We start from the raw sequence: 288,358 nt of genomic DNA, 5'->3' as shown, positions 1-288,358 counted from the left end.
GCTACTTGGTTAAAGAGAACATACAAGTGCAACTTTATAAGGACAAATGGTCAGACAGTTTCCAATTAATATCAAGCTCCTACTGCGGATCAGAAAATCTCTTCAGTAACACAGGGAGGGCTACAGCCTTCTACAGCTTGCATTCGCCATCACGATCACTATTTTTATTTTATTTTATTTATTTTTTGGCTAGAAGGAACTGCTTGTGTATTTGAGACTCCTTAGTATAGGTTGTAAATGCATATGCACATGGACATTTCTAAAATTCCAGCATATAGGCCAGTGTGGAGCTTTCTAAATCCCTAACAAACATCTTTTTGTACCCCTTCGTGTCAGATTTAATTGTCCATGGTGAAAGGAAACCCTAATCAGGATTCAACAGAAGTACTCTGTAAGACATGTATCTTTCCAACCTGAAGTATCCTGTGATCCTGTGAAAGCCTATTAGGAAAAAAGCAAGTTTTCATCCTATCCGAAAACCCAAACAAATTAAATAATTTAAAATTCTCGCTCTTGACTATTGTGTGGCATTTATACAACAGTTGTACAACAGTGAAGTGCAATGAGATGCGCTGCGGAAAAGTTCAGTTCACAAAGGTCTCATTCCTTTCAGAATCTGTCCTTGGAGGACAGCATTTGAGGCACAATATTAAAACATACACAGCTTTTAAAAATTGTTTTACAGTCTATCAAAAAGAACTAATTTCTAGTCTTGTTTCTGTGATTTCCCCACATATTTTCTTAATATCTGTTCGTTCCACTTAGTTGCCCATCATCACCTGTCAGGAATAATTCTGGGGGCTAAGAGAAATAAATGAGGCATACAGAGTTGCTGTACAGCGACTTGCACTGCTTTTTCTAAGTAGGAACCCAACAAGTGTAACTCCAGCTTTACCAGCTCACTGCACTCATCCCAAGCTCAGCTAGGTGCCCGGCTGAAAGAAGCCTAAAGCAAAGACTAAGACAAGCAGCCGAAAGCTACCTGGTGTTACTGAGCCCTTCTGGCTTGCTGACATCAGTACAAACTGCAACGGAGTCACAGCCCTTACTTCTTTGAAAGTTGACATCTGCCCTGGGACAGCTGCCTTCTGGATACTGTTTGTGGTCCATTAGCATTAGTTACCATTATGTCCAAGCTGTGCACAAGCATCTCTGCATGCCTTGTCCTTCTCTGGTTATTGAAAGAAAAGCCTGGGCCCATTAAAGTCAACAAAAGTTTTCCCTTTAGTTTTCTTTCTCAAAGATGCTCCAAACACCACCTAGAGGGGTAAGCTCTGTACATGCATCTCAGGTCCACATCTGACCTGCAGAAAACAGACTTTGTGCAACTGATGTAACTTTTCATTTGTTCTTCTGTGGTCCTATCTAAACAATGCTAACCAATTCAGACTGAACTACTTGTTAGAAAGTCTTTATCTGTCATATAAAAAATGTTAAAAGAAACTTTATTTTGATAGGTGAAACACATTTTCATCTAGAACTAGAGATATTTAAGAACATTTCTGTATTTCAACACAAAATGCATTAGAGCCTTTGAATGAAAGGCTTTATAAAAATGTAAATGCGCTCCACAATAATTACAGTGACAATAGATTTTGTTTTCAGCAGCTTTACAAGTACATGGGCTTACAGCACTGCGTCTGTAGCAGGGCTGGTTACACAGCCACGCCAGTTTGCGCAGCAGTTTAAAGCAGGAAAGCGAGGTCTTTGACCGGAGAGGCCGACAATTTAAATAAGGCTGACAACCTAACACACAGCGGCAACAGTGCGGTTCAGCGGGTAGGAAGGGCAACAACACACAAGAAGCCAGGGGAAGTGATTTTGCAGGAGCATTATTTTGAAGGAATCCAGGTGAGCACACCATCGGTTTGTTTACTTTTTAATTTGTGGAGCGCCAAATTTGGGTGCAACTCCCCAGAGAGAGCAATGAAGCAAAACTTTTGGCTTGGAACAGAAGACAGTACAGAGAGAGGACAGGAAGAGCAGCTAAAAGAAAATGGATGGAGTGGCAGATCTGAAATAACAGCTTTCTCTCCCAGGGTTGGGTGAATTTGCAAAACATCAAGACTTCCTACATAGGAAGTGGTGCTGGGCAAGTGTTTGTGTGAGGGACGGAGATGGTCTGGAACTGGAGCAGTACAAGTGAATGCCTATCATAACGAAGTCCCATCTAATTATTGCAACAGCCTTTTTGAGAAATCATAGCACGTAGCTCTTGGAGAGCCACACTGAGGTGGCTGCTGCTCATGTAGGGAGTCACTGCTACGATTTCCTGCGGGTTTAGGAGGGAAATTATCCGCTGCAGTAAATTCACAAGCTTAGCATTTGTTGCCACTGCGACTAAAGGTTAATGTTTCCTTGCCTGACTGAATCAAGATTACCAGTTGCCCATTACCTATTTTTATGGCCTTACTCATGTTTGATTTCAGCAGATTTTGAGTAGTCTCATTCTCTGAATGTTAAATTAAAGCCACGTATGCAAAAGGTTAAGCTTTGTTACTGCAGAACAAAGCAATTTCATGACTATTTTTCCTTTTGTGGCACATGGGGTCAGTGAGGGCTCATTCAGGCAGTGCAGGCTGTAAGCATGGCCGTCCTCTCAGCGAGGCCTGGCAAGGAGGGGATGCAGGGCCTTGCAGCATGGAGCCAGCCCCTGGGGTACGGCTCCGCGTGGGGCAGGTGGCTCCGTGCAGTGTGAGACTGCTCCTGATGGATGTGAACACACAGCAAGAGCCTGAAGACTTTCAGGGAGAGGGGAGAAAGGCTGTTTGGATGACTCGCTTGTCTGAGCCCACCTCCAAAAGCTAGAGTCACTTGGTAAAAATTTTTTTAAAGCATTTTCTAATCCAGATGCTCAATAATACCCCATGAAGCTTTGCTTTCCTCTAAATACTCCACAACATTTGAATGAAGGTATCTTTTATGCACTTGCCTGAAAATGAGAGTAAAATCTTGAAATTCTTTACATTGATACGCTATTGTGTGGCTGTGCTCCTGCTCAGAGCAACTAATTGCATAATTTAGCCATAAATCCGACCTGAACAATGTCTTTCTGTTGAAAGTTCACCTTTCTCTCAAGTTGGCAGCGAGTTAACCCTAATGATTTGAACCTGTGTTTGCAAAGTTGTGCCTGAGCCTGGTCATGGAGAGCAGCTGCATGGGACACGGCTGGAAGTGTTAACCATGGATGTTCCATTTGAGAGCACAGCTCTGCGACTTCTACACCGAACTATCAACTTGCTATGCAGATGCCAAAAAGAGAAGCCCTAAACTTTTCTAGGGAAAAGACTGCGAGGCCACGCCAGTTCCGAGCAGGCAGAGAATGAATCAGTGAGGATGAGGAGGTGCAGTGCAGGAGGCAGAAAGAAGCCTCAGAGGCAGAGGCAGCAGGCGATTTCTCTTTGTTATCAAGTGAAATGACTCCACAAATATGACAATAAATCACTGCAGGAATCAATCTGAGTGGAGGCAACTGCTCCATGCTGATAATGCATCAATCAATATTTAATGTTTACACTTTAATTAATCTGCACGTAGGAAGCATTCTTTCAGTGACAAAAAAGTGATGAGAAATAAAACACCTTTTATATCAAACAGCGACGAATGGCTGCCTATCTGTTAGGCTTTGATTGGGCCCTCAATTGATCATTGCAGCCTTTTTCGATTGCGCTGGTGTACAATGTCACATTTGGGTATAAAACAAACACTGGGGCTGTGAAGGAAGGAGGGGGAGCTTCTGAATCTGCTTTTGAGTGATTACAACTTTATCAGAACAAAGAAAGACTGATAGCAAAGTATGAATTCTTTGAGAACACTGGACAGAAGGCAAACAAAATAAAGGATTTTCAACATCTGCATCAATGACACCTATCTGAACAGATTTTTACCGCGTATTACAATTATTAATACCTACTAAGGCTTTGCACAGAAGAACAACTCAGATGTTGACTGGCAAAACTGGCTTCTCTTATCAGAGCTCCCAGTGGAGATGAACCATTTTGGTGTTATTCTGCACAGAAGCAGAGTGCTAGGTGTGCTACGAACACAGGAGAAGGCACTGCTCCTGCTGCAAAGTATTCACTCAGGGCTCTGTTTAACCCTTGTAAACTCTAGTTTCTTCTTTTTAAAGGGCCTGATTCATTGTTCATTGATGTCAACAGAATGACTTCTATTGACTTCAGTGGGCATTGCATTAGTCCATAGATGAATGGTATTGAAAGGCACAGTGATGAAAGACGAATGAAAAGACAGTCATGTGAGACCAGTAACGTTCAGTTATTTCTTTAAAAAAGGAATCTACAGCAATATATGCTCCATACATAACCAAAAGTTTCCTATGCTTACTTTTAAAATAATTGCTTGAAATGTACAGGCTTTTTGTACAATAAATACAGTATTATCTATTTAAAAAAATGCACAGAGTTTAGCTTTATAGAGCTTATCTCAATTTAAATGATTGGAGGTATGAACAAGGACACAAACCAGCACGGTGGAACCCAGGGAATTCTTACTGTATTTTATATGCTATTTTTAACTCATTTTGCACGGCCTGTCTTAAAGTAAGGATTGCATAAAGGACCACTGCAAAGACAAACCATTTTAAGCTCCACTGAAGAACATTTGCTGTTTTACTAGTCAATAAACAGGAGGATTCTACCTATGATCTAATGACAACAAGTCACCAAAATGCCTGCCCAAATTTGCAGCTTCCCAGCTTAGGATGCTGTGATTGCTGGTTTAGCCAATGTGTGAACAAAAATGGAAATAATACTGAGCTATAAAATCATACACTAGAAGACATTTGAGAGCATCAGTCCTCAATCCTACACATAATGGGTGGTGTTTTTCTGTGGTTCACAGTCCTACAGGCCATTCCAAAAGAGTAAGGCACTCGGAAATGCACTTCTAGGGCTGGTGACAGTTCAGATACCAACACTCCGAGCCAGCAAAGTATTAAAAGCATGAATAACATCAGAAGACTTCCATTTGCTGGTCAAAAAGCTTTAAAACATAACAGCACACAAAAATTGGGGAAGCATTCACAGAGGAAATGAAAGAAGATTAATACGATACTTAAAATGCAGTAATAGAACAATACCCCAAAACTAAAGCGAGCCTTTTTACTTCTGATGTTTACTTATCATTCCTACATACAGGTTGTTGTTTTTTTTTTTCCCCACGGAACTTTGTATTTGAAGAAAGAAAAAGCTAAGATTTCATTAACTCTGTAAAAATGGAATGAATGCGTTCTCCCTAAAATCCATAAACAGCTTTTCAGCAGATTTTAACATGCACACACACATCCACACAAAGAGGTGAGTCTGCAGTTTATCTTTTCCATAAAGACTTCTTCCCCCTTATGTGCAAATCAGATGAACAAGCTAAAAAAGAAGGGCAAAGTCAAAGGAGAGGAATGCCCCATTGTAATGCATGATCAACTGCAAATATTTATAGAAAAGATGCACATCAGGATCACCCTAGGACAGCTTTCAGATGCAGAGTTAATGTTTATGGAACAAATCAGCCTACTGAATGTGAAGTCCTGATTTCCCTCATACGCACCCAAAGTAACTTCACTCACACACAAATATTACTCGTTTGATAGAATCTTGAGAGAACAATGCAATGCAAATACATTTTCTTAACGCTGTCACTGGTAGGCAAAAAAGCTCATAGTTGCATTTTCTGAAGATTTTTTTCTCCAGTCATATGCAGCCTTTTACTGCACACAAGAGGAATAGTCGTACAACCCAGAAAACCAAATCCCAGCTCCTGCGAGCCTCACCTGCCTCAGAGCTCCAGTGAGCTGTGTGGTTTGGTCTACAGCAGCAACCCTGACATGCAGGGAGGTAAGTCCCTTGCTGTGATTTTTTCACCTCTTAGGTGACCTGAGAGCAGGACTTCATAACACTCAGACATTTCAGCTAGCAAAGACTATGTCACCCAGTCTTTGACCCAGCTGGCAGGGCTCCAGTGAGCATCCAGGTCTATCACTGGCTCAAGCTGCAGAGCCCAAGCGTTAGTGCCCTCTCCCAGCATCTCCTGTGGCTGCAGTTGGTAACATCAGCCTAAGAACTTCTACCCCAGTTGCATAAGGAGCACCCAGTGGGGTCTAGAAGTACTGGGCCCTACTTAGCACCATGGCTTAGGCTACTTTTCTACCTCAGCCTTGTCACAGCTGTCTGCTGGATTTAAAAAAAAAAAAAAGAAAGAGACTGATGCGTACTAAAAAAAACTGGAAGACTAATAATTCATTAACCTGACAAATGAAATGTAAGTCTTATCGATCAAGAGTAAAACTTCTTGGTTATAATGGAAGCATATATTATTCTGACAGTATTTTCACAAGACAAACTGAAGTTACAGGGAAGGCAACCAATTTGATTCAAATAAGTGTCTCTCCTCAGAAACATTCACGATTACAGTCATCAGGTACAGGTTGGTGGGGTAGTGCTACTACCTCCGTCTTTACAGATGGAGAACTGCACAACAGCAAGAAAGGGACTGGAGCACTCTCATTTTCTGTGACTGCTGCTCCTATGGAAAATGCTAAGCAAAAATCTGACTCCTGGTCACTGAATCACGCCTCCGCTAAATGCCAGCATGGAAAGATGCGTGTCACCACGCACACAAAAGACAATCCCTTCTCCCTCCTTCGGCACTAGCACTGAAAAGCCAAGGGCTTATTGTGCAGCTAATGAGAATGAATACACTTGCAGCTGGCCTTCCACCACCTGTAGAAAGCAAAAGTCGGCCAAAAACTTGTGAGACTCTCCAGTTGTGACGAATGGATGGAAACCAAGAGCGTGGCTCAGATTCAAGTCCCAGCCTAATAGCAGCACAGAGCCAGTGCCAATAGACCCACTTAAAAGCAGAGGGTTCAGAGGCAGTGTCTGGCATTTCATGATGGTAAAATATACGAGGGCAGGCATCAATTTACCTTGGTTAGTTATGTTTTAGTTATGTTGTATTTTGGTGCCCAAAGGCATGATTTATAATTCTAATAATAAAACATATTATAAAGTATAAGCCAAGCACATGCAGGTTCTAATTCTATTTCCTCTCAGAGGAAAGAGCTAAGCTGTTAAGCTCCAGGTTCTTTCAACATTTCCTATTCGCAACAAGCACAAAAATCTGAAAGCAGTGTTTGCATAACTTTTACATAGTTCATGGAGAGAGAGTTAAATGACTTACTGTGTACGTATATATATATGTATATATATATATACACACACACTGGCTGATCTGAAAGTAATGCCTCCTATTTCATCATATTGGCCCACAATGTCAGAAGTGGATGTTGGTGGTATAGCAGTAGAGGATGGACATCCCACCAATATTCCATTACATTTTGTTGCTGTGTGACAGATGGCAGCAGAGGGGCAGTCTGACAGAATGGTGTCTGACATGGAACGGTGGATGAAGCAAATGCGTGTCAATGAATTCCTCCATGCAGAAAAAAACAGCATCCATTGGCATCTATTAATGCTTGCTGAATGTCTATGGAAACCAGCAAGTGGATGGCAGCATAGGGAGGCAATGGGGGATGCGTATCAGCAGTGGGAACAGCAATGCGAAAAACAAGCCATATTCTGAATGGCCATGCAGATTTTTATGAGCATGGCACGCAAGCTCCTGTTCATTGCTGGTGAAAATGCATAGCTAAAGGCAGTGACTACATAGACAAATAGTGTTTCATAGCTGAGAATTTGCTCCATCAAATAGTGTTACTGTGTGCTTTGTATCTTTTGTGGTTTCTACGGAAATATGTAAGAAACATTACTTCCAGAGTGACCCATGTATATATTTTACCCTCAAAAGATGTTTCTGGCACCTCAGCATCACAGCTGTCACAATTCCTAGTGTTCAGGTAAGCTGAAGTTAGGAGAGAAGCAAACCAATCTAGTACAGACATCCTCTTCAGCTCAGGAAAATTCTTTCAACTGTTTTCATAAATTCAATAAAGAATAACCACCCTTCGTCTCTCTTAGACCAGACAAGATGTGCCTGATGTTGCATTTGCTTTGTTTCCCAGACAGCTTTTGTTTTCTGGCTTTCACATTCTTTATTAATTTTAATTGGGTAAATACTGAGCCTTCAGAAAGGCACTGGAGACTGGGTGCGGTTTATGTCTTGCCAATTGCCCATCTGCTTTTTGGAAGGTCCTGCAGGCTGGTGACATGAGTAATAATGCCTGTACATGGGAAGGTCTGGGAGGTGGGGAGGATGCTAACCAGAGCAGGAGGAAGTCAGATGGAAAGAATAAAACCAGATAAGACAGGAGGTTTGGAGGGCTTCAGTACCCTGTCACTCTATCTGTTTTTGCTGAGACACATGTCCCACATCTCATGTAATGCGGGATGCTTGTGGTAACAGCAACACCTAGCTTATGTGGACTGACAGAGGAAATGGACACTAAGGACAAGAAGAAAGTTAGAGGCAGAGTTTCGCCAGAATAACTGGACACTTATTGTTGCACTGAACTAGACAAACCAGCACAACACACAAATCTAATCCGGCATATTGTGCAAGCCAGATGTAAGTCCCTCTATAAGAAGTCAGATTAGCTAAACCAATGTAATCAAAAGTACAAATAACTCCTTGTAGTTCTGCAACTTTTAAAGTGTCATATTAAAACTCTAAAGCCAGTGTGGTTATGTTAATGCAGTGGAATATATTTATAAGTAAGTCTTATTTATAAACTTACAAGACTGATAACTTATTATCAGTCATAATAAGTTTTTCTCTTAAATTTTCTTTTAAAATTTTAAGAAACTCAAATAGTAAGGTCTGGGCCCATCCCTAATTTAAAGTTTAAAAAAAACACAACAACATCAAGGTAATAAGTGAGAGCATTTGAGAGGCTCCTGCTCTGCTTTGGTTGTAAAACTGAGCAGCCCCACTGCTATGCTGCATTATGCCAACCCTTGTTTGCAAATAAGAACTGAGGGGAACACTCTGACTTCCTTCCTTTGCCACTGGAGAACATAGCACTCTGTGCCACCCTGCAAGCTCTCTGGCTCTGCTGTTGAGTGCACTTACTGGGACACATTGAACGCAACAGAAAAACTGTGCATTAGAGCAGGGACCAAGATTGTGTTAACAGAAAATTACATTTAATGATTCAGGTTGTCATAACTTATTTAAAAAATACAGTCTAAGAGCCTGACTAGCAACTGCATTGTTAACAAACTTTACAACATGAGAATTTATGCTATATATGTAAGGTTTAATAAAAAAAAATCACTGCAGGCACTGTCACTTCAGTTTCACTGATTAATATTGATATTGACAACGAGGTGATATTGTTCATCTTATCTGAACTGAACATATAATGAAGAAGAGTTAATAAAAATACAGCTATCAAACATACTAATGGTTCTTAATCTTATGAAATTGTTCCTTACTCACACGAGCAGCCAGTGTCACTGATGTCAGTGGCCCAAATTCTGCACTGGTTAATCACATACTGTTACCTCCAGTAGGAGTTGTTCTCAATTTAGGATCAAAGACCATAGTTCGCTGGGGCCACTCTTTCAAGGGAGGATTGGGCCCAGACTTTTAATAAGGGGTTTGGTGGTTTACAAAGAGGTGATTAAGATCTTCCTTTGAAAAAACTCACAAATGTAGAGTTCTTCTTTTGGATTATAACAGCACAGATAGCTATAGCTGGTGGATTTCAGAGCATTAACTGCTAATCCACGAGTGAACTGAAAGGGTTTTGTTTGTTTGTTTTGCTATTACAGTATTTAAACTTGTCAACCTTCAGTTCTCAGTCAGTCATATTTAAGTTTCTTAGCAAAATCTTTATTTAAGGAATTCAATATTTTCTGCAAGTTCTTGTTCTTTTTTTATATTCTTCTCATTGTCCTGAAAGTCTTTGTGAATACATCCAAGAGTTTGAGATGTCCTGGCTATATGCAAGACCTAGGGTGTTTTTTAGTTTCTTTTTTCATTTTTTTGGGGTGGTGTTGTTTGGCCTTATCTATGGAAAAGCTTGGACTTTTTCCTGCAAAGTCAAACCACAAAGTTTTGGAAACTAACCCACAGTATAAAAGTTCCTAGTTTCCTTAAGTGACATTCAAGGATTGCTGTTTGTCAGTGACAAAAAGAAAGTACTTAGTGTAATTATTATAGCACCTCAGTAAAAATCAGATTCTAGCCGTAGGTGATTGCAGCTATAAAGTTTCCAGAATAGGAACAATGAGCCCTATGAAACTAATGAAAAAAATCGCCAACTTCCTCACTCCAAAGTCTGATTTTTACAAGGACTCCATTTCTTCCTGGTTGCCAAAAACGAACAGTTTATTTGAACCCAGCTTAGGTCTCCAGGAAAACAATTTCAATGTAAAATTGAATAATGTTGAACCAATGACAGGATAATTAAGTGGTTTCGAAATCCAGCAATATTTAGGTGCATTTACTGTAGCATGCCCCAGCAATGAAAATAAAGAAATCATATTCTAATGATAGCATAGCTAAAGATAATAAATATCCAGACATGTCCCTTGCTGTATCACTGAACTGTAATCAAATGAATTAGAAATCTAATGACTACTTTGACACAAACAGGTATTTAATATGCTGCAAATGTACCAGATTTTCCCCCTCAAGCATTAGTAAAATCCCCAAGAAAATTAAAATCTAGGTCATAGCTAAATTCCTTTGAAACTGGGACTTAAATAAAAAAAAGAGTTTAGTCACTGTAAGAATTCTTTGTGCTCTTACATTTTTATAAGGTTAAAGCTAAAAATAAGATCAAAATCTTTTTGGAGGTTGCATTAGAAAATAAACCAGGTGCGTACAGAAAGCCATCACGTCACATACGCCTGTTAAACAGATGCTGACCAATAAATTAATTTAGGCTACTCTTCTTCGAATCAGAGAAAAGGAAAGAACTGTTAAGGACACTTACTGGATGACATTCTCTTAACTGACAAATTTTTCATACTTGGTCTCTATTGTATAAGTCACTGATACTACTCAAACTTTTTCTGAGAGGAAGAAAGAATCACTGTCAGGAAAGCAGAGGAGTTAGTAAACTCTTTCTAGTTTTTCGGATAAGTCCAGAAGGAGGTGGATTGACTACTTATCAGTCATGAGAAGTGAATAAGGAGACAGGGTTTGGAGACTGACCTGATGCAAAGAATTTCCAGTAATTCCTGACACAACAACTGAAAAATTCGGAGTTTAGGTGTCAAATATCTCGCTCTCCACAGTCAGCGATTCTGCATGGTGAGAATTAGCATTTGAACTGATCAAATGAAAAAGTATCCTGTACTGATCCTAAATCTGACTACACTTACAGGATTTCAAAAAAATGAATAGATAAGGAATCTGAGGAACAGTCCTTGAAAAGGCCGCGTGACTCCTTGAAACATACACTTCTCTAGCACTTTAAGGGCAGTCATTTCTATATTTCTACATTTCTTCCAATTGCACAAATTTAATTTGCTCTTTTTGTTGTTTTGTTTCTTTTTTTTTTTTTTTTGAAACCACACAATTGCTGGAAAAAGGAATTAGGTGTGTGGGGTTATTAAACATGGCATTCACCCACTGCTCCTACACAGAAAATGCAGCCCTGAAAAAAACCCACCAAAGCTGATTAATATGAAAGGCAGCTAACCTAAAAACTGAAACTTGAACTGAGCGGTGTGTGCTAATCTTTCTCAAATACACTTATGAAAGCCCATTGTCATTGCTATGCGGTGAGTGTTCATGCGAAGGATAGCTCCTCAATTCTGAGCAAACCAGTAATAAACAAAGAATGTTGTCCCCACTGTTAATTTTCAGATTCTCCTGTCCATCTTCAGCTACTTGAATGGCAAACACTTCACAATCTGGGGTCATTTGTGATAAACTTTGATAAAAGCCGCCATTCATTACTGGTGATTTCCTTAATCCTCAAGTTGTTTGTAAGGGAATGATTGAAATTTTGTGTTATTTGCTCTACTTGGTCTACAATCAAAATAATGCATTAACCACATTAATAAAATACTTGCCAGATCAAAATCTTAATAGCCAGTTTTAGTCTTGCCATTGTTTATTGATGTGTTTGCCAGCCTATCTAGAGACGAGGGAAATCTTAATAGCTGTGGCCACTCATTAGCAAAGTACCATGGAGTCCTAATCCCATAAAGATATTAAACTATTTTTCCTTACAACAGCAACAAATGGATGGAATTCTCATTACTTATTAAGATGTGGTACATTCTTTGCATATTGAGTTTCTTCTTATACTTTGAACTCTTATCCCTCATCATTCTATTTCTGAGACTAAGATCAAAGTAGATCAGCCTTACAGAGCTACAGATGAGTGGCCGCCTTTCAGAGAATATTAATGCCCTCTTGAAGAGCAAAGCTGGGAAGTAGGTGTAATCCCCTAAAGAGTGAGCCCTGGGAGCCTGGTAATGCTGAACAACTGTAGCATACTCGATGGATCAGCTGTTAGAGAGTGCAGCCTTGCTGAGGTGGAGCTGCTTCTCCTAGTTTAACAGCGTGGCCCAAACCTTCAAGCAATAGTGAGACAAAGGCTATTTTGGAACCAGAGAATTGTGTAAATGTAGATTCTGGCAGACTGGCACAGAGCAACATGTTTTATAGCAGGAAAATGTGCGACCAATTTTGTATTTTGTATTGCAAAATGTTCTGGATTTTCTGCTTCAGACTTGTGATTTGTCCAGTTCTAGTTTTTGTGCTTCTCTCCCTCACCTACTTGGGACAGGGTGCTACTGATGAGCAGGTGGGCACAGGGCAGGACAGTGTCCCCTTCAGCCTCCCACCTCCAGCAGTGCTCCTGCCATACCAGGTTTCCTTTTTGACTTCAGATTGCTTGCAAGCCTTTTAAAGAGGAGTTACTTCAGACCCTTGTTAAAGCTAAGGGTAAACATGCAAAGTACTAAGACATTCAGTGGGTATCGTTATATGAAAAGAAGAAATGTTATATTCATTACAGAGGAAAATCTAGCAATAAAAAGTATTACCTGTATTTATAGCCCTTGTAACCTAATTTTTGTGACAAAGCAAAGAAGTAAAAACATTCCTTTCTGCCTTTCAGTGACCCCTATAAGAAACCCCCCATGGAGTCATTTAGGATAGTAATTTCACTGAAAATATACGCAGCCTTACTTTTCTTGCTCTTCTTAAATTCATAATCCTTACCAAAGGTAAGTCCAAAAGTTTTTAAACACATTTGGAAAAGCACCCTCAAATTAGTCAGCAATTAAAAGAAATAATAACTTAAAAGACATTTTCTACAACATGAAAACATGACAGAACACGGAGCTGTGTTGTTCAAATGTTAAAACTGTACATAAAATACCCCTTCAATATATGCTGCCAGTAAAAACCACGGCAAAGCAGGTCATTAAAATGTCAGACTTGGGGCAGAGTGGAAAAAATGCTGTGTTTAAAAGTAAACATGTAGACCTCCTGTAATTATTTCCCCTTAAAGTTAAATGTTCGAAAAATAAAAATAAAAAATAAAAAGCAAAGAACACTTTCTCCCAAACTCTGCATCATCAGGATGAAAAGTCTAAATCCAATCCTAACTCTGTTCCAAAGTGAACCTAGGGAGACTTTCTGGGGTCTTTATGCGGTCTCTGGATGTCAGCTTCAAGCATGAAATGTCATTTTCCTTTATCTAGTTTTTCTAAAGTACGAAAAGAGTGGTGTGTTCAAGCCATTAATTTCTGTGTCATTTCTGCTACGGCTGAATATGGACAACAGCAGCATTAGAAAATTTGGGAGCCCCGTGTTCAGCAGGGGCAGACTTGGTAAGATACTGAAGGGCTTGCACTGACCAGCAGAAAGACTTTCACAGTGCTGTCGTGCTGATATTCATGTCCAAACGCAGGATTTTATCACTGCTGTTGAGAGCTCAGGCTAGAAAATTGTGCTCAATATCTTCTCCTCATATGAACTAAAAATGCCCATTGAATCTGGCAGATGATTTGGTTAGCATAAAAGGAGATCCAGTGCTAGTTATGAGGGAGCTGGAAGCCATGCTTAGCTGAATTAATTTGTTTTGCAGTCCAATGCAGATACATCAGAATAGTAAAAGGAAAATCAGTTTGTATTTTCAGATATGAAGTGTATTGCTGTACTGAAAATATAAAGGTTGTATTCTGCTGTCACTTTTCCTATTTCCAGAGCTTTTTGAGCCAGTAACAAAGACTGATGAGTCAGAAGGACATCAATCTCATTCCAGTTTTGTTTCCCTCCTACTGGAAAAAATGCATCATGGTGCTGAAGAAAAAATGTTCCATCTCATTAATTTTGTGTATTTTAAGCAAAGTGCCCGTGTAAGAAGTCAGTATAATATCTGCACTGTGTCTTTTACTGAGCTGAATTCCTAAACTGTGTCTGAAAGGTGGCAGTGCCCTAGTAACAGTCCTGACCAGCAGGCACAATTCCACATTAACTGGACAAGTGTATAACTGAACAATACTGTTGATGCACACAATGTTATTCCAGATTAACTGTTTTAACAAAAAAAAAAGTAGAGGGCTCGTAAAACTAAGATAAATTTAATGATTAGAAAATAAAAAGGTTATAACTTGAATTTCTACGCTAAAATCCATCCCCCGGCAGTTTCTAAGACTCCCACTGAAGTCCATGCAAGCATACAGGTATCTGATCTTGTCCTGTAACATCTCCATATCTCCATTGCCTAAAACTAACAAATACCACCACTGAAAGAACAGGCTGTCAGCTTTACAATCAGTGATTAAAACCAACATTCCTCTGCTTTCCATCTGATAAGAACAGAGCTTAAACAGGCAGAGACAATGGGGAAACACAAAGGAGCACAGAGAGATTCAACATTTATTTAACTATTCATTTTTGTTTAAACTAGTTTCTGCAATGCAAATATTTTGAAGATAGAAAAAAAGCCTGTAATCATTGTTTAGAGCGTATTATAATCAGATCATGAAAGAATAATCATCTTCATACTTTTGCTTTTTTTTTTTTTTTTTTCTAGTTTCCAACATAGGATTATCAAATGTGTCAGAAGAAAACAGAGCACTGGACTCAGTTTTAGTCTCACTGAGTTGCCTCAGCAGAAAACCAAAGATTTGCATCTTTTAGACAGCTGTGGTTTGACAACTGTTAATATCAGATATATTATGATCAATATTTCCTCTGTATATATGGTCAGTATATTTCAGTCATCAGCCTACAATTGCAAGTCTATTATAAACGCAAGAGCAGACAGTATATATACTATTTGCCAGCTCTGTGAGTTTCATTCTGTGATAATGAAGAATAATAATACTTTAACAACAAGAAAAAGATGATACCTGCTCAGGCATAAATCCTGCAAGTAAAAAGTCACAATTTTTTTGGAACAAATTTTGAGCCAAGAAGGTGGCCATTTTGAAACAGCCAAAGGAGCCTAAAGCCAAACTTAATGTCTCAGCAAACCACAGCTTGTGATCTATTGCTTTAATGAAGCCAGCACACCATGCACCTGGAGAACTGCTGCTTAACTGAAATTGGAGGTTTGGATCCCACTTCTTTTCCTGTTATCTACAAATATCCAGGATGATGGTTTCGGTTCAGTAAGATTTACTAGTCTTATGATACCTCCGGAAGTTCCCTTAAAATATTCCAAAGTGTTATTCGTACCTTTGTTCTTTATGCACAATCATCTTCCATCAATAATGAGGACATCAGAGCTGGGAAACAGGTTTCATTTTGGGTTCTTCAACCTAGATTAAAAAAATGGAATAACTTTTCAAGGAAGTGCTAGCCTACTTGCAGTTTATTGTGAGAATGTCAAAAGCTGGTTCCTCGCAGACTTACTATATGACTTCCGTTACTCTCTTCCTTGCTAGAACCAACAGCCAATTCTCCATTACCAAACTAAGGGAACAAAGATGTAGCATGAAAATACACTCATTCATTATTTCTTAGATATCAAGATCTTCAAAGACTTATCCTAGATAGTCTGAATTCCTGCGCCATATTCCAAGGAAATCCCTTACAAAGATGCTGTTCATTTGATTGCCAAGGAGTCTAAGGAAACATATGTTCAGACCTGACATAATCTGCAACAACTTAAGATAATAAAGCATCTAAGCTTCTGTGTTTCTTTCAATTTTCTTTACTTTGAATTTCCTTGTCTGTTCTATTTGTGCTCTGCTCTCTCTTACCACTATGCAAACACACCGGTACTCCCGCCACCTTCCCCTATTCCCCAAATCCACATTCCCCATTCTCAGTCTTGTCTTCTGGAATGTTACTCCTATTCAAGGTCCAAGAAAGCCCTGGCATGAACTGTTCTCACTGACTTGCTTGCCTTTAGCTCTTAGATCCCATTCTGGTCAACTCAGAAGACTATGAGACTATTTGTTTCATCGACATATATACAAACTAGCATTGCCACTGGATCAAGGAATCCCATCTAACTTGCCAGCGCTTATTTTCCCCATGTCAACCCAATACTGTAGAAGAGCAGACACTCCCACTGCAATGTAACGAACTCAGGCAATGTTTAAATAAAATACAAATTTTAAGAAAAGTTGTTGCATGGGAAGGCAATGGAGGACACCTGTGCTCTTCTTTTAACCCAGCACAGTAACTCCAGAGTAGCTTGCCCACCCACAGCCACAAGTACTCTGGTTGATTTACCCCGATTACAGAAAGGGAAAGATAAGGGATAATTCAACTGAGGGGAATTTCGAGCTTCTACCAATGGATAGTGATAAAACATTTCCAGTCAAAAGAGCTGCTTACAGATGTAATGCTTGGCATTACAAAAGATGGCTTGAAAACAAAAACCCAGGCTGCCTGAAGCATTTCAGAAAACGTGCACGTGATCACTCTTGCCAGAGGACACATGGCATTCTATCTCTACCATCAGTGATATGAACTGCTCATGGAAACATCTCTAATTGGCACAGCTATGTCTGGAAAAGTGGGCTACCCACGCCTGCCCTTTCCCTTCTGTGTTGACTCAGTAATTGTCTCTCTTTGCTGAAACAATAGACGTTGGCATGCAGTTCTTTGTCCTGCAAACTGCTCAACAGCTTTAAGTGCTATGCTGAGGTTTAGACCTATATATACCTTCCTCTTGTTTCTTGCCCTTAGAGAGAACACCTTATAATAGAATGATCTGATTTACCTTCATTTCTGTTATCACGGCGCTGAAATTTGAAATCACTATCTTGAGGCAACAGTGGGAAATTTACCAGCTTTTCTGTGTGAGCAGTCGTCACAATCTGCACTGCCACTGACTTTTCCTAAGCGATCCAGTTAAAAAATAACCCAGAAGAACAAGAAAAAAATAATATTTTTCTGTTAGATTAGCTTGAGTCCAGTTCTCTGTGTCTGCGCAAATGCTTCTGTTGGAACAAGGCAAGAGGAGCAGCAGGGGCCGAAGCTGCTGCAGAAATGTAAGAGTAGCCACATTCCTTGATATTTGAACAGACAGACAGCCCGACTTAAAGTAAAATGTTTTTAGGTGGATTCAAACATTTATTTTTATCATTTTTTTCATGTTCAGAATAGAACTGACCCACGGAAATGGTGTTTTTTTCCAGTGGATCTGTTCACACAATACTTTACGTTGGAAGTTCATTTCTCTCTTAGTCATGTTTTCGGTTTTTCTTTAGCAGATGTTTACAATTACTTCTTAAAATGTTTCCATTTTCTGCGATCATTGAATGTGAATGAGGTGACATTTTTAAAAATAATTGTAGCTTTTTCTGGCCAGGAACCACGTTGTTAGATTCAAATAGTCTTTGTCTTTTAAACTGTGGTAAAGGTCTTATATCTTTGTAACAGCAGCATCTGCACTAGTCTGCCTTCCCCCCCCCCCCCCCCCCCCCCCCAAGTCAAAGTGTTATTTGTCATTATCTCAATATATCTTGTATCTGGGAATCAGATGTGTAGGTCTTTTTATTTAACCTTAAATACACGTACTTGAGAATTGCTTGGAGGACTGCAGAACAAATGGTATTAGAGTAGCACTTTTCTGAAAAGAGAAGGAAAGTTTCTTTGCTTTTCTCCCAATAATTTTTTCATTTGTTTTTATTGACCACACTTTAGATCAAAGTTCTCACAAATAATGGCCACGTTGCCAACACCTGCAATTACGTTGCAATGTTTGTAATGCTTCAGACTTGCTTCAAGTCCAGTCCTAGGAGTCATGCAAATTTTTGAGAGCTCATCTGTTTCTTCTTTTTTTGTGTTCTGAAAAGTCTATCTCCAGTTGCAGAAGGAAATATTGAAATATCCCACTTTAACCATGAAGGCTCAAAAAAAAAAAGTGTCACAACTAGATTGTAAAAGATTTTTTTTTTTTAAATAAGTGTCTCGTGACTTTTGGAGTGCTGACTCATGATTTCTGCATGCTTGACATCAGCAATACCACAACTGAGAGAAAATCTTTGTGAAAGATTCCTTTCTAGTTCTCTTGAGACAAAGGAATCCTCCAGGAAAAAAAACAGAGAAACAACTGTTTCTTATTCATGAAAATTCTCAGTTAAAAACAAGCTGAAGAAACTACTTTAAAGTGAACAACCTAAAATATCTGCCAAACCATTCATGCTTGCTTTCTGCACCATAAAGACAAAAAAAAAAAAAAAGGTAAAAACACTTCTCTCCTTTGTTAGGATGCAGTTGGATTCTATAAGTATGAAAATTAAACCTCTAGTATAATTTCATATTTTTCAACAAACAGCTTTTAATATGGCAGATTTATCCCTCCTTCTTGTCAAGCGAGAAATCTGGCACTAGAGACACACAATGACTTTTTCATTAATGACTGTAAGTTATTTTTAATTACACTGTGATTTTTTTTTTAGCTTTCATAGAAATGTAACAATTTTATGATTATGTTCCTTCTGCTTAATTAAAATATTCTTCCTTTAATAGGAATAAAGTACTCTGGGAGAAACAAGGAAAATTCACTGAAAGAAAACAAACCAAACCAGAGCCTTTTACTATTAAATGAGAACTTCTTCCCATAAGTTAATGCTCCTTTTAGTTGATCACTGTTTGTAACAGCTGGATCAACTCTTAAAGTTGATCCATTCCCTCAAGCTTCTGCTTGTTGAAAACAATTAGAAATATTCACAATTCCTGATAATTCAGGAGATAATCAATAGCTATGCTTGACATGGCTGACAGCAGTAATAGGGGAAACATAATAATATATCATACTACAAGTAAAAATTTGATTCTGGAACTAGCTGGTTTAGCAATCAAAACTAGAATCCTTTATCAGGCAAAACTTCCAATTAATTCCAACTAGTTTTTCTGCATTAAAACTCCAGGATAAATTGCTTGTGTGTGGGATAAAAATGATCGGTATGTGCCTGTATTAGAATAAACACTTTTGGCAGAAAGTCTTTCAGAGGCAAATCAGGTCAAAGGATGATTTACAAAACTGTCATTGTCATATGGCATTAATTTGATAGCTCATTTCAATTGACATCTGTGAGAAACAGTTGGACGTGCCGCTTTCCTTCCATTAACCAGACTTTCTAATTAATTATACAAAGCTGAAAACAAACAAAATTAGACTGAAAAGTAAAACTATACTCAAGTGAAGGCATACCTTATCCTGAAAAACTCACATTGTAGCTACATCTAAATCTGTATTTTGTTATGACTCACCTTTGAATAGCTGTTTTTTTATTAATGTGGGAGGAATATGACAAACAAAAAGCATTAGAATCATCATTCATCAAGAGCTGCTCAGCACATAATATGAAACCTTCTTCTGCACACACCATGAATCACCCCTTTTTTTCCTCATCCATTTATTTTGCAAATATAAACAAAACTACTACTACTACTTCTAAATACTCCTATTATTTCTAATATTATTAGTACTTCAAAAGTACTATTACTTCCTCACCGTTAGTCTTTCAGAAGAGGCATTGATATCAGAGAAAATTCAAGTATCTTGCTCACAAAGTTGGATCTCTTATTGTAGACTAGGGAATATGTTATTTGACCTATGCTATACCAATCCTGTAACTGATCATGTAACTCATGCTGTGTCTCTAAACATCAGTAAGCATAAAGCCCGTGTAAGAATCCCAGAGTATCGCATCATAACAGTTCCTTACTAGTGTTATCTCATATTTGTAGTAACTTTTTATAACCTCTTTTTTACCTGGAAGCTATCTTTTGTTGTTAAATTTGATACCATATTTTCATTCTCAGTAGAAATATTTCTGAATAGAAAATATTCTTTTTTTTTGTCTTATCACTCTGCAAGGCATTAGGATAAAACAAGCTTCAAATATAATAATACTAAATAAATGTTTTGGTGTTTTTTAAGGGATGCATATAAATGAGATGATGTGTTATTTGATCAAGATGAAGAAAATGAATTCCTTATGATGCGATGTCTAGATGAAACTTTCTTATGTGAGATATTTTGGGGCTATTCTGCCCCAAAATCTAAATCCTATTATCCTTCCTAACACAAAAAGAGACTTCAAAGCTGCTGCTTTGGTCATATAGGGCATCACTCAATTCATGTACAACTTTTCGGAGAGAGGAGCACTTATTTCCGCATATATATTGCTTTGTTAAAAAAAATTAAAATTACTCACATGTTTAGTATTGTTTCTGGAAAGGACTCTGTGCCTGAAATCAGGATAATCCAGGAACTTAAAAAAAAAGAAAGTAATATGAGTTCTTGGCTATATAGATTGTTGTTGTAGATACGGGGTGGTGTAGACTGAAAGGACTATTTGTTGACTGTTTCTTTCTGACACAGTATATGAATCTCATTCTGAGGTGGTCTGCTGGTTGCCTGCAGTGCAAGAGAAGAAATCGTTTCCCTTTTGATGTATAATTTGGCTTCTGGTTTTTGTTTTGCTTTCCTTAGAGCATTGAAGACTAACTATGACTGGAGCTGGTAGAGGATGTCAGACTTTATGTAGTTGCTCGCAGCGTCTAGCTGGGGTGTCTTCCTCATGTTAAATCAGCCTTTAGATGTTAGGTTAATTAAGCATGTCCCCATCTCAGATCAGTATGAAACATTAGAATATTATTTTTTAAAATTATTTTTCTTATCTCAGGAGGCTTGAATCAGCTAAAATAGTTTGAGAATTTTTCCTCTCAACTGGTACATGAATGAGCCTGAGAGCAAAATGGTTATGAGCCCATTTACAAAGCTGAGCTAAAAGAGACCTGTTTCTCTCCTCATAAGTACCACATGCAGAGCCATGTGTTGTTATGCCTTTAAGTAAAGTCCGTGCAAAGTTCCAAAGACTCTATCATGCTCAAATACTGTGTATTATCAGAGCTGCCAAAAATCAAAGAAAATTTCCAAAAGTCCTGTATTTGTAATACTAAGATGCTGATCAAGTATCCTCTAAATAAAAGGTCTCTGTAACAGTGCATACATATGCAATTTTAATGACTAATAAGAGGAGTAGCTCCATCACTCCATGGCTGAAAACAGTGTTTCTCAGCTCGTTCACAGCCAAACCTGTTTATCTAGTGCCCAGCCAGAAGTGTAAAGATTATGCTTGTTATTCTGTGCATCAGACATAGCTTCTGGAGCAACAAGGGAATGTAGAGGGAAGAGTATTGTGTTAAGCACTTGAAGCAACCTATTCCTGGCTGTCCCACGTCAGAGCAAGGGGTTTCTGTATTGCCCAATGATTAACAAACTTGCCAGTAAGCATGATGACTTCTGCAGCTCCTGCATTAAAATCTGAAGAAGAGAAATGCATGCAATTGTATTTGAACACACTTTGCATTCAATTCTCTCTTGCTATAAACAGACCTGTGACATTCCCTCTTTGGACAGTTATCCCAAAGATCCAGATTTTGGACTCAAATCTGCCTCTCTCTTTCACAACACGTTTCCTTTACCTGTGAAAGATCCTATTTAAATTAAATAATTCATTGGATTAGATAATAAAAGGAACCTGAATGTGTTTTCTGTAGGAACACATTATCCACACATACCAACAACCTGAAAAGGATACAATGGCTGTACAAGGAGTAGGTACTCTTTCACTGTCTATTTTTTCATTATTGACAACATATGTTGAAATACAGCCTCTCAGAAAAGAAATGGAAATATTTCAAATGTGTGCAAGCATTTGTGTTAACAGAAGAAAATACAAATGGATGGGATTTCTTTGGTACATACTACACCACCCTGCAACAGATAAATTTAGTTGCCAGCTAACAAATGTAAGTTATATGATAGAGGATCCACGTAGTTACAGTACCATCTAGTCTGGGAAACAGATTTAAGCATGCGTTTATCTTGTAGCTTATACAGTGGTTTGTTTTCTGTAATACAATAAACAGCCATTTACAGATAAAGATAGTAAACCATGCCAAACCTCTTGATTCAATCCAAGTCATATATCACTGAAATTACTAGGACTCAATGTAAGATTAAATTGACAAATCCTGGCCCATCTACTTTATTAGCATTCTTTTACTAGGGATTTAGTAACCAGCTACTACCAACAGACCCTTGTATTGAATTCAGCTACAAGGCACTTTGGTCTTGCAGTATAAACAAACAGCTTGCCAACAAACTGGTATTTCACAGATGATCCTCTCATGTTCTCAAGAAACACTTGTGATAAAATCTCAACAGAAATATTGGCAGATCAGAGCTGAGTGAATCAGCAAGAAACTGCTAACGTGTTAGTCAGCACGAATGCTTCAGAAGTCCAAATATTCCTTTCATCTACCATTAAGGAGGACTAAAAGAATGATTTTATTAACTGAGTAATAAAATGTTAATACAGAGGTTAATTAAACTATTTTCATGAGTCTAAAAAATAGACACTTACTTAAAAGCTTGAGCAGAGAAGCATCTACATAAGAATGGTGCAAATTAACCTCTACTTTCTTTATAGTTCTTTCCATATATTTGACAGAATAGGTAAAAAAGGTCAGGACAAGCAGTAAGTACATTTGACAACTCTGAAAGCTTATCTTTTGAAAACTGATGGCAATCTCTTGTGCTAATTCAGGCTTCCTGTTTTGTTCAAATGTTAACATATCCACAGAAGGCCCTGTGGCCCAAACTATCACTGCAGCATATTCACCTTCAGCATATTCCTAAGAGTTATTTTGTGCTAGTAAGTCATGCCCTTTTTTCATCATGCGGGCAGCTGAGTCCTTGAGGACAAAAGCCCACAGAAGTGGAAAAGATATTACACTACTTCTGCTCAAAGAGCTTGGAATGTGCTTTTTATCGCTACCTTTGGGGGAGAGGGAGGTCTACAAAAGCCACTGTGGTTTAAAAAAAAAAAAAAAGGTACTACAGCCTCTAGCATGGTACGGTTTGCTTCTGGTCAGTTGCATTAGAATGGGTGAAAACAACATGAAGACATTATATCGCCTATTTCCCTCTTGCTCCCTTTGAGTGTTGTATTGAAACATCAAATTAGTGCAGCCCCTGAGCTCCCTGAAACTGGAATCACTGCTGACTTCCCATGCAGGGTCACAAGAAAACTCATCACAACTTCTTTTCCTCCTAAGGCAATCACATGTGAAGGCTACTGCTCATCCAACACATGCGTTATTTTATGCTCATCTCTCTTTCTATATTCCAGGCCACGAACAAAAAATATTGGAACTAGACAGAGTTGAATACATCCAAGTGAGTTTGTCTAGGCTTTTAGTTTGTTTCTCTTCATTTTCTTAGCACAAATGTGGCAATTAACAAGGCTGTTTTATGTACACATCTTGGTAAGACCCTACAATCAGGATACCTGTTTGGCAACTATTTTGACAGCATGTTTTAACAGACTAAGTTAAAGTCCTCTTAAAACTGCTTAAGATTTTTTATCTGAGAGGACTTGATTTTGTCAGGGACTTGTGCTTTCCCTTGGAAGGTCATCAATTAATATTAAATAAATTAAATATATAGGTGGTCTTTTGTTTACCTCAGGTGGCCAACAGCCATACAAAGAACTGTCTGCAAGGCTCTGCCAGACACTACTTCATGTAACTTTCATGACTGCATTTACTTCTAATTGATTCTGCAGTACTATGCCCCTTATGGAGTGTTTTAAATCAATGTCAACCATAAAGTGATACTCAACTGTACAAGATCCCTTTTTGGTTGCAGTTAAAGATAACTTATTTATGGAGATGGGAGTAAAACTAAGTATATGAATGTAAGTGTGGCCAAAACTCTTTCAGAATTACTTATTTCATAGCTTGGAGAATATCAGGCATCAAAGCATGGATCTTATCCATTTTCAATCATGAATAGTACAACAGAGCCTTGTGAATCTTTTCCCTTCGCTTACTTTTCCCCCAGTTCCTTTATTATCTGGATACTGCATTGATTTTCTTATTACATAACAGAACTTCAGAAGACAGTGGAAGAGAGGCACTTCCAAAACGTGCAGCATTCTGGCTTTCACCCAGCACTTCCATACAACCAAACATGCTCACTGTTAGCCAAGACATGCATGATTCTTACCACAATATACACATTTTCTCAGCCCACAAGTCCCAGCATACCCATTACTAGTGGATTCTGAAAGCAGCTGCTTCAGAAGAGATATTAATCAGTAACTTCATTTATGAATACTTTTAATTCACTTTCTCTGTACAGTAAGATTGACAACTGAGGGAGTGGTTATGGATCACTCCATCAAGCAGACCCTTTTCTTTTGGGATATCCTTCTTACACATACTTCACAGCCTGAAGTAGCTCCAAAGAATCACTGTAAACATGAAGTGTGTTCTTGTTGCAGAACCAAACGGTCCAAAATCCTGACCAAATTTGCTGCAATCACTTGGTTAGTTCTACAAAGTAAATTACTTAATAACATAATTATAGTTTATCAATAATAATATGAATGAAGACAATACATGGTAGAATTAATGAAATCATGCCATACAGTTTCTGGAAACTTAAGAATACATGGTATTGCTGACAGAATCGATGAATGAGTAGTAATGAAGAATGAAAATGCCATTCAGCCTCTGTAAATTAAATTTTTCACTTCAGAACCTCATAGAAATTAGAAGAGGGTATAAGTCAGAATGGTAGACATGAGGAAACTCATAAAGGTCAATATGAAATAAAGATTATGATTCAAATATAAATACCATTAATACTCATGAGTTGTAAATAAAGGTAAAAGATTACACTGAAACAGAAATTAAATGAACACACAGAGAGCAAATCAATTTTCTCTTTTATGGATTAGATTTTACACTTTTAGAAGTTTTTTCTTTTCCTTCTTTCCAGTCAGAGAATTAGTTTTATAACTCCACTAAATCCAGAATTTTTCTTCTATAGAAACATTCAGAGTTCCACATGTTAAGCACATGACACATGATTCCACTGGCATTCAACAGTTTGCCTTTGAGAATGAGGCAGACAACTAAGAGCTCAGAACTAACCTATTCCTCAAACCAGTGTTTAATGTGAATCTCATGGAAGATAACTGTGTTCAACTGAACTCAAGGTCAGTTGTAATGTCTTTAAAAACCTCCATCCTGCATTTGACAGTACATCTCCAAGTGCCTGGAGCTTTTACCACAGCTGTTTTTGGAAGGGCAAATGCCGCTAATCAGGCAACCTATGAAGAAAAGTTAATGCAAGCACAGTATTTGTTTGGCCTTGCAAGGGATGATGCACAGGGGGCCTGCTGTGCATACAGCAGTAACAGAGCCAGAAAACTGCACTGTGTTTGCAAAAATAACCAGCTACGTTTTGAACCAAAGCTGGTTCTTTTCTATCCTGACGTAAAACACAACATAACTTTATAACTTTTTTTCCCCCTCAACAGCAAAAGGTTTTGTAAACTACTCAAAAGAATGATACCAGGTTTGGCCCTAACCCAGCAAAGCACATGTTTAACCTTCTGCATGTCACTAGTTTCTGAAATCAATGGGACTGCTTGCAGCCTGAGAGTAAATCATGTGCTTCAGTGCTTTCCCACAATAGGACCTTTACAATTGTTTTCTTCTGTACAGATAATTCTACGAACCCTCACTGAGTTTCAATGGCTTTCACATATGATGAAGAATCTCTGCTCTAGGTAGGAGGAAACCTTGCTAAACACCTCTTTTTACAGCTTTATAGCCTTGCGTCCCATTTCTTTGTCAACTTGATACCAGAATTTAAACCATGTTGGATGCATGGATTAGTTATAAACAGAGGGAGCTAAATACAAGGACAGAAGGGAGGCCTTCCATAGCAAGGAGGAGAGATTAGCTCATGGATACACAAATTATATACGTAACAAATACAGTGGCTGACTTAGCTCTGATGCTAAAAAAAAAAAAAAAAAAATAACAAATACAGTGGCTGACTTAGCTCTGATGCTAAAAAAAAAAAAAAGCTGTTTCTTTTCCTAAAGACAGACTTGTGTATTTACAAGACTGCCTCTGAAGAGACTGCTTGGTGTACAGAACTGCATTCATGAAAACTACATGAAATGGCTTTTCTGCTCTGCAAAACATAAACATACAACAAAGATAAGCACAGAGATCTGATACTGCTGCCAGCTTGAAGCAGGGTGTAGCCTGCCTGCAGGACTGGTTACTGGCATTATGACTTGGAATACTACAATTGTCCCTAGATCCCTGCAAATTTCACAAAATAAATATAGGTATTCTCACCAGGACAGTAAGTCGATTGAAATTTAGAGAGACTCAATCTAAAAAGTACAAACTTGTAAGGACCTTTGGAACAACCACAACAAAAAAATAAAGTGGATGATTTTTTCTTAAGTATTTTTGTAGTTCACCCAGGCATCATCCAATGAATTACATCACTTAAATAGAAAAATCAGCCTCATATTTCCAAAATCCAATCCACCTTTTTTTCTTTTTTCCGTAAAGAAAGAAAAAGATTCAGCTCACCTACTAACTGGCTGCAGAGCCCTCTCCTGTGTACAACTAGAGTTTCCAATGAAACCTGTTGTACATGTAAGGTACAAAACTTCTGCCTTCATGTTGGGTGAGGACCACTCTTACCTTTACAAGATATCAAACTAGTCTACAAAATAATGCTCTTATCCTAAAATGTTTAACAAAAACAAAAAATCATCCCATACCTTATAGCAAACATGACAGAGCTTTGCAGTAAGAAAACATAGGCAAATTTCTGAGCAGCATTGGCTGAATTTATACCCACGGTCTTGTTTTTCAGTTGCACCTGCAGCCACATATGAGTCACTACAAGGCTCTATCATGCTGTGCTTAATACTTACCCCAGGTGGAAGCTCTGACTCCTCATTGCCTACAACATCGTAGCACAGGTGGCAAAATGGCAAATCGTTAACAACAATTAATTAATTTACCTGAATCTGGGTTCAGGGCTGCCACTTCTTTAGCATGGCATAAGTACCTCCTGTACCCTTACATCTGCAGCTGAGAAGTAGGCTGCTCTGCTGCCAGGCTGAGGAGGGATTTGCGAGCAGAATATTGCCTGATATTGACAAAAAGGAAACCAGTGTTTGGGCTCCTTTGCCTGGCCAGTGTTTGATTTGTCAGCCTCACTTGACATCCTTTCTCAGACACCAACTTTAGACATTTGTACACATGAACTTCTCTATCCGTGTATTTTTTTTTTTAAAAAGCAGAGAGGCTATGAGTTCATACTGAGAGGTAAAAGCTGATTCTGAGAACCCAGACGTACCTCTGAGTTCAGTGATGTATTTCAGCCTCGTGCATCTGACATGCAGTAAAATATCAGCATCTTACAGTACCAGATACTAATTAGAAAAAGAAATGTGTTAGATGTCAGGCCTCAAGAAAGCAAACTTAACATTCTGACAGCAGCTGGAGAGTGATAGCCATAATCAAGCATTGTCCCTGCTTAGATCTGTGCCAAACAACCTCACTTACTTCCAGCTAATTCTCCATCAGAGCCGATCTTTCTTTACGATTCCAAAGAAACATGTTGTCAGTTCCCACCTGCTGGCATTGCTAGAAATAAAACCACAGTTGATCGGATGCAATAGGTCAGCAGAATCGTGCATTGAGCTGTTGTTTGTGCTTCCAAGCTGTGATACAGGGGATTCACTAACGTTTTTTAACCCTTTCTCAAGTCATGGGTTTTGTAATGCTTTTATAAAGCACTGAGATTTCAAGGGCGAAAACAGGAATTCAGGGATTTCAAAGGAAGCAAAATTTGGGCTTGCTTCCAGGCTAAAAGTTCGGTATCATTTGAACAACAGAATATATGAGAGAAGAAAGAAAATGCAGATGTCAGCCTAGTGACACAGAGTAATCTATTTGCTCAGTGCTTGTATTTTCCTACCAATTTTGTATTTTTCAAAAAGGACAATAAAAGAATTGTGCTCACTGCTAATTAATGACAAGCTGGTAAAAGCATCTATCCATTGTTCCATTTATTTCTTCATTTCCAGCAGTTAACAGCCCCATTCTGAAATGAATCAATGTCGTTTACACAATGCTGTCACCCCTATTGTTTCTTTATCATCCTTGCATTTTCATAAATCGGAGGTGTTAATCCCTTAATGGCTTCTCTCAGAGCTCTAAAATGTATGCAAAATGGTAATCCATCCCCTAAACAATTCACATTTACACAGGCACCCTCTTAAATATGTTTACTATCAAAATGAATCCTTTGTTTGGATCTAACCCTATCTGTTTGTTTTCTAAACACTGAATCATAGCAGGTATGCAGAATCTCATTTTAATTTGTGACTATCAAGTAACCATGTCCTTTTAGAGATGTGGTTATTTGTCTTCAGAGGTGAACGATTTTTTTTTTCTTTCTCATTACAGTCACATTATGTACATATGAAATTGAGTACATGTCTGTCAGGTTTTGAAGGAAAATCAAGAGCTTGATCCAAAGACTGCTAATGTAAGGGAAAGCCATACGCTGACTGCCCTTAGCGGTCTGTGGTTTTGCCTAAGCTAAAAGCATGATAACCTCTCACAGGGACTGGAAAGGAAAACTGTGAAATTTATCCATAATATTTTAAAACTAGCAGACCAAGCTTGCTAATAAATTCAATACCTTGGTGTTCAGAAGTACAGTTACATCTGTGGTTAAATCTTTGCAAGACCGAGACAGGAAAGTTTCTGGGACAAACCTCGCCTTATTGCTAGTGCAGGAATCTGCTCAGAGCATGGAGCCCTGATCTGTTGTAGTCAGTACCAACAGAAACGTTCTCATTTTCTACCACATTTCATAAGTTTTAAAAGTTAACTCTACACAGCTTAGTGTCTTCATCTCTCCTAAATCATGTACTTTTTTTTCTTTCATTACAGTTTTAAAAAGGTTGCGATCAATTCTAGTGCTTCACATTCACTTCCCAAGCCTGATTTGAAGTTTCACTGCAATGATGTTATATGGCTTCGGGCCAGAATGAATTGCACTGGAACAACTTTCTAGGAATTACAGGAGATAAATATAAGATAATTTTGCTTTTCCAGAATCAAAATGCTTCTTCTGAAGTAAGATTTCAAACACATTCTATTCTGTTCCACGGAAGGCGCAGCTTGATGAGATATTATGCTGGAATTACAATCAGGATAAAAATGAAAAAAAACCTGTGAAGCTGAAATGTCTGACAAACAGCAGACAGGCATTTCAAAAACTTAGAAAATGAAAAAGAGCATTGCTGCTAATAAAAGCAGCAGTATGAATAAAAAGCAAAACCAAAACAATACTTAAACATCACTTGTGTAGTTCTGTTTAATTCACTTTTGTTTCAAGTTGCAGAATGTGTATTGCTTAGAAGTGACACTGAAGTTCTCCAACAATGTATAATTGTGTGATCTATGCTGCTTAAAGGATGGATCCTTGGAGTACTGACACAGAGAGAGAAGATCAAGGCTTGGCAGTGACCGTAACATGCTGCTACACAGCAGGCAAACGTTGGAGTCGAGCAGCTGCACCAAGGCGGGTTGTGCTGCCTTTTCCCTCTATGCTCTTGTTTTGACTTGTGTTAATCACCCATTGTTCTAGGTGAGAGAGCCTAATGAAAGGACGGGGCGATCGCACAGAGCTCCCATGGATCGACAGGAAGCTGGTCACTTCAAATTCCACTGCAATAGGTGGTGATAAACAAGACTGGAAGTATACCTGGAGAAGCGTATCATTTTCAGTAGGCACAACAGCCAGCAGTTAAATTTAACTAAGGCAAGACAAAAATACTTAATAGTCTTTCCATAGGTTCAGCATCTGCCAACACTAAACACCAGAGAATGCCACAATTCTCCCTTTGCCATGAACTTACAACACCAATTTTCAGGGGCAGAAGTGTGGCACAATGGGATGATGAATAGAGATGAATGGGAACACAACGACAATCCTCTCTAACACTTCTCTGTGTGCTGTCTTAGGATAATCTTCAGCACACTCATAACTTACATACTGCCAAATCTGATGGCTGTTTCATAAGTGTGTGTAAGGACGTAGTCTGGCCCTGTAAAACTTTCAGCCTGCCACATATGCTGGGATCTTTCACTTACTTGGTTATACAACCATGTGAACTGCCTATCACACCAAAAGTAGCAAGTTTTGTGAATCTTATGAGGATGACCGTTATCGTAAGATTTCAAGACAAATTTCCTTTAGCATTGAGGTTTGACAAGCTTTGCCTGTGAATTGAAAGCATCATGTACTGTGAGCCACACAGCTCTTGAGGGCTTGCCAGGCATTCCTCATTATTTGAGAGCCTTTCCAAAGCCCTGTGAGATCTGGGGACGGAAGCATGTCTGTCTTCCAGGCAGGCAGTGGGACTGGAGGACTCACTTTGGCCCGTGAGCCCCTGAGTCATGTGTGCTCCTGAGTTAAATTAATGGTTACACTTTTCTCTAAAGCTTATAGACCTAGAATAGAATAGAATAGGTTTGAATCTTAGCAGGTACTAAGTAATCCCTCTGCTTTGTGTGGAGCGCACCTTTCCTTGATACAGATTGAAGAGTAAAGGGTTGATATCATGCCGGTGTCTGGGTTAATTTCTGTTGATGGGAGGATATCTGAGTACATCACTGGGACATTCAACAGGATGTGATTTGAAAACAGAAATCAGCAGTTCTCCAAAGACTGATAATGCATTTATTTCAAAGATAAAAGTGTTACTGATAAATTGGAAGCGTCACTCTCCCATTATAGGTGGAAATGACATAGTTATTTGGGCATAAACCCGCTCTCTTCCTGTGGCATACTGCAATTTTTGAGGCTTTCAGGTTCCTATACTGACATATCATATATCTGTGATACACTGTCCTGGGATGGATAGATGTGTTTTGTGGTGTGACGACTGGACATTTTATGGATAAAGCAAGATCAGACCAACTATAAGTGAATTAATAACAAAGGAGAAAAAGCAATTACAGTATTTTCAGTTTACAGAAAATGATAATATGGCTTTACGTGCACCTTTTTGTTTTGTTTTCTGTTGTGTCTACTGCGGATAGGCTTCAATCTTGACCTGAAAAATCAGGATTTCCTATGACCTGACTTTAAGCATGGTGGAAGTGCTTCTACAACAAAGCAAACAGTAGCATTTCTGTGGCTCTGGTGACTGTTCTAAGCCATGGAAAGGATGCAAAATAATTGAACATAGATCATAATTTGCCAAAAGAATCCTTAAGTATCCCACAATGCATATTTTTCAAATGTAGCACCTGAGAATTTCATCCTGGAATTAAGCTTAAACTGTGAGGCCCAGCAAGGTATTCCAAGTCTGGATTTTTAAAATCTAATTCTGTTGCAAACTCAACTACTCTGATTGTTTTGATTTAATCAAAACTGGCTGTTAAATCTCTAATTCTAATGTCTTTTCAATCTTTGCTCAAAGTGACACATATGTACTGTGACTGTGCATTATGAAGTTAACAACTTGTTATTCGGCCTATCAGTTGTTGAATATTCAGCCCGTTGTTGGAATTGTTCAAAATGTAAAACTAGTTCTGCCTTTATCACTCCTGTCTCTCAATTCATTCTTAGAGATCACAGATTTTCCAGAAATCAATTAAGAAAAATACAGAGATGCTGTATTTTTAACTTCTAAGGCTGAAGGCTTCCAGACTCTCTTTGTCGATGAAGGATGAAGAATAAAATTTACACCTTATTTTCTAGTGATAACTCAATACAGAAATATACCTATTTTTAAAGACTTAGTCAACAACTTAATATCGAATAAAACGATGCATAAATTATTTTAAAGTAACCACAGGAGATACCAATCAATTTTCTTATGAGATTATATGCTTTCCTATGAAAACTGAAGGACTAAGTCTTGCATATATCATTTATATTTTGGTTGATTTTTTTAGTAGTGATGAAATTCATGGTATATTTACACAACAAGTCAATTGAGGCTTACAGTTAAAGGAATCTTCAACAAATGAACACAAACAGTTCATAAAAACACTAAAATTTTCAAGTAAAGCCATCAAATGCGAAATCACACCACTGCAATTACAGCCATCTTAACAGTTTTGAAGAAATTTATATAAAAATTCCCCAATGTCACATCCAGCCATCTATGTGCATACTCAGTGGTCAGCCTGAATTGGGACTTTGTCAGCTGATTATTTCTGTAATCAAACACCTCTTTGATTAAACGAAGCATCACCTGAACATCACTGAATGGAATTAGAGAGGCTATTTATTAAATTGTTCTTAGATACCATCACTGTTGGAAACTTTTAAAATCATTCTTGTTCATATTTGTATTTCTTTTTGTTCATCATTGAGAGCAGCTGTTACACGTGGAGAAAGTCAGCACTTCTATACTGTCTGCCTAATGCGCTCTTTGTTGAACAAATCCTTAACCTCTCATGGATGAATTATCTACAGAATACAGCCACAGTTTGTTCACGATAAGTTTCATACTCTATCAAGCAAACTGGAAAAATACTGTTAGCCAAGTGATGTGGAATTTTATGAGCTCAACCGAAATCTTACTGAAATTAGGAGAGCCTCTTACAGGCTTCAGTAGGCTTTGGATTGAGCTCTAGATGTACATTAGTTTCAGTGAGTCATTTTGCTGTTAGTTTTGTGATCTCATACCAGCTACCCATAGGCTTGTTAGCTCCATCGGTGTTAGCAATTTTTGGCTGTGGCTGGTCTACGTTTTCAATGAAAGGATCATGTCTACTCTTATTTAGCTTTGATTAACATCATTAACCTATCATACGCTGAAGCAACTCACAGGGCAAATTGGTAAGCCAATTTCAGCAAGCAACATAAAGCAAAGAACAGCTTGGATTGTCAGATAAACATACCCAGAGGTGCAGTTAGGATGCTGAAATTATTAGGTGAATGATAGGAAGCCAAAAAATCAGTGAGCCACTTGAGCAGAGAGTATAAACATAAATATCCAAAAGCATGCCACAGTGCATGCGTATTTTATGTTGATGTGCTAATACATTATCTGCTAAGGGTTTATTTAAACCATTTTTGTATTCCCTGCAATTCATTTATCTGCATAAAGAAGAGCCACTAACAGGACAGTTCCTTATGAACAAGCAACCCTGTATGTTTTCCACTGCTGTTTATAATTCTTCATGCTCATATCTATAATTCATGAGCAAACTGGTTCGTGAATGTTTCCATAAAGGTTGAACATAGTATGGTGCTGTTAACACTCGCACTGTCATGCACGGAATCGAAATGTGCCCACTCTCATTCTATTCATCAAAGCTCAAAGACATTTTGGCAATGATATTTCCAAATATTATTAAAACTTTGAACCCTGTCCCCATAAATTATAGCAAAATGGCTTCAGAGCCATTAGGCAAGGAGGATGTATGGGCTCCAGTTGCTTTGGAGTAATTATGTGCTTAAAAGGAAGCGTGGCTAAGCATTCTACCAGTAAAAAGAGAAAAGCTATGATCATTTGTTACTGCTCCAGTGCTGTACACAGTATTGCTCACACAGGTCAAGCCAACCTTACAGCAGGACAATTATCTGCCTAGAGAGACCAAACATCTGTTATTAAGTACGCAGAGGCACCACTGCAACATGCTAGAAATCTTGTCCACTTCATTGGTTTGGCTTACGGTAATGTACTTCAAACACTTGGCTAACTCTGCACAACATCCCCCCTTTCTTATTGTTACTGCAACAGTTCAGCTTTGAAATATGCAGTACCTTCACTCCCCCATTACTTCCTTTAATATGCGCACAGCTGTTAAAGATGCTGGTGTAACTTTAGATGAGTCGCTTTTTCTCTTCTCTTTTTTCCAATCTCCCCTCCCTGCTTTTTTCCTTCAAAATGTGTTTTGAGACGCTCTTGCACATTTATAAGTTACCAACCGAGAGTTACTGTGGAGATAAGGAGTGGTGCAAAAACACAGGGACACAATTTTTACATTACAAAACAAAGGTCGAGTGATTTCAAACATTCTCTACACTGCCCGTATGGGGGAGGGAGGTCTTTTCACTGTATAGTTGTAAAATTTGCACTTAAAGCAGACAACAGCAATAGAACAGATAGCACTCTTCTTTTTCTTTGTTTTCTGAAATTAACTTTATGGTAGAAAGTTAGTGAAAGAAAAATACTAGGCAAGATGACATGATTAGTGCCTAAGGAGATGGCTGAGTGTATATGTGACCGTAACTGAGACACCATGAACAGATGCAGCCAGAATCTATTCCGAGTGGATATTGTAAATCCATTCTGGAGTTTATTGATCCAAGGCTGATTGTTTTTCTGTGGTGAAAAATGTTACTTAACATAGCCTGCACTCCCTGAAAAACAGGTGGCCTGACTCTCCTCTCAGATGGATTATTCACCTGAAGCGAGCAGATTCGGTGCTGTACACTATTTGCTCCACTTTTTAATAGCTTTAATGTTAATAGACAACAGTTCTCCCCCCAACCCCAATAGAAATTGCAGATGTAACCAGCACATTTGCTTTCACAGGGCATAGCAAGAACTCTAAAGAAGAGTAATGAAGGGGTGGCAGAGATGTCAGGGTTAGAAATTAGATCTATCTTATCTGTCTTGGATTTTTCTAAGGCGTCTATCTCAGCGCAGTAATCAAACCTCTGAAGGAGATGCTAGGTGGGAGAGCTACAGAAATTAAAGATTCTAAAAATATTTTTTCTATAAGCTTGGGTGAAAAATGCACAACTTCTGTATTTGCTTTATACACATAGTTAGTACAACTGTAAGAGGAACTGATACAACTGGCAGATTTACACCGTACTAAGATTCTGTCAGCATAAACTTTGCTTTAAAGAACACCAGATTTCCCTATCTGAAAAGCAAATTAAAATAACACTGCACTGAAAAATGCAGGTCCACTGTGCTTCATGCATAGGTAGAAATGAAAAAAAAAAAAAAATAACAGGACCACAATAGGAAAAAGCAATCCTATGTTAAAGACAACACTGTTGTGTAATCAGCAGATTATTTTGCCACCTAGCAGAAAAAAAGGCTTCAGAGGAAAAGATATACCTCATTGCTGTGATGTGTAGCTCACTTCAGCCATCTCTTCTTGCATCATGCTCTCTTTTCAACACACACGAACAGAAGAGCAATTAGCCTGAAACTGGATCAGTGAGGATGAGCGTGTCTTCTGTCTGAACCTTATATTCACTCATGCCTCGTCTTGTAGGAATTGCAGCACCAGTTTAAAACATGCCTGCAAAGGCAGGATTTTAGTTAACTTTTTCAGTTTCAAATTTGTTTCTTCTGAAGTCAAGCTCATAAACTCCCCTGAGACACTCTTCCTCTCAGCTGTACTTATAATGGATATATTTGTCACACAATAGGCAATGAATTTAACACCTAATTCAAGAGGAGGTATTCAGGGCAAGTCTGAAATTGGGTGCCCTAGCTAAGAGATTTGTTTTACTGTTCTAAGATTACAGTCTTGGAAAGAATTGCAATTAAATGCGCACCTTCCTTCGAATCGTTGCGGATTTTTAACAGTGATAAGCATTGTAACATGTTCTGTACACCCAAAACGATGTTCTGAATGGAAGAAAGGAAACTGATGTTTCTGAAGGAAGCCCTTCAAGACGGCTGTTCCATAAAGTTCCTATATCTTTTCCAGTTTTTGGGGGGGTAAAGAAATATATTGCACAGTGTATCCAGAAGTGGGATAGTTAAACAATCATGCTTGATTTAACCAGGTCACACTTCACAAATATTTGGGAATCATGAAAGTTATCAACTCAAAAGAAGCCTGTAATATTAAAGGGTATTCTGCTTCAGTAAAAATAACTTTAACCATGAAAAGGGAAAAGAGGAAGTCACCTGCTGCTCTTCAAAGCATGCAGGACTTCTACCGTGAAGACTGTTGCCTCCATGGAGAAATGACTGTAATTCAGTGCAGTCCCCAGGCCTCCTGGCAGCGGCAGCTGTAGCACGTTACAGACCGAAGAGCAAAGTTTTGGATGAGAGACAAAGATGCCAGGGCATCACCGACAGCAAAGGTAATTTCAGAAATGACTCAGACATTGCATTCAGTTGATACTTAGGAAGCAAATGCAAGAATACACTACAGGTGAAGCAAAATGGTACTTCCAAAGATCATAGACAGAGATGTAGACTGAATACAAAAAATACAAAAAGTGGAACTAGATTCCTTTGTGTACAAACATGATCCTAAACACAGTAAGAGCTGACCAGCTGGTCTTATTAAACCATGTTATTGACAGCAAGTATGGTTTTCTTTCCCAACGTACTTATAATCAGTAAATTATTAAAGATGCATTTCTTTAAAGGCCAAATATTATTACCTAGCTAGCAACTGGTACCTTCAAAATATACATATAAATTAACGCCATAGGATTCTGTAAAAGGATTGTGATTTAATATCGTATTTAGTATTTTGAAAGTCACACAGGCAAGGTAAATTTTAAGATGAATTCTCTAACACTTAGAAGCATTATCTATGGAATATTTACCTGATTTTACTCTGATCACTTGGTTTCATCATTCTGAATTTTTTTAAGAACTCATTCTGAGTTCTTAAAGATAACAAATAACCATGATCAGGTATAAAATGACATTTTAAAATCCACAGAAACTCCACAAAAATCAGTGTGAGTTCTGTTTAAAAACCACAGCAGCCTCTGGTTACAAAATAAATAGTTTTCTGTCTCAAGCAGCTACAGCTGTTAAGAAGTACTGATGATGAAACAGGTGTTTATTTTTAAAATGAGGCCACAAATTCATTGATAAGGCTTTTCCAAAAGAATACATTTTTACATGTAGCATATATATTTACCTTTTACAAAATAGACATTTATATAGTGCAGATGCATACTCTAAAGTTGCAACATGCTCAGGTTTATGGAATGTATGGCACCCAGTTACAGCTCAAAAAACTAGTGTTTTCTAATTCCTTCAAATATCATTATCAACAAAGCAAGACAAAACGATTCTGTTGAATGAGGATATAAATATGTCTTCAACAAACAGGGGGGCATCAACTTTTGTGTCAGCACAAGGGAAGAGGGAATAGACGAACTAGAGTTTGAGGCTAGAGAGAGAATGAAACAAAAGAGAAACCAGTGTTGTTCTTCAAATGCCAGCACTTTGTGGAAGACTTCCCTTCTGATGAACATGTCAAGCAATTGTCTGTTGCCTCAGTTTCTTTATCAGTGAAATTAGACTGATTACACTTACATTACAGGTAATTTTGAACGTAATCCTATGGGTTGACCAGGGGGCATCAGTGTAGCAATGCCTCACTTATTAACTGGGAAATGTACAACTTAGAAAGATAAGAAACTACTTAGCATGAGTTAAGGCATCAAAATAATTTGCTTGAGATCACTGGTAAAAGAAAATCTGTAAGTGCAAAGATGGATTGAAAAAAAAACAACTCCACAGGAAGACAATTTCACAAACAGACTCAACCCTGACTGATGGCTGCTGCACACAGTACATGTTAATTAACACGGTCTTGCAACTCTCTGAGGTCCTTATATTTGGCTATTGCCAAGTATCACACTTGATATGGCAGACATCATGCTAGCCACTTGCATAGCTTTTCATGTAGTCTGATGTATATACACTATTGGTGTACATTCATATGAACACAGAAGTGCTTATATAATATATGATGCTAATATCCAACGGTTATTTGAGTATTTATGCAGTGGTGAAAGAATAAAACTACCAAATTGTGTCTAAACTCAGATTGTGGAAGAGCAGTTCAGAAGAAGGAAAGAACTGAATGGAAGTGACATAACAATGGTTGAACTCTAGAGAGGGCAGATATTCCCCACTGAGGAAAGTCAATGCACAATGAAGTTATTAAGTCTGAATTGTAACAAGCTGATACTTCTGTAAGAGTAAAGTGGAAAATCATAGGAGTGTATATGTGAAAAATAAGACTCATACAACACAGAGATATGATCAATGTACATGTGATGTTTTTGCTATCCATGCTTATGCTCTGTAGTACTCCAGAACAAATTTTGTGTCCAGATAATATCATTTGTGGAGGTGCATAAATTATCATAAATTGCAAGCCAGAAAGTTAGCAGAAAAAGAAAGGCAGAAATTAGTATAATAATCCTACAATCCTTGGAATCTAAATAATGCTGTTTTATTTTTATTTTATTTTTCCAACAAATAACACATTCTTTGTAATATGAAAGATCGTGGAGCATAAGAGAAGTCACTGATACCATTACAGAGTACAACTCAGATTACACAGAAATAGTGCACAGAAATAGAGCATCCAGGAACATCCTCATCTTGAATGCTTCAGCCAAAGTCAATGTCAACAGTACTTCCGTACTCCCAAGTGTAGCTGGCAGCCTAGTAGAACTTGCCTTATTACATCCCTTGAGATTTTTAAACTCCATTTCCATATTTCATTTAAATACCGTTTGCCCAAGAGTTATATAGCTACTGAAATAGATTTCAAGCACAGATTTCTTTAACTGAACAAGCCTCTAGGAAAAGAGGAGAAACACAATAAAAGAAAGCGGGTTAAAAAGCAGAAGCGTGGGAATGAGCTTGTCAAAGAGCGTTTTTGATCTGTCTCACAAAATATTTGACTGTGTGAGGAGACAAGAACAAGAAGATGAAATTTTCTGTATAAGAAAACTCCTCCACAGTCTAGAGTCAAAACAAAGAAGTACACACATTAATGTCAACCATTCTGTGCCTCCTGATCAATTTTTGTAATCTTGTTTTAGGTTTCCTCTTTAATTGTCAGTTGTAGTTTCTTAAGAAATCTGCATGCGGCTGCATTTTTAAACACTCTCTCTACCCAAATGAGCTAATTTCTCACATTGTATTTGTCAAAAAAGCCCTTCCAATATGCTTTTCCTTCGTGAATGCATAATTTATGTTAAAACTCATTTTGTCAAGACCTCCTTTTCTTGACAGGGCATCTATCGAAATGTAGGCATAATTTTGGGCTACCTTTTACCTACTTGATAACAGTCCAGCCTGTGTTTTTTAACCACTTCTTTATGCAGCTGCACTGCAAAACAAACCTTCAATCTGAAGAAAAAAATTATTTCCTGTAGGTATGATTATGTTTCCAAACAGGCGAGAAGAACAGCTATTTCTACAAACTTATTTTGAAGCTTTCTTATGTTGATACTATGAAGTTACTGCTCCTGAAGGCAGATGTCCTGTACTGATTATAATGTACTCCCAGGTCCAAACCTCAAGCTGTAAACATAGTTCCTCCAAATGAATATGCAAAAAAACCCAAACAAAACCAACCAACCAACCAACCAACCACTCGTTCAAAACTCCAGGTATCAAGTAAATGTCAAAGTTTCCATGACAAGTTAGCATATTTTTTCGCAAATTCTCTTTTCATGGTAGCTACTTTCTCTCACTACTGAATCGTGGAGGAGTTGGGAAATAACCTAAACAGTTAACATGCAATGAAAATTCAGTAGCCTATAGGGAAAAATGTTTCAGTTCATTTTCGAAAAGACAAACATCCAACCAAAACATTAACAGCTTCAGTCAGCAATAATCACCCTGGTTAGCAATCTAAGCAGGGATTGTATACACATGGCAGCTAAGATAAAATTTGAATATTGGTATGCTCTAAGTTTAATTGGTAGACTGAATAAGGAAAAGTGCTCTGTCTAGACAGTCTCAGCTTTGTAAATATAGGAAAGACCCCATTCCTTGTTTATCTGCTCCTTTTATGTGTTCACCTGAAGACACAGACATACACAAAAACACATGTTCACTCCGAGGTTTAAGGAAAGTGGAACATTCCTTCTAGGAAATACATTGTGCTCTTGGATTTAAAATTCTAGGGAACTTTTGTTGGGCCTTTCAGTAGTTCCTGTAGTGTTTGTATGAGGGTGACTTTGCTACTAAATTATTTGCAAATAATTCCTCTTCTGGGGGGACTTGGAGCCAAATTATAATAAGCAAGAGCAGACTGACCCAGATTAAAAGATATAATTAATCTGTCTGATTAGTAAACCTAAAAAGTACTACTTACATCAAGTTATTGTTTTTATGACAAAAGAGGACATCCTGGCAGAACAATAAAGCCATTGCCATGGATAAGAACCTTGCAATTTACTCCAAACAGTATGAAATATTGAGTTTAGAGATACAGCAACTTGAAACGAGTAGAACTGAAATATTATCACACCACAGGTAAGTCTGGCCATACAAGTACACACGTATATAATAGCATATGAGTGATTCTGTTCCACATAAAAGCCATTTTACATTACAGTAAGGGTGAAATTTTAATCCTATTAAAATCATGATGAAAATCCCATTGAACTGCAATAAGACCAGTCCCTTACATAAAATGGCTCTTTTCCAGTAAGCACTCAGGCCCAAACTAACCCCACTTTACCGATCCAGTGAGACCTGACTTAGTATAAACTAAGATGAAAATTAGATCTCTGTGTGTGTACACAGATCTATACATGCATACACATCTATATATTTATTTGCACACATATTAAATTACAAACGGCTTCCTTCAGGGGCCACACCTTAAAGTATTTCTTATTCAGCAAATGTAGCATTCATGACAAACAGTGCATCAGTCACTACTTGCTGGAACAAGGGAAGGACAGAACTGAAAGTATTTGCTGACCTGCAAACAACTGTTCTCAATAAACAAATAGTACCATAAAGGTATTTGTAGAGGAGATGTTTTTTGAATCCAAAGTTTATTTTAAAAGTAAATACATAAAGAGTATTGTACTCTCTAAAAGATTTTACTGTGATCTCTACCACTTCCAGTCAAGCACCTCAAAGCTGGCTGTATACTTCCACCACTTTCATCTCTCCTTAAGGCCTGAAACCTGTGCTTTTGTGTATACTTGTTATGCTGCTCAGCAGTGGTTGGACACAGCACTGTGAGTCAAGTAAACTGTGGTCACGAAGCTTGGGCATCTGTGATGGGCAAGCAAAGGAACCCCAGCAGGAATTTTTCATAACTTGGAGAAGTGTGTGGTCATTGTGATCTGAAAAGGTGCTACCCTAATTCAGAGTTGCCAGTTCCATCATTTAATGTTTCTAAGAAGTCTGCTGAAGCACATGTAGGCCATTATTATTGGTCCTAACCACTGGATTCCCAAACTGTATAAGGGTGATTACTAGAAGCCATGTGGCATTTTCCCTTTTAACAGGTTTCTGAGTCCATCAAGAAAAAGTGGCATTTTTTTTCTGGTGTACACTACAAGATCTTTCGATTTAAGTCATCACCAGATTTTGAAAGACTTAGGATGGCAGGTTCTCCTGGACAGTGCTCTCAAGTTGGAAATGACAATTTTATTCTCATGTTTTTCCCATATAGAAAATCTGCTATTTTTTTTCCTTCATTCTGGGAAACACAGTTTCCCATCTGCTGACAAGAGCTATGATGCTATAAGTGTGAACATAACCTAAGCAGTTTCAGGATGACAGTGAAATGTGCATTTTTAAGACTAAAGGGAGAAGGAAAAGCCTGTTGTCGAGACAGGAAACTGATGAGTCTTATAATAGCTGAGTCTGCTATACACAGTCTTTGTGAGAACAAGAGACAAGCAAAAAGTGCCTTGCCAGAGATAGGAAGAAGCCTGGGAAAACCCTGCTAAATATTTGGAGTAGCCAAAGAGGAGAGGTATACAGAAAACTTTATTTGAGGTATTATATTCATCATGCTTTGATTCTAGGATTATTTATGAAGAACACATATGTTGTATAGACACTTGCATGCATATCTTCATGTGTATAGGTAGCGGTGCAAAGAATTAACCCTGCTTCATGCGTCCATCTAATCATACTTCATTTGGGCATTTTACTGTAGGGTACATTTAGATCTACAAGGTGCTTGCATGGATTTTATGGCAAGTGATGTCAGCTGTTACAATGAATGGCACGTGACTTAAATGCAAAGTTAACCTCAATGCGTTTAAAATAAGTAATAATAAATACACTAAACTGGACACTGGGAGCAGCAGAAGTTTTCACTGAACACAGAGAATGACCTTGAAAGTTTACAGAAAGGATGAAAATAACAGCTGCTGAAAAATGGATAAACACAAATTCCACAACTCTGGTTCTCGCCAGGTTTTTACTCTAATAGCTTCTTCATGAGTGATAGGAAATCTTACTAGGGTTTTCCTTAGAATCATAAGCCAAAAAATAGTATTTTGGCAAGACATTAATTCCTTTCTTCCTTTAAGCATACCTATAGATCAAAAGGGCTTACATTGCAAAATGAACAGAAATCTTTTTTTTTTTTTCCTTTAAATCCTTAAAGCAATCTAGAGTAACTTTCTTTTTGGAAAACTGCAGTGAAAATATCTCATACCAGGTCAAAGCTGAGGTCGTCAACAACAGGAGGCAGAAAAGTTGTTCTAATGCTTTTCCTTCTCTGCATCTGTTTCATGTTAATGCACTTGATGTAGCAGTCAAGAGAGTATCAGTGAAGGCTTGTGTGAGCGTAGAAGACCTAGCACTTTGAAATAGGCACTGCATTTGTTCATTTGAAGAGAAAATGAAGTGGAAAGAATTGGCTTATCTTCCAAGAGATAATAATTTTGAGCAGCAGATTTAGAAAACTTCAGTTATCACCAGGGAGACAAATTCATAACATATAGAGTCCTCACTATGGTTGCATCACGTTATATAAAAATAATCACATAAACAATTTTCCTCCAGTTCAGATCTCTGCTGATCACTGTTTAATGCACTGGGTATAACTTAAGAGGATCCTTCATTGCTGCTGCAATTAAATGGGCAAAACAGCACTCAGAGTTCAAGGAGATACAGGTCATCAGTGAGTAGAAGGTGGGAACTTCGCAGTTATTTAACAGTTGCTTCAGACAAAGCGTAGTACCTACACTGTGATTGAACTGTGTGATCATTCCTGATACACCTTTAGAATAGCTACAAAAGCCATCTGAAAATCTGGGTAATGGTCTTGTGGTTGGCCGGGGATGATTTCTGTTCTATGTCAAACCCTCGGTCATGGAACACAAATACAAGATATCTTTATGGTACTTCTTGAGCTTTAGAACTTCAGCCTTTACTCTCTGCAATTCCCTTCACTTTCAGGGGAGTATTCACAAGGCAGTTGAACAAGTGTAATAGTTAACAACTTCAGAAAAGAGCTCTCTCACTTCTTATTTCTTTTCCATCCCAGAATCTGATACCACTTGACTGTGGTACAAGCTCAGATACTTAATCAAACCTCTCAGTGAGATGGTTTAGTTTTCTGCCAGGTATTAATTTCTGTAATTGGTCCACAAGGCAGAAACAACACCCTCAGATTGGAACTGGGCATATCAAACTAAATATCTATTTCTCTTCTCAGCGAGTCCACTGAGCACACAGCCACAAGTCATCTTCCCAGATTGCATCTAGTGGTGTACAGAGATCACAAAGACTTCTGAAAGGAAAGGTATTATTTATCAAAAGCAGTTAGATGCTTTCTGTCACCTAAGGGCAGTCATTGCTGGCAGCCTGAGCAGGACTGCTTCTTCCAGTTCTTCTCAGACAACAGCCCTACCTCAGCCAGATTCTCCTGAACCACAAAACACCATCTCTCAGCAGATCACCCCTCAAAAACTATACTCTTCATTTTCTTCTCCTGTATTTGTGGGATTCTTCCCGTCCTTGTTCAAAGAGCTGAAGAGGAAACAACACCTTCAGAGCAGGTAGAGCTTTCCTAAATGGTACTCAACTGTGTACTGACAAGTTTCTACGTGGTTAATTCCTTTTCTTCCATATTTTTCCCCCCAGACGCTCCATTAAGTGAAACCAATGTATTTTTACAATAAACATTCCACTAAACACATTCATATACAGAATTATTTGATTATTATTGCAGAGCAACTCTGGTTTTCCAAAGCAACTTATCTTAGCCATCTCTCTAGAACACAGAATAAAGCAATTGGTTGTAAAATGAGAAAGCAAAAGAGAAATTCAAAGCCTTAACTTCAGCATTCCTCATTGCCTTATTCTTTACGGATTCTATGTTGTCTTTGGTATTTCTTTAATGCTTTACTAACTTTCTGTACTCTGCCTACCACCGAAACTGAGAAATGGGGCAATCACTTAACGTGGCACATTTTTCATGAAATACTCTACAGCAGGAAGAGAAAACCTCCTGTGAATTTAAACTGCAAAGCTTTGGGAGAAGAAGAGGAGGCTGGGAAAGTGGAATCAGAATATGCTCAAAACACAGACTGAATATCCGTACAGCAAAATTACTATAGAATATATAATTACAAGTACTTGGGAGCTCAGTGTTTTATCTCATCCCCTTTAAAAGCCGCATTGTGACACAAGAGTCAGCATCAACACTAACTGTGTCACCAGTAACAATGACAGTTATTATTACTCTTTATTATATGTAAATTCCCCATTTGTTCCTGCAGATAGTATCTCCCTTAATCTGGTAACAGTGTGGCATAGGTGATTTCTGTTTTCATTGGCAACAACATATTCCATGCTGGGAAAATATGACTAGTCATGCAAAAGGCTTAATCTTGAAATTCAGCTATTTTTTGTTTCTTGGTGGCCTCTAATTGCAAGCTTGAGGCAGTGCACAATAATTATCAGTCTGCAAGCATGAAAAGGAGTAAATGCCAGTCAGGCTACACGCTTGCTTTGTGCACACAACGACATCTAAAGCACTCTGCCATGTCAGTGTAGGGCTGGCAGCTTGCTTCTTCAGTGTAATGGCAGCGATTCAGCTGGTAACTGGATGAAAAATTGCAGCAAGTTTCCCTGTTATGATTCTTTCATGCATCTCTGTCAATGGCAGTTTACATTCTGGGATTGAGATCATTTGTTTCCTGTTTGCTTACAGCTTCAGGCTTTTCTTGTTTGCCACCACGGATTTACAGCCCTCCCCCTGCAGCAAACCACATCTAAAGGGTTGAAGAATTATAGGCCTTAATACTTTGCAGCTCAGCACATGTAGCAGAAAGTTAAAACTACTGTAAAAGGAAAGATGACTAGATATTCCTGTGAAATAAATACACGTATGTGTGCAGATATGTATATGCCCACCGGGCACTCCGTATAGAGATGAGATGTGAGACTAAAAGCTTTATTAGTGGTCTTTCTTCTCATAAACTAACAGACAAAATCTCAGAAAATAAAAATACAAATAACCTGTTTTAATGGATTCCTTTCCCTAACTCTACTTGGAAAATGATAGCAGAGTGAAATGTACACTTCAAAAGACTTCCAATTGTCAGACTTTTTTTACAGTTTGTTGAGACAAAATGTTGCTGAACTCCTGCAATCTTTAAACATAAACAAGAGCATAAACACAAGCATAAATGACCCGGTCCAGTCCTTTTTTATCATACGTGCCTAGCAGGAGAGCTGCTAACACTCTGTGACACGGGCCTATCTAGCCCAATAGCTTACATATTTTATTTACACGCTTCGCTGCCTTCAACACACGTACAGTCTCAATGCCCATCTGAAGTAGGGAACTGCTACAACGTACGTTAACAAATGTGTGTGTAAAAGCAGACACAGGAATGCTAAGGCCTGCATTTAACTCCTGCTAAAATTAACTGAAGTTGTTTTCACCCTTGAAAAATGTGACCCTAAGTACTCAGAATAAAACATGAGGGTAAAGCAGTGAGACTAGAACAAAATGGTGAGTGTGTGATTAAACGGAGACCTGAATAGAAGTTGCCCAATCTACCATCTTACTCAGCTATCCTTTTTCTTTATCTATGAAAGGAAGCACTGTTTGCCTTTATCACTCCTGTCATGGTCAGCAAAACTGGGTGAAAGATAATTTATTTGGTAAATGCCACCTGTTTTTTGTTTTTCTATTCACTAACTGCTCAGAAGCAGTTTAGCTTTTCCTTGAATGTATATTTGTATTCAGAGAATTGTTCGTGGCTGCCAGCTTATTCACAAGCAGCTCATTACAAGTGTTCACTCTTTAAGCACTTGGTTAATTTTGATTAGATAAATGGCTATAGGGTATGTTTCTCTCTCTGACTGGATCTCTGAATGTTCAGTTTCTTGGTTAAATACTCATGTTTACAAATTTCCAACTCTCTAAGACTGTTCTTCAATATTTATTTAATATACACTATTTCAAACATTCCTGCCATAAGAAAATAAGCATTGTGGCAGCAGTTCAAACAACAGCCTCTGGTGGCTGAAGTTTTAGAATGCATAATACCTGTTTGAATGAGTACAACTGAGGCAGACATTCAAAAATGCAAATATGACGTTATATTATATTGTTTAGCTGTGAGAAAACTATTCCTTAAAGGACTTAAGGCATGTTATATGAGTCCCTCTGATCTCACTAGAGTATTCTAAAATATAATGACATTATCATGCTGTTGGAAACGTTTCTGGATGAAGACCGCTGAATCAGATTCACTGGCCTGCCCCGGTTCTTTTGCATGGTGATGCAGTTTTGCGTGCACTGGAGCATTCAGTGATACAAAACCATTGTAAAATTATCTTCATCAGCCAGTTTATAGCTGCAAATGTCAGAAGAATGGCCAAAGAAGTCATTCAAAGCTGGTCTTAGGCATCTAAAATGAGGCAAAACGTTGCCATAATAGCCCCTTGTTTCTGTCACATTTACTCACATTGGTTGTAAGAACGGCAGAGATGCCCTTTTGGGGAAACACTATTAAACGATCTCTGGACCAAGTCCTGAATTAGGTTGGACTTCAAATATCTGCTCTTTATGTCAGATGAAGTCAAGGGGAAGGACCTAAAGGAGGCAAAGGTCAACATAGGGGCTAGCAAAGGTAGCCAAGGAAAACAAATGTCAAGAAAAGAAGCTAACTTCCTTGCAGCTACTGTGTTAAAGCCACTGTTCAAAATCATCACGATGAGCAGATTCTCCTGAAAAGAAAGGCAGGAAAAGGATAACCCACTTCTGCCAACTGAGTCAAGCCACAGTCTCCATGCAAAACTGACACTAAGTATTTTACTCTTTACAAATAGTCTTTATAATTGGGATTTTTAAATAATCCTTCTTAAAAGGGATTGCAGCTGTAATCAATTTGTGGAGGGCTGTTTTAATAAGAAGCTGCTCGAATAGGATTAACTATGAGACCCTAGACCTCTTTCCTCTAGTCCTTAAACTCTTATTTGAAACATTTAGATACCCCATAAATTATTTATTGGTCTTACAAGGTGTCATCAAGCTAAGAAAATGATGCTTGACAAGTTGAAAACCGTAACCATTTCCACCAATTTGTTAACAGCCTCTCCCACATGGCATGTAATGTCTCACTTCAGCCTTGACTTACAGGAACAGTAGTTATATTCACCCGTTGCACCAAAATGACACGTATAGAGCTGGCAGACCCCTTGTGCATTCTGTTTATTTCAGGAAGTGTGTCAGAAAGTAATTTATAGATAGCTTGAAAATAGACTGTCAGAATGGATTTCATTTTCCTTGCAAAGTTCTTAAATAACATGGCAACAGAAAAAGCAAAGTTTTTCACTGCCCCTGCCCCCCACCCCAAAGTACCCTGCAACACTTTGATTTCTGAACTGCGCAGATAAATACCTACATAAGCATGCTATAAAAAGCAATACAAGGCAAATCTGTGTGAGCTTTTGCCAAGAATAGAGGAATCGACTCCTTCATCTGAATTACATCTTACAAATGCTCTGTGTGTCAGTTAAGGCTGGAAGTAAGCTAATGAAGTTGTTTTTTGCAAAGCTACTCTGGCAATGCTGGTTAGTCTGTGCATGAAGATGGGTAAAAAGGCAGTGGGACAAGGGGCATAACTTTTCTATGAGGAATCTAGCTAAAGGATGACTTCAATCATGAGGCAATTTGCATTTAGCAGTTATCATCTGAAGCCAGTCTTTATGCCTCTGATTATCTGAGAAGAGTAGGAACTCACTGTACCTGAAAATAGAGTATTGCTCAACACAGCTCCTTGTGAGAATCTAACACAAGGTTTCCTGCTTTCTTTCTTCTGTAGAGTCTTACCATGCTGATTCCCATACTAACAACACTCCACCATGAATTGCAGCAGGTTTGGGGGATTCTTGGCCAGAAGGATTTTGTCAAACAGATTTTTTTAAAAAATTATTATTATTATTACAATTACAATGACTATGTGATTATGTATTTGATCCATGGTGCAACCAATCTTTCTACCATCAAGCAGTCTGTGTTAGTGTATCACATAAAGCAATTAAAGAACCACTTAAACAAAGACTTCAAAGTCTGAAGCCCTAATTTACGACCTGCCGTTTGTTTACTGTATTATCCTACTAATACCAGACCAGTCAGCCTTCAGCAGCAATATAATAAAACTGTCCTTGGGACCAAAGTTGATGGGGGAGTGAGCTCTAGGTTTATCAAGTGTACAGTTTCCACATAGAGAATATCTGAAACTAAATCCACATAAAAGCTTGAAACTGGGGAAACCATAGATGTACCCGATGCAGGTTTTGTCTGATCTACTTCCTGATATCATTTCAAGCTCACTGAACTTCTTTGAAGTTTGGACATTTTAAGAGTCAGGGACGGCTGCAAATTTCTCTTCCATTCAATCGTGGTACAGGTGACACAAAGGAGATCAACAGCTACCACTGTATTTATGAACTGCCACGTACATCTGAGTTTATCAGACATTTTAAAACATTTAGGACTGGGCGTTGTCATTTAATAGAAAATTCTTCAAATGGGTGTCTTCAAATGAGAAAAAGCAGCTATGAAGGAGTGAAAAAAATGAAGGTATATTATTTCTACAGATCTATTAGTATTTCAAAAATGTTGAAGCTGTTTGTTTCTGTCTCCTTATAGACACCACAAGATTACGTGTTTGATCCTTTGTACAACCCATCTGTTTACTATGAAGCAGCCCAATTTAGCGCATTATGTAAAGCAATTAGAGAAACTGGTTAAACAGACTGCAAAGAGTGAAGTCTCTGGTAGTCCTGCCTAAAATATTTAAAATACAATACAGCACACTGTGCCTTTTCCATACAAAGTACTCTGAAAAATAGATAACTCCCAGTAGATCGGGAACATTAGTGAAGATTTCACTGAAAACATAAGCTTAGATTTAATGTAAGAAAGTTATAGCTCTCTGTCATCTGTGTTTTGAATATGATTATTTTTTAAGCCACTTGAGCACTTTAAAAATAAGTGCTTCTGCTTCAGATTTGAGAGCACAAACGTTGATTTCGGAAAGGTACGTGGTGAAAACTAACAGAGCTTTCCAATTTTTCTTTGAAAAGCTTGATCTTCACTGTTAAAGTATAGGAATAGTCAACAGTGAAGTTATGTAAATCACAAAAGGAAAACACATCTTTCAGAAAGCTGCAGTTTACAGGTGAGAAATATCCAATAAGAAATGTCTGAATATGCTGAAACATCTGTATATCCCTTTTTCCTTGTTCCATGTAATCTGGAGAATTTATATGACAGTACAGCCCTGGTCATTCATGAACAAAGCCATTTTGTGTTTTCAGTTGTACGCAGGGAAGTAATTGAGTTTAAAAGATGTAGAAAGCAATATAAGTTAGCAGGGGAAAATGAAGAAATTATTGTGCTGCTATTAGAAAAGAAGCACGTTAGCCTAGAAACCCTTTTTTGTTTATAATTTCATAAACGGAGTCAGTAGCCTGAGACAAGCCTGTCACATCTTTGGCTTTGAACAAGGGTCAGTGATGGATAACTGACCTCCTTTCTCACTTTTATCAACAAATGTCAGAAAAGGCAAACAACAGCAATGACATCCTGCCCAAACAGCCAAGAGTGTTTCATTTTCTTTGCACTTCTGTTTCCTCTGTGCCTTTAATCAGGGCCGGAGGATGTAATTGCTCTGTCTGGGCACAGCTTAAGGCATGCTGTGCAACTAACAATTAGTTTAGAGACTGAGATCTATAAATTTTGAGAAAAGAGTAAGAGGATTTGGTGTGCTTGAGCTATCCTTTCTAATGAAGAAAAATATCACACCGGAAGGGACCCAGAGTGTTATCAAAGCAACTTAATATCATCTGGTAGTGATTTGTAGGCCCTGATAATCTATTGTGATCATGTTGAAGGGGGAGGAAAAAGTCCACGTGTTCCCCTATTTATGAGATTTCCAAAATGATGGCCACCATCTGTGCAAACGCCACTAATTTCAGCCACCGTCTTCATGGCAAATGGCTCCATGAGACTGTCCGAGGGAAGGGAAACACTGCAGGAATGTAGGGCTATTTATTGTTTATAAAAATAAACCAACTGGACTAAGACATATGCAAGGAATTTATATCAAACAGCTGCAAAAGCAAGTTGCCTCAATAGGGAGGGTGCACTGATGATGCAATCAGACCACACTGACAGATTCTCCCATTATTCTTAGAATATACATGGCATGCTCGAGATACTGACTTGTCCCTATCTCCATCCAAACTCACCTTACATGGATATTCTTAGAATCATTTTTGAAAACAGTTTACATTGACTGAAACAAATTTATTGTGTGAATTTATTAACTATGTAAATAAAGGAAAAGTTTAAGACCAGTCTGTCGCCATAAAAGCTTACCTCTCTTAAAAAACATTTCCTCCTTGCTGCTTTAGCTAAACAAGCACAATGCAGATGCTAGTATCCTGCATCAGTGAACCTCTATTTCATGTACATCAGGCTTCTAGAATTTGAAAATTCCTCATTTTATGGTTGGTAATGTAATCCCATTAAAATCCTTTCCTAATTTCTTAAGGAAGGTGACCGAATACATCACAATAAGAAACAACACTCACTGCAAACAAAATGTCAATGAATAACGTGATAACATCAAAATGATAAATGGTAACACTACAAAACCACAAAGTATAATATTTTCGCATTGGGCCTGCATAACAACCCCAGACAAAGGGGAAAAGAGATCTAAGAAGAGAGACAAGCTTCTTTCCTTTGCAAAGCTGGTTTACCAGCCGTGTCTGACACTGGAGAGAATCTTACTTATTTAACTGTTAATGGGTTGGTATATCTACAGCAACCTCTGGGAAATTCTCTTTCTAGGTCTACATGCTTGAGAACAGCTATCTTCGCTTTTCATTAAAACGGCACGCACTTTGAAACACCTGCCTTCAGGAAAACTCTCAAGCTGATTGACTCTAACATGAGAATTAATTCAGGCTGCTAAAGTGTGTGAACAAGGCTCCACAGAACAGTGTGTAGGTATTAGGCTTTTCCATAATACGAACTGGCAACAATTGCTCTTTTGGGAATCTGGCTCAGCTGGAATTCAAGCACTTTGTTTGACAACTGACTTTCAAGGTGCGTGTCCTTTTCTTTTAAACAAACACAAGATGCTTGAAAGCCAAGGTACAACAGTGCATACATATATGCACTGTTTAATGAAAAAAAGGACAGTTTGCAAGAAATCATTTGCTACAGTTCATGAGTTACTTATACAGGTTGATGCCAAAACATTTGAGCTGGAGAAGAAGAAAAACATTTTGTTTGCTTCATTTCATTCAAAAGAATGATCATAAAAGCCACCATAAGGTACGAATGTGTTTCCTGACTTCTAGAAGACTCTAGGATTTGGGTCTCTTATCTTAGAGGAAAATTAATTGCACAATCACAACATATTTTATCTCACATGCATTAACAGTGAGATACACATGTGAACTGGAACCTTGTAAGCAACATTCTCCCCTAACCTGTTACCCTGAAAGCAAAACCCTCAAGCCACTCCAAGTACAGCTTATGCCGTACTGGCACACTTGTGCATTGGTCACGCTACTTCTGAGGGTGACTTCTCTGAAGCAGACTCCCTAATGCTTTGTGCACAATGCTTCAAAATTCCCCTGGGGACCTTCCAACTGTATCTCTTCCTTATCTCTCTCACACAAATATTTTTTTCAGTTCCCTGTTCACACACATGATCCACAAAAACCACACACTTGGACACTGGTTCAGGTCATAGTTTCCCTGTAGTTAAGGCTGATCTATAGAACAGCAGAAAGGCTGTTAAAATTTATTAGTGAATCTGCCAATAAACTTGCCCTTTATAAGTAAGAGATGTTTGAGAAACAAGCTCAAAAATATCTGCTGTCTTAATAATCAGCCAAATGCAATCCTGGTGTTGCTCAAGGAGTAATTACCTGACATTTTTCTCTGACAGTACAGCATAGGCATTCTTGTCTTTCCTTCTAGGCTCTGACTGGTCATTTCTGTTCCTGTGCTGCAGATAATCCTCTTTGCCGTACTGAAACCTGCAGAAGTAGCCTCATAAAAAGCTGTAGCAGTACAGCAAATGTGGGGTCTGTGATACAGGAGCCAGTGAACCACCAAAGTTGACTTAACCTCTGAATAAAATAGATTCTGGATCTGCATCAGCAATACACTTCATTTCTGATTTCAAACTGGTTTTAGTTTGAATACATGCAAAGTTCTAAATGCTTTTTCAGTGAAAGTCATTTCAAAGCATATCTTATCAAGTAAAATAGTTTAAGAAATTAAGCTGAGAGCATCTAATGATATGTATATTTATGTCTACTACAAAACACCTAGATGTTCAGAACACATTTAGCATTGGTACTAAAGAGGACTCAAAAAAATTTAAGTAAATCAACTAAAGATCAGTGTGCATAAGGTGAAGCACATGGCATCTGTAGGCAGATGCTCTGTGCATCAACCAAAGGTCAGACACTGCAGGAACAGCTCTGACACCCCTATTTATTTCTGCTCTCAGTGGAAATTAACTAAAATGAACGGTGTGAGCGCACCTTAGTTCAGGTTCACAGAGGGAAACCTGCCACAATTGCTTTCATTCTGAGTTACAACACTCCCATTAGTTATGAAGTCATACTAGAAAGTAGGTCAGTGAAATGATCCAGGTTCAAAAGCTGCTGTGAAGTGCTGGTGGGGGGAGACGCAAGACTGGCAACAGCCTCTTAAAGCAGCTGAGCTACATGAGAAATAGTGGAATTGTATCTAAGGTTATACTTTTCCTGACAACTTTTCACTGTGTTTTGAGGTATTTTATGTCAATAAATTTGCAAACAGGTCACCAAACCAGATGGGAAAAAAACGCAGAGCTTGAGCCTCATCAGTGAGAAACTTTTCCAAGAAGAAACCTTATACTGGCTTTTGTTTGCATTAATATATGCAAAATGACCCCCAGTATTCAAACACAGAAACAAGATTAGATTGTGTCCTGTCCATGTCAAAAAAGTACAGTCATGCCAGAGGATTTGAAATGATGTGTATTTTTGCTTTCATTATCGCAAGCACTAAATGGTGACAAACTAAATTTCTCTGGCTGATTTCTTTTGGGGTTCATTGTAAAAGAGATCTTTATAACTCCCGTGTACTTCCTACTCCTACTTATTCCTGCATCACCACTCTTTCAACGCGCTGCGAAATACCACATTTGTCACTCTACTGGAATGTAAAGGTATATGCTACGTGTGATACATTGTTTCAAGATTGCTGGGTGATTCATACCATGATGGGGGAGAAAAGACTTTAGGGAGTATGCCAGTTACTGAATTTTTCACAAGTTATTTATCAGTCTTTCAACAGATCACTGTGTTTTTTTGATTAAAACACATAGAGCTATCATTTAGGAGCTAGCAGAAGTATTCTGCTGTTCACAAAATTCAGTACTGGTAACACTGAAATATATATTACTTTTTAATTCATACAGTGAGCACAAAGGGTTGCAGATTACAAGATGCACAATTACATTATTAAAAAATGAATAGAAAAAATCAATTTCTGCACAGCTTGAATACTATTTGCATGCCATCTGATGAGGAACTTTTATATAGTTCCCTTCTAATTAACAATTATGTATGTCCAAGACAACTGAGAAATAAGACTTAGTAAGCCTTAAAAATATATTTTTTCTTTACTATTCCTCCAGTTTTTTGAACATGAAAAGATTAAATTAACAAACATAGATACAAAAAGTAGATCTTACCTTTTACTGCTCTGCATGAATGCATCCTTCCAGTAGGAATTTGTCCTTTAAGAGAACAGTAAAATATCTGTTACTTTTATGACAATAATACATTTTTGACCCTAGGGGTCCCCTTTTTCTTGTTATCAAAATGCTTTCTGAAGAGGCTGAACATTACAATTCCACTCTTATTAGCTGAATAGGAACTGGCCCACTGTAGTGTAAGCATTTTACCTGGAAGGGCAGAGGCAGAAGTACGCAGATTCACAACTGCCGTAAGGTATTTTGAAGGAGCTGTGATTATTTGCACCAACTACATAATTTATCAGTGTGTTGAACAGAAATAGTTTGCAGATAGATATAATCTCTGTTATATATTCATTGTCTAAATAAAAGGGAATCCTACATTCCCAAACTCTGTAGCATCACAAACCAATCCTCCTCAAAGAGTATCCTCCTTAAATACTGGTGATGTTGTACAGTGTACTTTAGTGAAACAATGATGGCTATGATCTACTTTAGAGCAGAAAATTTCACAAGAAAGGAATCTATTTTAATATGTAAGAACACTTAATTTAGGATTTTTCTTATGTTACACAGTTACTTTTTAATCATATGATTTAATATTAGCTAATAAATGCCATCTATAGCAAAAAATGACCTGGACTAGACAAGATAAAATTTACAACTACCTTATATCAAAGCCAGCTTAATCCACTGGAAACATGAGGAATAAACAAAAAGTCTTAGTCTAAACATTAGAGAGACTGAAATTTTAATTTTATGATAAAAACTCATTTCACCTGTAAAAATTCTGGAATGGATAACAAAAATAATCTAATGCACTTGTCATTATTAATTTTCGCTTTGATCCTTTAGACAGTCCTCAAATATTCTCCCAGTTAGCAAAGATGAAACCTTCCAAAATGATAAACTATGTATAAAACTGTTGCCACAAAAAAAGAAAATTAAACAAAAATTCATTTTAAGATTCCAATCTTTCGTGATATCACAGGAATAAAATACTTTTTATCATTATATAGAATCATAGAATCATTTAGGTTGGAAAAGACCTTTAAGATCATCAGGTCCAATCATCAACCTAGCAGTGCCAAGTCTACCACTAAACCACACCCCTAAGCACCACACCTGCACATCTTTGTAATACTGCCAGGGATAGTGACTTAACTACTTACCTGGGGAGCATGTTCCAATGCTTTACAATCCTTCCAATGAATTTTTTTTTTTCCTAATATCCAATCTAAGTCTCCTCTGGTACAAGTTGAGGACATTTCCCTTTGTTCTATCACGTTTCTTTGGATAAGAGACTGACCTCCACTGCATCACAACCTCCTCTGAGGTAGGGTAGGGTCTCTCGTAAGCTTCCTTTCCTATAGGCTAAATAACCCCAGTTCCCTCAGCTGCCCCTCATAAGACTTATTCTCTAGACACTTTACCAGCTTTGTTACCCTTCTTTGGACATGCTCCAATGCCTCAGTGCCCTTCTTGTAGTGAGAAGCCTAAAACTGAACACAGTACTCAAGGTGCGACCTTCTAGGGGAACAATCTGGGCCTAGGCCTGCTGGCCACACTATTTCTGATACAGGCCAGAATGCTGTTTGCCCTTCTTGGCCAGCTTAGCACACTGCTGGCTCATATTCAGTCAGCTATCAACCAATACCTCCAGGTCCTATTCCATCAGGCAGCTTTCCAGCTCCTCTTCCCTCAGCCTGTGGTGCTTCACAGAACAGTTGTGACACAGCGCAGGAGCCGGCACTTAGCCCCACCGAGCCCCACACAGCAGGCCTCGGCCCCGCAGCCAGGCCCAGCCAGGCCCTCCCAGGCCCCTCTGCAGATTGATGCTCCTGTCTAACTGGGTGCAATGTGCAAACTTACTGAGAGACACTCCATCACCTCATCCAGATCGTTTATAAAGATATTAAAGAGAACTGGCCCCAGTCCTGAGTCTTGAGGGACTCAGTTGGCCAACTGGATTTAACTCTGTTTACCACAGCTCCTTGGGCTTGACCACTCAGCTTTTTACCCAGTGAAGCATATGCCCACCTAAGCCACAAACAGCCAGTTTCTTCAGGAGTATGATGTGGGAAACAGTACCAAAAATTTTACTAAAGTCAAGCTAGAGAGCATTCACAGCTTTTCTTTCATCCACTAAGCAGGTCACCTTATCATAGATCAGGTTACTCAGGCAGGACTTGCTTCGAAAAAGCCCATGCTGACAGGGCCTGTACACCTGGTTGTCCTGTATGTGCCACAGGATGGCACTAAAGATGATCTGCTCTGTGGCCTTCCCCGGCACTCCCCCTTTTGTTGTTAATGTATTCACTGAAACATTTTTTGTTGTCTTTAACACAACAGTCAGATTAAGCTCCACCTGGGCTTTAGTCCTTCTAATTTTCTCACAGCACCTCTGTAGTAGCCTTTCCCTTCTTACAAGGGTCAGAAATTCTCTTTTTCTTCCTGAGCTCTAGCCAAATCTCTCTGTTCAGCCAGGCTTGCCTTCTTCCCCACCAGCTCATCTTTCAGCCTGCTCCTGTACTTTAAGATGTCATTCCTGAGGAGTGTCCTACCTTCTGGTACTCCTCCGCTCTGAAGGACAGCGTCCCAGGGGACTTTGTCAACCAGTCTCCTAAACAGGCCAAAGTCTGCCCTAAGAAGTCCAAGATGGCAGTTCTGCTAATCCCCCTTCTTTCTGGTATAATGATCAGAGTAGAAAAAGAGTGCTGATCATGCCACAACCAGAAGTGGAGAGGAGAATAATGCAGAGTTTAACTTTGCTTGAATTTCTGTCTGTCTGCTTTAATGCAGAGACAGGAGCTAGCATGACTTCCTTAGAGTCCAGAATGCTACTGACTGACACTTATTCCAGGCATGTTGAAGTGCAGTTAGAAATTAAAGCTTTTTCTTTTTTTACTTCTAATAATGCTATTCTTTTCACACTCATTGTGGAAAGGATTTGTCTCACAAAACTGCCCTTTTCCTCATAATGCTTCTCCAGTTGCTTTGTCTTCCTCAGGTTTTATGGAATAGCAAGGTTCATGCAGTACTGACTTTACAATCAACAAGACCTGAAAAAACACTCTGTGTGATGCTAGGAGGCAGAATATAAGCTGATTTTTTAGATTGTGCAGTCAAATAAAAAGCAGTAGATTAGCCTAATGGAGTGTCTTTTTGTTCATATTTTCCTATTCTTAAAAAATAAAATTGTTTTTCAGGTTTCAGAAGTGAAGGAATAGAAATCAAAGTAAGGAATGTTCTCAGTGTTCTTGGAACAAGCAATTCTTCATATTACTACTTTTTATGGGAGTAACTGTCAATCATCAATCTTCAAAAATGTCATAAACACCCACACATGCTATTTCAAAGATACCTAATGTGGGATATATAATACCATATTTCAAACTGGATTCAAAGCTTTTCATCTATCTAATAGTTAAGAACAAGGAAAAACACAAACATCAAATGAAATGAAATGTATTTGTTGATGCTAACTGCAAATATTCATTTTATAAAATTTAATAGTCTATTACACTTCCATTTTAACATACATTTTCATGTCTGAATGATGGTAGAGATCCCAGAAATGTTTCATCCACACAGATCCACTGATTCCAGCAGGTGATCTCCTAAGCAGGACTAATCTTAAAATGCATGTTATGTATTGCTTACTGATTTCTCCATTTCTAAAAGAAACAAATAATCTTTCACAGTTATCATCCCATGCTGACCTGATCTCAGTATTGATCAAGACTTTATAATCCACATATTTGAAAATATAAACAAACTCATGTTTGTGGAAGGTACTCCTTTTCCAAAACAGTACAAATATTCATGGGGATCACACCACAGCTTCTACTCCTTTACAAGTTCTACTAAGCAAGGTATGTCAGAAAGAGAGCGACAATGCACATCGTATAGATTCCAACCATATTTGTAAATTATTATGAAAAGCAATCAGCAACAGTATATTTGGATATGCACAAAATAGTTCTTTCTTGGCTTAATTGGACCAAGAAAGAAACCCTGCAGAAAGGATCTACTGGGCAATTAAGGGACAGTTGTAAGCATTTTAACACAATTCTATATCAAGTGACTTTAGAAAACACTGCAAATAAAAACACAGAATGAAGAAAGGAGAAATTATTAGGAGAACAGGTAACATTAAAGTGATGTGCGCTCTGATCATCAGTGGTGTTGGCCTAGGAATGGTTTAAAATTCCTGTAGTGATGTTTTAAAATATCAAAACCTTTCTTGACAGCTCATTTCATAAAAACATCAAATATCATAAATAATCTCAAGGGATTGGAATCTCCTCATGCTTCCCCCAGTTCCACCTACCCCTAAAAACTGTCTTTTCCTGTCCTTCAGAGTTTCTTTTTAATCAAATGAAAAAAGTAAGTGCATTGGTGCTATTGCTGCTTTGGAAGCAGACTATCTAGACATGAAATGAAGAAAGTGAGCATTCTGCTGTATGATTTCCATTTCAGACATAAAATACTAGAAAGCAACAAATGACAACATAACAACTATTCAGGCTTTTGTCTGCCACTTCCCACTGCTTTACCTTCTTGCTTAACCTCACCGATACCTGGCTGAAGCAGTAGCCATTGTCACAACTAGGCAGTATTTTTCCTAATACAGAATGTTTATAGTACTGCACTGTTGGTTGACAACCATATAGATGATAAATATCTGTGCGAAGTTCATCAAACAGGCCAAGGATATGATGACAGAGCTCTAAAAGAAGTGGCTAGGGCTTCCACAAAGGGACTGGTAATCCCTCGCTGTACTCAGCAGGCCAAGGACCTCATAGAGTGTAACTATGCCCAAGTCTGTATGCATGCAGTGAGTAGATGTTAAATAAAACGAATTACAGATTCAAACAATAATGAAGCTAGCATTCTCTTTTTTTCACCTCTCTTATTTGCAGAACGTTTAACAATGCATGAGGAGCCTAGGCTCATAGCACAGACATTGAAGAGATACCCTTGCCTCCCTGTTGGCTTGGGCAGCTCCGCATGTGCCTCCACATGGCTCCTCTCACTGACCCCGTACATTAATGGAGCTACGGGGCCTCTAAAAAGTACTGGATATATTTCTCCCTCTCCGACATCAGCTTTCAATGAGTGCATTATTTATTCATTAGTACTACATACAAAGTGCTGTTTCCCTTGTTACTTGGTGAAATAAATGAAAGAACAGCAATATCATTCTAAATCCCAATTTACAGCTCTTGGAAGCCCCAGATGACTAAAACATAAAATTCTTCTTACCCTCTCCCCCAACGCTTTTCTGCCTTGCATCTGATTGAGAGAATAACTGCCTACTGCAAGGAGCTAAAGGCAGATCTGGCAGCCTTAACTTGACCAGGGTAATCTATTATAACCATCAGCAGTCACCAAGAAGGAGGAAGATCACTCCTCCACTTAACATCCTGAGCTTGGATCAGAGGATATGTGTACCTCCAAGTAAATTTCTCCTCTACAGAAAGGCTGAGATCAGAAAGTAAGAGAGATCGAATTGTCAGAAATCATGGCACAGAGATAAACACAGCTCTCAGACCTGGGGAATTTTTCACTTCCTTGTTTGTTCACTTATAATATAGAAAACAAAATACTTTTCTATAAAGTGTAGACCCGATCACTTCCTAAATCTTGATTTATTTTGGGAGACGCTCTAAAACATCACTGTTTCTCATGTGCAGCTGAGTTTCTTGTGATTGTAACAAATAGCTCAGTGCTTTCTGCACTCATTAACCTCCCCTGGCTCAGTTGCAGACTTTCTCGCTGTTTCTGTGCTCTTGTACTGAAACACAGTAAAATGCAGGCAATTTAAATAGTAGGTAGTTTTCAAATCTGATAGCATTAGAACAAACTCAGGTGCTGTTATTTTCTTATTATGGGAGAATTTCAGATTTTATTATCAAAAAAACTTGACTCAAACTGGATTTGAGGTCCTAATCCCTGCTACTCTTGACACATCATACTTGTAAGGACAATCCTAAGTCCAAATGTTTATATATTAGAACAAATGGATTTCAAATGGTTTGTAGTTTTAAAAAATCCCATGATTTTAAACCCCACCTGCTGATTTTCAGCATCCTATCTGCTGAACACTGGCAGCACAGCGGTGTGGCTGTCAGAACCAGCCCTTCAGTTAGATGCTGCAGGGGAAACTTCACTTTGGGCTGCCCTACTGTCAGCACTGGAGAGCTTTTGCAAGCTATTCCACCAGGCTTTAACATGTTTCAAGGGCCTTACTTCATCAAGGTGGCAGGTGGGTAATTTTCAAAGTTGTTGTTAAGCACCCACTTCTGACTTCTGCACTGATTTAGATTCCAAGAAGCTCTATTTGCCATTGAAGAGCAATTGTTAAAGGCAATATTATCTATCACCTCTCACCTTTCAATTCCCTACGAACTGCTTTTGACTATTAAGATAGTCAAGTTACTTCATCACCAGGAAACATGAATATATCTCTCCAGAATATTCAGATTTGCAGGAAATAGCAGATGCTTGACCTGCACAGATGTGTACATGTGTGAACGTATGGGAAAGAATACACATATGTGTAAGAGGGTGACAGTCTACTAGGATGGGGCCCCTGCTGTTCACTTAATTGTTTAAAGACACTGAGCTACTTTCAAACAGGCAGTAAAATATTAGCTGTTTAGGAGATGCACACATGTCAACTATAACTCTAGAGGAAAATCTAATATAAATCTATTATTTGAGTAGGATGCTCAAAGAGGTTAAAGTAGGCAGAGTTAAATTAAACTAAGGTCATAACTGCTAAGACAGATTTAGGCAGCAAAACCCCAAACTGCTTTACGACACAAAAAGTTGTGGTTTATCTTGAGATCTAACATGAAATATCTGGCAATGGCATTGTTTCAATTATGAAACAATTCACATTTCGGCTGACACATGTAATGAAGCTTGCTACTTGCCTAGTACATAATTTAAGGTAAAAGAAAAGAGGTTATGTTTTATCATGATCTATCATATCTTCATCTATTGTTCTGCAATCCATTTGCATACCTAAAGGGAAATGGCCTTTTTAATTTCTTTCTCCCCTCCTAATCATCTGAGGCCTATTAAGAAGTGTTCTATATCCTGCAAGCAGGCAATTTATACAGTGCGCACCCTTAGGCTATAGCCATTACAAACAAGCTGAAAAACTCCTTTACAATAAATGATTAGCATGGGAAGACACCATTCATAATTAATTTTTTTTATGTTTGTGTTGGCAGATGGTCCCAGACATTGAAGCATGGCCTATTGCCTGCACCTTTATTCCAAACAGAAAAGGGCAGCCTTAGAAGAAAAAGTGCAATGTTTTTCAGACTGGAATAAACATACTTCTCAACTTTTCATGAATTTGTCCAAGTTAAAGATTAGATTCAAAGACATTGGAAGTTAAAGGAAAATAAATCTCATTAGCTTCTGACCAGGACTTCACTTAAAATCACAAAAAAAATATTGACTGGAAGGGCTGCTTTTTTCATCATTTTCCATAATGGTTATTCTTGAGGCACCTTAAAGCAGACATATTTTGCAGGTGGATTTGAAAATCATTAACTTTTCTAATGCAGTAAATAAATGAGAATTCTACTTATAGCTGCATTTTATCACAAGTTTTCCTGCTTCCACAGAAAGACAGCCAACAACAACTTCATTCTCCATTTACTCACGTATTTACTTACTGTTTACATGCTACTTTTCAGTACTTTATCTGCTACAATTTCTGATGTGATTGAGTTGCTGGCATCCCTACAAACTCCTCCAGACTGAGATCAAGCCAAGCAGGCTGTCATTTCAGTGGCCTATGCCAGCATTTTCTTGATGGTGACAGAATAATCCTAAATACTAGAAAACAACTTCCTAAGTTAAGAACAAATAGAGCTTTTCATGTCATGACTGAGAATACTCCGACCCTCTGTTCTGCTCCGTAAGAAAATAGCAGGCTGCATTTTCACATATGATCTCTAGAATGTGACTTATTCCAGTCTCACAAGACTACGCTGTGTTTTGAATGCTGGTACTGATACCCAAAGTCATAGATCGCCCATTCAACATCATCCATTTGGATTTAAGCACACAAAGACGTGAAGTCTTTGGATGAACAGGAAAGGCAAAGTCTTTTCAAAGACTCTAGCCACAGCTTATTCCTGTGGTTTATAGTCATTCCTACACTTGACAGGATGACGCATTTACCATAGCCTCCTAGAGCCAACATCCAGGGCAGTTGGACTTTCTCCAAGGCAGACATGACATTATGTACACAATTTCCATGTATACAATTTCCATGTACACAATATATGTTTGCCACAGACTGCCACACAAAGTTGGAGGTGATTGTAAGTTTTAGCTGGCTTTTGCCTCCATCCAAGTGTACAGTCTGTCCACAGGCTTTATGAAGTTCTTGATGTTGACTTCAGATGGTTTTCCCCTGACAACGTGAAAGCTGGCTTGTACTAAAATATAAAAGGCACTATGTGCTATGTTAGAATTTCCAAAGGAAGAAGAAAGAGTGAACATTCAGTCTCCAAACTCTTTCCTGTCCACTGAAGATAAAATTCAATTTCAAATGGCAGTTAGGAGTGGCCACTTCCAGGCAACATATGTGTAGGGGTCTGGAACTTCCCAGTGTGATAAATTTTACTTACATCTGTTTCAGTAGGGTTTAGGGAATCTCTAGAGTTCCTTAACATTGTTTTGGTATTCTCCTTTTCCCATTGTGCCAAAGCCTCCTTGTCTGAGCAGATGTTTTGAAACAGCAGTGGAAAAGCTGATTTCACTCAAATTTCAACCCAGCTTAAACCATCCATTTAACCGCCATACAACATGGGTTCCCATATCAAGCCAAAGCATTTCAGCTAACTAGGAAAAAATAAAGCTTTTGAGTTTTCAAGTTTTGTCCTTTATCACATATGTCTTAACCCTATCAGTCCTCTACCAATTGTGACTACTGAAGGTCTGCTTTCCTGGCCTACCTCTGTATTCAGTGGTAGCGTCTTGTCTTTTTCCCTTTCTTTTCAGCCATGGAATAGTAGCTTCCTCTCTTGCCTCACTAATAAACACTTAAAATTCATGCTACAATTATACTAGACCATAACAATATACAGGTAAGGCAGGTGCTGGGTGTGAGCTACTTGACAGAGCCTCTTTATCTGTTAGGATGACTTAATAAACTGCAGAAGCTGAGGTCATCAAAACCTCTCAATCATGTTGCAGGCCGGTGCCAAAAGCTGTAACAGAAACTGATGTTGTAAAACATGCTAAACATGCCAAGCCCAAGTTTCAGACAAGGCAGTCTGTTACAAGATTATTTTGTACTTGAACATTACACAGCAGCGTGCTCAGAGTTATTTATGCTATTCTTAATAGTAATAACCAGAAACCCTATTTCATTTTTTCAAGGATGAATGCAAAGTCTGTTTTTTCATGATTGCTATTGCCCTCAGTTCCACTTAGATAGAATGCAGGTATTGAAACTGGATTTTACAATTTGGGTTTTTGTCGGGGAAAAAAAAAAACTTATTTGAAAAATACTAATTATTACAAGACTGTGGGGGAGAGAAAAAATAAATTTATGACTTTCCTCAGACTCTTACTTAATTCTTTGTACCTCTAGTCCAGAGTTAGTCTAGAATTCCATAAAAGAAAAGCATGAATAGTTTCCAAGAAAAATGCAGAATAGAATTGATTGATCAGATAAAAGGCAGGATTTCAGATCCCGACAAACAGATAGAACACATGTAGATTGCTTTATAGATAAACAATTTTGCAGTATTTTCAAGGAAAGAAAGTAAACAGAAAAGAGAGAGAGGCAACTCTACATGGTTTTCCTGGGACACCACTGAGGCAGAGCCGAAGGGTCAGATTCCAACATCTAATACACAGCACGTATTGCCACACAAGACTAAAAAAATCTGCTGACACTTGTAAAGTGCCACATGTTTGGATTTCCAACAAGATCTCACAACAAGCTGTGTTACTGCAAGTCATTATTTCCTTTGGGGGAAAAATGTCTCTAGCGATGTTAAAACTCAGTGCAGGATGTACTACAGTGTCAGGATAACTCACTAGGGAGCATTCCTGCCTCAGGGCCAGGAGGCTGTATACAAATTCTGCACCTGGATAGGAGAGCAAGGGGAAGACAGGGCTGAAGTTTATTAAAAAATGGTACAGAACAAGTGGCTGTGGACAATGACATACTGACAAATCCTGAGGGAGAAGGTAGACAGGAACCATGAAGTTCTCTTGTTGCAGAACTGTTCTGTGCAGAAAGTAAACCTGTGAGATGCTTATGCATCTCAGATGCTTGCCTTTTCAAAGCACTAAGCTTTCTACACTAAGCTTGTACACTAAGCTACAACAAGCTCTAGAGATTTTTCTGCCAGAGACTCATGCATCAGCTAGTCTGCATTTCTCTAAAATCACAGGCTCAAGAACCTCATCTAATATTTTCCCACATGTGTGGTATGGACTAGTTTATTTTTTTCTGGAAAATGGAAGAAGAAAATGAGCAGAAGCACTGAATCAGCTTGCTGATGGTTCATCATGTTTTCAAAGTGATCCACAAGATGCCAGAATTTCTTAGATGTCTTATACTTTATGCCACACAAAATATTTCTTCCTATATGTAGAAAAATCAATAGAAATACTGGCTCAAAGTTGGCTCAAAGGCTGGTGAGAACAACCAGGGGCAGGTGTTTCACAATAAGCTATCTGCACTAGTCTGGCTGAATCCAATTTTCATGAAGCAGCTGGAAATGGTCAGTAGCAGATAGTTCACAAAGATCCATGAAAAACACAGTTAAAAAGCTGAGCATCAATACATGTGTATTTCTCAAGGACAGAGCTATATCAGAGCTGAAATTTAGCTCTGTTTCTGCCTTTTTAAAGTAATATCAATTCCTGAGCCACCACATACCAAGAAAGGAATATGACATTATCCTTGCATCAGTCCCATACATCTGACTAATATAAAGTTTAAAATTGCACATGTGTGAACATTATAGCAATCTAGTTGGCTACTTTAGCCAATTTAAGGCTTGGCTTGCTGTTGACAGAAATCTTTCCACTGGTCTTTGTGGGCTTTTTAACACTAAGAGCCAGTATACCAACAAAACCTAGTCACGTACTGAATAAAAATCACTCGGATGCAATTAGGATTTGAAAATTCAGACCTTATTCAGTAAAATGCAAGAATTTAGTTCAAAATTACATATTCATTTTTTGAAGCAAGAAAACCCTACGTACTTACATTTCTGACTTTTGTTTAATTTAGTACATTAAAATCTGCCAGTAACATGCCTTTCTCCTACCAAAAGAAAATTGCAAAATATCTTGTCCGCTGACTTCCAACTTCAAGTGGAAGAAGAAATACTATGGACATAACAACACACTTCTCTAGATATATCCAAATTTCCACAGTACTGTTGATTCCAATCACATAGTATTGTTGAACTATGTAAAAGACTTACCAGAAAACTCACTAAAAAAACCAGCAAACTCATTAATTAAAACAATGGATAAATTTAAATTGAAATTATCACTAGGAATCATATGTTAACTTCTCTCATAAAACTCTCATAGTTGGCTTATATATTTCTGCATATTTACAATTAATAAAACACTGAGTTGAACAAAGTAATTTGTACTAGAAGTGTATACTTGACTTTATGTCTTAAAAAGACATTTTATATTATATATTAAAAATATTTCTGTACGTGCAAACTTCTTAGGGACATAAATTAGCTTCTCATGCATAAATATGTTTAATCAAACAGGAAAAAGCTATTAAATCATTCACTGTAAAAATCTCTCGATTTCTATTAAAACACCTTGAAATTATAAATAAACCAGCAAAGGATTCTGAACAAGGATCAGCTGGAGTTCCTGATTTGTTTTTATTAGACTGATTACTCACCAATTTTATATATATATGCTGCTAAGACACTATTACTGTAGCTATAAGAAAAATGTAGGATCCATGATGTATACTCAGGATATGTATGTACATATTCTACTAAATAATTTAATGTATTCAATAGTATTATAGAGGGTGAGACACAAAATTGCAAGGCAATCTAGGATTAAAAGCCACATCTAGTGATTTTTGCAAAGGTCTTAATTCCTAGGACAATCCTACATCCTTGTGCTCTTAAATCTGATTTCCTGTTTGTACTGCAGAAAGAGCTCAGAGCTTGTGCTTTGTTTACACTTTTAACTGGACATAATTTAACAGGACTGTCTTGGTACATAAAGATCTCATATTACACATTTCAGGTTGAATAAAAGAACAGTTTTCCATGAAAATGTATTTAAAGGCCTTACCCAAAGCCCAAGGAAAGCAATCCAAAGTATTCCAAATTTACTGGACTTTGGAAGCTTCAGAAAAGCTTGCTTTTAGCTTCATCTGAACCATGTATTTAAACTTCAGTCAGCCATGTGTGCAATGCTGTCCTCAATAGGGCTGAAAACAGGAGGTTTAGGACTCATAATACTATTTAATTGGATACTATTTTTCCTCGTGGTCTTAGGTACCATGATAATTGAGATTTAGTTGTATTTTACACTTTTTTTCAACAAATGATGAGAAGTAAAGACAAAGGGCACAGTCTAACATTTTATGAAGTAACCTTATGAAGTTCTTGAAGAATATTTTTGGAAAATAAATATGCTCCTTTTATTTTCATAGAAGTGTCATGATAACGAGCTTTGCATTGGGGGAGTTTAAGGCAGAATGGGAGGATCGACATTATGAAATCATCAGTTACATTTGTATACTCTCCCTTTTTAAAAAAAACACGTCTAATATTGCTCTGTGCAGTTTTGGCTCTATTTCTTCAGTTATGCAGTTGTAAATGAGAACAACAAAACTCTGAAAAAAGACAAATAAGAATCTTATAACTGTTCCCTTATGTCCATAGAGACTAATGACATGAAAGCTTTATACAATTGTTTGAACGGACATTAATATAATTTATTTACACTAAATTTGCTTTTTCTGTGTCTTTTTCAGTGGTGAGGTGGAAAGAAATGAACAGAAATGATAGATTTAAAAACTATACATGTGCATGCACACAAATACATACAACATATATGCAAATATACGTAGCACGGGTATTACTGTTTCTCAGTGTATCAGATTTGCAATCCTAGATCTCAGTCTTTCAGCTACTTCTAGCAGGAATTACTTTGTGACTATGTCATTTAAGTCAGTGAAACTAGTCACGTGTCTTTGGTTAAACAGATGCATAACAGCATGTAGGGATGTAAAATCAGTGATGAAAAAGTGAAACCATTAGCATATGTATTTGTAATTTAATAAAAGCAAAAATCTAGTGAGTCAATCCACTGCTTGGTATAAAATTGCACAGCTTAGAGACATGAATGGAAGAATGGAGAAGCAAAGTGAAAATACTGATTTTTTTTTTTTGTCAGACGACTAGCTAAAAAACTTACAAAAAGAAAACAAAAAAACCCCAATACAACTGAATGGGAATAAATTATTTTTAAAAAATTTCAAAAATAACACTTAGCTTGAGAAAAACATAAAAAAGGGTAAAAAAAAAAAAGTTAGATACCCAAGGATTATTACCCAAAGATACACCAAGTATACCTTATGATGAATTCAGTTCCCTTCAGCAAACAACACTTAAATATTCCTTACGGAAGAGAAGACTAAAGATGTTTCACTGCAAAGTACTGGATGCCTGGCTGCTAGTACAATTCCTTAAGACATAAAAGTCTTTGGTTAAAGTCCAACTCCAAGTCTTCCTAACTCACTCAAAGCACTGTGAGATGAGAACTTTCCCTTTTCTGTGAGATGACATACAAGGTGACCATGCATGGTGGGTTATCACCAACTGGAAGAGAACTGGAGCACACAGAGTCCTGTGCAAGGGTGACAGTGCTTCCTTGAGGGTAGGCAGACTGGGATATGCTCGAGCCACAGCATCTCACAACATGTATTTGGCAAAGGAGGATGCAACCCTCAAGTAGTTCTGTGAACTTAGCCTTTTATTTCCATGGCTTCCATTACAATGCACAAACCCAAAACATTTTGAAACATCAAAACAGTTCATTTTGACATTTTCAAAGTGAAGCATTTCAATGTTGTGTTGAAATGTTTTTGTCAGTTTTGTTTCTACTCAGAGAATTTGTCAAATAGTTTCAGCCACTCTGAAACTTCTTTGTTCAGAAATAAATGTTGCACTGATTTTTTCCTTTTTTGTTCAGCTTTGATTTCTAAATAGCTTAGCCTACATACTACCCTACATACACTTGGTAAAATTTGTTGTTCTATTTCATTTCAAATGGCAATTTAAAGTAAAAGGCTTATTGCAATATGCAATGCTAAAGACTATTTAGTCAACACAAGCCCTAAATGTTTAGGAGACCCTATGGTGTTTAGAAGAAAACAAGATGTGTAACATTTTGTTAATTGAATAAGACAGGTTTTATTACTAAGCAGTGTCCTTCCATTTCCCACTATAGTCAAGATATTTACATATACATAACGCTTCAATTTACAGGCTATAAACAGCCAAATTATTGCAATGCAATTAATAATTGCTAGTGTATCTACATGGAAATTATTCAGCAATTAATATATTACAGGAAAGCGTAACAGCTAGGTTTGGTCTCACAAGGCAGTCTTCCTAACGACTTATTTCCTAGATCTCAGAAGCAACAGACTCAGAAAACACAGGTGCACAGTGGTATAAGATTAAAATCCACAATTTTGTAAAAATGATCTCTATACCTGTAGATGTGTTTTTCACTTAGCTTTGTTAGACCATAGACTGTAGGTTTGAGTCAACGGTAGAAAAACATGCTGAAATGAAATGCTTGTATCATTCAGATTTACTGAAACGAACAATACAGTTTGCAAATAAATGCCGTGCTCTTTTAGTCAATGTGGTTTGTCTAGAGAACAGAGCAGAAATGCCAGTGTCATACCTTCCTGCAGCAGGAGAAGAGCTTTAAAATGTGTTTCACAAGCTTTTCTGAAACCTTCTGAGAGTGCTACATACACAAGAATCTGGCAGACTATATAAATGATGGCATAGGAGCACATGCAGTCAGGCTATGTAACTAGTAACTAGCTGGAAAGACAACTTAAATCCCAGACTAAAGGTTCTCCTGACTCTTTTCAGCCACGCTCAAACATGAGCACACGCTTCTCTACACATAGCTACCTCTTCCTTTCAATAAATGTGTGCTGACTGTAGTAGCAGTAGTATTTTGAATTATAAACAGAGATGGAACTTGTGGCTGCTTAAAGACATAGACTATGCTAAACAAGGAAAATAAAAAACAAAACAAAAAATTAGTCATTGAAATCACTGCAAATTTATAATCAGCTTTATTCATGCTACCATTATGAATCCTTCACACCGGGGTTACTTTGCTGATTCTGCAACAATCATCATCAATATCATTTCCTTTGACATGTCAGAAAAAATAAAGAAAGAAGAAGATTTTGTGCTGAACAGAAGGAAAAAAGTCTTCATAATAAGTAAGCTGTAAGACCTAGTGAAGTCAAGGGGCAATTCCACAGTCTTCAAGGTCCTAGGTAGTTCAGTTCCTAAATTAAACTATCAGCAGCGATTTTCCTCTGATCCACTCAAGCCTCAGGGCTTCACAGAGATGTACATATATATATGTATATATATATACACATAAAGTACATCTGATCATGTTTATCATGTTAGCAATTATGCATTTTATCAACTTTTTTTAACCTCAGTGAAATCTTGCAGTCTAACAAAGAAGGCAATTTAGCAAAAATGAGCTGTACCTGGAAGTCACTGCAGAACATCTGAGAAAGGCTGGAGATCATAAAACACAAAGGCTCAGTCCCAGCTTACAGCATCTGAGACTTGCAGACATCATCACAGACTGCAACTGGAAGGAAGACATTTGTGTGACTGAATCATAAAGATATTTTGTGTTTCTCAAGACTGTGTGATTACTCAGGAATTTCAGTGTTGAGCACATTCTTAGCTGTGTTTGGGATCAGCATCCTATGTTGCCACTTGATATTTTCTCCAGAAATGTACACTACTATAGTCCCCTATAATCAATAATCGGGAGAGGCCTCTGACAATAAGATTAAATTCATTAGCTGAAATTCACAAGCCTGTTAGAGATTCCTCTAAAAGATCTCCCTTCAAAGAACAGAGTAGGAAAGTTCAAAGATTATAAAGAAAGGAAATACGCTGTGTTCCAACATTTCTGAAAAGTTTTGTTGCTTTTAAGCTTTTCTTATCATCATTCATTAATTTATTTCCTCGCTCAGACCCTCAAGAGAGTAAGAAAGACCTTTTGCCCCAAATCTCAAGAAAGTCATTGTCCAGAAGATTATTTTTAGTTTTGCGTTTGTTGCTCATAGTCTTGTGCTCAGAGCTACAAGAACATGACTGGCCTGAGAGCCAAGCATGGGGCAGTTCCTTGCCTTGACTGGTAACTGTTAGCAATATGAGCAAAAGACATTGCACGGCTGGTGCCAAAGCTTTGAACAAAATTACTTCCTTTAACACACCGCCACCTTAATTATGTGCTGGGGAACATAAAGCAGGTCAGACAATTTGTACTGGGACATCATAATTCCATCAGTATAATGCTGACATTGCTAAAGATTTATGAATGGAATGTCGTAATTATTTTTTTAGTAAACATATCAAGTTTCACTAATGGGGGGGCTGGAAGTACTAATTAGTACTTTCTTTTTTTCCTTTGCATTGTATCATATAAGATGTGGGGAAAAGAGGGCGGAGGGGAAGGATCTGTGACAAAAACAAGCACACACACAATTTATGTATGGCCTGTAATTCAAGCAGATGTTCCATAAGGGCTGCAGGGATTAAAGCCTTTCTGCACGTAATTCCATTTGCTAACTGCCTTCTGTTTGCACAGACCTTCCAGGCTGTGATGGACTTTTGCTAAGCTAGGTTTATTTAAAAGCAGAAATGAACAGAAGAAAAAGAATCTTAAAAATTTCTGCTAAGTACCAGAGTTTGGCAGCTTGACTGTGGTTCTTTAGCCTTTAACCAGCTGGGGGATTCCACTGGAAGTTCTGGTGGAATTCCTACAACTCTGTCTAACAAGCTATGACTCTGGCAGAGTGCCTGTTAGAAATCCAGTCAAAACAGCTCTTGGCCATAGTGGGCACTTACATACTGTAACAGCAAAAAGAAAAAAAAAAAGAAAAAGAAAAAAGGTGTCTATATTAGGTCTGAATAACTCTTATCAATTATACCTTCCCATGGTGTCCTTGCTTAAAGATGCGTCAAGATGAACAAGGAGCTCAAGCAGAAGAAAGAAAGAAGGAAATCCAGGTGAGGTAGTGAGACTTACAAGCTGGGGCTAGAACAGTTGCCTGACAGACACACTGAATTCAAAATGAAAGGAATCATCATATAAACAGAGAGTTCTAAAGGTTTCACCAAAAATTGTGTTCACATGTCTGAAGAAAAACCCTTCCTCCAACACAGTGGTGTCATTCCACTCTGACATCATTGTAAGAACTCAGTGTTTCCACCATGCAACATCCAAAGATATCTGCAGGCAAAATGTTTTTCTGTGCTCTCTTGTAGTCAGATACTGGCATTTCTATGAAGGAAATTGAGATAATTACTGTAGCAAGGAGGAACTAATCGAGACTTCAGGTCTGTATTGATTCCTCCTCCTCATTCTTGAAAACCAGAAAAATACACAACTCCTCTCCCATATTCCCTTCCTCTGAGGAAGGAACAATGAATGAACTAACCTTTGCATGCTGTCATGCCTCTACAAACTGAATTCTTGGGACAACAGCACACAGCCCTTGTGCAGTCTCCTAAGTAATGCTCCAGACCTACACAGAGGGAGGCAGCAAATGTGCAACTCCATCTGCAAATTACTTACATGGTTTTAAATACGTAATTTCAAGGATGCTTTCACCCACTTGTACAGATAAGGGACATATACAATCTGGTTTAGGAATATTTTCTAAAATCATTTTTTTATGGTTTCCCTATTCCATAAAACATTTCCTGAATTCACTGCACAAACACTGTGGATACTTAGCAGCATACACCTCAGTGCCTCCCAGCACTTCTTAAAATATCTTTGTAATGAAAGAACTAAAAGTAAAGTAAACAGGTCAAGGACATGATCCTATAAATGTGACAGCTAATGTACAGTGAAAGGATAGACTTCTGATCTCAGAATAAAGATTAACATTAAATCTTTATCCAGAGATGGGCTTTCTATTATCCTTATATTAGAGCACTTCCAAAGAAATCTGGATAGGATCCAGATAGCTTGGGATCACTTATTTTCTTTGAAAAGGATTTTAATATATTGTTAATCCCAGACACTCCCGTCTTCCAGTACTTCAGATATGTGACAGAAATGAGTTTTCTTTTTGTACATGAATCAGCCAGCTGCAGCACCTGCTCTCATGTTCACTTTTCATATTTCACTAGTGATCTGAAGTTTTGTATAACAGCTTATGGGCACATTACCTCACTGTAGTCTTCCTGCTGATGCTTTCAAATTCTCTGACTGAATGAAAATTTGACAAATGAAAAATTGCACAGGATAAGTGTGTGCTCCAACAGTATCAATATGAGTACCTCTCAGAAAGGATAGCTTTTGCCCTGCATTTTCTCTTTTCTTGTTTTTTAACCTATTTTTTTGTCCCAATGATCTAGAGCAGGTAAGGCCTATTTTTCATTACTGAGGAACTCAAATTGTACTCGATGACAGAAACAACTCTGTAAAGCAGGCCTTCGCTATCTCAAGCTGAGATATCAGAAAGGTCTGCTCTACAGGAGAAATGAATAACTGTAACTTAAGATGCTTGAGCACAGGAATGAGAAGGGTATTACAGCTGAAAAGCCTTCTAAATTTTGCCTATAAAAAATGAAATAAAACCCCGCAATGTTGTAGTGACAAAAAAAGTGTTCTTTGTCTCATGCTTATACCGCAAATAAGATGATAATTTTTGGTAAATTTTGTCATGTCTCAAACACCAGGTTCTCAAAATTTGTGTTGACTCAATAAAAGTAGCACAACCATGGCATCTCAGTGGAACCTCAGAGAATATGACCAATACTCAGTGAGCACCATTCCAGGGGGATCTCTGCCACTGACACGATGATTAGCTGTGCACGCTGTCACAGGAAAGCCCTTGGAAGGAACTTGTGTCATAGTCTCAAAGGAGAAAAACAATCCACAGAGTGACTTAAATAGGAAGCAATGTAGTCTGAATCTTTTTATGGGTATCTTATTCATATTTACATTTTGCTTCTAATTTTTTGTATATTTTTTGCATCAGATACTGGAAAGATTTTTGTGGTGTGAAAGTTATAATCAAAAGGAGATTAACATGAAAACATTAGCCCATGCAACAGCTTTTTTTTTTTTTTTTTTGGTAATATGAGGTAGAAATCATTCCTTTATTCACCTGCAGTCTGAAATCTGTGCTGAATCCATTGTGTCTAGACAAAGCATCAGAAAATCTCCCGTGGGGCTCTGTAGTATTTTCCAAATTTTTACAAAAACAGTTTTAAATATTTGGTTTAAAAATACTTACATCTTCTTTGAAAAAAAAAAGGAGCTGAGGAAACATTTCTTCCTTTTTTTATAACGCAGACTAATACTAACACCTTCCTCATACTACTTTTAAACACTTCAGTGGTGAAGAACGTGTCACGAGAAATTAAAAAAAGATAAAAACTCAAAGTGATATCTTGACTTACAAGAGAGAGAGCAGATGGAGAAATGCCAACATTACTGGAAATAACATGAAACTCAGAAGTGGCAGGGGAAGGAAAAGTACAGTACACAGTAACAGAACCAAATGAGGCTTTGCTTCTGTACAGCTTTAAAAACTATTACTTGCCTGGATCAAGGACTTGTGCCACCAGTGGTCTTGACATGAAACACATGGATGCATTTTACACTGGTGTGAGGATGCGATTCTGGTATTATTAGATCAGTCGACAGGATTCCCCTCAGGCAATGGGCATATTGTGACCATAATGATATTAATTCTACTTCATTACAATTCTTGTAATGAAAAGACAGAAGTCAGAAAATATTCCAGTGTACTTTTTAGTTCTGCTGTAAGCCAGTTGGAGGGATATTCCTAAGTCACTCTGTTAAAATGTAGAAGTTACCTAAAAAACAGCACACAATTCTACTTTATCACTGCAAGGACTTAGTTATGCACCTCAGTGCTGTAACCTCTCACCACGTTGAGTGCCAGGTACCACACTGTTTGATGAATACCGGATTGCATATGAATGGAAGGTGAGTAGAAAGAATCCACTCACACGTATGGAGTGTTCTTAGGGGTTGGTTTGGCAACAAAATTAGTTTTCATCCTAGCAATCACACGATTAAAATATGGATATTTCAGCTATAGGTGTCAGACAATGAGATTTTGAAGTGTCTTCAAACTACCTTTTTCATCTACAGTTTTTACTTAAGCTGTAACTTAATCATTTCTACATTCAAAAAAATCTATAATGCTTGCTGTGTACAGAGTTCACAAAAATTTCTAATGAGAACAAACTCTTAAAACCCCTCTTCTTTTTTTAGATAAACATATTTGATCTTTCCAGTCATTATCATTTTAACTTGCAAAGTGACATTATGCCAAAAAGAAGGAATTCATAAATTAGTTCCAATTTAGAAAGTTTTCTTGTCATTGTATAAATGACAGATCTTTAAAAAGACGACTTAAAATGAAATGCAATAAAAAAAAATCCACTTTTGTGTCAGGTTTTTCTTTTCTGTTCTTTTTTTTTTTTGAGACTGAAAGGATAAAACAATGTGCTATCAAAAAAAAAAAAAAGAAATGAGTAGTACAAAAATTACAAATGTGCATGGGCAGGAAACTCATTTAAATTCTCAGATTGTTTTAGGAAAGCCAAATTTAGTTGGGACGGTAGCTAAATAAAATGTAAGCAGAAAGCACTTTGTAAAGTTAAAATGACTTGTCAACAGAAACCAATAAAGCAGGATTCACATCCAGATTCTTATTTCAAAACCTGTTAGGAGCTAGAGCTATTGACAATTTGGAAGAGTATTTGTACTGTTCATTTCAACTAGGAATTTGCTAATCACTTAATTGAGCCAAAGCTTCATACATACATCTTGTTTCTATTCTATTAAGGATTGTAAAATTTGGATGCAGTGTTGGATTTGGCTTTGAAATACATTTAACATTTGGGAGTGCTTAGGCTTGAATTCCTTTATCTCTGCTCATGAGAACTGATATGTGGAGAAGTATGAAAAAGATAATTCTTACAAATGATGTCAAGGTGAAAAACGGAGTGGAAACTAATGCAGGACTTCCATCAGTGAAGGAGAAAAAAAATACTGTAGTGTGTGAAGATCTTTCAAACTAGGAAGGAACTCTTAATTTTGAAACAAATGAGAGAACACTTCAGGCAATGACTACAGACTGCTGATGAGGCTTCTAAGACTGAAACGATCCTTCATCGGATACTTTGCTTTAGTGAGATCTCTGCTCAAAGCCTTGCTTATTAGGAGTCCCACATGGCTGTTCTGGGCTCATGGATGGTAAACACATCAAAATACTAACCAGTGTATTGAAATTGAGCAGTTTAACCACAGCTATTAACCCATAGGAAATAATTTCCTGTCATCTTCTTGTTTCCTGATCAATACCAAGCGTTAAAAACAATCCTTTAAACCCAGGATCTACCTGGTATGATAACTTGCTTTTTTGTGTTTAGGAAGCACACATTTGGTTCTGTAATACTGAGATTTTACCACCCTGCTTTTGTATTTCTAGGTGTCTTTCCAGAAAGTTTTGAACTGCCAAACTGACAACTGAAGATAAGTTAATCTGGGCTGTTCAGTACCTTAAAGTTCTGTTTTGACTTTCTTAGGAGCTCTCACACGAGACATTTTTAGCTTCATGCTTTAGGCAAAAGAATTTTAGAATGAAGTTACTCTTTCTTACTTGTGATTTCACAGCGTTGCCCTGTGACTTTTAGTGTGCATCATCACACGCTGTGAATTGCAAACCAATTCATTCAAAGTGGTGCCATCAGCTAAGAGATTACTATTTGATGTGCAGATCTACTGCCACAGTGACACTGGGTTTAACACAATCCATCATTTCTATCTGAAAAAACAGTGCTTGTAGGACAAATTTCCAAGCTTTCATTTCGAGTGTCTCTTTTATAGTATGACAACTTTGTTTCTCAATATTTCTTTTTGCAAGAGAAGACTGAATATACTAAAATACATAATATGATACCTTTACATCTCTTACATGATATAAAGATAGATTTAAAAAATTAGGATGAATTCCTCCCTTTAAAGAAGGCAATTCATTTGACTATGTTAAAGCTCATACTTCATCTTCAATATTGGATATTGTGGAGAAGAACATCAGAACTGGATGGGAATACAATGACACCACTGGATTACTTCCAGCAAAAATCAGTTTAATTTTTTGAGCATTAACAGTTGCAAAAGTATAAAGAATTTAGAGCCATTCATAGATTATAACTTCATCTTCATTCTTCAGAAGTTATACACTCAGCAAATACCTATCTTTTTAAGCAACAAATCTTATGTCAGAGGGAAGTGCAGTATCTGAGTATAGCTAGTACAATTTCAAGATGGTGAAACTGCAACTGATAGAAACCTCAACATGATTAGAATGATCTGTTACTGCCACATGCAAACTTCTGTTTCTCAATTTTTCCTTGTGTAGATCTCTTTTTATTACTTTAACGGCTACATTTAAGGAGGAAAGTGAAATGATTTTTAGGATAATGTTTTAGTGTCTGTTTCACAATGGTTTTTATTGAGCTGTAAAGCACTTCCATGCATAGAGAGAAGAAGGTACATTTTAGAAATAAAACTATTAAGCAACATTATCTTGCCATGGATCATTCCCACTGGGATAGAAGAACCATTTGAAAAGCATAACTGAATTCAGTTAAAATATGATACATTTTGATCTCCATCGTACCCACATTTTCAGCATTGCATAATTCTCAAGTAACAATAATAAAGGCATGACTATGTTTGGAAGTGTTTTTCTGATCGTGTGTTGTACAATGACTTCATACTTTCCCCAAACTACTTGTAGTAGGGAATAACTTGAATATACCAGCCTCCATCTAGAGAGGTGGATGGATACATAAGTTCCTAAATTTAATTATTCAAATATGGTCCATCACTAGGAATCAATGTGAAATGTAAGTCCCCAGAAGATATGCTTTTCCACATTATAGCATGAGTGGCCTGCAGGTAAATGACTACTCATGTTTGAGACAAAATTACACAAATGTGTATCCAAAGTAGAATTCAAAGAAATGGCTTCCTCATAGATCTTCTGGGTCCTGAACAAGAAGTACTGTATTTATCTTCTTGCTTGTGAGTAGACATTCACAGAGACCGTGGAGATGTGGCCATTAGTTATTATGATATGACTGTTTACTGATTCTCCCTAAAGAAGATAGAAAACATCTTCCTTACTTGAGTATTACATTAGTATGTTTTTTTCTGAAGTGTAGTCCTCATACCCATTTTGTAAGTCACTGGATCCTTTGAGTGATCTGTATGCAGGAGATTAACAATGCCTTTTGAAGTATATTGGTTCTCCTATCACACTTGTGAACACTGCCTAATATAGAAAAGTAATATTACTACCCAAATACACAGTAGGGAAACATCATTTCTGCTTTACAGATGGCCAGGTGAGATATGAAGAAATTAGGTGACTTTTCCAATGTCAAACAAGAAACCTGTTTCAGAATGGAGAAAATCTAGGCCTTCTGAGTTCTTGGCTGATTTCCTGAACAATCAAACTATTCCTTTCTTCTGGCATGAATAAACCTCTGGTTGCAAACTGGGATGCTGAAAGCATCAGTTTATTAGATTGAAAAAAAAACAAAGGAACCATCTGACACAGTATAAAATAACCTGTACAGCCTCTTCTCCAACATTATATCCCAAAATCTCATATAAAGTTAAATAGCACAGGGATTAAAAAAATAAAAGAAGAAAAATTAAGTGTCTCAGACAAAAAGATGTTTCAACTGAGGCATGAAAATAAATGTAGATAATAATTATCATTTATGCAATGCTTTTCGTCTTCAAAATGCTGTATAAATATTACTTTAAAAATCCTCACAACATCTCATGAGGTGGGTAAATATTAAGCATAATGTAATAAGCTATACCCTCATATGATTCAAGCCAATTTTCATACAAGAAAACCAAGAAAAAAAGGTTGAAGGGCTAAAGAAGTTGGTTTAAAGCACCTGAGCTGGCTGCTACCTAAAGAGAAAAAAACACACTGCCATCTAAGAGGGCTGTAATTCTCACAGATGTACCAGAGCCAGCTGTAATTAATCTAGCATGGACTCAGCACAACATGGGGACAAAGGTTCAGTGCAGGCTACGGAGGCTGTTCCAGACTCCAGATGAGTATCCTAGGGCCGTCAGCAGAGGCTGCATTCAGTATTACATGGTTACTAGTGGGATATGAGTTAAATAATTAAATCTGACCTGAGTACCTCATACAAAGGGCTGTCATTTGTCTAGAAGGTAGCAGGGGCAGATCCAAAGCTGGGACTGGAACTGCAGGGCTGGCTCCAAAGTTTTCTCCCACAGCTCTGAGGCAGCCATGGAAGCACACACAACAAGGCTACTTCACACATGATGGAGCTGCAGTGGAGATGGAGCTTTTACACCTGCAGAGCCTGCCAAAATAACGTAAAAGGGCAAAAGGGAAGGCGCTAAGTCTAATCAAAGACAATGTTTTGAGCTGAATAAAACACTTAACTGCATGGAAAATTCCATTAGGTTGATTAGATGCTTGCCTTAGGGCCCTCTTAAAACAACTATTAAAAAAAAAAAAAGATAGCTATTGCAATGCGGCCTAAAAATATTGGAAAAGCAGGAAATGGAGCTTATTAGAGCTCAAATTAGATCCAAGATTTATGTGAAGAACATTTGGCCTCTTTAAAAGGCCTTCCTAATCCCTAGATGGTTTTTATTGTTTTTATTATTATTATTTATTTATACAGTGCCAAAGGTATACATGGCACTTTACAGACAAATAAAAAAAAAAAACGCGGGTCCTCCCCCAGAGAGTTTACAATACCTAATCCAGCAAAGAGTTAAGTACACAAGGAACTTCATTTGCAGTACTAACCTCCCTGAAACCAAGGAGATTCAAGAAAAATCAACTTATTCACTTGATCATCTTTACCAGATCAGCCCCTCTGGTCTCACTCAGGTGCTCAGTCTTAAGTCTCAGGTGGAAACTGAGTTCCTAGGAGTAACTACCTGAGTTCTGCTAACTTCTGTTGAGCACATCTTCCTGCAATGTTCTGTTCTGAGTTATATATGACAAGGATAAGCCAAAGCAATAATGGGGTGAAGCTAACTTGGTTTTGCACTGCTAAGTTGGTTTCAGTTAAAGCCTTTTACTAGTATTTGTAATATTTTCTCAACAGTTAGGCAGTGATTGAGAAACAGCTATGAGATATATCTGCTTCATGGCAGGACAGGGAACTGCATTTGGAGTGTGCCCCTTCCTACCGCACACTGCCGTCAGCTGGCTGTTTCTTCAGGGATGAGCGGCCTGTTCTCTATCTGCACTCTAAAGCTGCTAATAAGCTGAACATTATTGCAGTGCATGTATTTTTATACCCAAAGTAATACTGTATGGAAGTGTTATTACTTATTCTCCTTTGCAAACTGAGAACTTTTGCTTCCCATTCAAAAACTCAAACTACTATAGGTTTTTTGTTAGGAAGAGTCGTCTTAATGTCCCGATGCCCCTATCTCCATGAACAGAAAACCGGAGCTACCTCAAGTTACTTCTGTTTTGGAGGGCAGGAACGACTGCTCCAAACATGCAACCCTATTTGCTTGCACATAAACTTTTAATAATGTTCATTAAACTTTATTAGAACTGTACGTGCAGCCAGATCAGGGTTGCAAATTAAAACCTCGATCCTGCAACACTTCAGATGCTTTACTCAATGAGAGCAAAGAAAAATGTCTTTCTAAACTCATATCCTTAAACTGAATCTGTATCTGAAACATAATCCCTTTTTCCAGAAGAAAGTTTAACAAGTATAGGTAAGGAAAAAAACTCTTATGTCACCAAAAAAAAAAAAAAACAAGCAACTCCTCTTTTTAAACTTTTATAAAATACACCTTTTTAAAAATCATTCTTATATAGAAAAAAAAATCAGATGCAACAGACTAGGAAAAATCAATGAACAAATGAAGTGTGACTGCATGGAATGATATCCAAACGTCCTGGTCAGACAAGACCCTGAATTCTGTTGAAGTTTTGCAGTAAACTTCAATGGCAAAAGGATCAAGCCTACAGAAGCTGACACATAAGCCCAGTGACACTACTAGGAATTTCCTCATTGATAAGCTTTGTATCAGAAGCAGAATGATCAACAGTAAGCGTCAAAACGATTGCAGCCAAAGAAGAAACCGTAAAAGTTTTTAAAGTAAACAGACATCAGTACCATAAAGCCAAGGTCAAACTCCATCACCAAGACAACTACTTGTGAAATAGTTATACCACTTTTGGGGCTAAGTGCAGTATCTATGGCTATTTATTATTCTTGAAACAAAAAGTAAATTAATCCATTGATTTTTTTAAAAAGTATGTATTTATTACACTGAGTAATTTTCTTTGAAAAAGAGAAATGGTTCCTAAAACCATTAGTAGCAAAACTATTTTTGTTGTTGTTTACATCTGAGATGAGGTGGTGTATCATTATTCATGCATAATCTGATTCCAAATAATTCCTTGCTTACAAAATTTTTTATGCATTTTCTTTTGTAAGCTAGAATTAATATACCCAGGCATGGAAGAAATATGCTATATTATCTTTTATTACATTTCTTTAGAACATGCCATGCATCTTCTTTAACTCCCCAGTGACATTCAAAATAGCCTGAGGAAAACATAAATAAATACACATATAAACAAGGACAAATGCACTAATAGGAAAATGATATAAGCTGCATACTCACATATAGCTGCATTTAGCATATGGAATATAAGCAATGAAAATCATAATCTGAATCCAGATTTTTCAATTAAGATCAAAAAATACTTAATGTTTATTTAGTTTGGCCAATAAGTAAAGTCAGAACACAGACACAGTCACAGCTTGCTCTCCTACCTCAAAACCCCTAGGTGACACACCCCCAGATCTTCCATTTTGAATTCTGGATGTTGGAAGACCCCACAGTTAGCATACTCTTCTCTAAATGCTAGCACCCTCCGGTGTGCACTCTCAGGAACATACACTCGTCCTTGCTGATCAGGGAGCTTCCTGCTGCAAGGGTGGAGCCCCCGGAACAGGAACACGGATTAGATGGGAAGTGAGAGAGATTTTGTAATAAAGACAGAACTGCATGATTTCAAATTCAAGGAACGATAGAAGTATGTAAATATCCAGTAATTCTGATAGCCAGAATAATTCAGATGAGCAATTACTTTGGACATTTGGAGATTTACCTTCAGATCCATCCCTTCGAACCTCATTATGCTTCTTGGCCTCTCTTTAATTTCTTCCACCTGCTATTTCTCTTGCACATTTTCTATCAGTTTTACATGGTGAAAGGTCCCGTGCTGCCTTGTCTCAATGTAGCCTACTTGATTTTTTTGCCTTCTGATTTTGTAATACTTTTTTTTTTTTTACCATGGTGAGTCAGAGAGCCCTAAGCTTTTCATATTGCGTAGGCAGGCATCTCCCCTGAATTTCTTATTGCTGCTTGTGAGGAAAAAAGGAAAAAAAATGCTCTTCTTTTTTTTATTTTAAAAGGTACAAAAATATATCTATTACAGTAGGTGAATTTGGAGAATGATAAATCTCAAAGGTTATATTGATGTAATCAGTTTAGGTTAATTCCTGTTCTTTTTATTGCAGTAGAATTGCATTGTTGTTAGTTTGGGTTGTAAGTACACAAAATAAAAGAAAAAGTCTTCAGGATGCTAAGAGACTGTCTCTTCTTGAGTAGTTAATGCAGGGGGCCATTCTTTGCCTTAACTTTCTCTACGGTTATTTAATTTTACCATCTCTTTTAGAAATTATTTTTATGTTTCACAACAATATTATAGAACGTATTTTTCCAACTTTAGTAACATATTTTAGTATAAGAATAAAATGATGGTATCAATTGGAAACATTTAAATATCTTTCCTGCTTTAAAAAAAATGTTTTAGGTTGTTGTATAGGTGGTTATGATAGTCAATGCATCCAGAACAAAGTAAATTAACACAGAACCTATTCACTTTCAAAAGTTTCCAGTAAACTTGTAGGTTTACACACAGAAAAATGAGCTCTATGCATCTCTTGGGACTTGACCAATTTCATGAGTGAACTTAGGCAAAACATTGGTTTCTCAGTCTTTCAAAACTATATCCTCACTTTCAGCTACAAACTCAAGGGAGGTGGGTACAAAACGTTTGCAGTTATCATTAACTTCTGCTGACATGCAACAATATATTTTTGGGTCATTTTAAGAAATTAAGTTGGATATGGATTGGATTTCTTTCCAAACTGTAATTCTGCAAAAGCAGCTCTCAAATTCAAGTATAGGAAAGATGAAATAGATAAAATATCTCTGAATGAATTATCTGTGGTAGTAACTGGGTTGTAAAGTTTGACCTTATGAAACAGTTAATGTGATGACTGTTGGCAACTAGACTCTTGGAGATCTGTGGTATTTCAGGGCCTGCTACAATCTTCTTCTGAATGCTCTTAAGGCATAAAAGCCCTCTAACCTGTCTCACAACTAAAATTAAAGTTTATTCTTACTAATCTCTTCACAGCAACAGATTCAAAAGGCAGCTGTGACTTAACAAAATCCAGCCAACACTCATCTTTGTGAGAGAGATCTGAATACCTCCTTCTATTCAGAATTTCTCTTTCAGTCTAAAGTTTAACAAATCAAATATTTATTTGTAGATTTGCTTATAAATAAAATAACATACTTCTCATCTAACTATCTGATTTCAATCATGACACATTTTGTGGTTAATGTTTTCTAAAAACAGTCATCAACAAGGAAGTACTGCAGATCTGCAAAGGGATGTATGTGTCCACATTCCAGTGATTTACTGAGGAGTACCCGACTAATGATGCAGATCAAAATTTTGTTTGATTTTAATTGATAGATTAGTCCTCAGGAATATAGCTGCTTTTGAAATCTGTATCTTTGATATGCTGTGTACTTAATCAAGAACATTCTAAAACCCAGATGATGATGTGATATGTTGACCAAACTTTACGAAACTTTTGGCCCTGGAGGTGAATCTAAGAGATACATATACACCTCTGAAGGTAAATCAGCTACATACAAGTCAGTAAGATCACACAAAAATGTGGTGAGACAACATTTTTGGGAAGTTCGCTAATAGTTTTTGCAATCTGTCTTTCACATTTGGATTTATCAATAACCATCACTCTGTATTACCAGGCTTTTTTGTAAGCCTTTATTACCATTGGTTTCAAAGCTATATCTGTTTACTCACTATTCTGCCTGCTAATTCACATCCTGATGTTCCAGAACAGGGAGCTGGATTCTCTATTTTGCAATATAATGAAAACTGTTTGAATGAACATATTTTAAAATATTTTCAAATGGAAAATTATGTTTACTTTCAACTGTGAAGTTATTTCCAGAATATTGAAACTGCAATCTTCCTTTCTCATAACTAAGGTCAGCATCATTTTATTCTGTTTTTAGGATCATGAGGTGATTCAGGTTGGAAAGAACCTCAGGAGATTTCTAGTCCAACCTCCTGCTCAACACAGGGTCAGTTACAGACTGTGAAGACTGGACAGGGCTTTATCCAGTTGGATAAACTGAATAAACTCCAAGGCTGGAAACTGTTCAACCTTTCCATGCCCCTGGTTCACTGGTCATGGGGGTAATGTTTTCTCATCATCTCCCCTCTGAACCTTTGTTTAACTTGTCCCTGCTGCCTCCCATCCTACACCAGGCACAAGCTCCATCTCCTCACCAATATCCAATATTGCAGGTGCTGGGGGCCACTATTAGGACCCCTCCTAAAGCCTTCCCTTCTCTGGGCTTGGTGAGCTGCACTGTCTGAGCCTCTCCCAGCAGTGAAGTGCTCCAGCACTTCCCACTGTAGTGGTTCTCCACCAGTGTTGTCCTCTGATTCAAAATGTGTTTTTTACCGTATTTCGGTATGATATTTCTATCTTGTCTTATGTTTGTTTCTGGCACACTGTATTCCTGAGCTTACTCATTCTATCCTTTGACATGTACAGTGGGTCCCCCTGTTCTAGGCACTTAATGACTTATTTGTTCATAACTCCCTTGAGGAAAAAAAGTTGGCATAGCAACAATTTTGTACTACAAAGCAATGGAAACAATGGAGAGATGGTACTTATTAAAATATGATCACTGACTTGAGCCATATATACAGGACATACTTACAAAATAAATTAATTCCCGTTCTTGTTCTCCCAGAAACAAAACTGTACATTCACTTTTGTTTTCATTCAAAATCACAGGAATGTTCAACTGGAAATTGCACCTAATTTCAGTTACAGGACTCTTCTATGCTCCTGACTGCTCTTTTCCAGTGATTTAACTTAACTGCAGCACAGAGAGGCTGGGTGAGAGCAGTGAGAGATGACATCACATCTGTCTGAATTAACAGGGTGATAAATAAGTACAGTAAGCCCAGATGAATGGGTCAACAAATAAGTAGAACTATTTTTCCCATAGCAGCTTAACATAAATCACAAGAACTCCAGTCTTTGGAAAAGTCTCCTTTAAAGCAAGACTAATTAATTTCACATTCTTGTTTTTTTGAACATGTTAATGCTTTTTATAGGTGCTTAACCTGAACAGTCTTTTCACTTTTTAAGTTTTAATGTGTCATATGTCTTTAATAACTGCTCGAGGTTGTTTCTTTCACCTTATTTTTCTCATATTCACACCATATGTACTGGTACATATTTATCTTTATTACAAATGCTATGCCTACTTTGTCTGTTCATCTATAAATTACTAACAAATGTCTACATTAAATATGGTCTACCATTTTTTTATTTCTCTGATAAATACTGTTCTATCATATGCATTAAATGTTTCAGTTTCGCTAAAAAAATCAGTTAATTAATGACGGAGCATCTCTGTGACTATTTCTGTAGTCTGAGGCCAAGAATGATGGGGAAGGCTGATAGCTGTAAGATATTATCTGCACAAAGAACTTGAAAAAGTGTCAATATTTGTTTGCTACAAGAGAGCTGAAATTGGAGCTAGTAAACTCACTCTAGTGATATATGCGCTCTGAGGGTTGGCAGGCATAAATCTTGTTCTGCAAAACTATGAGGTTTTCTCCTGAACTTTTATTGTCCTGGTGTTTACAAGATAAGTTAACAGACATTTAAGCAGACTGCTTTCAAACTGAATGTATAATTACTTAGGATAACTGTGACATTAATGTGATGAGAAAATATTCATAATACGAATGTAGGACTAAGAGATATGAAGGAAGAGCTATGACAGACAAAATGGAACTCAGGTCTATTTCTAATATACAAAAAAGCCTACCATCTTCCTATCCATACAGTGATTAAGCTTTATCAGCCATACAACAATTGCTGCCCTTGTCTATTTTTTGTGTTGTCAAAAATGGAAACTGCCTTTCAAATGCACAACATGTAAACATCACCATAATTAAAGGAAACATTTCATTTCCATGAAGTTAAATGGAAAATTAGATAGATAATATATTATATATGTATAAAGAATAAAAAAAAAAGGACGGAAGGAAGGAAGGAAGGAAGGATGGAAGGAAGGAAGGAAGCAAGGAGCTTAAAGCCTAGATGTTTAGACAGCCCTGCAAGCCCCTTTGTGACCTTACTCTGATATTTAACAAAACATTAATCTTCTTGCCAGCAATTATAAAGAATACAGTGATGTAGCTGGGACTCAGTGAGTGAGTAATAGTAATTCCATTGTTCTCTTTTATTTATGCCTTGGCTGTACCAGGCAGATGAGGTAAGTTGGGGCTTTTTATATGTTATTATTCTGAACTGGCAATACATAAAGGCTGATTACACAAATATCTGTCTGTTTCTGAAGCACTGTTTCACACCTCCTTCCAGCTCATGATCAAAGCGTTTCAACATTTTATTATGAAATCATGAATCCCCCCTTAGTTTGCATATGAATTATAGTCTTTTTTTTTAAACACTGGTGTACAACAGTGACAGTGCCTTTTGAACCAAGGAACAAAACAAGGTGTTACACATTACTTCTTGAAGGCAATGACTCGCTGAATAATTCTGTTTGTTGGAGCACAGTCCAACCTCCCTGTTGAATACAAAAGCTTTGAGACCAAAGAATTTTTTTTTCTGTGAACAGGCCAGTGATTTTGCTTCACTTGTAAGGAGGAAAAAAAAAAGAAGCCCTATTAACAAGTTGAGAAAACGATGCCATGTAGGCGTAGTTGTAACAAATCTAAAAGAACTGCTCTGCTTTTCTAAAATTCAGTAGTACCGAATACTGAAAACAGTCCAATTATCCAGTTAACAACATCCCACTGTACAAACTTTGCATTCCAGAAAGTTCTAAATGAGTTTCACATTTGGGCCATAAAGGAAACTGAGAGATCAGCCAAGAAGGTGGCAAAGCACAAGCCCAGTGGGTTATCCCGCTTCTACCTCTTAGGAAACTGTTCACATCTCTTTAAGATTCACACTTACTAAATTCTAAGGACTAATTTCAAGGATCCATTTCATAATGAAACTCATGTTCCTCAATCCTTCTGCTTCAAACAGGGAGGGATTAAGTCATCCATACCAAATTTTGACCCTCTAAGAAACCTGCACTTGAAAGTCTTAGAACTGAGGAGTTGAGATTTCTGCTGACTTTCACAAGAATAACATCCAGCTGTTCCTGTAGGACATGTACAGCTAATCAAATGCCAACAGTTGTTCTTTTACACTGTTCTGATCATATACTTTATTGTCCTTCTCAGACAGTAGCCTGAGAAGTGGCCATCCATATGAAATGTATTTATAACTTAAGGATTTTTCAAGTTTGCTTTACAGAATAGAAAGGACATTTTATTAGGCGTCACTATCAGTGATTCACAACTACTCATTTTGTTAAGTCATGCCAATAGAGCCACTTGAGTCAAAACAAGATTAGGTCCATAATTCTTGACCTCTTTTATTTGTAATGCCGTCTTCTCCCTCAGTTCACTTCTCTGTATTGGCAGAGACAGATTCCGCTCATCTCTATAAATCTGATAACGTCTCCAAATCAAAATTTAAGGTGGGAGGGTAAAGTGAAATTGCTTCCATGTTTCATTACTGGCCTAAAGAACGAAGGACTTAAACACTGATTGCAGGACTTCGTATGACTATACACTGACAGCGTGTATAGAGAAGGTAGCAGCCTGGGTAAGCATTCCTGGTTTGTTATAAGACCTTTCTCATTACGTCACTAGATGGCTAAAGTAATTAAACTTAATGTATTCCGAACAGCTAAAGGACCCGCTTGCTACAGTGAATTGTATTTTCCTCCTGTAGTAAACCAGTGAGGTTATCCAATAGCAGATGGAACACCACAGCAGCTAATGTAACCTGGCTGTATTATCAGTGGCACTGCAGCTAGCTTATGTGCCGGGGCTGTGAAAACACATACATCTTTTGTCATACAGTATAACATATATATATATAACTTGCCAGCCAGTTCTGAACAACTGAAAAATTTTGCAAAATTGGCTACCACTTCAGACTTTTCTCAAATAACTTTGAAATGTACCTTTTACCTCACGATCATTTCTTCAGTGCAGCCTGAAACCAAGGCTCAGATTCTGCCCACTAAGATAATTACATTTTCTATTATATAGCATTATGTTGTGTGAAATTAAAAATTATGTTATTATCAATATAAATGTTATTATTGAAATGAATTAATTAATATATGAAAACATCTAATGTTGCTCTAACTCCTAGAGTTACTAGAAGTATCAGATCAAAAAAGGAGACATTCCCTGACTTAATGCCAAACTTCAGAAAGCAACCAACTGGCCTTATTCACAGGCAAGCTGCAGCTCTTAGTGCCATGCAAAAAACAATGCTGTCCATGCATTAGACACAAACTCACAAAGACAAGAATTCAAACTTGAGGCTTAGGCCCTGTTCATAATTTGATGCATTGTTGCAGCACATATGAGATATGTAAGATCCCCAGCAGCTTTGAAGCTCGTGTTCCATTCCTGCACAATAGGGTCAAGTAAAGGATTTTATTGTACACATAAGCCCTCTATTCTGTAGCCTGTGATAGCTTTGAAGAAGATATCTAATGTTATCACAATGAGTTTTTAAGATGTTCGATAAAAAAAAACCAATACTTGAGAAACGTAGTCCAGTGCTCTGTCATACTAAGATACATTAAAAGTGCTTCAATATATCATACAAATATATAAATATTTAATTCAGGTACTCATAACATGAATTTACACAATTCCTCCAAGCCACAAATTTACATAGTACTGGAAACCATAAGAGATAGGAAAAGGCACCTGTAGCCAATTCTGTAAGAAAGATTTTTTTTTTTAATGAAAATGTACTTCTGCAGAACACATACTTATATGACCAACCCAGTAAATTTCTACCTCAAAATCTAATTTTATGGAACAAAATTAATCAAAGCTAATATGACTTTATTGGTAGATATTATGTTAGCTGTACTTAACTGGATCACAATGACAACTGCTTCTAGAACCACTTCTATATCACTCACACAGAAATCATCACCATGGAGCATTCAAATAATATGAATTTCATGTAGAAGAGTACCATAATCAGATGTACATTTATCAATGCAAACTTTAATGGAAAGGCTTAGAAAATCTTCATCCTTTCTTTTTTCCACTTAGCAGGACTGAAATATAGAGAACATGTCAAGCTATGCAAAACACATAAAAATATTTTCAATATTAATTCAGAATTATACTGCAGGTTGCATAAAAATTTGAAGAACATCTTGTGGCACTCAGAATGAAAAAGCTACCTAAGAGCAAAATGGCATTGTACTGTGCTGACGCAGTTAATATATTAAACCATGTTTCCTGCTGCTGGCCCATGTAGCCTTGTATTCTCTGCCTGGAAATATCTGGTGCTTTGCAGGGAACTTGAGATAAGAGTGTTCATAGTGCTAGAGCTCTGTGTCAAAATGACCTCCAAAAACTGGAGCATGTGGAGTAATTTAGCTAAGTATTGTTGAATTGAAGACATCTTTAAAAGAAAGCACCACAAACTCAGCACAGCTAGGAGAAATCCTGTGCCCCAAACGATCTTAATTTCAGATCTGTGAATCAGAATGGAAAAGGCACTGTAATGAGCTCTTATTAACCAAAAGCAAAGCTGCAAGTGGTTATGGTTTATGAAAAAGATTGAAGAAACAGGTGGAACAAGGTGTCCTTATGAGAGTAAAAGAGCTTCCAGGTTCCAAGGGTAGGCCCTTGGTGGTCTGTGAGGGCTCTGGCTGCAGTAAAGTTTGCTGAACTTCTAAATAAATCAGTCAGACTGCTGCTGCCAGAACCCTGATGAGGAATTAGGAAAGAGCTGGGCACCCTTCTGAATTAGAAAAAGTGGCTGGGGAGAAATAAAGAAGGAGCATACAAAACAAACACTGGCCTATTAGCACACATATATTATCTTTAAATTTTCTCAGAAACTTTGCTCTTTTGTATCCTTTTCCCTCTCCAGCTGCACGGGTTACTAAACTGCTCAAGTAGATGAGGAAATTTCATTTTTTGGCACTGGCTTGGCATTCTACACTTGAGACTTCTGTTGTATGAGGTAACGTAACTTGCCTTACACTTCTTGCTGCCATATGGAACATGGTGTAGCCCTTGACTATTTTCTTCTTTCTTTCACATTCTGATTCCACTATTTCCACTTGTCAGCTGCATTTAATGCACATTTCCAAAATCTGTGCTTTCTGTTGCAAATGTAAGTCTAGGGTCAGCTTCAACTCAATTCCTGCAATAGTCTCTCTGACAATCTTGCTGCATCTCCTTTGCTGCATCTCCTCTCTCTAAACTGCAGGCCAACCAGAACTGAGTAGCTGTGATTTTCTCCAAATGTTCTCATTACTCTGATGTTTGTTAATTTTTTTTTTTTTAATTCATTCATGCATTTCACATTGACGCTCAGTTTACAGAGACATTTTGCACTACGATCTGAAAATATTGCCCTGACTACAATTACAGAAGCATTTAATAAGAGTTGTAACTTTTGTAACTTTAATACAATTCCTGCGGTAAGGCCTGTATGTGGTGTCAGACGGGAAAGTACTAATCTAATAGTTCAAAAGCACTCTTGGCAACCACCTCCAGAGGCATGTGGAAATAAAATGCATACACACGTTCAACAAAATTTTTCACTAGAAATTTGAGTCCGAGACACCTCAGTGTCTTGGACTGTCACTCACTAAGCCCACAGTCATGGCATCCTTTCCCCAAGTACCCTTGGGTTTGAACAGACACAGCTGGTCACATCTATGCAATCATGGGGTCCACCTGGTTTGTCCAGCATATAAGAGAGTCTTTTAAACCTACATTTCTGACTCATGGATAATTTTGGAAGAGAAAATAACTGTCTTCTATTGAAATCAGGCTACATTGCCCTAACCAGCCTTGTGATTGTCTCACACAGCTTAACAAATTAACAAGCAAGTTACAGACAGATAACTTAGCACTTAAAATTGAGTCCTATATCAGTGGTAGTAGAAGGCCCTGTACTAAACGGAGAGTAGCCTAGACTGTTTATGAAGCTTTAGGCTAGGCCAAAGTCTACCAACATGCTAAGGGATCAAATTCAGTGAGATTTTGGTATTTACTTCCTAATCTCTGCCCATCAGAAATATTTGCATAAATGAAAGGAGATGAAAATTGGGTTTCCATACCACTTTGTGTCGTCTCAGGTGCAGAAATGTCTCACTAAGCATACAGAAAAAGGTAATCGACTGGCATAAGCAGGTAAATATCAAGCATACAGCTCCTAAATCAGCCACATGTTGCACGGCTGAGCAGAACAATTTTAAAATAGCTTTCAAAGTTAGACTCTGAGCACATACAGAAAATGGCCATGGGATTAAGTCATGGAGGACTTTTGAAGATATCTTTTGTCCTTGTAGCATCTGTTCTCATTATGAACTCATTTTCTTATCTACAATTGCATCCGTTTCTTAAATCTGAATATTTGACAAGTATTTCCACTAGCCAAAGTCTGAAAGTAATACTTTCAATATGGTTAATTCATTAAGAAAATTAAAAAAAACCCAACACTTGTGCTAACCTTAATGTTTCTGCTTCCAATGCTACTTTATATTAATTTGTAAACTACACTAAGATTTGTCTATAAAATCTCAGCATCTTTAACAAATTGAATTAAGATGCTATTTATATCTGATCACATTCTTCCCAGTCATGATGACACTGATGTAAGACCATTAGTTCAAGCAAATATTCCTCTCTCAGACATTTCCTTGCTCTTTATTGCCAAGGTCTATTGTTAACTCTTCATAAAAAGTCTTTCTAGGGACTGATATGTTGCATGGGTTCCCTAAAATGTCTTTCTTTATTCATGCTGAGATCATATCTACTGATTTCGTAGCTCTTCTCCTCCAGGTTCTGTACTGCAGCCTCTTCCTTTTTGAAGTTTCTATTTTCATAGATGACCATTACTTTCTTATATTTAATTCCTACTAAGTGCTGTAATTTCCCAAATGTTTTTAATTCCATAAGCTGTTTCCTGTGATCTTCTCCAGACTACTTCTCAGCATGGTTTTCAGTTTTCTCTGGGGCTGTATTTTTTTTTTTATCCACCTCTTCCTTCTCTCTCTTCCCTCAGCGTACAACAGCACTGGCCTCCTTCAGCCATAGCTCATTTGTCTGTTTAGCATCTGTTTGTCATTCATACCCCTTGATGTTATAACACTCATCTTTTTCATATTCTCATCTACAGCCCACTGTGAATACTTTCACAATACTTTAGAGTTACCATAGAGCATTTAGTTCCATTTCTCCCGATAGGATATTTTCCTCCTTATCTTCAGTAGTCTCCTTCACCCTCAGAAAGTTTTAATATTGTCATCACTATTTTAAATTTAGTGTTTCCTGCAGCTGATCTTTAATTAGAAGGCTGTAATGGGACAATGTATTTGCAAAAAGCCCACTTGTACAGCCTATAGATATAAGAATCCACTCCCAAATGCAGGGTTTGTCAGATGCCAAAGTGCAAGCCCTCTGTTACTTTTATTACTGATAAGAATGCCCATTGAAAATGTCCTGGTTTGTCCAAATACTCAGAACTCATGACTGTTGAAAATAAACTGGTATAACTTCGTGGTGTGTGGTGGAAATCATTAACATTGCAGAATTAACTTTGGGTAGAAAAATTGCTCAAATTGATATGTAGTGGGTATTCTCAGTTTTACCTCCCTTGTTTCTCTATGAACAAGTGCTGGTTATACAAAGTCAGACTTTGGTCAGCATTCTGTCCTGAGGCTAAATGTGTTTTAATTGTTGCCCTGAAATTATTATAATCACTATTTATATTTGACAGAACTTGAAGGTGAGAATCATATATCAAGGCCCAGCTGTGACAGGTAAAAATTCACTTTTTTTTCGTTACATATATAAGGAAGCATACAAACTATGCATCTGAGAGATAAAGCGAACACAAAACAGATGAGGAAAACCCAAGGTAATGAGATGATAATGGCTGGTATAATAAGCAATGCTATTGCACCTCAACTGCTTGGCTGTGATTAAACTAATTTAATAACTGCTACTATGCTAAGAAAAGGAACTGATAGCGAAATGGTAATTTATTGCCTTCTCTCATCTGTAATTTACTCAGCACCAAAGTATTTATTAGAAACATATTTAATGTGTGCTCAGTTTTGGACACACCACATGTTCTTCTACTTATGATGTCATACTTTGTGTTTGGATTTGGGTGGTTTTTTTTTTTTTTTTAACCGCTATATAAAAAGACTAAAGCTGAAACTGGAAGAAGTCACCAGATATCAGTGCTGAATGTGAGATCAGTTTCATAGGAAGAAATTCATGCCTCTAATGAGAAGTTTACTTTAATGAAATGAAGGAGATCAAAGCTGATAGAAAGTAAAGCTATGTAATAAAACAGTGATTTAAGAAGCCTGGGACATTCATTTTATTTTCATTGTAAGATAGGTTACTTGTCTTACTGTTTGGTATTGTTTATTCTGGTGTCTGTACATGGATTTGATTATATTAATTAGATTATTGGCCAAATTCTAAACTGTTGTAAATCAGAATTGCTCTCCTGACTCCAGTGACTGACAGTGACTTATACTGGCCAGTGATCTAGCCCTCAATGTCTTACAAATACAGGATAAAGATTTTGCAAAACTTCTAAAAAGTTTGCTTGCTTGTGAAAATGTTCCAATTAATTGCAGTTTTGCAAATGGATAGAATTTCTTGCTGTAAATACTTTAACTAGTATTGTAAAATGAATTGAAATTTAATTAAAGATGAAAAAAGCACAGTGGAAATTTTTAAAAGGACAAAACCAGCAAGAAACACTCCCAGATTTGAATGACATTTTAACAGTAATCTGAACCAACATCTGAAACGTGTTATTTAATTTTAAACATATACTAAAAATTATTTTCTTCCAGCAAGTGTAGACTCAATAGTTGTTCCAGAGTTTTTAGTTATTTTTCCCTCAACATCTAGATGTAAACAAACAAGGATGTTAATTAAAAATGTTACTTCAGGCATGAATCTTGTCAAAGAAGTTAAACAGAGTTGGACAACCAGCAGAAGGTAGGGCAATCTCTGGAGAAACCATTAATGCTGTAAACATATTGCATTTATGCAAACAATGATTTTCTATCAGAGTTTTAGGTAAATACCTTAGTAAATAATTGAAAAATATTGCATAAAAAGACAATCAAATATGCGTTCACCTCTTTATATATATATATATGTATATAAATACATAAAACAAACATGACATGTTTCCAAGAAGTTTTTATGATCCTAAGTAGCTGGCCAGCTTTAATTGGGGATTGCTGCATCCTGAATTCCCTAAATTCTCCTTGTTTTTCAGAGCATTCCCAATGGCACTGTTTATGGTTTCTGCACTAGAACTTCTATTTCACTAATGTTTATGAAACATTCAGTACAAAAGGGAAAAGGTAAACTTAATTTCTAAAAAGAAGAAACCCAAAGCTTTTCTCAGGCTCTAAATCTGGCTGCACACACTTCTAGTGCTGCCACAGAATGCGACCTAGGCATCTGAGCAGAGGAGGTGCTATGAGAGCCTGGACAGCCTACAGGCCAGGACCTCAAGGCACAGCAAACAAGCACCTGCTCTCAAGTTTAGACATAGACAATAAGACCTGCTAGACTTCAAGCTAGAAAGCATTTATGTATGTTAATGGTTGAAACCTACAAGAATGATGCTTCTTGAATGCAAGGGAACTCCACTGGAGAAGTAAAACCACATTCTGCCAGATCACCGTATACACAAATTCAGACGAACTTGCGTTCTTCTGCAGTGCAGTTTGATTTACGCAGTTAAGACAATGTATCCTCATGGTTTTTTACATGAACAGATGCATAACTTACTCTTTTGGGAACTGATCCATTTTACAGATTTCCTGGTCACTCTCACGATCTGCCCTTGTGTTACTGGGAAACTGATTCAAGCATGAAAGCTCAGTTTGTGTAGGAAAGAAAATCAATTTAATTTAACATAGATGACTGATACACTAACACATGTATACTGTGTTACACACAACTGCTGATACTTATCAGTATCATTTAAGAGGCAACAAAATAATCTTCTGGTGGACCAAGTTTCTAATGGGTCTATTTACGTAGCATTCACGCTGAACTTAGAACAGCCTGAGTTCTGTATAATGTTTCAAATAGAACTGCTAAAATGGTGCATTTCTTTCCCATTGAGCTAAGATTTTATGTTTCTGGCAAAGGTTTTGGAAGATAATGTACTCTTTAGCCAAAAAAAATTCGGAAAATAACCTTACTCCTACTTTGATGTACAAATCTAACAACAGACTTCTTTAGGAAGGGATACAAAACCTCTTAGATTTACACATTATATTCTTCGTTTTATAATGTCAAAGATGCTTATCTTAGTGAAAGGCTCTCCGTGGATTATGTTTTTCTTCTCTTCTTTCCAGGCTACTCTCAAGATGAATGAACTGTATCTTTTCAGGAAGTTTTTTTTCATTATTTTGTTTTAAATGCAAAATCTTGTTGAGTTCTAGGGTTAAGTGCATGGTTTCAAAGCTGATATGCCTCGAACATATGGCTCTCTTATTTCTAGCTATATTTAACATTCTTTTATCTTGAAACATTTTGCTCAATTTCTCAGAAATGCCATTTGCTTAAGAAAATCTTTTTGAGAATCAAGTCTCCAGCAGGACTGTCTCTTTTCCATATTTATATACAGGACACAATCCTGGCAAGAATTTGACTCCAGCAAGTTAGAGAAATTCCACCTGGACTATGTGTCCCACAATCAAACTGCTTCTGTATTCTAGAAGATGGCTCACTATCTGACGGCAATTGAGAGCATGCTGAATTTCTATTTGCATCAAGGGAAAACAGTTATGAAAAAGTTTTACCTCAGGGAGGTGGGCCTACATTAATTCACCCTAATCTTCACCTTGCTCTCAGAGTGTTTTACAGGGCAATTTCTTTTAAAGCACACACGTTCAGAATGGGAGTCCTACTGAACAGTATACTTCATTGTAGGCTATATACATTTCATTAACACTTGTTTAAAAAGTTTGCTAAAAAAAAATACTGCTCTGACATTTGCCTACTGAATGTTCTAGTTGAGGGATCAGGACACAGAAGAAACAAAATCTAAATAAACTCAGCAAAGCATTTCATTATTTTATGGTTACTCAGAGGAGAATTGCTGAAACATGCTTTAGAGAACCACACTACTTCCAATATCATTAGGGAGGAACCGATCCTGATAAAACAACACAATTTGAGAGCTACAATACCAAAAACATGTACCAACTAGACATGTTAGGCATGACTAATACAATTTCCATCAATAAAAGTGCTAAGAGAAGGGAAGGGAAGAGAGAAGGGAAGAAGGAAAAGGAAAGAGAAGGGAAAAAAAAGAGGGGAAAAAGGAGAAAAAAAGGGAAGAGAGAAGAGAACTTAAGGTTTCAGAGAAGAAGTAGACACAGCCCATGCTAATGAGATACATGGATGTGGCAGCGTTTCCCCCAGTGCAGTTGCCAGGCGAATGTTCTAGCCACCTTCTGACAATTCTGCATCAACTTTTCCTTACATTTTTAATTTGTAATTTCAACAATTATGTAAAATTACTGAAGAAATATTGTAAATATTGCAAACAAAAATACTGTAGAAATATTTACAGGAACAGAGATTCAAAGCTTACTTCCACAAAGGAAGTGACAATGCTAACATTTGGTATTCTAGCATAGTGACAGCCCTCTGATTAAAACCAATCAGTGTAATCTGGACAAAAAACTATTTGCAGATTAAAAAAAAAATAATAAGGTAACTACGAGGATTCTATGAAATTTTCTGTCTTAATATTTACTGACAAAAGACTTTTTTTCTCAAATGCTTCTAAATATTGCTCCACAAAACACTGACCTGTCATGAGAAAAGGATGGCTAAGACAAATGCATGTGTTTAAGTGTCTTGCAGAGGCCCTTGCTTCCTGGAATGTTCCACAGAATTTAACAGAAATACTTAACAAGAGATGTACCACTGAGCATGAGTAATTGTGAGATACTGTTTACCACATATTTGTCATCATCATCTAAGATCAGTGGTCTTAGAGACAATGTATTCTATTACAGGCCCCTTGCAGAATATACAAACTGTGTAAAGCAGAACAAAACCTCACGATGGCTAACAATAAACAAGTAAGATCGACTTTGTAAAATCATTAGGTCTATTACATTCAAACTTAAAACTGAATAACAGTATTGTTTTTCTTTTTTCTTTTTGTTTTTTAATTACAAATAAAACCCTAACGAAGGCTACAGTGGCATTAGAATAATGGTAATAGACTTCTGTGGTGACAGTTCAGAGGGATATAATTTATCTGTGAGATGCAAGTCTGTGCTGCTAATGCTTGTGTTAAATAGTAAACCTATACTTTGGAAATCTCTGATCTACAAAGAATTTGGGAATATACATTAAGGATAGTTGACTAGCCTTAGACATGCCTATTTATTAATTACAGCTCTTATGTAACATACACGCTATCAGAATTATTTAAAGGAGTAATGATATTGAGAAATGAGTATTGATTAAAAGGATACAGAAAAAGAAAATTAAGCTTTGAAATCAGATCAAAATCTGAAATAAAAGAATGAACAGTACTACTAACTTGGAGTATTCCTTTATAAGAGGAGCACATACAGCAGCACAAGCTCTTTTAATTGCATACGGGACAGGCACTTTGCCTGGATTATGCCTAGGCACATGACAGGCCACTGCCAAGTCCCCTGTTGGGAGTAAAGGAAAAAAGTGTTTTGCTTGGTCTGTTGCCACCTTTCTCAGCAGAAAGAAACAAGTGACTAGTGGCAAACCAAGAGTCCCCTACCCCAGGGATGTGTGCTGCAGGGAAGCCCTGGCTGGCCACAGCCCCAGCTCTGGGTGCCCAGAGCAGCCTGCAGCCCTTCCTGGGCCCTGTGAAACACGGCTCACTCTGCTGCTCTGTGTTGGCTTCCGTGTAAAAGCTACCAAATAGCAAAGGGACCCTGTAAACCTCTGGGTCATGAAATATTCTCCTGATCGTGGATTAATTCTGCTTCCTATTTCAGAATGGTACAAGATGTTATTGCCTCCGGCAAGAGCAATACAGGCAGCCTATTGCATCACGACCAGAAGAGTAACCAATGGTTAGCTGACTAAATACAGGGCCAAAAACACCACTGGGGCCCAAGCAAGGGTTGTTTCAAAGAATCTGGATGACTTCTACTTCCTTAAGAGCCTATAAGACTTAGAGCTCCTAGGAGAAATGAGTTGCATAGCTCTCATAAACACTCTACCAGCATATTCTGAACATTTGACTAGCAATATTCCCCAGATGTCAGCAAAGATTCATCATAAGAACAGGAGATCTTGTCAGTCCAGGGGAGAGGGGAAAGGAAACAATCTCACCAAGCCAGAAGCTCCATTTTAACATCAAATGGAGGAACAAACTATAAAGAGATCTTTTCCAGTACACATTTTCCGATACATTTTTATGTATTTTTAGTGTCAAGAGAAATTAAACAATTCAGTGTCATTTGCCTTCATGATATGGACTTAGCCTCCCTCTACCTCCTGAATTTCTAAATTGATCATGCTACTCTTCAAAACGACATTTTATCAGTTTCCCCAAGAATCACACTAATGTTGATCTAATGCCTAATAAGGAAGATTCACTGAGGCATTATTCACCATTTAGCATACTTGCACTGGAGCCTGGTCTATTTCCCACTGCAAATCGACATCTTTTCCTGGCTGAAACAGAGAATCTGATCTCTGCCTTGGTACTATATAAGAAAATCCTTCCATTATTATTATTTTTTGTTTTGATAAGTTTTTCAAGTGATTCAACACAGCCATATTTACGTTTCTTACAGCACTGATCCATTGGTTTCAGATCTTTTAACATACATAGGAGATTTTTAGCAGGTTCAAATTTAACAATATCATCTTCATAGATAAAAAATAAAACAGAGAACAATTACTAGCAAATTCTTGTTACAGAACAAATAACACATTAAGATCATCATAAAATTCTTAAATACTTTTAGTGTATTTTTATAGTAATCTAGCCTTTTTTTCTGCTTCTTTATCACCACTGCCTCCAAAGAGAAAACAGCTGAATTGAGCTACCTATAATTTCCACTGCAGTTGCATATAAAATATTTACATATAGTTGATTCACTCTTTTTTTTTTCCAAAGAAAAGTGCCCTTCAAATATAATGCATGCTTGTGTAAGAGAAATGTTAACTAGTTAGCATGACAAACGCTATTCGATATTTGTGATCCTAATTAGATCATCACTATCTTGGCTCCAGATAGGAAAAGCCATTTTATGAAATGTTACCATAGATAGAAGAGAAAGATAATAGAAAAGCTGTGGGTTGGATTTGCCTGCTGTAACCAATAACATGTACAGCAAAATAAGTTACCATTATCTCCTTTATGTGACCTGGATCCCATTTTATGCCTTTGTTTCAATGTGTCAAAAACAATTTTGAAATCACTAATAAAATAAAAGTAAGATGCAAGAATGAAAACAGACATCCCAGGAGCTAAGTCTTTTAAATGGAAAGAAGGCTGAGGAATCAAAGAAAAGGGCCCATACTTGCACAAACACTGTTACCTATGTGTGGTTAAACTGCTCTTCAAAAAGGAATGGCTCCCAACTTCAGAGTAAGTGTTCTTTGAAAATGAATCAGTTCCAGGTTCTATGCATAAATATTAATGTAACATATCCTACATACATGCATTTTATTGTTTTTGTAGTAATATGTCCTGACTCCAAAAACAACAGTATTCCCAAGAGACCTGAAGTATGTATCATTTCTTAAGGCTGTTTTCTTTTGTCAGCGTCTCTGATTTTTTCTTTAAACGATGCCCAACCCCTGAGGCAACCTTAATAAAGTCAATGAAATTATACAGGTGGAAAGGACAAAAATGTGGTCTCTGGATTTCAAATAGGGGTGATATTGGTCACACCATTAAGCCTGACACAAGAACCTTTTAATTTAAATGTAATCTCCAAAAGACCAAATTACCAGCAACATGTTCTCATTAATTCCTGTAAGGGATGCTCAAGCTTTGACCCCTTATTGTTCTCCTTATCGAGAAGTGGCTGAGTCATAGTATTAATAAGCCATCACTCATTTAAGTGGTCATTCACTGCTGGGTGGGGAAAAGATAGGCTCATCCTTTTGAAGTGGGACTGGGCAAGCAAGGCTGCTGTAATAGGCTGTGATTATTTTCACTATGAATGCTCTCCTGGCTTTCAAAAATTAAAAGGAGCACTCATTTTCCTGCTTGAGTATTTCTCACACTGGCAAAAAATGAACACTTTGAAATGTAAATGATTTAATCTTTGCAAACCCCTGCTTCAGAGGGAGGTACAGCTTCATTTACAAAATGAAGACATTTTAGGAAATGATTATCATTGTAAAATTGAGGCCAGCAGGGAGTCTGAGTTCAAACTCTTAGAATATCAGCAGTGTAACAAGTTTGATCTTCCTTACTGCATTGCTTGCATTTGCTTCTCTGGGTTCCAGCAGAGAGCCATTGTCAGTAAGAACTTGTTCCCACTCGTTTCCCTTGGTTAAATAAAACAGTTATGCTTGTGATTTAGAGTTAGTCAGTCCAAGAAAATTCAGGGCAAGTTTAAAAATAAAAAAGGAAGTTCAAACTTACTTTGATTAATGTACACTCCATGTGCATATTCAACTTAGAACATTAAAAGGTTGCCAGCACAGACGGCTTTTTTTTTTTTTTTTTTGAATGAATGAATGAATAGTTCAGGCAATTGCATAGGGCAGTGCAACTATACTGTCCCAGCAATGCCCAGGAAGGAGACCACCCATAACGATGAGAGAATATTTCATTTAAAATTTGAACATGAAGTCCTTAATCTCTTCTGCAACTTCCAAACAGAATGACAATTATTGCTGATGGCAGTACAGGGTATTACAGTGTTAGGCTCATTATGAACAGGTAGAGATGGTAAATTCGTGTCACAAAGACAGCTGCCATACAACCATAGCTACTGGCATGAACTAGAGTCTGACAGTACGGACAGCTCCCCTGCACTGGTAGGCATTTTTGCTGAAAATAATAGAAATCTCTCAGAAACCAGGATCAGGCTGTATGAAACATGTCTGAGACGTGAGGAGTTGCAATATGTTACTTGGAATCTAGTAATACAAGTTAATCACCTTTTACTCAGGATTATATACCAATTTCAGTGGAGTTACTTGTCTTGTGGCCATACCTGAAGAACCATCTCCGCTGCCCACCCAGATACACTGGAAAGTATGGCTTAAAATTAAACAGCCAGTATACCAGTTTCCTTATAGACATCCTTGCTACAATCTTGCCATTGTGCTAAAAAATCCTTCAGTAGCATGGATGAAACTTTACAGTTGCCTCATGCAAGAAATACATCCATGCCCCAACAGGATGAGAAATATTTAATTAGCTGCGTTACATGTCGGTTCGATACTTGCATTGAGTTTGAATTAGATCTGAAAGCTGGGTAGTCAAACTTGCTTGTCCAGTTCAAACTTTTGGATGATTATCTTTAATCGTGGACAGCAAAATATGGGCAGCGGCTTTTCACGTTCCACAAAAAGAGAAGGAAAATATCAAAAATGCAAAAAAAAAAAAGTGTTAAAATATTCCAAAAAGGATAAAAGAGAAAGCATAAACAGCATCCAACATACAGTTGGGCTCATTGCTTACTGTTTTTTCTGGGTGTAAGCAGGTGTTTTGTTTGTGTGCACTGAAGTGTGAGGCAGCTGCTCCCTGCGAGGTCTGAAGGGCTCCATTATGAGCACTGCTCAGCCCCCTCTGCGCTGCCAGTGCTTGTTGCAGGATGGGAAGGCTCTGCACCTTGCTCTTTGGGCAGGACTTCTTTTTCTTAACCGTACGTACCTGACCAGCCCTTCAAATGCAAAATGTGGGAGTGGGACCAGAAACAAATGAGAGGAAAAGTTACACAGAGTAAATTGAGGTTTTAATGCACACAGTGAAGTGTATCTCACTGACTGCATTATAAAGTTCCTACCTGGAGACTATACACAAGTTCTCAATGACACTGACCTGAAAGACAACTGTATAGTAGAGGACTTTTACTGTTGATGTCACTCCTGTAGCTATTTAAGGCATTTAAGAAATTTAAATTCTGATGCTAAAAGCAGAAGGCAGACTGCGAGATCTAGAGCTGGGTGAACAGGAAGCAGGAATACATATATTTTGTTGAACTGGTACCATAATGGATAACAAAGCTATTCCAGACTGAGAACTCTCTGGGGCAAAGACTGCTTGTCCACCCGTACAAAATGCTGTGTTGCACAGTAAATGAGACGTTCCCGAGCCTTTCTCTGCCTCATACCCTGCAGCAGAGGATCAGAGCACAGGAGGAGAAGGACTCAATGCAGTGAAGCTTTGCTGAGCCAGAGGGGAAATCCATGAAATTCGCAAAGATTCGGAGATCTGAAGTTTAAAGTGAACTGTGACTTTAACTGTCATAGACTTTATATTCTTGTGATTATTACTAACTCTATCTAAACAATGCTCACTATTGTAGCGCATGATTTTTGTTTTCAGTTTAAAAAGCAAGTCGAATGCATCTCAGTTAAGTTTCTTAGAGTGAAGCTTGGATCAAAAGTATGACTAGGAACGCTGTACATGCCATTAAACATGGTACAATAGGTAACAAAAGTGCTGTTTGGATTATGCTTCTTTAGCCCCACACTTTGGGCAGCTAATGCAGTATTTTGCACGACGGTTTTGGGAAAGTTGAAATCAATTCTGTATGACAATCAAAAGTCATGAAGGGAGCTTAGCTACTCCCTTAGACCTCTTCAGGAATGATATGCTTTGAACTACTTAATAAATGCTGTGCTTTGTCATTAACTCATTATCTTCGAAGTTCCCACAAACCACTTCCAAGTAATTTTCTTAATATTCTCTTCAGCGACAGATATTTTACACATTAAATCTATTTTTCATGTTAGCCTAATGAACAAGAAGGCTGATGTAATCCACTGGGGGAACATATATTCTAGTTTTCATTCATGCTTTAGAGTATTGTCACAGTTCAGCACAAAGGAATAATCTGATTGTTTCTCATAAAGCAAGAACAAATCATGATTGAAGGATTTCTTCTATTTAAAGCTATGCTTTGCAAAGCCTATTGAACTTGTTAGAAGAGTCATCTCTGATGCGTACACTAACTACACAAAGCTGCTGCACAGTTGCCATTCAAGAGCTAATTTAGTACCAAATGGTCAATACTGCTGAGTTGCAGATTACAAATATCACGAGATATTAATTTATTTATATTTAAATCAGCCTAAAAGATTAAGTGAACTTTCAGTGGCTCCATTTACAATTAAAATGCATGCAAGTCTGGATTCCTGTTTTAGGATTCGGTACAGCCGGGATTTGAAAGAGGCACTGCCGGAACAATGCGAGGCATTTGCCTTTGACAAAATAACGCAAAATTTGTGTAAGCGGGTGAAAGAACGTTTGGGTTTATCGCCGTGCAGGTTAGCTGGAAAATACAACGTGGGTTCTGACGATGAGAAAAATGGAAGGAGAGGCCAAAAGCGGGTGCTGGGTGCTGGGTGCCGCAGGCTGCGGAGGGCCGGTGGCAGAGGATGGCTGCGTGGAGGCTGCGCTCCCTCCGCTATCTCCCGGCGGTCAGGCTGGAAAACGGGCAGGGGCGGTTCTCATGGGTTTGACCTCTGGGCAGAGATAACTCTTTCATACCCCCTGTTCCACTTTTCCACTTTGTATCCAAGTCCTCCGCTATAAAATGTAAAACCAGCACATAGAACATACTGCTTTGGAGGTCTGCCACTTGCATTCAGGCAACCATTTGTACTTTTGCAGGCGTAATCAATCTCCTGTTGCTATCAGCAGGGGAGTGGAGCTTTGCTGCTTTATGGCTTAAAAGTAGTTTTGTGCAAATTTTTCTTCCCTCCCCCCTCCCTTTAGCTCCACTACTCACAGGATTTCCAGGGACATGGGCTAGGGCTGAGAAAAGAAGCTTGTTTGATTTAAGCACAGAGGGGTTTTTTGTGTGTGTGTTTATATTTTCTCTGCATCTATTAAGGGGTGAGGGGGAGAGACTTCATTTATATGTTAATATTAGCTGGCACCCTGACTAAAGTGACAGAACTATTTCATGGGAAGCTGACAAATTTTGTCAGCTAGGCTATCTTTCCACATCTCAATAGTGGCAATAATCTTGATTAGCAAAACAATTGGGGGCCAAAGAAGTCCTGCTGCTCCAAAGACCCTCTTCTCAGGTTACAGTTTGCTAATGTGATGAATCCAGAGAGTCCTTCAAGCTTGAAAAAATTCCCCAAAGCAGCTGAATTTAGGCAAATGAAGGGAACCATTTTGGAGGCTGGATAAAAGGGGTTAATTTGATCGACCATGTCTCCATAGTCTTATAACAATCATTTACTTAACAAGCATATAGAGAGTCATTCCATGGAAACTGGTGGAGTTAATAGAGGAAGTTTGCATAGAGTATCTGTTTATCCCAGATGTGTGGGAATTTTAGCCAAAAAACAACAAGGCATAATTGCAGCCTGTGGTATTGATTCTTACACAGAAACAACAGCAAAGCTGAAGGGCTCTAAGCATGTTATGAGGGCCTTGTCTACGAAGCGGTGTGAGCTCCCATTTTCATCAGCCTGTTGCATCACTAATTAAATTATTAGAAATTAACTGTTTCAAGGAAATGAAATAACTTAAAAAGCTTTTTTGCAGTCACAATTTCGGTGTAATTTACGTCACCTATTCCAGATTGTAAAGATACGTTATTTTTTAGTATTATTGAGGCATATTGATTAATCTTCACACAGTTTATTGCTATCTTACATGAAAAGCCATACATTGAACTATCTTTATGCAGCTCAAACCTGGCGTATTTTTCTAGCAGAACTATTCTGCATTAGCATTGAACAAACAGAAGAAAATGCTTGCTAGAATTGTTAGTGGATGGGAATTTACTTGGTGCAGGTCAGTTGGGTACAAAATGCCAATATAACGCAGCCATCTGAGTGTAGTGCCCTATCCCATATCTGTTTGTGCACGCAGTAAATCTAGCATCTAAAAGAGCTATTATTTGTGAGATAATGCAATTTGTGGACTTGCACTCAACAGAACTTGAAAATAAAAAGTTGTAATCAAAACATTCTCTCTCCTCACACGGTTCCCCCTACTTTCCAGGTAATGTTCTTATTATATTATAGAAATGCCAATTACCACTTTTATATCATATTCTTAACACTAGGGGATTTGAGTCAGTGCATTAATGTAAGTTTACATTTTGCCAGCCACCAAATACAGGGTTCTTACAAAAATGATGAACTGCTCTGGCTTCAACAGGTTCCAGTACTAACCCTTCCTTCTACATTCTGCCAGTATGAAAGAACTGTCACTTATATTTCCTGTTGTTTTTGCATCTCTGTGGTGCTATACATATCATTTAATAAGGTGTCAGTTTTCATCATGAGGATTTTGATTCATCCATCATACTACCTTTACACTTTATTTTCTTCTTAATTTAAAATCCATGATGAAAGTTTCCAACTTAATTAGCAGGAAGATGAACAAAAATTATTTCTTCAGTGTGACTCAAATTTGCAATCGGATGTGCATTGGTACGTGATTTTTAAATTTACTGCTTGCACATTTAAGTATAAATACGTGAGCAAAGAGATTTACCCAAAGAGATTTGGTCAATATTTGACATATTCTTTCACTGCAGTAGTAAAAACAACATAAAGATCTCCACTTATAAAGAATCTCCATTTCCACTAGCATAGATTAATGTTCACTTATATTTAATTTGGGAGTGGGTATCTGGACCATAGCATAAGAAGTTGCTGTACCCTTGAAATCAATGGAGTGCCTTTAGAAATTAAATAATTCAGATTACTCAGAAAAAAAATTTGCCCGAGTAAAACAGTTTCCCAATAATGTGGCATACTTGCAATCAAATGAAGTGGAATTACAAGAGTTTTCTCCCCCCGCCACCTTCCCAATATTTTTGAAACCCAGCCCATTTTTCGGCATTCCGTGCTTCCAGATGTTCATAACTGGATTGATTTTTTTAAAAAAGCTGAGCTGCTCTGTTTTATACCATCTGTTACACAATACGGTAGCAGAAAAGAAAAGGAAAATACATTATATGCCTAATATCAAACTGTTGCATGCTTACTAAGAAGCAAATATTTTTCATCATATAGATGTCCACACAAATATCCCTCCTGTTACTCTCTCATTCAATACTGCCTTGAGCAATGGCCCAGGCTACAGTCACAGGAGAAGCACAGGGGCTGTGCAGCCCGGGAGTCAGGAGGCTGAGAAGGAACTGGTTCTCATGCTCACTCATCTCTGATGAGCAAGGAGTATTTTTCATTCATTTGCTCTCCCTTTCAGAACAGAAGACAAAATTCCTTCCAGAATGACACTTGATTTTTCTTTTTAGATTCATATGGCACCAACTTTCAAACAACAACCAGGCTTTAAATCTTTCAGAAAACTCAAGTGGGCCAAAACTCTCCTTCTAGTTATGCACAACTTTGTCTCCGGCACTGACTCTAAGGCTGAAAAGGGCTTTTCCCTCTGCTCCACTGCAGGGTAATGCACTCCAGCCCATGCGGTCACACCGCAACGCACTCTTGGAATGATCCTGGAGAAAGCAAAGACAGAGATAGCCTGGAGAGGAACAGTGCCTTCGGGGTCATTTCCTTACCAGTTCCTTGTGACATAGGATATTTCCTCGACAATTTTTGTCAAGAACTGCACTATAAGTTCAGACAGTTACTGCCCATAGCTCATTTCCAACCATAATTGTTAATTGACAGTACATATTCTCTGTTTGATGCATTGCTATTGAGAGAGACAGAAAAAATGCCATTTAAGGTTTTCTTTAGGCAAGACATTCAAGGCTTCTATCTGTAAAAATACAGAGCTAGCATAGCTACCAATATGGCTTGTGCTAATTTTATCCCCTTCTGATATGTTCCCAGTGAGACTGTAAATGAAGAAGAAACTCTGAAGGAGAAAACACTGACATAAATGCTTTCCATGATTTTTAAGAAGAGATTATAGCTTTGGTCTGCTTCCAAACATCATCGGCAGGATGAACACAGAGGAGAACACTCAGTTACAGATTAATAATCAAAAGCACAAATAGTTCTCAACAAATTGGAAAAACATAAACCCACAATATTAAACAAACCAAAGGCCAAAGATCACTCTAAATTCTCAGAGCTATGTTATTTCTTACGTAGTGACCCAAACCATGCATATGTCATTAAACTCTGTGATGTCAACACCAAGGTGAATTAGCCACAAAGAGTTATGAGATGTAAAAGCCAAGTCAAATATGTGCATTGTAAATGACCAGCAATGAAATTAGAACCAGAAAATGGAGGAATTTTCAGAAGCTCTCAGCTAAACTTGGATAGCCTTTAAACTGGAGAGGATAGTGCCAAATTACATACGAAAGAACCAACAAAATTTCTCAGGAAAGTAAATCAGCTAGAAAACCTTGTAATTCTGGTGCTGCTGTAATATACGGTTAACTCCACCAGAATCAACTTGAGTTCTATAATCCTTTGCTTGTAAGACTTTACCTGAGATAAGTAACTTAACTTATCTAGGAACAAAGGAAGAAAACAAAAAAGAAAATAATTTCTTCCAGGAGTAAAACTGGAACTTTTCAGTGGAGAGACAGACTTTGAACTATCATACATATTGCAAATCAACTGATGCAGTCTGAGTTTGCCGTGTGTTTTCCAGTTGTTCAACCAGCAGCTCATACACCACTGCTGAAGAATCAGTCTGAACAAATTAATGCACCACAGGCTAGAACACTATGCAAACCTCATTCCCGCTCTTCAGTGAAGAATTAAAGATAAATATGTGCTTCTGTATGCACAGGTGAGTTTTGCATTAATTCTTGGGCATGAATTCTGTTATATCGCTATTCTAGGGCATAACTAATCTTCTGTCATCCATTTATAACAACAGAACAGTCACTTGTCTAACATAATTGTAAAAAAACTGTTTTATCAGAGAAGATTGTTAGACACTGCACAAGGAATGCCTAGGTTATCAAGTTAACTATTATCTATCCACCCCAGACAATCTTCAGACTGTGCATGACCTCTAAAAATTAGACCACACAATAATGTAGATCTCAGGTCACCGGAACACAAAAGCCTTCCTATTATATCAAAAAAGATTATTTTTTAAAGTAATGCTTCCTGTAAACTTACCCAGCCCAAGATGGACACTTCCAAAATAATTATTACTTCGTGATCAGAAAAAATAAATAAAAGTCCTGTGACAATTGATAAACATGTATCGTAGAATCATATCATTTTGTTCTCTGGAATTATACACGGCAACTTTCATTACCATTGTGATTCACCTCCTATCTTTCCTCAGATCTATCACCGAAAATTTTTTTTTTTAAGTGAAGTATCACAAAAAATGGCTATGTGCCCTCGTGAAATCTCTGAACTTGTACAACTTTGCTTCTCTAACAAGGACAACTTGGTCATATTTCTAGCTGTTTTTCTCTATGAATACATTTACTTTTGCTTTATAAATAAATGAAAATCTCAAAAAGAAAAATTCGCATGGTTGCATTTTGAGTTCGGCTGCATGAATCTACATTTATAAATAAAATATCAAAGAGAACGAAAGAGGAGAATTTTTCATACACTGAATTTACACAATTTCTACCCGAAGATTTCCTGAATAGGCTGATGTTGTGTAACACTGTGCCATAAGTGAAGCTTTGCACGTCCTGTCAGCTCCAATTCTCCACCCTAGTGCTGAGTTTGCATTGGGTTAGATTTTTAATACTATGTAACACACAAAGAAGTTTTCTTGTAGTTTCTAAATAAACCATTTCTTCAAATTCTCAGTGAGTTTTGTTTGGTTTCCAAGGTGAACCATTCATTAATCATAAACAAAACATGATTAAATCAAGGACAAATCAGCACATCTTGTAAAAATGAAAGCTTGCACGAACTTTTTAATTTGTATTAACTTGATTATATTTTTATGAATTCAAAGAAGCTGGCTATCCCATCTTATTTAGTAGTGTTTGAAGTGACTGGTTAATCACTATTCTGAGTTTTATTTTCCCTTCAAGTTAATATTTCCTCAGAACAAAATTGTGTCATGTGAGTATTCTTCATGCAGTTCCATAGCTTTATACATGTTAATGGTTAAACTACTTCACAAATAGCATTAAAATTGAGAGGAGTCCAGAGAAACTCTGTTGATTATGTTGGCTCTGAATTACACAGACCAGTTTATCATAGGAAAAATGAAGAAAATGCATTCAGGGAGCACATGATAGAGCAAAGGAAGTCAAAGTTAACGTGTTTGTGGCCCATAAATCGCAGGATGATCTGCTTGCTTGCCTAGCTCCTGTTTGCAATTCAGAGCAGGTTCTGTAAAGGAGTCCTTTCTTTTCTGTTTACTTTCTTTTAATAAATTGACCAATCCATTGAAATAATAACATCTATGCTGCAGTTGCCCCTGAGAGGGGATACAGGGTCATACTTTTCACAGTTATCATTATTTCCATTAATAATAGTTTTAGGGGGAAGTGTGAAGTAATAATTTGTATTCCCAACATAGACATCTGTGCCTATCTTCTTCATACATATTTTATAATCACTTTAATAAGCCTGGAGTTGCTGGATGTGGAGGATTTCCCTCCCACCAGAGCAAATGTATGCTCTAGCAAAGGCCGCTGCAGAATTCTGGGAGACACCCAGAAAAGTACACAAGCATCATCAACATGCCTGTGTCTCTGTGTGGACATTCCCTTTCAGGAATCACTCACAGTCATGGTTACTAATGAAATAGTTCACTGACTTTTTTTCTCCCAAGAATATGTATGTCATATGAATGATACAATAGTAAGTCTTCACCTGCTATCAGTAGAGCATGCATGCAAGAAAAACTGGCTTGCTAACAATTGTGGCAGAAACATTGCACCTGTAAGACCCACAGAGGCTGCATGAGATGCTGTAAAGCTCAGGCTAAAGAAGCATTCGGCCTTAAGCACACAAGACAGCTAGACCACAAAGTCCTGCTTCAGGAAACTATATTCCATGTTGACAGTGAAATGGAAAAAGATGTGAGAAATAGTGGAAAAAAAATGAAGAAGATAGCTACTAAAAACTAGTGTAACAGGCTTTATAGTATGTTTCAGCATGCCAAGTTTCACACAGATGGTTAAACTGCAGGGCTACATCCAGTACTCATAATGTCTTAATCACTAAGGTATCTCCTACATTCAAAAAGCCAGTTGTACTATTCAGTCTTGTAAGCTACAATGTATGCTTTGAGTAAATATCAATGCTAATCATACAGAAAACAGGACCACGGAAAATCCAAACCATGAAAGAGGTCCAGAGCCACAATATTTTGGTCCCAGATAAACACACAGCAGGTAGGACAACTACAGAAGAAACTTACTTTTCAACGGTCTTGAAGTATCCCTCTAAAGAAACACACGAATGAAAGAAACAAAAGCAAAAAGACCTGAAAAGACAATGTTGCTTTGTGTCATGAGATTCATGTTCATGTTTTCCACAGTTTATCTGAAGAACTGATGTAAGTCCTGGAGGGCTGCTATAGTATCTTTTCCCACATCTTATCCCCTGAACCTCCATCCGTTAATAATTAGCTACGTAATCCACATGTCATGTGATATAGTCATCAAAAAGTGATGTACCTGCACATAACACATACAAAACAATATGAGAAGATACTTTTAAAAAGAAGAGAGAACCTTAAACATTAATAAGTAGCAAATCTCTGAAATCAAAGCATTTTCCTCCTTTTTTTATAATAGCCTTTCATTCTTTTTATGATTTGTCTTTGAAAGCTCTTAAGCTCTTTCTGTGGATGACAGTTGATATTGTTCTTCCATCCTGCTGCAGACAGCATAAGGGAGGGAGGGAAAAAAAAACCCTATTGTACAGCTTTTCGTCTCTGAAACATGATTTTTATAATTAATATATACAACCGAGAAGAGAAAGGTACGTTATAATGAAGTGCAATTAAGAGGTGTTTGTTCCTGTCCCACACATAAGATGACTATAATTTCCTTGGCTGTTTAGAAGTCAACCATTATCATTACATTTCACACATCTTTTCTACTTTTTTTTTTTTTTGCACTACTGATTTTGTTTATTTTCAATTAAAACTCCAAATAAACATGCACACAGAAAATCTGATATTCAGGTAACATCATCTTTTAATTATACCATGCAATGATCATTAAACCTAGTGCTTATACAAACCTATTTAGATGTAATTTCATAGGCATGAATGAATCTGTCCATTTTTGCACTAGATTTAAATTCATGTAAAAGAGAACACAGTGTGCATTTACCTAGTCTATATTGCCTGTAACTACTTGTGTATTTCAGGAGTAATTTAAATACCTAATTTTGGAACTGCTGTTTCTTTTTAAATTACCTAAATTCATATTACAGGATAATTTTCTATTTTAAAATTTGCATTAATATTATTTGCTATATTATAGTGAAAATCACCTCTAATGTCATATTTGCCAAAGAAGTAATCCCTGCCTTTATAACATTACAAAGTGAAGATATGAAAGGGATGAACCGTGGAGAAGGAGACAGATTCTGACTGTGATACTGATGCTGTTGTTAGCTTTAAACTTATCTCCACTGCAATGGTTGCTTTACACAGATATTGAGGTTGCAGTTCGAACTAGGCTAGCTAATAATCCCTGTAGGTCAAATGTGGGTGCCCAAAGTCTCTGGATCCAGAAGACAAACCATTGATGAATGAGGAATTTCAGGATTAAATCTGAATCTGCGTTTTGAGCTGAATGGTCATTAGCACCATGTGGGATCTAACCAAATATTATTATTCTGGTTTAAATTTAGAAAACCTTCCTAAACTAAACCCACCAGATTCCACAAAGAACCAGTTGCTGGCGAAGAGATGCAGGCAAGCAAACTGAAAATTATGCCCTAATTAAAGCCCATTGACATGTATGGAAAGATTACCATTGAGCACAGCGTGCCTCTGCATGGAGGCAATTCAGCTCAGTAGGAAGTAGACGTTACCTTATGTCCAAATAAGAGGAACAGTTTCTTTTTCAGGTATTTCCGTTACTGAACTTACTACAAAACTACTTGATTTTTCATTTCTGCTCATTGTTATTATTTCTGAGAAAATTTTGATAGACGTAATTTTAATTCCCTATCTGCACTTGTGCCAATTAAGCTAAATAACTCAACCGTTCATTCAAAGAAAACTGAAGATTTTTAACAGGAGTAAATATTTTCTTCCTATTGTTTTTGAATGTTTTTCTTTCTGCAGAACACTTCCTGAGAAAAACAGTTCATTTTCAGTTGTAACTAATTCCAGTCTACTCAAAACATCATTGCAGCTGTAACTGCTGTTCCTGTTTTAAGAACTACATGGATGTAGTTGTAAAAAGATCTAAAGAGATAAGTTTAATTAAATTTTCCATCTAAGAAAAATACATATTGTCTTTTCACTCTTTTAAGGTTCCAACTTATCTTCCTGTTTGCACTCCCTCCCTCTCTTTATATACTGTTCCAACAAGTAATTTGCATTACTTGATTGAAAAGTTGATATAAATTATAAGATTAGCTTCTATACCTTAAAATCTTTAGAAAACGTTGTCCAGAAGATCATTCTTCTATTCTCTATATGAGGTGCTATGACTTCTATTTATTATTTTTCCTGACTTTTAATACTGCTTTGTTCAGCTATTAATTTAACTGGATGGAAAGGACTTCCTACTTGGCTGAAATATTCATGGAGACTGCGCAATAGAATCAAGTTAATGTTATCTGCTGTTGATATACTGTTATGCATTGTTTCACCTTTATCTTCTGTTTTACATTAGAATAAGTCATAAAAACTTGTATTGTAAAAAGCCAACAATTCAACCAGTTCTTTTCCAGCAGTTAAAAAATCTCCAATTCGCCAAAGCACGAATCTTATCCCAGCTGCTCTTTGGTAAGAGGTATTAGAGTGACTGTACGGATTTCTCACTTGTGTGATGAAAGACAGATTTGGTGGTATTTGTCCTTTATTCATTGATTAGAAGCAAAAAGCCAGTCAGAGCCACATCTCTCAACAGCTATAGAAGATTAAAATTTATAATTTAAATATGAGCACACAGCATCAGCTGAAAAAAAGTAAAATCTAGTCCTAGTGATTTTATTCTTTGAGCTGCACAAAAGTAGTAAAAATAAGAAAAAAACCTTTCCTATCTCAGTCTCTTTTCTAGACTTCCCAAAAGTCTTATTAACCCTTCCTTTCTTCATCTGTATTTTCCATTTTATTCTACTGTCTGTAAAGCATGCAGAAGTCATTGAAGGTTAAAAACTGAAACTGCATTGGATAAACAGCAGCTGCCTTGTGAAGCTTCATGCAATTGGTAAACAAAACTTCAATTACTAGCCTTACTGAGTTCAAAGGGATTATTTCTGTGAATAAATGTTCTAGCACTCTAGCGTGGACAGAACCCTAATCAACATGCAACAGTGAAAGGGACTTCGCTCCTTTGCCCGTTTTGGAAAACGTCTTTGAGCATTTATATGCTGGTTACTGGATTATTTTCCTATTTCTGACACAGTCAGAATTGACTTTTATACTAACACTGAGCAGACTTCTATCATGCTACTAATCAGTATTATAATGTCTAATCATTTCTCCTATAATGACAGAAATCACTCACTGAAAACACAGCGTTCCATAACTATAAGTAGTATAGATCATATACCGCTAACAAAATTCACAGCTTGAAGCATTCCACCATTATAGATCAGATTGTTCTGAACAAGAGATTTCACAACATATTTTCACTCCTCCTTCCAAAGTATTCTTTAAATTCAGGCACAGTACACAGTTCAAGTTGACTTTTGCTTAGAAAGGCTCTAAACACTCCCTGTAGCACAGCAGGAGGCTCCCTTCAAGCAGTTGAGATTGGTGGGTGGATTGAGAAGGCATGAGACCACAATTATACCCCGCTTCAATGACATGTCTGGAGCTGCAGTGACTCCAGACAAAGACGCTGAAGAGTATGGAAGCTGATATGTCTTCAAGACAGACCTAAAAATATCTGTTGGAGCTGCAGGTTTGAAACTATTACCAAGAGCTCCACAGTTTTCCTGCTGGGAGCCAAAGATGGCACTGACTCGTTTACAGCAGGCTGTCTGGTGTGCTGGTTGTCACAGAGAGCGAGGCAAAAAGCTTTGCCTCTCCACATAGCGTAAGCCTCCAGTCCTCTGTTTACACACTGGTAACTACAGAAGGGTTCCATCATTTAAATTTTGGTCAGACAGGGCTCCCTCATGCTCTGAGTGCTGTATTCTGCTCCCTCCATGTTCTGACAGTGTTTCCGAGGTGCAGAGAGGAAAATCTGTGAATACAGTGGAAGGTGTGGAAGCAGGCAGCACGTGTAGCAGGACCTGACCCATTCAGCACAGCCATCATGCACACCCTAAAGAGCTACATCAGCCATCTGGAAAGGGGAGAAGGTATTCACGTGCAGCTCACCATAGAAAGAATTTACGTGTACACCTTGAGAATCATTCACATTGAAATACTCTTCAGATCAGCTCTATAAATCAAGACAAATAGAAGCTTGTAACTTAAGTTCTAACTTAAGTATTTTTTACCATCTGATTATTTACACTGTAAGCATTAGCAGCGTATCACTCATCATTCATTCCCATTTGCCTGAAAATGAGGTATTTTTATTTTTGAAAGCTGAGATTCTTTTAATGTTTTCTCCCAAATTGTACACTAAAAATCCTGTTTGCAATATTTCACTTTTCTGTTCAGTGCTCTGTAAGCACACTAATCCCGCATCCACCCAAGCAAATGATAAAGTTTTCCATTTCAGTGGAAGAGTATCATTTGTATATATTTTGAGCAATAAAGTTCTCACAATAGAGTTTCAGCACTACACACTACTAAAACATTTCAGTAAATGCCTTTGTCTATAGTTATACTCTCCAATGTTACTTTTCAGGAGAAATACCACTTTTTCTTGCGTGTTAGCTGAGGTACTGGAAAGTTGGAAGTATGTGATAATTGGCCTTACTGAAAGATATTCTGATCAACCTCAGTGGGGCTAGTGTTTCTTGATGGCAAAGAAAACACTACTGAAAGTTTATAGCCCTCCAGAATTTGACCTTAAAGATGGGAGCAGAATAACTGCTGAAGCTGGATTTCCACCTTGAAATCCCATTTTCCAATGGCTCTTTAGGATGCAGATAGATGAAACTTAATTCTCTGCAAATCCTTTTATTAGCAGCAAGACAAACATTAAGAAATACTCGGAATAAGACAGATACAGACACCAGAAAAATACAACTATAGATGTTGATGTCAGCTTTGACAGCTACACTGCTGACTGGCATGTGCATGTTGACAGCTGAAGATGAGGGGCTAAAGTAGGAGGAGAAAAATATTCCAATTCAATTTAATTGATGCAAATGACTAAGACGTAAGTAAAGTATAACATGAGGTATGAAACAGGAACACCAGATGCATGCAAAATACTTTGTGAATTCTTATAATAAACATATACTAGTAAGTGATCAAAGTTACTCTCTACCTGGAAATGTTTTTTATTAAAAAAAAAAATTGTAGTGAAAAACATTGTATTTACAGTGACTGAAATGAAGGAAAGATGTGAAATTGGTAGAGATACTTCATTCAAACCTAACACGGTTCATGTATTGAAACAGAAATAGCCGATTACGCATTGCAGCAATCCATTTCCTCGATTTATCCCTCTGCTCCCATTATCCCTTATGTTTAAACAAATATCCTAACTCAGTGTTTTACAAACAGGAAAGCAAGAGAGAGATTCCTTTTTCCCCAGGGTAAATTAGTTTATTTTCTTTTGCCCTGTGCCGCCTGGTACACGGCTGGCTAAGACAAGTGCTTGGAGATCTTGCAGAACTTTGGAAGCACATGAGAGTTTCTGGAAGATTTTTCGGGGTAGTACTGCCAAACTTGTTCAGTACTTATCGCATTTGTGACAATAAATGAGTATATCATTTCAGAACGGAATTACAATACAGCCTATTCAAAACACACTGTTTATATAGAATAGTCACCAAAATAAATAAATATCAAACTTCCCAAAACATTAGTTTTTTTTCACCTTCCATTCAAGTTTCAATTTCAAACAAACAAATTTTGGATTCTTTTATCTGCAGATGTGTTTTAAAAAGAAAAAATAAAATTCAAGAAACATCAATTTTTTTTGGACAACCTAGGTTAAAAAAAGAGGCTTCTTCTAAAGAAAACCAAACAAAAGGAAACCTCACAACTTTCTTTGGCACAAATTTCAATGTTTTCTTTGGGGCATTTTAATTGTTTGTTAAAAATATGGGCTTCGGCAGCTTGTAAATGAAGGGAGGGAGGGGGCAAACTCACAAAGTCCAAGGACCCCTAGAGAATCTGCAGAGGTTGGAGATGAAAGCTCAAAGCCTGCATTTAGATGAGGCCAACGGGATGTCTAAAGCCACAGCGTCTCCTTGCCATTTCCTCCAGTTCCTGAGAAATCCTGCTCCTATCTGTATTGCAGCACTAGCTACTGACATCCCTATTGAACAAAAGGGCACAGTTACCTCTTGCTCTCCTGTATTACAGCACATCCAGGAATCTCATCACTTTTTTTTTTTGAATATACCAAAGGAATACACTCAGCATTTTTGTATTTCTTTATATTTTTTTCACTTGAATATGTTCATTTTGTATTTGCACGGAGAAAAGAAAAAAAACAACAAAGTCAACCAGATCTTCCATCGTATAGAGGATCCTGACTAAACTCCTCAAACTGTGTATTTTAAAGATCACAGAACCACAGAATTTTTTAGGGGCTGGAAGGGACCTCTAGAGGTCATCAAGTCCAACTCCCTTGCAAAGCAGGCTCCCTACAGCAGGCTGCACAGGTAGGGATCCAGGCAGGTCTTGAATATCTCCAGAGAAGGAGAATCCACAACCTTCCTGGGCAGCCTGTTCCAGTGCTCCATCACCCTCACTGTGAAGAAGTTCCTTTGCATATTGGTGCAGAACTTCCTATGCTCACGTTTATTGCTGTTTCCCCTTGTCCTGTCCCCACAGACCACTGAAAAGAGGTCGGCCATGTCCCTTTGACTCCCACACTTAAGCTATTTATAAACATTAATAAGATCACCCTTGAGTCTTCTTTTCTCATGGCTGAACAAATCCAGGTCGCTCAGCCTTTCCTCACAGGAGAGGTGCTGCAGGCCCATTATCATCTTTGCAGCCCTCCGCTGGACTCTCTCCAGGAGATCCCTCTTTTCTTGTACCAGGGAGCCCAGAACTGGATACAGTACTCCAGGTGAGGCCTGATCAAGGCAGAGCAGAGGGGGAGGATCACGTCCCTTGACCTGCTGGCCACGCTCCTTTTAATGCACCCCAGGATCCCACTGGTCTTCATCATAAAGGAACAAAAATAATATGTGAAATAAACTATAGGAATTTTCTGTCATTTACAGAATCACCTTCCAACATACTACTTGTAGAGGGATCTCAAAAGCTGCTGATCTATTACAGACCCTCAGGTGAGCCAACCACATGTGCAACCTTGGACAGAAAGCACCTGGGAATGGGTACTTTCCCTTATAGGACAGGCTTTGCCTCTGTCCTCTCTTCATGATCCTGAGCTGCCCCAATGGTGTGCACTCAGAAACACATGGATGGAAGCAGGGCTGCTGATGCCAACTGCTATTGGCTCCATCCTCCTTGGGACTCCACAGCAGGAGCTGGGAATAGGCTGGCTGTGTGCTCCCCAATGTTTCTTTTTCCACAGTGTCCTTCCATGACACACCCAGACAGGTACATACATACCATACAGGTAGGGGCAGGAGAGCTTAGTGGCTACGAGTGGGCTCTGACCTCTGTGATGTCTGGCCTAGACCATAGCCCACTCCTGAGAACTTCATTATAAACTGTCAGCCAGATTAATCAGTCCCTACTGAACAAGTGCTCCTATATATAAGTGGTTTAGATGATGCCTAAGCCTTACAAGACGCTGCTGCAATAATAGCAGTGCAGCATGCTCTGTACTTCATCGAGAGTCAGAGGACTTAGAGCTGAAAGCTGTTAATGTGATGACCTGGATCGCACTTAAGTATTAACCCTATCGCCCAAAGTTTGTGAATATGGAAAATAAGGTTTATTGTTATTTATTTTTTAAATACTGGACACACACACACACAAATAATTCAGGTAAACACATACTATCAGTCAGAGGGAAGCCTGTTTTGTGAGTGCTCCTATTCTGACGGTTCACTATTCACGAATGAAACGCTATTTTAGTTCTCAAATCTGTGCACAATTTACTATGAAATGTTGATTCATAATTCTTCTCAAGCTTTTAATGCAGGAATTATAAGTATATTTTAAGATCAAGATACAGGCCACTTCATAAACACTGTCTTTGATGCAAAAGATCAGACAATTCTTACTGGCTTTTATTAGTGGAGGAGGAAAGTGAGGCTTGGCGTCAGCAGACAAACTATTGTATGTAAAATATCTGTGACTTAAGTTTACTCTGACTTGGCTCCTTTTTAAATTCCCAAAGCTCTATGAAATCCAGTGTTGGGGCTGATAAAAACACTGAAAAATAAAAAGGCATCCAAAAAAGCATTTTATAAATGCAACATATTTTATAAAAAGCAATTTCAAATCTGCTCCAGGTAGACACATAAAATCTTATGAATAAGTTCAAAGCACGGTTAGAAAACTTTTATGCACTCCCTTAAAATAAAAAAGAATGCATATGCATGTTTTGGAGAATCTTTGATATAGGTATGTGTGTGCATACAACAGAGTTTGAATTAAATCGTTTCTTTTGTATGAATATGTAAACGTCAGTTTTTGCTAATAAATAACTTTTATTTTTTCTCTGACAAACAGATGCTCCAGCAGCAGCATACACATACTTATTAAGCACATTCTACTTGATTCACAGTACAGTTTGTTTTCTGGGGAGCTCCATGTGGACCCAAGCCAGCACAGAACACTGACCCAGTGGCAAACTTGGTGGAACAGCCCCTACAAACTGCTTGTGTGGGGTGGGAGCCACAGTGAGGCCTGATTCATTAGACCTCCCAGAAAGCAACTGTGTTGGAGACTTTCATATATGAAATGTAAAGGTGAGCCTTCGTAGTCAAATCTCAAAGAAGCAGCTGTGTAAATGTTGATGCATCTCTGTTCTCCTTAGTTCGACCTCACCAGTGAAAAATGTATACCTCTACGTGGTACATGAGGATAATCAAATTTCCAAGTGGCTGGTAACATCAAGGTGCTTTTTTTTTTTTTAACATCATTTATACTCTTTAAAATAGTGCTTATGACCTTCAAATAGGTTATTATTGATTTTAAAAATAAATCCTGCTCATTAGCTATCAAAAATGGACAAAAATGGATCATAAGCTGTTTAAATTCCTTCCTTAATGGGAACGGGGAGAGGGGGGCTGTTAGCATGCTAACTCACTCTTCCACTGAGAGGATCAGATTTGCGTATTCCTATTGATCCTTTTTTTTAAAAATCATGGTTATTGTAAATTCTTATATTATTGGCTTAACATTATTAGGTACAGAAGAGTATTTGCAGCATCCATTTAAGGTATGCTGCTAAAGCTTTCCAAGCTATATCATCTATTTACAAACTTGGAGTAATATTGGAATACCATGATTCAGCTATGGGGCAGAGGAAGTGCTATTCAAGGCAAGGACTCCTATCCTAACTAGGATCCCAAACATGAAGTCCACAAATTCCAACCATGCATGGCATACCTGTTAATAAGACAGCTACGCAAGTACACCTAAACAAGTACAATTCTCATAGCCACTACCTGCATTACTAGCTTTATCACTTTCCTACACAAAGCCTGAAACAGGTTGAAGAAACAAGAGTAGCACAAGATAGCCCCTCTAAAAAGAGCCAGCTATCCCATAAAACCACCCTACTGGAAAATGAAAATACTTTCCTAAAAAAAATGCATAATGTTAAGCCTGAGTTTATATATAATAATTTTTAAGGGAAAAAAAAAGAAAACACCCCAAATCAGCACAACAAAATGCTAAGAGGTTATACGAAAGAAAAAAGTGGTAACATTTTTGTTTGGGTTTGAAATGCTAACCTTTTGAAACTAGATTTCATTAGTCCAGAAAATGAAGCAAAAGTGGAGAATAATTCCCATTCTTCAACTACCTAATTTCTGTTACTGGCAACCACATACTACACTCAAAATATGCTTCTGAAATGCACAAAGAAATACTCTGAGTGAAATAATCCCTGACAGTAACATACAGAGCATTCAAAGAGATAGATGAGGAGATAAAGTGAGGTACAACAGCAAAATGTAATTTAATCAATCACAATTGCAACATGGCACCCTCTGAAACAACGCTGGTACATGGGAACCTCCCATAAACGAGGCAAACAGGAAGAAGGGGAATCATTCATCAGTGCTTCTGACCTCCAGAGAGAAGTAAAAATATCAGAGGCTGGGAAGTAGCTGTTTAACATCCCTTTATTTACCCACTTCATTTAGTAAATGTATTAAATTAAACTGCAGATGTTCTGCTGTCAGCACAGCAAGCTAGCTGCCATGTCCTAGTGGGCTGTTTCCTGATGGAAACATTTTATGTACTGTAAATAAACAAACACTATTTTGTTAATTAGTAAATGAATTATTTTTCAAAAATGCTCCATTAGGCTCTTTATAGCCAAGCTACTGTAGTTCCTATTTTTAATAGAGACCTCGCAATAACAGAGGGAAAATGTTCATGCTCTTTCAAATTGCAGCTCTTGAACGACTAATTATCACTATTGGAGCTGTGTTTTAAGTTATTATACATCTCCTGCAGTACTTCTGGAATCAAAATCACAGAAACTGTACTGAAAGGAAAACCAGACTGAAAGGAAAAAAATACCCATCCTTAAGAGGGATGCCAGAAACATCAAGTTTATATTTCATTAAAAAAAAAACTAACACCACCACAACAGCAACAAAAATCCCACCCTTTAATCATTAACAATGACAGAGATGTTCTGAATATCAAATGTGTATAATATATAGGAATAAAAATTAATACATAATAGAATTCAAGATGTAGATTCTCATCAACCATGGATTTATTCTCATAAAAAATGGCAGTGCAAGACTTGGGGAAAAAAATCCATTCATAATTGAAAGAAATTAAAACATGCAGAAAATCAAAATCCAAGTCCACCTCATACCTGACAGTTACATTTCGTTGCATTTTTGTGCTCGTTTGTTCCAACTTGGTAGTTCAGTTAAGTTTTAACAGACAGATGGCTAATTTTATAATTTCAACCCAATTTCTTACTGGACCAGCTCCAAGGATCCAGTGTTAGTGTAATGTCATGGATAAAGGTCAACGCAATAAGAGGAGAACATATGCTAATGTCAGCATTTCACATAGTCTTCTTTAACGGAATATACAGTGCTAAGCTGAGGGATTTGCACTGGCTCAACACTAACACCATATGGGTGGCCTGTTGAAAAGTAATGATGGCCTAAGCATAGAATCTTAATCAGGTACTGATGGCCAATGAATCAAATAGCACCACACAAGTAATCACTAGGTGATTAAAAAAATTACAGAAGATGTATTGCTGAAATTACTCTGCTAACTAGAGAAGTGATTTTATCTTAGCTAAAGCCTGCCACATCATAACCCCTTAATCTTAACCCCAATCTTTTTCTTCTCCTCACACAAATCTCTCTCTCTTTTTTTTTTTATTGTTATAAACATTCATGTGTGTAATGAAAACGTACTTGCAATTCAGTAACTCTCCATTATTTGTTATTAAGAATTTCTGGAAGGTGTACATGAAGGGTTTGATTGATAGCAAAAAATAGAAAAGCTCTTTGCAGATGTAATAAACAAATCTCACTTCAATTATTTGTTTAAATTCAAAGTATTATTTGGTTTTCTTAGGTGAGAAAGGCTTGGCTCTTTAGTATACGAATAATAACTGTATTAGACAGAATTACTGCTGTTCAGGTTAAAATTATCCCTGGTACACATGGCAGCCTCTACCACTTCACAGAGCTCTGCACTACATACAAGTAGTAGGAGTTCTATGTACTCTTTATTTCCTTTAGAAAGAGATTCATATCTCCTTGGGAGAGCCTTGAAAATGACTGGCCCTCGTCAGAGGCAAGGCCATAGGATGGATGGGGTTAAACACAGTCCATTTCCCTAAACAGAACAAAACAAAAACCCAAGCTATTAATCGCAGCCAGTTCCTCAACACAGAACGGAAGTACCCAAGGCGTTATACCATCCTAGCTGTAGTCCAGTGTCAAAAGCGAATTTTACAACCCATCTTCAGTTCCATGACATAGCTCAGCAGGAGCAGTGTCACTTCATAGCTAAAGCAAACTAAGTAAATCTAATCTCAGAAGTGGCAGTCTCTCCCTTTCCCATCTGGTTGGCTAGGTATTTACAGCATTTCCTTCTCAATTTGGTTCAACAGGAGAGATCTATTAGAATACTGATCATTTTCTACTGCAGATGGAGAAATACAGAATAGCTTTACATTGGATCGGCCAGAAGATGCATCCATCTCTAAACGAAATGGGGAGTACAAGGGAAGATGTATGAAGAACTGCCTCCTTCAATGGGGCCATGCTTGCAAACCAGCATACATGGTTCTGTGGTACAAGACACTGAAGCTGATCTCACTAAATCTGCTGAGATTACATGATTTCGTAGTTTAAAGCAAATAGATGTTTGGCATATTTACTACTGAATTATATGCATTTTTTGGGGAGGCATGGGGTGAGTGAGGGAAAAGAGAAGGAAAAGGCTGGGCAGGGAAGGGCTAGGCAAGGGAGAGAAGAGGGGAAGGAAAGAAAAAAAAAGGAAATAGGAAAACAAAAGAAAGAAAGAAAAAAGAAAAGATAAAAGAAAGAAAAAAAAAAAGGAAAAGAAAAAAGAACTGGAACCGGAATGCTTTATCTTCAAAGCCTGCACGTACACTTAAAACAAAATTTTCAAGTCACTGACCTTGATACTCTTAACTTTATGACCATGAACGCAATCCTTAATCATATGAATGCAAGATATTTTTTGTAAATTGAAGTTCTGCATTAAAATCGTAAATTTCTATTCATAGAAATAAGTTTACAGTAAGAAACGCTTAGCAATGCAGCCAGGTTACCCTTACAAAAGGAGGCAAGAGTTCAGAAGTGTTTCAAATCCTCTTTTAGGAAACCTTGATCAACTATAAACTGAAGCTGTCTCTGCGAAGAACTCTGCTCCCTAAATTTCACTTCCTGAAATGACTACCAGCCCTTTCAGGCATGCCCACAGGAATTTAGTCAAAATGAAATAAGTACATGGAACAAAGCCTAGGATTCCATTTATGGAAACCAGACTTCAATTATGCCAGGAAAATAACCTCAAAACTTAAACTTTGTAAATAAATGTTTGTATTGTACTACTCCGAAGAGCTCATTTAAATATACACAAAGCGTGGTATTTCATTTTTACCCAACAGGTAATGAAAACAGATTCTCTCACAAACAATATCTTTTTGATTTATATTTACTATTAATCCAGCAAAATGAGAGACTTCCATTCTCAAGAGTAAAACTTCTGCATAAAGCACAGAATCAACAAAAATAAAAACCCATTTGCAAGAGATAAAAGTGATTTACAACAGAAAAAATCTCAAGATAACTCAAAGATTATTCTAAAGTAGTCAAGGAATTAAATCTTTACAAGTATTTTAATATTCAAAACCAAATAGTTGGTAGTCTTTCTTTTTGCTGGTAATCTGAAATGTTCTCACTAAATTTAAATATTGTGAAAAAACATTCAGACTAAAAACAAAACACAGCTTAAAGAAACGTCAGACATGTACAAAATTACTGTGAAAGAGGAAAAAGAAGAAAGAAAACCCCCCAGAAATTAGGCCAGTTTTTAGGCTACAAGCCAACTGTTTGCTCTACTTTGCTTTATTTATTAGTTCTTAAGGTATTTAAAACTTGAGCATTAAAACTGGAGAATGATTTGCAAATGAATGCAGTTGCAGTTGTGAAAATATAACTCACAGCTGAATGTGGGTTATTCAGACAAATGGCTGCTTTGTTAGAGGAGGGGAAGTGAAGTTCTGTGTTAATTTATTACAAACTGCAGCATTTCAACCCTGATGTCCAGGCAACAATGTTTTTTATTTCGAGTAATTTATAAGTACTTCCCATAGCACTTAACAGTGATGTCTTTGGCTGTTTCACCATGGTACCAGAGTGTATATGTATTTACTGTGGGAATTTGTTTTTAATAAAACTGTTGTAAGGCATTTTTATTCCTCCTCTTTGTTACATTAAAAACATTCACTGCATAAGTAATGTATTTAATTCCTACTTGAAAGGCAGCAGATTATGGCCAGTGCTGTATTTAGTTGTGTAAAATAGTGACAGACTAAGTGATTCCTCAACCAAAGCAAGTTATTTCACTTGCCATAATAACTTTTTAAATTTTTTTTTTCTTTAAATGCTGGTGACAGCACATGGCTTCTGTACGGTCCCTGTGCTGGTGTAATCGCGTCAGTCCCCAGATTAGATCTGTTCGAAAGCATTAGGAGGAAAAGAAATGCAGTGTCTGAGAAATCAAAGGTAACTATGCTATCACCTTGCACGTGTTTTAATTGTAGGGATTCTGGGGGCAAGACATGCTTTTTTTTAATTTTATTAAATGCTTTCAAAGATTTAACACAGTCGTACAACTTTACGTGGGCTTGATTTGTTTTAAGACTGCCAGCTTGAAAAGCAGAACTCAAATGAAAAGCTAAAGGCAGCAAACAGGGAATGCTATGTAGATGACTGTGCGAATGTATGCAGACACACACCTATAACCCAGCACAATGCTTCCCCGTGCCAAGGATATCTAATCCTGTGATGCTGCTACTTTTGGAGACTTTTTCCTGCAAAAGGTGCATCAACTATAATAATAAAGTCATAAACAAACAATTACGATCATCTGCTCTGATGAAGTGATGGCAAGTCTGCCATGTAAATATCTAAATTTGCTTCAGCAGTTCATTTTGCTGATAAATAAATATATAATCCTGATCTAACTCCAACTGAGATGAAGATCCAACCAATATATCTTGTTATACTTTGGTAAGGTCTTCAAAAAAACCTAAGCATCAGAAATGTGTTCCTTCATGTAAGTTATATATCACTCATAACAGCTTTAGAGTATGTTTATTCTCACCCTTTCATACAATTTATTTCACAGGTTACATGAAATTGTTTCAGCTCCTACAACAGAAATAATACTCTCACTGTACTTCAGCTTTGAATGTTGTATTCTAAGACATTTGCAGAATTGCAAAAAATTACAGGCCAAATACACTCTTTGACACTGGGTAGTGTAAGTTCATTTGTACAATTTAATTTCTTCTAGTACTAGATTAAGTTGCTCTAGCAAGAAAAATATTTGTACGTAATATTGTAATAAGGATTTTGTAAGAATTGTTCTAAACTGATTAAAAGAGCTGACAGACATTGAAATACATTAAAGATGTTGCAGGCAACTCAGTAAGTTTGTTTTCTCAGTTGAAATTAAAGAAATCAACTTTCTATTTCTCTGCTCTAAAATAGAGACTAACAAACTCTGGGAGAGAGATACTTGTTCAAAATAAAAAGATCACTGAAGTGAAAGACTCAATACTTCTGTTAGCAGAGTCATGCCTGGAATTTTCTTGCCCAGATTCTAACATTCAGCCTTTTGTCAGCTACTTTATTTACTTCGTACCCATCTTAAGCCAGTTTGACATTATTTATGGGAAACATTCTTGGACACTTGCATAAGAATTGTGCAGAAAAGTTCTCATCTTCAGAAGAAAAAAAACCCAAACAACTGTTTAATCTGTTTGCTTCATCTATTTGCTTAAACTTCCTCAAAGCCAAGAGAGAAAAATCCAGAAAGTATTCCATAAAAATTGCTTTCAAGATATAAGTCAGAGAAATATAAAGCTTTTTCTCAGGTTCCAAGTGCACATTTTGCAGGTTTTTAGAGTCATTTTCATTATGCTATGTCATTATCTGGAAACTTTCACCACGGAAAACTCGAGCTTTTCTCCTTTAACTTAATCGCAGTGATTTTGAATAAAAAGTGATCAAGAGGTATAGTTTTTTTTTTTTTTTTGGTCTTAGTCAAGAATTCATTTTACCTTAAAATCCTCACACAAAGTGAAATACTATATTTCTCCTCCTATTTCTCAGTTTTTCTAACGTGTCATGAAGGACCAGGTCCACAAAAGTGGCAAGGCTGGCTCTCTTGTTCCCATTGCCTAGGCAAGCAGTGTGGGGAAGAACACTGGAGAGCTAGAACTATTTTCCAGTGATGCAACTGAGACATCACAAAGTGTGCACGGAGCTTCATAGGAGAAACACAAAATCCCTGGGAAAAAGTCCAAAGCATCGGGCAGCACATGCATATACCCACAGGGCTAGTTTCTGATGTAATGCCTCTTTCAAAAGGTGACCTAGCAAAACTGTCAGTTGTATACAGATAGAGTTTCTTCATATCGGCACACAGACAAAATCTTATGGGACAATCAGTGAAGAGAGATCCAATGCAGTGAAGAAAGTGACGAACAGACAAGTCTGCCCAGACTGAGAGGAAAAAAAGTATAAAGAAAATCACTTTGCAAAAAGAAAGAATCAAAAGCAAGAACTTTATCTCAATATAGAGACATACACTGTGGTTTCCTGCTTACGATTACTTTTTATCTTAAATACTTGTTCAAAATTAAGAAGTTACATCACTGACTCACCAATTTTTAATTTTTATATTTTTTTCTTCTCAAATTTACAAATGTCATCTCTCTTTTGCGACAGGATTTTCACACACTGCCATTCTGAGTATCACCTAATAGCAGAAAAAGGCAGTTTTATCTACTTACGATCAATAATTGTGCATGCTGGGCATTTTAACTTAGATGACCTAATTCAAATAAATGCCTGACAGACATAGCACCTGGCAAAAGATGTGGCCACCAGCATGTTCCCAAAGATGTTCCATTGTAAAATGGACCAGAAACCAGAGGGGCTGTGAAGCATGGTTTGTAGATAATTATGTTTTACTTAAAGAATAGGAGGAGAAAACAGCAAGTAAAACATCAGCTTGTGATTGATATTGTTTGTTCCAAACTCGCTAGATGAAACTAAAGAGAAGGGAGGTCCCTTACAACACAAGGTTTCCTGTGAAATTTTCTGAACATTAGAGTAGATCACAAAGGAAAAGCCCCAACAAAATATGCTAAAATCATATGATTTGCAGGAACACCTGAGTGTGTTCACAAATTCCATACAGATCCACTGGATTTCTTCAAAACAGAAAACCATGCTTGTGCAATATAGAAATTATTGGAAATCCAAGAAGAGGCATTTAGATGACAGCAGCAGAAGGACATCACCTTAACAGCAGACTTGGTAGAGAACAAGGTATCCATACCATGAATATTTAAAACCTTGAATTATGCTGCATTTTAATGAGAAACAAAACTAATATGTTCTTTCATTTATCATGAAAAAACTTGTCATAACGTATGACACATGGCCTAGTCAGCAGCTTGGTAGTCAGAAGTATTCATCCGAGTTTTAGCAACTTTGGAAACCCACACATCACAATGGTGTGCCCACCTACTCTGTTCAGCCTGTTTTTAAAATACATGGAGAACATTTTCAGAAGAACTTGAGCCATCTGAGATGATACAGGCCATGTATGTACCTCTTTAAAATACATGTCTCTCTTTTAAATAAACTTCTCTGCAAGTGAGAAATTCCTTATGGTGAATTCTTCCTGGCAGTGTCTAAGTAGTGAAATTCAATACGTATTTTAGTAGTACCAATACCGAGTAAGCTTAAAAGTCAGATGCCAGTGGGAATGAATGCTGTTTGAATAACTGTCTATCCACTGCCATTACAGCCTTCAGCCCCTTTGGGTTGAAGAACCACTTTGGGTGTCTCCGCAACCCCAAGGAAACAGTGGGGTACTATTTTCAACACATTCTCAGAGTTGGCACCTATAAAACTTGTGCATGCTTTGTAAAATTTTCAGGAGTGATTAAAGGAGATACATAAAACTAATAAAGAGAAAAAAAAATCCCATTTCAGGCTATGCTTTTAGCAGATAAACTCACATGAAGTTGCACATTATACTACTTTTATTATCTCCAGACAGTCTAGACATGCACACAAAAATTATCAAAAAAATTCTGAAGCATGCAAAGTCACAGAAAGTGAGGGTCATGCCAGCATTCAAGCTGTCTCTGCATACTTCAGATGTCTTGCTCACATGCTTGATTACACTACCAGCGTTTTTTTCCTTCTTGTTGCTCAATACAGTTTTTACTGCCACTAAAACATCATTGAGAATGACGTAGGAACTATGAAATAGGCTGTAACATCAAAAAATCTTAGTTTGCCTGTTGGGAACTTCACTGTTCAGGTATGTGATGTTCAGAGGATTTCCAGACTTTACTTTTTAGAATTAGACACTCAGTAAATTCTCTCTACAGAGTTCCAGAAGTGTGTGCCTTGAGAGCATCACGACTCAGTGCACTGCTCTTTGCAGAGCTGACATGGCTCCAAGATATTTTGTCATCCACTGCTGAGTGAAGAAGCAAATCTGTAAAGCTTCTTAGAAGGTCAGGTTGCCTGAAGTATTAATAGTATGTTTTACAGTCAGAAACTTGAGGCATTTTGTATGCAAGTACTGTATGAGGTACTGAGCAATTAACTGCTTCCACTATTACCCCTCTGATCTAAGCTGTTAATTCAGAATGCAGAAAAATGAGGTTTTACTTCCCAGAAAAGACAGACTGAAATGGAGTCACTCTGCTTTGGGATTACAGATAGTACCGGGATGTAAACTTGAATACTGCCAAGAACACATCCACTTTATCCACCTTCATCCTGCAACCTTTTCTAATACAAGAATCTTATGGGTACTATCAGGAACTGTTGTCCTGAGACAATTATATTAAAAAAAAAAAAAAAAGCAAAAAAACAAGAAAGATCTATTGATTTGTTAAAGATGAGAGAAATCACACAGCACCTAATGCTATCACTGCAGAAGCGCAGTCCTTCACTATCCCTGAGAAAAAAAAACATACTTGAAAGTGGAAATAATGCAGTCCATGAAACTGAGGCTTCAGAAAACTCAAATTTGCAAGGCAGTGCTTCTTATCCCTCCTACCTTTGCTAGCCACGCTAGAAGCTAAGAAGTTCAGGACTAGAATCATTAGAAGTCGGATTTGTAACTCTCCCCTCACAGAAACAGGATATTAGAAGTATGCCATTTTTAAGGAATTTAGATTTCTCCATTTTGAATGTGCATTTAAATCACTGAGATTAAAGGAGCCCCCTAAGAGACACTGTGAACAAAACTGCAGGAACCCTATTTGAAGACAAATAGATCTCATTCTTGTTCTAATAGGCATGCTCACAATAACAGGGCATAGCATTAAAATTGTTACAGATAAATGACACTGCACATACTTTGAATGAATCAGGGTGAAGAATGGAATTTCTAAATCCTGGGTTTTTAAGAACCAAAGGTCTAAACCCAGGCAAAAGCTGTTCAGGTGAGTATACGCCTACAGAGCCATGATGTTCTAGAAGCACGAGCATATATATATTTACTTTGGTTGATATTTGCTGTAAGGATGACAGTCCAATAGCACTAAAAATAGTGGGAAGAATGACAGGAGGAGATGCAAAGCCTCCTTTTTCAAACCATCCCTTGGCTTCTCCTTGATGTACAGGGTGATACTGTTTCAAATCTGGAAATACAAGAACTGAGAATTTTTAACAGTATCTCCAGGGCTGATTGTAAACTCTTCTTTCTTCTTTATATTACAGTCAGACTAAAATCCATTAAGCCCAAAGAATTATGTGCCCTCTGCATCCATACTCCTCACCCTGAGAGGGACTGACACTGACCTTTGGCTCTTTTTTCCCCATCTATGTTTCTGTACACTAATGCTGACTAAATATTGTTGGTTTCCACAATTCTTCCTACTTACTCTGAAAATACTGTATCAGTAGGTTGACACTTCAGAGCTTCAATAAACACAACCACACTGAGGAACTAAGGCAAACGACAAAAACAGAGCAACTCCTTGCCCCCCTTCCCATCAGCATTTGGCATTATCTCCAGCTCCATCCTCCAAGCAGCGTCTTGCAGGCCGGTGCACCCACCAGCTGGGTCAGCACCATGCTGAGCTGCTCTGCCCCATGCACTTCCACCTGTTGGGTGCCCAGACTGCGGTGCTTGTTCTCCTGAGAGCCCATTACGTGTGCTGGAAACTTTCTGCTCCGTTAAGTGTTGTACATCAGTTGCTTTAAAACCTTTTAAAAGCCAGCAAATGTACATACACAGATTTCTGTGGTCAGGACATCTGCACTTTCTCAACTGTTTCTAAGCAGAAAAAAAATGCCTATTAGTATAAAATTTGAAGAAAAATTGCCCACAGGAGGAATGGGCATTAGCCATGCTTCACTTCCCTCCTTTTTGTTGACATATGAAGCACTTTTTTTCTCTTCCTTTCTTTCCAATTCACAGTGGGTCTAAAGAGGTGAATCAGTGCACAGAGCAAAAGAGAGAAAGAGAGGGGAAAAAAGAAAAAAACCCACAACCCTCTTTTTCCAGGCTGGGTATGAAATATGAAGGCCCAACAATTGTCTGAGCTCAGTGCATTGGAATAACATTGGTTAAATTATGGATAGTTTTGAATAGTGTCACTTTTTTTTTTCTCTGCAGATGGTTGTTCACACAAGGAGTCTGGCCTGCATAATTGTATCACTAATAAGCAGTAAGGCAATTAGTTGTGTAAGTGTGCTATAATCATTCTAACAGAAGAGATGACGAAGAGACAAAAAAAGGAGGGGGGACAAAAAATGTCTTTTCTCAATTCATCAACTGACAGCCATAATTAGATATATATAATTGAAAATTCCACAGTAGGGGGGCCAGCTTATACAAATGAATTTTCTTTGCTTCTCTTATGCATTTTTTCCTTTTGCCTGAACATTCCCCCCAGAAAAAGGCAGAAAATTTGTCATTCCAGGGGAGCACATACTGTATGAACCACAGGCTGCTCATTCAGAGCAATGATGTCAGAATAACATCTTTTCCCCCCCACTAAGAAATAGACGGCTTTGAACCGAGCCTTTATTAGCTGTTTTCAGCCAGTAGCAAATTAAAAAAACAAGAAGCAAAAAACAACTAAAAAGCAGCACAATCTTGGATGATCTATATCAGTTTGCAGAACATGAAATGTAAAACTCTGAGACGAGAGGTCACCTTTTTTTTTTTTTCCCTTGACATGAAGACGGCTTGTTTTTGGTGCTGGGGGAAGAGTTCTGAGTTATAATAGAGCATTACATCATCAAGTATTATGGGAAGAAGGGGATTTCTTTTGTGCGAAGCCTGATTATCAAAGGCTATAATTAAATTTGGGCTAAAAATGCCCAAGTGCTTATGAGTTTGTGGAAACTATGCACAGAACAGCTTTCCACTGAATTAATCAGCTTGCAAGTTTTCATTATTCTGGAGCTTCTCTTTTTAAACTGTAAGCTCACAATCGCAGTCTTTTTTTTTTTTTTTTAAATCAACAAACTCTCCTAACATTTAATTGGACAAACCTTAACTGATTTTTTTTCCCCCTTAAAGAGAGAAAATGTTAAGGCTAGAGCTTGTTAATTAAGTTATTTAAATGCCCTCAGCTGTGCAATAAATTTTCAAAGCTACACAACTGCATATTTATTTATTTTAACATTTGTTGTTTCTCAGTTAAAAAAAAATTGGAAAAATCCCACAACAATAAGAGAAGATTTGAAAAGAAAATTCTTATACATGAGAATAATTCTGGCTGATAAAAATTGAAAGATGAGAAAACTGCAGCTGATTAGAATTTAACTGCATGTTACGGATTGTTTTCAAGGACTGCAATTACTTAGTTTATTCTAAAATATTTTATCATTTTTTTAAAAGCACTTTAAGAAGGCTCCGTGTCAGATTTGTAAAAGGTGAAATGTCCCATGTAGCTGTTCTGTAACAAAATCTTCCTGACATCATTGAAAAGTTTTTTTAAAATATTACACCAAAGTTTCCACAAATTCAATAAGCGTATGTTTGGTAGGTTAAGTCAACATGGTTCTATTATCTCAAAAAATATCAGAGGCCAGATTTCAAACCTGAAGGCCTCATAATAACAATACGAGGAAGACACGAAGAAATGCATATTAAGGTGTGGTCACCAATATATATTTTTTTCATAATTAATTAGCCATATTTGTCTCATTTTATTTGATGTAACATCAAATCCAAATCATCCTCTGTTTAAAAAGGAAAGCGATAAAAGGCAATGTTTCACTGGGAAAATTTATCACAGGTAACTGTTAAGACTGTTAGGATCAATATCAGTCACAAACTTTGGGAACTTCTAAACGGCCTGCCATGCAGATGGCCATGTTGTCTCTGAAGGAAAGAGCTGAACTGGAGAAGCTGGTATCTGAGCTGGTTGCAATGACAATGGCTAAGAGAAGTCATCATGGCAGCTGAGCACTCACTGGTTAGGGCTGCCTAAGTTCTTCCACACTCCAGTTTGTACTCATTTCACAGTCATTATACTTTCTCTAGACTCAGGTGTAACAATTAGCATCACCCCAATAAAGAAACTGGTGTGTAAACTGATGCATTTTATACACAGTCCCAGAAGATCTCGTGATCACAGCCCACACTCTGATTGAACACTTTTTCATTCACAGAAAGAGCAACATATTTTTGTTCTACACAAAAATCTGCCTCTGGCTATTTGCCTTGGGGAGCACACACAGGGGTGCGCTGATCTCATCACATGCCCTCCCAACATAAAGAGCTTGGTAGATCAAGACATACGGAGAGAGTTTTTGCCTTTCCCTCTCTAGTCGGTAGTCGCATCCAATCTAGACTTAAAAGATACTCAAGAATAAATGGCTTTTGCTCTGATATGCCACAAAGCAAAATTTCATACTACCACATAACACTAGGAATGAAACTGCCAATTTGATACCCCAATAAGTACTGATTAACACCAGGAACATTTTTGAATAATTTAAACTATTCCAAATGTTATGGCTGATCCCAATACACTCCCCTGGACCCCGTTGCCTGTGTGAATAGACCTGCCATTGTCAGGCTATGCATGTTTCTTCAGTCCCAGTATCAGTCACGTTCCAGAAGAGCACGTGAATCCTCAGTTCAGTTCTTATTTGTTCATTATTTTAAGCTGTTCCTTATAAGAAGATATCATTTTTCAGTAGCAACAATACCATCAGACACGCACAAAGGAATAAGATTTATTTTGGAAATGCCTTTTTGAAAAATGAAAAAAACTCCTGCATTTTTCCTTTTGTTGCAGCACTGTCTCAGGTGTTCTCTCTCTTGCACATAATATAACTGATCAGATATTCTGAAAATATATACTTAAGAAGTTAAATGAATAGGCATTCTACTGTATTATTTCTCTTAAAGAATTAAAGGTTTTATTTTATCTTAAAAGATTCTTGGCTGCATTTCCATGGTACACAATGACACATTTGGTTCTTTGTATTTCTAACTAAATAATGACATAGTTCCTCTAAACCATGAAAAATGTTGCATTTGACCAAACAAGAAAGGATGAACTTCTGGGAAATTCTATTCACTGGATCTTGAATTAGACCCAGAACACCGGGACGAGTCCTTTCTCTCCTGCAGCCTCCTGCCAAACCTGGCTATAACTGCAGTGCCACTGCATTGTTTCCTCCTTATTCATTGGGTACAGTGGTATCAACACAAACTGTACTCAACTGCTGAAAGCTTGATTCTCAAACATATGGATATGTTGAAAATTAAATTGCAGGGTTTATTTGAATTTATAGACAGCTCAGTGAATGTATTTTTGAGATACAGTCTCCGTCAAGGAGATAGATGTCACCTGCCATGAGGAACATGATTGTATAATGTTAAAATGCTACTTTCTCTTTGTAGGTAATTCTATTCAATCGCTTCTTGCAAAGATTTGGTTAATGAACACTTGAACATCTGTGGTTTTTGTTTCTTTTTTTTCTGTTTCTCATTTCTCAGAATCTTGCTTTGGATTTATATTTTGTTATTGAATATGAAACTGCCCAGATTCTTTTCCCAAGCTTTTTTGCATTATATTACTGGGCTGTTTCCACCCTGTTGTTAAGATTCCTACTCTTGTAAACAAAAAAAGTATTGCAGGACAGAGTAAAGAGGATCCATGCGAGATTATTGAGAAGTGTGAGACAATTTATTCTCTAGAGTCAGACAACACTGTGGGAACAGTCCAACAACCTTTCAGTAAAAGTGCTCCATTATCTTGTTTGTTTAGATTCAAAGATGTCTTTTTTTTCCCTCTTTTTAATCATCTGAACAGCAGTAATTGGTATCCCATTGTACAATTTATATCTAAATCATCTTCCTCAGATCTAACTTATTTTCTGAAAAACGCAGCTGGTCTTAAACAGTAGATTATATCATGAACAAATCCAAGTAAAACATTTCCACTAGTTTAGTGCAAGCAAACCTTCTCCTCCCTGGAAAATTTTCTGTTGCTTTTACTGTCTGACTATTTAATTTTTTAAAATATTGACAAAATTATTCCATTTGCACATAGTCTGTAATCTTCAACTAACTGTTATTTACTAGTTGGGATTTTATTTACTCCAATTAACAACTCACAGATGAAGGCTTGGCTAAGTTCTGCTAGTCTCTGCCACATATTAAGAATGCATGAAACTGGAAATACAACCAAGCAAACTCTCTCAGACAACAACCAAAAATTAATATACCAGAGAATAAGTTCAACCAAAAAAATACCAAGATATCAGATATCCCTCTCTTCTCTAGAAGGCTTTCTGGTTAGATTAGAAAATCTTGATCAAAGTAATTAAAAAGTATTTTCAAACTGGAATCTAAGATTACTTCAGTTGGTGTAGAGCTCAAAACAGAAAGAGGAGACGATTTGCAATGCATTCTCAGGAGAGAATTTTTCTTCAGGATTCTTTTATTTGTGGGAAGGTCTAAAAGGTCTAATAATAGAAGAAGCCAAGGTCTTCTGACAAGAACTTGAAGCAAGTCAGTAGATTTGAACCTTGCAATAACTGAGAGGAAGGAATGAAGGTGTAGATATATTTTTGAAATGCATAAAGAGAAATTTGTGCTTAAAAACTATGCAAAAACTCACTTTAGAAATGCCAAGTATTCAGTTTTGAATACTAAATAGTTCCACAATACCAAGCTGCCCTTGTAACCTTAATTTGACTCTCCTGTTATAAACACGAATTTCATGGGCACATACTGTTTTCCTCACAAGTGGTTAAATTGAAGTAGCACAGGTAAGAGTCACTGCTCTTGCCCGAGTTCCAAATGCCTGATTTGGCAATGTTATGTTCCTCCAACATGGGTGTTCATGTTGAAACTACTAAAAGTAAACAAAGTATTTCCCCTCTTCTCATAATTTACAGGCTCCGAAATTACTGTCAATCTCTAACAACCCCAGCTTTTGGATGCTGACAGAGCTGCAAACTAATGGCAAAATGCTGAAGTGATCAAGTCTCTTACAGAGTTGGTATAATAAATATGCAAATGAACCTCTTTCTTACTTCTGCCATCATCCCCCCATTCCTCAAACCTTATCCAGAAATGAACAAAACTCAAAACAGTGGCAGGAGAGTAGCCAACACTCAGTAGTGAAAATGGGACTCAAATGAAATACGAAGAACAAACATGCATAATAGACATTTTAAAACAGGAAATGCATAAAGAAAATCCTGACTGAAACACTTCATACACACAAACCTTTCCAAGATAATGGTAAGGTGGTTTTAACTCCAAAACAAAGCAGAATGATATCCCAAATGTAGCACATTTGGTACACTAACACGCTAGCGGTGAGAAGCTGCAGTGAAGCAGGACGTCAGGCAGTGCCATCTCAGAATGCCAAGAAATGGGCCAGGGAAATGTGATACAGGTCAGCTCATCAGGGAACCTTCCATCCCACTGGTTAATTTTTACTAGCAAACCTCCTGAAAAGCACTGTGCTGTATCAAAAGCCTTGATGTTTTTAGAACAAAGAATTTATGGGCACTACAAGTGTAACCTACCTTCCTTTGTTCACTGAAATACATCATCATTTTGTGCATTGTAGTAGCAAAAGTAATTTAGAGGATCCTGACAGAAATAATATATATATCATTAAATCTGTCCATTAATACACTCATGGTATTATAAACATAGCGGTTTGTGGATGACAGAAACTAAAACCAACTCATTTGTTTGTGTCAGTATTAAAGTGTAATACATTTTCTTTTCAGATTCAAGCCAAGTGAATGGAGCTTTCAGCACCGAAAGTGATCACCAAAAAAAAAAAGAAAAAGGCACAAAAATCTCAGAGATTAAAATGTAACCTCTGAACATCATTTCCAATTTGCTTCAGCTTTTAGATATATTGAGATCAATGTCTCAGCCCAGATCTAAGTTCAGGCTGCTCACAAACAAACAATGCTCATTCTCATAAATAATTTTCCTATTTGCAAGAGAGTTATAAACTGTGACACCAATGCTTCTAGGAGCCCAGCCTGACATAATCAGAGACTAGAATTATTAACTTCTATTTGTTAAAAAGAATCTAGTGTGGTAAGACAGAAATGAATACTGAGCTACACAGAATCCATATAAACAATTCTCCAGTCTGTCTACCTGGACACGTTAATACTGTACAAAGCCCACATTAGTACTACCTAGCCATACATCGGGTGCAAGTGTCTACTTACACACAGAAGAAGGATAAGGACAAACATGCAGGGTTTAAAAAAAAGAATTTTTGCTATTGGACTGATGACACACAATTTTGCCAAGTGGACATGAAGAAAGCTGATTGAGGGACATCTTAACATTTTTGCAGCCCTGCAGGACTGCAGAAGTCTTCTGAAGAAGACTAGCATCAGACAAGTGACTGGTAGGATACCATGTACAAAGCTGCTACTGCTGTTGTGAGACGTTACATTCAAAGGCTATTCTTACTACGCAGATATTTTAGACCATCTTTACATATAATATGTAATATACAGCAAGCATAGCAACCAAAACGTGTCAGGAAAGGAATCTAACATGTACTATATAATTTTAGTATTAATATCATACCTGGAAAAAGACTTCCACTGCATCCTCAGAGAAATCCTTGGTAAAGTCTTTGTACTTTTAAAGACTTATGGACTAGAAAAAAAAAAAAAAAGAAAGAAATTACAAATGTGGTAAGCCCAGCAGAATTCCACAGAAAGCAACAATATACCATGCCTGGAAACATAACTTAATTTCACCATGGCTATACATCTATTGCCTTTAATGTGGAAGTAGCCTTCCCCATTTTTCCATCTCCTTTAGTTTATGTCTTAAGGAACATGATAGTCATAAATATCCCATGGGAAATTCCTAGTGTCTAAAAAATTGTCCAGTTATCTTCTTTCTATAGAGTTCTTATTTGTGAACATTTGTCATCTAACAGCGGGAAGAGAGTACAGATCAAGAAGAAAAAGAATCAGTGTTGTCTAAAAAAGTGTGAAAATAGTAACTTCAGTGCCTGAGATCTCTTATTTATTTAATGAAAGATCAATAATCAAGCTTACATGTTTGATTTCTACAGTTCTACATACAGCAAAGCATAGCTGCAGTGGAACTAATTGCTCTCTATTAATGCAAACAACAAAAACCAAAATATGATTGATTTTGTATCATTAAGAAAAAAACCACAACAGAGTCATAGTCTAATAGAGCAAAAATACAACATGGTCTTTTGAAAGATTCTAATGATGACACGGATAGTTTGAACTGTCACCCTTAAAAATGAAATCTCTTTATTGTGCCTCGCTTCTCAGCTGTTATTTCTCTCTTTGCAAAGCTATATAACCCAAAATGATGTAAAACCAAACAAACAAATTGAGCTAATCTCTAAAAGAATTTAAGAAATTCAGGATGAAATCATCCTAACCATTCATTTTTCAGAATGTCTTCAAATATTTTTTTTAGTAAATATTGAGGAAAAGGAAAAGAGAACTATTTTTCAGATCAACACCCAGTGTCTGAGGTTTAGAATTATTTTCTACTAGCCATATTTCCCAAAAAACAACAAAGTTCATGTGCAGTTGAAAATCATTTGAAATTTCAAATTTTTTTTTTTCAAAGCATCTTACACGTGAAACAGAATACATGAAGGAACTCAAAATCAGGCAAGATCAGTGACTTGACCCACTACTATTTCAACATATTGAGGTTCACTTACTTATAAATCAAACAGTATCTATCAGTGAGGTGCAGAGCTGAGACAGCACTTGGCTCCTCATACAATGCTAGGACATACAATGCATCTCTAAGCCAGTATTTTCAACATCAGTCCTTGTTATGGTACTTGATATCATAACTTCAGTTACCAGCTTGTTTTCACTGGTGACATTATACTTTTCCAGTGTCAAATATTGGACATTATGACTTTTATCTAATTTTTAATGAGGCCAAAATTTAGGCATTAGAAATACTACATCAAGAGCTGAAGCGTCCATGCTAGCAAACCCTTGAGAGCAGATGTACAATTATTTTCTAATTAAATTCCATGCAAGTAGTATCAACAGAAAGGAAGATGAACAAGTATTGACTAACACAGGTGTTATACCTTTACCAAAATCACTGGCAAAGCTTAATGATAAACTAGCCAAACAATTCAAAATGACAGGATTTGTGCTAAGATCTCCCACAGAGATCTGGGAGAACAGCTGACAAGCAACACAAAGACAGCTGCTGAGTTTTCTTGCTTCTGCATGTGCTCCAGCACAGAAATTTGTGTGGCTGAAAAGATTAACTCAGACAGTAAGGAATCCCCCCAGAAAATTCAGTCATTATTGTTCAGCAGGCACATTTCTTCCTAAAAAACACACTTTACTATTCAAATGTTTTGTTTGTTTCAGCACACTAACTGAGGCACCAGCGCTCCCTGCAAAGGATGCTAAATAAAGATGTTAGTGTTCTCATTTATGCTGACGAAGTAACAAATCCAGAACTCATAGTGGGGCACCATGTGTAATTCACTAGTGGTAACGGGACTTGAAAATCACTGCCTGTCAGTAGCAACAGCCTGGGAGAACAGCTACCAAAAGAAGCAAGGCCACACCCCAGCGTCACCTGGCACAGCTAGCTGAAAACTGCCCAGCAGTTTGTTTCCCTGAAATGGTGTCACCAGCAGAGATCTGACTAGAGGATGACACCAGTCACAAAGCATGGTCAAAGAATTACAAACGCTGCTTTGAAGAGCTCCACAGAAGCAGAATTGTTTCCTGGTTCCCATTTTTATTGTATGTGCATGAATGCATGTACTGAACAGCAGGGATGCTTCCGGGATTGCAAGAGCCAGGTCATGTTCTTTCTTTGCCTGATTCAAAGCAGAGATTTTCATCTCAGATCACCCTACCTCAGGCAGAGAAGAGACACGAACCCTTTACAGATGGTTTACAGAAGATACCTTTTACGTTCTCAGGCTATTCCTAAATATTCCAAATTTATCAGACGTTTTCTCCATTCACCCTGTGCTTCCTGAACACTTTGTCAAAACATAAATTAGCAGAAGGGCATACTTCCACTACTTGGAAATTCTAGCAATGTTGTTTTTGCTAGGTGTAATCCTGAGTCTTAATCAAATTAATTTTCTGAAATGTTCAGGGAAACAAACATGCTTAAGTGTTATCATGATCATCTACAATGAGCATAAAAGTACACTTTTAGATGTTTATGTTCCTAATTAATTCTCCTTTGTGACATCTGTGCACTGCTCAGTTACTCGCACTTGTCATTCAAAGCTTGCTTCACATTAATAAATCAGGGAAAAACACCATGAAACTAAATTAAAAATATTTTTGGAACAACAGAGAACTTTGCAACTAAATTGGAGGTTTTTTTTAATTCATCACCCTTTGGTGGTACTAAATTATTCTACTCTAGTATGTTGAACTGCAGACAAAATTTCTTACCTACTTGGTACTGATATCCACCTGAAATCCTCTATTTTTTGATGTTTAATCTCACATGTAAAAAGTTAAAACTAACAATTAAAAACTCATCCAGCTTAGCTGGATTCTCTGCGTTTTGTGCAGGAGTCCATGAAAGCCCTACTTGAATAATAAGAGCCCTCTAAGAGGTATGTGAAAATGTCCCAAACAAATTTATAGCACTTGCAATTAATGTCTTGAAACCAATATGCTCAATAAGTATAGATTAGATTTAGCTGCTGAGCGTTAGCAAGATTACTATTCACAATGACCATCTTGCAAAGACCTGCTTTTCAAGTAAAAACAGTCTTTTTTTTTTCAGAAAAAAGACTCTTCCCACAATAGAAGAACTCCTGGAAAGCTTGAAGTGTATATAACCCAATTTCCATTCTCCCCCTCCTACTTCCCCTGCCTCTATCTCTAGGAATCAGCTATCAGGAGAAGCAACTCAGCAAAGGTTTAAATCAGGTAGAGTGGAAAGGCGGAGCAGATCCGCACGGAGGGCCTGTCTGCTCTGCTCAGGAGGAAGTTACCTCACTTCACATATCCTCTAACTGGCTCATAACAAGAGAGTTTTAAAAGACATTTTTACACATCACTCATATCTAGAATTATTGTACGGTATGGTTTATTACTGCAGGCCTCCCAGTGAACTCAGCTTGCCAAAATCAGAGCAGTCTATCTGGAAACTGTATTCCCATTTCTATTAGCCTATAAACAAAGCATCAGCGTTACTTAGGAATAAATGTAAAGTGTGCAGTTTCTCTTTTTGAACTCAGATTTGGTTTCAAAATGTGTTCTTTACTATGCTTATATAAATATGGGTATACACATATGCATACACACATGCAATCCATAATATTTATAGTCACACCAAGGAAAAGTTGACCCTTAAACTGACTTCTGCAGTTATTTTGCCATTTTATTAAAAGAATGTGACTGAAATTCTATTCTCACTGCAATGTAGCATGCTCCGGCACAGTCTTGATATGAGGCATCTTGATCTTTTTACTGAGCCTAATTTAGAAAGCAAAAAATCTTTTTTGGTCTTTTTGTTCCCTCCCCCCCATCCAGAGAAGGAGACTTTTCCCCCCCTTGTGATCAATTTCATGCCATTTTCTTTAAACAGAGATATCAAATTGTTAAACATTTTAACCACACTATGTCCCGGTAATTCAATCTTTTGCATTTGGGCGTCCCAAAGTGTTTTGAGCTCAAACAGCACAAGGAAACTGCAGTGCTGGTCAGACCCCTCTTAAATCTTCTTATGGATTTCATTTGCTGTGTGGCCTGAGAGAGGTCAAAAGGTTTTGGCACAGAAGTAGAATTTGAGAAATAATCACCTTATAGACCCACTAAATCAATCATAATTAATGCACTTGCCTAGTTCTGTCAGAGAATTGCTGCTAGAGGGCAAAATAAAGAGGCCCCCTCTAATACAATTTGAAAAGAGATCAGATCTGTCATTTCATCTAATAATTGAGCCAAATGAGAAAAGAGAAGGGTCAGAGTTCATTCGGTGACCTTATGTAAACCCAATAATACATAATTCATTTTCATTTTATGGAATTTATAAGATGCTGTAAACTGTCAGAATACAGACTCATCTGCTTTAGCTTCCACCAAAATCCTCCTGCTCATCATACGACACACTGAGCTGCCAAAACTTTTAAGTGGTATATTCTGGCAGAATAATCCAAAAGCCTTCATCAGGGACTGGTATTTAATTCATTCTTCCAAGCGTGTGAAGTTAATAACTGAATAAATCACTCGCAGCTCTTTCTGAATGATATAAAACCTGTAATTTATTTACTGAGTGTTACAAATACAGTTAAAACATGTTTTCATGCAAAAGGGTTTCTTCTCTTTTTTTTTGTTATTGTTATAAAGGATTTATTTATTTATGAACATGGGTTAGAAATACACATGCCCTCAGAATGGAATATTTCATTCCATCCCAAGTCTCAGTCGACCATATTCAGAACTCATTTCAGTTATTACCCACAAACTGAAAGACATCTAAGGACATATTTATTAAATATTTCTCAAAAAAAAAAAAAACAGGTTGCTTTGTTGTTTTTTTCTTTCCCACTCAATGCTGAATATTACTTGAAAACATCAAAAGTGTTACCTTTCCAGCACGCCTTTCCTTCTTCAGTTTCTCTGCTAAGCTATGTTCCTTAATCAATCAATCATGCTGCCACTACCAAGTCAGAGATCTATCTGAGTAATAAAGGTGAATTGATGGTTTATGAGTTATTCCTCACTGCTTTGTCTCCTTTAACGTCAACACCACCAACACATATCAGAGCATCCAGGAATTCTTGAGAGAATTTCCTAAGGCAAGGACAGACTTTTGGGGAGACGACTTTTGTTATTGAACCAGTCAACATTTAATTGGGGGGAAAAAAACAACAGGGAAGCTTTGACTAATTCTTAAGTTGGAAACTGAAGCAGCAATCTTTGAAAGAAAACGATAGCTGAGAGTAACCCATAAGAAAAGATATTACTATTCATCACAAAACCTGGCAACCTGGCTTAGCAGCGTTCTTGGATCAGCATAATCGTGACAACAGCAAGATTACAAAAAAACACTTTTTTTTTTTTTTTTTTAACAACACTTCTGACCCTAGATCTATTTAGAGATGAGTTTTTTTATACTGCTTTTTACATGATTTGTGAAATACCCCAGACTACAGATGGGAATCAAGGTGAACCGAGGTATAGTACTGCACACTATATTCTCCTGCAAATTATGCTGAACAGAAGCTTTATGGGAATACAGTATTGCCTGGTGGTTCACTGGCTGGACACAATTAAGCTCCATACATCCCACACCAACCTGATCTGTATAGCTATGACTAGAATCCCATGAAGCGCAACAGACAATTCTCCTTGACACAATGCATTCCTATACTAATTATTTCCTACATGGACTGAGTAGAAAGTTGAGTTAGAAAGCACCTGGCAGAACACATGCTATGTTCAGGACAAATCATACACTGCTCTGTCAGGCTCCAACTTACTAAACCAGTGTAATTTAGAAACATGTTAAATTATGACAAAGGCTGTTTCAGTGTCTGGCCAGTCAGCGTAAGGGAAGCACAAACTGGTCTCACATCTTTCCTCTTCTCAGCTGTACCTGGCTGAAGACTGAGCCCTTTATAGTCCTATAGTACAACTCCACAGAGATTGCTATAACCATTAAGAAAGAAAAACAAAGTTCCATACTCAAACTAAAGATACTACATGATGTCATGTTTCCAGTTAGATGGGCAATACATAAAACAGCTACTTAAGAGCAGTAGAGGCAGCCCTTCCTGAAGGGTTTTACAAGGAAATGTATTCGCTAATATCTATAGAGAAGTAAGTGAAGGTACAGAAGTAACAAGTTATTTTGCACCAAACACCAAAATTGAAACCAAATCTTGTGTTGGTTGTTGCCTTGTACCCTACCAGTAATATTCCCCTTGAAATTTTGACCTCATACAACAAGCCATAGAAGATACATTACTTGTTATTTAATGTTAAAAGTCAATTTTGATACATACAAACTAAAAGAAATATGTATGTCACTCTCAAGTTACCCTTTATCTATTTACCCTTTTTTTAGTTTGAAATGACAACACCCTTGTATTTGTCATATTGTTTAAATCTGACCCCTGATCCTCAGGGTCACTGCACTCCCTGAGGTCATCTGTCCACCTGATTAACACATTCCATAATTTCAGAGGTGGCCAGTTTAGTGGTCTATCCCATTAATCATGGCAGAGGCACCAGGAGCAGCATGAAAAAAACACTAAGGTTATCAAATCCCCACAAGAGATTAGGAAGTTAGATAAGCACATGAAGTTTAACAAACAAAAAGTACATGGACAAACTAAAAGGCATTCAAGGCCTGAAACCTGACACAAGCAAAGCAGCATGAGAAAAACAAACATATCAGCAACTTTTCCTCCTGCTCGTTTCTCTCATACTAGATTTCATGAAGCTCTGATTTTTCCTCCTGCAGATAATGCACCTTCCGGGTCAGAGAACCATGGGAAATAATCATCACTGCCAACACTGCGCAAGCTTATGGAACGGGGCAGAGCTGAGCTGTGTACAATGCAGACAAGAGGAGCCAACAGCACAGGATTCACCTGCAAATTCACCCAAACCACCACGAGCACACTTCAGCCAGCAAGGGGATGCACACAACTGAGGGCACAGCTCACGAGTCTGTTGATAAAGGGAAAAGTGCATTTCTCATGACAGGCCTTTTTTGTATTACCTACTGTAGAGTAAATAAGCATCTTGGCAAAAATAAATTGGAAGCAGCTTTACAGAATAGGACATAATGCTGAGAATAAATAACACTTGATTCTTGTCACTTCATTATTTAGAAAAGTTGCTGCAACATTTTCAGCTTTTCACCTGCCTTTTCTTTGTGTGTTTTTCAGATGGCAAAAGCAGGGATCTGCGTACTGCATGCTCTCAGTTGCTAACGGGATTGTCCTCCATATCTTAAACAAACACAGTGACCGAGCTTGAAAAGAGATGTTGGCAACTGTCTCACACAGTTGGTCTTCCTTTGCATCTATTAATCCAGTATCTAAATTAAGTTCCCATCACAGTGACATTTCCTAGCAAAGCCATTTTCAATCTTTGAATTTGTGTGTGGATTTTTTTTTTTAAATTAAGCACTCAGTTTATTGAAATGTATTCATTTCCCATGAGGAATTCTATTCCCAATTCAAATATATATATTTTTAATGTATTTCTCATTAAATGAATTTTCAAAAATACGTTTTATAATCAATCATATTCTGGTGTTCTCCTTCAGAGAGCAGTAATGAGCGCTTTCATTTTATATATTTATCATTACTTTTCAATTATAGATTCTAGTAGTAATAGTGTATGTACATTACAGAACACTGCTATTGGCCCATTGTATCTGAATACGTCATTCAATATGCATTGAAGTATATTATGTTACATTATATAATATTGTCCACTCATAACACTATTGTTAATATTATGTTACAGTATAGCAATAAGTAGACTACAGTTTGTTAGCTGTAAGTTATTTTTGCAATGTACTGATGAAGTACCTTTTCAATATTTTGACATCAAAAGCTCCATTTTGTCTGTCCTAGTGAAATAATTTCTCCTATTCATGTACTTTATGCACTAAACTTTGGCTTGTTTTGAAATTTAAAATTCCATATAGTAACAAAATTTTTCAAAGTCTAAAGAAACATGGGTTCAAATGAAATATTTAGATTTTTTCTTCACATTTATGGATATAAAATGAATATAATTCTTGAAGTAACTTATTTGTGGAAACAGCTTTTACCAACAGGAAATTACAATGTTGAGATTTCACTACCTTTACTTACTACTATGATGGAAATAAGTATGGGGAAGTGCATTTTCCAAACATAACTCTATTACCATGGGAAAACCATTGTTTTTAATCTCACAATATCTTTGCATTTTACAAAACTTTTTTTAAAGGTGTAATTCCTTTTGAAAAGTGTTTTGAAAGGGACATCTTATAGAAATGGAACTGGAAGTTTTATTTATCCCTGCTAGTTTAATAAGTGCTGTCACAATTAATAGAAAGTAAAAATAACCACAAATAAGTCATTTCTACAAAGTTGCTTGCTGAACTAACATCCAGGACAAGAGAACATATCTCCAGCTCAGAATATTCCGTCCAATCCGGTCATACACAGTTATCATTTTCCAGGAATAAGAAGCAGACAAGATGTGCAGGAAACAAATTGCTTGCCCACAGCTGTGTGAGAATCAACGTGACTGACTTTGGCACCAGCTTCTTCAAGCTGGAGACATTACAGCAAAGTTAGCAGCTTCAGCAGTTGTCTGACAGCTCTAACACGGCCCTTCGCCCAAGCTGTAAATCTGCCCTAAATGAACACGTGTCAGACAGGACAGCAATGTCTCAGAGGAATGATATTGCAAGCTATACCAAAAAGGTAGCTAACAGATTTGAAATGAAAAGAAAAAGGTTCAACTCCCAAAGCCGGAACTGTAGTTACTCATCTTTTTGTTGCCATCTAGCAAATGCTCAAGTCTCACCTGCAGAGACTTTACCCATCTCTTAATCCATTCAGACATTAACTGAAAGACTTAGATGTGTGTCCTCAATTTTGCACGCATACTCATTTGTACTCAAAAATATGATTGGTGTGTGATGGCAGCAACTTCTCAGATCATCTTGAGGCCCAACAGTAAAAATGCTAATTTTTTCATCACTTCACATTGCTGTGCTTCAAAACACACCAGTACATTCACCAGAGCTTGTCTGAAACACATCCCCCCGTCTGTGGCTAAACATTTAATTGAAGTTTACAAAGAGGTTTAAGATCTGACTCACATGACAGACAAGAGAGACAGAAATCACTGTAGATATAAGCAAGAGCAAATAATTCCATTTCTCTTATAAGATTAGGAGGAGACTTAAGCTGCTTGAAAGCATGCTTGTAAACTTTATCTGACATGGGAGGAGGGGGGCAGTTACCAGTGTGTTTCTTTAGATGATCCCAGTGTTCTCCAGCCTGGTACCGTCTTTGCTCCCCCACAGCAAACCAAGTCCTCTACAGCTGCTTTCCCAAGGACACTTGCTTTTCCCTACTTGTAGCCGAGTGCAAGATGTAAAGTTGAAACAAACCAATCTCAATCTCTGCTCATTTTATGGCAACCTGGAATACTAACATGTAAAATTACAGAATGGTTGGAGTATGCAGGATCTGTACCTGAGGTACAAGGCAAAGCCCACCATGAAGAGCCTTCAATCTCCTATCTGAGCGGGTAAGAAAGAGACGCTGTCCAGCCTCGCATGAACATCTGTGTGCACAGAAAATCTTTTAGTGGCCAGACATTTCTGGGATCAGTGCAGACTCAAGTGCCAGGATTTCAAGTAGCTCCCCTTATTCCTGATAACACCTTCTGTGCTGCTTGCTAATAATTTATGTGGAAGTTGGAGCCACGACAAGAAGGCTCAAGTCACTTCTCAGTCAGATGCACAGATTTCCTGGGCTGTTGTCTACATGAAATATGTAATCATTATACTATCTTTAAGCACTGTGATCATGTTTCAAAATATAAAATCTATTAGACCAATGAATTTATATTCCTCTGTACGTTTCATAGAAGTACACTGTTACAGCTGTTATAAATAAAACACATAGATACATTCAAAACTACCATGATTTGGCCACTTGCCCTACTAAATCTGCGAATCCACTTCCTTGGATTTGGACAGAGGATGTTGTTGGGATGGCTAGGACATGCTGGATGGGAGAAGCAAAGCAACTCATGCTGAATTAGTCATGAAGCAATTACACAACTACAACAGCGCTCCCCTACTCTACTTTAAGTTATTGATTCAGTCACGGGAGATACTAAATGCAATTTCCAGCATGAGTCACAGCCAAGCACGGGCACATGGAGTGCTGCAATAGAATGGGCCTGAGCTGTTTTCAGGGAAAGCAGGATGAAGATGAGAACGAAGGGCACCTTAGCACTGTGTGCAGAAAGAAGAAACCACACGTCCCTGGAGGAAATTTCAGTTGGATATTTGCATTCAGCCATCAAAATTCCAAAGTTTCAAATACGAGTGGAAAAAGTTCCATGTTAGGTGACAGAAGTGAATTAATAATTTAAGCACATACATATCTTTTAATACAGTGAGATTTAGGCAATCATTTTATCACCACTAATATATTTTTTCCTGTTTTTTCAGGAAAAAGAGAAAAAATCAATTCTCTGCCTTTGAAAATTTGCCTCTAACAAAGTTTTCTTGCCTTTTACCCTAAGGCTATGATGCGCTTGGACTGGACTTCCATAGTTTAGCATGTGAGAGGAATATCCCAGGTTCTCAACTGTCAGATTATATTGTTATGAACAGAAAGAAGGCATACAGGGATGCAGGAAGAATGCTGTGATATTTCTAAAAATTTGTTTCCTGCTCTTCTATTCATGATTGTCAAAGAAGATCCTGAGAAATGAGGATGCTACAAGGACAGATGTCCTGAGCCCAAGACACAATGAAGGATTTTGAAGTTTGGTGTGGAAGCTATAAAATGTTTTCTTTGTATTTTGATTGAATTTTTCATTATCTGTAAAATACTCTGCCCTACTATTTGTTAGCATTTTATTCAAGTCTCTTTTTGCTAGTACTAAAATATCGTTGAGTGATTCTCTGCAAACCTAGAATATGACAGACAACAGGCTGTTCCCTGCTTAGATTATAGCAAGACATTATTTTGCATGTTTTACTTGAGTTGGGTTTCAAATCCTTTTAAAATTCTATCATCTTAAAGATACCCCTCAATCCAAGTGCTAGATAAAGTAAATGAATTAACAATGAATACAAAAAAAATCTGTAGTCACAAGCTGATTTGTCCTGACATTTTTCTTCACAGAAGGGGCAAAGCCAACTGAGAATACCTTTTTTCACAGAAAGGTTGGATTCACAGTCTGCAGAGTGTACTGTTTCAGATGGTTTTCTTTTTGTTCTCCTCTCTTTTTAACATTTCTTTTTGTCATTGTCCTCTCAGTTTGAATTCAATGATACCCTTACTCCCTACTTATAAACATCTCTATGTTCTCTTTGAGTAGTTTGTACTTCTTAAAGACATTTTTATATCTTTACAACAGTGAGACAATGAAGTGATGCATTCATTATGCTGATGGAGGGACTTCGAGAATGGGTGCCTAAATCTGGATCTGGCTGATAAATCTTGGGCTCTGCAATTCCTGTCTCCCACTGCCTGCCTGGGAACATGATGCAGAACTACAGAGATGCCTATATGGCACCCACTCCTCAAGGAGAGGACTCGGTCTTAAAACTCATACTGCAGAAACCTCAGTACCATTTTGTGTGGATGTGCTTCTGTTCGACAATCCTGTTCACTCCTGAAATCTACTCACTTTCTTCCAAGAATTAAACACATTTATTTTCCTGATATCTATTTATGTTTAAAGTCAAGTCAGTGGAGCAGAGTTTGCGGAAGAAGCAGGAACTGAACTGAAGCTTAAAATACCTACAACCTAGACTGTACTGACACTCATATTAGTTATCATCTATATATACTCAGATCTACAGGTAGGTAAATAAAAGTAGATACCCACAAAACTCCATCATTTCCATTAAACAATTCTTTGGAATAATACAGTTGACAAACTTATCTTTCTTCTTAATACAACAAACAGGTACTCTGCCTAAGAAACAAGAACTTTCAATTCTTGCCCAAATCAGGGCTTAGGCAATTTAAATAGAGACTTGCATCAAAAGTTTTGAATGACACTTGTGTGAAATTTTAAAATCACTGGCAATTGATCCTTCCCATGCTGCAGTGATGCTCACATTTAACAAAGCAAATTGAGAATTATGATTGTTATCTAAAGCAGGGCACAATTAAAGAAAATGAGATTTGTTTATAGAACAACATTGGCTTGTTTTTTTTCTTGGTTACTAATCATGAGTTTAATTTTTAATGGAAAAGAATTGCTAGCACAATTAACACTCAATTTACATGTGCATCCATAGACCCAATTAATTAAATTTTATTGATGCCTAGTTGCTCTTTAAAATGCTTTCCAAATGCCTTCAAATTGATTTTAAATGGTTGATAGGGAAAGTCTGTTTGCTTCTGGTAGCAACCCCACAGATTTTCATACATTCATTTATATATTTTATATGCATTCTTATACATGTAGCTTACATACTGTAAGTATTCACTGCTTTACACAATACTTTATCTCAGAACATTCACTGTTCTGTAACAGAATTTAAAGCAAAGTTATGGGAGAAGCTCTTAAAAACCTTGCAATTAAATACAAAATACTAAAATTAGAAGTTTTTTAATTTAAATAAGTAATTTGTATAACTAATTTGGTTTTCATGGGCAGAACATGCCAGTGATGTTTGAAAAGCGCTCAAGCAGAACATAAAACAGCAGCATTCAACAGTGTAATAAGTGGTAGGTGGGTTACCTCAGATAAAATAGCACTGAAGAGTCTTAGCAATAATGTTATTGAACCAGAGACAGAAAATTGCAATTACTAGAGCTTTACACTTTGGGAACAAAACCACAGAAATCGAGGAACTGATCTGAGATCTTTTGAGGACAGCAGGAATTTGCTGCAGATATTCATATTAGGTGACTTTCCAAAAGTGACAGAATAAGTCTGAGTGGTCAGAAATGTAACTTACATTGTTTAAACCTAAGCACAATATCCTTGCCAAAACACCTTCCCTTCTACAGTTCACAAAATAAATTGAAGCAGTGTTTCTCTATTAACTCATTCTCATATTTAGGGATTCTTTCTGCTGCTGTGCTCTTTGCAGTTCTCTGGGTGTGGGTAAGTTTCTGTTCTGTTTTCTAGTTGGGATTCTGGGTCTTTCTGTTATACCTCATTATGACCAGAGCCAACAGCTGTAAATCCTTTTTTTCAAGCTCAGTAGGAGGCTGGTTTTCATGACACCCTTTATCCCCTGAGTAAGCACCTGCTTAGCCTGATTCCTGCCTTGATGTTTCTTATCTAGATTATATCTTATGTGAAATGTTACCTGAGCTGCAATAATGGTAATATGTATCCTCTCATAGATACCTTTTTGACCAATTCCATTTTGTACATGAGTTTCATTATATTATTAGTCTGAAAGTCTAGCTTTCAGTCATACTCCATAATTAGCCTTCATTTAGAGTTATTGGTTTAAAAAACAAGAAGAGTATATAAATGTATGTATGTATCTTATATAAATATATTACCAAGACGTATTCCAATTTTATATATTTGCACCCACAATTTAATGAAGAAACCTTTTTCTAAATTGGGTAGACTGTGAGGTTAAACCTGTAACAAATACTACCCAGAGGATTATAGACTAATTTTTCATTCACTTAACATTGTGATTTAAGCAATATTAACCATCATATCATTTCATGTTAACAGAAAGACAATCAAGATGAAATCTTAATTACTAAAAAACTGTCAAGAGACATTAACAATTTCATGCTGAATTTTATAAAAGTAATGATTGTCCTATTACATATGCTGTAATTTCCATTCCTGTTAACTATAATAGTTTCTTCACTCATTAAGCACTTATTTTCATGCTGCCAGTCATTTCATAGGTGTCCACATTAAAAGAAACTGAGAGAACACAAAAAAATAGAATATGAAAGAAAAAATTAAGGTTGGAAAGAACCAGAAACATGAAGTATATAAACAGGTTAGTTGGCCAGATAAAGTACATGTACTTACCAACTGCATTTGAGATGCTTAGAAGATAAAGAATTATAAAGAAAAAATGATAGATATCTACAAATCATGATTATAACCTTGGAGATTGAAATAATATTATTGAACTATTAAAGTATTCTATATAATATTTTTCTTACAAAAATACGTTAACATTTATTATGTATTTGTTAAGTCTGCTGAAAGGGATATACAATTCTAACCCTAACTTGTTAGGACAAGGTGAATATAAAATCTAGAAAATATGTGACAAAGTACAATTTTTCTTATCAAAATGATCATTTAATTGGGTTGGTGCTAGTTCCATAAACTATTCTTCTGAGAAAGACTGAAGTAACTAACTCCCCAAAAATGCACCTAACCTGTTTTGCAACACAATATGTGAATACCTGGTGGAACAAGAGACTCATTATCAGCTACTTTGAAGTAGACAATCTTATTTCCTTAAAATGAGATATTACTTCCAGGTTTCACTTCCTGATAATTTCTTTGAGAAACCTTTTTTTTTTTTTTTTTCCCAAGGAAACAAGAAAAATGGGAACTTCTTGCCTGCTCAGACCAAACAAAGTTATAACCCAGAAAAATTCCTCAGCATGCATTGGAGTCTAGTCAGATGCAAACAACCTTGAAAACAGCTACAACCATCCAGGATAATCCCATATTTTTGAAGACCTGCCTTTGAATAATTACTCTGCTTGATTCGGAACAGAGACCCAAATATGTTTACCCTGCAAACCCAGTGACTGATGGAACAGAGCAACTACATGCATTCATACACGAGACTCTGATAGGTCTCATTTCATTTTGAAGAAATTAGCAGCATATTTGAAATTTTAGTTTTATGAAACAGGCAGAAAATCCTGTCACATTTTAAGCTTTAATATGTTTTTATTAAAATAAACAAGTCAACACCCACACTATTTCTTATAAGAATAGAAATTATTTAATGAATCTCTACAAGCAAAAAAGGCTGGGGTTTACTAGCAGCTTTTTTTTGTTGTGGTTTTTAAAGCAATAAAGGTAGAAAAAAGGGAAATATGGTCACATATTTGGACATGTTTACAGAAAAGAAGTGAGATTCCTACATTTTTTTTTCTAAATTGAACACAAAGGAAGGCACTGATAGGATTATGAGAAAGAAATCCACTTACAGTTTTATAAAGATTCTCTGTGTCTACTCAAAGAGCTGTAAAATTAAATTTTGTTGTTGTCTTTATCTACTATCATTTTTACTTTGGCTTAGTCTAAAATTAGTTAAGGTCACCAGGTTAAAAATTGCTATGATTCTGAGCAGAGCCCTGCTGTTTTCACGTTAATTACTGGTTTTGTGGGCTGGTCATCAGGTGTGAGAGTCTATACTGGAACCACTCTTAGAGTGAAAGAAGTAAGAGTAAATTAATAAAAAAGCTAGCAAAAAAAAAACCTCCCAAAAACCAACCCAACTCATAAACATAACACCAAAAACCTGTATGCTCACAGCTGATGCTTTGGAGAAAGATACTGCACATATGTGAATTGTATGGGAATGTCACACCTAGGATCCAGTTCTGGCTACTTTGGGAAGCTGGATTTACAGACCCTCTTATAGAAGAGATTACATTAAAGACTACGAAACAGAACACATACCAGAGATGCTATCTTTAGCATCTTTAGAAACCCAGACACAATGCTGTAAGTATGTCCAAGCGTGACGGAAAGCCCAAAGACCTGCTTGGAATTCAGATGGTGTAAACTGAGAATGTAAGATCTGGGTCATCAGATTATCATCAAGGCAGAATCTAACTGGCTTTTAGGGTTTAGGAAAGATTTTCCCTTTTTCCATATGGAGATTATGCCACTGTCATGATGCAAGAGGGTTTGTGCATTTCATTCACCTACTTCTGAAGCCTGTGGTCAGACAGAAGATAAAGGATCAGAAATATACTGAGTTTAATTTAGCACACTGGATAAGCACTCTAAAATTTCTACAGGCTCATCAACAAACACCCTCGATACACGCTATATCGTATTACCTTTAATCTGCATCATCCTTTTATACTGACATTCCAAGTAAGTAACAATGTCAGCAGAAAGAAGGGCAGATTCAAAGGTTTTATTCAGGCTGGTGCTGCTCTGCAGTTGCAAACCACGTCAATTGGCTTCTGTCTTGAGCAGAGCTTCCAGTACTCAGTGCATCTCCATTTCCCAGCTACATTCAGGGCTTGTGGTGCCCATTTCATCTCCTCCTGACTCTGTTGACTGAATCTGGATGAAGTAGTCATCCGTATTCTGACATTTGGAAAGGTGACAAAGTGCTTTAAAGCCTCACAGGCCACTACGTCACAGTTTCTTACCCAAACGGAGAACACAGTTACAGCTTGTCAAATACCAACTGGGTGCTTGGTCCTGTGAAAGTCCCAGCCCGAGAGGGACTGACTGGCCAGGTTTTATGCAGACACAATCTCCTTGGAGCTCATCAACAGTTTTGATGGCATGGGCAGCGCTCGGGATACTGTGGATCTGCCTTGCTGTTGGCAGCCACTGTCACATCCCTAATTCTGTTTAAATAGGGTTTTCTGGCACTTAACCCCAGTTCCCAAACCAGAATTGCCCATAAGACGGTTTTGTGAAGCATTTCAACATTTAATGCTGTAATGTAAGTAACATGCTATGTGGCGTGTTTGATGTGAACTTAAACTTATGCTTTTCTCTGTTTTACTTTTTACAAATTTTTCTTTAAATTGAGATAGTAGGGTGTTTCAGTTCCAGATCAACAGAGCAATACTGATGTTCTCACAGGGGGATGCAAGTTAAAGTTATCACTTACTGCATTGAGAGAATATAAGTAACCATCATTCTAGGGAAGTTCTTACCCTTCCCCTCATATCCAGATTTGCACAGCATCATTCTCTCTAAAATGGAATTTAAAACTCATCTATACATCTTTCACACTAAATTAATGACAGATCTATACTCCATATTGGGATTACATCTCCCACTTCCTAATATTTTAGGAGTTTTACAGTTCCTGTTGATTGTCAATAAGAAAATTTAAGGATGCTCCCTCATTTCACTATGTAAGGCTTGAATTAAGATATTATAATAAACTTTTTGTGCAAGATCATCTTTCTCAAATATTCACAATGAATATACTTAAAACGAAGATGTTCACAAGGTCCTTGTCTGGTTTTAGACCTTCTAATTCATTTTAAAATTGTCTGTATCTTATATACCTGATCCTTCTCACTCTGAATGAAATAAACATAGTAAGAAAAGCAGCACAAGGTACTTGTGCAAACGATAGCATTTTATCTAATAATAAGATGTATTAGAAAAAAAGCATATGTTATAGCAAGTTCAGCCTTTACTGTGAAAATCTGGGGTTAGGTTTTTAGACTGCTTTATTATCCATCTGTTGCACTCAGTTATCTTTAACTTAGTATTTGTCAAGATCCATTAAGTCCAGCTGACATATTAACAACTACAGTTAATACAGTTAAATATCCATCTAAAACCCTTTCATACCTCGCATTACTGAGCGGGCAGCAGAAACAGGCATGTGCACTTCCACACACCTATATGCTTTACTAACAGTGAACTAAATGTTCACTGGAAGTCACATTTTTACAAGACAAATTTGGATTATCAAGCACCAGAGTCATTTTCAGCATTATGCGGAGACTTATGAAGATAGATAACATAATATAAATCCACTGATGACAATAAGTAAGTTCAGCAGTGTTATTTTAACCATAATATTCAAGGATATAAGAAAGATGAAAGAGAAATAATGAATACCTTTTATTAGCTAATATAGATGGCAAGAGACACTTTTGAGCACAGAAGTTCTAAAGACAAGTTTTTCTGCTGGAAAAGCATGTCTCTCTTCACCCCTGCCTAAAAACCCATCAGTCCAATACAAAATTCTCTCCTCCCACAGAAAATAAATAGTTAATTGATAAACAAAGTTCAAATCACAGGGGAATGAATAAAGTAGCAATTTCAAAAGATTTTTGCACAGCTGAGTTAATAAGCCAGTTCACAAACAGGCAAAGGCACAGTTTACAGTATGAAAACAAACTTAACCATAATGATACCTGTTTCTTTCAGATGACTTACAGGCAAATGACAAGATCAGGAATAATAACTTGAAAGCATGGTGTAATTAACGCTTTGCTGAATAGGATTCCATTTTGTTTAAAGAAAAGTACTTCAAATCAATCATATACCTCCAGTTTTCTTATATAGGAGTATTAAAGTATACCAACTAAATTCTGAGTATCTGAATGGTTATGATGATGATAGAAACAAAACTGAAACAAAGCGTGAGCCCTCCAAAGACTAGGTTAACCTATGAGGGCTTCCAAAAAGTAATACTTCCTATTTTATTCTGGTGGCCCACAATGTCAGAGGTGGATATTGGTGGATATTAGCAGTAGAGGTTGAACCCTCCTGCCAATATTCCATTATGTTTGTAACCATGTGACAGATGGCAGCAGAGAGGCAGTCTGATAAATGGCATCTGACATAGAAATGCAGATGAAGCAAAGGTGTGTCATTAAACTGCTCCTTGTGGAAAAAAATGGCACCCACTGACATTTGAGCGTCAATGCTTGCTGAACACATATGGAGACCAAACAGTGGATATGAACACAAATAAGGTTGTGGGTGGTGTGTTTCAGCAGTGGAGATGGCAACGTGAAACACAAGCCACATTCCAGACAGCCATGCAGATTGTTACAAGCATGGCATGCAAGAGCTTCATCATGACCGGTGAAAATGCATAGCTAATGGTGGTGACAACACTGAAAAATAGTATTTTACAGCCGAGAATTTGGTCTACCAAATAGTGTTATTATGCTCTTTGAATGCGTTATAGTTTCAAAGGAAATAAAGAGGAGGCATTATTTTCAGAGTGACCTACATCCAAAGTCTTCAGTCATATCAACCATAGCTAGTTAGAAGTTAATCTGAAAACTCATAGCCTCTTTAATAGCTTGTTTCTGTCACAGCTATGAAGTGTTCTGCCTGGTACATTACAGCTCATATGCAGAGAGACAGACTGCTGGAGCAGACTCGAAGCTGCCTGAAGCAGCTGTCCTTGGGAAGTGTGACAGGCATTAGGTTAGGTAGAGCTATGTAAGAGATTTGCGTTGTGGTGGTCTTCAGTACTGTATGACAATCACAAGATGGTTATGTATTTAAACCAAAGTCAATTTTTCATTTAATTGAAAAGTTGGATAGACGTTTGTGTTATTTACATTGAATGGCCTGTTACATAAGAAAGTCTTCTATGAAAATGATCTGCAACACTATAAAGCTTAAGTGAATTACTTCAGTTACCTAGCAATGGTGAAATTTACATGTTACATAGTGTATAGACTTTTGATAATTCTAATTGAAAAACTGGATTTCTGAATTCTCAGGTTTACATACTATCTGCTTAGAAGATTTTAGGTCTCAATGCAAATTCACCAGAGAAGGGAAATACCCAGACCACAATCTGCCACCTTGCAGAACAATGCACTTCAGTCTAAATTTATATAAAAAATATAGACATAAGAAAATGTCATAAGAAGACCAGCCAATCGTAGAAGGGGAAATAATGAGGAATGAGAGATCTTATAACACAAAGTTCTTTAGAAGTTTCCAAAAAGTATCATTACAAAAGCAATAACCCAGGGTCACCCTGTGGTAGGGCACTCCATTTCTTTCTTAAAAGCTTTTGTCTACCTTTTTATTTATTTTTTAAAGTGGAAACTTCAGAGGCAGTTGTTAAACTAAAAACATCCCTCTAGGCTTTGGATGAAACTAAAAATAAAAATCTTCCTCACTGTAGAGCAATATTACACTCCCCCCCTTGCAGACTTAATTCATAAAAATGTCAGCTATTAAGTTAACATTATTTAAAGGGCTTTAGGTTGTAGTTACTGAATGCAACCTAAGCTATATCCATAAAGGTCTGACATTGATCCTTGGTTGTATAAAACATGATACAGAGAGGCACTAAATAAATAATCTGTATACAGTTTCCAAAGCATCTCTATTTATCACAGCGTTAATGATAAGGATCTGATTTAACATGAACCTTAGTGAGGGTCAAATCCTAGCACAAGCTGTAATATGATCTACAAGAGTGCTGATAACCTGAAACAATATGAAGAAACCCTGTCAGATAAATAAAACAAACCAGTTGTCCATTAAACCGCTCAGAAAGAGGCCAACAAAACCAAATGTGGATGGAGCCATTTCTCTTTTGTAAAGAAGCACAGAAAAACTGCACCCAAAGAACAAATCAGTCTTGGACTAAGCAAATAATATTGCACAGAATTACGAAGACTGATCTTAAAATAAAAATGTACAGAAACTCATGAGAAATAGTTTAGATGTTACCTGGTATCTCCCAGAGACCTCAAGAAAACCATGTATCTCCAAATGAACAAAGAGAAATGTTTTTAAGGTATTACTCAATGGCTGATGTTAACTTCAGATCATAAATGAAAATCATATTCTTAGGTCTGAATTCTTGAATTCATGAATTCTTAACATCTCATAACACAAACCAAACTGTTGACTAACTGAACAAAATTCTCACTTGTCTTTTTAAAAAAAGAGAAACAAAGCTGTCAAAGTTCTGTGGAAAAACAAGGAAAAAATTATTTGATTAGAGATCAACCTTGCGTATGTGGAAAACTACAGAACAAAGGGTGTCTGGTTGCCCTTTACTCGAACTCCACCCAAATTCAGAACACTAGTCTAGCACTCTCATAGCAGCAGGGTTTAGTTTCTAATGTCATCTGCATTAGGGCTATCAGCCAAAGCAATGAAGCTCAGAACAGAAATTCAGGAATTTCCCATTCCAGATCCATCGTACTGTCCTAAAAACTCTGTTACACATGAGCACATGAAACTAGACAGTAGTTTCATCTTTTGTTTGTAACTTATTTATTTAATCATTCTGGAGGATTTACACTATATAGAACAAGGAACGTCCCATAACTTCAGGCACCGTCTGAACAAACAAGTACTCTTTCGACCTGAAGGCCACAAGAATGCAAACGTCAGAAAGGGAAACTAAAGCACTGGTAATTTATCCAGCTCTCACAGTCATCTTAAAATATAGAAGAGTTCCCAAAGGATAGTTAGTAGTTTCCTCCGACATTAGAAAGCCTTTTTATTAAACCATATCATGGAATCCAAGGTTTCATAAAAATAATTTTAATCAAACTGCAGATTTTATACCAAGTAAAATCAACATCTCTGTAATTAAAGGTATTTTCAATTATTTTTGAAGTACTTCTAGCTTATCCAAGATATGCATTTGTTTAAATTACAAATTTCTTAGTTTACTGAATGGTTCCAATTCATATTGAGTTCTAACCAATTGTCCAAACAGCTCCTAACTATGGAACTGGTGGGATCTGGGTTTTCCCAAGTCTTTTCCATGTTCTTTGATCTATTGTCGTATTTTCCTGTCCATTCTGTACCACAATTTACAATTATTTGAGATCACACATACAGCAAAATATAGACTTTAGGCTCAGAGTAATCTAGAAAATTCCCTGGAATATCAGTTCTTCAATCAATTTGCTTGGCAACCAAATCACAGAATCATGGACTGGCTTAGGTTGGACGGGACCATAAGGATCAATTAATTCCAACCCCTTGCCATCGCTAGGGTTGCCAAACACTAGATCAGGCTGTCCAGGACCTTATCCAACCTGGCCTGGAATGCCATCAGGGATAGGGCATCCACAGCTTCTCTGGGCAACCTATTCCAAAATGTGATACGCTAACTTTTAGCAACAAGTTTTCTGATGAAACAGGAGTTAATTCTGGCTCTACCACTGCTTTATTCAAGCGTCAAATAATTTATTCAACTGAAAAGAGATTACAAACACGGGTTTGCATTATCGGAGCAGACAGTTCTGCGCTTACATTGTAAAATACACGAGGAAGTTTTACACTCAGATTCTGTCTAGACTTCAGCTCTGAGATAGTCTGATTTTTCAAATACAACTTAGAAGGACAGAGAAAAGAAAAGAAAACTTCTGAAAACTTTCAGTTGCATCATTTCTATGTACCACATTTTCTGCCTCCTGGAGTTCTGGCCTGGCTGTGAGAGTCAAGTCTGGTATGTGGTGGAGGCTAAGCCAAATTGGAGCTTCTCCTTCCAGGTCACTATTAATTAGACTTCTCTTCTGCTCCATCTATCTCAAATAAATCTTGTTAAGATGATTATATACCTATTTCAGGAGATCAAACTCCATTGAAACTTCCTGCACAGGAATTGGAAATCACAAAGGTACAAGACAATCTGTGAGCGACCACTTCCCTATCAGACTTCAGTAAGACAGAAATCTTTGCAGAAAGATGGATGGCTTTCCAGAACTCTATGCACTCCACATTATTTGTATGGAAGAGGAACTACTTAACGAGAATATCAGTTTAAGACAAATGTAATGAGAATTTATTTCTCATTTTAAAAACTTAAGAAAATATTAGAAATCAGCACCATTGAGGAGGCTACAGTAAAAAGAAATATTTGCACATTGTTTATGACCTTGTTTCTTTGCTTTTTATAAAACTCTGCACAAGTGTGTACTTAGGCAGAACATCTTGAAATATGGGAAGCCAAAATTTCACATATTACAGGCCAATTCTACGGTCACTCCTAAACAACTAAATTTATTGCTTAGATCATTCCTAAACAACAAAATCTGATGTAATCAAGGGTACAGTATGTTCTTAGCGTTGCACGTGAGGGATAAGTTCACTAAGTTCACAGATATATATACAGCTGCTTGTCCAAACAATTTTGAATAAATAAAAATTTGAAAATGGAAAGATTTCTAGAAAGCAATTTATAAATAGAGGAGTAATTAAACTCCATGCACTGGTAAGAGTACAGCCCTGCATGGACGTGCTGGGAGCTGCAAGTCCCATGACAAGGGGTGTCCACAGAGCAGGCCCAGGAGAGCAGGCAGGGCAAGAGTAGGAAGGAGGCCCTCTCCTCTCCCTCTGCTTCCTGTTCAGCATCTGCTCTCCTTGATGAGCACCCCAATGGCATCCTGAACTCCTGAGGAGGGCAACATCCAACACCTCAACCATTTTTTAAAGTTAATGTAGATAAAAAGCTAGGTTCTTTTTTCTGCATTCCACTGTGCATCTATCCACATAATACTCCATAATACTTGATCGTGCCTGCTTGGTTGCAAATATGGCCCTGGTTTTCACCACCAACCACAGTCCCTGTCGTACACACATTTACATATTAAACTTTTGTCTGCAAATGTATTTTAGGAATATGCTAGACTCCAAGCATACTGATCCCATTATCTACTCCCAGAGGTGCCCCGTATAGCCTGATATGTTGTTAAAACTCGTGTCTTATTACTTGATCATCACTACAAACATGCAGGCCGTAAAAACACCTAGAAGATATAGTGAACTCAACCTGAAATATTGGTACAAGTGATATATTATTTGAGACCAAGCAAAACATTTCAAGATACTTCTAAGGAAATCCAGGGACATGTCAAACTACATTGACAATGATGTGAAGAAGAAAGTCATTATCTTTCCTCACATTTTTTCCCCTCCTCCCTGGGAGAACACATGTTCAAATCTTCCACTTCCTGAGAATGCCCTAATTATCTGGTTGTGGTAAACAGCTCCTGTTCTTGCAGATTTGTGTGCCTGCTCAAGAAAATGCTTATTTTGTTGAAGTAGAAGGGGTCCCATATTTCTAGCCCGAGAGTCCCTTAACTCCAGCTCAAGAGAACCTCCCTTGGAGATAAATGATGCAGGCTTAAATCCCCCTAAACAAAGTGATACGAGTTTTCAAACTTTGAAGAAAATACTGCTACACACAGACTGATTAGAAATAAGAACAGACAGATAGATTTTGGGACCACTGGATCTACTTTTTCTGGAGACTGTAACATTCAAATCAGTTCCAACAGCTCTGTCAATGAGTCAGTCAAACTCTTTGTCCCTCAAAAAGGCCAAATACTACTCTTGTTTTACTGTTGCAATACATGTGGTAAAAAGGAATTTCAACCATTAATCACCTAAAATAAATGTTAATTAATTTTATCAAAGAGAATGGAGACTTGTTTTCCACACAGCCACAAATCTGACCTGCTGACGTTTACAAAAAAAGCTACTTTGTGTTTTCTGCACCGATAAGAAATCCCATGTGCTCATTCTGCGTCCCACTACAAATGTAAGTCAGCCAGGGATTAACTTCCATATGTTCTTTTAATTGATTTAACAAATATAGATAAGATAAAGATACTTATGTGGTATTGTAGAGAGCACAGACTAAGACCTTGTCACCTTCTGCACCTTCTTCCCTGCACATATCTTTGAGAGCATTTCTTGCAAAAGAAGCAGATGGTAGAGCAGGTATGCAGGAATTTAGGAAGTATTGATACACGAGGGGGGAGAGTTTCATTTTAAGTTCTCATATGAAATGAGCATCACAATCATATTACTTTCAAAATAATTCCACAGTCAGTTTCTTTTCCTTTCTAAATAATACTAGCAGTTTGCTTCCAAGCTTAACTGCTAAGATTTCACTTCCATGTGCATGCATTATAGGTCTTCGTCCCTCATGCAACGTACACTTTAAAGCTGAAATCAGCTTTCGAGAAATTCCTGAGAAGCAGAGCCCTTATAAGAATATTTTTGTGCCCTTTGCTGACATGCTCACTGCCAGTCTGACTACTTTTCAGCTGTAATCTCTGAATGCATACAGGCAGTTGTTTCTTTTTGGTCACACCACATTACATGCTGAGATAGTGACGATCTGTGGGAATTCAGGAACCCGTTCAGAATTCTACATTTTATATGAGAGAAAATGTCAGCTGTGGTCAGCTCCCTGCTCTTTTATGGTTGACTTTTACTATTCACTCCTGCCTCTGACTGCCTACCTCCTGAGCAAATGTTCAAAAATTCTATTCAAATCGCTGAAGCTAGCTTCCTCTTGCAGAGAATAATACAGATTCAAAGGAGGACAAGTGTTGTTTATTAGCAATTACCATGAAAGTCCTTCCTGTAATTAACCTCAGCTTCATGGACACTACTATTTGCACTTCAGCTATCTCATAAACAGGGGCTACATTTCCATTATTGTTAGGGAAGATGAGTCACTGAAGAAGAATGCTTATCTCCAGTCAGTTTTAACTAGCTTTTGTCTGCATGAGATATTAGTCACTGGTACCTACAAGCTTACAGGAAAGTCTGTGATCTGGGCTTCTTTTTTAGAAGCCCCTTTCCTCTTCCCCTTCATATATTTACAATGCAACAGTAGCAGCATCAGGGCTGGGAGATATATAAAAATTCTCTTTTCAGATAAACATACTCTTGACCTGTATGATCACTGAATCATAACCAATAAGAATTCCAGATTGTGCCCAGCTAACAGGAGGTCTAAGGCACTGAATAACACAACCTTCGCTCCGTAGGGCTGTAAAACGACAATGGTGAAGGATGTTTTAACATTTTCCAAGCGTTCAAAGAGTCGAGCTACAAATCAGTGCAGTGATGTGTGCCTGTTGCCCAACAAAAGGAAACTTTATTTGCAAAACACAATAAAATATGAAAATACTACAACAATGCTCATACCTACACTTTTGCCTTGTACTTTTTTTTTTCTAACTGAACAGTCTGGACATTAGGAGATGTTAATAAAAACACATTTTGCACACAGATCAGAAACATCTCTCAGTTCCTTGAAACCAGAAAGGATAAAAAAATCCAGTAAACTTTCACAATGTTATGTAGTTAAGTGCGGACAGAACTTCCACATCCCACCACTGATTTGAGCGGGAGTCAATCCACAAGGAGCTACTGCAGGTATTCTGTCACAAGACTGGGGCCTTCTGAAGGGTATTCAAGAACATCTTTAAATATTTTGCAGAACAGGAATGAGTTCAGAGGAAAGTTAAAGCTTTACTAGTAATGCAGTATTAAACAACATAATTGTGATTCCTGCAATCTGACTGCATCCTAAAGTAAAATCTGAATAAAAGGACAAATCATTTGCTTTCCTTGCCTGTTTGGCTATCAGGCTATGAAGGAGACCTCCCAGAAAAATAAAAATATGAATTAAAACTAATTGGGATATGAATTTCTTCCCACACTCACTGTTTCAAGTGATTTCATTTCACGTTCCCAAGTGCTAATTTCAGACAGTTAAAGCCTACAGAAGTTAGTATGAGCTGCAAGGTCACAGACAGGAATATTCCTTTACTTTAGATGCAAGTTTATTGGGCATTTGTCATTTTACTGTTATTTTTCTCTTGTGGGAGATGCTAGGTAACAGCAATACAGGAAAGTAGACCTGGATTATTTCACGCAAAAGCATCTGCCTTTTTACATTTACACCAATGCGAAGGTAAGTTTTAGAAAAGTCTTTTTTTCTCTCCCTTTTTTTTCCCCTTTTTTAAAGCATTCTTAATGCTGCCGATACAGATGACATTTGATCAAAATGAGCCTGAATACCATTCTCTTGATGAGATTTTTTCAATGTATACACTGAACCAACTGCAGACATAAATTGCACAGAAGCTTGTTTTTTTCTTTCCCAGTGGGAGTGGCAACAGAATCCTGGACCTTTGCCACACTGGTTGTGCAATTCAGATCACAGTACTTATAGAGACGGGATGGTCAGTGCACCAGCATACTAATGCATCCGATTACTAGACTGGCCATTGTTAGCACTTTATAAATTAAAGCAAACCCACGATTTAGTGTCGGAAAATACCACTCCATGTGATTTTATGATTGAAGCATAACTTTACCACTTCTAAAGGACAATTTGGTTAACTCACAGTTCAAGTTTTTAGCTGCTCTAACAGTGGCGTTGACTTTGAAGTTCTCAACCAAAGTATTAGAAAAAAGGCAAACATTTTCTAGACATTTTTTTCTCCCCTGCAGCGCATGAGCGTACAAGTCGATGGTTTTCAGTTGTGCATAAAGTTAGCCTGATCTTTTGCAACAGTCAGTTTCTGGTTAAGACAAAAAAGAAATTAGCTATGCAGTAATATAAAAACAAGCCTAAATAAATCATCATTCCACTAAGGTAAATCTTGTGAAACATCAAAAGTGATTTTTTAATCAGCCTTCCTTTTCAACAGTTACACACAGCCATATTAATCTTAAACAACTTCATTTCGTTCTTAGTTGAAACAATAACATGAAATAAAACACAAACAAATGGGCTATAGCACATTACTTTTCAGCCTCACACCAAAAATTGAGAAACAATTTGTCCTCAATGTTTATTTGAAGTTTAAAAAGATTCATATTTGTAACACTTAACCTCTTTTTTTTTTTCCTTAAAGAAGTGAAAATATTAAATGGAAAAGCTTCTGCAAGGAGCTCTACATTTTCACTGAAAAGGGAAGTATCTTTAAAAAGATATTTTACTACTTTGAGAAAAAATTCTCTTTGCATGGACATTAGGAGCAAGAATAACTTCAGTGTAAGGTACTGACAAGGATTATATTGAATAAGCTCTGTTAGCTTTCCCTTCTGTCTAGCTTTTAAAGTGTACTTAATTATAACGAAAAAGCACTTTGCTCTGTCAACAAGTTGTGAAGTCACTTGCTCAACCTTTTTCCTCTCATTCCCTCTGCTATTCCTCTTCCCTGGTCCTGTTTAATTTTTTTGCATTTCCTGATTTTTATCTTGGGAAAACAAAAGGCAGCTGCACTAAGTTACATGAAACAGCAAAGTGACTCTGCTAGTTAGTGATTTGCAGGTTCTAAACAGTGAGTTGTGTGAAATGAAAAGGGGAGTGTCATGTTGCAAAAACTCTTTTCTCTCCCCTTTCTACAGCTGTATTTCTAATCAGCAGAAGATACATCTTGCTTGGAGTCAACCCCCTTTCTCTCTGCACATTCTTAACCTTCTATCTTATGCATGGATCACTGGTTAGCTTAGAAATGCACAGACACAAAAGGGGGAGCTGACATGTGAGGTTTGATGGCAATAATGGCTGTTTATAAGCCTAATCCATCACATTTAGTGGACACCTCCATTTTTGTCCCTCTGAAAAGGTATAAATAATAAAATGGTATAGCTTCAGCTCAGAGGTGCCTTGGTAAATATTTTAACTATTTACAAGATCACACCAACAACAAAAGAAGCATCTGTACCATCCATGCAGAGGCCTGTGAATCATTAGAATAGTATCCAGATGGTTCTTACAATTCATCCACAATAAAATGTCTCCATGACAGAGCTTTTGTGACATCACTGATATTTTTATGACACTGTTCAGTAACAAAAAAGTGCAGTTTTTTCCCTGAGAATACCTTAGCAAATATTATTTCTTTCTCGAGAAACAAGAAAAAGTTAACTGTAAGGATCCACATACAAGGTAGATCCAGCTGAAGTCATTCTCTACAAATAATAAAGTATCCAGATTATTGTTTCTCTTTAAGACATTATCTGGAATACATCAAGGCCAGCACTATGTCAGATTCCTTGACAAGCTCAGGCTGTTGTTGGCTACTTGGGCAGTAGCATTTGATAGCTTTCCTTTGATTTTACTTTGCTTGTATTAATATCACATCAAAACAGCAGCATATCACACATACGAACAAAGCAGAGGAAAGAAAATTCAGCGTTCACAAAATGAATCCAACAAGTTTGCTTGTTAAGATCTGACAGCAGGTCTGGGGATAAAACAATGCTTATTTTCTTTCTTCACAAAGTAAAATAATTTGAAGTAGCGACATATATATGTAATCAGCAAAACAGTCCTTGTTGTCACCTAACGTGAAACTTGGGACGCCATTTTTGGGGGGTGCCAAGTTAAAAAACAACAGAAATAACGCTGGCCATTTTATGAAAGTGTTGAACGGCCACTTGCTAAATATCCTGTACCCTCATAACATTTCATATTGAGCCATTACTCTCACTGAGCAACTTTAGCTGAAATCTGTAACAATTTTTAATAAGGTCACTCTCTAGTTTTCGGTTGCTGTTAATCTTACTCATGCATTTTATAAACCAGGTTAGGCTTTAAATGTTCTTGCCTGAATAATTTACTTAATTTCTTAATATTCCTTAAAGCAGAAGTACAACTGAGCTTTCAGTCACCAAGTTAGAAACCTTTCTTAAATATTGTTTAAAATGGTTTAAACTGTTTATTTACGAAGTCCAGACAACCACTACCAAATCCCAGCTCTAATTCATCAAAACTTTGATAAAACAATTAAAATGCACTAGCTTAAAACATGCGCAAGCGAAAACTAAAGCAAGAATATGATCAGTAGCTCTAAAGAATATGTTTATATCCATTTGTTACTTCCCTGCACATACTCTCACACACACAGTTTACAAGAAAGATGGGAAAACGTGAAACAACACTAACAGAGAAAAACAATATCACTTTTTTTTTCCCCCCAAAATAGAAATATTCTTAGAATTTGGACCTCTTTTCCTTCCCAAAGATAATAAAGCGGTTATAGAAACAAAGCAATTCAGAAGCATTCCTGAATATCAATGCTACCCCAATTGCAAAATTTGGTCAATAAAATTAACAGCCGTCTTTTGAATGGAATATCACACCTCTAAATGAGTTCAAGCTGGTGCTGTTATTGTCCAGAGGAATGTGAGATTTACATTTCACAGCTCCTCACCAAAGTAATGAATGAATCTGATCCTGTAAACAAACAATTCCAGTTTCATGTTATTTCAATGGCCCTGCAACAATGTGTGCCTCCACAAAGAAAAATATTTATCATGTTTGTGCTCAGCTCCAATTCTAAATGGGATTGTAATAAAACAACACCATAAAAACCATTTTCACAGCCCAGTTTGCAATTTAATAAACAGATGCAAACAACAGTCTTTGGAGATCAACAGTTAAAAAATAAATGAACTAGAAGACTCCCCACATCACAATGGGAACAACTGAAATGGCCCCTAGCAATATGTAGCAGAGTCACAAGGTATGTGTCCTTGGGACTTTTCACAGGCATCAACCTTTGAAGTATGCTGTCGTGACATCAATGCAAATCAGTCAGATGATTTCAAGGAAGGCCAAAAGTGATTTGTTTTGTTTGCATAGTCCTAAATATTAAATAATTATTCCCCCAGCACCAAACATTTTCAGATGTACTATACTTGTGCTGGTCTTACCCAGTACCATTTACTAACCCATTCTGTTCCTCACCTGCGTCCCCCTCATTAAAAAAAAAATTTAAAGTCATGAACATATTTTTCTCTGGAAAGGATATAGACAGATTTAAAAACATTTTCAATCTTCTAAACCCACTTTGACATCTTAAAAACAAAAACTTGAAACTCTGCTGGGTTTCCTGCAAAGTTTTCAGTACAGTTCTCAAGGTTTTCCACTGAAGTCAACAGGAACTTTTCCCTCAACGTAAGTGAGAAGGTTTTGTTGAGTTCTTGAGTGTCAAACCATTCAAATTCCATATTAACCTAAGGGTGATTAGAAATCCCTTCTCCCAAATTCACCCCGCCCACCCCCCCCAGATTAAGCAGCAAAATAAAAGCAAATTTCAATGAAAAACTGTACTTCAAAACTGATCTCATTCCCCAAGTAAGGATTGTCCCTAATGACTCCAACTGTAGTATCAGGAAAGAGGAAACTACCCAGTGCTAAACTATATTGTTTGCCTTTGGTAGATTCTTTGAATTCAGATTTATTAATTCTTTGAATTGACTAATTAATTTAGTCTTTTAAATTATCATGAGAATCCCCTTATAAATGATTAAGTTTTGGTGGAAGTCCCATAACAGTTAAATTAAGCACTGAGAAAAGCTTCAGAGGAGATATTTTCATCTGCAAAAGTTCAGGAGTCCAGCTGTTTGGATAAGATCTCCTGACAATCCCAAGCATGGAATCATCTCGAAATCCAGCATAATTTATCACAATAAGCTTTACTGAAAGTCTAGAAAACCAAAAAATACAATGACATATGAAGCATTTTCAAGCTACCCAGGTCACAAGCTTTGTCTCCAAATTTTTGATTGGGATAAAGCAGGTGAATTGTGAGGATCAAACCACGAATCCCTTTCTCAGAGTTGACTTCTTCTCTTATCTAGATGGAACTGCTCTGATAACTGAGCCAATTATATAATAAAACTAAGACCCCAGTCTTAAGATTCTGCATGTGCAAATGTAAAGAAACACTCTTTACATTTAAGAGAAATTCTTAAAGGAATCTTAAAAAACACAGGTTGGAGTATAGTAAAATTTTGCATGTACTCATGAAATGTGTGCTACTCCATGGCTGTAAGAGTTAAGGGTTATGTAAAGGTATCACAGAAAACAAGCTAAATTATACCCATCTGAAGTGCTAGTTGCAGTGTTTTTATCAAAACACTCCTGATTTATAAAGTGCAATACTTAACAGTGATTCAAGAATGTGCAGTTTAATGCCTTTGTTATCAAGAATCAGCTCAGAAAATAGCGCTAACTTATGGTGATCACTAAACCAATCAGATGGTATTTTAAGCAGTAAAAGTATTCTCTGTTCCCCCCAAAACAAAGTTATTCCATATTCTTTTATGCTTAACATATGACTTAAAATAATGAGCTGTAAACACAAAACTGCAATGCTTGTAAGCATCCATAGTCAGGTAGCCAGCTGAGCATGCTACACTCTGCATTCTTAACAGTTTTGTCAGTATACAGAGAAAAATCCAGGTAGTAAATTGCTTCTCAAGTGATTGTTCAGGCTCTGATCCAAAGTTCACTTATATAAACAGGAGCATTTCCATTTACTTTAACAGGCTTTGGCTCGCACTCCAAGTAGTGCACGTTTCATTTACATTCCAGGTTACCACAAGTCCACTTAATCATTAAACATCTGAGAACTAACTGGACACTCCTATAGAATAAAAGTTCCAGTTAGTGATCAGAAAATACTTATGTGGGCTTCTTTTTCCCCCATGTGAAATTAATGCTCCTAACAGATGCGGTATCAATAGCTTGAAATACTATGTTTTGATGTTGGAGGCTTGTCTCGGCCTTGTTGGAGCTCAAAGACAAATTCCTGCTTAAGACAATGACAGAATGAAGCGTACTCATCCTCACCATAACCTCATACCTTCAGGCTTTTCAGTCTGCTGAAACTTGCACTGTGCAAGCCTATTGTCAAAGTGGAAGATGTTAGGAGAAATTCAACCAGTCAGCTGATACATGTTATATGTCAAATGCCCAAAGATGCGAATCTGAGAAAAGCAGAGTCTCCACTGACAGATACAGAGTTACAGATCTGGAAGCTCCCACTTTACCCAGACCAGATCAGTTAATATCTAGACCAGATAGAAGCCACTACACAAATGTTTGAGGTTTGGTACAATTTTACAACTTCTGTTCACTTTAACAGTCATACATTTCAGTATTTTCAACAGTTGTTTGTGAGCTATTTCAAACTTGAAGACAAAATTGTTGCTTTGAGACAACATTACCTATATTCAAAATTTTATTTGGCCTTCACAAGCTCTTACAGACTTTTCAAATACTAAACCTTAGATGGGAGGGAAGATGTAACAGAGATATCATCAACTACCCTTTCACTTCCTGAGTTTTGGGGTCACAGAAGGTACACAGAACCAACACGTAGAAGAAAATAAGCAAACTTCAGAATATTATCTGACAATGGCTCAACAAGACTGACATTCTGTCCCCTTCTTCTACTCTTACCAGTGTGTGTAATCAGTTTTGATGACAAATGGAAGACACTTTTGTTTTCTCAGAACTTTCTTCGTGTTATGGCATTTGTCTTACGTTTGTTTTTATCAACTTGCCACTAAGAGTTTGTCAGAAACAGAAACCCAGTATTACATTAAAAGAACTGGTCCTGAATATATAAGAGTTTCTAGTTATTGTCCTAGCCAAAGTCTTTTCCTGTGAAAGACTGCTAGTGGAGACAGAATCACCGACTTGAGAAGTATCAGCACATCCCTTCCAAGATGAAAGGACTTGCATGTGAGCTGTAAAATGGGCAGGTGTGTTCAAGAACATCAGCAATTCCCCAAAACTTTCCAAAACCAGGATGAACAGATGAGTAACCTATAGCTTTTAATATACGCACAAAACAGTTGGTATGAAACATCTCATGCTTCTAATGACAAACGAACAAACTGAAGAAGAACTTCATTCTTCTGGTACAAATGCAGTGTACTAATTTTGGAAGTGGAAGAGCTGATTCAAAGGAAGTTCACTGGATTGTCATCAGTATAAAACTGAGGATATAATTTGACCCCTTAGCTCTAAAAAGAGTGATAAATCTACTATCAAAAAGCCCTTAAATAAAAGAGACTTTAGAACGGAGAAATATTCATAGCAATAGAACACAACAAAGATACTTTATAAGGATTTTGCCACCATGTTCATTGGGCACTGAGCAAAGGGCTGAAAATAAAAGGAAAAAGTCAAACTTCTTAAGATTCATGGCCTTTCTCTAACACTGGATTAATCAAGAGACCATTAGACATATCTCATGCTTCTACATATGTTTCAGTTTCCTTACTTGTTATCTGAGATTAATAACAATTTCTTCCTACAAATAGCCCCAAACCTCTGTCATCTATGTAAAGTTACTTTATACTGCTATTAGTTATGTACAATAAATTATTATTATTAATTTGCCAACTGCCAACATAGTTCAAATAACACATAAACCACATATGTTTTGTAAGTTTAATTTACTGATTTTAGTCAAAAACATCTTTTAAATTAAATGTTGCTATCCATTTTATTGCTCAGTTTGTACTTTGCTTACTGCTGTGAGCCTGCCAAATTCATCTAATCAACACAACAATCTAGCTGCAATCAAAGACAGTGGGAGTATTTATAAATCTAATCTGCCACAGCAAATATGAAAGAATACAGAGAAAGAGCAGTACCTAGTAATAACAACCTAGAGAGAATCAGAGTATCTGCTGTTTTCGAAACATTTTTCTATTCCTTTTATAATTTTGTTTGCACTTTTCTTATGGGCAAACAGCCACATTATCTTTAAAAGCATATTGCTTATAAGATTTAAACTAAATTAGCAAAGTCAAGAAAATTAGGAACTGCATATTTCCAATACACTATTTCAACAGAGCTAACTGTTATGCAGGAGAAGCAGGCTGTGTACTTTCTGCCCATGGCAAGGGAAGACCACATGTTGGGGCTTATTTCCTGCCCAGATGTACTGTGCATCTCATCTCCTCTGGCCACAGTTGACAGCAGAACAGTCTCCTAAGAGTACCTGATTTATTGCAGAGCAGCAGATCAGTTCTTGGACAAGAGAGGGGGCAGCAGCCTGCTCCTTGCCCAGCTACAGACAGTGCTCTGGCAGTAGGGCAGGCAGGGCCAGGATGGCAACTGTCCAAGGATTCTCAAGGCCTTTCACACAAACAAGCAGGGAATGGCTGTGGACATAGCTACTCATCTCTCCTGAGCTTGGGAGCTCCCCAAGTAGAGCTGTGTTTGATTCCAATGAAGATAGAAAAGAGGGGAAAGATGCACCCACCAGAAATGACTACAGGGTGCTGATGCACAGGATGCACAGTTATACCAAAAATGATAGAGGTCACCACTTCACTTAGTCCAGGCTAAGTTTGCCATATGACCAAGTATTTAAACTTAAGTCAGTCTCCAAACCCAAGTCTAATTTGGCAAGCCACTAGCCTCACATGAGAGAGAAACTGGCACATAATCAAGTAGTTTAGTTTTGATTATGGTATCACAGGATTACATGGGCACGGCCATGTAGCCTGTACAGCAGTACAGAAATTCACTTTAATTCTTGAGGACAATACAAACTCTCTTTCTACAAGCGATGCACCCATTTTGCAACTTCCTTATCCAGTCTATCTAGCCTGCTGCATTTTCTCCCTGCTTTCCTGACAAGACGCTCTCTGACTGTTTCCGATCTCAGTATGATCTGTACTAAGCAGAGACAACTTCAGTGACTACTTCAATGCAAGTGCAAACAGAAACCATCCAGAAGAGCAATAAAAGTAAGGTATCAGATCCAGGGTAGTTAAAAAAAGCATTTTCATTTTGTATGGCGCTGCTTTCAGGAATGTTTTACATTTTTAATATGTTGCAGTTTTAATATGTTGGGCCAATTTCAGTCAGTGTAGATTAAACAGCCTTTGACTTTGAGGGCTGATAACAGGGATAATTCTGGCTCTCTGCACAAAGCATCTGTGGCTTTCTCGATTTCTGCCTTATCCATAACAGTTAAAGGACATTGCACTTTGATGATTTTCTATGAAATTACTGGACTGTCACTGCAATGCCGAGAGACATCTTCTGACCTCTTTTGGCATCACTTCATTTCAATATTGTGGGATAGCCTGCTAATTTATATGGAAGAGCTCAGATTACTCAAGCTTGAGTTACTTTTAAGAGGACCTCTGAAGGGTTTTTCCAAGGCAGCTAAAGTTTTAGGAGAAAAGGCTATTTGTTAATTTCTTTGTTTCAGACAGGAGAAATGCTTTTGTTTGAAAAACATTTCTACGTTTCTTGGGTTTGTAGAAAGAATTAACCCAACCATACAAGTCAGTTGTCAACTATTACTACACTGCAGTAAAAGAGCTGTCCTGATTTGTACAACCAGCATATCTCACTCAAGAAGTTATTTATGATTAACCAATATTTGAATGAACTGTTATTTTTCAGGCTGCTTCTGTCATTAAAGTTTGTGTCAGGAACACAGTGCTTGCAGTACTTGAACTTTGTAACAAATTCACTAAACGATGCAACTTGTCAACATGAAAGGAAAAAGTGCTGTTCTTTGAAATACAGAATGTTAGAAAAGGGGAAGATATTTAATTCAGAAAATAAACTTCTTAGAAAAAAACAACGGAATCTGCATTCAGGGCAAGGATCTGATAAATATTGAGTAAATAAGTTCAAGTTCATAGCAGCTGAAGAACAGTTCAACTTCAACCGTATCATTGTCAGGAAAAACAAATACAAACTTGCCCCAGAGCAAAACAACATTAGAGAAATCAGGAAGAGGATAGATAGACAGACAGTAAGTTATGGACATAAAACTCTTTGTACCAAAACCAATTAACCCTAACCTAAGGCAAGCCTTTTTCTTCTAGCCCTTCATTTAAAGGTTTTACAATTTATAGCCTGTGTTTCTCAGGGGAGGTCTAGCTCTGCTCTGATTTCAAATTTCACAGCAGCACATGTGTAATCCTGCTGCAGCACAAAGCACACAATCTAGCTGATATCAGGAAATCCTCTTTTCACAAGTTGGAAATACATCGGAGCTGCGCTGTAACGAGGATTTACTTCTACTGCAACAGGCCAGACAAGCATGTTTGCAGAACTGGCAGCTTGGAGTGATATTCATCACAAATGCTGCCTGTCTGATATCCTTGGGATGGAAGCGTGTAGAGAGGCACAATGAGACACACACAAAACCATCTCATGACATAACCAATGAAAGACAACTACATTTTAAAAATTATTTTAGAAGTTAAGATTAGACTTTTGATAGGTATGTATAATTGTCATTACTATCAATAGTGGAAAATGCAATATAATAACCATTTAATTTCCTTGTGCCCGTTGGAATCCAGGAAAACAGCTATTGAAAAGTCCCCAGTTGGTAGGATTAAGTCACCAACTTCTTAAAAAATATATATAAAATCAGCTTACATAAAGTTGCATGTGTACTATCTTGAAAATATTTATCTCAAATAAGAAGCAACATACATGTGTACCAGATCTGACTACCAGACAGAATTGTTTCTACAGAAAATCTAGAATAATCTGCCATATATCTTTAGATGTGGGCTGATACAAATATAAATCCATTCTACAGTAAATGATTACAAATACACAAAATCAATAGCCAGTGACAAAAAGCTCAAGAACAGCCAACCAACTCTAACTTTACTGTTTTATATTATATCCAAAAGCTACATCATAAGCAGATGGCTGTACCATTTTTTAAGGCTATATATTCTTCCCTTTCATCAAAACCATAGAAACACCTGTGCTACATAACTTCTGCTGTCCCATTGTGAAAATTGGTTCTAAAATTATCTTATTTCTTGGGAAGAAATACTGGTCCCATGATGGACTGGAGTAAAATGAACAGGGATACTGGCTCAAGGCCACTTAAAGATTTTATTTTATTATATGATGCCTATAAAGTGCAGCTGTGCTTCTTATATGTCGATATGTGTTTACATCTGAATACACTACACATTTTAAAAGTGAAAAATAATTCAAAAAGAAACATTTTTCTAGTGATCATCTAATTATTTGTAGAGTTTGAAACTCAGCATATTTAAGGCAATAAAATGAAATCCTAGTTCATAAGCTGTTTCATGCTATGAATGAACAGTCCACTAGTAAGCCCTAAGCTTAAAATACAGACAAAACTCCTAAACATGTAGTTTGATAGAGTGACAAAAGCATACACAGAGTACCTTTCTCAAAATGCTTCTCAGGGTTGAGTTTTCCAATTAGGTAAAATTAGACTACATCCATTGAGACCCTAAGTCTTAATAGACAAAATAATTCATTGCATAAGTGTAGTCGCTTTAGTCAAGAATGTGTCTACTTACAGAATGGATGACCTTTTAGCCAAAGGAAAAAAAGGTTCCCCAGAAGTATATGCTGCTCCCCCAAAGTAATCAACAGTACAGCTGCATAGGAAGGCCAAAACAACATACCTACCTATATACAACAAGCGACTCAAACCAGTAGCATGCTATGACATGCTATTATTTCCTTTAGAAAGAGCTGTGATACACTCGAGCTGAAACAAAGACAATGAATGGAAAGCTGCCTTACCAGCCAAAGATCACACTATATTAAAGAAATTAAGGGAACATTCAATCCAGCCTGGTGAGGCTGAGGCAACCTTATTCTGGCTGTGGCCTCATTATGAACACAAATGAATTTACAGTCTGTAGTATGTTATCCTTATAATCATACAGAGTTACTTAGTACTTCATTTAAACATGGAGACAGGTTGAACTTGATCTCCCATTTTCTGATTTGTCCCTTCTGTATCCCTGGAGCTTCCAGCCCAAATCCACAGACTGATTTTCACTCCTTTCATTTCTGCAGTGCTCATCCCCATCCTGCATCCTCTCACCTATCCTTTACTTAGCTGTCTGGGGCTGTGGCAGTGCACACTGCACTCATCCATTGTCCACACACTGATGAGTTGCCCAGTTAACACACAATGAATGACCAACACTTTTACGGTATCAGAAATGGCAAGATGTTCAGCTTGCCCACCGTTGTCTAGATGGGGCTGTTAATTCACCAACCCGTTGATTTTCAGTACACTTAGAATGATTGTGATCTTCATCCCTAACAAATGCAGGAGCAAAACAGAGGTGGACTGAACTGACAGAATATTTATCATCAGTTATACAAATATAAATGTCACCAGTAAAGTCATACAAGCTTTGTTTCTTCAGAAAAAGTTAAGGATTTTTCTAAACCTTCATTTTCCCCATATGGCATAATATCTACATAACCCAAATCCAGAAGAATGTTACTCGGTGCAAACATTTTTTTGTAAATAAACATTAAAAATTATTCCCTAGCTGACAAACATGCAGAACAAATAGTTTTTATCTTTTTCTGCTATAGTAGTATTAGAAGCAAGTATCTGTGTTATCAAAACACAGAGAAACTACATCCAAACTGAAGATCTTACTGCTATGTATATATGAATGAACTCAAAACTTTCATAATTTAAAATTTGTAACAATAAATGACCAAGCACTTCACATAATGTTGGCTCTTAGAGCTGCCTAGGGCAATAAGAGGGGAGCAGAAAGCAGCAACTGTTAATCTAGAGAAGTTCAGTGTGACCAAACCAAATACTTGTCCCAGAGTCAGAGATTTCACAGTTATACCTTCTGTTTTAAGCTATGATTTTCTAACCAATTTGAGCAAGAAGATGGCTTTTCACCTTCAATCTCTAATGGGAAACGGGCTGCTTGAAAATCTCTTATTACATTTTGAATTTTGGAATCAGTGGTGTTTCTGTAGACCTGACTGAAAATGATCTCCCTTTAGGGTCACGTTCAGTGGATCATTCTGCGTGACTCACAAATATCCCTGCTTAGCACTTCACTACGAAGTGTGCCAGGTTAATTATTAGACCACAACTGCTTTCAGCGATGCTTGTGAACAGAATACATTGATCTAGAAAGCTTCTCAAGAAGCCAAAGATCTTGATCTGCTGAGGGACGCTTACATGCTGATCTTTACCTGAAATCTCTCTTATGAGCAGCACAACACAAGTTACTCCATTTCTGGGTAACAGTGATCCACGCAAACCCATACTGGTGACCAGAAACCAGGCTCAAGGCATTTTTCTTCTCTTGTGTCCTACAGAGCATTTCAATGATAAGTTTGATAAATAATATAGCGCATTTTTAGTCACCTGTTTCACAATGCAAGCTATTTAAATTACTGGGACATCACTTAAATCAGGGAATTGCTCATCATTTAAAGAATCCGTAACAGTAATAAATTGTTGTGCTGGACAGTAGACAGTATTAAGATTGCATTTAATGCTTATGTGGGTACTGTTGGTCATCTAGAGCCTATGTAGAAAGACATCTCAATTTTTATGGTGATATCACCATCATATCCTGTTCAAGTAAAACAGGAACCATCAATGTCTTGCTTTTAGTGCTTAAATTACTTTATTAGCCCAATTTCTTCCCTGCTCATGGGGAATCATGCCTGACCGCGTTAACTTCACGCATATGTTCCTGCAACGTACCTGGGTCCAAATAACTCTTCTGTGCATTATTTCTGCAGAAAACAGGAGCATGAAGGATCCCTATGATTTCACCCAAGCCATCCTGCTAAGTGTCAGTTATGATCTAACCCCCCCAGTAATGACATAATAGCTTGATTATTTGGAAGCATTAATAAATGCTAATATTTATGCCTCAGCAAGCCCACCTCATAAGTTATTTCTAACTGAATTAAAAGCCCATCTGGAGATGGAGTAGAAAGTATCTGGAAGTATTTCCATTTAAAAATCTTGTTTTGAGTCTAATGAGTGAGTTACCTGAAGAAAATATTTTTTGGAAACAAAGGCAGTAACATCTACTGGATATGAACTCTGAAAAATGAGTTTCCTTCTTTTTTTTGCCAGCCTCTCAGAAGAAATAGAGAAACTAGGTAATACAGATGCCAATGGAGGCAAACATACTGATCCACTCATAATAGACTTCAGACCACTAATATTTGTGCTGGGGTAGGGACTGCGTGAGACAGCTTGTCTAACTGCAAACATCACTGGAATGGGCTAAACTTCCTGCAAACATGTGGATTACAGTCTTAAGCTGGAATTAGAAACAATAACGTCATTTTCAGGGATGCAGGGACTTCCCAAACTGTTATGACATCAGAGGTGACAGAAAATTAATCTCTGCCAAAACCTCATCCTGTGTGAGCTCAGAAGGGCTTACTCAAGTCACTTATTTATGAACCGAGATAAGAGCAAAAACCTTTTTGACACAAGTCAACCGAGCTGGATCTACCACAGCTTCTTTGAATCATTCTCCCAAATGGCACTTAACCATTTGTCTTCTACAGCTGCTTGTTAAACAGTTGTTTTGATGCAGCTGAATTGTGCTAAGTATGGTGTAGATCAGCTTTCCATTTTGTATTTCTGGTTTAGAACTTGTGTTTTTGTACTTCATCCATTAATTGGAATCTACGCTTTAGCTAGAACTATAAATAACAAGAACAGAAAAAAAATATTAAGAAATCTAGTTGTAAAAGAGCATTGAGGGAGTGCCAAACTAAAGTAAGTTGGCAGAAAATGATTTAGCAAATCTCATAAAAACCTTGTGCTACTATGTTGTAAGTTAACTAAGACAGATATTTAAAGCACGTTTAATCAACATACAAATTTTCAGCATATACCAACAAAAAGTTTATAGTATGAAAATACTAACAACTGGAAGTTATCTGTAGAATTTTATAAATAAGTACTTGCAGATGGAAATGTAAATTACTTTTCTGAAAAAAAATCAGCCAGTGCAATGAAAGTGGCTTTTAATAAAACATGAGTACAGTTTTTTGTTTTTGCCAGTAAGGTTCAGAAAAAATGTCATTATTCTTGTCCTAGCTAATATGTATTGCTGAACAACCATACGTTGCTATTGTATGTTCTAGTTATTTTGATTCATTATATTTTTGTTTAAAAAATATATTTTTTTAGTTAGAATCTTTTGAAGTTAAGACATTTTTCCTTCCAGCTACACATTATTACCTAACAGTATAAAAATAGTACAAAATTAATCTCATGTGTTATTGCAGAGAAGATTAAAACAAATCCTTGGTTTTTAAAATATCCAAAATATTGCTTATATGTACACCGGGTTTTGCAAAAGCATTAGTTGTCAAATAATACTTAGTCAAACTCATTTTGTCAAACAAGGGTCACATGCATCCTAACAGGATCCAGGGCACTCCTTTTCAGATGAAAAACCATTCCAGCCAAACCCTCAGTAGATGTCATGTTCTCATCTCTAAAACAGGAAATGTATATAAGGTACACAAAAAAACTACAAGAGACATATCGCATTATGGTACAATTCATTTTGACTTCTATATCACAGGGAAAAAGCAAGCATTCATATGTTTAAAGTCAGTAAATAACACAAAGTTATTGGAATTACTTGAGCACTTAAAGTAGACGCATTTTTAGAAGCAAGATTACAAAGGTCACTTATTCTCTCTCATTGTTAGCAGTGTAATATCAACCCTCAGAGGAAACAGTTCTGCAGCCTGTATGAAATCAGCTTAAAGAAATAAATGTGACACTGCATTTGAGAAAGACTAAAGACAGCTGCAGGATAAGATATGTCTAATATTTGACTGTTTGAGCTCAAAAGGATGGCATATGAAAAGCCATCTAGGCTACAAAGGTTACTTATGTAGAATAAGATCTATAAACTCATCAGATTACATGTCTTCGTTACAATTATTTTTAATAGTACAATATAATAAAAAACAAAAAAAGTTTTGTGAGGTGCAGAGGATACACATCCATCTCCCATTTCAGAAAACACAGCTTCACAAAGTTCCTGCTCAGCAACTACTTTTTTTCCTTGTAGCAACAGTAACTCAGAAGGGGGATTCCTTAGTTGTGGGCCAAGACTCATTTTGAAAACCATCCAGAACAGACAACGCCGGTCAGGGTAGTTAGCCTACTCTCAGGTGCACCTCCTGACACCTCCAATCCCTGATTTCTCCACCTTCCACACTCCTTCCCCCACCCCCCTCATCCTCCTCTTCTTCATCATCATCATTTTTTTCTTCCAGAGAAATATTTCCAAATAATTATTTATCAAGTTCTCTACCCCCCCACTGTTCTCAGATATATTAATTATTACGGTTCATCTGTCCTGACCAGAAAAATCTAAAGCAGCCCAAACCTGCTACTGACTTATAAAATTGGATTTCTTACGAATTCCTCAGCCTGTTAATTTCAATAGATTATTTCTTTCAGAACTGCATCTTAAAAAAAAATAACAATAAGAATGTTGTTACTTTGTGCTGTCCTAGATTCCACATTCTTTGAAATGTATTTTAGCTGCCCCTCCAAAATCTGAATGTATCACTGTGCATGGAGCTGTGCCCAGCAATGCATTCACAGATGTCAGTGACATGCACAAAACTAGTCAACATAAATGAAAAACAAACAAACAAACAAGCAAACAAACAAAAAAACCTCTCGGGTCTGAACTGGCCTAAAACATTGTCTAATTTAGCAAACAGTTATTACCAGTCAAACAAGTACATGTAACCTCACTGAAGAATTTCCAGTAGCTTAGTTCAAAACAAACCACTGGAAAATCTGGACTGCTTGGAAAGTAATGCGTCCTATTTTGTTATGTTGGCCCACAACATCAGAGGCAAATGTCAGTGGTATGGCAGTAGAGGCTGAACCTTCCCACCAATATTCTGTTACATTTTGTTGCTGTGTGACAGATGGCAGCAGAGGGGCAGTCTCACAGAATGGTGTCTGACATGGAAATGTGTAGGATGCAAAGGTGTGTCACTGAATCCCTCCCTGTGGAAAATATAGCACTCAGTGACATTCATCAACACTCGGTGAACGTTGATGGAGACCAAGCAGTGGATGTGAGCACAGTGAGGCAGCGGGTGGTGCATTTCAGCTGGTGCAGACTTGTATGAACACAGCATGCAGGCTCTTGTTCATTGCTGCTGAAAACTAGTGGTGGTGACTATGCTGAAAAGTACTGTTTTGTAGCCCAGAATTTGGTCTATCGAATAGCATTATTGTGCTCTGTGAATCCATTGTAGCTTCCATGGAAATAGGAAACATTATATTCAGAGTAACATCCATATAAAAGAAATACCCAAGCCCTTCTGCAGAAAAGGTTTCTTTGTGAGATATATTTCAACACAAAAGCAAATCTGTTTAAATTTCCTCTTTGTTTACAGCCTGCACCATTTCCTATCAAACCCAAGTTGCATCAATATACAGGAATTCTGTGCAACAGCTATGTGAAAGATACGGTCAACTCAAGATAATCATTAATCAGACCTCCAGAATTATAAAAACTGTGCTAATTTGGTTTATTATTTTGCTTTCTGTATTTGAGTACTTGGGGTACATCCAGGTCACAACTCTTTCTCACTAATTGCATAGATAAGACTCCTGTGTGTTTCTCTTTAAATGAAAACTCTCGGGATCCCATGATTACTTGTCTTACTAAACTAGAATTTAGGAGGAACAGCAGCTAACACGAAACACAGTAATATTGCTTTCAGTCAAATTGCATTTATGCAAATAAAGGTCAGATTTAGTACAATGGATTTACCCAGTTCTCAGTCTGGATAGTGACTCACACACAGGACCTTTCCTAATGAGTTAACATAGCTTCAAAATGTCATTTACAAAGAAGACAAAACAAATCACATGCACACACACGCAAAACCAAAACAGCCCTGGACAGAGACTGTAACTGATGTCGCCGTAACTTCTGATGCATCAGTGAATTTCCTTTTGCTGTTTGAAAACCTTTGCTAACTCTGCATGTAAAACTCTGAACATTTTAGAACATTCTCAGTGTCTCTTTTTCTAAGCTTTAGAAGTAAAGGCAGGAAATAGGACTTGCAGATGTCACCGCTGTGGCTCCTGGTCTGAAGACAAGCAACATCGTAACGTATACAGCAGATTAAGGTAAAGAAAGTTGCCTACAATCATACATTCTGTATATCCATACAAAGACACTTCTAAGCAGCTGCAATTACACTTTCATCTACCATCCAGAGAAACCTCCAGCGAGGTATGTTTTCAGACATACAGCAGAATTTAGTCATGAACTCTATAGAATTAAGCAATTCTTCCCACTGTGTATGGAGAACAGAACTGTGGCAGACCTTATCATTAGGACTGAAGAAACAACTAAAAGCTGCAGGAATTGTCAGGATGGGATCTACCAGCCACCGAACTCTCTCTCTTGCTTCAGCTTCCTTGCAATTACAGTACATCTATACTCTCTCTCTTTGAGAACAATTGCAGAACATTACAATTGGCTTTACTTTGAAAAATATTAGTAAATGGTATTGTTTGCAAGCACAAACTTTTTGGATCTAACTGTGCAACCTACTGTAGGGTACCTGCTTTAGCAGGGGGGTGGACTCAATGATCTCTTGAAGTCTCTTCCAACCCCTGTGATTCTGTGATTCTTTGAGCTGTGATTCTTGCGCAGTTTTGTTTGAGTAAGTACCAGCAAATCACACACCACATATTTGTATATTTTTTTTTAAACCCAAGAACTGTATTTGTCTTTGGATTTATTAAACAAATAAACCAGCCTCCGAAAAACACGTCCAAGTAAGCATCAGGTCTCCTTGCTGAATTATTCCCTATTTCAATTAAATTAACAGCGTTGCTACTACTGCTTTATACAGGTTTTTTAAAACATCACTGTAACTAGAACTTATTACTCTCAGACTTACTCTCTTTTATGTTCCTTTAGACATTCTTTCATTCTTTTATTTTGATATTTTCACTCTATCAAATGTGTCAAACCACACAAGTAGTGATTTTATCTGGTGTACTGATTCAGTCTAATATTATATGAAGGAAAATCACATACAGAAAATCTACACCCTTTCAAAATTGATCACTGCAGTCTCTGCATTATCACAAACCTGAGAATCATTTCTCTTAAAGCAGCAAGACTCGTGGACCAGATCAATGATTTTCAGATGCAGTGAGCATTGACAAAGCACAGTTGTGAGTAGTCATCTGAAATGGACTTAGATTCATCTCTCTTGAGACTCAATGTCAGCATCAGCGATGAAGGTTTCATCTACATTCATTAAGCTGACAGTGATAAAAGGAATTCACAATGATCACACTTGCTCATCTTCTCAGGGGTCAGCCAACTTAAAAAGGCATTGCCTTCAGGCGCTCAGTACCAAACATCCTTATCTTTGAGAATCAAATTGCAGCCAACAAGTAAAGCTGAAATTTAGTATATGCATCTATAAGCTGCTATGAATAACAATACACTGTGCTGCTAAACTATTTGCTAACAGCTGAAATGCTGTTTTATGATCACGTGAACAACATTTATAGGCTGTTATATCAAATATTCTAGAGCTGTACTGGAATCTAAAAGAGCGCAAGCTAAATAATAGCAAAATAGCAGAGATGATGTGATAAGCAGCTTAAATGGAAATGGAATTAAACAATACTTTAGAAAGTAATATTTGCAAATGTTTATTAAGAGCCTAGTATAGCGGGGATGAGAGAGGTCATAAAAATCTTTTATGTTTCCTCCTACAAGCACCTAAGAAGGATCACTGCTTCTCTGCTTCTATCAACAATTCAAGCTCCGGTCCATCTTTACATGAAACTATCTGCAATAATACAGATGCCAAAGGTACTCTCTACACAAGCCAGGAAGTTCACACTGTGTACTTCAGGATATACCCATATAGGACTATAGTATGACAATGCACAAGCTTAAATTACTGTTTCAAGCCACCAAGAACCTTCTATGCCCAGCTGCAATGTGTGATACAAGAAATATGCCGCCAGCTGCGAAAGCAGATGTTATGGAAAGTTTGATTTCTCAAGCGGCATTGCCATGTGACTTTTAGTAAGCTGTGCTGAATGCTTTTGAATTTTCCAGCCCAGCTACACAGCCTGCCTCTGGCCTACAGTACAGTCCATAGAAAGAACTGCTGTGTTTCCCGGCAAGCAAAGTGCATTTATCCAAACTGAAAGTGATGGTGGTTTACATCTGTATTTATTTACTTTCTTCATTCATACTTTTCATCTCCTTCCCACCTTGAAATCTGAGAAAAAAATTAAGCAGAAGACCATTTTAGGACAGCATTTTCTAAAGATCACAGATCACAATCTAATCTTTTTTCTTTGACCTCACTGGTTTACTTGCTATAAGAGAGACTGTAAAGTTTCTCTTATTATTGCCATTGCACACTGGGAGCCAGATAAAGGTTTCAAGATGACTACTCTTTCTAACACAACACACAGGATCTGAATAAATGTTTGAATCTAAAAATCAAATCCCTGAGTCAGCTTTTCCATCAGCAGTCTTCTGTACTCCGCATTTCCCTCAATCAGAGTAACTGAGGAGCCCTAGTCCCTTCTCCATGTCCTCCTGCTCTAGAAGACAGACTTTGGCTTGCTTCTGACCTCATTGTTGATTCTTTCCTTTCCTCTCAGCTACTGAGGGATCTGTTAGTTTGTTTTTCTTTTTTATGAATCTCCAAGTGTCTTTACCAGGGAGACTGGCATAATCAGGTAATTGTGGAAGTACTGCCTTCCAAAGCATTATTTGCTCATCATTTTGCCATGAGCAGCAACATCCCTTTGTCCAATCATGTCACATAGAAACGGATGATTGTCAATAATTCATTCTGCCAGGTGTAAATGTCTCTGCAGTAAGCTTCACAAAGCTTTACTTCAACAAGAAAAAGAGATAAAGTAGTTGGCAAGAAATGCTCTATCTGAAAAAGAGTTTACAATCTGGCAGATGCAAAGAAAAATTCTTATCAAATACAATTCATGCATTAGAACAAAAAATTACTCTTCAAATTATCACGAAATACTACTATGAAGAAAAAGAGGTTACCTACTATCAACCTGCCATTGATAAATATTAATTAGTCAGAAATTAACATGCAGAAGAAATATATATTCGTTACGTTTCAGTCCTTAGCAACATGCTGGATTTTAAATTCAACAGCAAAACAGAATTCTTCTTAATGTTCGAATTTTGAGTACACAAGAAAGGCTTGAACAAATGCAGTGGTTGCAGATGTCTGCTGGGGACACTGCATATGTCCAAACCCCAGCACATAACCTAATCATAGAAGCATCAGTCATCTTTTGAGACTTTCATGACAAACATCATTATTACATTGTAGCTGGGAGCATAAAGAAAGATAAAATAACCCAAAAACATAAATCTGTTTCTTTGACTCCAATAATAATTAGAGTGCTAATATTTGAATATGATAATTACATGTATTTCAAAGTGAACTACAGCTCATGGAACTTGTGTAGCTCACTCAGTATGTTATACTCAGAAGGCACAGACAGCAATCTAAAAATGACAATGTTTTCTGATTGAAGAGACAACAATTTATGTAAATTGAAATCATAATTAAAAAGCAATGAATACTTTATCTCAAGGTGTAATTTTAATTCATTGTGAAGGCTTATTTAACACCCATATGCTCTTATATGCATCTTTTCTAACTTTCTTGTTAGAAAAAGATACTTCTTCCAACAAAGTGCTCTAGATAATCTTATACAACAGATTTGAAATTATGGTTTGAAATTATTCTGCCTTTTCTTTGGAGAACAGTTTCACCCGCTAATCTGAATTCTGAGTTTTGCAAAACAAAAGGCCCACCCACTACACAAGAAAAAAAAAAGACTCTACAAGAAAGGAAAAAAATCACAAATATTCCCTTTGCTCACAGATTTGGGCTAACTCCCAGTGTATAACAGATAATCATCAATCACAGAAGCATTACAGCAGGCTACCATGATGGAGATGCTGGAAGCACCAGTCACGTCCCTTCCTCACTGGCTGTGCTGCACGTGCCATCCCTGCGTGCACTGAGGGTGGGAGTGATCCTCGGTGTGTGCAGTGCGAGGTAAATGGTTCTGATCATTCAGTTACAGCAATAGCTGGAAATAAAGCTGTGCAAAGCAGCTTTGACTTAGAGGAGAATTAAAACATGAGTGTAAATCTATTCCTATGATTTATATTTACACAAATTTATGTTTTTCTTTCAGCTATGGAAAGGAGACCTATTCATACGCCCAAAGAAGTCCCTGCAGTTTGTTTTAAAAAAATTTCTCTGTGCTTTTTTTTATTATATCAAGATTACTTCTATGTCTGCAAACACAGCAGGAGTACACACAAATGATATGCAAGAGGCTTTAAGATACAAATAAAGAACATTCTGTGAAACAGAGCTCTTTCAGGCTAAGCATTCATAACATTATAATCTCTCTAAACATGCTAATTTTTATGTGAAAGCAGATGTGCAAGTATAGGTAGTTGCTAGAAACCCAGTTTCCACCTAAAGACATAGTGGTGTCCTCAGTTGTGTAAACTCAACCTTGTTCTTGGCTGTAAAACACAGATGGACGCATCAATGCAGATGGCAGATGTAGATTAAGGTTCGAACCAACTCTGACATACAAAATACCTGAAAAATTATTTTACAGCGTTATATGTTTAGAGTTGCAAGCACAGTATGCATACATCTGGCTAAACACCCCAAGCATCTGCTAAAACAGGGTCTGGTCTCCTATATAGGAATGTTTGATTAGCCTTTTCACCTGACTACATTTTTAATCCTAATACTTTTGGAGGTTTAAGGGATTAATAGAACAATTTGTTATTGTTATTTCTGTTAATAATGTCATTTTCATCAATAGGCAATGCTGCTATACGAGACTCAAAAAGTAGCAGAAGTTTGTGTAGCAGAAATTGGAGTATATGTGTACAATATTAGGAGTGAACTTAAAACTAAACCCAAGAATGAATTATTTAGAAGATTTCAAAAATAGTGGTTTTTTTAAATGTCAAAACAGACTGATGTTCTTGATTATTTCCAGTGTATTTCTGTAAACAAAGTCAAAGTAACATTTTCCTTCCTATCCACATCCATGATGCGTGCCACATCTTCAAGTAAGCTATCATTTTCCAGTGAAGGAAAAATGGTGACTGTTTAGCACTTCATGGAAAGACAAGCTCCTTTTCAAGAGAACAAAATTATTAGCATAAAGCCAGAATAAACGATGATTCAAACTCACTGTAATTAAAACCACAGCTAACTACTTGAATATTTTGATCCCAGATTCATGCTATTTAAAGAGTTGTGCTTACCTCCAGCTAACTACGATTGTGTATTAAAATAGTTACTACACCAAATGAGATTGAAATAAAAAAATATTCTGCAATTAGAAGCTCTGAAATACAATGTATGCTGTGTACTGTCTTCTCTGTGGTAAGGCATGGTAATCTTAAGAATACAGTTTGCTTTCAAGGGAAAACCTTATAACAAAATCGTATTTCCTCATATGACTCATAACTTCTTTTAGAATCTACAATGTAAATATTTTTAGGTTAGTGTACGTTTATAGTCCGCTCTGCTTCCCCCTCCCCTGGCAACAACAAGAATAAACACACACGGAAAATACACATCTCCCTCACACATACACATCTACGTCACAGATCCATCTCACTTGGTATCCATTATCTCTGCTGAACATAAGCAGCTTTTTAAAATGATGAAAAATGCAATATACAAAAAGTAAATGAATTTCAAAATGATTTAAAATTTGAAATAAAATTTAAATGGATTTTTTTTTAAAGCCTTCAGTGGCTTTAAAGAGGAAGAGATGATTAAAGATAGTAGTAGTTATGTAGTTTTCTCATTTTGGGAACATACAAAGCATTTCAATTTTTTCAAAATTCCTCATCAATAGATAATGTCATTCTCTGGAAAAAGGGGCTATTATTCTGAAGCCTCTTCAATTTATTTCCTCCCATTTTCTCTCCTCTCTAGCACTGTTAAAATCTAACGAACAATCTATGTGTGTTTGCACAGTGCTCAAAGCAGTCTGTGTCAGATCATTTGTTCTTGGTCTAGAGCTGTCTCACAGAGACAGAATTGCTGAGATTCCAACAAGATCGTTCCCTCTGGAGAACAGCAGAAGCTGCTGCTGCATATTTTAGGACCTTTTGACTGTGTCTTCTCAGGAGAGAAGACAGGTGAGACAATATGCTGGGGTTTTCACCTCTGCACCCCCCACCATAGACCAAACACTTCATTGTACCTTTCCAGCTTCCCATTTACTGCTACAGTTTGTTGCATCACTTTGTATTTGGATAAACTGAAGTAATCAGGTTCTGAAGTTGCAAACTTGAGGAGTAGATCTGTCTGCACTCAAGCCTCAAGAAGACATCAAAGACTCAATGAAAATTTGCCAGAAGCAGCTTTTGGGATGAGTCTTTAAAATCACCTGTCTATAGAAAACTAATTACAGTGCTTAGGGCACCATGCTAATAATTAGTTTCGAAGATCAGCTTTCCTTAAACTCTTAAAATGCTTTCCCACACTGAAGAACTAGAAAAGCAGGTGCAGAGTAAAAATTTACACTAAATAGTTCTGAATGATCATTAGATTTTATGGAGTCCAATATACCTGCCAAGTCTGTGCCGCAGAAACTCTAATACTTCTTGCTTGGCAGACAAACCAGGACAGAGTTTTCTCAGAGATCCATTTTGGCCAAGATCTCAGTCTGCACCTTTACCTGGGCTTGTTGTAATTCATAGGAATGATTTTTTTTTTCAGGCACATGATTTAAAACACAATACTAATAAATAAATAATAGAAAATTGGAGCCAGGTATCATTTGTGCATTTCTAATTTGAGAGGAAGATGCATTGTAAGTGATTGCACCTTCCAAAGAAGGTGGGGTTCCTCAGTTATTCAAACTAAATGGAATTAATTACAACTCCAATATCTTATCACCCATTTGTGTTTTTTTTTTTCTACTTTATTCTAAAATGAAAATATTTCACAAACATTACAGGTTTCAGCTGGAGTTCTTAGTCATGTCCCAGCTTCATAAGTGCAAACTTCCAAAGTTACCAGAAATATACCGTTTTTTTCTTTTTTCTGCAGTTTCAGTTTACTGTTTGCAAAGCATTAAAGTTTCCTCTACGTGCTCACTATTAAAGATATAAAAATTAATTATTATGGCTTAATGGTCTCCTTACAAAGAAAAAATAAGTTAGGTAGAAAAAATATTTATAAAAGAACAAGAAAGCTGCATCTGTTTAACAGAAATGCTTTGCACTCCTATCGGTAGGAAACTGGGATATTCAGCCTACCTGAAGTTCCGGCTCTGAGTGCACTGAAAGAGGTTATAGTCATTATTTATGACACATCCTGCTGTCAACAAGGAAACAAAATCTTATATAATTATTTACTATGGTCTACCCAAGTATGCGGCTAGGTTAGAGCACCTATCAAATTCTGTTATATTCCCCAGATTAATGAAGGGAGAATTAATGTTTCAAATCAAACTTCGAAGTAAAAAAGGAGGCAAATGGAAAGTAGGAAAGCACCTGGATTTCTGCTTTGTTAGATGTTTGCTGTGGAAACAATCTGCTCAATTTTAATGAGAGTTGACATCATCAAGAACATTCCCTGCCATCATTTCACAACTAGATTTTTTTCACTGATTTTTCTTTTTAATGTATTGAGTTAAAATTTTATACAAAGAGAAATTAAAAAGAAAAGTTTCTAAGATATAATAAAGGAAATAGAAAAATCCCTGGAATTACTAAGAATGGAATGGGAAGACTAAAAATCTGTAATTGGGCTACGTAGGTATCTCACCATCTGGGCCTTTTTATTTTTTATTTTTTAATTATTTCTAATTGGCAAGTTTCACTTCTGTTGAATGCCAGCCAGAAAGCCAAGGTGGTATGAAACATTTAAAAAAAACATTACTTTTTAACAATGCTGAGAAGCAGAATGGTACCTTTTTAATAGAGATGTGTCATAAAGGCTATTTTTATTTAGGAAAATCTATTTTAAACATCATAAGCCCATGAGCTATAACAAACAATATATATATAATTTTTTAACCATATGCTCTGAATTATTGCAAAGAAAACTGTTACTTCCCCTCCCCCCCTTTAGAAGTCTTAATATACATATGTGTTTATGTATGTGCCTGTTTACAGTGAAGGAAGGAAACCACTAAAATCCATTAGTTAAAATAATGGCAAAATCCCAAAAAGAACATCTTCCCTTGGGGCTGCTTCTTATCCCATATTTTTCACTGGCCCATTTTCCATATAAGCCCCTTCTTGAACCAGTTCTCCACAGCAAGCTGCTAGTGAAGATGGCCATCAACCTAGATGATGTGGAAAGTTGCTATAATTCCTTTCATCTGCTCTTTTCCTCAATTCATGCACTGTGTGGTTTGAAGGCAAGTTTTCCTTCTCCAGGTGCTAAGAAATGAAAATGTGCACGTGTGCATTTGTGAGCATCAACTTGCTCAATATTGGAAGGAGAATTACGGACTCCCTTCCTCTAAATCTTTGAGCAGCATCACTAAAAATGAGTTCTGAAGATTGACTTTTCTTTTGTAGCTTTTCCAGTGCAGAATGTCAATGAAATAAATGTATGTATGAGGCCCTGCTACATTCAATAAAAATTATTTAATTATAAATCTGAGACCATCTATTGATAAAGGAATTGGATTATATTTCCTTTGATTTTTTTTTTTAATACAGCATTTTGAATTTTGGGAGCTGATATAATGATTACTTCAGGTACCATAACCATGACTATGCACATCTGATATTTTACAGGTCTTCAGTGTAAAACTGCAGATGGCAAACATTGCTCACATTGGACTGCCCCGTGAGCTGCGTATGTGGGCAAAGGAACACAGAGAAAGGAGAAAGATTTTCAGTAACTTAAGATTTTTCCATAGCTAAAATAAGAGTGTCATAAACTCACCAACATTTTACTTAAAGAAAACAGAAAGCCACCATGTGCTTAAGATTGAATTTCCTTACTTAAAGAGGTTTCACAAATAAATTAGCCTGGCTCTTAAAACGGTAAATCATATGTGCAGCTAAACTGATTGTGCAGTTTACAGAAGTCTGAGAGGAAACAGTGCAATTTACCTTAAACGGAACAAAATATTCAATAAACCAGAAACAAGAAGCAGTATAATTAATCATTTACTCTTATATAAAGTTTGATTAAAATCATGTGTATTTTTTATTCACAGTTGGCATATAATCCAAACCAAGAGTTTTATATTAGCAAAATCCGCTCTTCTGTAAGAAAAATAGCTTTATATTCCTGATCAATTTGCTTCACAGGACTATAGTAATGAAGTTGAGAAATACAGCAGACTTCATAGGAAAAAAAAAACTTATTTATCTCTCCTTAAAATTATCTTAGACTCCTATTTAGAGTAGAAAGGTTTTTGGTAGAAGAATATGTAGGAGCACAGTCTTCACTCTATTACCAGTTGACTGTGTGCCTTGCAGGAATCACAGAATTGTAGGGGCTGGAAGGGACCTCTGGAGATCGAGTCCATCTTTGTGGCTCTCCACTGCACTCTCTGCAGGAGATCCCTGTCTTTTTTGTACTGGGGAGCCCAGAGGTGGACACAATACTCCAGATGAGGCCTCACCAGGGCAGAGTAGAGGCAGTGGATCACCTCCCTTGCCCTGAGGGCCACCCTCTTTTTGATGCACACCAGGATCCCATTGGCCTTCATGGCGACCAAGGCACACTGCTGGCTCATGGCCAGCCTGTTGTTCACCAGGACACCCAGATTCCTCTCTGCAGAGCTCCTCTCCAGCAGGTCATCCCCCAGCCTGTACTGGTGCATGCCGTTACTCCTCCCTAGGTGCTAGACTCTACACTTGCTCTTGTTAAACCTCATCTGGTTCCTCTCTGCCCAACTCTCCAGCCTGTCCAGGTCTCGCTGAATGGCAGCACAGCCTTCTGGTGCGTCAGCCATTCCTCCCAGCTTTGTATCATCAGCAAACTTGCTGAGGGTGGACACTATCCCCTCAGGATTCAACCAGGTAAATATCAAGCCATTTAAAACACCAATAAAATGGTAAAATTTATAGCCATCTATCTACAGTCTTACTTTGTAATATCTAAACATAGCCACTAGCAGACTGAAACAGTTGCTGCCCATGAAAGATTCAACTTCACTGAAAGATTATTTTCACTGAAATAGATCCACGCCAATCAAAATATGTAACATCAACAATATCAAATTCTATCCATGTTCATAATCATAATGCTCCAAACTGTAAATCCTTTCTGTGTTTTTAGCTCTTGGCAAACTTCTGATTAGAGACCATACATGGAATCCCAGAAGGATTAAAGCCTGTTGTAAGTGGCAGTAATAAGAAGCCGCCACCAGCACAAGTGCAATGATTCCAGGTTCTGCCCATGAAGGACACATGTACTCTCAGGGCAAACAAAAGTTAAAAGATCAGATTGTTGGTCTATGTATAACTCACTGCAGCACAAAAAAACATTAATCGTATTATCAAGGATAACCCCCTAATCTCCATCTTTTTCTACTTTGATGCTGCTTACATGAAACTCTTCAGAATTATTATTAAATGTAAACTGAACTTGCTCCTCTAAGCCAAACATTTTTGAACTTCAGTCAGACCCCCTCAAACAAATAAGCTGTTTTGAAAATGATTTCCAGGGCGATGGCTGTTGCCATAGAGATGACATTAAGTGAAAAGGACAAAAAATATAGAGGGTGATAAACTGCATGGTTGGATGACACACTTGACTTCGAAGTCTGTGTTCAAATGAGGCATACATGCCAAGATTTTTTATGAAAGACAAAATTAAAATGTATCACTATCAAGCTGTAACTGACAAGGTATTGTGTGGTGGCTGTTAACATAATGCTCCATATATTTATTGTTTGTCATTTTTCTGGCCCTGATAAAGGTCTTTTAGAGCTGTAAATCATACCATTAAATCTGCCACTAGAAACAGAGGCTGTTTGGAGAATGAAAAGAAAAGAAAACACAGAACTGAATCACTACTTACAGGTTTCTGCTTCGTGACAGATCTTAACTATCACATCAGAGATGACATTTATTCTTTGAATTTGGCACACTTTCAAAAGCCAGACTGCTGGCTTATGACCTAACTGGAGGAAAAATTCTCTTGAAGACCTGGCTGTTTACCACAGCCACTTATTGTACAGATACAGTACACAAGAATGTCCACAGGGCAAGTTTAAAAATATTGATTCATTCACACTAGATATTCTTATTTACAAAATTAGACCTCTCTCCACAGGTTGTTAATGAAGAGGCTAGTATATTACTATGATCTTATTTAATAAGAGAAGTAATAAAATGCAATAAAACATCTACTTAGGTTCCTGCATGAATACTTTAATCAATACTTGCCAAACAGGCTTAAAGAAGCTTTAAACTGACATCTGACAATCCAAAATGAAACAAAACAGAGGTTTGATGGGAGAAATACATGGCATACAGAGGGTTAAGACAATGTGTTTCAACTTAGGTAGAAGGAAAAAAATTTCTTATTACTGTCAACAAGGAAACTGTCATAATTAATCCCGATCCCAACACAGATCACAGCCCAAGTCACTGAGGCACCACATACCACGTCAACACTCACCTGTAGCAAATGATAGGTATAAACAAAAACCTGTAGAGAACAATCACAAAGTGATCTTTCCTGTTCAGTAGAGAAAGATAATACGTATGACAGTATATTCACTTTTCACTCCAGAATATGCAGTACTTGGTAAGCCTACTGAGTTAAGAAAAGGTTGAAAATGTTTTAATAACTTCAGGAATAGGTCCTTTTCCAACTAACGGATGTCAGACCTTTGGCTGGCTTTAGGAACAACTGAAACCTATCAACATAACTTTTCAAGACATGGGACCAAGACAGCAGAGTATCTACAGTGTTAGCCCATGAAATGACAATGTGGACTCTACAGATCTTCAGCTAAACTAAATCAAATATTACTGGACTCCACAGAATTGTATTCGATAAAAGGCGCATTGGAAGAAAGGCAGAACTGGAGAATAGCGAGAGCCAGTTTAAGTCCCAGGTATAAGCAATAGCACTGAAAACACAGCTATGTCTAAAACCACCTTGCTACCGAGGTGACAATTCTACAGACAGGAGATAGTTAAGAGTCTAACTCACTAGCAAGATAGTGCACATCTTGTGCCCAACCAAAACCACACCTTTTAAGAACATGCGCCTTTTAAACATTCTTGTTAAGAATTAGCACTTGCTTTCACCCTAAACCATTAACATTTCACTATGCATTTCATGTGATTTAAAAGAATCACATACAATATAAATGCACAAAGCAAGAGAAACAGAAGTCTAAAATGAAGTATGGTGTCTGGATATAATACCCATGTCCCATTAACTAGAAACAAAATATATTACCAATTAATGTAATTCTCCCAGTAGCATATTCTGAAAGTCAGTATTAAAATCCCAGTTTTCCCTCTTGCTAAAAACAAGATTGATACTTAGCATAAAGTCAGTTATGCATAGTTTAACTAAGATGCCTTTTATACTGTACGTATTGCCAAAGTGCTGTACGGGCAATAACATGAAATGCTGCAGGCACAGTGGGATAGACAGCTGTGTGCTTAGTAATCAGAAACTTTTTGAACATCTGAACATAACTAGGCACACTTTATTGCTTACTCTTATTAATGAAACTTTATAAATTTTTTACTGGATTTGTCAGTTAAAATTAAACAAATAAACAGCTTATTGCAGCATGAAACCACCCGATTTTGAATCAATGACCTTTAATGAATAAGAAGAAAGGTAAGGTATAGATTACAGAACTTAGAGCATCTCACATTCATTTGTTTGTGTATGAAATCGGATGTTCATATTTCATGCAAAATTATCTTCAGAGAAAACAATTTTCTCCATAGCATTTATATTCAGTAGTTTTCAATGCACTGGTGAAACACAATCTCTCAAGCACCTGCACTTACTTTATTTTCCCACGATATTAGAAAGGATGTTTTTTAATGTTAGTCCTTGAAATTCTTTTAGAATTTAATCCTAAAGTCAGCTTAAGTGTAATTAATACTAAGATTTTATGTTTAACACAAACAAGAGAAAAACTCTGTTATAAACCCATTTCTCCTAGCTTCTTGTAATATCAAGTATTTTGCTACTAATTATTTCTATGTTTTAGTGAAGTCTAAGTGTGATCGTTTTTTTCAAAATTAATATATATGAGGAGTGTTCATAGCAAAACATAGAGGGAAATATATTACTAAAAATATAACTCAAATATCTGAAGAAACCTAATTTCTATGAATGATTACAGAATTTAATAATAAATGAATGAACTGTATCTCAGCAGTGATACAGAAGCACCATGAAGATGCTATTTCACTTACCACTTATTCTAAGTGCTTATTCTAAGCATGGTTTTAGTCCTTATGCTGTAAAAGAATAGAGATTTCATTGGTCTTTATGGCTAAAATTGAAGAAAGGGACTACTCCTGGCAAAGGTAAAATCTCTCTTTTAAAAACCAAAGCCTTCACTTTTAGGAAAGTTTCCCTTGTTCATTCATTAGTGGAGACAGTGTTACCTACACTTTGTTACCTTTATACTGTTTAACAAGTGGTAAAGCTGAAATATGTCGGAAGATTTCAAGATCTGTCAGCGTATGCCTATTTACTTTAAAAAGTTGATAATTCAGTAATCAGTGAGATACAGGAAAGACCTGAAAACGATCACTGGAATTAAACAATCCTAACTCAGATATATCATCCAGCTGTCTGTTTCACAAAATAAATAAAATCTCCTTCCTATTTATCTGCTGAGCAAACGTGCAAAGTTATTCTCTGATTAAACTGAAGACAAACGTCACCATGGGTGAAATTCAGTTCTGCTCCAGAAGTCTAGGCAAAACCATTTATGTTCACACACCCTGAGCTCCACTTAAACTCTCATTTTAAAAAAAATTACTGCAAATGAAATTAATTTTAACCAAACTTTTAAACAACATATAAAGATAATAGTAGTTAGCATTGTAAACAAGCTTCCTTTGCTGTAGAGCTGAAAAGGGCCAGTAATTCTCAAACAGCTCCTGAAATCTCACCTCTTTTGTAGTCTAATTGGTTACATCAGTAAATTTCTGAGTGAGTGCTTTAAAAGGATGCAGAACAGGAATAGAAATACAGCTTTATGGGAAGTGAGGTGTGAGGCCATTAAACGCATTCACTGCATCAGAATGTTTCTAATCCTACTAAGCAATTAAGTAAAATGCATCTTGGAGCAAGTAAATATAACAGTCCTGTTGCTCACTGTAATAATAGATATGGCCAATACAATAAAATGTGAACATTAGTTGTTAATTAACATGATGAAAACATTTCTCCAGTGACAAATTCTTGAATACTTCTCCAAATCACATTAGAGGAAGGAAGAAGAATGAGCAGACCACTCCAAAGCAGAACAATCTGAATAATAAGTTTTAAAATCCTAGATAATAGTAGACTTCTTAACTAGGTTAAATCTACTGCCCATTTGTGTACAAAAGGATGCTCTACTTTGAATACTACGCGAACTTGTTTTCTACTAAAACTATAACTTAGGCTTCAATTAAATATCAGAAATTCCAAAGCTTACCTACAACTGATACTACGCACTGGATCAATTAAAGTCACAGTAAGCTTGTTTAACTTGTTTGAACTACCTGCCTTGTTTACGTCCTCATTAATTAGGGACAAGAAATGCTCTTTAAACTTCCTACAGTATTTCTAAGTTCCAAATTTAACTATGTGAATCAATTAGATCACAGCTCTACTCCCAAATTCCTTCAATACCACTTCCTCCCCTCTGCTTAAGTTGCTCAATGCAGAAGAAGAAAGAATATGTACCTTTCTTTAAAGAGCAATCTGAGATCCATTAAAAGAAAGTACTACATAAGCACTCCTTAAATTCAAAAATTAAAATCAGATATGGTGATTAAAGAAAATGCTTGTAAGTAAGGTAAAGACATTAGTGGTAGCTTTAAAATACAGAAACAGCAAAACAGCACTTTGGAGATAGGCAAACATCTAATTCAGAGTATAAACAAAGCATAACAATCTTCCAAAGATGCTTATGGAATAAAGACTAAGCCTTGTTTATGTAGTATCTACTGCCTGGCCAGTTTGTTTTTAAAATGAGAATTCAAACAGGAATTTTACTAAAGCAGTAAGATGAACAATGAAATAATTTGATTTCCATTGTTCAATAACCTGAAACTAACTGTGAGATTGATTAGTATGAGGTATGTTAGTACAAACTAAAGATAGATCAATGTCAAACACCAAGGCTGACAATGCCGATTGACAATAATCCCATACAGGCAAAAAAATTAACTTCAAGCCTTAACCTCGGCACACCAGTGGATGTAGTGTTCTGGCTCTGCTATTTGATGCAAATATTTATTTTCCTACGTATATGCAAAACATGGTGGTGACTTCCAGCCTTAAACTAGAAATGGATCAAACATACTCTTAACTGAGCTTGCAGTTATTAGTAAAGGTCATCGTAATAATGTAACTCATAAACATGTATTTATACATGAGCAGTAAGTACATCACTTTTAGGGTCTGGGTACTTGAGTAAAACATTTATCCAGAACTGACTGAATGAGTAGTTTAAAATGAATTAGCCAGGAACTATCATTGCATTAATGCTCCCTAAGTATTAGGAACATCTTACACTATTTATCTAAAAGACATGAGGTAATAAAGAGGTTTGTGAAGATACGTGAAACAAGAAAACGAAACAAAAACAAAGGGAAAAAAAAAAGGAAAGTCAATTCATTGTTTCTTGTTATATTAGTTTATGATTTCTCTATTCACACCATAGAATATTAAAGAATATTAAAATATATTACTAATTTTTGAGCTACTTTGACGGGACTTTTTTTTTTTTCCAGAAACAAGCCCAAGAGAATAGCCAAAAGTAGCATAAAAGCAGATCGCTTAGAGCAGCCTTTCTTTTTTTAAATAGTATTTTAAACACTGATGACTGTAAAATATTGAGCAGACTATTATTCGCTAGTAGAAACTAGCCTGAAAGAGGACATGAAATAAACCAAAAATCTCAGAAACACAGAATGGCTTGGGTTGGAAGGCACCTTGAAGGTCATTTAGTTCCATCCCCCCTGCTATGAGAAATTTATTTTTATAGTTTAAATGACACATGGCTGTCATAATTCTACTTAAGTGAATTTTAACCAAAAATATATATGTGTCCTTTGAACTAATGGTCACCTGAGTTACAAGAATGTCTTCAGATTACGTAACAAAGGCACGTCCAACTCACAGCCCAGCCCAGCTCACACTGTGGCTGCCATCATGGCAGCAGCTCTTCCCACCCAGTGGCCCAGACCCACAACATCACTCAGCACTGACCAAACATCGGTGCACTATGAACCCCATCTGGGCTGAAACCAGGGCACGAGGGGGGTACAGTGCAGTACTAAATCAAATGATAACAAATAAATTTATAGATAGCAATATGTTAGCTAAACACAGTCCTGTGAACAGCAAAAAAAAAAAAAAAAAAACGACACACACACAGCTGTGCTCTCTGTTCTGATAAAGGTATTTCACAACAGGTTTCAAGATTGCCAGAAAAAATCATCAATTTTTGGGTTTCTTTGTGAGTCCATTTTCAGTCAACACAAATACATTACCTACAAAATTTCCAATGGAATGTACTGAGTTGCAATCAAGCACCTGATCGAGTCTATTTACCAGACCTTCATAAGTCCCATCTCACAGAGAGGAACAGCCCTCACTCCTCAGTCACACTTTCCTCACATCAGCACTTCTTGGCAGAATGTACATTTGTGAACAACTGTTTTCAAGGATGAAGTACAGGAAGAGCAACATTTCATCAAACATCTCTGACGAACACCTTTAGAGCTCACTGGGAATTGCAGCCACCTCCATCGAACCAGAGCGATGCACTGGTTTCACAAAAACAGGGCCACGTATCCCACTGATTTTGTGTCTTTGCCGCTCTCTTTTTCATATGTTTTCATAAAAAACATTAAACATTAAAATAAATTTTGTTACTTATATACATTAGCTATATGATGTATTTTATGAGGGCTGCTCTGAAAGTAATGCCTCCTATTTAATTATTTTGGCCCACGATGTCAGAGGTGGATGTTGGCGGTATGGCAGTAGAGACTGAACCTTCCCATCAATATTCCATTACATTTTGTTGCCATGAGACAGATTGCAACAGAGGGGCAGCTGGACAGACTCACATCTGACAAGCGGGGATGAAGCAAAGGTATGTCATTGAATTCCTCCACATGGAAAAAAATGTCCTCGACATTCATCGATGCTTGCTGAACATTTATGGAGACCAAAGAGTGGATGCAAGCACAGTGAGGCAGTGGGTGGTGTGTTTTAGCAGTGGTGACAGTGGTCACCTCTGCTGGTGCAGACTGCTGCAAGTGCAGCATACAAGCTTTGGTTCATCACTGGAGAAAATTCAGAGCTAATGGTGGTTACTAAGCTGACAAATAGTGTTTTGTAGCTGAGAATTTGTTTCATTAGATACTGTTATTTGCTCTTTATATTGGTTATAATTTGGATGGAAATAATTAGAGGCATTACTTCTGGAGCAACCTTTGTAGAAGCTGCTCTAGACTATTCCTCTTCATTCAATGCAGCCAGGGAAGCCAAAGGGTTGGACACCAATGAAGTACTTTCTGCAAATTGTGATTTATATTTAAAAACAAATATTTTCACTTAAGTCAACATTCCCATCAGAATTTAATAGCAACATGAAATATAAAAATCTATCTATATTCAAAATAGATATTACACTGGATAAAACTAATTTATATGTCTGTAAAAAAAAGCAGATTAAAGCACGTTTCAGTATGTGATGATGAAAGAAGTGATTAATCATTAACTGTTCTGTTTCTTCAATTATTAAATTTACTGAAAAGGATCACTCTTACCTGAAAATTATAAAATAATTGCCACACAGAAAATTTTATCCTGGCAGATAGTTAGTAATAAGCATTAACACTGCTTCTGGATGTTCTTTCTACATGTAGAACAGGAACATTAATTCCTTTCTTTACATTATTTAGGATGTATAAGTTTCTTACCATACACCTACAAGATTTCTAGGAAAATAAATACAGGTAATACAGTTGCACATTTCTAGCATAAGTTTACTCAAAAAAACACCAAAACCAACAGAACCCTAAATATATTGTCTCTTCATAGCACTGAATTTAGAGGAAGTGTCACAATATGCAACAATCAGCCACAAAAGGGGATTCCAGGCTGCCATCCTCAAGCATCCTGAAAACTTGACACAGACACAATGCAAAGGATAGCTCCCTGCACTTCTGTTCAAATGTGTTCACAGTCTGCCTATCAGTAGGAAAGTTAGATTAAATATCATGATGATTTCTTGCTGAATCTAAGGAAGAGACTAGAAACTCAATATTTTCATAAAACCACTGGATGAAGCAGCTTCCATTCATTGCTGACCAGGACTCAGTTTCAAATCTGGGAGCAAAGTGTGAAAGATCGTCCTAGTAACAACCTACAAACAAGACAGGTTTGGAGAATACCTTATTTCAGGTAAACTCATTCTTCTTTTTTCTACTCAGTCTACTTGTATACGTTAGTTTGTTCTAGTTCACATTGTTTGACTGGAAGTCATCAAATAAGATGTTAATGTGAAACCACAGATTTTTAAATGATTTAGTTTTTAGTTTGGACAGATTCCATCATACTTCAAGTTCTTCAAGAGAAGACGTTATAGTCATGCTTAGAAGATAGCGTAAATTTAGCAATCCCAGAAGTTAGTGAAAGAACAATTATAGTTCTGATTTTTAGAAGAAGTTTTAATACTCATCAATGTTTTGTAGAACTGAATATCAAAATATGTAAGAAATTTTGTAAAAATTTATTTAAATTGAAATTACAAATTGCACTCACCACCTACTTAGTTATGCTTAGGTTCAGCTATATATTTCTTGCAATCAATAGGAGCAATATACTTTCTTCTATAGCTTTCTTCAGAAGAAAGGAAACATTATATATTTGAAAGAATTTTACTGGACCACCACTAGCTTTTCATTTGGAGAGGTCCTTGGCCATCAAAACCATTACAGATTAATGTTGAAGCCTGCTGGAGACTATGTTCTGTCTCATATCAAACACGGATAAGTGGTCCCCTGTAATTTTTATGACTACGGTGTCAAAAGTCTTCCATCCAAATCGCAATAAATATTGTAATGAAGTCTGGAAGCAAGGCCATTTGTACTTGCTCGAGGCTGAGAATTAAGATAGCCTGTTTCTAGTTAGACAGTCATTAGAAAGATCTAACGTGCATGGTAAATGGTTTCCTGTTCTGAGTACTTAAAACCAGTTTTAGTAAAATTGACTTCCTGAACATTTTCTTCTATCTTCTCCAATATATGAATTTGACTTGTACACTTTTTTAAAGATAGGTTCTTCACAGGCAGACTACCAAATAAGTATCCTTACTTCAAGTAAATGAAGAGCCCAATTCTTCAGGTAGCTGTCTATATTAGCATATTTTTATGTTGATCCAAAGCCCATTTGATCAAAACACACAATTCAGATACACGTTACCAAAGACTTTGGGGGGAATAAAGTATAACATATACTCATTCACTTTTTCTAAAAAAGAGCTGATATGGATTTCTTTTTGTTTTCTTCAGCTTCACTCATGATTTCAAGTCATGAAGGTAAACTAACATTGCGTTTGTAAAAAAGATTTTGAAGTCAGTCAAATTGAGTTACGGACGCATTTTTCAAACTTAGATTCTCTATTATTTATATTTGAACTTTTAGTTTAATCAGTGACACAAAATGTGAAAATCAGCTACAGTTTATTGTGAGTTGACTTCTGAATGAAGTATAGCAAAACATAAAACAAGCTTGGCTGAGAACTCACAGAGAATATAACACTACATGTATATTATAGTTATTTGAAGAAAAACGTAAGAGTCTTTGCTATTTAGATTTAAGACTGGCTAAATAATGAGTCACTTGGGAAAATCTTGTCCAACATTCTACTTTTCAAAATCCTGTTTGAGATTGCAAGACTTTGCATGGCTGACATAAAAGTATTTTGATACTGGACTTCCACTATGCACCCACAAATTCCCATTAAGACAGATAATGAGAATATACACTTTGTAGATTTGCAGAAAATTGTTGAAGATGACAGAGGCAGAGACATTTAATTGCAAGTAACACCCATAGGCAGCAGTTATTTAGATGTCTAAATACATGTATTAGTCCAAGCATTACTTTTCTCCTGTTCTGTATATGTGGTTTGCCCAAATGTATTCCTATGAATTTCATGCTTAGATTGATTTTATTTTGGTGGGTGCCTCTTGATATTTCAAAATTTGACCTGTCAGAGTGTGCCATATCATAATCCTATCTTTTACATATTTCGGTTCGTCTGTGAAAATATACCAAGCAAGTTAGAGCTCAGTACTCAGGATAAAAAGTTATGACACTTCTAAAGATACGTTTTCTTGGAGTGTTCTAAAAACTCACAGGTCCTCCTCACGTTTCTAAGATCACCTACACCAGCTTTCTACAAAATAAATCTTAATGGAACTTTTCATGCGCCTTAAGTAAAAAAAATCTGAATGTGAAGTTTGCTTTCTTATGCTCATATGAACCTATTGGTGGATAATGGACTCAGTTCTGGATGTTGCATCCATGTATATAGCACTCATACAATATACTAACTTAAAAAGTCTGTAAGTGGTAAAACAAACGCACCTCACTGTTTATACTTCTATAATTGTTTAAATACACTATCTTTATTTGAACCTATATTTGAGAGAATAAATTTCCCCTTTTTATGTTCTTTGACAAAAGCAAAGAATTATTATTTCTGCCATTGTACTCCTTGAACAACTGTAATTGTGAGTGAATGCTGATGTTAATGAAAAAATTAAGGCAAATGGTTTCTCTATAAGAATTAATGAAACATTTCCACAAAATCTTTTCATACAAAAAGTCTCAATTCTTTAAGAAACTGCACCTCCATCTTCAAAGCTTAACAGTCACAAAAATGAACACTCAATGAAATATTTTTTGTTATTTAAAATCAGATAAGCACTTGGAAATGTTCCTCACTAAACACTTCGTTCACTAAATACTTGGTTGATATCACATTGTTCTTAATCACATCCTCTAATGCTTTATCAACAGACTGGCTTACGCTCTAGTCTGCAAGAGCAAGAAAGAGCCTCTTTTCATTGACAGTAATGCATATGAAAATGGTATAACCACGTATACAAAAGCTTATTCTTGACAGCTTCCTAACCTCAGAGGCTGTAATGTTGTTCAATATATAATACTGGGAAATACTAGAAAATGTTTATCAAGATAACCAAAAGATTTGTCATGTTCAGGGAACTCAAAACCTCCATAGGCAGGAAGAATCTCATTCCCCCTTTCAACAGCTTTTGTGTCTCTAGAGGAGTTGAAGCATTATCATCAGCTGATATGCTCTGTTAAGGCACATTTGTGAAACGCAGTAACATAAAATAACTTTGAATAAAAATGACATGTTATTTGGCAAGTTTTTATTCTACTTAGCCATGATTGGATTGTCAGGGAGAAGTTCTTTACAGAGAGAGTGGTGAGGTGCTGGAGCAGGCTGCCCAGAGAGGCTGTGGATGCCCCATCCCCGGAGGTGCTCAAAGCCAGCTTGGATGGGGCCCTGGGCAACCTGGTCCAGTACCAGATCTGGAGGTTGGTGGCCCTGCTTGTGGCAGGGGGGATTGGAACTTGATGCTTGGGGTCCCTTCCAACCCAAACCATTCCACGATTCTATGACTGGTTTTATAATGTGAAGAATTATCGCATCCCTCGATTTCTATTGTTAGTGGGGCCTCCTCAATTATTACTTGAATTATGATACTCTCTTTTTTTCCTGATTATAGATGTAAGGTAAGAGATATCTATTACCCAGCACAATACTAAAGAAGTTCCCTCTTTATAACTTTTTAAAAAATTTGGTTTCTCTCAGTCTGAGATCTCTGAATACTAAGTGGAAAAATACACCAACTGTGTTATCAGTATTCTCCCATTCTATAATTCTATATGCGCACAATAGACATAAATAATAGCAATGAATGTGCACTGGATCACTGCTAAATTCTTCAAAGTTGTGGTTATTAACAAGATACACTTTTAAAAAAATTTCCTGTATTACGTATAAAAACAGCGATCAATATTGAAATTGACACATTTAGTGTATTTATATATTAATATAAGCTAATAAACTCTTAATAGTGGCAGTGAGAAAATTGAATATTTTGATTACAAGTACATAAATTGCTCAGGGAGTCAATTTCTACTAGAAATATGAAAAAGATTAAATGTTCCCCCAAATGTTTTCAGTTATGCAACTGAAAAGGGACTGGTTTAATCTGAATAAAGGTAATATATACCTTCATTATTTCATGTGCCCTAATTTCAGAGAAATATGGGGTACTTCCAATTATGTTAGCATCCTCTATGAAGGAGTTCAGACATAATTATCATAATTATGTTGCTTGTATAATGTAAGTGACAATCAATGATCACGCCAGTTTTCTCCCAGATGACTATTAGTCATAGAAGATGAGAGCCACAGAACTGTAAATATGCCCTCATTTCAGTTTACGATCCTGTGGTTTTTGTTTAAAGATCTTTTCTATTTCTGCCTCACATAATCACATTAACTCCCAACACCAAATACGGAGATGCAATGACAGACGTACAAACAACGGTCTCCTGTTTTCATCATTACTTCAGGATGAATAATATACAAAATATGATGAAATTGCTTCAGGAAATGTATTTTAAAGGAACAAATAGGAAAGTTCCCTAAAAGTGCTGTGTTTAACCCAAGTTTAATCCAGCCCTGACAAAGGAAAAAGTATTCTTAAGTTATTAGCTACTTCACTCAGCGTTATCATAAATCTTTCTAAAATATGTTAACAATTTGTTGCTACTTGAATCTCAGGGAAGACATTACAGATAAATTAATAGCAATAAAAAACCATGCTTATTTGCAAATAATAAAAAAGTAGAAAAACAAAACTTTCCACTCTTTTTCAGACAATAATTTTACTTTAATGCACAATAATTAAGGAGCTTAGAGTACACCTTCCAAATGACTAAATATTTCTTACATTTATGCAGTCATATGAGTTCAACTGCCTGTAGATCTGAATTCATTTTTTTAGACCACTACATATATCAAACCATTTGGTTGTAAGTCCAAAACTAGAAGTGTATGCTAAAAAATGAACTTTAATAGTGTATCTATCTGAATAAGGAGGGCCAATACAGAAGGCATACAAGATGAAAATGTTCACTGCAGTTTTGTTTCCAAATCAAATTCAATTTCTGTTCTGGTTTGCACAGAAGACTGGTTTGCAGTGAGACAAGCAAATGTTTCTCTCCAGACACTCCCAGAGAAGTGATGTATGTAGGAGAGATTCCATGAGGCCAGAGAAGAACTTTTCCCATGTGAAGGAAAGCATTTCTATATATTTTAAATGGACTGTATTTTATTAGTTGTAGAAGGGATGGTTCCTGGTTTCTGAATGGATCAGAAGTTGGCAGTAGAGAGGCAATTTCACGTAAGCAGCAGTGAAAGACTACAACAGATTTAATAAGAAATCTAACTTACATAGCAAAGGTAGCTAATATCTTTTTTTTTTTTTTTTTTAAACATCCCTGTCTTTTTTAGTGGAAAAAGACCACCAACAAAGAAGAGCTCTCAGGGCAACAAGGTATCCCATTATATATATTACACTTACCAGTAGCCACAGTCAAAGGCAACAATCCAACTTCTAGTAACACTGACAAAAATTACCTTTTCCCCTTGATTTCTACATCTCTGAGTTTGAACAAATTTCACTTACAATTTCTAAAGGGCTTTCTTTTTCAATTACATTTCACATTCTTAAGGGCTTCCAGCTTCCCATTGACTTGATTATAATTTTTTATTTTTGAAAACTCTAACTATGCAGAATGCCTCAATCCACTCTGGCATTACCTAAGCAACTGCACATTGAGAGGGAGGAGTCCCTAACTACTAAATACGAACAAACCCTGTCCTCTTCCATCTGACTTTCTTGCAGGTTTAAGGCAAAAGGCTATATGCAATAATGGTTGCAGTCAGTGACCAATACTTCGGGATGATTCTTGTCTAAGAATCTTTGATACCCATCAGACTAGCAGGAATAAACTAGCTGTCTCAATCATGAACTAACTGCCTTCTACATATTTGCCTAGAAAAGATACCATGAATGCTATGTATCATGAAGTCTACACTGAAAGTTACGTTAGGCATCCATTACACAATCCATGCACATTCTGGAAAATAAAAAAATAAATAATAATAATCTAAGAGCAACTCCCAGCTAAAGTAAATGTCTGTTTACAAACTTCAGTAGCTATTATAATACCAGGTGCATAAATACAATTTCTTAATAAAATAGAAATTTTAGGTTGTACATAAATGTCAGCAACAGGCAATATTGCTTGCTATTATACTTCAAGAATAATCAATGCTATACTATTGTCATTAATAAAAAATGAGTCAATAGGCACAAACTTTTAATATAAACCTAATTATGAGTGTCTCTTTGCATGAAACTAAAGATATTGAAAATGTTGACATTGGTGATATGCCCTTGGACCAAAAGCCAAGCATTAGTCAATAATCTATTATGATTTTCATTTTGCAGAAGTAATGCCATTATTTCAAAAGGTCTCAAAAATCAATTTGGCATTTAGTATATCTGTGTAATAATGACATCCTAATTAAAAATCCCAATCTGAATAGCACAAAGGATAACGTTTAATCTCCAATCAATGAGCACTGAGAGAAATTATAGGGGCAATAACCTTTTTTAAATGAAGTTTACTGTTTTTTTCATAGATTACATATTACTTCATGTGTTGACAACCTCTCAAAGTCTGAAAAGATATGCATGCAGACATTCTCCAGCTACAATCAGCAATTATGATTACAAATTATTTAGAGAAAAATAATGAAGAAAGTAATCCATAATGAACCAAAGTGATCACAAGCCATCTCCAAGTGAAAGCAATTACTTACACATGTTAACAGCTCACTCGGACTACTTACAGGATTAAATCTATATGAGATTCTTTCCATTTATTAGCAAAAATGGCATTATTTTTGAAAATTATTTCTCATTTTCTTTTTGTTTTTTAATAATCTGTTCATTTTCCAATTATTCTTATTAATCTGAGACTGCAGATTCTGAGTAGCTACCAAAAAAATCACACACACAAAAACAAAAACAAAACATTCTGCTTTCCTTACAGCATAAAACATCTCCCATGGCAATGAATGCATTTCCTTACAAGTGTTCATCAGTGCTCTGGATAGCTTTTCAATTACCTGCATGCCAAATGATTATCTGAGAGCTCAATTTCATCCCCATTACCCTTCCTCCATCTCATACCTCATATTTAAAATGCTACTGGAGCGTTAACACATCTTTGAACCTGCTAGTTCTTCAGTTAATTTTCCACTAAGTGGTGCTGGAGTAACAGATGTCATAATTATTCAATTATTATGCATATTTTACATTCACTCTCTCAAGACTTTGTATAGGATGGGCCCATTAGATGTTAAACTTCAGGAGCAGTGCAGTCTTGTACCACTACAGCCTGCTGCAGTCCTCGTGTGCAAGTAAAAAAAAAGTCTAATATATGAGACTATTGCAAATGTCTGCGAACAGGGGAAGTTTAAGTTCAGGGACACATTTTAAATTCTGTTGCTTTCTGTTACTTTGTAAATGTGCGTTGTTCACAGTGTCAAGCGTTACAATTCTTTCCCCCAATTCCTCCGCTAATTAAAAATACGAAGGCTTTCAGTGCACTATGTTTTGAACATTACAGTCCAACTTTGTTAGCAAGTTGCTTAAAGGCACAAAGCACCATCCACACAGGGTGAAAGATCATTCAGGTGAACCTCTCCAGGGACTCTAACGTCAAGAAATCCTTCCTAACAGTTTTATGTGCTATTACAACAGATCTGTGCTACAAAATACACGAACTAAGATGGTAACACTATTAACAAGTGCCCACAGAACCCTACAGCTGAGAGCAAAGAGCTCCATGTTATTCCCTGTAAGTGATGATAACCAAATACTATAGCGCAACTCACTAGGATTTCATGGAACATACACATGGAGGCAAGAGAAGAAAGAATAGCAACCAGCTGGAATAAGTCTGTATCAAACACTGGGAAAGTTGTGATAGAGTTTATGAAAGCCCTCTGCAAACTTTGGGAGAAAAATAAAAACATGCTAGATGTAACATACAGCATATATCTATGCATCAATCCTTTCAAACAAAAACAAGCAAACAAATTCTGTTTGTAACAATGCATATGTTTCAAATTCAGTGTAGCACTGATGTACATATTTAGTTTTCTGCTTTAGATGTATAACAGATCCCTGACCCCAACATCAATATCACTGAAAATCTTAGACATTCTCGGATTTTCCTTAATATTCTAAGTTATCAGAAGTCATTCGCAGTACAAAACAGGAATCGGGGATTTGCTAAAGAAAAAGCAAGCAACATTAGTCCCTAGACTGCAAATCCAAAAGGATGCCAACCAAAGTGAAAGCTCCTACCAATCTGGGACACTAGACCTATTCTCATTATGTACACACATAGGAATTGTCTTGTTATTTTCTGAAATACTGATTAACATGCTTGCAGTAAAATACAGCGAGGTTTTATGCATCAGAAATGACTATTTTTATATGCTGTCCCCTCAGGGTGTAGCGCAGTATAATCTATACTTATGTGCTTTTGCACGTAATGTGTTTGTAGCCAAAATGTGAGACTAGGTATAAGAAAATTAAACAGAGTAAGAACTACCATGTGCTCCACAATTCAAGGAAGCACTAAGTAGCAGCAATGGGAATTAAGCAGGACACTTTGTTATTCCAAATATGAAACAAAAATATCTGCCAGACTTCACTTATTTGTTACAATTTTTCCATATTTAGGTAAATTCATGTAATTATGTACCCTGCAGTGATAATAGGACCCTTCTCTAGTCCTTTCGCAGCGTAAGCTATTGGTACGAATAGCCTCTTTGTGGGGAAAAAAGCCTGCTTGGCCAAGGTTACATACATTGATTTTATATTGGCATCCTGACTGTGCCTAACAGCTGCTCCTAAATGTAATGAAACTCTGCTGGATTTATTCAGTTAAACAACTTTGCAGACTCTTTAAGCACATACATTTCTTATAGCTGCCCATGTTTTTGCATCCACTTTGATCAGAGAACCAACAGTTGCAAGACATTTTTAAAAAACTTTTGAAATGGACCTTTGAACCAAATATTATTTGGATATATTTAATATTGGGGTGCATACAAATTTAAGATTTTCCTGTTTTCCTCTTACTACTCAGTTTTAAATAATATTGTTCATGCCCACAAATCTCTCATGACTTTCTCACGCATGTCCTTAGCAGAAGGTGTGAAATGAGCCCTGCCTAGAATTTTTTCCACAATCAGCCCGGTGTTCTACGGCTTTGCAGTCACTAAAACATTCACATTTTCTACACCTAAATAAGCTTAATACTTCTGAGTGGTTTAGATGTTCCTTGAAGGCAGTGGCACTGAAGGCTGATTCTAAGTTCATTTTTTAAAATTTTCCTCAAAATAGTGAGATTGAAGTGCAGTAACCATTCTCCCCAATCACACACATACTCTGTGAAAGGAAAACTGCACTCATCCAAAGACTGAAATGATCTAGATTCACCTCTGTACTGCACAGAGCACTGTGTGATTTGGAGCGTTAATACAGAGGTCAGCCTTTACTCCAGGTGAGGCTAGCCCGCGCTACTCACTTCCAAAAAGCCATTCACAGGTGCTATTCAAAGAGCAATGACATTTGTATGAATCCTAAATTCAAAAAAGATATTATGTTACCTGTTCCTCTTTATAAACACTACAAGTATCTTATAACTACTGGGGGTTAGGGTCTTTTATGACAGTAATATAAGTAAAAGTAAGAGTAAGCACAGGAGCATTTAGGCTTATTTCAAATCAGAAGAAACTTGTTGTAAGCCTTTCATTGGTGCTTTTAAAAGACAATAAATTCAATGTGAACTTCATTTATGAGTTCTGGAGTGAGAAAACAATACTTAGATGAAATAAGAAAACAAAAGTTTTGAAAGAGTTATCAGAAATTTCTAGAGTGGGTCGTTAACTACTTCTTCCACTAGTAGATGACACCAAGGGAACATTTATACTAAGAGAAACACGAAGCAGGGTACACAGTCATAAGAACTCATACACATGCGCATGCACACCTGCCTCACGCAGACTACACAGCAAATGAGCAAAATCTGTACCTTTAACCAGAAGAGCCTACACTGCCAATCTTTATGAATGCACAGTGAAAGTACTGTTATTCCTTACATAAACACTATTATAGCAGTGGCTGGTAGCACAATATAAAATTAATTTTACAGTACCCAATTAATAGTATATTGTCTCATATTAGAGAAGTGTCCTATAGTTTTTCATAAAGATTCAGAATTTTATATCACTCCATGCATTACTTGGCATGCAGGCTCTTCTTCATCATTGGTGAAGAAGTAGAACTAATGGTGGGGACTATGTTGAAAAATAGTGTTTTGCAGTCAAGAATTTACTCTACCAAAGTGTTACTGTGCTCCTTGTATCTGTTGTAGTTTCCATGGAGATAAATAGGAGGCATTACTTTTGGAGTGACTTAAATACACATTTCTTCACTATTTTTTTTTTTTTTTTACCAAAGTTGATTCTATTATTAATCTGCAGCAGAAATAATTTTTGGATTCTAGCAGGAGAAACTATTATTTCAAATTAATACAGAGTACATATGTTTTGGTAGAGTACATATGCATTCCAAAAAGTTACCAGATAAAATTAATTAATTGTACCAGAAATCTTGGAGCAGCTGGGGAAGAGGACACAGGTGGGACAACTTTCACAAAGCATTTTAGCAAAACTGTTGGTCATTTGGGAAAGAGGAATGACTACATATTGTAACATAATCCTGTAACACATGAACACCCCAAGGCACTTATCATTTGTGTGTAAAATATTAAAATGAAGACTATTTCAAGTTCACTTTCTTGTCTTTTCTGTATATGCATAAATATTTGATTCCCCAATCTTAATATAGTTCAGCAGTCTGCTATGGAGGGTCAGAAAAAAAAAAAATCCAGATATTACCTAAATTAAAACCTAAACTAAAAATTTGCTCCATCTTTTAGTAGCAATCCCCATGACACTTAGTTAAGTTTAACAATTCAAGGTAGCAAGCGAGCTACAGATACTTCTTGAAACGAGAATATTAAAAAAAAGAGAAAAGATCATTCTTATAAGCAGACAGGTTGACAATGAATTGCAATGATTCAAAACTGGTTCTGGAATTTTGATTTAAACATGAAGAACACATGGCTATTATCCATCTACTCATACAACTGGCTCTTCCACAGCCAATCAGAATTTCATTGATGGAGACAAAGAACTTTTAAAAAGCTCATCTTGTGCTTTTAACCAAAGGTAACAAAGCCATCATAAATTTTCAAGTGGTGAACAGTTAGCTGTCTCTAAAAGGACTACTCAAGCAGAATGTGGCTGAATTAAAGTGACTGAATTAAAGTAACTGGAAAGTTTTTAAAATCTTAACCGTCATTTTGGCAACTTCACAGTTTTTTTCTTCATTTTTCAACTGCACCTTTACTTAAATCTCTTGACAGCTTGTCTTCTTTCTTAAATGTTCACAAAGCTTACACAAGAACATTCAAACAAGCAATATATGATATCGCATATTAAGGACATTTGCAGGAACAAGAAAGCACATTGCAACATGATGGAAAGCACAGCAATGACAGTGTAGTAGCAAAGCCCTATGCTGCAATAAGTGAGAATATGCTCAAAGGCAACAGCCAGGGAACACAGAAAAAAGGAAAGAAGCTGCTTCCTTGGAAGGCCTCAGGTAGGCAGGGATCTCCAGCAAGATCCACTTGCCTCCACTGCCAACCCTTAAATGAGGTCTGGGAAGAGGTGGATCCTGGCTCCACCCCTTCCATCACTCAGGTACATTGCATGCACCTGAGCTCCCCTGGGTTGGCCCTGCCTTCCCACCAGGTGCTCCATCACTGCTTCAAGCCCTGACTTTGCATTTCCTTTACACACGCATATACTTTTGAGGGACTGTAGCATTCCTAATATCATATTTTCTTCCTTTGTTGTAAAAAGTGATAAAATAGCTCAGTGTAGCCTAGGTGCATAGAGTAGCAATGCTTTGGGTGACAGCAGTAGAAATGCAACACTAAGTCAAATGTTGCGAGTCTGTTAAATACCAACGTCGAAATAACAAGGCAGCATCCTATTCCACCACTCTTACTAACGAGGTGAATTCTTTTATTTATTGATCTTAATTAATTCACTTGTGGAAAAAAGTCTTATGTAGCATAATTAAGGGCAGCAGTATAGCCTTGGGTAAGGACCAGACTTGCTTTAAAGTATAATGTAATACACAAATTATCAGCATCATAAAATCTAATTTTACATAAACATATGAATGTACTAGGGGATTTTTTAATTTTAATTTCAGAGGACAACTAGAAAATTTGAAAGAATGCACTGAATATACACACCAAGTCCTAGTGCAAGATTCTAAATTTCAATACAGGAAAAATGATTGGACCACATGATGAATGGGAAACTGGAATATGGTTCCAAAGTAATTCAAAAAAATACTTACAGCTGAGAAGTTTATAAGATTGCTTGTAGCTGGGAGAAATTCAGTGATACACACAGTAGGAATTATGCACACTGAGCATAACATTTGACCTTCATTTCACTGATGTATTTAGATGAATGCCTGATACAGTGACTCTTCAAATTTTGTAGCATTTGCATGTATACATACTATTTTAAGCTGTGGTTTCATAGAGTACGATATTTGTAGCAATTACTGAAAGGACCTATCACCAGAGATTAGTTCTGTACATTAATGACTAAGCATTCCTAGAGCACATGCCACTCAAAATATATTATACTTGTGCACTAACAATTATTTTGCTTGATAAATAAAAAATACCTTCATGACATTCCACCTTTTTTGTCTCAAATGAATATTCTACAAAGTTCTAATCATTCAACTTTGTAGGTGTACTTCAAAAGCCTTCTTTAAGAATCTTACATTTGATTTCTGGGAAGTATTTTCTCGTTAACGTCTAACATATGTACCCTGTAGGCATGATTCACACAAGCCTCTGGAATTCTAAGGAAATGATGATCAGTCACAGAAATGTGTAAAGATTCAAGAACTCCGGCAATTTTCACTTCAAATGTTGTCAGTGAATTACTATTATAAAAGTACTTTTCTCACCATATCACTAAAAAAAATTCTGTGTATTGTGCAGCTACGAGAAAAGTTACACATTTAATGAACTCTATCACCTGAAAGTATATTTCCTCAAAGTTGATAACTCAATCTGTTACACTCAGAGAAACGATAATTATAGATAAGAGATGCTTGGAATGTCCTGAATGAAGTTTATGTATTAATGAAAGAAGCAGGGTGGGCAGGGGAACAGCTAGCTATGTGCTTCAATGCTCTTGATTCTAATTAATTGAATAATTAAGTGCTACAACAATAATCTAGATGTTGACAATACATTTTTGTCCAACTGCATCCTTGGAAGGGTCAACAAACACACCTCATAATAAGACATATATTTAAATATTTGGTTTGTTTTTCAAATGTTGAAAACTATTCATTGAATCACTAAAGAGATGGTAAAAATTAAAAGTAATGAGCTCATTTCAATAAAATTTTATGAGGCTGGTTTCATGCTGACAAAACGGGTCCTGCAGGCAGTACCCCTCCACCTGCCTGCCAGAAAAGGAAAAATCATCTATTTCAAAATATTTTAAAATCTTTTAATGAGGTACTAAAATACAGCTTCAACTGTATAGGTAAACTATAGGGATTCTGTGTGTCTTTGAATTACCAATAGCATCTGATTACAATACAAGAGAATTTTTTTTTTTAAATCAAAATTAATATTTGTCAGCAGTAATTACCTCAGATGGCAAATTCTCTTCAACGTGTATTAATAATAATCACAGTGAATGATGTTACAATATCAACCGAATCCTCCCAAATCATGTTTTAGAAAACTACCATGTATGTATACTATAAGAGGGGGAAAAAAAAAAGGACAACTGAACTAAAATGAAGAATTCAGTTCACATGGACCAAATAAGAATACTTACTTTGCTCATGATTGGGCAAAAGACAGTCTTATTATAAAGGAGAAAAGCAGAAGCCTGAGATCTCATAACAGACTATCACATTCATAAACGTTATACAGTTATGTGTAAAATATCTGATTCCCACACCGACTACTGTCTGAGAAACAAAATCAAGTAGTAAAATGGCCAAAACCATTTACATGCAATATGAAAGAGTCAATGTGCACGTGCACTTTAAATATGAGCTCCTGGAAATACTCACCACTACAAACCTAATTATTAGTTCTAACTATTTTCCACAGTACAAGTATCTGTTTACATATCGTAATGACATAAGTTATAAAATAAATGGCAGAATTCTTAATTAGATGTTGGTTACAACTTTATCAACTTGAAATTGTCAATATGAGGCACGGAAATTTAAAAAAGAGGCTACTTTGAATTTGTTCTAGGTTCACCAGTCATTTCAAATATGTTGTTGTATAAATTATTGTACAAAAAGTAACACAAACTTAGCAAGTGTAATTTGCATTCAATCAGGCAAGTTACAAGAAAAGGAAAAAATTACATGTATGTTTTAACAATATACTATGACATATGGCCAGTATAAAATAAGAACTAGATACCTTTAATAGCCGAAGTCTGCATGTGTCAGGAGTACCATTAAACAGCTATTAGCCCGTTCAAATAGACATAAACAGAGAGGTCAAGCTGGACTTCCTGAAAATGACCACGACCATGGGGACGAGACAACCTCTGTCCCCTGAGTAATTTTCTTAAACTTCTGGCTTTTATTTATTTATTTTTTTAAATGTCATTGTATATCAGAGACCACTTTAGATAGATTTTGGGAACTGTCAATAACCAGACTGAAAAACAGGCTATAAATTGTTTCTTACTCTTCCACAAAGTAAGGTAGGTGTTTGAATGGGTTTAAACAACATATATATAATCACATATACCAGAAATTCAGAAAAAGTAGACAAATATTGTCATCTCAAGTAAAATAAAACTTGATCTACTTCACTGCCATGACTGTCTCTTTGAGTAAAGAGGGACTTCCAATATTACACTATTTTTCTTCTCTGTTCTGCTGTTGACACTCTCAGAAACATCTTCAAAGCACCGTACGCTTTTGTGTGGTGCAAAACCAGTATGCTTCCAATTTTGCCATCAATCATCTTTAATAGCATATGCTATTAATGTAATTTTGTTATTGAAGATTCCTAAATCTATTCAGTGGTTTGCACAAGACAATTATGTTTTTTGTTACTTGCATGCAGGCAATCAGATAGCGCCTTTTTAAATTAGAGCAATTAAATGTGGTCATTAAAAATGGTAGTTTATTGAAAAAAATCATGAAGTGTCAATATGACATTCTTTGATTTAAAACAAAACGGCAACAGAATGAGGAGAGATGCATTTTAATTATTTCATTTCACAGTGTATTTGAAAGATCTTCTTTACAAAAGCATTCTCATGTTGGGAAATGTTGTCCACAGCTTTTATTGGGCTATGGCTGGCTTTACAGATATTTCCTAAAATCTTGAAAATCATCTGGAAACTTTTTCCAATACCGAAAAGTCCTTTACACATTATAAAGAAACAAAACAGTTAAATATATGTGCACTCACAAACATAATTCATACAGAATAACTCCCCTTTACAGGTAATTTTATGGGCTCTTAATTTAAATTATCTAGTTCTTTTATGCAAAGATTTTTTTTTTTAACATAGTGTAATACAAAAATATTTGATAGTTTTATTCAGATCAAAAAACAAATACTACAGAATTGTGAAATTCTGTAGCACTACATAGTGTTCACTAAAAGCTCGAAATAAATATTTTTCTCTAGAATAGATAGAATTGAACAGTTTCTCCCAGTTTTAAGGCTCTTGCTAAATCTATCATGCGATGAGCAGGAAGTGCATGAAATACCTTTCAGATATTTACTGCTTGGTTTTAGTAAAGGAGAACTTAACAAGAAACCCCAATTCCAGTGAGGGAATATTGGTCTGACTTCATTGTATGCTTTCCATTTACCTACTGTACACTGGAAGACCTCAAAGACATTGAGGTTCCTGCAGTATTCTTTAAGTGGTCTGGATCATTAGCAACTGCGCTCTAGGAATGATATCAACCCTACAGTGACAAGAACACATAGCTATACAGGGAGTTCTCTTTCACACAAGAAAAAGTCACTGCAGAAAGCCTCAATAAAGCGGGTTTCCTTCCAAAGGTTTCAAAACAAATCCTCCATCCTGATCTGAGTGAGGCAAATCCAGAGAAACTGTGTGCCAACTAGGAACATCAATAACGAGTGAAAGAGCAATATGATTAATTTTCTCTAGATTCCATTAGTTACTCTTAAAAATAACTGATTCTATTCTGAAAATAAGACTTATTACTTAACCAAAATTATTTATCAATGCCGTGAACATGTGAAAAGCGAACACAATTTTAAAAAATATTAAAAAAAACAAGTTTAATGCTACAGAAAAAATCATGTTTACAATGGAAGCTTACTAATGGTATTTCACCTTTGGAAAATGTAAAACACTAGATGTCATTACAGTAGCACATCCTACAAAAAAAAATGCTTAAAACCTGACAGCCATTTAATTCCAATACTACACAACATTATATAGAAAAACAATTAGGAAATACAGTCATTATTTGGGTATAAATGATTTTAACAAGCTTGTAATCAGGAGGGAGCCAGACTTTGCACCATCTGATAATGATGGGATAAGGGGGAACAGTTTTAAACCAAGAGAGGGGAGGTGTAGATTAGATGATAGGAGCTACACTGCTTTTCACTCTTGGGGTGGTGTGGCATTGGAACAGGCTGCCCAGAGAAGTTATGGATGCCCCATCCCTGGAGGTGTTCAAGCCCAGGTTAGATGGGACCCTACACAACCTGGCATAGTGCCTGATTTAGTAGTTGGCAACACTTTCCATGGCAGGGGATTGGAACTGGATGATCTTTAAGGTCCCTTCCAACCATTCTATGATTCTAGGAATATGTATAAGAAAAAGCTCTTAACTCTTAAATAAGAGATAGCTGTGATCACTAAGAATAGCGATTAAAATATTAAAGATTTCCTTATACATACTTCTTTGCTCTTGAGCACAACTGATAACAACAATCTGCCTGGGTTGATATAGGCATTCTCCACCTGCCACCTTGATTTTCATCTCTCCCCTCCAATCCCCAAAGTAGTCATTAAGATATGAAGAATCCTCCTTACAGTACCTCTTTGTGTTCTACCCCTGATGCTTGAACCATAATGCTGCAATCAAGACAAGTAAGGCTAAAGGCATCATTATACACTCTTAGTGGCAAGTGTTACTGCCTTTGCTTCCATTGTACTTGCTTTTCCTTTCTTAATATCTGAAGAGCTCCTGTTCAGAAGTAGCACAGAATTCTTCAAAGACCCAGAGTTATTATTAATATTTCTCAGTTTCTCAGGTTTGCTTCAGTTTATGTTCAGCAAAAACAAACAAACAAAAACCACCTACAGAACTAAACCTAGAATAGGCAAACTACAAATGAAAGTGGTGTCTGGAAAGGAAGTGTTAAAGAATCCCGTTCTTAAGAATGCGCCCCTCAAACACACACATGCTAGAGAGCATATCAAGACAGCTACATGTAATGCTCCAATGTCACACGTTTTACTGAACTCACTATGATCTACTTCACATATTGTTGTGTTATTTAGACAAATAAAGGAATAACATAGCTTTACAATATCTTAAAAATAAAAACAAACAAAAACCCCAATTACCATTTTGTAAAAAACAACCAAAAGAAAGCATACAAAGCAATAGACTTTTACCCTCTTATGAAAACGCCAAGGGTGTTACTGTCTTGCATCTCAGGCCAGCATTATTTTTTTGATTGACTATTTGAGGGAAGGCAAGGAGCAGAGGATGTGAAAGGACAGAGAATGAAATCTCCTCTCTGAGAATAAAGACCTCCAAAACTGCTCTCAACTGTGAAAAAGAAAGAAGAGATTCCCAACCATATGGAATACAAAAAGCAGTTCTAGCTAGCACAAATTGCATGAATAAGAAACAGCATAAAGAATAAATCTATGAATATTAAAAAGTGTCAGATGAAATCTGACACTTCCGTCCCAGCATCTCTGCGTTACGGGGACATTAATTCTCTGGACATAATTCTGTGGACATAGGTCCATACTTGCTAGCATGAAGCAGAATTTTACGTTTAGTCCATGTTATAAATGGACGATGTCAACTACATCTGACTTTACTAGCAGAAAACCTAACACAGACTACAAAATTGTATCTACCCATCTCCTTAGATCCCAGTCCTGTTTTCAGAAAAAAATGTATCAGAGGAAAATGTTCAGTACAAATAATGTTTTCTGCATTGCTTAATTTGAGACATCAGGGAAATGAAACAATAACAAAAAGATGGAATCATCTATATTTTTTTAATGAACATTTCAGATTAATTTAATTGGAACTAGCATATCTTCAGCAACAAATCAACATGAAAAATAATGAAATAACTTTCTTTGTGCTTTTCTGAAGTCTTTGCAGTTAAACAGGGCTGTACAGCCTGCCAGTCTTGCATTATTTATTGGCTGTGAATACAACTAGATCCTGTTGTGGCTTACAGCACAGAACAGATACAAGCAAATTCTTTCTTAGAATCATAGAATCACCTAAGTTGGAAAAGACCTCCAAGATCGTCTAGTCCAACCGTCCACCTGCCACCACTATTTCCCCACTAATCCACATCCCTCAGTACAACATCTAAACATTTCTTGAACGCCTCCAGGGACGGTGACTCCACCACCTCCCTGGGCAGCCTGTTCCAGCACCTGACCACTCTTCTGGAGAATAAGTTTTCCCTAATATCCAACCTGAATCTCCCTTGCTGCAACTTAAGGCCATTCCCTCCAATTGAATTGCTAGTTACATGGGAGAAGAGGCTGGTCCCCACCTCACCACAACCTCTTTTCAGGTAGTCATAAAGAGTGATCAAGTCTCCGCTAAGCCTCCTCTTCTCCAGACTAAGCAATCCCAATTCCCTCAGCTGCTCTCCATAAGACTTGTGCTCCAGACCCCTCACCAGCTTCACCACCCTTCTCTGGACATGCTCCAGGGCCTCAATGTCTTTCTTGTAGTGGGGGGCCCAAAACTGAACATAGTACTCAAGGTGCTTTCTTTCAAAAGTTACACATTTGAAAAGAAAGTAGTTAATATTTATGCCATTTAAATAAAATCAAGATCTTCAAACAAAGCTAAAAACAAACAGCAGATGAACTACTATTTTAGTTTTCTAATATTGGTTCAATTTTCCCAATACACGTAGCTTTTCCCCAGAGGAATTTCCTCTTGACTCCATGACTAGATGCTAAAGCCAAGAAATCATCCAAATAATTCACACTTATGATAACTTTTTCAGCCATTTTACAATTAAAAAAACTTCAAACAATTTAGCATGAAGCATTACAGAAGAAACTACAAGCACAAAGTCACAAGCACTTAGTGTTATACAAACAAGGAAAGAGAAGTTCCCCTTCATGAGGTAGCTATTAAACTTCAGGGTGACAGGTGAGTACTGTGGATAACAGAGCAAAAGGTAACAGGATGAAGCTGGTAATCATTAAAATTTATCTATTAATATAATTGGCAGAGGTAGCTCTTATTTAATGGGCCAAGGACAAAAATATTTTTTCTTCCAGTGCAGCTAGAATCGTCTTCCCCTAATGCCTATATCTACAATTTAATTTTCAACTACAAATGAACTTTTGACAGACCCTCATAATGACAGCAAAAGGTTTTTCTACACATAAGAAAAAGCACATCAGCCAATACTTGGAGATTTTTGAGAGAAAAACAAAGAATGAAAAGAGGAATTAAGCAATAGGACAAATGAGGTTATTAACATCAATTTTGCAGCATCAAAGTTAGACATCACTGTTCCCTAATGAAGGCAGGAATGACAAATGTACAAAAACCACTGGTCAAGCAGAAAAAACTTAAAGGGGTCCTTCAAAAGGAAAACAATTTCTGTTGAACACAACCGTTATCAGTGTGTGAGTACAGTTAATTAGAACCGTAGACAAGCATATCTTTCAGGCTGTGAACCAGAAAAATGATGCTTCTAGCAGTATTTAGAATGACAAGAGGCAAGGCAGGCTGTGATTTACCAAGGACAGACAAGAGGAGGTTGGCTAGCCAGCATTTGTTATTATTAGAACATGTATGAAGGTCTTACACACTCATAGGTATGTACATCTGTTTATAAAAAGGTATTTTGGAAATAAAATAAAAAAAATTAAACTACACCAACATATATTCACGTGTGCAAAAGAAAAGTGTATTACCCTTGAAATAATTGTATGATGAAGGCTTTAAACTTCTTCAGAGGCTTCAAACAGAAGGGAAGATAGTATAAGGACTGGAAGATTAAAAATCAAAAGAAGGCATTTAGAATCATCTGCTAATATGGAAATAATCCCTCACTGAGGTTCTTAAACACATGAATTACTCCATTTACTATCCCGAATGAGTTTTGATCATTTAAAAATACGTCCACAATAATGCCAAAAAAATAAAAGCAATGCAATGTTATAGCTTTCTGCATATTAAGCGTTTTATGTTTATTTAGTTTTAAATAATTGATGCTCACCTACCCAGAAACATTGGAAACCTAACCGAAAGTGAAAATCTAATAGATATGCTATAAAAGACTCTGGATTTTATCAAAATAAATAAGGCTACCAGCAGAACACGGATGGCTATTTACAGGAACTAGTGAAAAATTCAAGTCTGTTTCTATTTTTCACTGTATAAAAATTAGAACCTTAGCACCACTTAAGACAGTAAATCCAATATAAAAATTAACCTTTAATGTCAAAACATGCCTGTTTATTACAAAGGTAACATCTTTAAGTGGTAAGTAGAGATGAAAACACTGACTTTTTTTTTTTAAATGGGTGGGAATTGAAAGGAACAGGATGTCCATCCACAAGGGGCTATGCTAGGGTTAGCAAGCTAATTTAACTTGTGACCTGAGCTAGACTTTTGAACCCATTCTTTCAGAGGTGAAGAACTAAGGTATTAAGCTTGATTCATTTCAAAGTGCTCTAGCAACATAACGAATGTTTTTAATAAGATCTACAACTCCACTGGGAAAACAGCACAAAAAAAGCCCAAGTGCTCCTTTAATGTTTAAAACTTGATTAAATATTTACAGTAGCATAAAACTGAAAATCAGTAAACTCCTCCCTGACTTGAGTGCAGCAAATCATATTTATCACAGCTTATAAAAACTGACAGTTATCATTTTTAGACACAAATACCAAAAGCTTAATTTACATAGGCAAAATCTGTGTATCATCTTTGTCATTTGCATGTGTGTCTTTGACTATATATGCATGATTTTACCCACTTATCAAGGAAGGAGCAGCGCTAGATATGCTTACTAAAAACACTTTTCATTTAAAAGATTATGAGACGCTTCAGAGGAAATACTTATTTAACCTCCCCTGCACATACACACTCCTTCCTTACATTCAGGATTATTCTGGATCTTTATGAAGTCAGCAATTTTAACTTTTAATTTGGATTTTCATATTTCTTTTACTGTCCTTAAGTATAATGAACTTAAGCCCCTTTGACAAAAAGCTTGTTTTTTCACAGCTGCCCCCTCCCTGCCCATACAGTATAGAGACAGCTTTCAAATTACTTCAGTACAGACCCTACACAAGCATTCTAGTGCTCAAACCTCACGAGCATGGCTTAGGAAAAAAAAATTCTGTGGAAGTTCATGGAGTAAAATTGTGTTCATGTTATGATTGAAATCACTATTGTGAGAGTATTTTGATTGAAAGAGTTTATAATCTCAGTGTACCAGACAGAAGTCAGTGGAAGAAAGATCATCATTTTAAAAATACAAAACTGCAACAGAGAAAGTGATCTGGGCAAAGTCATACTACAGCGCAGTGTCCTTAGAACATGAAGCATCTTCTCAAACACCTGCACAGAAGTGCCAGACTTTTAGCAAAGTTACTGAAACTACAAAATCCTCAAGAAGAAAAACAAACAAATACAAAACCAAACAAAAAAAAACTAAAACAAAAAACCTAACACGTCCATTTTCTGAGGAAAATTCTCAGGAAAATACTAAAATAAATACTGGTAAGCAAAAGAAGATAAAAACAGTCAGCTCTTTGCAAATGAAGTCACTAACAGAAAGAATTGTAGTGAAATCACCATAGTCACAACAAAGCAATTTGATTCTATTTTTAACAACAAATCTGGTACCCCTGGGAGCTTTGCTCTTTAAAATGAGTACCTATAGGGGCTTTCAAAAAGCTATTTTTTACACTGAATCATTTTGAAGTCTGCACATTCCCAAGTAGTGATAAATCTACTCATCCCTACAAGCCTGTCTCCCAGTAACACACTAAAGCAAGGACCCAAGAAATCTTGAGAACATCTTGAGCTTCCACACTCCAGACGCTCCTGAGGAGAAAGGCAGAAAAGCTGATGCTCCTGCCACACTTCAGATCAGCTGCTGGAAAAACACAACAGTTTACCTGTGTCCAGTCAGAAGTTTATGGAAGCCAGCGTGTTCCACAAGATACAAATCAGTTATTGAGACTAGTTCTTCCAGCCATTGGTACTCACGTTAGTAAGAACAGAGACACAAAAACATAATCTATTTCTCAACTGTACGTTTTACAAAACCAGAGGCAAGCAATGTGATTGAGTAAGCAGAGCAAACCACCAGGACTATGAAATCAAGATTCCCAATCCAAGTCAAGCCGTCATTTTGTGCAAGTTGCTAACTTCTTGTGCCTCAAGCTTCCCAGATGGACAGTTTGGCAAAATTACATTTTCAATGAAAAACACAAGCTCTTTCAAAAAAGGTGAGCTCTCCAGGATAAATAAACTTTAGATTTTACTGCACCAAAGATTTCCACATCTCGTTTAAAGAAATAATTACACTATTTTGGTTTAGCTTGAGAATTTGGGGATAAATAAGAATTCCTATAAGGAAGCCTATCATTGCTAGCCACCTTTCATTCATTCATGCAACTATGAAGAGCATTTATATGGCACTGCAAAGCAAGCAAACTGCTCTTTGTGAATTACTCTACTTTCTTGTAGTTTTCAGCTTTATGCACTCAGTTCCAAATTACCATCTGCACCGTGTATGTTAATAGCTAGATGATAGTATTCATACATAGAGGCAGTCACATTCCATCTGCTCTGCAGTTAGGCTACACATAACTCAGTCCCACCTTTAGACAAAACAACTGCTGTTTGCTCAGACAGACTATGAAATTAAGTGATTGATGTCACAGGCAGCTACCATCTAACATTCAACCAAATGTGCATTTAGCATTTAGGCTTCACCTGTTCCAGGCATAAAAGAAAATGGGCTTTTTTCACAATAGTTATTTGTAGAGAAGAAGTCTGACTCAGATGCAACTTCAAGGAAGCACCAGGTGAAGGTTGCCCCTTACCCCTCAGCCCCTCCCTCGTCTGAGGCACTGCTTTAAGTTGCATATTTAGTAGGTATTTACTTTTCCAGAAAAAATCTTGCCTGTTATGCATGTAACGATGTTAAAATATTCACAGCACTACTCGAAGATAAATTTATTACAGATAAACTCACATTTGCAACCGATGCAGATAATGATATTAAAATAAATGCTTATTATATAATAATTATGAGAAATCTGATATTGGTACACACCAACTGGCACTCAACTCCCAGAATCAGATAACATTCCTGTAAGGTTTCAACGCATTCTTGGAAAGCAATCAAAGGCCTCTTTTTCCATAAGTCTGTTATTTATAGAAAAGCATTTGATTGTTGCATTGAAGTGTGCACTCGATGTGTAAAAAGGTGTTTATGGGTTTTAGTACAGTATAGTTAATACCCAGGCAATACCTAGCCCTTTTATAATAAAGAACCCTTACTGAGAGGATATATTTTGTACTTTTCATCAAGTGCACAGAATACAATTACATTTGCTGGTGGTCTATAACGTAAACCCCAAGTGAGCTGGCCTATAGCTTATAGATTTGTTGATTCATATTTAAGAATAGTTTCATTTTTGTACTCAAACTAAAGGGTAAGATTTGAGAAAAATATTCATACTTTATTTCAATGTAACATGAAAACTTGAATAATTTAAAATAAAAAGCTAAAAAGCTCAGGAAAAAATATATTCATTATGCAAATTATGGGTGGATAGTTGCACATTTTAACACAGAAGAAAAACAGAAATAAAAAGCGCAATGAACTCAAAGAACAGAACTTCATACACAGAAAAGATATGACGCTGTAAGCACAAATGGAGCAAATACAGACCCAGCAAAACTCTAATTCCACATCATAACTTTATGCAACTGACAATACTTCAGAACGTAACAGGAAAGAAAAACGCACAAAATTAAAAGATCCCTCACTACAAGAAAATCCCAAGAAAGCATTACCAGTCCCCAGACATCAGAATCAGAGATTGAATACCAATTCACACATTCTCTGATATGAAGAGATACAGGTAGACAATTATCTGACATCTACAGCTTAATGTTACCTTTAAGATCAGAAGCAAAGTGAAAAACAAGGTTTCACAGCTTACATAATTTCACTTTTTTTTTTTCCTGAGAATGTAGCAGAGAAGAAAAAATAAAGCTATTGAAATTGCAAAATTAGCAGTTTCTGAGAAGCTTCCTTTTGATACACACTAGAATTTTGCAAGGGCACAGGCTGAGGAACAAGTTCTTAGAAGTGATAATTCTTTCTGAGAGATGTATAAGCATACCAAGAATTTACTGAGCTGTGCACTAACTGCATAAGAAAAAAAAACAACTGATACGAGTTGTACCTTGCACAAATTGTTCCTGCAGTCTGTTTGCCAAAACGTAGGCCAATGTATACATGTTCAAAAACTATATAGAATTTAACAGATCTTCTCGTGGAAAGCAGCTATCATTGAAAATGCTTACCATGCTTGAAGAAACTCAAAAACAAGGTAAATTTGAGCAGGTGATGTTTTCCTGCGCAAAACCAAAGTAAACTACATTATGACTGATATTTCCAAATTAGGGGAGCATCTGCCCCATGTTTCAACTCATAGCGCAGTAGGGAGATGCCCTTTCTTGTGTTCTACTGCTGATCTCAACATCTGATAGAATTATTAAATATCTATAGCTCTAATGAGTTACTTTATAATATAGGTGGAACTTTCCATAAAGGAAGGTGAGTGCTGTTAGCCTAAATGACTGGGGAGATTATTTGTTTGAATTAAGTTTCTTAACAACTACTCTTCTCCCTTGATCTCTGATAGCAAGCTTTATTCAGTCAAATAAATGATCACCCTCCTCATTCCAGCATTTCATGAACTGCTAGGAACCCTTTGCATTCGGTGAAGTGAAGTGAGGAGAATGGCAAGGTGCACAGGCAACACCTGGAATTTGCTCCAACTTAGTCTGGTGAACTCGCCTTTAACATATTCCTAGTCACCAGTGATGGATAGATGCTTCATTTCAAGACAAATTTCAGTTAAACATTTAATCGGGCAATGTTGGGTTTAAGAAGTTCCCACAACTCATTTAATAGAAAAGATGGTTGAATAAATATTTGTCGTTTGACCAGCAAAGTTATCTTCTAGGATTAATTCAATCATAAAACAAAACTATCTGTTTACGCAGATGATTAAAGACCATGCTTTATTACATGCAAATTTAACTTGGTTTATGACTGCTAACAGATTACCTTTACAAAAACTGTTTGCTAGTAGTTAAATATTGTTCTTGTAGAGAAATTTAGAATAAACGGGTGAAGTGAAATCTGATAGAGTATGCATAATCCAACATGCTGATATTGTACACAACTTGAGCCATGTGTTTGTACAGGCGAATATATTAAATCCCATCTGTTTTAACCATTTTTAATGTTATAAATTAGGAAAACATCAAAAATGTCAGGAGACAATGAACACTTATTTGTTGTCTTTCAGCTCTATATTTATTAGACAAGTTTGTTATCAAACTATTCCTCCAAACATGAAAAGAACAGCAGGCCTTCTGGAAAACCAGATGGCTGCTGTGGTTTCGAAACATGTTCTGGAAGGGTTATATAGTTTACATTTTTTCTTTTTCATAAAGGATTGCGTGGGATGCAGCATGGTTCTCAGACACAAAACTCCTGCAAAATAACCCAAGGGGCACGTGGGTGGGAGAGAGGGACTACTTGAGGATACAAAAAGAAAGCAAAATTATCCATGTCACTGAATCTAGGAGACCTTCCAGTAAGAAAAGTACTTCAGCTACAAAGGAAAAAAGTTACCACTATAAAGAAAAAAAATGCTTTCAGACTGCACAGTCTTAGGCATTTTGATGCCTTTCTCTGAAACAGAAGGGGGCCCTAGACACTGAAATTAAATAGGGGAACAGAAAGAATGGTGAAACATCAGAAAAAATATGTCTGATGAGATGAATTACATGCATGTCAAGAGGAAAAAAAAGAAAAAGGTCACTCTATCAAACTGAGAACATAATCATATTCCAAAAGGAGAAACGTTTCATAACATTTGGCTAGTCATTAAATCAACACACAGCGGGAGGAGAGCCCAAACATAAAGAGGACTCAAAGCCCAATTTAGTGAAGAATTAGAAAAACAAAGAATCCACGACTACGTCTGGTGCTTCGTATTCCTGTTGTTTGCTACACTATTTCTATTATGACCTTTTGTTTTTTGAGCAAAAAACCATGCCTTTTAAAAAGATATGTATTTCTTGGACACTATCTTCATTCCTAGCACACACAGAAACAAAAGCCAACAGCAACAAACAAACAAACCCAACATTTTTATTTAGAACCTGGATAGCCTCTGGGACTGGGATGGTCAATCTTCATGCCCTTGACTTTAACTCCTGTATCTTCATGTCACAGAGTTGTAACACAGACCTCAAGAAGCAGAGAAGTAGAGCTGTAGAGCCAGTACTTCACTGCTTCCTTGCTGAGAAAGACAGTGGCTCCCTAGGGTAACCGTTCCAGGATATAGTGATAGCAAGGCTGATGCCAGAGCTTGCTGAGATTACAAAGCCACACTCTTAACAACGGCACATGGCAGAATAGCAAGAGGCAATGAAGTATACATGCACAAGTATAAGAACAAAAATGAAATCTGGTCCCGTAAGAGATTTTTTCTCTAGAAAAAGAAAACCTTGAGCTTGGTTTCCACAATCTCTAAATGGCAACTCCTCCACTTTGGGGAAGATTAGTTTTATCTAAGTATAGGTAAAAGCTAACTACAAAAGCAAATGTTTTGACATTTTTCTGGTTAAAAAAAACTACCTCCAAAATAATTCCTGAATAACTCCAGTTCCAAAATTTATTTAAAAGAACAATAAAGGAAAAAATGACATATTACATTAAAAAGGTATCCCCTCAAGGTGGTTGTCTTCAGTAAGTTGTCAGCAAGTTACTTTAGTCTTTATATGGTGATATTTTATTTTGATATTAAAGATTTAAAAAGAACAGAAGCTGATTTCTGACATTTTCCTACTCTGATCTGCATCTTTCCCTGTCCCTTCTATAAAATGAACAATGTCACTAACCTTTATACATTTAATTTTACAGTGAAAAAAAATGTTACTTTTTTGTATTATACAGAAACACATTATTCCTGTAAATCTGTTGCACGTTGTGCATTTTAGTGAAGACATTAAGATAGAAACACCCTTCACACAAGTCAACCACTAATGTGTAGCAAGTCTAGAGCACCCAAGGATGAGTGCATAACAGAGGGTTAAGCGCATTAATGCAGAGGCCATACAATTGAATGCAGTGAAAACTATTACTTCAGTCTGTCTGCTTTTGGATTGCTCCAGAGTTGATAACTACCAAACATCTTAAATTCTGCTCAGTTAGAAGTTCTAGTGGAGATAAAAAGGACAAGTTTGGAAGTCAGTAGGGCTTTACTACTGGCCAGAAGAAAAACATTGGTCAATGCTATTTTTGCTAAGATCTAAGTAGCAAGACACAAACTCGGTTTCCATGCATGTGGTATTACAACTGACTGGGACAAAAAGAAAATGTGAAGCTATTCTCAAACTCATGAATTCTCATGATTAAGCTCAGGAACAATAATTTTATTCTGCTGACCAGATTCATTCGTTTCTTAGCACAAAACATCATGGAAATAAGAGTCAAATGCAAGCTTAATTCATATTACCCCAAAATAAGAATCACAGTAACCAATCTGTTCAGGTATTTGCCACATACACGTGGAAAGTGTGAAACATTTAAACATTCTCATCTTTCAAGGGAATTCCATATTTAGAATGTATAAGAAAATCTTATAGTTGTGGGAATATTATTTGAGGAAGATATTTTAACGGAAACTATTGAAGAAAATCATCAAATAACAAGCACAATTAATTCTACATACACTAAATGATCAAGACATCATTTGAGAATCCCACTTGATGACTTAGCAGAAAGGACAAGATCATTTTCAATTGTTTCAGCATCCTTTTTAATGAATATTCTGAAAAATCTTACATTTTCAATGAACTCTACACACATCTCAGTGTAAACTTCTCAGTTTTTTTGCTTAAGTGAAAATTAATGTGTATGGAGAATATCCACAGCTACAGCACACGAGTAAGACTGAGTCAGACACTTGCATTTTCACTAACATTTCTTAATTGAAAAAAACCAACCAACCAAAAACCAACCCACAGCTAAGCATTTAAATCTTCCCCAAAATAAGGTTTTAAAATTGTTTTTTCTTTATCTCTTCTCTCTGTTTTCTAAAGCTGTTTAAAAATGTATCATTTAATCTTCATGCTATTATTAAATAATACTTGAATTACAGCATTGTATTTTAGTTTTCATCACTCATCACATTTACCCACAAATACTACTACATTTTATTCACTGAAAACATATATTTTATTGATACTGTGTCTGTGATAATGATGCAGGTGAATTTTATCATTCCCTTCACCCTACTAGTAATGAACAAATTCACTGCTTATTACTTTGGACTTGATCTCTGGCAAAACACTACTGGAACAAACAATTTGATTTGTCAACACCTTTACAAGGACTCCTCAATCAATGTCACAAATCCAAATTTAAACAGCAAAATACATTTGACTGCAAGACCCCAGACTGATTAGAGCTCCGAGTTCAGTGAATTGCACCAGACAGGACAGCAATCAGATTATTAACTCCACTTGAAAATACTCTGTGCTGCCTGGGATTAGCATGCATATTTTGATATAGATCGATAAGCAATCTCCTTTCTATAAGAAATGCCTGCAACATTCATTTGGCTGATCAAAGGTATATATCAGCTTGTTGTGACAGCTAGCTATTGTTTCCCTCCTTCTTTACAGGAGAGCCTCTGTTTAAAAAAAATAAAAAATCCCTGGCTCCCTTTCACCTAATAGTGGAAGTCAACAGTCACAAAACTCCATCTCCTTCTCAATACCCAAACACAATTAGTACAGAAAGGACATTTGCCTTTTTTTGAGGTAACTTCACTTTCACTTCTTGATTCTTTTTTTTTTTCCCCTACTTCTAAAGCTGTGAACATTATTCTCTAGCTTTCCAAACATTTTCATGGTACTGCTCTCTACTTCACAGACAATTTAATTAGAAATAGAGTAAACTGAAATTTTGGGATCCGTATTTGTAATTGGTACAAAGTTTTCAATATCAAAAAAATTTTCCCGGCTTTAGATTAAAATCAAAGAAATCCTTTGAGTGTTGTTTGCACAATATAGCCTATTTTCGGTTGAACCATAAGAGAAGGAAGGCAAGATCTTTTCTCCATAAAGTGACACGAACTCTTAACTGAACACCGCATTTTGTTGCATCTGCTGAGAAACCAAAACTTATCTGCCCATTTGCTTCAAGATAAAGGCACAGACATTTCATCCCTCCTCTAGCTGCATGTGAAATAACCACTATCTAATCTGAGCTTTTTACCCTTTCGATAAAAAAGACATACTTTTAAAAAGACGCATACAGCTTGAGGAGCCAAATAAATGGTTTAAAGTGACATTCTCATACAGTAATCTAGATATCACGCTGCAAGAATTATGCCATCAGAAAGTTGATGAGTATTTTGATGTTCTGAGAAGGAGATACTCTATTAGACCAAAGTGAGAAGGGAATTGCAAAAATCAAAGCTCTTCTCCAACAGCACCTGCAATAGGTTCTTGGAGGAAAGCAATCCTAACCAAGACCACCTGTGTTACTGAAGACCTGAAGCACAGCGCAGAGGATTCTCCTGTCACGCCTACAGTTTGAAAACAGATAAAAGAACAAAGCAGCTTTCATTACTGAGCTTATTACTTTTGTCAGTGATGATTTTATTGATGAACTTTATAAATGATTTTTTTTTATTATAAGTCAACAACAGCATACAGTTGTGGCTTAATTCTAAATTCCCATTTCACTGAACACAATGAGCCTTTCTCACTACCAATGGCTTTGCCCCTATGCCTTCTCTTGCAGCAGTTTATTCTGAGCACACCCCGTGCTCTCGGACTTCTAGAGAGAATGAACATTTCTGTTCTTCTCTTGCTCTTATCTCCATGATAATGCAGCCCCTTCATACTTGAGAGCAGTAAAGGAGATCTGCACTTATAGTCTGAATCTGGTCCAGTGTGCGCAACATCCCCACGTTATACTTATTGGTGTAAATTTCAGGCTTGCACAATTTTCCCAATACTTTCTCTCATAATACTGTCTTTGTTGTACTCTTAGGCCTATTCCTAACAGAAGTGGGAGATTAATTCCTAAGGTACTACAAAGGAAATAGCTTCTTCACCACTGAATCTTCAAGGAAGATCCTAATCATTTTAAGTCTTACAGTTAACAAGCAAAAAACAGTAATTAGTATTAGTAGTGTATCATCTCTTTTATTATTAATTATAATAATAAAATTTATTCAAACGGGACAACATGTAACCTTGATGACACCATTGAGTTATTCTGGGTTTACCTTTCATCTAAAAATTGGATCCAAAGAAGTATGTTTCATATGAAGGTAACTTTATCTGTTACATATAAAATGGATATGTTTTAAATAGTTTTGTCTGTACCCTTTAAAAAAAATCATACAATAATGTATTTTTTGTGAAAAATAAGCAATTCTTCATTTCAACGGATATAACTGCATATGACAATTTATAGCATAGCAGTTTTTTGTCATATTGAACTGCTTTGTTGTTTTTGTTGGTTTTTTTTTTTTTTTAGGTTTCAGAAGACTTTCGACAATGCACAGGGAGTGAGGCTAAAGGAAAAGAATTCTGCAAATATGCAGCAGCAAGTTTTAATTGTTTCCCAGGTTTTTTTTGTTTTTTTTTTTTTTCCTCAAAATAATCCTTTCAGATTTCTAAAATCAACATCAATTTCCTTTTGTATACCACATCAGTAAATCAAAGAATATTTCGTGTACTGATATTACCTGGAAAGATACCTCTTTCTGAAATGAAAGATTAAATTTAAAATGATTATCCTGATTATTTAATTGCTAAGAGGATCAATGGATTTAATAATATTCTTAATGCAGAACAGGATAATTGCTTATTCTTGCTGAAAAAAGTGGAAAGAGCAAGTAGTACTTCTTCATGTTTCACAAAACCAGGAAATTAAAACTGATACAGAAGTTGTTTTCCTTTAAAGGTTCTTCAGGAGCTATCAATTTAAAACATTAGTTATAGATAGGAGCTTCCTATCGGAGTTAGAAATCTTAGATGGTAAATGAAGGATTTCAAGATACAGGTTCTAAATCTTTAAGCTTCTTAACACACTCATGATTTCTTTAATGTAGGAAGTCAAACTTGGTAACACATTCATTGATTTTTGTTGTGAAATTCTATTGAATACTCTTGTGCATGAATGGGAAGTGGGTCATCTTATTAGACATAAACTTCCTTTTGCAGCTATTAATAACGCTAAATTATACCTTTTTTATTCATCCGGCAAGTACCTTCTTGAGCAGCGTGACCGGATGTTCAAGAGAACCCCAAACCCCTCAAAATCCTCATAACAGATTATATACAATCAAATTTTAGTATACTCTATCACTAACAGTCTGTTGAGTTTTCTTAATTAAATCTTAATAAAACCGATTTCAGAAGTTTGTAAAACCTCTATAGAAGACTTCTTGTTACTATATGATAAACTGAAAAGGGAGATTTGTTTGTTAAATGAGATATGGAAAGCTTTCCTTATAAACACTTATTACTTTTTACTTGACACAGGTAAAATTTAATCAGAACATTTTTGCAGGTACCTTCATAGCTCAATACACTGATAGAAATAACTTTTGTTCATTTCTTATCACTTACGTCGCACTCCTTTCTCAACAACATGTCAGCCTAACTGATAACAGACTTTGAAATCAATCCATAATGATAGAATAGCTTCTTTTGAGCAGAGGAACTCACTGCTGGCTGCCTTCCCAAAAGCAAGCAGTTTTCTAACATTTGTATTCACAAATAAGAAAGGTGAAGCTATAAGTCCCTCCCATTCCATCAGTCGTTCCACTCAATTACAATAGAATAACTTGAATAGTAGCTTGACTCAGTCTTGCATGCCTAGTACCATACAGCAGACCATGAAGAAGAGCATTTAAAGCTTCAACATAACCCAAATAACAAAAATACAGATAATAAATGGTAATTTGCACTTTTGAACATTTTATTCAGACTGTTTAAGACTCCACTAAATCAACATTCATTGATATTTTTCACCTCGGAAAAGAATGAGACCTAATGTAGAATATTCATTCTGAAAGAAATTAACCTTCATTAATTACAACAGCTGTATCACTGACACAGTCCCTACATTAACTCAATTAGATGGTGTTCCACACTAGTCATTTACTAGTTTCAAATTGAGAAATTATTTTGCTAGTCACAATTTTGGGTCAAGGCTATTGTTGTTTGACTACAGCATGGGAAACTATTAGGAGAATGAGATCTTCATTAGGAGAAGGAAAAACAAAAAGATGAAAGGATGCATTTTAAAATAACATTACACTTACCAGAATTGTTGTGGGATTGTTTTTAAAATTGACTCCATTTAACTTCGTATCTCAAAACATGACAACACACAACTTTCAGCTTGGTTCAAGACCTAGGGTCCACGCTATTGTAACTGAAGGAAAACAGATTCACACACCAAGTAGGGCATCTTCATCTGGGGCTATTTTTTATTTGATATCACACTGCCACACATTACCCTCACTTCCCAGCAAGGAAACAATTAAGCTATATTGTAAACAGCTGTGTACCTCTATAAACTGCTTACGGTTGTATACTCTAGCACTGTTTAACCTTTAAAGTAAATCACAGAACAGTTAAGGTTGGACCTCTGGAGGTCATCCGGTCCAACCCTCTCTCATTTATTTTTTAGTATCTCCAGGGAGGGGAATCTCCAGAACTGCCATTTTTCTTTCTGGGAAAGCTATAGAAGCGTCATGTTAAAATTACAATTTTGACTAAAAAATCCCTACCCAACAAACCAAAGCCAACCAACAACCAAACGTAAGTAGAATTCATCATATTAGGAAACACCATTAGTGACTTAGTAAATAGCATCTCACATGCAGGGTCTAGAAAAAGCATGATCTTCACTTCATAAATTCAAGACTTTTTTCCTCTAAGCTTTTCCTTAGAACTAACTCAGCCAAGCAATTGGAAATAATGTCAAATGTTATGTATATCACTTAGAAGTTTTAACATTTATTAACCTGAAAGAAAGAAAGAAAACTCAAAAACATTACTAACTGGGTTATGTACCTTCAGAAAGCCTTTTACATGCATTGTGTAAAACCCCACAAAATGTAAACTGTACTCCATTTCACCTGGTGTCCCCTTAAGATTATTAAAAAGAAGCAACTTCAGCAGGTGCAATTGGTGGGATATGTTATATCACTTAAAAGGGAAACTGCACCCTCATTTTCAGCTCTTCATTAAATGCACATTTCAGTTTAGAGATTAGGTGGATGTTTATAATAAAACTTTGTCTTCAACAATTTACTTAAAAAGGAATGGAAAAAGAGCACATTTAAAAGTAGTTAAGCATCAGTGCCTCCAGCAATTCTCTCACGATCTTTTAAAAAGGAAGGGCAAATTAATTTCTGACTCTTTCTCCATACAGACCCAATGACTTAAAAATCAGAGTTCTTCTAGCAGTGCAGAACCACTGCCTTTTAGTATCACTGCATTTCTCTGATGTATGATGTGGAAAGCAAGGAACATTAACTAAATGAAGCATAATTATCTCTTTGCAATCAAGTGCAGAACATTGGCCTTTGGCATCTCTAGAAAATGAAAGTGACTTTTCCAGGCAGAGGGGAAGCAGCAGGAAAAAAAAAAAAAGAAAAAGCAAAACACAAAGGAACATCAGAACCTCATTGCTAACTCTCCTTCTTACACAATCAGTGCAACAAGAATTCTCCAGAGGCTTCTCAGCAGAACCGAAAATCTGTCCTGTAATACATGCAAGAACACAGCTCAAAAAGTCAGAACTGCACTGGCAATGATCTGAGCTTGATCTTTTTGACTTATACTAGAGTAAACCAAATTGAATTACATGGAATCAAAGAGAATTTCTTGAGTTCTAAACTAGTACCCTTTTAGAACAAACATTGATGAAATTATCCCACTGGTTGGACAGAAGCATTCAATATGTTCAGTGATAATTTCTTTGAACTAAAGGTTTTGGATATAGGGCACAGAATAATGTTGTTTTAAATAAAGTTATATTTAGACTGACATTCTGGAGAAGCTGGATGTACTGAAAGGAAAATAAGATAACAAGATTAAATAATGGTGATCATGTGGCATACATATAAAGGGAGACACTAAATTTGTATTTAAGAGACCAGAGAATGTAGTGCCTATTTTTTTTTTATATCCATAGCACTGTAAATGCTCAAGAAATCCCTGGAGGTCTTATAAGAAAAAGAAGCAGAAGGTGTAAAGGAGAGATGGGCTTTCAAATGATCACTGCTATTGTATACAAGAGGAAAAAAAAATTTAATCTGCTCAGGACACTTACTACTTATCATAGTGTGTCTTCAGAAAGAGATTTAATTACTTAAGCTTGGATATATTTGTCAGTATATAGCGTGTTACTATATTGGGATTAATGCTCTGAAGCATCTTTCCCTGTCACCTGAGATTTTCCCAGAACATGAGACATCATGTATAACTAAATACCACATTTAGCATTTTGAGTCTTACATAAGAGCCCTTCTGTTTCCACAGAGCTTATGCTAAAAACAAGTGACTGATTTAAGCGATGCTAGTAGGCCCGTGGAGCGTAATTCTCCTTATTGTCTTATCAGTGGTCACACATGGATGTGTGAATCTTATCTAAGGATTACATCTGAAAAGGATCATGATTAAAAAGACACTATCATAATCCATCTCCAACTGCTTATTTTATTTGTGCTATTTATTACCTAGCGTATGTTCGAAAGCTACACCCTGACATACAGGTAGGCAGTTTTGACTGCACACTTACATAAACAGTACTAATGTTAGTTACAACTAACATGAGCAAACAAACTGACGTTCTCCTCAAGAGTAGAACAAAAAGTAAACGAGTGATCTCAAAAGATTAAAAAAAAAACATAAAAACTTCACTGAGCAGAAGAAAAAACACCAAAAAAAAAATCACAATAATCCAGAATGGAATGAAACACAGTATCAGTACAGAAGAATGGAGAGAAGCAGGAATATGTTCTCCCTGATATAAAAGAATTTCATTAAGGAAGAATTAAAGGGCTCGTCATGCACAGCCTTTTTTTGCTCTGAAAAATTCTCAGCTCAGAATGATACTGAAGAATTGTCTCAGGAATGCAAACATAAGTGTCCTTAGGTCTGTAACACTTGAACTTCTGCATTATCTACGAACTATTTCAAGGCTATCAAGCACCTGTTTTCTTCAGTCTGTTTGGTATCTATTTTTCAGTCTAGATCTCTGCAAACAGAATACCATGTCCCCGCGGAGCCCTAGCAGTTTCATCAGGTGCTCTGCCCGGGTCCAGGGGACCAACAAAGCAAACTAGTTGTGCAGATATTATATGAGGAATTAATATATAAATTGTATTCCTAATTTATGGCATATTCTGAACTCTAGATCAACACAAATTACTTACAAATGAAACCAAAGTAAATTCCACTTCTTCAACACTTGTGAAATTAAAAGCACCTATATCGCTTATGTTACAAACTCCTGGGCACTGTGGACTGACTTTGTGGCAAATACACCTACGAATTTTCTCGTGTTCCCACAACAGACATTGGGCATAAAGAGAAAAAGCATCCAGTTACAAACAAACTGACCAAGAGCTGAAGTCTTATGAAATGTTCTTCATCTTCAGTGCGTTTAACTATATGATGGTTCCTGGTACTGACTGGAACCTTGGTTAAAATTATGTGCTAATGTTCCTTGGCTGGATAAAACATAGACAATTCCTAAATCAAAATATACCTCACTTTTCACCTACTATTACTTTTCCCCTTCATTTCAGTGGCAAAGGTCCTGTGACAAGTCAATACTTTGCCTACTTGGACTAGATAGGACACTAGCATACACGCTCCACATACTTCTCAAAATCATTTTGTTGATATTCAGTTTGAACTCCGACACATGTAAAAGAAAGGCATGACTATGCACCAGGTTAAGTAAGGACAGAGAATATTTGTGAGGGAACTGCTTCATAGCCATCTTCCTATTCCATGCTGAACTCCCAGGTAGCAAGTTCATTTTCTTAGGTTTGCAAGGACAAGCTAATGTGGGTTTTGTTTACAGCGAAAGCAAATGGCACACTAATTCTGAAGTGGCCTTTGGCCATCTAGCTGCTACTTCATCTAGTTATGTGGTACTAAAACATTTCCTGGTATGCAAATCTCATTTATCCTTCCTTTAACACAGAAATAAAGTATTCATAAATTAAAAAAGAAAAGCCTTCCAACGCCACCCAGCTTGTAAAATAACTCCCTGTAAAGAACAAATTTAACACAGTAAACTGTCCAGTGGATTTCCAACATTAAATGGCTAATAGCCAACCAGCTGTTTGCCATGCCATTAAAGAACTCTGATAAACTCCTTATAGCAGATGGGAGTTAGAAGGTGATTTAATAACTGCCAAATGAATCATTTATAAGAAAATCTTATTTTAACTGGAATGTTTCACTTTATAATGCAAATCTCCCAAATGCAATACAGACTAGAGCTACAAATTATAAATAAACATTTTAGGATAAATTATTAAAAAAATACATTGTGCTTCTCAAACAAGAATGGTTATATGCTATTACCCGAATGACAATAATTTTCTATATCATACAGCTCACAGCAAATTTCAAGATGAAATAGAAGAACCACAGTACATAGAAAGCAATCTTCCAATACAGAACAACTCAATCTGTACTAAGTGGGCTGGAAGAAGCATTTAGAAACAAACAAAACTGAAAAATCACGACCTGACTAAAAAGCAACCCACACAGAAGAATTTTCACTCCAGAGAATTTTAATACAGACTACCTTTCACATTCAGTGTATACCTAAAGTCTGATCTCCTGTAAGGTTGCTAATTCACTAGCCACTAAAACTCTCGCTATTAAAATATCTCACCATTAAGCACCCGTCAGTTTCCTATTATATGTTTACTTTAATCTAGGAGGCAAAGTGTCATCTTGTAATATTGTCTCAGGCTACAGCAGTCAGTTGAATTCAGTGTTTACTAATGTTAGCTTAAAATGGGAAGAAGGAGTTCACTAGGGGAAAGACAGGGCAAAGAAGAATTAATGAACATCATCCATCTATATGTTAAAGTCTTAGAGGTGGGAGTACTCAGAATAATTACACTACTACTTGAGTAAATGAACATACTTTTAAACTTAATCCTGATTCACAGGCACCACCCACTTAATTGCTTCTTTCATAAAGTCTGCACAATCCATACATCGCAAGAAAACATCAAAAAAGAATTTGCATAGCAGCATTAAAATGGAATGTTATGTTGTAATGACTCACCTGCTAAAGGTATAGCCTCCCACTGCTTGTAACTAGAGCCAGACTCCCCATCTATTTAGCAGGCATATTAAACTTTTGAGGGCAAAAATGAAACATGACTGCGTGTGAAGTTATAAAGTGCTTGCCTTTCATTCCTGCTGTTAGATAAAAATCTTCTTGGTGAACGTTAAGAATGAGGCACGTAGTTTCTCAAGATCTGAATCTAAATACTTCTTTCCCTTCATCTAATTTCTGTAGCAAATCACAAGCCACAGATGGTAACTAATGTATGAAGAAGATATCTTTCTTACCCCATCAGCATGATAATAAAGCGCAAATTAAATTGAATTCAGGCAAAAAAAACCCAAAACACAATAAAAATGATAAAAAAAATACAACAAACACCCATAGCAAGGCACTCCCCCTCCTCTCCATCCCAAAATAAAACAAAATAAAAATCACCAAACTTTTCAAGAAACAGAAATATCTTGGAGAGCAATGACAATGTTATCCCAAAGGACCGACGTTAAAGAAACACCAGATTTTCTTCAGTGACATAACAGGCTACAGAGATCTCTGGGACAGAATTTACTAAAGCTAAAGTTAGTTATTAAACCACAGTTTTGAGGTCAAACTTTGGAGCTGCGGAATATTTTCCCTTATTTATCCATAAGTAACACTTCTCTCATTTTATGTACAACTTTTTGTTTCACTGAAAGACAAGAAGATAACCTAAAATCTCTGATCCTATAAAAGCTGAGGTCACAACTTTTGCTCTTGTTTCCCTGCAAACAAATTAGCTATTACATACAAGTAGCCGCAGAAAAAAAAGGATGCTTACTCCAACAGCTATGAGCAGAAAATGCGCAGTGAAGACTGTCTCTTGGAAAACATAAAGTCATATATTTTCCTAAACTCCAATCATCTTCAAAAGCAATTTCATTCCATCTGCACTACTTGATGAGGGAACACTTTTAATTTTGTGAGTTTGTCTACTGGCTTTTTAAATTTCTGTCAAGTTTTTATCTTCCAGAGGCATTCTAGTGAAGTCCACAGTTAAACATTGCATTGTTCAAAGGTTTGAGGCTCTCACTTATTTAATAATGCAAAGAATTAACATGTTTCTTTCTTATAAGACATCAAGTAGTTGATTACTTTTAGATTTGGAACATTTCTCCCTATGCCCTTCTGATCACTTCACTTGGGGAAATAAGATCCAGCTTACCACCTGACAAGTAAGTTTATTGTAGATTGACAACTCTTACAGCTATAATGAATCCCATTTTAAAGGAATATTAATAAAGCACAATGAAAATGAGCACATGCTACATAGGTTAGAACGTTAATAAAGTTACCATTCCCTGACAATTCTAGAAGCTACCCCAATATCTTCTTTTGGTGAGAGTATGGACCAAGACAACATCACATACATTGAGATGAAGAAATGGACAGGAACGAAGAGAGGGACAAAAAAAATCACATTCAGTAGGATCTTATGGGGCAGACTTTATTACAAGTTTTGGAGCAAGGATCTTAGAGTTACCTGCTTCTTTTCAAGACTAAACCAAGAGGTTTCCCCCCAGCCTGCAGTTCAAGACAATCTCGTGAAGTATCTGGAGAGCATTGCAAGGTAAATTCTTAATTTTTCAATGTCATGATTTCTAGGCAACTGGAATCAAGATCTCAACTTAGTTACATTGCACAGACCTTTGGAAAATATTTTAGATATTCAGAAGTATAATCCCTGTTGGTGTCTTTATCATCGCATCACCTCATATGCGTTGTTACTCCTCTCTCTTGCCTTAAAGGGCTGTAGTATCCAGTAACTTACCAGTAAACAAAGAGCCATGCTTAGTGCTTACATCTGGAATTCCCTATGCAGGCAAGCAACAAAAGAAGCTTGAATAATGGACAGTTTTTTTTTTTTTAATACAAGCTACCGATCCAGGTGTGACTAACCCGATTAGCTTTTATTGTGACATTTTCCATCATTTTTCCATCCATTATATCTGTAATCTTCATTTAGACTCTTCTCACATCAACAATGCAGCAATTTGTTTTTCACGAGCACAAGAATAATCACAACATATAAAAAATATCAATATACATCTAAGGTAATAATTAGTGTTTTTAAAGCTTTCTAAACTATAAGACGTGTTAATTTAAACAGCAAAAAGTCCTAAGCACACTCTGTAGGAACAAATTTGGGATGAGGCGTGGAGGGCTTAATGCTCAAATGCTGTAGTGCACTCCATATACAAACAGTAATAAAAATCTATCACTTAATCATTTACATGTTGTGTAAAACAGCAGTCTCCTTTTAGTTAAGAGCTGCTTTATGTTGTTTTCATCGATACAAATGTTGCCCAAGTGATTGTGTGGGAGAATACAAGAACAGACTGTAATAAAATTAAAAATAACTTTCCAAGGAAATAGTATTTGGAAGGATTAATTACAGAAGTTCAAACAGGAGGCCATATGCTTTCCCCTCTCTTTACTGTTGAGCATATAGTATGCCTGTAATAAAACAGTGAGGGCAAGAAATTGTGTTCTAGTCAAAGCAAACTGATTCATTCACCTGGTAACTAACTATTCATGATATGTTCATGAGCTCATGTGCCTGCATATACTTTATCTAGTCATTTTACCTCTATGCTAATATTTCTAACAGCCATCAAATAGATTTGTGAAATAAACATGAAATTGTTAGCCCTTTGTTACTATTGCCACACAGCAAGTATGAGTAATTTAGAAGTTCACAAAAAGAAGTTGGTAGCGTGGAGTTATTTTCTCCCTACTTCAAATTTTCTATTCTGAATGTATGTCCAAGACAATAGAGGCTGTCAAACATCACAGCTGCAGTGTATGCATAAGAACTTTTTAAAAGTTTACAAAGGTATCTTTTTTTTAATGCTTTTCACTTATGTAGTACAGAGTAAAAAAGTCATTATGACATGACAAAACTTCCCTAAACTTCACATCTCTGCGCTGAAACAAGAAAGATAAGTTCAACTGCTTTTCTGACTTCAGGTCCAAAGGCTTAATCTTAGAAACTTGAGGTTAGGTTTCCATTCACATTGGAAAATCTTGACATCGTTCCTTAATTTGACCATTAAAAAAAAAAATCCACAAAATATGGGCTTGTAAGCAAGAGAAGACTCTGCCGAAACTTTGTTGATTTTTTTAGTAGAAAAACAGAGTGAAAGCATGATACGAATCAAGATTTTTAATCCTAAATAAGTCAAGTGTAACATGACCAAGTAGTCAAAATTCTTCAAACATTATTATGGGCATTACTATCTTTTTATTCAATTAAATCTATACGACTTCGAATGATAAGTTCCTTATCAACACATGAAAAATTAATTTAAAGAGATAATGACATTATTAGACATCAGAGTATGCTGTATGGCCCCAGAACATGTTGCAAAAAGACCAAAAAATTGTTGGTTCTCACCACATACTTTGCATGAAAACAGTAACAGTAACTATACAAACTCTTATCTCTGAGCTGGCTTAAAATAAAGGAGAAAAGTTGCATTAAAACACAAGAGCCAAGTTGGAAAAAGTGATTGGAATGCCCTATGCTCTGAAAGAATCAGTAGCTTTATAGGAAAATAATTTCATAAGAAATGTTAAACCATTCTAGATAAAAGTAATTTTTTAAAAAGAAACAGCTGGTCAACAGTATGTTTTTCAAGGGTATTTAAATAAAATCATAGCAGAGAAAAAAACATCAAATTAGTAGTATTTATTAAATGACAAGAAGAAATTATTTCAAATATTTTTCTTCTCAGTGTTTGAAATTCTATTTTATGAAATAACGTACCGATGCACAGAAAGTTCTCTACAAAAATATAAATCCATCAGATCTAAAGTGAAAAATCCACTCACAGTAAAGCTGGTTTCTATACTGCTTAAACATAATGCACTACTCTGTCTAAAGCATAAGGGAATAAGGCACTTAAAATAGGGTGTCACATTTCGAGGTAATAAATAGCAGATTGATTCAACCTCCCAGTTGATCCTGCAGTTTACTTACATACAAGATGGAAAATAAAGTACTGAAGCCACTGTGATTTACTTCTCAGAAATGAGATACTCTATATTAGTGTAAATGAATGCAAAAGTCCAGCATTGACAATTTATTACATTCTTAGTACAAGTCCTGATTAGATCAAATTGCAGGCTTTCTCAGCACACTACATATACACGGCTTCAGTTTCCAGTAAACATTATCAGCTACACACACACTATACACAAGGACTGCTCAGAAAGTAATGCATCCTATCTTATTATGATGGTCCATGATGGCAGAGGTGGATACTGGTGATATGGCAGCAGAGGTTGAACCTTCCACCAATATTCTGTTACATATTGTTGCCGTGCGACAAACGGCAGCAGAATGGTGTCTGACATGCAAGTGTGTAGGACGCAAAGGTTCTTTGCGTTCTTCTTCACTAAATTCCTCCACGCAGAAAATATAGCACTCAGTGACATTCATTGACACTTGGGGAATGTCGATGGAGACCAAGCAGTGGATGTGAGCACAGTGAGGAAGTGGGTGGTGCATTTCAGCAGTGGTGACAGTGGGTCACCTACACTGATGTGGATTTTTACAAGCGTGGCATGCCAGCTCTTGCTTATTGCTGGCAAAAATGCACAGCTAGTGGTGGAAACTGTGCTGAAAAATAATTTCCTGTAGCTGAGAATTTAATCTATGGAATAGCGCTATTGTGCTCTTTGTATCTGTTGTAGTCTCCATGGAAATAAATAAGAAGCATTACTTTCAGAGTGACTTATGTATATATTATACAAAAGTGAAACCCCCAGGAAAGTTTCTCAATTACAAAATTTATATTCATGACATGTTTCCCTCCTGTTTTTCCAATACTGAGGGTAAGGTGTTCTACTTTAAAAGAAAATGCATAACTTAAGAGTGGTTACATATAAGATTTTTCCTAGAAAATATTACCTAAAATAGTAGGGTTTAGAGGAATTCTAGGCACTGGTCAAACTTTGAAGTAAGTGGAAATCTCTCTCTACTAATGTCAGGATAAATGGAATTGAGATATAAAAGGACAATCAATATTATTACAGGATTCCTGCACTCCATTTTGAATTATTTCATTGAACTGGCTCTGTTTCCTCCGTTCATCCCAGATATTTTGGATCATTTCACACTGGAATTTTAATTGCTTTGTCAGGAAAAGATTGTTTAACTGGCCTTAAAATAAAAATTGCAGTTAGATCTTAATTTGCTTACTAAATGTTTTCATTAACACACTTTCATTTAAAAATCAGAGAAAATTTGCAGCGAAATCTCCAACTTGCATCCCAATTTAACCTATTTTTCTAATACAAAGTTCAAATATCCATTTTCACTTAACTTTCCTGTGCTCGTATGATTTGCATCCAAAGAGTCTGCACGTTTTAGTTAACGCCAGCTATGTTTTTCCAGACACAGATCACCTTTAAAAAAAAAAAGCTACATAAAAACCTAAACATCGTCTTTAAAAAAACACCTACATGATTTTATGTGTCAAAATATTGCAAATTTGTGCAAACAAATTACTTTTTTGGGCATCGTAGATGTGATGTTTGGCACCCCCCTACTTCAATTCAGCAATATACATGGAGCTTTTCTATTTTGAACATAGGAACTCTGACTAACATCAATATTAGGTTTCAATTCTTGTTAAGTCATGAGAAATAAACTAATAGAAATACTTGCTCAGCTACAATACACAGGAAAGGGTCAAAGCTGATCAAGACAGCTTTCAAAACACCGTTCCATTGAACTTAATTATTTCAAGCACTTTCAGCAAGTGATAGAAAATACAATACCACTTCCACCACAGTAGAGATGACAATCAAGACCAGGAAAGCTGCCATAAACAAGTTATGACAATAACATGACAATATTACAAATTACATAGCCTTTTGTGTCAAGGACAAGGGGTAACAGACTTCAAATTAAAGAGAGTAGGTTTAGATTAGATCTGAGGAAGAAGTTCTTTACTATGAAAATAGTGAGACACTGGTACATGTTGCCCAGAGAAGCTGTGCCTGCCCCATCCCTGGAAATGTTCCAGTCCAGGCTGGATGGGGCTTTGGGCAACATGGTCTACCGGAAAATGTTCTTGTCCAAGGCAGGGGATTGGAACTGGATCATCTTTAGAGTCTCTTCCAATTCCAACAATTCTATGATTTTAATCCTAAACATTCTCTATTCACAACCATATAAACACTCTCTCCATTGAAATATATGGAAAAGTGGTGTCTCTCTGTCAGTCTGCTGCCCCCACAGGGTTTCACTTTTCACACAACAGATAACCTTTCCTCCCAGTCCCTTTCCCATAACTATTGCTTGGAGAACAATCTGTATGTTTCACTTTTTCCCACCTACTGGCTTAAAAATATGCAGATTTTTACTTGCTTTGTATTTTCTCAATCTTACACTATCTGGCATGCATAGAACAAGATCTTAGCTTTCACTTTATTTTTGTTACTTTTTCCTTGGACTCGTTTAATTCTTAGCTTTTTAAACTATGCTTCTCACTGTCTTATCTGAACTCTGAGCCACTCATCCTCCTTTTCCACTAAAAATATCTTCATGAGACTCCCAACCTGATGAAATCTCCCTAGACTGTTTTTTTCTCATCCATCTTGGCCAATCAAACGCCTTAGTGCTAAAATCTCATCTTGTGGATATCCTGAGCTTACTTTCATTTACTTTGCCATGTAGCTTATACAAATAGTCTGCCAATGAATAGGTTTCATTGTTATACTTTTTCATTTGTTGATATTTTCCCTAAAAACCTCCACAGATTGTTAGGTTATATGATTTTCTTCTTTTCCTCAAATATTACCAGTATTTTGCAAAAGATGCTATATGTTTCACTGAAAAATAAACCAAATACCTGTACAATCACCGCATGCTGCTGATAGCTCTAAGCCACGGCTAGGTACATTCAAATTCAAGATTAAAGAAGAAAAGCACTGAATGATGCAGTCTGAACAAGTCATTTCAAACGATGTAGTGAAACAGTGCAGAGAAAAAAGCTTGTGCAAGAAAAATATATATATCAATCCATTTTTAGCAATAGAATAAAGCATGTATTGACACACAGGCTATACACTTGAAATGCTACATTTAGGATTGTTGTTATGCCGAATAACAAGAAGGTTCTTGTCATTTCCAGCTACTTCTATAACACCACACAGTGCTCAGTTTTCAAGTCAACTCTTCTTAATTCAGAAGATGCCTTAGAAAGTTTAGAATGATCTCTCTAGCAGAAAAGAAAAAAAAACATAATGAAGAAAGCGTGATTTAGAAAGGAACCTCAGGTGGTGTCCAGACTGCTTCCACCAAAAGCGCTCAATTAACCACAGCGTTCTTTGGAGTACTTTTGGTGAAATTCTCTCAACCTCCAAAGCAAACATAACTCCTGGGAACAAATGGAAGTGACTGTGTTACTGAATATATAAATAAAGTGAAGCATAATGGTGGCAGTAGTGGCATTGTCTTAGATTGTATCAGTGACAGAGTTCAAGTTATACAAGTAATTGAAGTAAAAAAAATACGCCCAGTCTTCAGCCATACTTCATAAAGTTACTGTACTTCTTGCAATACCTCAAAACAAAAGACTGTTTTTCCCTTTACCATGGTTAGCATGATTTTAAGCTCATTTTACACAAGGCTGAGTAATATCAGGACACAGAAACTTGTGTTTGTGCGTCAGCAGATTTACTGAGCAAGAAGTCAGAAAACCAAAGTATTAACTGTCAAGAAAAAAGTAGACATATTAAAGTTAACTTTCTTTAATATTTCTCAGCAGTAAAGTGAAATACCAGGGGAAAACGCGGAAAAATATTTTGTAGAAGTAGCAATATACAGGATTGTATTTAGCTTAAGGTAAAAAATAGAAAAGGTTTCCAAGTGCTCTGTCAGAGCTGGTTTTTTTTGTTTCTTAGAAGGGGCATTCTAACATTTGCATATCTTTCAAATTCAACTTCATTATGCATCCTTTAATGACCTTTGGTAACTAACAGTCAATCATTTAAGCGTATATAGATCTCTACCTATTTTTAAATTCAAGTATTTTCACCTGCGGGTTTTTTTTTAAGTGCATACAATTCTGAACGAACTGTGGAATTTTTGTAGCCTTTTCGTCATTGCCCTTTGGCATGGATATAATTTATGTGTTATTCTAAAATATAAATAAAATGGAAGAAAAAATCTTTACATTGAATATTGTGATATGTAAGTTACTTATCTTTCTTCAGTGGATTCTACTGATTACTGACTCCCAATTTCTCAGATATTTTCATCCATAACTTTAATTTCACATACACTCAAGGTAGTTTCAGTTGCAAAAAGTATCTATTTTTTCCCCTTATATTCTTCCAGTAATATAAACCTGGGTTACAAAAATCTGCATCAATACCCCTGAAATGGCAAATTTATCATACTCTAGTATATGCTAATTCACATGACAACAACATTTAAATTTCCTAAAGCTTTTTAAATTTTTATGCGTATTCATTTATTTTTCATACTTTATACTGTCAGTTTTCCCTAGAAGCAGTTCCTTGTCCTTAGATTTCAGAGGCTTCACAATAAAAATCAAAATTTTGTGCACTAGGAAATTGCATATTTTTATGTACATATATTTTTAAATATTAAGAAAAAAAATGTTTGCTTTCAGGTAGATTAGACTTCTTCTTGGTTTGCAAATAACTGCTTAGATAGCATCTTCCATTCTACCGACTTTTTATTATTGGAAACTACACTTAGATCTACCTTGAGTTGTTTATAGAACACAATGCTTTCTGCCAACCACAACAAAAGAATATCTGAAGAATATCATCAAAAATGCCAGATAGTAGTATGGCCGGGGACTAGAATGGGTGATATTTTTCTGTAGTTCTAATTAAAGAGCATGTTATTAACCATCTGCTAACTTTTACAAAAAGTTCTGATGTCTGACAGTATGTCACTGCAAATGCAAAGACCTTCTCTTCAGAAACCAAACTAGCACAATTTTTTATAATATTAAGGACCTTGAAGGAGGAGTGGGGAGTAATTCAGTACTTTAATCTACTAAATATTTTAAAGGTTTGTCATCTATGCTTTAATGTCTATCTTTTCACCAGGTGCATAATAGCTTTAGCACTGCAAAAGAAGGATCTATACATATCTCTTATGTCATAAAACACTAATCAGTGTAAACTTCAAAGCTTTTACTTGAGAGTGTAAACTTCTAAGAAAGATTAGATAACTACTGAGCAGACGCAATCCAGGAATAAAAATAGATGGAAGCATAATAAGGGAAGCCAAAGCTGCTGCTAAAAAAATTCCATCCTTATTAAAGAAGCAAGACAACACGCAAAAAAGAAATTAAGATGCAATTAACACAATTCTAAAGATAGTCAAGGATCTTTCAGATATTTCTTCAAAATTTGAGTTCAGTATATGAAAGCAAATGGATTTCACCTTTGTACAAGCAGATTTAAATATTCTCTACTTGCAGTCATGTTCAACGTATTCAACAAAAATTTAAAACTTAACCATGTTCACATTAAAGAGCATCACAAGCTTTATAGAAAATTTGACCGTTTTCTTTGAAGTATTATACATTTGTAAAAAAGCATTCAACATTTGAATTCCAAAGCTGTAATGTTCATTAAAGCCAAAAAATCTCATAACTTCTTAAAACAGAATCAAATAATCATCATCTATTGAATCACTTACTGAATCACTGAAGAATTAAGAAAATTATTTAATGGGATTACATTCACACTTGAGAAATTCAAGTACTGTATACTTCTTTCCATTGTAAACTGGCTCTAAACACATAGATAAGCGTAAACCAGATATAGATGCGAAAACTTCAGTATTTTTGTCACATGAAAACACATTTCAAACACATCCAAACTGAGGAACAAAAAACTGTCTTTCATTCCACAGTTTTCAGACAAAATGTTTGATTTTTCTCATATGTGATGAAAGTGGCCAGATGTCATTAAAATGGTAACTTACTATGGAAAAATAAAAGCATGACTCCACTGCCAGTAATCTCACCAACACCCTTACTATAGTCTGCATTAGAAAAGGGTCGTTCGCAAATAGCTGATGACACACCTTTTATAAAGTGTTCATCTGCATACTTCTCTTTTGCTGAAATCCACAACACTCCTTATTGTATACAAGTACATACTTCTCTCCTTTCCATTTTTTTCCCTCTTTTCCAGAACCTCAGAAAGTTTAGTTCAATCAGTCAGGCCAATTACACTGGCTGCTTTGTCAACTACCAAATTCTGACATACAAAAACTTTGAGTCTTTAGAACACAGTGTCCCTCTTTCTTTCAGAATAAATGGCCTGTTTTCCTGAGCAATGGAGTTCCGTCCTCATTACTCCTATTAACCTGTGAATTTAAATCAACTATCAATAAAATAAAAAGTGCAGGCAGCAGCTGTGGTCAGAAAAAAAGCTTTCATTATCTTTTGTTTTAGCAAGAAAATAGATTTTAGATAGATGCTGGCTTCCCCACAGTTTTTATGCAAGGTACTAAACTGGACATTTAATTATAACCGAAATGTGTTTAACTGCAGAGAGCACAGCACAAGCATAGTCTACACTGATATTCCATTCAAACTTTTAGAACGATGTCCTGCCTCTCAGAATGGAGATTCAGTACCTGCTTACAGTGTAGGAGGCAGATTTTAGAAAACCTTGGTCTATGCAAAAAAAAAAAACCCAACACTTAAATTTGTAATACAGCCATCACATTCAGGTAGATATTTCTGTTTGCAATACCCCATACATTAAAAAATTCCCTGTGCAACATTCTCAAACTGCTTCTAAAGCAATGGTCTCTGAATAAAGCTGCTCGAGTTAGACAGCAATGGGGATCCTATAACAACAAAAAAAAACCTCATGTAAAATCCTGGACATGCTCCCTCTGACTGGATAATTTATAGTAGTTAGCAGACAGCAATACCTTGCTCAAGTAGCTCTTCTCCTGGTGCATATAAACTAAATTAAAACATTCACATCAACAACTTACATAGAAGATCTTTATCACACGACTGCCGCTCCATCTTTTCTATTGGAATATTGACACATTTTAACTCCGGGAGAGTTCTTGGCATTAAACTGGAGAGAACCCAAACTATTATAAAATATAAGAACCTGATCTTGAAGTTAGAGAAAAACAAGCAAACAAACAAACAGTACCACACAACAATCCTAAAGTACAAGTGCAGCAATTTAGTAGGAATTCTAGATACGTTCTGTATTTTGCTCCTGTGATACTATCCCCAGGATAGTTCTTATACTGTGCTTATTCAATTCATTTACAACAGAATATTTATAGACAGTTGAATTTCTGGAGTCATCTACTCATAGCCCACCTTTCTAGTATTTAAATAAAATAGACGTAGGAAGATGGAAAAACATCCTGTCATGAAAACATTTATCAAAAAGATGTCTTCATAGTTTGGCACAGAATTCTGTAATAATTTTCTTTGAGTACATTTTATTTTTATTCTTAAGAGTATGTAAATTACATCATATGAAACAAGATTACATCCCTACGTATTCAACACCTGCTGTGCAACAACCATCTATTTTACATCCGACTTTCAGTATAAACTGAGAATCAAGGAAACATTTATTTATTATTCCCATAAGACATCACACCTAAAATTAGTTTTTCATTTTGCTCATTTTAGAACTACATACAGACATTAAAATATACTTATTTTCAAGTTTAACATCCACAGTAATTTCACACGTACACTTGGTTCACTTGAAAGCAAATTCTCAGCAGCAAGCATACAAATACTGCAAGGTATGCATACACGCTGGTCCATAAACTTAATATACAGAGTATTTCTAAAAAGGAGAGAAGGGTGAGAAGAAAGTCTCTAGCATGCAGCCTTTCAGAAATAGCCTTTCTTGGGGCCATTCTCATCATGCTCAAGCTCACATGGCAGACCTGGGAGGAGTGCTGTCTAGTCCTGTAGCAAGTAGCAGGAAGTAATCATGAGAGAAAAGGGCTAGGACAGAGAAATCTGAGCAAGCACCTGTCATTTCAGAGAGGTTCTGGATCAGTATGAACCTTTGGAAGGTATCCAAAAAGATGGTAAATGGGTGAGGGGAAGAAATTTCTCTGGTTCAAATGAGGGCAAATGTATATCAAGTGAATGCATTTGATATAAAGATTTGAACAGAATTTGTTTTCCTGACTGAGGACAAAGAAACCTGCAGGTTTACAAGAGAGGCAGATTTAGAAACATTGTTTATCCTGAATAATGTATACAAGCATTTTTTCCAGTTTTATATTTATAGAAATCAGAAATTAAAAATGGGAACTATATTTTAGGTGGTGTTTGATATCTTTCTTCCTTGATGGTCAGCAGTAGGATGGAAGATAAATTCTCACCTTTGCAATGCAAACAAAACCGACCTTAGACACTGTGTGAAGCGACAGGCACAATGCAAATTGGGCAAGTTAAAACACAATGCAAAAGACAACTTTGCATTGAGATGGCAAACGTAGAATCATAGAATGGCTTGGTTTGGAAGGGAACTTCAAGATCATCTAGTTCTGTCGCCCATCATAGGCAGCGTTGCCAACCACTAAACCAGGCACTAGGTCAGGCTGCCCAGGGCCCAATCCAACCTGGCCTCGGATACCTCAAGGTATCCACATCTGGGCAGCCTGTGCCAGTGCCTTAGCACCCTCTGAGTGAAGAAAGTCATCTTAAGGTCTCATCAAAAACTCTCCTCTTTCAGTTTAAAACCAATCCCTCTTCTATCTATGCATATAATTTATAATTGCAGAAAACTCCTATGTATGCTTTAAAACAAGACACGATATAATAATCACTTAAAGTTTCTCTCAAGGATTAAGCCACTTACACTCTGTACATACAACTGTCACTTGCTGATGCTGTCATTAACTGACAGTTGATGATGTTGAATAGCTACTACTACTTTTAGAAAAACCATCCAGCTTTCATTAATTTTGAGTTGCAAAAAAAAAGAAGCTAATGAGCTCTGGATAATTCAGGTATTTTCAATGAAACCTAACGTCTCTATATGTGGCCTAAGATTCCTATATAATATGATGAATGTGACATACAAGTTATCGATCAACTTTAGCATGACATTTCCTCTGGTTTTTTTTAATTGTTAGATGTCAATTCCTTTTTTATACCCAATGTATAATTAATATTCTATGATTTACTTTTAACTTATCACTTATTTAACACTTTAAAAAAACTAAAGTATAAGCCTTCCTTAATATACCTCGTGCACAACACATGGATATTGCTCATTTTGTGAAACAGGTATACAAAAGGGTATCAAATGGAATTCATCAAGACACAAAGTGTGCGTGAGACTATTTATTCTAGAGAAATAAAAATAGTGAAGAAAGATTGTAGTCCTGCTGTACTGAACAACTAGTTAAACTAGGTAAGATGTAGTGTTTAGTCATTTGGTGCTTGCTATAATGAGACTAATAAGTGCACTGACTATAGATATTTTTATTAAAGCAGAGTATGTTTACATATATAAATTAGAAAATAATAAAAAATATAAGTTGAATTTTTTTTTTATATGAAAGCTTCTAGTTTCAAGCAATGATATACCTACAAATAACTCAAATGTTAGTTTGTTGGATTTTTTTAAGCAACACGTAGGCAGTTCTTCTAACAAAGGAGTGCTGAACAATGAGTCATAAGCCCCAATCATGAACTGGCTCAGACTATTCTGGCATATTTACCTATTTGAAATCTTTGTTTAACAGACAATCAGAAGAGTTTTTATCAAGAATATTCTACTGGAAAGACATCAAGCATCAGTAGGGACGTTAGTGTAATTCCAACCTCACGAGGAACAAAAAGCTTATGATTGTCAAAGCAGCTACCTGCAAACAAGCGGGATATTTACTGCAATTTTGTAACTTAGGTTTTGTTTGATTAAATTAAGACTAAAACTGTGCTAAATGTTCCAGGAGAGAACAGGAAGGGAAAAAGCTAAGAAGAGAAGAGAAAGCTAGGAGAAGTTACTGTACTTTTCCCAAAATCTGATGTGGGTCGAAGGAGTAACTTTTAATGAAGGAAAACCAATTCATGCCTTCTCCCAAAATCTTCACAGAGGGCCCAGTCCAGAAAGCAGGAAAAATGGACTGTGGCTTCATTCAGTAATTCATAACAGACTACCAAGGAAAACACAATACCAAGTTTATGAATATCCTTATCTCCAGTTATTTTGGCTGAGCAGAGTTCAGGTCCCTGTTATATTGCTTAGGCCTAAATTCACAGAAGTGTTTAGTTATCACAAATCTTTAAGTAACTGAATTTAAGAAAAAAAACACATCTAAATGATATATGTGATTTTCCTATGTGGTATTGCTTTCTGAATCAACACAGCTATCCTACTAAACACAGACTTTCTCAAAGAACAATCAGTAGGAAGCACTAAACAATGTCTTAAACCCAGCGCTCTCCCCAAATCTATCCAACTGAGATTTATAGTTCTGAACAATTTCTGATCAAAAACTTTCTTCCAGAAACATGTCTCCAGAAAAAAAATGTGAGACTGTGGTAAGAATCTTAGAATGAAACTTGAAGCAAGAGTATGTTCTCCTGGAATTTATACCTCTACTTGCATCATTTCTAACTTTCCTTTCCCTGAGGAAAATACATACACTTTTTGGTATGTGTGTGTGCAGCTAGAAACTTTCAGCTTTCCCTAAATCTCCAAAAATCTGTTTTTTCTTTCTTATCCAATTTTAGTCCCCCTTCCCCTCTTTTTTTTTTTTTTAAATCCTTTGCATTGGAATTTTTTTGTTTGTTTTGTTGGGGGTTTTTTTGTATGATGAGAAAAATATTTTAAAATGAAAATGTAGCCAATAAGTTCCAATTTACCTTTTGCCCTTCTTCAACTCCAAGATATTGTGATAGAGCCAACATCTAAAGATAGAGTAATGCTTTTAAGTATATTCTCTACAGGTATAGAAGAGCATCGTGTGCTGTTTTTCCAGAACTTTAAGTAAAACACAGCAGTTCACACCGTGAGGATCCACATGTAGTTACGGATCATTTCTGTTGATAGCACAGCTAATTCTTTCTTAACTAAGTCTGCAATTATTCTGCAGATTGTCATTCTTATTTCACCTTGCTATTTTTCACACGGTAGAAACTGAAATTCTCCTTAACAACAAAGTTACTGCAAGTTGCCAGCAAATGAGTTTCCCCTTCGTGCGTGCTGACCAAGTCACACAAAAAAGAGAAAGGTGAGTAGCCATGTTAAAACGCTTTCTCTCCTCTAAATCCCTCAGGGAAAGGCCCTTACCACTGTGCCAATGAATTTCTTATGGCTGCCTCCATCATAAATACTCTGATTAAAATGTAAATTCAACCAGCCTATCAGCTTCCCATTAAGAGGACTCTTTAAAAACACCATTAATCAGCTGAGAGATATGTAGTGAAATACCACTTATCAATTCTAACTGCTTATGACAGTTAACAAAGCTTTATATTTGCCCCAAACATGTGCTGATCTATCAATTATGCTGGGGTTCACTCTCACGCTAATTGTACATTTTCTTCTCTAATGCATTTTTGCTGTTATCTCATAGGCTAATGAAAGCCAGGAAATCAATACATATAAATTATACATGCAAAGAAGGACTGCTGTGAACATAAAGTTTCTAATTAATTGCACTTGATTAATTTATATCCTTTAATTATCTTGCTAAGCCACAAACAACATAAATATCCTTGCAATCTGGTTATTGCTATGTCAGTCATAAAAAAAGCAGACACAGTAAATCTATGAAATCTAGCAAATTCCATTGCCAAAAAACATGGTATGGCACAGCACATAAATATAACAGGGCTTACTCAAGACACCTATGAATAATTTTAGTGTGACAAATTACCACAAAATATGTTGTATAGTTATTTGACCAGGGTTATAATGACGTTATAACTTTACATGTAGCATACAGGGTAAGCAAAAGGTAGGTTTACCATGCAGGATTATGGATGCTGTTAGCTGTATTTATAAAACGACTTTGCAATACAAATGTAAGTGATACTGATATCTGATTGGGCAGGTCAGTGAGCAAATTATCAATATTCTAAATCAGAGCATTACTGTTTTTCTGTACTTAAAATCTACAGCAATTTGTTTGAAGACTTAGCTGAAAGCCAGAAATGCACACAATCAGGACATAATAATGATATACCCAGCTCTAAGCAGATTTAAGTAAGAACTACCATACCGTCTTTCCTAAGAGGCAATTGGCCAAATATAAAATTCTTCCATTATGTGAATAGCTGTAACTCGGTACATGCTATTTTTTTTCTTTCAGATTGTGCCCACTTTAATAAACCAACCATATGTCACCGCTCTGAAATCTAATCCTATCAATCCACCAGGCTTGCTCTTTGTCCTACACAACAGCATTATTACGGAATATCTGTATCTACAACTTTCATAAATGTGTAAAAAGAAACTGTATCTGTCTACAGAGAGACTCAGACAGAGACCATCTGTCAGTGACTAAAGCTATTCTTTAAAAAAGAAAACATTCATCTGGGATTTGCCCTTTACAGAGTAAACCCACTTAACCTCCCAATAAGATTAACTGTTATTTGTTTCCATTAAACAAAAATGACCATGCTAATATGCATTTAATAGTACTAACAATGAGAGAAACATGAACTTAGACAATTTACAATTCTTCAAAATTCTAGAGCTTTATTTTATCTAATAACAGCTATTTTGTTATACATTAGTAGCCATCGCCTTTCACTGCATACTTTCTTCCTTGGAGTTGACAGCAAAATAATAATAAAAAAAATCAGAGTAAATATTGAAGCTATGACAGCACACTCGAGTCTGCCACACATTACTGAGAACAAAGGGTGCATATAAATTAAGTCTGAATAATGCATATAAAACTCTATATCTATGGAGCACTGAAGATTTTCACCTGTGCCCTGAACATCTATGCATTCATGAAGAAAAGTATTTAACTAGATTGATTACGTGAGGCTGCCTGAGTAGAGTCATTGCACTGTAACAGAGACTATGCTGCTCTCTACAGCAGCACCAGTCACTGAAGCAGCCTAAAGCTGTACTGAAAAATATCTTAATGCCTCCTCCTCAGCTGCAAAACACGATATTACTGTCATGTAAGATTACCTGTCCAGAGGTGGGTGAACACAGTAGGAGAAGCCTTTACATGTAGGCAACCCCTCCTATCCCAACTTCATATTTATGCTCTTTTTGCTGGCCCAAGTTACCAACACGTGCAATAGTGTAGTAATAAAGATCATCCTAAGACATGACAGACAAAGCACAAAATTCACCATAAAATTAATCCCTAGCTCCCTGCCTTTCTTTTCTTTTTTCTTTTTTTCTTTTTCCCACTCCTTGCTTTAAACTCTGCCTCTAAAGTAACCACCTAGAGAAACATGCACAAGTTGTATTCATCCCCTCAGAAGGAGCCTGAGGAGAGCTTCATGAAGACTGTTTCCACTGCAGAATGCACATCTGACTGGAGCCAGAGGAACATACTTGTTGGGTTCAGAAAGCTTGGAAATCCAGCTTTCCTCATTAATGGGAGCAACACTATTCTGTCAATAAACATTAAGATAAAACAATCATAAAATCATTTCCCTCAGTGAGAAATGGATGCATATTATAAATAACTACATTGATATGAGAGGAATTGTTCCAATTCAGTACAGGTAAGATAGTTGTTCCTAAAACAAATAGCAGCTTCTTAGCTCCCAAACACAAACTATAATAAGAACAAGAGGTAAAGGAAAACATTTCAGACGTATTCTCCTCTCTAAGGGTGAACAGTTGATGCATTAGCTGTATATGCTATATCTAAGATTCAACAGTTGAGGGAGGGGGAAACGCACCTCACGATACACGCAAAGCGTTCTGCAGAAGCAGGTATTTTTAACCTCTGTTCTGGTAGAATTCTTAAATCTAGATGAAGATGCATCATCAGTCATCTGAAAACTGCTAAAATGCCTTCTATTGGACAAGTGATAAAGACTACAATATTTTAAACAGTGAAAGGCAATCCTTTGACAATGTGCATGTTGGCTTCTAACTGTTTCTTCCCTGCTAAGGACACAGATTCAGACTGGCATTGCCCTGTACTGTCTGTAAAGCTATGGACTTTGTGTTTGCGTTATTTTACCAAAAGAATAGTGATGTGTGAAATTGAGAGGTGTGAATTAACAAGAATCATGCTCAGCTGCTGATTAAGATCTGATGTGAGAATTATTGCATGCCAGAAAACTACTGCACAAAATACTCAATGGTCGCTTAGAACTGACTGAAGACACCAGGAAAAGCTTTTTCCTTCTAAAACATATCTCATTGCATCGAAAGTAGAAGGAAGAATATAACTTCCACTAGCGTTCACCGGATTTGTCACTTCAGATATAGAGCACCTATATAGAAGCCAAGTACTGAGGTTTGACTACAATTACCTTATCTTTCCTATTTTTAGTGACAGGACCAGATTATTTTAAGTGCATTTTACAGAAAACCTTTCTTTACTGAAGTATAAAGACTGTAATAAAGACAATACAATGTTTTGAAACTGTTTTAAATCCTTCACTCAGCTTTGCTTCTACAGATTTAACATGTAGGGGTTCTAATCTTACTGCTCCTAATTAGAGCTTTAGTGTAATTGTGCCAACAGGGTGCTTGGCATAATAATTACTATTGAGAGATTCTGGTGGAGCTGTAACGTGCCCACATAATGCAGATATGTCTCATATTATACAGCAGTCACCTTTGTATGTTGACTCTTAAGTTGGATTTTAACCAAGTAAGAGGTTATTTTGCCTTTATTTTAAAGCTCAAAAGGCAGATACATACGCATGACTTTGGTATTCATTTTTTCCTCTTTGACTCTTTTGGATATTAATTAGGTACAAGAAAACTAGAAGGAACATTCTATTCCACATCCTTCATAATTTAGTCTAGCTTGGCATGAGGAAATGCACAAAAATACTTATGTTGGCAGGTCATGCTCATAATGTAATATTAGACTTTATTAGGATGATGGCTTCAGCAGCAATGTTTATCATAGTATACAATAAACTGAACTGAAAAGCGGGGATGAGTAAGACAAAAATCTGCTTTTAGAAAGTGCCCATGCTGCTTTCCATTACAGCTTACTAATTTCAAAAGAAATCAGTATGTAGCTGTTTGAATAAGTCTGTCCACTGAAATACATAAAACTTAAACCTAAGGGACAATGCAGAGAAAAAAAAAAGACCAAAAAAAAAAAAAAACCCAAAACAAAACAGAAATACCCCAAAACCTAAAAAAAGATTTTTTAAAATCACTTCATAACCTTTACTGTCTAAAAACTTTCAGACACTGAAACTTTCTTAACGCTTTAAAGCTATCATGAAAGAACACTTACTAGCATTTAGTTGTTTAGTTTTGTGTTTTTACTTCTAGAAATATCAGCTTCAGCCATGCAATCATTAACAACAAAAAAAGCTTCAAAAGTAATTTAAACACACGAAACCTGCACAACACTGTAAAGGAAAATTTGAGACTGTTTCTATCTAACTGTAGAATCTTTTTTTTTTTTTTAAGTGAACTTTCTAAACCAAAAAGTATTGCACTGAGCCTGAAGCAGAGCTCCATTTAGAACAGACAGGTTTGTTTTTACTGCCCCTTAGTGCTTCCCTTTTAAAGTGACAGGAAACCCATTTCTGACTACAAATCAATAGGTTAGCATGTTGCCATCAGACAGTAAATTTAGTTGTTGATATTAAACCACAGAAGAGGATATCAGAAAAGACCAGGAGTTTCCATTTTGATGTATTAACCTTGCAAAAAAGCCCCACAAAAAACAGTATTGCTTTTCTTCCGCTCCATATTTTCAGGTAACAATTCTTACAGTAGTAAGTAACACGTGGCCTATTTATCATTTTTGGGTCACCATCAGCATAAAAAACACAACAAACATCATAAACATAAAGTGCTTAAGTTTAAGTATCACAGATTAGGAACCACTGAAATGTGCTGTATTAGTTAATATAATGGAAATAAAAAGTATGTATGCTGCTGTCACACGAAATACCTTTTGATGAAGCCTTTTTTCTTTAAGCTTTTAAGATAATCTTAGAGAAATCATCAAACTATAAAAAGAAATCAATAAAACAGAAAAGGTTCCCATCACCCCTAAAAAAATCCATAACTTTTGCATTTTAATAGAGACACTACAAGACTATACCAGTCATTTTCTTTCTGATGTGTTCCTTTGATTTCACTCTTATCTCACAGGACTCTTGACTTTCCTGAGAAAGGGATTATTGAATTGTATGTCTCCCTCAGATGCTCTTGATCATTCAAGTAGTCTGTACTTAAGAACGTTACAGAGTCTGTTCAGCTGCTGGCTCCTCAGGAAACTCATCAGGGACTGTCATCTTAATATTAATTGGGTTTTGTGCAGGAATCTGAGTCCCACAATGAAAGGGTTTCAAGAGGGAAGATTATGCCCAAAGCCAGATATAAAGACAAACATATTTAGCACAACAATTATGATAATTGCAGAAACACTCTGAGATATAAGTAAATCTGATTAAGGGCACTTCTACATGATCAAATATTAATCTGATGTCTTCACTCTAACCTGGTTTGAACATAAGAGGCTTCTTATGGTTTTATGTATTAACAGATTTGTAGAAGCTGAACTCATAGTACCTAATAATATGGTACATCCAAGTCAATACAGTAAAAGGATCTTTACGGAATGTAATCCACTTAAATTAAAAATAGACACAGATTGAATCATAAAGCCTAAATTAAAATTGACGTACAGTCAATCAATAAAACATTTTGTATAAAGTCTTATGTAAACTACCATAATGCTTTTCCATTTCATAGCATAAAAAGTTATGTGTATTTCTTTTTATTTAATAAAGACTTCATCACTTCAGAACGAGTCATCATAAATACCACCCGGACAATGACTTAAAACTTTCCAGACACATACAATATCCTGTAAATTAAATACACCGATATTTGCAGCTGTGAGATTTATTCCTCTTTTAAAATGTGTATTACTTATAGAGACTTGAAATACCTGATTAAACCCTTTCATCTTTAAAATCACCACGATTTGTAAGAAACTTGGGCCAACACCATATATTTGAGTGATAAGTCAGCGGAAGCAAAATAAAAACCGATATATTTAATAATATAATGACAAGTATTTTCAGTTTCTTATGTTCTGGAAAATTTTGAATAAACCTTAAGCTTATATGTACACACTACGTATACTTTTTAATATAAATTTGCAGAGGAAGAAGATACTCCTAAGAGCATTTGCACCACATTTATATAATAATTTAACTCAGATTAAATCTTCCTGGTATAACTAAGTTTTATTTGCAAGTATTAACCACATGTAAACCTTATGTGAAAGGTAAATCTTGCCAGCATGGCTTACCTCCCATAGTAATTAGGCTTGTGTTTCTGCTTTATTAACTCTGATACAACAGTGTCCTGCCCTCTGTCACCAGGGGTACTAATAGATGATAATCACCAAGATTTGGAAACCATACAAATTAAATGACAAAGTGAGATGAAGTGTAGTAATGCAGTGAGTTCAGGGATAAGGGAGTTAGTCATTTCAGTTTCAGGATATTAGATAGGTAATAAATGAAGAAATTAGATCATAGTTTATCACAGAAAACAACCATTTACATCTACACATTAAATATACAAATTTCTGAAATATTACTGTTTTAAAGATGATACTAAAAAATTGCCTTGTTTCTCTGAAAATAAATATTTAAACATATTTCTTGTGTATAAATACAATGACATCTTTACAAGAATTCATATTCACTGTGAACAATTTTAATGCCATGTGGACAAGTATATTATTTCAGTCCTGTAAATCGGCCCAAATTAGGACATCAGGAATATATTTTTATCTGCATTACTATAATCTTGAAGATGTGATACTGATTCTTAGCTCCTAACTACAATTTTTAATCCATTAATCTCACAGCACAAACATAGCATACCCGTCGTTACCTTTTTAATCCAGTGCTTAATTATTCAGAAACTTAGCTGACAGAAGTAACTTAAATACAAACAGTTGCTAGTATTTTTAGAAGTTTTTAACTGTTAAGTCCTGTGATGAATATCATAAGTTCACATTAAGTTCAAGAGGCTTCAAATCCTAATATGTCAGTTTAAATGGCAGACATCCTTAGAGATGCACTAAAACCGTAACTCTCTACCAGCTGACATGAAGATGCTAAGTATGAGCATTGACAGCATCTGCCTTTTTCAAATCCATACCTGCATTCTGTAATTTATCAGCAGTACATTCTTGTTATCGAATTTATCCTTTTGAATACACAAGATATTCAGTTGCAAAGTATTACATGTTTTGAGCTATATCTAAGGCAGACATGCTGAGAAGGAAGAGAAATATCTTAGCACATTTATTGAAAGCCATATATTTCAAGACAAGCTAACTTTTAAAAAATACATAATTATTAGTGAAAGACTACTTTCAAAAAGTTTTTGTTTGTTAGTTTTTTAGATAAGTAAACAGGTGAATGAAGCTATATAAGCATATCATCCAGATATCTAAAAAAGTAAAAAAAAAAACTTGTGGGAAAGCAATCTGTTATTCAAATCAAAATCACATTTTCCCAGTAGTTTTCTAAAGCAACACGTTCAGCTACAAACAGTTCACCCTGTACTGCTAGATTTAAATCCTGTTAGATATAACTATCAGTAATCACAATGCTCCACAGAAACATAATTCTGCCTGGGCCTGTACTGTATGCTTTGAAAGCAAATACCCAGACTCCACATTCTTTTTCTAGCTAAGCAACAACAATATACTTTTAAAAATTAATTAACACCAAGATGTATAAGATACTATTTATACCTTGTTCGTGCATATTGATACTACTTATATTATTTCACGCTTCAAAACGCTAAGAAAAACTCGCTATCATTTCTCAACTAAAACTGAACTCTCATGCTAAAGCTATTTTAAATTACATCAAAGCTTTCAGCTGTACAGCTCTGCTCTCTACTGATCTCAGATTCTACAAAGGGTCTACTTTTCTACAGCACAACAAATTCTATGTAGCCCACATAATACACTCCCATCTCATCTTTAAAATGCTCAAACTCTCCAATTTCAAAAAAGCATATTAGAAATCATAGATTGCATCTTTGAAGACGAAAGGCTTAATAGACAAAAGAAGTACATATACTTTCCTAATAGCTACTTTTTGTTCTGAAGAATTGTTTTCTATAGTTAGCATGTTTACAGCCATTCAATTCCTGCTGCAGACTATGGCAATTAGATATTTATCCTCCTTAATGTACACTGTTTTTATTTATGTTGAACTTGAATCCATTATCAGAAACAAAGCTGCATACATGTAACCCTAACCAATTGCTGGAGATGCACACAGACTACTGCTTGTTTTCTTTGGGTAGGCTAATCTTATGGCATGCATTAAAAATGTTGTACTTGTCACTGACTAATACAGCAAATTGAAACCTTGGAACAATCTTATTTACAATTCAAGTGCTCAATATTTGATTCTTGCATCAGAATTTTCACTTAACCCTTTTGCTAAATAACTGTACGTCACGGCAATGTACAGCTATATTGCAATTTAAAACTAAATACAGGGCAATTTCTTCTGGTATGGAATTTTTCACGAAGAGATACATCCGGAGTGTATTACCTTGCTGCACACTTTTTTTGCATCTCAGTTGTTATGCAGTATGTAATGGAACATTTCAGCTGTTTTATACTATTCATACAGCTAGGGCCATCGTTGAAAGAAAAGTAAAAAATAAAAACCTCCCTTCATCTGCAATCCATAAATAAAAGGCTTAGCTGTTGGTTTTACTTACAGCTCCCTGAATTTCTTTCTCTTCTAAACCATTTTAACTCTTAATATGAAAGTTTTATTGTTACTCTCTAAGAAAATTCAAACCTTTACTAAGTCATATGAGCAGTTACAGTTGCTTTCTGTGTAGCTGGGTACCCCTGATTCCATCAGGAGAGAAAAAAAACAATATATGGCCTACGTTAACATCTAAAGACTGAAAACATACCCAGTAAAACAGTCCCCCAGACTAAAGGAAATCACTGCTTAATTTCACAAACATTTGTTTCAACTCAGGAGTTGCACTCGAAAGTTCAAGTAGTTTTCTGGTTCGAAAAATACTCAAGTTGATAATGTGGACTCATAAGATGCTGCATAGCACCATCTGCTGGTTTGAACAATGGGCTTTGGAGAAGAGTCCAATTATTAGAGCTATCTGAAATCCAGAAAGATGACATTCCACTCACCTCAGTTTTTCACAGGATTTGTAGGATTCTGCACAGATTCACAGCGGGAACTGAAAGAGAATGACAGAGAGAAAGAGCATCATACCGTGTGTGTGTGAAGACATCTGAAAATCATACAGAGATGAAACTTGAGCAGGAGGGCTTCATTCAAAGAAGGGAGAAAGCTGAATTTCCTTTGTCCAAGCCCTGGGAACAGCTCCTTTTAAACTGTCTCATAAATATAATTTTGCCTTAATCTAGATTTCTTTTTGGAAGGAAATTTAGAAGGCATTTAGGAATCTGTTGAATGCAGAAATTTCTTTTTCTTAAGCAAGAATGTCATAGCAGCTTCTATCCTAAATTAATCACTACTTTATAAATGCTACGCTTGGAAACAGTTGTTTTATTTTCAGGTATAAAGAATAAAGATGTAAAAAATGCACAAACATAACTGGTGAAGACTTTATTTTCATTTTGTTCAGGCTTCATTTGTGCAAACGGATTAAAAAGGAGCGACTACTAGAATGCTATCGTTACATGACTATGAAAGCTAAAACAGCCTCAGGAGTATTTTATGAGAACTGACTGGAGAACAAGTTGGGAAACTGTTTCAGTTTTCATTTTTATTCTTTCATTGCTCTTTAAAAGGAAAATACAACCAACCTCGCTTTAATTGGAATTCTTTTCTACATCAACACAAAAAATGTTTTTTTCCACCAAAAATGAGACTATCCAGACCTCTGAATTGCTAACCTTTTTTTCTATGCAGACTACATATCAGCAGTAGCCGTAGACGTGACACAAAAATGAAAGACAAAAATCCTGCAGCATTAGCGGAACAGCCAGTGTAAGCACCACCCTCACACTGTAAGAGTACAAACGATAGGACTGGCTCTGAAAGTCCTTCCTCAGTGACACCTCCCAAACTGTGGTAGCGGAATTCGACAGATGGGAAACCGAAGTTCTGCTCACACCTCTGACTGCTCCCCGTAAATTAATTTGTTTACTTGATGCCTGTTTCATGAGGTGCGTAGAGGCCTTAGCTGGTACATACCAAAAATATCACACGTTTAGTACCCACTGTGGGGTCCTGGCCATAGCGGTCTCTGTGACAGCTTGATGATAAACAGCTGGCCTGCTTGTGGGATTTATAGAGCACACTGGGCAACATGAGCAAGAAACAGGTAACTGGCATTAGCTGAACTCCCTTTGCAGAATAACAGGACGACCTCTTGGAAAATCCTATTGCTGAGCTATCCAAGCATGGTTAAAACTCAGTTCAGCGCCTGGTAAAGCAAACCTACTCCTACCCGTTTCAACAAGAGCTGGCTCACATCTCTGGGGCAAAAATTAAGAATCTAAAGAATCTTTCTTCTTCCTCTACCCTCTCTTCCTCCCCATAAATCAGTCAAATAACTTCTTGCATCAACAAAGCTGAAATACCTCCAACCGCTTTAAGTACATTTAGCATTTCACATTTAAGCCAGTGCAACATTTGAGAAGAAAATAAATAAAAAGAAGATAAATATCCAAAGTCCTCTGTTTTCCATTCAGTAAACTAAGAATTGAACCTGTCTGCCAATCACATCCTGAAGCTAGAACTAGTTTCTACAAAGCTTTGCATATCTAAAGGGCAATGCATCATTGCCTGTTTATCTATACCACAGAACTGAAAATACAGTAATTTTTGGCTAGCACTGGCATTAGTAGGAAAAGAGCAAGGTGATCGGGTAGCAGATCAGAAGAAAAAGCCTTGAGAAGGGTCTATGAGGCATCATCACACATTCCCCTGTCAGCAGTATCATGTGTCACAACAGCCAAATTTCAAAAATACAAATTGTTGTTAGTTTAGAAAACTCTCTACCCCATATGTAGTTCTGTAACGTTTTATGCGGTAACACTCATCTCACAATATAGTTCTACTTCCAATTATAACAGAATTGTTGCTGAACTTCGGTGACTCAGAACTAGTATTCAATAAGTATCATTTTATTTGTTCCTGTAGTACCATGCAAACTTCTCAGTGTGATGTCATGTCAAAGTTTGTTGCACCAGTTTTAAGAAAACAGTAGCTGGTAAAACAACCATCAGCACCAAACAAAGGAGACATGAACAAGCGATCCATAGCTGTATCTCCAGCTGAACTACATTACCTACTTGGCACAATTTAAAGCAGCATCTTTACCACATTAGCATATAGAATAACTTTTTATTTCACTTCTTATCACTGGAAAGATACAATTTTGATATAACAGAAAACCATAAAATGTAGGAAGTCACTGATACCAAGAGGTGCTCAACAAGCTACTTCAAACGTCATTTATAAACAGACTTGTGTTCTTGTAAAAACTATCTACATCCTTGCCAATGTCTAATATTCTTACAGATGTTTTAAACGACGCAAAACAAACTGGTTTAAAATTTGTAAGTTGACACTTCTATGTGTGTACCATCTTGCAGGTATATTCAATGTCAGTTTGTGCCTAGAATCCAATAGTCCAGATGAAATCTCTAGGCTCATAAATAACCGCAGAGTTCATGTAACTCATAATGTTGTAGAGATAAGAGACTTTAATTCCAATAATCTTTAAAATAAAATTCATTTTTCTTTTCTTTTAAACTTTTAGAACAGCATCTGAAGATACATGAAAGCTCTCATATAAGTAACTAACCACAGAAGAGATTCTTTTTCACTAATTCCAAGAGATTTGAGTTAGTACATTTATATTACAAACTATCTGGGACAGGAAATGCTTTTTTTTTTTTTTCCTCTCCACAGTTTTGCCAAGTACTCTAATAAACAGAGCTCTTAAAAACAACAACAAAAAAAAGCCCCTCAGTGTTAGCCAAGATAAGACTTGTCACAAACTGTATTTTAATTAAACACTGTTCAAACTAAATCAGTAAGAAATCCAGCAATTTAAAAGCTTCACTGGAAACAGATACACAAATTATAAAAGATTAAAAAATTTCAGCTAGGTCTGGCTAATTAGGATGTAAATATCATTTAATAGCATAGAAATTAGGTACATATGCTTTGAACTAATGTAAAAGTGTTTATCCATGACATTTATCAAAGACTAACGCTCTCCAATAGCTACTGCCCACAGTGCCAAGAAACTAAAATTAAAAATGAAGCTGGCAAACATGAAGTAAAATAAATACATAAATAAAATCAAAATTGTGGTTTGTGGATATTACTTGCTGAATATATGATTGCCCACGGACTCCTGAATATTTGAGACCACCACATCCTGACACTGAACAAGTCTGAATCGTTGCTTATTTATGGACAGCTACAACTGTAAATGTCTAGCATTAACAAACACATCATTGTTGTTTCAGCAACATGCAATTTTTCTACTAACACAGTGTCATAAATACTAACTTCAGCAACCAATTAAAGAATTAGCAAGAATGATCTCAAGTAATACATGCATATTGTGCCTTCAGCTTGTAAAGTTTTGAGGATGTCTTAATTTTTGTACACTAAGTTTGCATAATCATTATGAACACAAGCTTTGAAATGACATACAATGCTGCTATTGGATAAAAGGGCGAAGGAAAAAAAAATCTTGTGCAGTCCCCAGACAGCTGTACCATGGTATGTCTTACAGCAGTGACTGCAGTTTTCAAATAAGTATGAGTAACAAAAGTTAAGGACTAGGGTAGATTTCAGGAGCTATTTCATATATGACTTTCAACCTACCTCCATTCAAAGACCAGAGTTTGACTAGGGTTGAAACTAGCGAGCAATGTGAACTGGTTCAAAAACTAACAATGTCATCCATGAACTGCATGGTGACATGTAAGTTACCCTCATTTTTTGTATATGATGCCAAATTAGTTGTGGATGGAAACATTTTATGTATATTCAAAGAGATCCCATAAGCCAGAAAAACTGGAGAAATCTGGTAATTCAAATGCAGGTGAAAAGGCACTCTGGGCTACAACAGCTCCACAGAGGGGTACAGGCTAACGACTGAGTGAGCAGGAAGCAGTCCTGCAGAGAAAGGTCTGCAGAAAAATGTCTTGAGAAGAAATCAGCATTTAAAAATTAGAGTAGATACCGAAAGAGACTGATCTCCAACTTCTGAGGTCTTCTGAATTAAATAAACTGGATAAGCCATGAGCAACATCACCAAACTAGGAAGTCACTCCTGCCCTGAGGAGGCTGGACTAGACAATCTTGCTTTTCTAGGTGACCTCTAGATCTCCTTCAACTCATTTTTTTTTTCCCTAAAATTCTATTAAAAAAAGATTTTCTTAACATTTTTAATAATGAAGAGAACAAAATGAGATATAACCATATAGTACCAGCACAGGATTTGTTGCAATGAACTCCTTTTGACACCATTGATCAGGAATTTATTCATCATAAATTACTTACTCTCAAAAGCTGAGGCTTGTTTGTGAATAACCAGTTGTGAACATGCACAGCAGGGAGAGAGAAAATATTTTCCTTCTTTCCTTCCATATTAGCACGCACATTTGACAGCATTATTTATAGCGAGGTTTTCTAAATTAGCTGGTCAGTTTTTGTGCCGCTTGTGTGGGCTTCTTCCACAGTAATAAGAAGTTTTGTTTTAGGTAAATGTGACTCCAGGCCAAGCCAACCAGTTTCCGGGGGAGTGAAATTAATGAAGCCTCCTATCCTGCAGGGTTGTGACGTAAGTTTGATGGCTCACGTGGCTTTCTTGATTTCCCACAAAGGCTGAGATTACATTATACTTTTCTCCTCAGTGGAATAAAGAATTTTTATTCTAAACATCGCATTTCCCTAGGATTTACAGAACTGAAATATCTTTAAGATTTCTAGCTCTCCATCCAATTTACAACAGAATGAACAAATACAAAGGTTTGTCAGTGACAGACACACGGACATTCTCACCCACAGTCAACATGACAGCTCAAAGAAGCCATCTCTATGTCAACAAAATAGAGAGTGTGAGACTGCCATGTAAGCCAGAATTTCTCTGAGTTTTCAGTAATTTCCATTTCAGAGTAATAACTGCTATTAGTTGATATCAACTAATCAAGACGCCTAGAAAAATTGTAATGACCTCAAAGGACTGCTTGCCAGAAACTGCCAGAACTGCTTGCTGGTATCACAGGAACAAGCACATTGGTCTACTTAAATCACTCTTAACTGAATGTTTTGATGTTCTCCAAGAAAATAATCTCTTAATTTTTTAATCTACTTGAGAAACTGAAAAATGGAATGATGCAATACAGCCCATTTCATAGAAACAGAGGATCATAGAATGGATTGGCTAAGAAGGGACTATCATCTAGTTTCAATGACACATCTATAAAAATATGAATTTGAAAAATAAATAGAAAAGTATACAAGAAGAAATTAGTATCTCAATTCGCATTCTTATCGCAACTATTTGCACTTTTTTATCCAATAAGCAAAATTATTGTGCAACATACCAGGCTAATCTCATCTTCAGGAAACTGCTAAGCATTAATGAACTCACGCAGATGGAAAAAAATAACTAACTCCAGCACTACCAGTTATTAAGGATTTGCTGAATTTGACCAGTCCCCACTGAAGGGTGAAAAGCTTGGGCACAGCAGACAGGAGCCTGAATTCTCTCAGTGCAAAACCATCTGATTTGAAACCAGAGCAGAAAACACCATGTAACTAGTAGAGGTCTCATTTATAAGAAAATTAATGATCTCCAAGACCAGCAGAAAAGTCAAGACAGACATCTACAAGGATACCATACTTGCTGAGGTAAACCCTCTCTCCTTCTCTCTGTAGCAAAACATGAACAGGCTAGCCGCAAAACTTCTAAGAATGCACTTTTCAAGGTGAAAAGTGAAGCAGTTAAAAGCTTACATACACATAAAAAAGAAAGCAGAGCAGAATGAGGACACCAGCAAGGGACAAGGGCCAGTCCACAGCAGAAAAAAGGGTTCTAGACATAGTGAGAAGGAACAATGAATCAAATTCTGTCTAGACCATGTTTTCTCCCTCTTAATCCTTGGGTAAGGAGGACTGTATTTCCAAACCTCTTGTATTATTATTCTTGTCTCACATGTATGCATGTTTACACAGTGAAACAAAAATGCACCATCACTTCTATAGGTTGCTCAGACCAGCTGCTGAGAACAAGAACTACATTTGAGAAAGACATCTCCCAAACACAGAAATTCTACAGGCAGTTCATTCAGCATTAGATCTTGCAAATTTATGCTATTTTTGCACCTTTATTTCATTTCAATACCACTGTTATTACCTAGACTACATAGACTAAATATAATCCGAATTATACCAAGTCGAGTTAAAACATGGAAGAAAGATGGAAAACTAGATGTCAGAATGCTCAGCTTCTTTCATCAGTGTTGAAACAGTGAGTCAGTGAAGCAGAATTGAATTCCTACACCTTCAATATTTTTTCCATTCAGATAACGTTCAATATTTTGGGTACTGATAATAGTATATTGAACATGCCAGCAGTGGCAGATGCATGAATTCCAAGGGCCTTGTTCACTACTTTCTAGCTGTAGTGAACAGTTTGCAGCAGCTCTACATTTGATGAGCTATTCAAAGGCAGTCACAAAATGAGTATCAAAGCACATAAGTAATCCACATTGGGAAATCTGTCAGAAAATAGTTGGGAAAATAAAGTGAATCAATAGCATGTCAAGAGACTCAAATGGAAAAATATTGAATATTCATTTTCTTGGTTTCAGAGGGCTAGGGATTTAGTAGCACTAGAGTAGCTTGTAGGATTTTCATTCTTGAAAACATTCAAGAAATATTTTTTATGTGCTTTGGATTCAAAACTTAATTAGTTCCCCTTAAAATTAGGTTTTGTAACTCCATGTTGTTTACTGATGCATATACAACATAATTAGGAGAACTAGTCTGAACTGCACAACAACTTTTAACTACATTGGTGCAAGAAAAAAAAAAAAGTAGAATAACAAGTCATCATGTTTGCTCCTTACCATGCAGAAACACATGGATACCAGCCATGAATTTGGAAGTGCTACTACAAACGTTGCTAAGTAGTAGCTGATATAAAAAAAAAATACCTGGGTTAATTTTGGTGGTTTAATGAGATTTACAGGATATAAAATATATATGTTAATGTGGTTCACATTCCAGGAAATCTGATATGCTGACACAAGCAACTATTAATGTAGGGCTATGTCTCTGCAGGCTGCAAACTCGCTTCTGTTTGCCAAAGAGTTGTAAATACAGTCCTACACAGGTCATATCATTCAATTTCGATATTTGGATAAACAGAAGCGCACATATATTAATTTGGGGGAAGAAAAATAACCTCCTGTTCCTCCCTTTCATCTCACCATCTCTCACATAACCAAAAAAGAAGAAATTCTGAAATAAATGCCATAAACTTGATCATGAGGGGGACAGCGGATATCTATTACGTTACTTCTTATTTGTTGTTGAATATGCTTATACAAATATTTGTAATCAACCCATTAATCCATTCATTCAGAAAGTTACCACACCTTCTCGTTAAAGTCAAAGCTTTTCCAGCAGCAAACCCTTGAGCCCCATACATTACACTAAATGAATCTGCCCCTTCTCCTTTCTGAAAGTCAGTAATTCCCTGATATTCAACCTTTTCATAAATTGTTTTAAAATAACAATGGATTTACATCTCAATTTTTAAAATTCTATCTTGACACCACTGTATAAATTTTTAATAGTTCTCTAATTAGAAACACTCTTCCACGTACGTACACAAAAAAAGAGGAAATTGTCATGTAAAGTTAAACTATTTTTGATAAGACACGGAAAATCTACATTTACTCCTCAGAAGTCAGAAAACCACTCTCATTATTCCTAAGAACTAACAAAAACTTACAGAAAGCACTTTCAACAAAAAAATTTATTTTATTTTTATAAGAGCTGTTCTGCTCCTTGTCTTAGAAGACTGACTTTCAAAGAAACTGTGAAATCACTGATGTACTTCTTTTCAAGTAAAAAAGAAATCTGTAAATAGCAAAACATTTGCTCTCTGGTATACAAGAAGGAAAAATGAAGATAACTAATTTCCTTACCGGGTTAGGAAAGTATTCTCTAAGTAGTAGTTCCCTAACGCTAGGTTATTTAATTCTTCAATTTAATAATCAACTTCAAAAAGAAACAAAAACCACCTCAGTCACTCAACAAACCATGACTCCAATGTCCTTTCCTTATCAAAATAAACTCCGAGTTAGCATGTTTAACTAAACATTTCACAAAACTCTTGTTAACCCTTTTGTTAAAGTGTTCACAAACTCTTCACATGTGCAGGTAATTCAGTGGGTGTCCAATCAGAGAGCCCTGAATGTTGTGCTGATACTCCCCATTTCAATACAGAAAACAAAGAAAACCTTAAATACTTCTCAACTCATGACAATAATGATGCATCTGTTTAACACCTTCATATTAAGGCTCTTCTGTACTTCTACTAAAAATACGAACACTTCTTCATTTTGGAAAACTCCTTGCACTTTTTAATTTTGAGTCTGTGATGAAGTCACTACTGAAGACATTAGGCATTCACATTTCAAGTAACATTTCTTAGCTTCTTTTCTAACACCCAAAGAAGCTAAGCAAAATATTAATGCTCCACTCTAGCTCTTTGATTTCACACAATGAAAAGAACACACCTAAAACTACAAACACACTCAAGAATCTTGCAGGTGGCAATATAAGTGAAAAGTTTTAAGTTCAGGGTAGCTAAGGAAGATATTTACAATGAAGACACAACTATTAGAAGACAACAAGTTTGCTCTCAAGTAGATCCACAGTGATAACTACGTTCCAAATTGCCAGCAATAGAGATTTTCTAATTAAGAAGCACAACTGTTTTGTCAAAAAAAGAAAAAAAAAGAAAACCAAAAGAACAAACTAACAAAAGTAATGGAAAACAATCTTGCTGGCAGAAATAAAGAAATATTTTAAATTGACTGTGTCAAGTTAGGAACAATTTCTACTGGCATTTTAACAGGAATCAAGATCTCATATGCCTTATTAAGGCAACTCTCATGAAACAGGAATAAATTCCACTGGTATCTCCACCCAAATGTATTATAACTAATCTTTTCTTTGCAATTATGTTAACCAGTCTAAAGTGCCGCTGATTTACTGAGTTGATGAGAGGGCTGTTTAGCACAGGTAAACAAGATAAAATCCATCTTCAGATATAAAAAATCACATTTCTCCATAACTAAGCTTTTAGTCCTCAAAGTAACTGGATTTAATCAATTATCCATGATGAGAATTTGACATAGCTGTATGATTGGAACAATAGATATAAGAAAACATAGTGTTGATCTCTCATGCATCTCATGCTCATCTCACCTGAGCAACTCATCTCCAGAGAAGGAAAGCTTCTCTCCTGAAGAGATTAGCAATGTGTTTTACTACTGCACCTCCGTCCCCCATGCAGTGTTCAATCCACATATGTATTTCTACTCTGCATACTCCTTAGGTCTATGTACCGTTCCACTATTGACCAAATTGCTAACGATTTGCATACTTTTCAAGATAATGCAACTTAGTAAATCAGAAGCCTGAGCTATCCAGGAGAATGTTTAACAATTTTATCTCACCTGGGAAAGTTTGGCAACCTTAGTAAGACATACTGATTTGCCAACTCAGTTTGCCCTCTTATTGTGAAAAACTCAACTGTCATAATCTTAAGTTTCCTGCAGTTGATACAAAGAGAAAACAGAAAAAAAAACCACAAAAAAACAGCAAGCGTTGTACGGCTATTGAAGAAATCAGTACTACTGGCAAAAGGACATTGCTCAAACTACCTGAATGCAGGGACCTTTTACATGGAGAAATGCAAGAACCTGTATGAAAAATCGGGATGCATTGAAGCAAATGAAATTCTAAAGCAAAATAATTCCTTAGTTACAGCCTTGTTTGATACAGACAAGAGAAGAGAATACTCCAGTAAAAAAGTCAAATTAACATCTCTGGAAACTGCAGTCTAATATTTCACAATTCTTCCAACACTCACATACCTCATTAAACAGAAACAGTCTTTGTAATCAGGTCCTTAGCAATCCTAACTCTGCTTTAGCAGCAGAAAGCTCCTAATAAAAAGTGCAAAGCAGTGTATTTATTTTATTTTACATAGGTTCTTCTTAGAACAGTATTATTAATACAAAAGCTATAACTTCCAGGCCTACATATCCTTAGACAATATAATAAGCAAGACTATCTACTAATTTGATCTTGTCCCCCACTTCACTACACCTACTGCTAAAACACGTAATATATGTAAATAGATTTTTTTCTTTACAAAACCAGCAATTCCAGGAGACCCATATCACTAAAATCAAAGTGACTTTGAAAAACTTACCAAACATAACGTTTATAGTGATTTACCAGACACGATCGTGAACTAAGAGTTAATCAATTCTTAATAATGTCTTGCTACACTACCCAGTTATTCCCATTGTCCAAACAGCATTCAAAACCCACAAAGGAGTTTTAAGCAAGGCAGTTGGTCGCATTAAATGTCTTGTGCGTTAAATGGACCTCCATGAACAAAGACCCTGATTTGCTTGATGCTATCACTCCATCTAGATCATACTAGGCATTAGAAGTGTTTCAAAACTGGCCTAAAACAAGGACACTGTAACAGCTGAAAAATTGTTTAACCCATCCCACTTGAAATGCCATACAAATATATTTGATTAGGAGCAATATTCAGTGATAACTTTTATAAAGAATTATAAATGCAATGCTGATAGCCCTAGTAAATCATGTATTTGTTAATACAGCAAATGGTAACTGATCTACCTTGTACAAATTTCCTAGCCAAGAAAGCAGAAGAGATTCTTCTTTCAAAGGTTAAAATCAAACAAAAACAAAAAGACACCACAGCAACACATGCACTTAAAGCACAGTTAATCCTAATTCTGCCTCTTTATCGCTGCCTAATCCTAAATACCTAGCTCCAGATTTTTGGTCTTCTTAAATCTATGTTCAGTCTTTTCTTCCTCCCAGAAATTTTGGCTACTGCTTTCTCCACAAGCCCAATGTGTCCAACAGTAGCTTCCATTGCCTTGCAAGAAGTGAGGCACTTCGTGACAGTCCAGCTAGACATACAACAATCCAGTGGTAATATACAACAGGTCTGCCAAATGTATTTCATATGGTCTACATGAATTCTGGCAGACCTCCCATACGGCATCTCACTGCATAAGTTATAACTGATGGAAACGTTTACAAGAAAAAAAATACTTACAAACAAAATCATCATGTTTCACACAGATCTATCTCAATTCCAAACCCAGAAAGTAAATTGGCATGTACATATGATTAATTCTGGTACAGACTGGTGAATTTGAAGTACTTACTCTGCAATCATAAGTACGGTTCTAATGAGTCCAAGTGACTATGGATCACAAAGTTAAAATTGTTATTAGCTTAAACATGAAACCCTTTTCCTCCCAGAACATGATGTTAAAGCAATTCCATGTGAAATCTCAAACCTACACATCATCACCATTTAGCACATCCACATATTCAAGAGAAAGAAATTAACAAACCCACAATAAAATCTGTTGATACCTTAGCAGCTGTTACTTCAACTTTAGCAAAATCTGTGGATGTGGGTGCATAGCAGCACTAAAAATCGTATTACAGAAGCAGAGTAAATCTTTCATATTGGGGAAGGATTGCTCTTGCAATCCCTACTCTGATTCTTCCTCACCATGGCCTCTAGTAAGCTTGTTCCTACTAAGCCTTTCCATACCAATAGCCCAGTCTTCATCAACACACATTCAGTGGATAAAAACCTGTAAACAGCTGTTGGATTGTATGTAAAGTTTTTTATACAGTTTATACTGAAATTCTCCTAAAGACAGAAATAGGGAAGCATATAAGATTCTATAAACGGATCAAGTTTTGATACAGGATTATCTCTAATATGTGTTTGTCCCAAGGGAGAAGGAGTGAGGGCAAGCTCTCAGTTTTTGTGGTATCTAAGATGCATTTGAAAATGATGATGATTTTAAGTAGAAGCTACTTTATGCTACTGCCACTTCATTAGGAACACTTTGAAAAGTATTTAAAAATTCATATTCACATCCAATGTAATTGCCATTTAAGTTAGGAATTTACTTTTTAATAAACACATTCTTGAGCTGGTAACAGCAAAAGCATCATTCAAACATCATTTCCTGTGCTAAATTTTACCCATATTAACAGACTTAGCAAAGCATCAACCACAAACATGTTGGTGATAGAAATTTCCTAATGCAAGCAGTCTTTATAGATTTCTGCTATTTCAGCGCAGGTCTCCAAGGACCATTTGAATCCATATTAATTTCCTTTCTGGCAGTTATGCGGCCATGTATGAACTGCACTATTTCACTTTTAATCTGTCAGTAATTTAGTAATGTGTAAACTAATTATGCACAGATATTAATGTAATCAGTTTGGGGAGCTATAAAATCAATGTATTTATACAGACTGTGTTAAAAAGAATTGCATTACTATAATCATATGTCTGTTGCTGATAATGTTATGGAATTAAAATAATTAAGATCCATGCATCAATACACATTCCCACAATCCATCCAATGATACAATATTATAATTTTCTACAGTGCATCGGTCAAATTTTTCAGAAACATTAAAATTAAATCTGACCAAAAATACTCTGTGGCTTCCCAATAAGAAATATAATTTTGATGGCATCTCAGGTTTCCTACAGTGAACTAGAAGTGAACTGGCTGAGAACGTTTCATTTATGATTCAACCCAACTACTCAGCCTCGCTCCAATGGAAAACTGAAGGAAAGACCGCAGCTACTACTCTGCATTGGACCACATAAATTAACTAAGAATCACATTTGAAGCATCATGTAGCAAGTCATTAAAATTATTAAGCATGCGTTTCCAGACGTACAGAGACTGTGGCTGTCCCCGGGAGCACAGCAGCAGGGTGCGCTACCCCAGGGACTCAGCTCCGCCTCTTCCGTGCTCAAAGGCCTGCTAAATGATTCCTGTGCTTACTCTATTTGCTAATTCCTCTGTTTTCCACAACAAAGGTGCAAGATGAAGATTTCACATGTAAAATTCAGTAATTAATGCCTTCCACCAACTGTACTTATCACAGGCACATGCATCAGGCCAAGCAGAACAGACACAATGAGAAAGCAGACCTGAAGTTACCTCAGCAGTCAAGACCTCATCTCTCCTTTTCCTGCTAATGACTGGAGCCGTATTAACTTAGTTATCTTTGAAGAGATCAATGTTCCTCTCAGGTTAGTGTGAAAACATCTCTGAATTCAAGGTTCTGCCATGCTGAGAGAACTGCTTGCAACATAACCACACCAGTTCTGCTGCTCCCTTACAAAGGGGCAATTAAATAATGCGTTAAAGTTTCACGATACAATTAATCCAGTCAGACTTGAGCTGCTGCCAGACACAGCCGCTCCTGGTGGGGCCTCCTGAAGAGCAGCACACACCACACTTACCTACCACACAAAAAGCAAAACGGTGCATTGCAAACAGTAACAAGACAACTCTTTTCACTGCACGCTTACCAATATCTACTGTTCATTGCTTCCCCTGTAGAATCCTTCCTCTGAAGGCCCACAGAAATCCCCACACACAGCAGCTGGAGCAGTGCAGGGCCAGTGGCTCCTTACAGCGCCAGGTCCTGACAGGGAGGCACAGCGCGGCCCTCACCGGGCAGTACCACAGGGACCCTCAGGCCATGTCCGTGCACCTCACCAGGTTTGACAGGGACAAAATACAGCAGGATGGCAGCGTAAGCACTGCAGGCAGCTTTGGCTGCTCTCTCTTGCCACAGCGTGAAGGAATAACAGCAGGTGGGCGCAGCTCTGCTGGAGGAACCTTCCCGTTCCGGAAGGTTCTCCCACACGCTCCCTCAGGCTGCCCCCGCTGGAGGCGCCAAGCTGCTCCTGGCGGCAGCCAGGGAACACAGGGACCACGCTGTCCTCCAAAAGCTGCAGGCCTCAGCACAGCATTTCCTTCAGCTTTTCCATGAGGAGGGATGAGCCTCTCCCCACACCATCCCCACACTAGCAGCCTCAGAGCCCCTTAAAGTAGAAACCTCCATGGGGAGAAACCCTCACACCTGCCAGAGCAGAGAGAGGCCTGGTCCCACACCATGTTCCTGCAAAGCCTTACTGAGCAGAGGGGAGAATCATTTTCAACATTTTGTATCTTTAAAACATGTATTTTTATTGTATTCTAATATAAAACAGCTTTGTAGCTCAACACTTGTCCTGCGCGCTCTTCTTTAGGGAAATGGAAGAGCACTTCAGCCTGCAGCCGCTATTTGTTACACCCACACACAGCACACATGGCAACAGTTTCACCTCAGACAATACATCTGTGGGGAAAAAGTCAATGAATACTCTTTTAAGGATCTGTCCAGGCAAGAATAATGCAAGAATATGTGCCATTTATTAATGGTAACTACTGTATATTGATTCACTTAATTTCAAATTAAATTATAATGTAAAAATTATACATGATACAGAACCTTTTCCTCACTAGAGTAATTCTCTCAGCTGTTCGCTAAATTTCAGTAGCATTCAGCTCTGTAGTAGACAGACAGTGGCTCCAGCAGATAGAATGGCTCAGAGGAGCCACGACAACATCCATTTTGCACCTTGCAGAATAGGCTTATCTAAAGATACCACTGGCACCTGAAGCCAAAAACTAGATGGAAGCAGGGAGATTTGGCAAATTCTTGTGTTAACATAGATTATTTGCAAAAGGTTTAGTGGAGAGGGATGTAACAAAGAGAGAAAGTAAAGGAGCATGCAGAAACATGTAAACTGAGGAAAAAGAGGTTTCTAGTTCAGCTCTAGGTCTATACCTGCCTTCATGCCAGACTAGGCTGCCTTCCGCTTAAACATCAATAAATGGATGAAAGCAAGTATTTTAAGTGAGCATGAAAAGGATCAGCTTACTTCACTGCCTACCTTCCCTCTGAATTTAGGCTTGTGTCAGACTTTCATACTGTCAAAGAGTTCTACCTGCCATCTTTTATAGAGATGGGAAAATCTGTAACAAACTAGCACACACACATAAAAAATTATTTACATTATTCTGAAAATTAAATTCTCCCAACTGTATCAGGTACTAGCTGTTAAACTCTGCTGAAATATAGAAAATACTGAAGTTAAACTATACTTTTGTTTATAGTTCTTGCAAAGCATGTACAGACAAGCTAATTAGGAAGGGATCGTATCCCTTTATTTTTATAATTCCAGTTTTAGGAGCAGAGCATTTGATTTATTGCATGAAGGTATTTTTATAGCCACAAGTACTACTGCTCTTTAGGACACAGGGAACATCACAGCCCATTTAATTTACACAGGAGATGTTAGTACTATTTAATGGCATGTAAACATTTTATAAGGTAAGCTCAAATAACCAGAGATTTTTTTTAATATACTTCAGCAAAAAGGTTCACAAATGGATTTTCATTCTACTTTATTGGACCAATCTCTGTTATTGCATCAGAAGCGAATCGAGTTTTAAAAGGTGTTAAGAGTTTTCAATTTATTTTGTGACACTGAACAGAATCAGAAAGTATACATAAAACAACCAATGCGTGAATTAATTCCAGAACTAGCATAAATGCACACCCTCAAATCATATGCAATTGTCTGTTTTTGAGCAATAACTGCAATAGGCCATGGGTGCTGATTTCATTCTATTTCTTTCCTGCTATCATAATTTTACTCAATCCTAGATAAAAGCATATCAAATATACTTTGTAATCATTGTTATTATTATTCCTTTCTCACAATAGGATTTTTAATGAGTAGTAATATCTTTGCTTAGGCCAACTGTTGAAAACAGAGTAATTTTAAAAAACTTAATCATTTTATAAAAATAATGAATCCTCTTTAGTACAAACTTTGCCATGTATTTTTTTTTTTACTGCCACCTCATTACCGCAATGCCAACACTGTTTAGTATTACTACTGTTGTATCTTGTGATATTTGTAAAATGCTCAGAAGCTTAGTTTGGATACATTTTTTTCCTAGTGCGTTCACATTATAAAAATATCAAGATCAGAACTATTACTTGTTTTTACAAGGTTTATTTATCAATTTTAAAGGGAAAATGATGAAGTAGACTTCAGTAGAAAATGGATCTAAGCAATTCAGATACCATTTCATCATCAAAACATTTTCATTTTGAGGGAAAAAAAAAAGTAGCACGATACTAAAGAATTTATACATGCAATGATATGACTATATTTTCTCCTCAACAATGGAAGAGGATGGATAAGACAAACTGCAGTCTATTTTCTGATATTGATTATGAAAAGCATGGAAAATTCCACAGATCCCTTGTACATCAAAAGAGAATGTGTATAGCTTTCACTAAAGGAATTCTGCTCCAGTTCCATACTACACTTTTTGTTAAAAATAAAAATAAAAATAAAAAAAGAAGGGGAAGCATTTCTTGGAAGACTAAGAAAAGTACTGAGAGTTCTGGTCCTTTCATTTATGCCATGTTCTACCCAGTGGGAATGGTGTGTTTCAGTTCTTGTTCTGTTGTGCTATAACAAGAGTAATTGCACTGACTTTGAGAAAGCATTCAATAAATAAAAATATGATTATCTGATACTGACACAAGGCAAAATAAAATAATTGTGTCAACACCAGTTTGGTTTAAACAACATGCCTAAAAACCTACTAAGCGAAAGTGCTGTAAATACAAGTGTTGAATATTAACTTTATGAGGTGCTTAACTGCACTGGATTGTAATGAATTATCTAGTTCTAGTGATGCTTTGACACATTTCAAATGAGAACCATAAGGAGTTAACTTACGGTCTTCAGTCCCTTTCAATATGTTCAATGACAATATAAGATCCCATTTATTTTCCAAGACGTAGCCATTTTCAATAACATTTAATTGTAAAATATATGAGCATTTCTTCACCTAAAAATATCTGTGTTAGCATAAATATTGGCACAACAGAACACTGCCATATGCAAAAGTAATTTCATTTGCCCTGTGATTCATGAAAAATCATTGAAATGAATCTCTTTTGCCCTTGGATTCTATTTTTCTCAAGAATTAATGTATAAGGCTGTTCTTTTCATGTTTCTTCCACCTTGAAGTTTTGCAAGGATAAAAGGATTGACGGAGTTTTTCTAGCTGTTCTGCTTTCACAGAGAAATCAATGCATTTATATGACAGTTTAAAAAGAAAATACTACACACCTCTACTTTCTCTATATATTGTGTATACTTCAGTTGATAACCAAGGAGTGGACCTGTGTTGCTACACATTTTGAAAAGTGGAGAATTTTATATTTAAAGCAGTATCCTAATCTTGGCCTCTTTTACAGTATAAATTATTTTCTTGTTCTCCTTTACTAATACAGCTCTAAATAACTGCCTTCCTATGGCTGTCACATGTAATTATGCTAAAATACAACTTGTTCTACCACACAAAACTTGCCTATCATATTCTCAGAGAAGAAATAAAGTACAAAGCTGGTCAAAAGGTTTACTCATGGGAAAAGTTCCTTCTTCAAATTTCTTTGTTGCCCTTCATTGCCATCTGTCCAAGTGATACAGCAAATTCAGCAGCAAAAGCTAACATCCTAGTGAAAGGCTTGGAACAGCTATGTCTCGTGCATGATGAAGCATAATGATCAGGCTCCTTCTGTGACAGCAGAGATGGCGTGCTATGAAACTTACCCCATTTTTCAGATTGGCAGCGTTTCATCAGCTGCATTTCAGTTAGGCTAAAGTAGCCTCTATGACTATTTAAAGATGTGGATACAGACTCTGCATTCCTTGACGCAAAGATCTGCTCTAGGTATGTGACTCTAGAGGCCATAAGCTGTTCTCCCTCCTTGTACTGAGTCATTTCTCACCCTGCAAATAATCCAGCTGAAATCAAAACTAAGATGTTTTCAATGAGATTTAAGTGAGTCTACTCTCATGTTTAAGTGCTTCACTGGATGAATGCCTTAATTTTCCCATTAACAATCCTATCCAATAACCATTATAATCAGTGGAATTCTATTGTCTTCAGTGAGCTTTGGATCAACTTTTATTGTTTCACGTTCTTTACCCTAATTCTTTTCTCATTGTACATAACTAGATGCCTTTTATTTGTTATGTTCTATTGGAAGATTTTTACAGTTGAACATAAAGGTGAATGTCTGTTCTGCCAGAAATTTATTGTAAGCCTGGAATTTTATCCTACTTATCTCATTCCAAAAATGCTGAAACTATATAAAGCTGGATGATGACCAGTAAATCCACAAAGGCCATTCATGCGTTATAAAGATAATTTTAGATCTTAGCCATAATTTTTAATATTGTATATTCTAGAAAAAAGATTTGCAGTAAAGAAATTTAATAATTTACAGTTTTCTCCCAGAACATCATTATTCAAATTCAAATTTGTTTCATATGCCTTACAACTGTTAGGTGTCCCAAACAGGAGCTGAAGGAGTTAAGTATCTTTACATCAGTATCTGTGATATTCTGTCTGTCCCAAAGAAACTGACCATGGTTATAATGAAGTAACTCCATATATTGTCTACTCCGAACTTGTTATTTCAGAGCCTAGATACACACAAATATAAATACATTATTTATACAGTGCTTATTTCATACACGTCATCTTTCATTCATCCATTTCAAAGCACTCAAAATGATGAAGTATCAGTATTCCTTTTTAGAAGCAACAACTTGAATTACAAAAAGATAAAGTAAGTTCCAAAAAATTTGCCAGTAAATCAGTGAAAAAAAATTGGGAATCAAACCCAGTCTCCTGAATCCCAAGACCCTGCCCTCCCTTCTAGGCAACACTGCTTCCTGTAGGTTTGTACACATACACATGTGCATGTGAGATGTCTGTCTGTCTTGGAAAGAAAACACCTTAAAATAACCAGTGGCTGTGCTGCAGTACTAAGCTTTCTAGTGCTCTTGTTTTGATAATGTCTGCACTGCATAGACACATTGCCAAAGACTTGTAGTGTAAAACACATTTCCTTGCCAGTAGTTATGAGAGCATATCAGTTTATGGGGAAGATTGTGCAGGTGGCAGCAAGTGTTATAAATATTTATGCTACTGCAAAGGAAAACTCCCTCCAGAAGGTGTAGGAAAGAGGGTCTCTGTTTAAAAAAAGAAATGTTGAAATCCTCCCTCACCTTTTCTACCTGACTTTAAATCATCAAACAGACTTTCAGTGTCTATGCATCTTGTGGGATTTTTTTTACCAGCAGCAAAAATTGAGCTTTTGGTGTTCCCAAAACATTCATTAAAAGCATGTCTATGTTAACCCAATGGAAATGACTGATCACCTTATTCCTGTAATCCTGGGACAAATCATCACTGCCATGAGGTTCAAAAAATACAAGTAATAGTTGAAAAATAATTGTAAAGAAAATTGCTTCGATGATATACTGTACATTCTGGAAAACGTGACACAGTGGTCATGTAATTTAAAAGCAAGAGCTAGTGAAAAAGAGCTGAAATATAAAGATGTTTCCAATACATTTCTTTTTATATTGACTATTTCTGTATGTGATATTTGTCATTAACCTAAAAGGAGCGTAATTTTCTCATGATACTTTCAGAACCTCTTTCATTTCTTAATTTTGAGCTGTCGATATGTTGCTTGTGCATCTTATATATGACTGTGATGAAGAACAGACTGAAAATGAGGCTGGTAAAAAGAGAACTTGTCTTGCTTGCACGAATCTCAGAATATAAATCTTGTTTATACTGATTTCTTGCATCTCTTTAGACAACATAGTAGGATAATCTGTGTTCCACTTAAAAAAAAAAAACAACCAACAACAAAAATTCTGCTGAATTGAGAATACTCTTGAATGAGTCTGTGATACCTTCTTGATTTAGGTCAGAACACTTTCCACCAACTCACTCTCCAGGACGCTTATTTGCAATACTAGTAGAATTTAATTTACATCCTAAATGCACTTCCTGAATTAAGCCCAGTTCTTTTTGATGGAACTTGTTCCTCTAAATCATTTAAGCTTGTTTTGGATTTGCATAGCCACACTCTGAATCCAGGGTTTTCAGAGCAAGGTGTCACGTAATTAGTGTCATATAGATGTAGGTATCTTTTTGGACATAATTACAAATCCATAATTGTTTAATCAGTTTTCATACTGGGACTGTGACTCACAATCCTGATAAAGTGAAACTTACAGTGTCTTTTAATGGATTTTAGCTTGCAGCATCATGCCCACTTGGATTTTTTTTTTGTTTATTTCCTAGTTTATTCTCAAACGTTGTGACAATAATGTAAGGAAATTTAACTGAAACCAACCTCAGTAAAAAAAAAATCAGGAAATGTTTGAAATTTTCCTTCAATATAACTCATTTTCAGAACACAAATTCCCTTCCTTTGTATGCATAAATGTCATGTGAAAGGCATATAAAAGTTTAGTGAAAGAGGCCCTATTAAAAGCAACAGTGACCTTAAGCATAAGCAATGAACAAAATGTATAATTTCAGAATCATAAAAACACATGGTTTCATTAGATCAGCATGTGGTAGTTCTCTCCTGTATCTCAAAAGGGTTGGTATTGATCTGACTATGAAGCTGTGACAATAAAACTGCACTCTATTGACTGCAGCTGCAGGGTCTCCAAATATTATTTATTGAGGCAAGCAGAACGGCAAAGCAAAAGCACTGCCCCAGTAATAAGTGGTAATTGCTGGGAAGCGAGGCATTGCACTCCCTATTGACCCTTGCATCCTGAAATTTCGATGGATTATATTTAACTCCATTAGAATTGGCATTATCAAATTACATAAACCACATTATAGAACAACCAGCCTCAGTTTAGATCATTGATTTTCGATTATACTGATCTTCCATGGGTTTCAGACGTAGCTTCTGTTATCAGTGATATGGTATCAATGTTGATCAGTAGGGGAGGAAGTACTATTTTATTACAATGAGATAAATAGCACTGAAGAACACAAGTAACCATTGCTCTAACAATGGTCCTAAAGGAAGGACTAAAGTATTCCTGTTAACTGAAATGTTTGGAGATGTTAAAAATTGAGTACTTTATAATGTGAATGACTCGCATAAAATTTACATACATTTCCAGAAGCGCCTATACTTCCTTATTTTTGTGTTAAATTTTTGTGCTAAAGGTGTTAAATCTTTTGTGTTAAATTCTCACTCCGTATAGATCAACATAATAACAGTCAGGCTGTCAAGTTTGTGGCATGACGTGTTATCTTTTTAAGAGAATTATAATTTAATGGAATATCTGAATAATACCTACTTGCATAGCTACCTCTGGGGGGCAGTAATATGAACTTTAAGTCATAAAAATTTGATTGGTATTTATTCAAGGATCTTAGAGTTTATCTGTGTCCAATGTTATGATTAGAAGAACCAGGTAGGTTAAATAAAAGGAAAATCTAAATTTCTCCTTTTATCTGTAAAGTTAGGTTATAACTAGTTCTAGCCAGGCTAAGAAACAATGAGCTTTGGTTTAAGCCATTCCATTTCTTAGTAGGAAGCCATTTACTGCTAAATTCTCTTTCCTTTCAAGCATTAATATTAATGATAGGACATAAGCTCATCACTATTAAATACCATTCATAGTAAAGCATATTTCTCTAATTCATTCAACATTATGTTGAATTTAACAAACATTTTAGTAATCATGACTTCTAAAAGTATAGCAAGCAGCTGAGCAAAATGTCAGGAAAACCACAGTGTATAGAATTTCTGTTTGGTGATAAATGTCTCTCCCTGAGTAGCAAACGTAGCTAGCTGACTCTTTAATGCTATGCTGTAGTTAAATAATAGGTTATAAACAGTCAGGCTAATGACTTCAGTATTATAAAGGCTCAAGACCTCCTAGATGCAGCTAATAATTAGCACTGAATGTCATACAGAAATATGTCGTGTTCTGGCCTCTTGATTTTTGTTTCAGTCTTGGCATTTCAGAACCATGATGTACTAAAATAAGGTCGTTAAATTAAGACTCTGAAGAACATGCTATATTAGGAAGTGTGTACATTTGTAATTTATAACAGGGAAGATATCTGATTCTGAATCTGTTTTTAAAAGCCTTGGGTACTTTTTAATTGCTATAATCCTATCAATCAAAAGTAGAAATTAATAATGTGATGAATACTGTGATGTAAGATATGCATGAAGCATTGAGTACCACGAAACAAGAAGGTTCACTTTGTCACTAAGATGTACACAAACTTCAAGTCTGTTTTAAATAACATATCTTGCTTTGATAGATAACGGCTTTAAAAATCAAGTCAGAAGAGACAGGGAAGGACAACTCAGATGTAATATAATACATAAATACAAAAGCCCCTAAATTATGTAAATATATAAAAGTAAGATGGGAGATGACTATGATTTACACTAATTTCTTCAGATTAATATAGTCCTAATAAATTTTGCTTTATTCTGTTTGAAGATCTACCTATTTTTCTTATTTGAAAGAATATCAGATTTAAAATTTGACATATAAACATTAGCTGAGGGGCAAAAATATTGAAAAAATGTTTTATTCCTTGCATATTGATTTCAATAACCATTCAGTAGCTCCAGTATCATTTATTCTTTTTAAGGAGAAGGCTGACACACTGATTAAGCTACAAGTCTGGTATTAAATTTCTTGCTCCCTCATAGGCCTCTTTTGTGATTTTTCCAATTCGCACAGCCACTTTATACTTTAATTTACTCTCACTATAGCAGAGACAGTAGTATCTTCGTATATATCACAGCTACGCTTTAGGAAACCTTAGGACTATGAGATAAGAAAGCAGAGGTCATATAAAATGTTTCATATGATGCAACTGATGCATTTTTTAAGAGGAACATGCCTAAGACAACTTTTTGGAGAATGTAAGAAGAAGCTGTATCCTTCCAGTATTTCTCCTTTTTATGATGAACCAGCTCCTCAAAGAGAGTGCTACCAAAACTCTGATAGCAGGAAAAATAAGATGGGATAAATTAACTCACCATTTTTGTCATTCAGTACAAATGTTGGCATCATCGACATGTTTGCTACAGGCACATCACTCCATTACTTATTTTACTACTGGATTTTTGTTATTATTTTTTAAAGCTCCAGGATTTAATTTTCCTAAATTACAAAGATTATGAGTAGAATCTTAGCTAGTGCAAAAGTCTGCTAAAGAAAATCCTACCCAGTTCATACTTACAAAGTGATTTGACAAATGAAGACTGCAAAGCTATCTCTAAGTGACAGGGTCAGCTCTAAGGTGAAATTCACCCTTTTCTATAGAAGAATATTACTTAAATATCCCTTGGGCTCTGCTTGTTCCCTTTCCAGTTTACAAAGTGAATTGGGGACCATGGGAGAACAAATTGTCCATCATTTAAACATATTGATCCAAATCAGTCTTGTATGATTAGTAGCTCAGTCAAGAGCAGTGTGGTTTCAAATGATGGCTATGCCCTCTTCTAGAACACAGACGTGAAACTGCAACATGCACATACACACTGACTTTCACAACAGTCTTGTCTTTGATGTCACCAACAATCATTTGTTATTGTTCAGTTATTCATAGAACAGCTTATGTTGGAAAGGACCCTAAAGATCCACGACTTTTCAAATATGAAGAGAGAGTGGATTGCAAACCACATCAGCCAGTTCCTTCAGGACCCTGGGATGCCTGTTGTCTAGCCCCATAGACTTGTATACATTGATTCTCACAAGGCAGTCTTGGACAGGCTCTGCTCTTATGCTGGGAGGGATTCTGCTCCCTGGACATCCACTTGGAGATTCAGGAATATGAGAAGCACAGGAAGTCTGACTGCCAGTAAAGACCGAGGCAAGGAACTCCTGGAGTACCTCAGCCTTCTCCATGTCTGTTGAAGCCAGTTCTCCTTTCTTATTTATCAGAGGTTACATTTTCCTTTGCCTGTCTCTTCTGATCAGCGTAACTATAGAATCCCTTCTTGTTGTTCTGCACATCCCTTTCCAAGTTCAGTTCCATCTGCACTTGAGCTTTCCTGATTCCATCTCTGCATGCCCAGTTGGCATCCCCATATTCTTACCAGGCTGCACATCCCTGCTTCCACTGCCTGTACTTTTCTTTCTTTTCCCTCAGTTTGACCAGCAGGTCCTTGGTCGTCCATGCCGGTTTCCTGCCTCCTCTGCTTGATTTCTTATGCTGGGGGACAGATAGTTCTTGCGCTCTCAGGTGTCCTTAAAGAGCTATTTTTCACAATCAAGTTATATCTCAAATCATCTTGCTTGAGTATATATTTCTCTTAATGATTTTATGCAGTAAATAAACAAATGCAGTTTTGATTACTTTCATGAACTTATTTAGCTCTGATAAAAACTTTGCATATCAGGTTTATTTTTTGTAGCATGACCAGTCAAATTCAGGAGCTAAGTTACATATCTGTAATGAGAGCTGAAAAAATCCAGAGGAATCCTAATACATTTTAGAAAACACTACTGCCTTGTTCCTGTGTCACTTAAATAGCTGCCTATTAAGAGTGAGAAATCTGATTTTGAAAGAAATTACTACAGCTTGGTATCCCACTGCAAAATAGTAAACTGTTTTTTTTCCATGCCTAGATTAAAATGTGACAAAATATAAATCTCATGAAGAGCTGCTTATTGTTTTGTAACTAAAAAATAGTATATATTCAGCAGTATCACATTTATTCACTTTCCATATACTTCACTAGTATTCAGATTTTTCTTCATTTGAAAGCTTTCTCTAAACAAAAATGATAGCTGATATCCGAATTTTTTTCAGCTATTACCTGGTGTCATTGAGACAAACATTTATGTTACGATCATATTTGAGAAAATAGTAATGTTTTCTACCCAAGTAAGACCCATCTGAAATCATTTTTCCACACCATTACAGAGTGTATCAAGAAATACTGAGGGAAACACCAGATATTTTGGTCAAAAAGCAGGAAGTATAGTAGAATGATACTAGGGAACATCATCGTTAAGTTGATTACTTCTTTCCCAAGTACAATAGCTTACAGATCATGTGAGCAGACAGCATCCACTATTTGAGATCTCTGAGAATTATTAACCGGGAAGCCAGGAGACATGGAGAGGGGGTTCCACATGACTGAAGTGTGAATTGGGACTCCACTGAGATTCACAAAAATCTACTGGCTCTAGATCCCATATTTTTACTCTGCAGGAATGGTACAGCCATCCAAGTACTGTTGCACTAATCCAAGGGAATAGACTCTTGAAAAAGAACTATATTAAGTACTGAAAATAGGATTTAATTATTTGGTTTTCTATTGCTGCTTGCCTAATAGCTGGCATTTATCAATCTGGTGTGCACCAGACTATCTTTAAAGTACACGGCTTAGAGGTACAAAGCTTGTCTCCTAAATAAGCAGTATTTTTAAAGCCCCTGCATTTCTCTTCACTGCAGCTTAAATCAGCTGTGTACAGCTGATTATCATTATTTTTTAAGAGCTCTTTCCCAAAGCTGCTCCCAGATGGCATGACAAAGCATTTCTAATGTGGGCTTCTGTGTTCTCAGAGGTTTTCTAGGAAGATGGCAAGCAACAACCCACCATGCAAGTATGAGGTTTGTTCTAATCTTCTGTCCAGGGATCAAAGGTTGTTAATTTAGCAGCTGTGAGTAAGGCAAAGGTTGTTTGGTTTCTGATATCTTTTCTATGCGATGCTCTTCAGA

General features: G+C 36.6%; 2 long non-coding RNA genes across 2 annotated transcripts in view; both read right to left on the bottom strand.

Moving 5' to 3' along the window:
* LOC110404384 overlaps positions 1 to 36,520 on the bottom strand; it is a 68,187-nt gene extending 31,667 nt beyond the window's left edge. The window contains exons 1-3 of the long non-coding RNA XR_002442207.1: positions 36,180 to 36,520; positions 35,376 to 35,562; positions 15,631 to 15,713 (exon numbers count right to left, since the gene is read on the bottom strand). This is a non-coding gene — a long non-coding RNA (uncharacterized LOC110404384). The remainder of the gene's footprint in view (positions 1 to 15,630; positions 15,714 to 35,375; positions 35,563 to 36,179) is intronic.
* LOC110404388 lies at positions 52,455 to 276,999 on the bottom strand. Its single transcript, XR_002442216.1, has 5 exons — positions 276,208 to 276,999; positions 262,682 to 262,731; positions 137,521 to 137,592; positions 54,272 to 54,316; positions 52,455 to 52,559 (listed from the first exon to the last, which is right to left on the bottom strand). It is a non-coding gene; the product is annotated as an uncharacterized LOC110404388 (long non-coding RNA).

This window comes from Numida meleagris, chromosome 10 (genome assembly GCF_002078875.1).
Source record: "Numida meleagris isolate 19003 breed g44 Domestic line chromosome 10, NumMel1.0, whole genome shotgun sequence".
NCBI classification, from domain to species: Eukaryota; Metazoa; Chordata; class Aves; order Galliformes; family Numididae; genus Numida; species Numida meleagris.
This window is presented reverse-complemented; position numbering and strand designations above follow the sequence as displayed.